Source organism: Melanotaenia boesemani, chromosome 11, assembly GCF_017639745.1.
Source record: "Melanotaenia boesemani isolate fMelBoe1 chromosome 11, fMelBoe1.pri, whole genome shotgun sequence".
Lineage (NCBI taxonomy): Eukaryota > Metazoa > Chordata > Actinopteri > Atheriniformes > Melanotaeniidae > Melanotaenia > Melanotaenia boesemani.
Window position 1 is genome coordinate 4,424,311 of NC_055692.1, and position 288,358 is coordinate 4,712,668.

Genomic DNA, 288,358 nt, shown 5'->3' on the forward strand with positions numbered 1-288,358 from the left:
ACAAGCCCTAACACAGATAAACATGTAGCATGTACTAGAATGTAGAACATCAAGGAAGAAATTCCTGAGACGCTGCAGACGATGACACAACCTGTCATGATACTATGTAGGCTGATTGCTGCTCCTCATCCATCATGCAGAGGCTGAATGTCATGCAGCAGAGCTGATGCCACCGACGGTGCTCATATTACTTTGTTACACATTCTGCTGCTGAGCCCCGCTCTTCTCTTTTAGAAGTGCATCTCTGTAGCAGTTGTCTCTTCCCCATGACTTCTTCACCCGACCCTCATGTCATGAAAGTTAAGCCAGCGTTATCAGTCGCAGTAATGACCACAGTGCCAGGCGACTCTGCCTCGTGGCTGAAGCTGAGAGCTGGCTGTGGTGTGTCCGTCCTTCCACCAACAGCTACAGCTGAACAGGATATCTTGCAGCTGGCAGCCATCCACTTTAAACTCAACACAACCAGTGACATGCACACTGGCACAGATAAACATCTCTTTAAAAACTTCAGGAGAAGGAATTTTTCATGCTGCTGAGAGAAAATATTTGAAATCTGATGCAACCACATGTGCATTCACAAGGTGAAACCAAACACTGGTGGGACAAGTCCTCCCATAATTTCCCTTCTTGACATAATGAAGAGTTCATCATAATAAAGGGAATTTTAAAGACATGATGAGGACATACCTTAGTCTTGGACTCAGTTTTTTGTGATTATGTGTGATCGCACCCAGTGAAAGGTCCAAATGAAGACATATGGTGGCCCGGGTGGGCCAGATGATGGTGGGTAATGGATTAGCAAAGATCACTGTTGCCTCGTCTGGCTGTTTCCTGTGAGGAAAAGCAGACCAGATTTATCTTCTGTCCTACTTTCCCTGGCCACCCAGGGACCACTTAAAGAAAAAAAAGACTGATACCTGATGTTTAAGTATCCTCAGAAAGGACTTTCTCTGCAGGGATAAAAAAAAGATGTAACTTTATGTGTCAATGAGAACAAAGAGAAGATGAGTTTTCTCTTTATTTATGTGACAGATGAAACGAGTTCAAATTTACACTTTACACAGCTGCTGCTGCACTTGGCTCCAGTTTGCAAAAGTTATTCCTCCCAAAATAAACTTTTAGAGCTTTTTCTAGAGGAGCCAGTCAGTTACACATGTGGCCACAATTCAGGATGAGTACACATAGTCCCAGATTTATCTGTTTATATACACTCACTGTCCACTTTATCAGGTCCACCTTACTAGTACCAGACTGGACCCACTTTTGCATTCAAAACTGATTTAATTCCTGGTGCCATAAGTTCAACAAGATGTTGGAAACATTCCTGAGACTTTGCTCTGTATTAACATGACAGCATCACACAGTTGCTGCATCCATGATGAGAATCTCCCGTTCCACCAAATCCCAAAGCTGCTCTACTGGACTGAGATCTGGTGGCTGTGGAGGCCGTTGGAGTCCAGTGAACTCATCGTCATGTTCTAGAAAGCAGGTGGAGATGATCTGAGCTTTGTGACATGGTGCATTATCCTGCTGGAAGTAGCATCAGAAGATGCTCCACTGTGGTCATAAAGGGATGGACATGGTCAGCAACAATACTCAGGTAGGCTGTGCTGGTTAAACCAGGTCATGTTGGTACTAAGGGGCCCAAAGTGGACCAAGAAAATATCCCCCCACCATCACACCAGCAGCAGCCTGAAGCGTTGATCCAAGGCAGGATGGATCCATGTTTTCATGATGTTTCCAGCAGATTCTGAGCCTAGCATCTGAATGTGGAGCTGAAATGGAGACTCATCAGACCAGCAACGTTTCTCCATCTTCTATTGTCCAGTGTTGGTGAGTGTGTGTGAATTGTAGCCTCAGTTTCCTGTTCTTAGCTGACAGGAGGCACCTGGTGTGGTCTTCTGCTGCTGTAGCCCATATGATAGGTGGTGAAGAGGTGGTGTTCTGCGTAGCTTAGTTAGAGCGTACGGCACCTGCTACAGGAAAAAAGGATGATTCTTGATAGTTTGTTTGTTTTTTTTGTTTTTTTTTGTGATTAAAGTTGTAATTTGTAATGTAACATCCCAGTTCCTCCAACTAGAAATCTGTTTTAGGATTAGGATCCTCCTCTAGAACCTAATGTAAGGGAGGTTTTAATGTCGCTTTGGATGGAAGCAGGTGGTCAGAGAGTAAACTGTGGTTCCTAAAGTGGAAATGGCTCACTAGTTAGATTCATCCAAATTTAACTGCAGATTTAATGTAAAAGTAGGTGAGTCTGTCAGAAAGAATAAAGGCTGAACAAAAGGTATGACACCTGTTCAGTTCATGTGTTAAGAGTCATTTTCTTTTCCAACCATGGTCCACAAACAGCTTGTTGGTGCATAACTGAAATCTTCTAGATTGCAGTGTTACACGCTGTAAGAGTTCTTCTCCTTTTTTTTTTTTTTTTTACTACATATTACATGTTTAATTGCCAGTTTACTTTGTACTTACCTTTTTCATTGGGAAACTTGCATGTGAAGACTTTTATTGCTTTCTAATTGTGGCTTTATGCTAGTACTATGACACATTTTGTTGCTATAAATAGCAGCCAGTTTGTAAGATGATTCACAATTGATGGCTGCAATGGGATCAAGATCAGGAATCCCAATGAGGGAGTGATTAACAAAACAGCCATGTGCAGAAACCTGCCTCATAGCTCGAGGCTAACATCCAAAAGAAGTGGTGAGGCCTCTTCTCATGTTTTGTCCCAGTGTACGCCAACATACATGTTACACATGTATGCAGCAGACAAACATGGATTTTAAATTGCTGTATGAATAGAAATGCATACTTGTGCATATTTGCTGTGCACTGTCCACCATCATGATTTGCATACATGAAAGAGTAACTTTTTACACCAGAAATGCTCTCATTAAGATGCAATAATCGATAAAATAAACATCACAGATGTCACTTCATAACTCGCCTACTCTCTCTACAAAACATAACTCCAAGATTAGAGTGTGTCTCATGGTATTACATTCTGTGTTCAGTTGCAAAAGCCCATGATGGTATGTTGGTTGTACTCCATCAATACATACCACATTCCACTTTTAATCCTTAGAGCCCAAGCAGCACGGCTCCATTCCACCACAGACGATGCATGAAATCTGCTGCCACACAAGGAAAATTATTCCTTATATTCTACCTGTTGGTATCGGACCAGCTTCTGGGATACCATCTTCAACTTTGTTTTGGCAACTTATACCACACAGAGCAAGGGAAAGGACTAATTTGAGATATGCATTGATGCATTTGTTGGGTTTAAAAAGACAAAAAATATCATGGAAAGGCCAGAAATAAGTAGATGTATCCTCTTTTTATTTGTTGCAGAAATAAATGGGAAAAAGTTGCTAAATGATTCCATGCATCACGCTGCAGATGGTGAAGAGTGTTTTATAATATTAGACACAATAAAATGATCCACAAATGGCCACAACCCTGTCAGTCCTATAGGTTAAATTAAGATCAAAATGGCACGTAAATCAATTCAAATTTGAAATGAAAGGACTATTTGTGCTCGTGTTGCTGTTACATATCCATATGTACTCTCTCTGTCCAGCTCATCAGGTCCAAATGTTCAGTTAACACAAATACCTGATCAGCCAATCACATGGCAGCAACTCAGTGCATTTGGTCATGTAGACATGGTCAAGACGAAAAGTTCAGCTCATCTCCAGCTGCTTTCACTGGACCCCAGTGTCCTCCACAGTCACCTCAATGCAGCAGAGCAGGGCTTCTCAATTCTGTCCTACGAGGGCCGCAGTCCTGAAGGTTTTCATTGTATCATTGCTCCAACACACCTGACTCAGATTAATCATAAGCTGTTGGATCCAGTTAATCTCAGTCAGGTGTGTTGGAGTAGGGATATGTTGAAAACCTGCAGGACTGCATATTATTAGAAATAATGAATTAAATCAATTAAATATATGAATATAGAGAAAACTGAGGTAATAATATCTGGTAATTATTAAAAGGATGCTAATAAATATATAAAAATTGAGAATGTAATTATTGAAAATGCAAAGGAAATGAAAGTCCTGGATGTGATACTAGATGATAAACTCAGCTGGAAGCCCCACATCAGACACATACCAAACAAAGTCGCAAGAAACATCTCAGTCATGAGTAAATAAAGCAGCTTTTAGATTACAATTCACTCCATGTTCTGCATTGCTCGTTAGTTCTTCCATATTTCACCAACTGTATGGAGACAATTATAAAAACGCTCTTTACTCATCGTCAGGGTTGTAAAAAAGGGCCGTTAGTATCATGGGTAAGGTTGGGTTGGGTCACATAAATTCTCTGATTTTACAATCAGAGTTACTTAAACTTCAAGACCTGAATCATTATCATCCAGCACAGATCATGTATGAAGTTAGTATTTACTACCACTCAGCATCCAAAATCTGTTCAGCCAGAGAGATGGAGTCATTGTTTACAGAGAAATATTCTGAATGAACTTGGTGAGAAGCAGAAGGATAAGTTGTCATTTGTCTGTATGTGGGTTAAATGGGCTGGGGCACAAACACCGGTCATGTCCAATATACACTAATTTACATCATCAGAAAACAACATGGTCATCCAAATCACTATGGTTATCATAAGTATTGTGCCTGTTATTGATGGTGACATTATTATTGTAATTACTATTATTAATATTGATCCAAAGATCTTTTAATATTATATAAGTACATTATAAAATACATATGAGGTAGTTAATGGTGTGTAGATAAGGGGGTGGGATTGAACAAGTGCTGGCCTCTTTCCACAAAGACTTTTACTTTTCCTTATTTTCTATATTCCTTTAGTTTTCCTGTTTTATTAGTTTGTCTTTTGTTTAAATAAAAACTTTCAATCAATATAATACACAAATTAATAGTGTTAATGAAACCATCAACAAACATTGACAGCTGTGTTTGGATGTAACTTTCTCTGTTTTTTCCATGTAGAAGGTTTCAGATGTTCATACATGATGAGTTAAATCTCTGCTTTCTGGACCAAGGACTAACTTCCTGAGAGGGAAAATCTGTATTTGGATGTTTAGGGTGTCGTAGTTGATGTCTTATTGATGCAATATTGTGTGTGTATATACATATATATATATATATATATATATATATATATATATATATATATATATATATAAGATATATATAAGATATATAAGAGTTTTGGTTAGGAAGACTTCATGGCTCATGGAGTTGCCTTGAAACTGGATCTGCTGATTGGAGAGGATGTGTTCTGGAAAGAACTATGTCCTCAGATTCTTGGAATTGGATGGATACTCCGACTCTTGTAGCATTTGATTGCTCATTCCAACACACACAAAAGAATCCCAGAAGCAAACAGTCTGGTCTGAGACTGCCTTGAGCGTACTAGTGTGAGGTGTATTCATTCCTAAGATTCAGACATCTGCACGCCAAACACTGCCTTTAAGCCAAGTCATGAATATAAAACTGACTTGTACAAATGTATAATAAGGAGCTAAGTGTTGACTATAAAACAGTAAACAGACAAAGCGAGGTACAGCAGCATCCATCCTGGAGCAGGTTCAGATTTCTGCAGCACTCGAGTCCAGTTGTTGAGAAGCAGGTGAAGAAGTTTGCTGCTTGTGTTTCAGGTGATGAAATGCTCCTTGTGGGGACTTAACTGGTGGTTGAAGAGGCTGAAAGGGCTGAAAGCAGCTGATTTAGAGCTGGAGCTCATCCAGCAGAGAGGAATGCAGCTCAAACTTGCACCTGTGTTACTTTTGTGGTTCCGATTAAATCTGATGCCAACTCAGAAGAGTAGATGAATGTGTATTCATTCGTTTTTTAATCAAAATTTCTTTTTTTCTTATTTGTTAACTAAAATGTCAAATGATGTACTATTACTACAAGTCTTGCTATAAAAGCTACAACTCAAACCTCTAATGAAGAGTAATTATTAAAGTTAATTTGACCTTGTTTTGATGCAGTTAGCATGAAACTTTGTGATTTTTTCCCCACCTCATCTCACCTGCTTTAGAATAATTTAAAATATTGTATTGCGTCGTATCTGATACAGGTTTTTTAACTTATGTGTACTCATCTTCAACTGTAGACACATGTGTGACTGACTACAGGGTGACTCTTCCAGACCAAATTCAAGTTTATTTTGAGAGAAATAACTTTTCCAAACGGGAATCAAGTGAAGCAGCCGCTGTGTGATGTTTCCGTTTGGACTCGTTTCATCTCTTACATAACATGTTGGATAAATGATAATTAAATATTGCAGTTTTTCTGCAGGGAGGTGGGAATTCTGCATTACTTTCCAAGAGAAGGTTTTTTGTTTTTTTTGTTTTTTACTGTGTTTTTTGCTTTTCTTTTGCAGATTAATTATTCTCAGGTTCATTTTGCATGTTGTTGCCTGTTCTATCAACATTCTCTCCTTTTGACTAAAAAGACAAAAGCAACCTTTATACCAGGGTTTCATACTGGAGCTTAATACATTTCATCACTCGAAATACTTTAGGATAAAACATGTGCAAACTCCTCAGCTTAAAGAGCTGTGTGGAAAACGACTGTTAAACTGGTTTTATTCAGCCAACCAGTTTCACACATCTGAACGAAAGTCGAAACTTTCTCCATAAAGTGGAAACACCTGACTTTATTCAAGTATTTCCTACTGTTTTAAAGAAATGGGAAATTCACCTGCTTGAAATCTCACCCCAGGTGCTACAAATTCAGTGAAAATCAATAGTTCTGCTCATGTGTTGTTGATGCTGCTTTGTTTTAGTTTTTTTTTTTTCCTCTTCTTCTTCTTCTTCTTCTTCTTCTTTAAGTGAATCGGAATCTCTTTTTATGGTTATTTTGCCCAAACCACATATTCATCCACCATCAGTGGCTAGCACCTACTAGGAGTCAAATTAACTTGACTTATGATAATAAACAAATGCACTCCAGTGTCAGGACATCTGAAGAACTTAACATAAAATAACAGCATGGAGGTAAAAACAAATGACTGACAGACACTGAGAAGAATAATCTGCCAGGGAACAAAGCCAGAGAACTTATGCTGGAGAGGATAATCACAAATGATGATCAGGTGTAACAACCAGCAACAGAGGAGCAGGTGTGACGGAGGAATGGGAAAATAATAAACTAAAAGGGACAAAGTAACACAGGGAGCATAAATCACTACAACATTAAATGAACCAGAACATAAAACACTCAAATACGATGAACACAGAAAAACAGAAAAACCGTAGACAGTCCAACGTGACTTTAACCTGTTGGTGCTGACATGTTATACACCACTGGGAAGCTAAGATTCTTGAGATGTGACTGATGTATACTTTTCCAGGCTATAATCATGACTAGATACAGTGAACACTTATTTCAGACCATATCGCAAATGCAACGTATCCTTGAAGCCGTACTGTACTCCAGCTGTGATACCGCAACAAAAATGGAGCTGATATAGTAGCAAAAACAGTCCGGTATAATGCCGGTAGTTGGTCCACCACAAGTTTTTTATCTGTAAAAACATGTTTAAGGCGAAGATTGGAAGAGTTTAAGAGGATACAGAAGCACAAATGAAACCAAAGACTAGAAGACCAGAAACAGAAAGTACAGAACTAAACTAAGCTAACAACAGATCTGAAACTTAGAAAGAACATAGAAAGCAAATGTCCAAGTCAAACACTGGAACAAGACATCATTCCAAGAATCAAAATGAAACACATCAAAGCCCAAAGACCATAGAGGACCCTCTAGCCCTGTTAGCGCCATGCTAGCTTGTGCTTGCTGAACAGTCAAGGTTGGATCCTCTAGTATTTGATGTGGACAAGGCTGTCTGATACTCTGCACATCAAAGCAGAAATCTGATAGCTGATTTTCCTTATTATTGCCTGTCTTCTAACACATAAAACAAACATCTCATGTACATGTTGATGAGGTTAAAAACCATAAAGATTCTTTGTCTCTGAGATCCAGGTGCCTTCTCTTTACTCTGTAGCCAGCATACGGATGGACATGGCTCAGACTTATTAGCACTGTTAATAGAAAGACTCTGCCTGCCTGTGCAGGTGTTTGTCTGTAACAATTGAACAGATGTTGCTTTATGAAACATCAACAAACATTTGTCATTCTTTGCTATTCAAATTCTTGTCTTGTTCCTGCTGCAGCTTTCCGGTCTCCCAACCGTCTCTTTTCTCAGCGCTGTCTCTCAGAACCAGCCTTGAACTCTGGACAAGGTTCAGGGGTCTGCTGCAGCTCAAAGAGGATTTCAGAGGGAAAACCTGGCCAGTGGCAATTCTAAGACTCAGGAGACGACAAGTCGGCAAGGGTCCAGAGGGGCTACTGATGGTGGGAAGCGCTGACGGGGGTGAACCACAGCATGTTTGTGGAGTTAGTAAATTTTTCGACGTAACGCTTAAATCTTTACAATCAGCTGGTAGTAATTTGTGTGTGGCCTCTTCACACAGCGGGCCACGCCGTCATTCCTGTGCAAAGCATTCTTATAAACACTGTAAATCATAGATGAATGTAAAAGAAACTTGGCTGACCTCCTTAGCCACAAGAGCGGCTGCAGCCAAGCCACACCTGAAACATGAAACATTTAAAAACATTAAATGGATAAAGAGTATGTTCACACAATCTGAGCATGCTCCAATAAGTAGCTTCCCAGAAAGAGCTCAATGCTACCGCGTCACAGCTCATTATTCTCCAATTTTATTAGTCCACATCAGTGCTGAACACTTCTTATAACTACAGAACCTGCTCAAAGGTCCTAATATGTTTTTATAACTGGATTTTTTTTTATTCTAACTGTAGCTTTAATCATAACCAGATAATGAAATCGGTAGAATGTCTTGTTGATGTCAGAAGTCAGAGGAGAATGGACAGACTGGTTGGAGATGATAGAAAGGCAACAGGAAGTCAAATCAGCACTGGTTCCAACCAAGATCTGCAGAACAGCATCTCTGAACACACAACACGTCCAACCTTGAAGCAGATGGACACACCAGGTGTCTCCTGTCAGCTAAGAACAGGAAACTGAGGCTACAATTCACACACACTCACCAACACTGGACAATAGAAGATGGAGAAACGTTGCTGGTCTGATGAGTCTCCATTTCAGCTTCATATTCAGATGCTAGGCTCAGAATTTGGTGGAAACATCATGAAAACATGGATCCATCCCTTTATGACCACATTGGTTAGATTCCCATCATGGAAGTGCATCAACTGTGTGATGCTGTCAGGTCAATATGGAGCAAAACCTCTGAGGAATGTTTCCAACATCTTGTTGAATCAATGCCACCAAAAATTAAGGCAGTTCTGAAGGACAAAGGAGTTCCAATCCAGTTCTAGCAGGTACTCAAGCATGTAATAATGTGGCCAGTGAGTGTTGGTAAAGAAAAGAAAACATAAATGCAAACAGTTTTATAAATCTGGTGAATAGAAGGTGTGTACACTTTACTTCTTTTCTATGATACATGCAACTTTAGCCATTAACCTAAAAGTTTTACGCACCTGGCTCCTGGAATTAATGACGTTCCTGTTTATTAAATGTCCCAGTAAGCCATGCACAAAAGCACATCCTTCCTTGATATTCCCATAGTTCAATGTAATTTAGATTCGATCCAGGATTGTTTCTCCAAATCTGAAATAGGATCTTCTCTAATATACTTAATCTTTTATTCTACCTCCATCAACAATAAACTTTTCAACCTATGTTTAAGATGTTTTATATTGTTTTATTTTTTAATTCATTTGCTTGTTTATTATTATTATTTATTCCTTGTACTTATTTTTACTTTCACTGTTAAGTTAAGAAAGACTTTTTCTCTACAAACTGCAAATTCTTTGAGCAGCACTGAATATAAGAGGATACTTGTCATTATGTTGATGACCAAGAGTAAAGCCAGTCATATCCTGAGTCGCCCGTCCGCCCTCCCATTGATCCCAGTCTGTGGCCTAAGACGGCTCAGAGCTGCAGCAGAAACTGCTGTCTAGTGTTTGCTTAGACTGAAAAGCTGCTAAAAGCTGGGATCAATCGGGCAGGAAAATCAATCAGGATCATCCGTGTTTATACGACTCAGGGGGATTACTTCACTGTTACTGGAATGGCCTGAGAGGAATGACTGGCCATTAGAACAGTGGGACTAAACACTGCCCTGCTGTTTACATAAAAGGTAATGTGGGCCCGGCCTGGACTCTGTGTGCCAGAGACAATTAGGCCCCCATGCAGGCTGTAATCCACTGGCTCGCGCGAGGTAATCAAATTCTGACATGGCTGGGTCCCTGAAAACAGTGAGGGATGACATTACAATGAAAGCATGAGAAGATAGAAAATTAATAAGCTTAATACTGAACATGTGCAACAGTGAATGTACAGAAGGATGTTTCAGAGTATCCTACATGTGAAATGAAAGGTTGTAGGTAAAGACATGAACTCTTCTTTTTCTTTTTTTGAGCAGTTATAACAGATTAAGCACCTAAGAAAGGCAAAATGATTTATTTCCAATCTCACACACACACATTGTGCTCAGTCAGGGACAGAGAGAAATCCAAACTCATTTTCAATTCACTTCATTTTAATTCAGCTTTATTTGTAGCACCAATTAAGAGAAAAATCATGTCAATCCGATTCAGTCCAGTTAGCTGTAGTCCAACTATAATCCATTTAAAACAAATAAAAAAATGATCCACATTTTATAATAACTGTTCATATAAACCAGAGATGACCAAATCCAGACCCATTAGGCCTTAGTCCTGCAGGTTATCAACGTGTCCGTGCTCCAATACACCTGACTCAAATTAAATGGATCCAACAGCATATGAAGTTTGAATCAGGTGTGTTGGAGCAGAGATACATTGAAAACCTGCAGGGCACCGGCCAAAGAGGTCCCGATCTGGTCGTCCCTTTTAAACCAGTTCACAAAAAATCATTACATATTGTAGCTAAGCAAACCTACAGATTGCATCAAATCTTTTCTTTGATTCAATCCTCAATCCGGATCGATCCTGATCGTGCACAGGGCGACAGTGAGAAAAAAGAAAACCTCCAGCAGAGCCGGAACCACGACCAGTTGTGGACAGAGAGGACAAGAAGGGGGTCACCAAGCAGCATAACTCTAAGCCAGGGATACCTGCTGGAAAGAAAAAGAGAAACACAAGTTAATATCACATAGCTATACATGGAGAGTAAAGAGGTGTGCAGGGAGGTGCTCAGTGCGTCATGGAACGTCACCCAGGAGTCTGTCGCCATGTTAGGGATGGCTAAAGGTCACCAAGCCATCCCAACTACAGTCTAAGATCTATCTAAAAAGGAAAGTTTTAAGCTTTATCTGAAAGGTAGACTGGGAGCTGGTTCCATAGAGATGGGTCTAATAACTGAAGGTTCTGCCTCCCATTCTACTTTTAGAACCTCTAGGAACCACAAGTGAACCTGCAGTCTGAGAGTGAAAAGCTCTGCTGGGAAAATCTGGATCTCTGAGAGCCAACAGAGCTTGGTCACGAAGAGCTTTATATGTGAGGAGAAGAAATTAAAATTCTGTTCTGGATTTAACAAGGAGGGGATAAAGTGGCTCAGTGGATAGATCCTGGTCCAAAATAAGTGCAGGTTTCCTCACAGTAGTTCTGAAAGTCAAGTTTCATTTTACTTTTGTAAGATGCCATTTATTGATTACTAAAGATCCATACTTGTTTGATGTAACTACAAAGATAATCCTTTTACATATACGATCTTATCATTAATTCCCACGTATGTGTCATAAATAAAGACTGAGTAATAACAAAGACATGTCAAAAATAGAAACTCATCAGTAAGTTTAATATTGGGGGCTGGGGCAGTGGTGGCCTTGTGGTTTCAGAGGTGGGCTTGGGTCTGGAGAACCTGGGTTCAAGTCCCTGGGCTGGCAACTGAGGCAAACCACCGTGGGCCCCTGAGCAAGGCCCTCAATCCCAACCGCTCCCCAGGCGCTGAAACCTGGCAGCCCACCGCTCCCAGCAACTAGAATGGGTTAAATACAGAGAAGAATTTTCAAGCTGGGATAAATAAAGTAGAATAAATTTATTAACTAAATTAAAATATTGCCACACACTATCAGGGCTGACTGGTTCTGATCGAGTGCAAGAAGCCTGGTATGGACTCCTTACACAAGGTTGTCCCGTATATGACAGACAATGATGAGATTGGGAGTCTTTGTCTTGACGGTAGTCTGAAATTCATGGTGGCATCTCTGAATGGATTCAGCCCCCTTCATTGACATGACAACATCACACAGTTGCTGCAGATCCATGATGAGAATCTCCTGTTCTATCACATCCCAAAGCTGCTCTCTGGAGGTCACTGGAGTCCAGTGAACTCATCGTCTTGTTCTAGAAAGCAGGTGGAGATGATCTGAGCTTTGTGACATGGTGCATTATCCTGCTGGAAGTAGCATCAGAAGATGCTCCACTGTGGTCATAAAGGGATGGACATGGTCAGCAACAATAGTACGCTGTGGTGGTTAAACCAAGTCATGTTGGTATTAAGGGGCCCAAAGAGGGCCAAGAAAATATCCTCCACACCATTACACCAGCAGCAGCCTGAAGTGTTGATCAAAGGCAGGATGGATCCATGTTTTCATGATGTTTCCAGCAGATTCTGAGTCTAGCATCTGAATGTGGAGCTGAAATGGAGACTCATCAGACCAGCAACGTTTCTCCATCTTCTATTGTCCAGTGTTGGTGAGTGTGTGTGAATTGTAGCCTCAGTTTCCTGTTCTTAGCTGACAGGAGGCACCCGGTGTGGTCTTCTGCCGCTGTAGTCCATCTGCTTCAAGGCTGGACGTGTTGTGTGTTCAGAGATGCTGTTCTGCAGATCTTGGTTGGAACTAGTGCTGATTTTCTACCATTTCCTGTAAACCCAAGAGATGGTTGTGTGTGAAAATCTCAGTGGATCAGCATACTCTGACCAAAAACCATGCCATGGTCAAAGTTTTTTTTTTTTTGCACAATGAAGTGGCCAGTGAGTGTAGATACAGTAATAGGAAGCATTGAGTGAGTGTCTTTATGAATGAGAAACATGCTAAGTGCTCTGCAAGTAAAAAAAGAAAAAAAAAAAAAAAAAAGTTGTTATGTAGTGTCCGTTATAATGTTTGAACTGTCAATGAAACTCAAGTAACCCGGCTGACAGATGTTTTGCTATCAGCTGTCTGATTTTCCAGTAGTGCTCAATAAGCCCAGTACAGCTCTGATAATAGCCACCACCCACCGGACGGAGGCTTAACCTGTTCATTAACATCATTAACTTTCTACAACGTTACAATTTCCCTCAGGGAAAAATAAAATATTTTTCATTCATTTTTATCACATTTTCACATCATTCATCATTAGTGGAACTATGGACTGATCCTTAACATTTTGAACCCTGATTTGTGGTTGTCATTAATATTCAGTTGGTTTTTCAGTTTGAAGAGGATTTTTTTTCTCAGACTGACTCAGTTGCCAAGTTGGTATTAATTGATTGACAAACCATGTTTGTCAACCAATCAATAAAGCTTTATTTATAAAGCACTTTTTGTTCCATCTTAACCCACAAAGTTCTCCAGACCACAAACCAACAACTCACACATTTACACACATGACAAATACAATACAAATACAAATGACACGCATCTATACACATTAACTAATGCTCTCAACCAGCATAACTAACCCTCACCAGTTGCTTTGGATAAACAAAAACAGCATTTAAATAAAAAAATTCTAAGAGTTTTAACTGGGGTATTTTTAATAACTCTAAAGACATTTGTGCTGTATTATTATATTTATTTGAATCTTTATATATATTCTCAGTAAAACCTGTAAAGTTGCATAAAGAATTGGAACAAATGTTCAAAAATCAATGTTTACTTTTTTAATTAAATCAGTAACCTTATGATTATATTGTCTTCGTCGGCACTATAGACTACTCAGAAAAAGGCAAGTCAGCTTATTAACCGCTTGCCTTGCAGCCGTGTGAACGTATCAGATGAGAATTTGGAGTGATACGACCGTCTGAGCGTCATGGTCAGTGTTTACACCCTGCTGCACCACCTGAGGATTTCCGCCTGTCTGAGCCCAAAGGCGCCGCTTTGTGCAGGATTTAAAAAATGAGCTGAGTCTCATTATTAAAATGCGTTTTCTTAGTGCGTAAAATGCCGCGCTCAGTGCGTCCTGGCGCGGACGCTGTCTGGGAAAATGTTGTTCTTCCGTCGCGCTCCCTTTCCGCCCCGCTGCTGTGGGTCGGTGCTGAGCAGGAGTGGCACCTCAGCGACAAAATCCGGATGAAAGAGCGTCCTTTAGAGCTCAGGCATGCATCAAGTAGTGAGATCACTGGCGTTATAAATATCCCCGTGCCAGCAGAAACGCTCCAGCTACTGCAGCCGGGGTAATGCCCACCAGCGCTGCACGCGTGTGTGCGCACGCTTTTCTGGTCTTCATGAGCGACACACACCGCACACATACAAAAATGCTGAAATTCGCCTAGCGGGTGTCTCGTTTTTGGAAGAATGAATGTTCCTGTTTACCTTTTAACCTTCGCTCAGCTGATTTGCGCCGCCGGAGCAGAGCACGTCTCTTTGGAGCGCCAACTTCTCAAGGAGGGGATCAGTTCGGGACGCAGTACTTGCAGGCTCTACTGTAGGGTTGGCATCGGCTTCCATCTCCAGATTCATCCCGACGGCAAAGTCAACGGCAGCCATGAGCCCAACCAACTGAGTAAGTCATTTACTTGGCGCACAAATCGGCGTAAATATTAAATTATAAAAACGTCTGACGCACAAAATGAATCCATTGCGTCCCGCTGAGAATGCGCACTTGCTTCTAGATTTACTCTTAATTGATCCCCATCAAGTTCCTCAGCTGTATCTGGCATCCATGCAAGTTGAAACAAAAAGATTTACACAGGAAGAGAGTAAGGACTGAGCCACCAAACTTAGGCAGCCTGACCCTGTGATATATCTGAGTCATCTGGTGGACTCGCCTTGCTTGTGGGTCTGCGGGATGTTGGCAGGTAGACTATTTGTAGAAGAAACAGGTGCAGCATTGAGACACCAGGTTGTGTTGGATTGCAAATCAGCATGACTGACATCACAACAGCAGAATACGCAGCGAAAAATATCCTCCTTAAAAATTTCTTTCTATTAATGACTTCAATTTGTTTTGAGAACTTTTATGCTTTGACATAAAGAAATGTTTAAGTTAAATTAAATCAAGCTGACAAGAACTATGAAGCGTGGATAAGGTCTAAATAAAAAGAAACTTAATGTGCTGCTTAAAAGGATCTGATTATTTAAATATTTTGATTTAATATATTGGAATAAACAAATATGTCTCTTTTTTAAAAAGTACCAGCTGATATCTTTTTCACATTTGAATATTAGCCTTAAAAATAGGTATCTATAGGGGGAGTGCTCCACCAGCCACTTTACTAGGCTCACATGTTCAGTCACTCGTTAAAACAATTAACTGATCAGACAATTCACCTATAGGTCTGGAAAAAAGAAAATATCAGTAGCAGTTGTCTGTCAGAGGAGCAGACTGGCAGGAGATGATGGAAAGGTAGGAAGTCATGTTCAACCTGGAAGCAGAGAACCAGTGCCGGTCGAAGGTAATGTGGAGCCCTGGGCCAACCTCAACTGTGGTGCCCCCTAAAACAAAATATCTAGAAAATGCACACATTGGCACACAAAATCTATACTAAGTTTGAGCTCTTAACAGCAAATAAAAAAAATAAAAATAAATGCAGAAACTTCAAAAAGATGGAAATTTGATCAATAAAATCATGCAAAATGATTAAAAATAAAAGGTTTAAATGAAACATTTAAATACAAAACATTTAATAAACTTTTATTAGAATAATTTGAAAAGTTCCCAGACATAACAGACATTTTCTACATCTGTAGTAGTTCAAATTTCCACCTGCTTTCCCCTGAGTGTTTGATGTTTGGCAGCTACATGCTTCTTTGGCTTCAGTGTTAGCTAGCGTTAGCTAACACTCTATACCAGTGGTTCTCAGCTCTGCTTTGTTACATCTGTTTACAAAACCACACTTAATGAATTGGATTAATAACAATAAAACTTTATTCCAGACACAAAAGGGAGGTCCATATAAAAACAATACAAAAACATAGAGGAGGCTAGCCTAATGTCTGAATACAGTGTTACACTGCATAGAAGGCTCATGCGCCAGTGTCTCCACATACTTGATTTGTGTCTTGTGTGACTTTTCTTGGGGTTTGTTAAAGCCACAATGATGTTATTTAAAGACATGTCTAATCAACACATAAATCTGTACATAAAAGTGCTCTAAAAGTAGGTAACCTTAGACTGACAAACAGCTGGCTGGCACTGTGCCATCTAAGTACATGTATAAGCAGCCACAAAGCATCATTGCATGCTACACTGAGTCCATACATAGACTTTGCAGGGTAACTGACCCACAGTTGAGCAGTATACATCAGGGTGCAATATGCTTTGAACAGCAAGGCTTTGACATCTGGGGAACATATGAAATTTTCTCTTGAGCTTGTTTGCCTGTGCATATAGTTCACAACATTGTCAATAGATATCGTCATCCGATAGATCATCAGGAATACAGTGGCCAAGGTATTTTACCACATTACATTTGTCAAGGATTTTGTTTCTCAAGGATTTCCAATCATCTTTAGAGAGTACAATCATGATATTACTTATTGACTGGGTACCGTGAGAACAGATCCTCAGTATCTCTTGTAGCTTAGCGCTGTACAGGGAAAACACCACCAGGTCATCCGCGTACATGAGATGATTAACAACAGTGTCCCCCATAACACAACCAGTTCTACAGTCATTTAGTAAGTTAGACAAGTCTTCCATATAAACATAAAAAAGAAAAGGGACGAATTCTGCTCTGCCTGACACCGCTGCTTACATTAAAATGAGCTGAAACAGAGCTACCCCATTTGATTTGTATAAGTTGGTGAGCATACCACCATGCCAAAATCCTGACTATATACCTGGGGACCCCTCTTTGGGTCAGCTTGAGGAACAGTTATGTTGATTCTATCAGATGCCTTGGAGGCATCTATAAGCACAAAAACATATCTGAGTTTTGGCTTCTATACTTGAATAGAAATTCTTTCAAAGCAAATATACACATGTCTGTTCCATTTTATTCTTTAAAACCAAATTGATTATCATTAGCAAAAATGTATGATTCTATTCTGTTCAATAAAATTCTCTCCAGCACTTTAGAGAGTGTACTGGCCCAGGCAATTGGCCTATATTTATCTTTCCTAGTGATTTTAGCAGTCTAGTCTTTATTAACAGGCACAAGCTGGACTTGTGCTGGACTTACATTCAGGTAAGATGCCATGTTTGAAACAAAGAAACACAGGGTGAGGAGAGCGGCCACCTTACAAATGGCATACTTCAGATGTTAAGCAGTAATGTGATCAGCACCACAAGCCTTGTTGTATTCTAGCTTTAAAAAGACATGGTAAACTTAATCTGGACTGACATAAGTCCTCAGTGGAAGCAGCATCTTCAGCCACAAAGGTGTCACTTCTAATACAGTTAAACCGCTCATAACGTCTCCATAATTTAACAATATTGTCTGAGCCACAGACCCCATTTATTTTGGACGACATAGGAGCTTTAGAGTTGATCCTTACTTTCACTTCTTTCCAAAAGTCACAAAAGTTGTAATTACTAAGTTTCTTAGCAAGGGAGCCAGCCATCATTGTAACCTCCCTCCTGCTAATAAACCGGACAGCCTATCTAAATCTTGCATTATTACGCCGTTTGTTTTTAAAACAGACTGTATATAAAAGATGGACGGAGCCTCCGTGATGTCACTTGTAGGTTTCTGAAGAGCAAAAGTGAAGCTTGTTGGGTGTTCCCACCATCGCCATCTTGGTAGCGTCACGCATGCCATTAGTCCTGGAAAATCCAAAAATGGGTAAAGAGGTCGAGCTGAGAGGGGGACTGTGAAGGTGGGGGTGGATGATTGACAACCATCAAACTCTAACCTGCCTGTAACTAAGAGCTAACAGAGCTAACCCCAAGCAATGGCTGCTAACCAGCTAACGGAGGTAGACGGGCTAAAGCTAAGGCACGGCGTTAGCGGCTAAAACCCACGTTTTTGCTGCACTCTCTCTTCTTTCCTTGGATATTGGATACCTGTCAATCAAAAGGACATGGCCATAATTATGCTGAATCTCAAGATTAAATAACATCCAAACCGGATGAGTTAGAAAAAAAATCACCCTCCTCACAGTTGTCATGAAGGTAAACTTGACCTATTAAACCTTAAATGGATTTTTGTACCAGGCTTTAAACATGTTTATTTCTGCTGTGAAGTTGGCCTTTTTAACACGAGTCTATGGGGATTTGCTCTGCTTTGGAGACAGCCCCTAGTGGATGAGGGGTGAACTGCAATTTTTTTGCACTTCCGCATAGGCTTCACATTTTATAGGCGAAGGTTGCCGCTTGTTTCAAACAGGGTCCCCTGCCTCACTCCACCAGACTCCACCCATTCTTAGAAAGCTTCTCTGACATTTGTATGTAATTCTGCCACATATGCTGTCCATCCAGGTTTTACATGATAAGTAGGCCTATTTCTGTCCTTTAAGAAAGGTTTACTGGATTGGAACATCCATGTTTCAATGTCGATTGGAACGTCTAAAGGTACAACACCGTTATTTTTTACGTAAAAAGCTAGCTGTAGACCTGAGCCCTGTAGCAGTACACCTGCTTTGTTTATCTTTTGTTACCCACGAACGTTGGTGAAGTGCAAGTCACGTGATCAGTGTTAAAATGTGAGAATGGTCCATAGACCGGTGTAACACCTAAATCCGTGAACCACCAAAATCTGTGATCACAGGTAGGCGATAGTGCACATTTCTCAGCATATACATCTTAGAAGATGAGCAAAGTTTTAAAAACACTTGTATTATTATTATTGTATTATTGGTTTCCATAGCTAGACAATTATATTTTATGAACTGCTTTGTGTAATTCATTATTTAATACATTAGGCTCATGTGGATCAAAGTGAACTGGCTTGAATTTGTTTATTGAATTTGTCTTCAATGAGCCTTGGGATGACTTTGTTGTGAACTGGTGCTAAATAAATAAAGCTGAATTAATTTTAAAACATCCAGAATACAACAGGGTTTTTTTTTCTGCTTCCTGACTGGAATCAAATTTTGAAATGTCAAAATTTCCACCTTCTATCATCTAAAGTCTTGTGCCATGTAGGCCCGAGGAGCAAAGCCATCAATCAGATTTTGAGTTTCTATAGCACTATCAGATCTTTTATTACTCATCCGGTGATGAAATGGCCGAAACTCCCCGTGGAAGTACACTTGTGCCTTCATTTCATGGTTGGCTTTAGAAGAGTTGTCAGGTTACATGGATTTTAACGCGACAGCCATGCGGTTCTGAATCCTGCATGACAGCACAGCAGACGAGCAGGAGACTGGCCGTCTTAGATTTGTAATATGAAGATCTTTTTACTATCAAACCACGTCAGATGCAAGTTGTTCACTGACTGCAGAAACAGCTGTAACCTTTGAGGACACTTCAATATTAATGTGTTTTGCTATTTCCTGGACAATTCGACAGAATTAGGAACCACTTAGCAGTGCACAAATATTCCTGTCATACGTTTATCACAAAAGTTCCCTGTTTATGTTTACTTAGTCATTATGTTTTTTATTTATTTGTTTATTAACTTACAATCCCAATTTAACAAAAGTTGGGATGCTGTAAATTAAAATGTAAATTAAAACAGAATGCAATGATTTGTAAATCTGATAAACTCATATTTTATTCACAATTAAACATAAACAACATATCAGATGTTGAAACTGAGACATTTTACCATTTCAAGGAAAATATGAGCTTATTTTGAATCTGTTGGCAGTAACAAGTCTAAGAAGTTGTAACAGGGGCAAAAAATATATATATAGAGAGAGAATATGACAACTAATTAGGTTAATTAGCAACCCTTATGGTAATCATGCTGTTTTTAAAGCTGTGCTGCCTGAGGGCCTGTTTTGACTATTGGCCTTGTCCCATGCGCACAGAGATTCCCCCTGATTATGTGAATCTTTTAATGATATTATGCACTGTAGATGGTAGGATCTCCAAACTCTGCAATTTTATTAATTAATTGAGGAACATTCTTCTAAAATTGATCCACAATGTTTACATACAATTTGTCGCACTGCCTCTCAGAAATGCCCCTTTAACACCCAGTCGTGTGATTGGCCTGTTGCCAATTAACTCAAACATTCTGAGAAAAAGCATCAAGAGACCCTGATATGGCCTTAACTAAGAAAAAAACCAGAAGAAGAAAGGTGACAACAAAAACAGGAAACAGCAGAGTATTTATACAGAGGGAGAAAATACGTACAAGGAGCAGGTGTGTCCAGCAGCAACTGAAAACCAGGTGTGTCATGAATGGAAAGTAAACTGAAGAGAATCCTCAAAGGGAGAATCTCTACACATGAAACACAAACCCAACACGAACAAACAGAACATGTTTATGGAGTTTATGTTTCTGTTCACATCACAACACCTGTGTGTTTCACTACATGCACACTCAAAAATTAAATTATTACATTTTAAAGACTCCGTGCCTTCTTCTGTTTTGCATTCCATGAAACTGTCTCAAACGTGTTTTTTTCATGAAGATTGCATGTTCAAAACCATTAGTAACTTTACTAAAACTGCATTCCTTGCGCCAAATACTGAACTTACGTTATATAAAGCAGCGTGCAGAGTTTCCTGGTCTTTAAAGCTTCACACTATAGCAGAGGAATAGATTATTCCTTCTGCCACTGATATCATTCAAACTATCATTATTGAAGTAGCAGCCAATAAACTAAAAACTGTTTTACAGCGCATTTCTTGCAAGTATTGGGGTGCACGTGGTAGTGGGATGGGGGGATTGATGTTGTCGATGAAAAGATGGCCCTGAAGTAAAAGTTTGTGCACCGCTGCTTTAATCATCAGAAGGTGATGTTTGTGCTCCTAGGTGTCCTGGAGCTCTTTGCTGTTTCTCAGGGGGTCATCGGAATCAAAGGAGTTTACAGTAATCGATTCCTGGCCATGAATAAAAGAGGACGACTGCATGCCACTGTAAGTATTTCCCACAAGTTTCAAACATCTTGAAATTTACCCTCATTACTACAGCTCTGCTGATTAAGTTCCTCTAGCCGGGTTTCCTTTGCCATCTTTGAATTACGTCTAGTGATTGTGGATGTCCAACACAGATAATTTCTTTTACTTCCTCTGTGGTTTTGGTTCTACTGAAATAAAACCGCTAGCAACGTAGCCTATATTACCACCGACTGGTGATGCTATGCAGCCTAGTTAAATGTTTGTTTTGGCTGTTAATGAAAAGATGCATTATGCAAAAGTCTAATTTGGATAATTCCATTATCTAATCATGTCTATTTGGCTTTGGATTTCTAAAACTGATGCCGCCTACACCTATACAACTGTTTAGCGACAGTATTTAAGTCTAAATGACAGCATCCAACACTGATGGCATACCAAAAAAACTTTGGTGCTGATAGCATTGGCTTGCTGTAGAGGTCCCAAATCACACCACAAATCTCACATGAACTTGTAATGAATGACGGCGGAGGTGAGGACCCAAATGCAGGCAGTCAAGGCAGGAGGCAGAACAGTGCAGGTGACAAGGTTTTATTTCCTTAAACTCAGGACAGGGAACCACACACGACAGGGATAAACCAAAAGGATCTGACAAGGAGTAGCTGAAAACCCAGGACTTAAATACACAGACTGACAAATTAAACACAGATGACGTGCATGAGCAATCAGACAAGGTGCACTAACGAACAGAAACCAAAGAAACACAAAACAAAGCCCTGAACACCAAAAACTAAGAACAAAAACTAGAAACATGACCAAAACTAAACACATAAAGTCAGAACCAAAACCATAAACCATGACGTAAACATAAACCTCTTTTGGGAAGCCAATCTGTAAGCACACCAAGCAGACCAGAGCACTCTGAAGAAACACTCCGCAAGGCACTTTGCAAAGTCTTTGAATTAGAACTGGTCGATATATCAATCCAAACCAGTTTGTTTGTTTGTTTGTTTTTGTCATATAAAGCAAACACTTGCTTAAACAGTTTAAACAATGTTAGGAATGTGGTGCAGCAGGAACCTTTTTGTCTGAGGACCATTTTCACTGCTGCACTGCTAATGCAGCAGAACAGCTTGTAAAACTGAAAAGATGGAAACTTGAGTCAGATGTCACTTGTAGGCACATTTTCTACAAGTACTTACTCACTTGAGGAACTACTTGTTTACAACAAACGAAGCAAGAGGTGAGGAGGATCGAGATAATAGATGTGATTATAAACCATATAGACCATGCAGGCATAATTCCACTAAGTACTGGGTTATGATCTAGTCACTTTGAACAATTTTTTTTTATTATTATTCAGTTCAATTCAATTCTATTCTATTCTATTCTATTCTATTCTATTCTATTCTATTCTGTTTATCCATGACAGGCAATTTTGTTTGCAGCCTCTCCATAAAAAGACAAAAGAATCAAAACAATATCAAGCCCACAAGCTATTCAGGACATGTCAGCGACAGATCAGAAAAATAAAACCAATTAGCAACTCATTTATCAACTGAAGATCATGGCATCAATAGCAATAAAAACATATATAAATAGATAATGACCCATAAAAGTGGCTAAGATCTAGATTGATGTCAAAAATTATTAAAATGGAGCAAAATAATAGTCAATTCCCATGACACTGGTATGATTTTGAAAAGTATTTATAATTTTGGTCATACCTCTCAGCACTACTTTGAATAACACCAGATCAGCAATGATTTACACCTGAGCATGCACCTGCCTGTCACTGGTGTCTTTTGCAGGTTTTGACATTAACTAGGCTCCATATTTATTTTAAACTAAACATAATTACAGAGTGATTATAATTTTGAGGAGATAAAGAACATATGTGGACACTGAGATTGCCTGCACTTTCTTGCTCTGCCATTATCCTGTACAAATGCATGGTCTGTGCTGTGCTTCTATTTACAATTATTCCTAATTATAAGTACAAGTTTGTAAATTAGGGCCCAGAGTTGTCTCCACAAACTCCTCAGACAATTATCCATCTCTTTAGCTGCTACATGCTTCATGATGTTTACCAGCTAGATGCTAAGTGTGTCTGCCACTTGGTTCTGGCCAGCTAATGTTTGGTTTGTTGACAACAGCTACCTTCTGCTGGAAATGACTCGATCAGAGCTGTAAGACTGAATTACAAGGAGTCAAAAAATGCTGCCATGTCATGATTTTTTTTATAGTTTAGCTTGACCAACCATGTGTTTGGAGCACACTTCAGGTAAATGTAATATTGGCTTCTTCTGCACTTTGATTCCCGTCTTTGTACCTGCTGTCAGACATAGATATGTTGGTTGCAAAGCATGGTTGGAGAAAATGCTGTTTCCTTCTTTTTAAACCGTGTTAGTCACTTTTTGTTTTATTAGTGTGTTCAGCTCATCTGCGTTGTGTTACTGAATACTAAAATCTGACATCAGCATGTCATGGCAGTGCTGTAATCTTTAGCCACAGTTGTAAAGGCTTTCAAATGTGCCCCCCCCACGCTCAAATCTACCCACAGCAGCCTGGCCTCGCTGCGGTAAACAGGCTGGCCGGCCCGCAGCTGACAAACACACCAACAAGTCATCTGTGGGAGCCTTGGCAGGCGTTTAGAAAGAAGCAGTTCCCCTATTAGCATGTGCTAATGGGAGGAGCAGATTAAGTCCTGTCTGGGACGTCTGATAATATACAGAGGAGTGAGCAACATGGTGAAAATCGACATGTAGAGTAAACAATCAGCAGGCGAGCAGCAGTCGGAGAGCTGAACAGTCTGTGATGCTGAGCGGCAGAGATTTATGCCGCCTCAGCTCCTAGTATTGTTTCATGAAACCATGTCTAGGGAGTGATGTGGCATTCTCCCTCTATGTGAATTCTCAGCCACAGCTTATGAGAAATGTTTGTACTAATGTTGGTGTGTGCCGTTCATCGGCAGATATGTGCTCGTTTATCATCTCAGCTTATGTGAAAACAAAGAACATTTCAAACTTTGTTGAGGTCAAAGCAGTTCCCAAACAAGATTTAAAAGCAGACCAAATCTGTAACGCCATAGCAAGAAAGAAAACAGTGTGACGAAGCAGAACAAGACACGACGGGTCATTACTCCTGACCAAAAATATGGTAACTTTTGTCTGGATGGAGGTTCGCCATGCCTAGCCATCATCTCGTTCTGAGGGGTTTTCTGACTTCTGTCCTCAGTTGGGTTTTATGTTTCTATCTCAAATAAAAATGTACTAAATTAAAGTCCAGTTTTCCACATCCAGTCTCCAGCCATAAGGAACACCACAGATCCAAGTAGCATCCTTACATGTATAAGGACAAGTTCCTAAGTTAGACCTTCTGTTAACAAAACGCATCATTTATCCTTGTTATCGCAGAGCAGGTTCAGTTACACATCAACACTGCTGGAGCTCCCAAGTTCAAGGGCAAGTCATCGAGGGAATTCCACAGCTGAGGGGCACTTTGTCTTCTTTAAGTTACTCTGTCATTGGTTCAGGATTCTCATGATTCCACAAGTTACTTTAGTCAAAGTCCATTTACACTGATGTTCAGTGTTTCTGTGTCTTTATGGCTGTAAATCAATTACAAATCATCATCTGTCCAACAAAAAAGTCAATTTCCAGAAATTCTTAAATGAATTTTGGATTATTTTTCTTTTCCTATTTAAAAAATGTTATATTCAGTTTATATACTGTAGCAGCTGTGATATTTATATTGTGATCAGAGGTTTTGCTTTGCTTTTTTTCCCCACCTCAGAAATATTTCCATAACTAAACCTCCAGTCTGTGGCTACAGCTGCACCGTGCTTTTAAACTGCTTTGATGACTTGGTTGTGGATGTAGACAGTGGTGAGGGGGCCCTTAGATGAACTCAGGCCTCACCATGGGGTGTCAGGTGACGTCCTGAAACTTATCCCGTTAAATCATCTGCCATTTTTACTATTTAGATGTTTTTACGGAGGCAGGTTATCTGCTGAATAATGAGCGAGGAGACAGATGTACATCACTTTGCTTGACCCACACAGCAAACGGTAGTAAAGTATGAAGAAAGTTCATCCACCCTCCCTTTTTTTCCATCCTAAATTTTATTAGTCATGTTTTCTTAAAATTTTTCTTGGTTACAGATTATTTTTGTGTACATAACTGAGGACACCTGTATGGGTGATAAAATCTTTAAAGCATCTTTAAAATGTTTTCTCACATATGAGGAGCACAAGTTTTGATTGTAAGTTGTAGCTGACACAATTTCATCCCCCTATATTTACCATCTAAATGTTATAAAACTAAATATTAAATCTAAATTTAAATAATTAAATCTAAAGGTTTTATCTTTGCCAATCAGATGCAAAGTAGCTGCTAAGCTAACAGTAACATATTAGCATTTGTACTTTTGTTTTCTCTTTCACCATAGCATTCATTATTTCACATCTAATAAATAATAAAAAATAAAATTTGAATTTATTGTCAATCTGTCTTAAACAGCTGTGAAAGATTTCAAATGAGACCTTTCTGTAAAGAAGTTGCACTAACAATAAAAAACTATGCCCGAGGATCATGGGAAAGGTGCTTTTAAAAGAGTGTGACCAATCCAGCAGGGTAAGAGCCAGGTTAAGCAGCTGTACAAGTATTATGATTTTAACAATGAGATCTCTGGAATCTGGCTGCAGCTATTAAATCCTACGAAGCACAGCAGGAGCCAAGGCTTCTTCCTGGCATGCATACGTGTCTGTTAGAGCACATTCGAACATGCTCCAGCGTATTTGTTTCTAAATGTTGAATTCCCCGACTGGTACAGCTGGTATGCTGCTCAGTTGTAGGTTTCTGTTAAATCATTTCAATCCAACCGCAGCGATGACTCCGGAGTGCCGAGCAATTTTCTAATCATCTTTAAAAACAACAGCCGAAAGGAACAGTCGGTCACTTTGAATAACTTAGAGGTTTCATGGTGGGCTGCAGCGGACTCTCCTGTGACTGGCATGTTTACCAAACGCTGTAATGGCATCATTTTCTGCTATGCTGCACTCTTCAGCAAAGCAGAACAGTTTGTTTTATTTCAGAATGGCAGGAGGTCATACTACCCATGAAAGCCGGCATCCCTGGGTACATGTCAAAGTTTCCCATCTGAGATATTTTTAGGCCCAAATCAGAGGGATTTCTGCTCCTTCTTTAATGTGATGCAGTAACATTTGACTTCATATTGTTCCAACTATTTTGCTGGTTTGTATCTAGTTCAGGGTTTATTTAACTTCTTTTCATTGGGTTGCGTTTAACCACTGCCACATTTAATTTTCTAGCTTATCTATTGGCTGCAGGGCAACTTCAGTTTGTGCCACAGAAGTTGTAGTCCACCTCTTGATTTGCCTCATTTAAAGCAAATCCGGTTGCCAGTTTACTTTTTCAATTTAGAGTTAGTTTGTACATTAATTCCTCCTCAAATGAACCAGAATCTCGATTCGAAGTTCAATTAAGTTATGATAACATCTTCCACTAGTATTCCAGATCAATTTACATAATGGAGAACATTTTCCTTAAAATGCTAATTTAATTTGTTTTATTTATTTATTTGTTTATTATTATTTTTGATAGCTTGACAAACATGAAATAGTACCTACTTGCTGTTTTGTTTCAGTTCATTTATTGTAGAGGTTTGTACATGACAGAACTCCAGATTTGATTAATTGGAGCCCAGAGATTTGAGCATTGGCTAATTTTTTTTCACCTTGGTGCGTTGATGACCAGCTGTGCAAGTAGCTGCTGCAGTATGTTCACATGGTTGTTCAGCAGTTCACCCACAAGAGGGCAGTGCAGAGTTTAGAGTTTCAGACAATAGCAACCGTAGTGATGAATAATAAGATTACAATAATGTACATTCTCAGAAGGAGACATACAGGAAGCAACACACTGGAAGGCAGTGGTCTGTACAGCCTCTCAATATGTCACAACTTTTTCTTTTTTCTTTGTTCCTTAAATTAGTCGCACATGAGCTCTCTGAAAATGGACCAAAATATGGACATAAAGAACACAAAAGATGGACAGAAGACTCCCTGTGTATGCATGTGCATATTTAAAGTAGAGCATAAATGAAGCTTAAAGACCCACTCTATAACTTTTGCCATTTTCTCAGTGACGCAGCCCCTATCAACAGCTATGCGGCATCCATCTTGCATCCCACCTGTACTGTGAGCTCCCTCCAGACACTAAAAAACAGTTTTATGTTGACTATTGTCTCATTTCTTGCTCTGTCTCCAGCTCTCTTTTGTTTCGTCTCTTCCTTCTAATAATGTCTGCTAATATTTTCTTTTCTGAATCAGCCATGGTGCACGTTCAGAACGGCCAGTTTATTTACATCTAATGCTAGTGTGTGACGCATGCACAAAGCCAAACTCAGCCGCAACGTCACGCATCGTCCCAGAAAAAGAAGTTGCTTAGTGCGGTTTTTCAGCCGCGAGACGTTGCTGGGAGGGGATGACTTCAGAAATGATAGATATCACTGTGCTATCAAATGAGTCCGGAAAGCGGAGATTTAAGGTCAAAAAGTTACGGAGTAGGTCTTCAAGACTCTGGCTCGGATGGATAAATATCCAGTTTTGTAGAAGAATAAAACAACATCTTACAGCAGAGATCTGAAAATTACACAAAGATAAATTCACTGATTGTTCTAATGCTGTCCATGCCCTCTTTTGTAGGAATGGTTCTCGGACGACTGCAAGTTCAGGGAACGTTTCCAGGAGAACAGCTACAACACGTATGCCTCAGTAATCCACAGGAACCATAGAACAGGCCGGGAGTGGTTTGTGGCCCTTAATAAGAGGGGAAAAGCTAAAATGGGCTCCAGTCCACGGGTGAAATCCCAGCATGTCTCCACACATTTCTTACCCAGGGTTAGCTCGCATGACAACAGCATGAGAGAATTCACCATCACAGAAAGGAGCAAAGAGAGGAGGAAAACCCAGCAGCCGCCACCGAAATCTCAACAGCCAAAGTCAAAGGTCCAAGCAGGAGCAGTACCGAGGCGCACACAGGTCAAATACTGGCCCAAGTACAGGTTTGGATAGACTCATATGAGCTGGCTTTGTAAATAAAGCACCAAGAAAAAAGACAATCATCATTTATGACATTCAAATCATTCCAGGAATCTATGGTGTGTGTAGAGGACCTCAATGCGCTGCCAGGTACACCTGCCCAGTATTTCGTTGTTGAAACCATGGTCATACGTGTTATACTCTGTCCTGTTCTATGCTGTCATTCATCAACATGGTGTGTACGTAATGCTGTAAAAGCTGAAATCCATAACATTCTGCATTTTCCAGGGGAAAGACACATTAAGGATGGAAACAGCATGTTTTTCTATCTTAAAACCCGGGTGAAAGATCCTTCTAGTATCACAATACTGTCATGAACCTCCATTATTCAGTAGCTGGTAAAGAAATGAAGAGAAATTATTTTGGGAAAAGTCAGTTGGTTTAGAAAAAAGTCAAAAAGGGGTTTCCCTTTTTGCCACAACACGTTCAGAGTTTATTCATTAGAATGATATAAGATTTATTTATTTAGCTTTTTACCTTTCAAATGCAACCTAAAGTATAAAGATCTGACACAAAATTGCAGGTTTGTTAAAAATATATTCAAACTTCATTTAAATACTTAATTAAGCAATGCCTCTTCATCATTGGTTTAAAGTCGATGCCTGTAGACGATGTGGATTTAGTAGATTTTAAGCCATAAAAAGAGTTTGGAGTCATACCAAATGAAACACCTCAAGCATCTAGTCATGTAGACGTGGTGAAGAAGACTTGCTGAAGTTTAAGCTGAGCATCAGAATGAGGAATAAAGAGGATTTAAGTGACTTTGAATGTGGCATGGTTGGTAGTCTAAATATTTACTGGGATTTTCACACACAACCATCTCTAGGGTTTCCAGAGAATGGACTGAAGAAGAGAAAATATCCAGTGAGCAGCAGTTGTCTGGACCAGAATGTCTTGTTGATGTCAGAGGTCAGAGGAGAATGGTCAGACTGGTTGGACATGATAGAAAATCAGCACTGGTTCCAACCAAGGTCTGCAGAACAGCATCTCTGAACACACAACACGTCCAACCTTGAAGCAGATGGGCTACAGCAGCAGAAAACACACCGGGTGCCTCCTGCCAGCTAAGAACAGGAAACTGAGGCTACAATTCACACACACTCACCAACACTGGACAATAGAAGATGGAGAAACATTGCTGGTCTGATGAGTCTCCATTTCAGCTCCACATACAGATGCTAGGCTCAGAATTAGGTGGAAGCATCATGAAAACATGGATCCATCCTGCCTTTTTATTTATTTAGCCTTTATCTGACCAGGTTAGTTCCGCTGAGATCAAAGATCTCTTTTTCAAGGGAGACCTGGCCAAGAGGGCAGCAGTGTAGTTACAATAAAACAATAAACAAACAAAATTAACAACATTAAAACTTGCTCACGTAAAACATGTGCACACAGACAAGGCAGACTGCAGTGATTTTGCCAGAGCTGACTGCGTGGATGGTGATACGGAATGTAGCCAATCAGGGAGCGAGCTGGCAAGGAACAAGAAAGGAAATAAAGTCCGTGTTCAAGCCGTCTCCAGTCTGTTACTTTTTCAGTTCTGGCTTTTTCTGTTAACAATAGTCCCAAGACTATATATATTCTATATATCCTCTTCCATGCTGGGTTTTGTGTTTTCCGGTTGTTACAATGTTTCTTCTTCTTTGGTTTTTGCCAGTTGTTGCTATGTTTCTTCTTCTTTGTTTTTGTTCTATCACGTTTGGTCACGTGAGATGTCCGGCTCGGAGGACTAGATTGTGGATCAGTTGCGGGACAGCATCGTTATGTCTGTGTTGTTCTGTAATTAGCTTATAGGCACACACCACACACATTATGATCAAAACTGTTCAGTGCCTGATTTTTTATCTTCACGTGTGAGGTCTTGAACCGATAAAAAATCTCATAAGATTAAAAAAATTGTTATGTGTGTACCAGGCTTTAGAAAATGTCGACTGGTTCTCTAGAAACTTCTCTCCTCCTTCCAGGCAGCTGTGAAGGATCAAGGATAGACCTGTCCATCAAAACTATCACTTTAGTAACCGGCTGTCCCCCAGAAAAATCCAGAGTCACGACCTCGGTGCATTCCCCCGAACAGCACACTCTGCCATGACCATAGGATAAAATGCCAAGAAAGTGCGGCCACTTAGGTGTATCATATGGCAAACAGCCGTGGCATGGCCAGGAGGAACATGTAGAGATGTCTGAGAGTCTGAGCCATAAATCCATTTCTTTTGTTCATTTAACTGTTTGGCCTACTGAACTTTTAACAAGAAATAACATCTATGTCTGAGTCTGCATATAAATAAAAAAAAAATTCATAGTACAACTACAAAACAACACAAGAATCTAAACCTTTTTTTTTCATTTACATGTCACGGTCAAGAACCAACCTGTCCTCCTACCAAAAGACCCAAAATGGCCGTCACATACTGACGTACGTACCTATTGTCCCCCCCATAGGTAACAGGAGGTATTGCACGTCTCAGGCATGGAAAGTGTTTTTTAATGAAATGCTTATAAAGACATCAAATCAGGTGTAATTTTCAAGCATATCTTTTAAAAAGTCACAAAAACTTCTTAAGGAACTTCCAGGAGCAGAAACGATGCAGGATTTTTCATAAAGGGTCTAAATTCAGACTCCGTTCACCCATCCACAAACAAAGAAGTCACAAGCTTCCAAGTTTTTCCATGTTTTCGTCTTCAGAAGCTCATCTGAGGCATCAGATAGTTGAAGGAACAGAACAGATGTAGGAACAGAATTCAAATCTTAAATCTTTCTTTCTTGATGTATAAAGATCTATGACATCACATTGTTCAGCCTCAGTCTCTAGTGTTGAACTCACATCTAAACTAAAAATACTTCAACAACTTCTCGCATCTTTGGACGACATTAACTCTTTTGGTTTGTTAGACCGCCACTTTGTTGACTAGAACAGTGGTTCTCAAAGTTTTTGAGGAAGGAGGCCCAGACAACATACGCTGGCGTTCTCAACCTCCACCCCGACACAACGACTTGCATCAGATGGGTCATCTTGCAGCATCCTCTAAATGCAAGGCTGGAAAACTGTCAGAAGCTTCATAAATAAGGAGGATAAATGTTTTTTAGGAAGTGGTTTTCGTGGTTCACCACTGTGACATGGCACAAAACCAGCTCTCTCGGGGAGATAATGGGAAATTCTGATTTTTAATATGTCATGTGTACTAACGTTGTTGTTTATGTATTAATGTGTTAAAATTAAGGTGCTAATTTCAAATGTTTGTCTCTTCATTACTGGTTTAATTTTGACAGCCCTGGGAAAAATCCCAAATTTATTTGACAAATGTTGGCTAGATATTTTTTAGTTATCTGGTGACCCCCTGAAATTATCTTGTGAGCCCCATGGGGTTTCTGACCCCCAGCTTGAGAACCACTGGACTAGAAGACCATAGGTCTGCAAAAGTCACTCAATTGAATACGAGCAAGGGATAGGGATAAAATAATCAGTCTGGAAGGGGTTTCGAATCTGGCACCACTGGTAATTGTTGGTTTGGTCTTAAAAGCAGTTTTACAGGATGCCTCAGTTTTGAGTCTGACTAGAAGACATCATTACATAATAATATAAATATACTCATTAACATAGGAAATATCACAGCCACTGCTACAGTTTAACAGGTTTAAAATAGCCATTTGAATAACTGGTACAAACAACCCAAACAGAAACAAATAAAAAATAATAACAGGTTTAAAAGCAAACCTGCTGGTTATAATTACAGGAAATTCAAACAATTAAAACGAATAAGAAGAAGAAAAAAGACTTAGTAAAATACTTGTGTTATATCCAAAGTTAATACTGAGGCTTTCACTGCAGGTGATGTTCGCTGTTGTTGTCTAAAGAGCAGAAATTTTCACATTGTGTGATCTTGCAGTTGAAACTGTAGGTTTCTGTTAGCTGTTTGTTTTTTTTAGGATCTTCTGTGTTATGTGTTCCTCACACACACATCCCAAACAAATATATTTTGTACCAAACATATGATGAAAAAAAACATTAATAAAACTTTTAGAAAATAAATGTCAGTTGACATTCTTGTGTATTGTGTTGCATATGATACCTGGGAAATTATTCTGATGATTGTTTACCTGATTTGGTTTTCAGACATGGCTTGGCTGTGTGTGTGTGTGTGTGTGTGTGTGTGTGTGTGTGTGTGTGTGTGTGTGTGTGTGTGTGTGTGTGTGTGTGTGTGTGTGTGTATGGAGTACCAGTCAAAAGTCTGGACACATTTCCACATTAGATTTAATTAGAGGGGTGTCCAAAATTTAGACATACATTTATAGGCAGGGTACACTGGTGACCTGCTCTCGGTGTGGCCTGCCTCTGGTCTTGTAGCTGCTGGATAACCCATTATTCCTGCAGTGGAAAATAGATAATGGATGGATTTATAAACTTAGTGCAGAAAGTAAAGATTGTGTTTGTGTTTGGGTGATTATTTCTCCCCTTTAGTAGTACCAGTTGTTTTATACATAGTTAGAAAGCCTTTACGAGGAAGAACTTCTAAGGATCATGATTCTGTGGGATGAGTAACACAGCTAATAATTTAGGTTGTGCCCCCCAAAAATGTGCCAAAATCCCCTGCAGTATTTTCCTGTTTGGTATTCACTCTTGTTCTGAGTTTCTTGGAGGATTGGATGATTGCACTGTGCCACAGTGATAATGGAAAAAATAAACACACATTTGCTTTTTTCACACTTTATTTATTTTATACTGTCATGGACCTCTGTGGCGTGTGGAAGATCCTATGCAAGCACAACAGCTTGGTACCTCCTCATGCTGGTCACCACCCTGGTCTCATTTTACTGTCACAGATCAGTTTAGTTTTTGTGCCTATTTCATGTAACGTCATAACAAATTACACATTTACTGAAATACCATGGTTCTAAATAATCAACAATCATCTCCTGAAAGTATGTCAGTGAACATCCAGAATGTTTAACTGGAATAAATCAGCTATTGTTTCTTTTAAAATAGTCCTGTTGTGTAGTTTTTCTACTCTGACAAGCCAGAATATTTGCAAAACATGCTTTAGTCCTATAGCTCATAATTAAAGTGTTGTGCTTGTGTTTTTCTTACTCACAAATGTAAGTTGCTTTGGATAAAAGCATCTGCTAAATGACTGTAGAATAGAATAGAATAGAATAGAATAGAATAGAATAAAGTGCCAGTTTAGCTATAGCAGGTTAAAAGTCCAACTGGACTCCAAAGCGGTCTGACTGTCACTTAATGATGACGTCCCATCTTGTTTGAATTCATGCTTGTGTTGTTCTTACTCTCAAATGTAAGTCGCTTTGGATAAAAGCATCTGCTAAATGACTATAGAATAGAATAGAAAAGCAACCATTTGCTTCCACAAGTTTGTGTAAAGCATGAAAAACTAAATAACCCAGTGAGCACTGGTTTTGCAGACGTATATGCCTTGCTGATATGCACCATCACATACAAGACTGGTTGAAGCCAGCAGAAGGCTGCTGTGCCTGAAACAGCCACTATCTTTTACTATACTGAGCACCACAGCATCTCAGGGCACTCCCAGCACAGGTGGGCCACTGCAGCAGAGGACCACATCAGCCAAGAAAATCTAATGCTTAAGTGGGTCAGAATGTTCCTCTCAGGCTCTGCTGAGGCTACAGATGCAACAGCAAGAATCCATCAAGCCAACCTGCCTTGTGTCCACAGTCCAGACTGCTGCTGGTGGGGGGAAGGCTTCCCTTAATATAAACCAATCATGGTTTTTAATGCTGTAGCCTCTGAGTTGTTGCTTAGTCCTTGCATCTCTCTGTAGCTGCATTTATTGTCTTCTTATGGATGCTTTCGGTAGGATTATGGTCCACGTCAGAAAGTTTAAGCCATCTTAAACAGAAGTTATAAGCTTCTACATTCACCATTTTTAATGCAAAATAGTGTCTTGAGATGTGGTAAAATCAGAGACTGCAGAATCATTTATGATGTGCAGTTATGCCAGAATTTCAAGGCATTGTTTTAATCCTTTTCAGCTATCAGTCTGTTGGAATAACTGCAAAAACGGAGGCTGTTTGAGAGGTAAAAGAAGTCTCACCCAGTGGGAGTGTGGTATTCCTTTTACATTTCTTGTTAGATTTCCAGAATCTTTAACAAATTAAGCAAAGAGGAAAGAGTAACCACCAGGAAAAGTACTGTTCAGCACAGAGTAAGAACAACAGAGGTTACACATTTATTATTCAAAGTGGTTTTCAATAATTAAATGGGGATTTATTTCTGGGTAAGAAAACACTTGATGACCTCAGAAATGAGATGAAGCTTGCGTGACAGTTTTTATTTAAAGCAGATCTGAAATTAGCTGCAGGTTCCCTCGCTGACCAACACACATCCCTCTTCCTCTGTTCATCCACTCACCCACCCAGCCCTCTACCACCTGCCCCTGCTTCCTTTTGTCTTATTTGCCTTTGTGAGGCTGTTCATATCGGCCATAAGTTACAAGCATTAGAGCACTCCGTGGCAACAATTTGAATCATTACCTCATTTTCCACAGACGTCAGCGTGGAGCTCTTAAAAGTCATGCTCGATGACAGAATTAAACAACATGACAATAAAAATGATAAAATGACAGCCAAGAGTCACACGATTTCTGCAAATAGGGCTGAGAATATTCCTACTGATCATTAAATTCTGTATTTTACAGTCTGTAAAGATCCTAAATTATTTAGATTTGCCACAGTGAGGGACTGACATCATGGAACTGGATAACTTTATCATCCTGTTAAACATGAAGGAAAACCTAAAACTGTGGAAAAAAAGACAAAAAAACAAACAAAAAAAAAAAACAAACAAACAAAATAGCACATTCAAACATGGCATTCTCTTATAAAATACATGAAAATATCTACTATGAAATCAACCCAAAGGCTCTTTGAGCTCTTTTGAAACTGATAGACTGAAAAGCAAATCGGCTACTTTTATTATATTTTTAAAATATCAGTTTACATAAAATATATATATATATATATTTTCCTGCAAAATAAGTAATATTTCCAACCCAATACATGAGAAAAGTAAGACCAGAAGGTCTTTGGATGATCAGGTAGAATGGAAGCTATGAGGGGAAAATTTTCTTACAGCATCAAGTTTACAACCTTAAAACTCTGCTTCTGACTTGTTTTGATATATATATTCTGGACAAACTGAGGGAGATGCAGGTGGACCCCTGCTTGGTGTCCTGGATTGTTAACTACCTCACAGAGAGACCGCAGTACGTCAGGCTATTATTAGCAGCACAGGAGCACCCCAGGGGACGGTGCTGGCCCCCCTCCTCTTCACACTCTACACCTCAGACTTCTGTTACAACTCGGAGCTGTGTCACATCCAGAAGTTTGCAGATGACACAGCCATCGTGGGGTGTATCAGGGATGATGGAGAGGACGAGTACAGGAATCTGGTCGGTGACTTTGTCACCTGGAGTCAGATGAACCATCTCCAGCTTAACACCTCAAAGACTAAGGAGCTGGTTATTGACTTCAGGAAGTCCAGCCCACAACCATGTCCAGTGACCATTAGGGACGACAAGGTGGAGATTGTAGACAACTACAGGTACCTCGGGTTGTGGCTGGATAACAAGCTGGACTGGACATGCTGTACAAATCACCTGTACAAGAAGGGCCAAAGCCGTCTGTACTTCCTGCGAAGACTGAGATCTTTTAACACCTGCAGGAAACTCCTATGGATGTTCTATCAGCCTGTGGTGGCTAGTACACTTTTTTATGCTGTTGTCTGTTGGGGGGGTAACATGACAAAACGGTGTGCTAACAGGCTGGAAAAACTCATCAGGCGGGCGGGCTCTGTGGTTGGCATGAAGCTGGACTCCCTGGTGACAGTGGCAGAGAGGAGAACACTAAAAAAAACTACTGGCTATTGTGAATGATGCCAGTCACCCTCTGCACACTGTCATCAGTGCACAGAGAAGCCTGACCAGTAACAGGCTGCTCCTCCCAAAGAGTAAGACCAACCAGCTCAGAGACTCCTTTGTCCCCCGAGCCATCAAACTGTACAACTCTGCATTAGGCAGGAGGGGGAGAAGGAGGGGGGAGAGGGAGGGGGAGAAGGAGGGGGGAGAGGGAGGTGTGCAGTTCGCCTGATACAACACATGCACAATAACCCATACAAACAGTTGCAATAACTTATACGTGCAATAGTGAACTGGGATTCTGTACCACCTCTACTGTGTGCAATGCTTGTTCATATTGTTTTATTTAATATCATGTATATCAAACTTTATTACAGACTCGTAGTCCAAAACAACACACAACACAAGACAAAAAAAAACAAAAAAAAAAAACAAAACTTACTTAGGGCAGGCCTTGACAAATGCACACCACACACCCTACAGAAGACATCTATACCAGTGTCTCCATAACTGAGACTGGTAGCGTGTAACACTGAGTCTTATATTAGTCAGGCACATTATGATAGAATTACAACAGTCATTGACACGACAAATAAATGTATACATCAAATTCCTTAAAACTGCCTAAAAGGTTTTAAGCCCTGATGACACAAACAACTGACTTGCACTCTCCCATCTCGGTTTCTTCAGTAAAAGTCTGAGACAATCATTATACGCCACATTCAATTTGCGCATGCTTGCTCTTTTATAATTTGACCACAGATGTGAAGTGTATAAAGGTGTACAGTAAGCTTTAAACAATGTCTTTTTCACCTCATCTGTACATGGACCAAACCTCCGGATGAGCATGTTAGCCTGTGCATACATCAGGCGACACTGTCTATAGATGTCCGCATCATCTGTCAGATCATCATTAATAACATGACCTAGATATTTACATTTGTTACAAACAGACAGAGTATTCCCACATAATGTAAACTGGGGAAATGTCAACCCTTTATCATCTTTTGTTCTACTGATCATAATGACACTCTTACTGGCATTATAAATGATATCATGTTCCATGCCATACTCAGAGCAGATGTTGAGAAGGTCTTGGAGACCAGCACTACCAGGACTGAATACAACAAGATCATCTGCATACATTAAATGATTTACAATAGTCAGGCCAATACTACAGCCAGTTTTACATGCATTTAGTCTCTGTGACAGTTCATCCATAAACAGGTTAAAGAGACCAGCAGATAAAATCCCTCCCTGCTTCACTCCATTACTAACCCCGAATGGAGCTGACCGGTTACTCCCCCACCTCACCTGCATAACCTGGTGAGTGTACCAATAAGCCAGTATTCTCAGTATGTACTGAGGGACACCTCGCTGACTCATTTTAATAAACAGCTTCTTATGATTGACACGATCAAACGCTTTGGACGCATCAATAAAACACATAAGCACAGTAGAGTTCTGACTCCTATATTTTCTCACAATTTCCTTGAAAGCAAAGATACATAAGTCAGTACCATGTTTAGTTTTAAATCCAAATTGGTTATCTGAGGTATTAATTAGCCCTTGGATCCTACTTAACAGAATCTTTTCCAACACTTTGGACAAAATACTAGCCAGGGCAATAGGCCTGTAGTTGTCTGAACTACCCACTCGACCAGCTTTGTCCTTGATAACAGGGACCAGAGTGATAGACAGCAGTGAGTCAGGCAACACACCATGTACCATGCAGCTGGTAAAGCAGAGGGCCAGGAGAGGAGAGAGTCTAACACTGGCATGTTTCAGGTGCTCAGCAAACACACCATCCTCACCACATGCTTTGATGTCCGGCAGCTGTTTTATGGCCTGATACACATCATGTGCTTTAATAATTAAATGTTCATTTTGATCAATATTACTGCTTATAATCTGCTCACTTTGAATACAGTTAAACAGAGCACTGTAGTGCTGACGCCAGCGATCCAGTATCTGATCAGGTCCAGTAATGCCATCTATAGTACAGGGCAGGGACGCCTTGTTACTATTGAGAACTCTTATTTCCTTCCAGAAGTCTATGACATTTTTAGTTAACAGTTTTCCAGCCAATGACTCAGACCTCATACTCTGTTCATTTCGCCTGATAAACCGGACTGCATATTTGTACCTAGCATTAGTTAACTTTTTATTTTCATAGACAGGGCCTTGCCTCGGTCTACTAGCCAAAGCCCACTCTGTAGTAGCTTCCCGGGCCTGCTCATAAAACACTGCAACATACGTGTTCCACCCAGGCATCACACTATTTTTCTTAGTTCTACTTTTGTAAAGGGGTTTTCCACATTCAACCAAAGCTTTTACAATATCATTATACAGTGAGCAGACATCCCCTTTATGGGTCATACTGGTACAATTAACATCAGTACATCTAATTGCCTCATATGGCAAAATGATGTTGTTTAATAGTTTGTCTGTGTTAATATAGTACGATGTAAGGTCTTCCTCAGACAGAGCTGACCATTCAAGCTTCCCTTTGTTCACGGAGCCTTCATTTTTAGACAATACAGTTAATTGTTCAACATTTATAATAAATTCAACTGGTATATGGTCACCTGTAACCACACTATACAAAACATCCATAAACTTAATAGAGGCATGAGCATCTGATGTACAAATACAGTGGTCCAGCCACGATGTAGTGTGCCATGCCTCACTGATATAAGTAAAACTGTCAGTTGGCAACAGCAATTTACTTGACAAGATATAATTGTGATCCTCACAAAACTGGACCATATGTTTAGCAAACAAGGAATTCATATCTGTAATGTCAGCATTCATGTCACCCACTATATAAACACAAGGGGAAGCACTACTTTCAACATATGAATTTAAACAGGCAAGCTTATTCAAGTACTCATCTTCATTCTGCTGGCATTCATATGGAGTGTATACATTTAGCAAAATAAATTCATTATTGGCACATGTAAAGTGTACTCCAATACACCAATCAACACCCATTCTAACAACTGTAATGCATTTATCAAGCGTCTTTCTCCAAAGTATTGCCACACCTCCAGATATTCTCCCCCTGACAATACCCCGGTTAAAGTCAGTTGTGGATTCTCCTTCCCCATGGAAAGAGTCATTAACTTTTCTTATTGTTATTATTGTTATATTTATTGCATTCTATTTGCCTCTATTTTGCTTTGTACCTGTACATATTGTGTCTTGTGCTTGTCCTGTTGGTGTTGTATTGCTGCTGGTACCCAAATTTCCCCCAGGACTCTCCGAAGGGATTAATAAAGTAATTCTATTCTATTCTTTAAGCGCTGACACTTCCGCTTCCTGTGACGTAGCATCAAACGCGGATGTTATACGGTTGCTATAGCAGCACTTAACAACTCATGGAAGCAAAAGATGGAGTACAGCACAGTTGCTCGTTTCCATGTTTCTCTCACCAAGTTTAAAACCTACGAGGATTATTTGGACTCAAAAGTCACGCCCATGGAATTATTTTACCTAAAAGTGAGTAAAAATATATTTGAGTCTCGCTTTTTGTTTCCCACGTTCTCTTTTCCACTGCGGCGAATCTCCAACAGCGCGCTTCAAAAAGCAACTTTCTTTTTTAACATTTTTTAACTTGAACTTCTACATTTCTTCTCATCACATGCACAGCCATTTAGATGTATAATAATAATAATAACAATAATAATAATAATAATAACAATTCATTTATTTATTTAAGGGAATTTATTATTCATACTTTTTTTTTTTTTTTTTTAAGAGACTAATATGACTAGAACCGGAGTTGTTTCGAAGACATCAGGTAGCTAACGCCTCGCTGAAGTTGTATTGTAGGACAATTTACAAGTTTTTATACTCTTTTTAAGTGTACTTGTTGGTTTCTATGGCGATTTGCCGTTTTAAACAACACATTCATACAACTGTAGATTAGTTTTCATCGGTCATTTATGAGACATGCCTCTCATGCTAGTTAAGAAATATAATTGAATAACTTTTAAATAGTGTCTGGCGTATGGTCCGAAAATGATGCTGTGGAAATCTTTATATTTCGAACAAATACATTTTAAACAAATAAATACAAATAAGAGGAAGACAGCCTATAGCCTGCTTTGCCGTTTAATGCTCTTTTAACATACACAAATGGGTGTTTAATTGTCGATCAATGTTGTTAAGTTTTATTTAAAATATTCATCTTTTGTTGAAGTCTGAACAAATTATTGTTATAAGGAGACGTTTGTAAGTGTAGTACCTATTTTTCCCGCAAGGTGGGAGTCAAACACAGATGTAGAATTAGGGGTTCAAACTGTGGACTTTGCTGGGAATGTAGGATCTTACACTCCCTTCACGTTCTTCCCTCTAATTAAGCTTTCTTAATTTTTATCTGTTTTCCCGTCTTTGTGCAAATTTAGCAAATCCAAAACAAAAGTTGTATTTTTTGTGATAATTAAACCATAAAACACAAGATTTATTATTTATTACACATGAACATAGACTTTACCAGTTATCTGAACACACAAACAGGTTTGCCTTGTCATGAGTCATATTTATGTTGATTCCTGCTCTGGTAGTTTAACTTGTATATATTTAATGGGCTTTATTGTTATTTTGGGACTGGCTGCCTTTATTAAGGTACGTAAAAGTGTACATTAGTGATAAATGTTTTTAAGCATGATTTGACTTATGACAAAAACCTTTGAGAACAAGTCCCCTACAGTTGCAATAACAGACTCACCTGTCTCTCTACTTCAACAAATGTGCTTTGAATTACATTTAAGCTTCATTTAACGTAGACCTACTGTGTGAAAAGCTCCAAATAAACTGAGATTGAGCCTGTGACTAATTCTTCTTTTGTCCAGTAGATGGCACAGTTGCTCATGAGATACGAAACTGCTGCAGCGTCCACTTTGTTTGAACACCTGTGTCCACAGAGAAGAGAACAACTCATATCTGACCTGATAATCAGCTGCAGTCAGTCTCAATCAAACCCAGTGACCCTTGTGTTGTGACACAGCAAAGTTAGCCCAGGTCATCTAACCTCTGCAATCATGCTGATAAGACCAGACTTCTCATAATTAATCAGCTAATTACAAACATATTTTTCTTCATATTGTGCTATTTAGGTTTTGTAATGGGTATATTATCAAAGTATATTACGGTCACTGGTCCTTGATTTGACTCCAGTATTAGTCCACATGCTGGTGGGTTGAAAAGCAGTACATTCACATAGATTTGTTCGATGAGAATTAAAAATAAAGACAATGATTTTTCAGGCCAATTTTAGGACCGGCACATGTCTGAGACTCATTTCTGGTGAACCACATCAAAGTCGAAGGAAAATATAACTTTTCCTCTCGGGTGCGGACACAGGCCCAGCTGCTGGGATTTTGGGTAAGTGGACATGTGGCAGAGGCTTTGATCTAACAAGCCATGGGATTTGACAGCAAGATTTGGTTTTTAGATGAAGACTTTATGGCTTGGGTTTAATGACGGCAGTTCTGCAAACAGTGATTGGACTAATGTAGCTAACAATCCCAGTAGACCCTGAACACACACGCACATGAATGGATCTGAGAATAGCCATGAAATCACAAACCTATAAAACTAAAGCTTGTGGGGTTACATATCAGGGCTTCACCTCCACTGTTTGGGTGTGGTGATGAAATAACTTTAATTTATGTCAAATCTCACTTCTTGATGAAATTTAGATTTTGTCTGCCAATGCTTGCAGAGATTGCTAAGCTGAACAGCCAAGTGGTCCAGCCTTTGCTGCAAGCTGTGGTCTCTCTCCGTGACTGACTCCTCTTCTTTATTTGTCTCTTGCAGAGCAGGGAGTTGGCCCGCAAGCTGGTGGAACACGGCCACAAGGGCACGGTCCTGAGCAGGGAGGAATTTGATGAGAGGAAAGCAGCTGCACAGGCTGCAGAGACTGCAACGAGCAACGCTTTCTACAACAGGAGCCGGCCAATGTGAGTTTAACTTCTCACCAAGCCACTATGCCAAGTCCAAGGTGCTGTCTGCATGACTAGGGGACAAACTAACACAAAAACAGCCAGATGTCTGATAATCACCAGAGTTTTATTACACTGTAGACACAAAATCGGGCTGTTTAAAGACTGAAAGTGGTAAAAATCAGTCACCCTATTCATGTTAATTGAGGAGCATTTTAGATAAGTGAACTTTATTCTTTGCCTGTTTTGCTTGAAGCTCCTTCTGAATCAACTTCTATGGTGCCCTGCACAAGTTCTGCTCAATGACCCATTAATTAGATTCAGGTGTGTTGAAGCAGGAAAACATCCAAAACCTGTGGGACAGTGGTTCTTAAAGACCTAAGTTTGACATCCTGACCTATAGGAAAGATAAAATCCTCAGTTAGATTGTTGTTGAGTAAAACGTTTGATGTGTTTCCATTGAAAACCCTCTCACCTTTTCAATCAGAAGAGAAATCGCTGAAAATATGTTACTAAATTTACTGTTACATTGGGAGTTTTCATAGTCGGTACCGCTTGCAAACACGTCTACTAGAAACACCTGACCCGAATGTCCTCCAGCTTTTTCATTTTACCCAAGGATGTGGAAGGTGCTGATTTTAGTTTCAGACGTTCTTGGTTCTCCAACGCATGTTTGCAGCAAACCGCTCGTGTTGCCGCTTCCAGCTACAACTTTGTCTTGACATCATTTGTATTAACAGGTAGTTCGGTCCACGTCTTGTAAAACCAAAGTGTCTCCAAACATTGAGTTCAACGTCATCGTCTGCTACAGCTTCGCTTCCTGAACTTTCTCTGTCCATTTTCACCATTCAGCAGTTACTCGGCTGCTGTGCTTCATGTTTAGTGGTGATGTCGAGCATGGCAGTGGAAAACAAGCTAGTACTGGCCATGTTTGTTCTCTCGAAGCGGATGAAGCAGGTTGTTTGTGTGATCTGTCATTTAAGTGAAACAGTTTCTCGGTAATATGCTGGTTTATACTAAAACCGTGTTTTCATTTTTAATTGTTATGGATTTGTCTCATACCACAAACAAAGGTTTAAATGAGCTAAACAACGTCTGGAACGTGGTGCAGCAGGGAACAGTTGGAGGGGGATCTTTGTCACTGCTGCACCACTAAAACATTCTGCAGAGCAGCTGGATTATTGGAGGTGCTGAGAAATTTCCTCTAGCCAATTTTTTTCAGGGAAAATAAGCCAGATTGTGCAACTGAATCAGTTGACAGTATTCAAGAAATTCATGATTCTTAAATACTGTTTTTTGTGAAAATGCCAAACAACATTTTATTTATTCCATCATGGAAAACTTTTTTTCTTAACACATTTAAAATGATCAACTTCAAACTTCAGTCGATCTTTTACAGCACTGCTTAAATGTTTAAGTTGGCTCACCTTGTCTGACGTTGTTTTTTCTCCCTACATCCATTCTTTTCGCATAAATAACAGCACACATGCTAATGTAAGCATGCAGCCAATGACTGCATGCAGTGTCATGGAATAGTGTTCATGGGAAATGTAGTGATGACACTGACAGGACAAATAACCAAAGTGATTTGCTTCATTCATCACCTGCCAAACTGGCCTGTAAGTTTTCATTTATACCCCAAAAACATGAATTCTAACCCATGTTTGGTGGGCAAGGGGGTGTTAATTCAGATCCCAGCATGAAAGTGAATCTAATTAGAGATGGTGGTTGATTTAAAGTAAACAATAAACTCATGTAAGTGACTGACATCTTCCTAGATATGGTATAATATCCAAAATATTCCCAGAACTTCCTCCATTTTCCTCTTATGCATGTCCACTGTAGTTATTGTTCATTCCTCCTTGAGGTTTCTGGTTAACACGACCACTTCTTTGGTGAAACTCATCCTGTTTAAGCCAGAATTTCTGCTTCCCTTAATGAACGGTGGTAGCAGTTCACCAGCTCCTCTTTGTGTGTGAACAAGACTTGTGTTTGAACAAGTGTGAAATTCATAAACAGGCCAAAGGACATGCTGTAGCTGCAGACTGGATTTTCCACAAACTGCTCCTCCCGAGGAAACTGATCACACAGATATTGTTCTCACTCTTGATAAAGCCATGTGGTTGTGGGATCTTCTTTGATGACAAGCCAGAACAGACAGTTCCCCCCTTCCATCTCTCTCTCTCTCTCTCTCTCTCTCTCTCTCTCTCTCTCTCTCACACACACACACACACACACACACCCACACACACATATGGTTTTGGAGTATCCAAACATTTACCTGGTAGGTGCTGAATTTGATTGAACTCTTAGATGCTTATCCAAATGTGCAGATGTCTCACCGCTGTCCCCCCTTCCTCCTCCAAGCGTTTGTGAACATCAGTGACACTGGTGAAATGGGAGCCTCCACACCTGCAGTTACAGTGATATTAGTTCACAAAGCCTTTCATCTTGTCCCAACAGGATCTGGGGAAACGTTAGGGATGTTATATACACAGAAGTGTGTTCTGTTTCCAAGATCTACATCCATGCAGCTTTTTATGAAAGGCTGTGGCCATGTTTGTGAGGTCCTCAGTGTTTCTTAAAAAATGACTTATTTTGCATCAACATAATTTATTTAGGCTGATTCTAAAGGAACATTTTGCTCCTCTTAAAAGCCCAATCCTAAGATTTTCATTAAACAGGTGTTGTGGTTTATCAGGTGAAGCTCGGCTGATTGCAAAGTCACACTTTTATTTATCGAAGCCAATTAAACTTGAGATGTTTTTGTCTGTTTATGTTGAGTCCATGTACAAAAACAGCTGCTGGTGCCAGGTTCAAAATACCAGTTTCATGCCTGAAGGTTATTTATTATATTCTTCACTGAAAAATTAGATTTTATATGTGTCATCATCCATTATTATTTTCATTACTGCTCTCCAGTGGACAGAAGCAAACCTCTGCTAATACTTGCCATAAGTTTGACACTGTTATTCAGAGCTGGACGGACTAAAGAAAGTGAGTTTTATTAATCCTGCACATAATGATTAATGGTTCAGTTTTGGTATTTTATAAAGAAAACACACGATATTGGAAGTAATCGCTTACAGCAAATAATGTTGCGTTTTCATATTTCTTTTACTCGTCCTGTCCAGCATCTTAGCGAGCAGAATTATGGTCTAGCTCAGGGGTTCTCAAATTTATTTTTTAAAGGTCCAAATCTCATTGAAGGCCTGAAGTCCGGAACTGCTTTATGGGTGAGACAACAAAACCTGGTGAACATAAAGAAACCTTATCAACAAATCGCAGTAAATAATGTCCAGGGACACGTTATTTGATATTATAAACAATTTATGTATTTATTTATTCGTGGAAGATTAATTTTAAAAAAAGACTTAGGATAATAGTGTTTTGTAATTCAAAACATAAGTTGGGTCTGGACTGATTTGCTTCGTAGTCCTCGGACTTTGAGGATCCCTGGTCTAGCTGCTGTGTTGTCCCGAACTAATTTGCTTTACCAAGGGGAAGCTTCATTGATGTAAAGGGAATATATTTTTGTGGCTATAAAACTTTCCTTGACTCTTAAAATTGGTCCTTTATGTTCTAATGTGGTTACAGCTGACTGTTAATTGTTATGCTGGACCTGACAGGGAGACATGATTGTTTTGATTATGCCATAAAACTCCAGAACTGAAGAGGATATGCTTCTTTTTCACAACTGTATGTTTTGAACTATTTATTATGGATTTTTGACACTTTGCTCAGGACTTCTACACACCAGACATTTCTTATCAAAGGTGGCAGGTTTGACCTGTCTAAATGCAGGCTGCTCTTTCCTCCATGGTTTTCTAATTTTACTTCCACCAGAATAACCCAATGACCTGCTGTTATGGTTTCGTTGTGAAAATACAAGCCCCCAGGATGCAAAGTACCACCTGCAACATAGCCGAGCACAATCAGGACAATGTTCTGACAGATGCAAAACCTGGCAGCAGAATGGTTAAAAAACAAAAACAAAAAGAAAGAAACAACTAAATGAAACTGTTCTTCATCCAGCAAATTCAACTGTCCATCCATTTGAATAAAGAAAAGCTAATGTTTGGAATAAGAATGCTTTCATATTTTTATGTATCTATCCCTCTGCAGTAAATTCTGATCTTTGTTTCTAAGCCACATTTTTTTCCCTGAAGACATTTGCACCTGCATACTTATCCTCTCGCTGCACTGGGTAGCCATGCTGTTTTGGGAATGCCTTGGCCTTCTCTGTGGGCCATAATCTATGTCTCCCAAGGCACATCTTTTTTCACAGCTCTGTCACTGCTCAGTGTGCCCCCTCCTTTTTCCTTTCTCTTCTTTTCAGCCTCACTGTGCTCTTTTAGAGACCTTTAGTGCCTGCAGGTGTATAAATAGAGCTGTTTTCAATTAAGGGCTAACCTTGCCTATAGCGTGCATCTGATCAATGAATACCCCTGCACCTGTGGTAATAAAATACCAAGGGAGTGGAGATAGTGCAGTGAATGCTAATCAGATGTTGCCCTGTTGTTGCCCTGTCTCATTTTTAAAGACAACTTGCTTCTTGTGACAGCTTGGCTGTGAAAGGGGGCAAAGAGGAGGCTATGGAAGGGGGGAGCTTGCCAGCACATTACAAAAAAAACCAAACAAAAGACCCGGTGCTCTCATCAGACATAAGTGTAATTTAATACATGATTGAAAACGGAAACTTGGATGAATGGGATGCTTAGTCAGTTGTGTAGTTGTTTGTTTAGGGGGTTGTCAGAATCAAGGACTTGTTCCAGAAGAGCTAGTTTCAGTACTGCTGGTCTCAATTTTGGCTTGTTCATGTCTAACTTGATCATAGCAGAACACATAACTTGTTATTTTATTTAATATCCTGTAACATTTAAACTGCTTTACTTGCTACATGTTGGTGACTATGTGCTTTTTTCAATACAAACAAACCAACCTGGTCCTGGTCCTGATCAGGCGAATCCAAGCTCAGATGACACAGGGCCCTTTTTACACAATGTCATTATTTAACAAAAACTAAGCCAAAAGGCCCATTCCTGCTGCCTCCAGTTCAGAGGGTTAATGCATTAGCAGGTGCTGGCAGTCAAATGCTTCAAATTAATTGATCATCAGTAAGTGTGAGCCATGATAAAATCAGATTAAAGTAGATGATTTGATAGTTTGCTGGTCTGTGATCTGAGAGAAGGGGTTAGATGTTGTTGTCCATTAGTCTGGAAAGGAATATGCATTTGTTTTTTTTTTAAGTAGCACTTTATAACTTTTCAACTTAAAACTTGTTTCGATGGTACAGCTACACTGATGTAAATTCCTGGAGCTGTTGTTGCCCTGCAGCACCCTGAGGCTGAGAAACTGAACCTCACAACTTTTTTTTTCTGTCCAAGAGTGTCACTTTACAGCAGCATTGCACTTTACGGCACACTGTCATACACTAGCAACTGGATATCAACACACTGGCTGTTTTTTGAACATACACCATGGCTGATTTAGCAGAGACCCAAGACGACATTATGTGAGAAAGGGGAAAGAGGAAAAGAAAGAGATTATTTGACAAGAGATAAGACAAAAGATAAGATATTAGACTGATTTACTCGCTAGAAAGAGCTCAGAGAAGAGACAGGATGCAAGACGGATGCTGAATTACCCCTGATTTCCACTCGGTGCGTGCCTTCGCTGCTATTCGCAGCCATTTTAATTAATGGTTTGTTTCCCACCAGGTCACTGCAGCGCGTATCAGAAGCATCCCAGAAGCACCTTGACGGAGCACGCACCAAGAATGCATCAAATTTTGCAGTTCGGAAAGGGGCAGACAGGAAATCAGACACTTTCAGTATTTTTCAAAATAAAAGCTGATTTCCATTGCTGAACCATGAAAACATTACATGTTTAAATGGTCAGTGGGTCTGTAGGTGGATAAACTTGCTCAAGCGTATAACCGAGATGGATAAAAAGTTAAACATAGTCTAATTTTAAGATTTTTTTTATTAATCATTCAGCCCTATTCACAAGGCAGTAGCCAAACTTCCCAGAAGTTGACATCTCAGGAAGTTCACCCCTAAACATCCAGTGTTCAAAAAACCAACATGAAAAATAATTTAAGAGCTACATCTCTGACTTCATAACGGCCTCATTCAACTTACTAAATGTACAGAAAAGGTGGTTGTGGTTGAAAGTGAACAAGTTTGTATGGAAAACTTGCTGGAGAAAACCTCTTTCTAAAACAAACTTGGCAAAGTTGCATTTAAACAAAGTACAAGATTTCAACAATGTCCGTTGGACAGACCAGAGCAAAGTGATGATGTTTGGTCATAATTCACAGCAGCACGTTTGGAGAAAACCAACCATGACCTAGCACAAACGCATCATACCGGCCATCATGCACAATGGTGGAGGGCTGATGATTTGGGCTTGTTTTTAACTCACAGAACTTGAACACCTTGCAGTCACTGAATCAGTCATGAAACGCTCTGTAGTTAGAAATACTCTAGAGTAAAATGTGAGGCCATCCGCTCTGACAGCCAAAGCTTGGCTGAAACTGGGTCATGAAACAGGACATTGATCCCAAACAGCAGCAAATCTATAATAAACTGGATACTGGATGCTGCAATGACCCAGTCAAGTTCCAGACCACAAGCCAAATGCTTGAACTGTAAAAGGGAAATTATGCTTTGTACTTCTGCACAAACCAAAGGCCCCCCAATTACATGAATCTGGATCTTTACTGTGTTCCTCAGCAGCTGATCACATACGGCCCAAATTTGCAAAGTTTATGCATGCATCTGGATTGAGCTCCTTTCAGAAAAACAACATATCTGAATTACAAACAAGGTGCAGAAGAACCATCAGCACCTCTTTAGTGTCATGATGACTGCTCACATTGCCGTGCATTGGAAGCATCGGCAGAACGTCCCATGCAGGCATGGTAACTCCTTTCCTTTAAAAGACTTGTACAGAGAGTCATACAGAAATGATTTCTTAGGTTAATGCTGCTAATGATGTTTATACAACCCACTGAATAATAAGATGCACTTTGTTTTCACACTTACTGTTCATCTGATGTTGTATTCATCTAATTTTAAGACCTGGTAAAGAACACATGACTTTTTATTGTTCTGTAAAACCGTAGATTTGAAAGGCATGCTTCCTTTCTCACATGACTGAATTCATATTTATTGAAAACAAGAGCAACATTTGATATAAAGTCAGAGAAAATAACAGGAGCAGGTCAGCACTGCTGAGCAGAAGTGAGGCCTCTGTTTCCTCTCCGCTCTGACTCTGGCTCAGGCCCAGAAGTCCATGTCAGCACATGTCTTGACCTCGCGTGCTCACTATGTTGCCGCGAGGTTTCCATCAGGCTCCCCGCGATCTCCCCACAGTCCAAGCCACAGCCATGCTCATTGTCCATTGTGCTGCTACGTTTTTACAGTCTGCCTCAAGAATTCTCCACTCTCTAACTCTCCACTCTATATTAAAAGTGAGCTATCACTAGCAGTGCCAAGTAAAACCAGTGCCACGAACACGCAGAGTGAATACATTTCTCTGGGGGTCCAAGCTCCAGATGCTCAGCAAAAATAAGATTGTGGATGTGACTGACATGAGAAGGCTCACAAAGCTGATCCCAGACTCATTTTTAGCGGGCCAAATCCCCGCCACTCTCCACGACTGCTACTCTGGCGAGGGCCCTTGGGCAGCGAGGTTTTGCAGTCTCTATTACATGTGCTGTCAAGCCAATTGCCTTCCTTGCACTTTGTGATTTTGGACGGGCTGGTAAATTTGGAGCTCTCCCCTGCAAACGCCGTCCAGGGACACACATCCTGTCAGGCTTCAGCTCGCCACCACATCCGTCCATGCAGCGCACATTCCAGCTTTATAAGCTGGCACACCAGATAGCAAATAGCAAACTAGATGTTTCCATATTTTAGAAGACATTCCATATTTCATGTTAATGACTTGATTAAGAAACATCTGTCCTTACTTACAGGCTACATACAAGACTCCAACAAAAAGGACTGTGACCGTTTTTGACAAAATGATAATAAATCATTACTCATTCACTGTTTCTGGGGCTTTCAAACAAAGTTCACTCACAGTGAAAGTTTTCTCAAGTGTGGTCCAGTGGATTAAATTCTGATTGCATGTTCAGTTCATCTGCAGCTTGCATTTTACTTCCAGATAAATCAGCATTGTTTGTTAGTACCAAGTTTTCATTTTAACCTGACCATAATTTGACCTTTTGAATACTTTTTGAATACTTCATTTTAATAATAAAAAAAACGAATTTGTTTTGTTTGTAAATAAAAAAGGTTAAAGCATCAAAATAACATTTTACTGAGGTATCATTAACTAGATTATACAATATTTTATTGTATCTATATTTTATTTTATCTTATCTCTTAGGAAAAGTGTCTAAGTATGGCTAAAATGGCAAAAAAACAAAGTATCTGTAAAAAAGTGGTTTAATATTATGCAATCACGTTTCTTTTGAGCTTTGTCTGTATAATTTGAGCAATTTTGTCATTCATTAATAATAATTAGCAACCCTGTTTTGCCTCTTTTCATTTTCACGTGAGCTAAATTTGTTTAGTGAGGAATCTGAATGGAAAAGCTAGCGATACGTTTGCTATGTTTGTCATATAAAAAAGGAAAATTATTAAAAACACAACATAATATTTCTGAAGACACTGCCTGATTCTGCACCACCACCTGCTCAGCTGTGATAATACTCAACTACATGTGCTGCAATCACTGCGCCAGACTTCTTTTTTCTTGTCTTTGTTTTGTTTTTGTTTTTTTTGTTTGTTTTTTTTGTAATTAGAGCTGTCATCAGATAGTGATGTTCAGGAAATGCATGAGACAGAAAAGGAGGAAACGGATTGGAGATAACATGCTGCAAAGGACTCTGCTTTAAACCAGAAAACCAAACTATTTCATGTTGATAAACTGCAGCTGAAATAAACTGCTGACATTTGAAGCATTGATCCGGTAGCCGTACCTAAAAATGAAAGACTGCAATGAGAACTTTGCTCTGTGATGACAAAAAGAGGTTAGCTGGGTTGCATGAGATATTGCTGGTAAGGCAGAGCAGATCTGCTAATTAAATCTGGTTTATGCTGACACATACACACTAAACACTTCAGTCCAGCTCAGATCCAGTTGTTAAAAGGAAACCAATGTTTTGTGCATTGCTGCAGTGTTTGTTGTCAAGCTTCTGTAGAGTAAGTTCAAACTCTTCCTGCACACTGTTGAATATGTTTAATTCTGGTCACCTCTCCATATTTCACTTTATATTGGAGTCTAAGTGTGAAGTTTGGAAAAGAAAGTTGATTTCACTCTCCTGAATAGCTGCAAGTGTATAACCTTAAATAAGAAATAAACAAAAATAAAAGAAATTCTTCACTAATCAGCAACTGAAATGGGTTGAAAAATAGTTTTAAATGATTTCATGTGTGTTGCTTTGGATTACAATGTAAGCTAATGAACTGATGAGGAAGAAACCACATTGCTGACATGTGCACGGCAGAAATTCTTTCAGGGATGAGAGCTTGCTCTCTTATTTTAGGGCTTTTTTTAGGGCTTTTTATGAATTGATTTTTTTATTTTCTCTAAACTTTTTAAATTTTGCAGTTTTGTTCAAATCTGCACTTCAGATTTAATTTCTAAACATGAATCTTTGCAATCTTATACATTTTCTTTGTGTTTGGGCAACCATATACGCATCTAGATGGAGAAGAATTGTACTGCGTGCTCCTCGAGTGGAACACATCAAATTTAGCTTTCTTTCATAAGAAACCTGCATGAAAGAGATGACAATGATTTCTTTGATCCTCATGCACTTCTCATGCTGGCAATGTACAACATCCCACTTCCACAACCTCAAACAGCCAAGGTGGCCCCGGTACACCAAGAACACTCAGGTAGAGTATCGTGTATAGCACATGTGTAACTGATACTTTCAGCTCATTGTAATCAAAGGTGACAGAGGATTTTATAAAAAGCCCAAAATAAAGTAAATTGTCATGCTGAGTGGAATTTCCCTCGACGTCCACCAGCCCAAAATAATATTTTTCATAAGATTCTTTTTCCCAAGCACTCTGAGGAAAAATATTCTGGTACAGTGTGTGTTGTTTCTTTAGAAATCACTGTATTACTGAGAGTTACCATCTGCTATACTGTCGAAGCAGCAGGATTATAAAAGCTTTAATCTGTTAATCTGCAGAGCAAAATTAGAAATGATTCTAAAGTCCAACATCTGGTCCCCGTCATGCAATACAAACCTAACAAAAAGAAAAAAAATTTTTATTAGATATTTATTTGCAAAACGAAGACTACAAATTAAGTAGGAATTTGAACCACTCATTCCTCAAAGAACCTTTTAATGGCATTTCATTCATTATTCCAGGCGCCAAATCTTGCAAATCTTTACACGTGTGATACAGGATGAATCTGGTTGACAAGTGTGGTGAAACAGCACAAAAAAGGGGCTTCGGAGCAATTTCTTATCGGATAGCTGTAATTAGTGTGGTCTTCTTTTTAGCTGATGCATTTGACGTCAGCTGAGGAAAAGAATATGGCTGCTACAGTTTCAGCTCAGGTCATTAAACTCTGTGCCTCTGACTTGTTTAGTTGGTACATAGACATTCAATATGTATGATGTCTGAGCATCAGTAACCTGCAGCATCCCGATGCTGAGAAACCACACTTCAAAGTGAGCCTTTTTTTAAAGAAGAGGGTTTTTCCACTGTTGCCTGCTGCCTCATGTGTGCTCAGGATGGGGGATTGAATCTAAGACAAGCTTCAATGCAATCCGTTGGTCTTACTTAGATATGCCATCATTGTTTATGATTTGGTTTGTATGAATACAGTTAATGAAAATTGGACTAATGTGGATTTTTTTATAATTGGATCACAATGAATTGGCTTTAATTGACTGTAAAGTGCCTTGAAATAACTTTGATGTGAATTATAGACAAATTAATTAAGATCACATCTTACCATTCTGTTTTATGGGAGGCATCTTTGTAAAGGCGACATCTAGCTGAGCATTGCATTTCAGTTTGGTCCATTGGAAATGCACACAATTTCTGAATAAAGGAAAAAGAAAAAAAACATGTTTTTTGAGAAGGTTATGAAGGATTGTGCAGTTAGCTTTTTTATATTATTTACAAGGTGCCCAAAACATTTGTTTCATACAACTGTATATGTACTATAACAATATTCAAGAAAAAATTATGTTAGAAACATAAAAAGATGAACTCCAGAACATATTTGCTCTGCATAGATGGCGTAGCTATTACTGAAACTGAATAGTTTAAAAACATAATTTTCGGCATATAAGCCAGGAAAAAGGCCTCAGGGTTTAGGTATGCTCTGCACTGGTGTGTTTATACTTATGTAAACACACTTGGATGTCTTCATGCAACAACAGCTGTTCACCCCCAACATAGCTGGACCAAGCATTACATAAACTCAGTGACCAAGAAGACAACCGAGCCGACTGCATGATTTTCATTTCTGTGCCTTAGTTTTAATTGTTCCAAGATATTGCTTATTTCTTACTACTGCTGCTCTGTTCCCCACCCCCGGTGTAGCAGTTTCACAATTAAGATGCTCAAAAAATAGTAATCTCGTTACTTGATGGCGTTGCCAGAAACATCTCCATACGTTTGGATATTTGGTGATTTGCTTGAGGAGGTGCAGGGATTGGTTGAACAGCAGGCCACCTGGCCAGTTGCAGACAGAAAAAAAAAAAGAACAGTGATAATGATGCTTACTATGGGTCATTGTTAAAACATGATACTGTTGAATTAGTCAAAAATACTAAAAAGGTAGAAGGGAACGGCAGAAGCTATTAATATGTGGACTTTCAAGTGAGACAGCAGTAATTCAGGACTTATCCTGGACAACGTTCCACTGTACTTTCACTTTTCTACTGCTCACCTTTGCCATTCCTTATTCTACTTCATTCTCACCTGTGAACGGCTTTAGTTAGGAGCTAAGAGTATGTGGTTAAGGTTAGAAAAGGTTTGTATTGTTAGGTCTAGATGTTACAAAACACATTTGTATTGTCAGAAAAGTATACGTTGTTACAGAGGCCACATGGTGCTGTGGTGGGGAGCACTGTTACCTCACAGCAAGAAGGTTTCTGGTTTGAATCTCAGAGGGGGCCTTTCTGTTTGGAATTTGCAAGTTCTTCCTATGCATGTGTGATTCACTTTAGGTACTCCGAATTCTTCCCACAGTCCAAAAGCTGACATATTTGCTTAACTGGTCGTTCTAAAGTGATGGTGGATTGACGATGTGTCCAGGTTGTGTACTCTGCCTGATAGCAGCTAGGACAGTCTATAGGCGCTCTAGAATTGCATTAAATGGGTACAAAAAATTAATAAATGGATGGAGAATTGCTGAACATTTTTCAATTTCAATTGATTTAGCTTTAGTGCAAATTCACAACAAAGTCATCGGAAGGCACTTCAATTCAATTTAGTACAATTAATTTTAGTCCAATTATATTACAATTAAATCCACATTAGTCCTATTTACAATAACTGTGTTCATATAAACCAGTAATAAGAAGTTTAGGAAACCAGTGTATTGCATGAAATCTTCTCTTCCATTCAATCCCCCATCCTTAGCAAGCATGGGGTGGCAGGTGACTGTGGAAAAGAAAAACAGGAAGAAAAGCCTTCAGTAGAACCAGGTGGTGGCCATGTGCTTGGACCGGTTGGGGTGGAGAGGACAGGAAAGCGGGTTCAACAGGCACGTTAATGACAACAACAATGTCATACATTTATGACATTATTATTATTATCATTATTATCATTATTATTATTATTATTATTATTATTATTATTATTATTATTATCCATTTATTTATTTTATTTATTTATTTAATAGGGACAGATACAATAAACATAGATTATTGTGTTAAAATAATCTGATGCATGTATCACAGTGTTTATAGCCATGGCTAATTCGCAACACCTGTCCCTAGAAGGGCTTTTAACAGTAAGATTAAATGAACAGTGGAAATTAACACAGCTGTTGCTCCATGAGCCAGGATTTTGTTTGTTTTTTGAAGGTGGACAGTTTAGTTATTGTCTTTATATTAGCAGAGAGAGAGTTCCACAGATTGGCCCCTTTCACAGAAAAAACATTATGGGCAAAAGATGTTTTACAAAATGGAACTTTACAGATCCATAGATCTCGTGATATTATATAAGTCCATCTATCCATCCCTTCATTTTCTTTCATATATCCAGGGTCAGGTTGCGGGGGCAACTGCCTAAGCAGGAAAGCGAATACTTCCCTCTCCACAGCCACATTCACCAGCTCATCCAGGGAGATCCCGAGGTGTTCCCAGGCCAGCCAAGAGGTGTAGTCCCTCCAGCGTGCCCTGGGTCTTCCCTGGGGCCTCCTACCAGTGGGACGTGCCCAGACCGGGGAGGTGTCCAGGAGGCATCCTGACCAGATGCCCGAGAATGCTGCATTGGCGTGTCAACCAAGACAGCCCTACAGCATCCAGAGCCTTGAGAAACTCCTGGCGGATCTCATCCATCCTTGGGGCCCTGCCACTGGGGAGCTTTTGAACTACCACAGCTACCTCAGCTCCAGAGATAGGAGAGCCCACACCAGGGTCCTCCGACTCTGGTTCCATGTCGGAAGACATGTTGATGGGATTGAGGAGGTCTTTGAAGTATTGTCTCCATCAACCCACAACGTCCCAAATCCAGCTCACCAGCTCCCCCTTCCCCACTGTACACAGTGCTGATGGAGCACTGCTTCCCCCTCCTGAGCCGCCAGATGGTGGACCAGAATCTTGTCGAAGCCATCCAGAAGTCATTCTCCATGACCTCTCCAAACTCCTACCATGCCCGAGTTTTTGCCTAAGCGACCGCCGAAGCCACATTCCACTTAGCCTGCCGATACCCACCAGACGGCCTCCAGAGTCCCACAGGCCAAAAAGGCCCAATTGGACTCCTTCTTCAGCTTCACGGCATTCCTGGTGTCCAGCAACAAGTTCAGGGATTTCTGCCACAACAGGCACCAACAACCTTACAGCCACAGCTCCAGTTGGCCACCTCAACCATAGAGGCACGGAACACAGCCCATTCGGACTCAATGTCCCCCCGACTCACCCAGGACATGGTTGAAGCCCTGCCAGAGATGGGAGTTGAAACTGTCTGACAGGAAACTCTGCCAGATTATATTTCATTAAATAAATATAAGATAGCTAAAGGTGTGCAGTAATTGGGGGGGAGTTGAATATGTTCTAGCTTCTTCCCATTCCCTTTGGACAAGGACTTTTGTTTATTTAGTCATTTATTTTCTTTATATTTAAATAAAAACTTTAAGCCCATTAATGCTCTACGCAAAACACTGATTCGCAGACAGAGGGACAATTTCATCCATCTCCTGCATCGGTTACGCCCATAATTTGGTTCGTTTTCACTGAGCTTTCATGGAGCTCCATAGCTTGACGCAGAAAACGGAGCAATACAACCGGTTATAGCTGGGGCAGTGCTGAGCAGATGCAAATAGTGAAAGAAACAAACCAGAGAAGAAGAAGAACAGGAAGAAAAAAAAGCAGAAGATAACTGAAGACGAGGACAACAAATGTATAAATTGCGCAGGCTTTTGAAGAAAGACTGTGAGTGTTTCGGGCTTGTTGGGCGGTTGAAAACAATATTATATCGGTGCATTACTGCCGCCAACCTGAAACTGACGTCAGAACACAGGGGTGAACTCAGCACTGCCCACTTGTGAAGTAATTGACATAACAACCACGGCAGCGTAAAAGATGCATGGAAGTATGAGGACGGCAACCAATGACAACCCTATTTCTGCACATATGGGAGCATAAATGGGCCTCAAGCCTTGTAGACTGCTGGGAGATGCACACAGCAGCATAACTAAAGAGATCGATAAGGGTCACCCAAAATTAAGGGAGACAAGCCAAAAGACTTGGACATCTCATCACTAAAATGTTGGTTGCGAATCTTTAGGGCCATCTCACAATTTTTAACCAAATCAATCCAATTCTAACCATGGATTGTTTTGGTGATAGAGCAGGTCTATACAACTCGTTATATATTATTGGAGCTATAAGTTGCACCATCCATCCATTATCTTGACCGCTTATTCCATTTCGGGTCGCGGGTGAGCTGGAGCCTATCCCAGCATTTTAACAGGTGAGAGGCAGGGTACACCCTGGACAGGTCACCAGTCTGTCGCAGGGCCAACACAGATAGAGACAAACAACCATTCACACACACACTCACTCCTACGGAGAATTTAGAGTGTCCAATTAACCTAACATGCATGTCTTTGGACGGTGGGAGGAAGCCGGAGAACCCGGAGAGAACCCACGCATACACGGGGAGAACATGCAAACTCCACACAGAAAGGCCACCACCCTCAAGGTTCGAACCTCCCCCCAGCCGAGATTCGAACCGGCGACCTTCTTGCTGTGAGGCTGCGGTGCTAACCACCACACCACCGTGCATGGAAGTATGAGGACGGCAACCAATGACAACCCTATTTCTGCACATATGGGAGCATAAATGGGCCTCAAGCCTTGTAGACTGCTGGGGGATGCACACAGCAGCATAACTAAAGAGATCGATAAGGGTCACCCAAAATTAAGGGAGACAAGCCAAAAGACTTGGACATCTCATCACTAAAATGTTGGTTGCGGATCTTTAGGGCCATCTCACAATTTTTAACCAAATCAATCCAATTCTAACCATGGATTGTTTTGGTGATAGAGCAGGTCTATACAACTCGTTATATATTATTGGAGCTATAAGTTGCACCATTAAGGTTAATTACAGTACTTACAATAGGACTTGTCCACTTATGGATACTACCATGAGCTTTTCAGAATAATTCAATATTAAAACTTAATTATTTAAAAATGAGTATTACTTTTACCTTATGGTTGTCCTGATGAGTAGTAAAATAGTCGCACAGCCTTTTAGCATTGCAGACTGCTGTGCGTTGTTTGACATCTGATCTTCTAGCACATAAGCCTGTGTTATTTCAACTGGGCTTCCTGGATAATCTTTCATTGTCTCATTCACGCTAAACCACACCACCACCAACTCAGCCCCCTGTATTGTTTTAGTGCAGACCTGTTTTCAGCCTGAATCTCACACTGTAAAAAAAGAAAGAAAACAAAAAGTTGAGTGAAGTTAAAAACAAGACTGCTAAGCTTTTTTGAGTAAACTCAGCTGGGTTCTGGTGTGTGAATTTAGGTAAAGAAAGCAGCTCAAAGTAAATCTTAAATTGAAGAAAGTTTGCTTAGGAAACTTTTATTTCCTGGCAAATTAGGTTTCGAAAAATCCTAAAATCCTCAACGGGTACAGCTTTTCAAATGTCCAGGATACATATAGTGTGACACAAGGAGAGTATAAGTTAAATTTATGATGTTTATGTACTAATTCTTTTTATTTTTCACAATTTTTTCAGAAGTGTTTTTATATTAACTTATATTTTATAAGACAGATTACTCTTCACCTCCTACCTCATTCTTTCTTCTGCTCATTCCACTGCCCACCTGCCTGACCACAATCCAAAAACAAGACTCTTTAAACACAGCGCTTGATCACTGTTAGCTTAATACCAAGTCATTAGCCACTAATAACCATCATTTTTTTCCCGAGACTTTTGTTATCCCTCTTAAATGAGGCTTGATAAGAAATTTGTCAGTTGACGGGAAACTCCAACTTGCAGCAATAATCCATACCGGAGAATTATTCGCTGTCCGTGACTGTGTGTTGCTTTAGCTACTGGATGGGGTTACCCCAGTCACTTGGCTCCTCAACACCTGTGTTTACTTTGGGGCCTCGGCCCCCATGACCCAGCAGCAATCTCTCACTCACTCAGAAGATGAAGTGAGGTTTTAGCCTCCAAATATGTGCTGTCCCTGCACTTTTACCACCTTTTTATTCTTTTAAGACTTTCATTATACAGCACGGGCCAAAAGACTTGTATAAATTACAATCCTCGTTCAAATTCTAGTAAATTTAAACATTCAAACCATGATCTCCTTTATTGTGAGGCTAAAATAGGATTTTTTTCTGTGCTTGTTGTGGCACTTGAGGCTTTTTAAAGTGCTTTTTAGATGGAATGGATTTGAGGTGCTGTTAATGTAGAATATAACTGAACTTGTCTGCTCTTTGAACAATGCACAAGACGCTACTGGATTCAAAATGAAAGAGACAGATTTATACCAAACCCACAGGTGTTTTCAGGGACGTTGGGATTATTTCTTCCTCTTACGTAGCATCTACAGATCTAAAGTAGGTACTGAACCTCTGTGCAGGTTTCTGGTACAAGATAAACATTTTATAGTATAAAGTTTTAACCCTTAAACTAGGGCTGAGTATTAAAATGATGTGAAAGTTTGATTGCAATAATGAGACATTTTCTTAAAGGAGAATTATTCATTGGTGTGGTGGTTTGCACCACAGCCTCACGACAAGAAGGTCGCTGGTTTGAATCTCGGCTGAGGGGGAGGGTTCGAACCTTGAGGGCGGTGGCCTTTCTGTGTGGAGTCTGCATGTTCTCCCCGTGTGTGCGTGGGTTCTCTCCGTGTACTCCGGCTTCCTCCCACCGTCCAAAGACATGCATGTTAGGTTAATTAATTTCTGTAAATTGTTCCTAGGAGTGAGTGCGAGTGTGAATGGTTGTTTGTCACCTATGTGTTGGCCCTACGATGGACTGGTGACCTGTCCAGGGTGTACCCTGCCTCTCACATGTTAATGCTGGGATAGGCTCCAGCCTACCCGCGACCCATAATGGACCAAGTGGTAAAGGGAATGAATGACAATTATTCAGTCTCTCCATCTTTATCTACACTCAAATTCAGTTTAAAATCATGATGTTTGCTGGACCTAGAGCTTTAAATTATGCCTGCAACCTTTCAAATGTGGGTTTCATTCATTTTGTCAGGTATAACTAAAAACTTGCCGTCAGGTTCAGAAGGTGATGAATAAACAGATCATGATGCTATCACTGCATTTCCCATGAACTGTTCCATATCATACATCTATTGCCTGCGTGCTTACTTTAGCATGCATCGTGTTTATGCACTAGTGTGTGTACAAAATGTAAAATGAATGAAGAGCATAATTGAAAGAAAAAGTGATGTGTTGACTGGCATGAAACGGAAAGAGGTAGAGGAGAAGGTTGGTGATGAAAGAGGAGTAGAAAGCCATTAAGATCTGGTATTTAGGTAGGTTTTGCTCATGCAGGCCAGAGTTTGTGTGCAAACATAAACAACAAGCTAGGGGAACTAAATAAATCCAGTGGCACAGATTCAGATGAAGACCTGCAGATCATAGTTGTTTGGACATTTAATTGTGTCATTTAAATGAGGAGTTTTGATGGACTGTTTAGTTAAAACAATTAGTTAAAACAACAAATTTCTTCATTTTTTGTGTTTCATCCATTTTTGACTTTTGTTTAAATATTCCAAAATAATGAACAGAAAATAATCTTTTTACTAAAGTAATGTAAAAAAATCTACGGAGCTAATGTTTGAAGTCGATCATTTAAAATTAGAGTAAAAATTAATTTGAGAACATTGAGAGTGCAAGATAGAGAGAGAAACAGAGATAGAGAGAGAGACACAGAGAGAGAGAGACTGAGGGAGCGAGAGAGAGAGTATTATGCAGGTGGTGTGACTCTGGGCTAAGTGGCTGTTAGTTAGGCTGGTTTTGATACAGCTTAATGCAATACTGTATAGCTTTATGGTGCAGAAGAATATCTAAAACCTATACATATTTATTTATTAAAACAAAGCATTCAAAATATCAATTTGGTTTTGGTACCAAGACTTATGTGGTTTCATCTGCAAAGATAACCTTTGGTAGAAGTATTTTCAGCAAGACACATACCTGCCATCATCCCATAAATGATGAACCTAAACAGGCAGGTCATCGTCCACATGACCCATGACAAAAAAGAAAACAAAACCACAACAGAGCAGTTTACCGATGACCTGTTTACTGCCTGGAAGATGTTAACATGGTGTGGATCTGACTGAGGTTTTGCACAGTAGATTCTGGAGGTATGCCAGAGCTCTGTTGCTTGTACTCTGGTGTTAACTGTTTAAATATTAGTGGCAGTGTTTTTTCAGGTGTGGACACATTAGTATGCGCCAAAATTCATGTTTCCATGGAAACAGGGTGGCCAAATTGTAAAAAGCTGCCACAGTGTCATGTGAACTCTTTCTTTTTGTAGTTTTGATTTATTTTACCTATCAACAATATTTATGAGGATGATGATGAAGGTGGCAATTTCTGCAAGAAAATGGTGTGTGTGTGTAACTGAGAGCCTTACAGCTGCTGTGAAGTGCTGCTTACTGCATGCTGGTTTGAGTCTCCTTCAGGCATGCAGTAATATACTTTGAAAAGTCAAAGACAGGAAAAGGAAATGTCTCACCTCTACAGTCACAGTTTTTAAGAAAATGCTAAAATATTGCTCCATTTTTTCAAGAATCAATCCAATTCAGTGATGTTTAGTTAATTAAAGTAAGAAGAAGGATTAGTCAGAGGGTTCTGAAGCTACAGTATGTGTGAGGGTGAAAAGCTCCCAAATATAAAGAACCTTTAAGGCCTCATGTGACTATTTTTTTTCAGGTTTAGAGAAACATTTCAAACCGTTTGAGTGTTGTCTTTTCCAGGACACTGGCAAGTGCAGGAAAAGAACTCAAAGATAACTTCCTGAAAGCCCTGGCAGAGCGAGAGGAGGCCAACCGCAGTGGGAAAATGACTGTGAGTACATTATTACAGCACCCCAAATGCTACGTAATGGGATTCCCCTCAAATATTTCTGCAATTCCATTAGGATGGGAACAAAATCCATACTGTGTCAAGTTGAGTGGAAATGCCCCTCCACCCCTGTCCCTCCCCAAATACCACAAGAGCCAGCTGCCTGCCCCCTTTCCCAACCAGAAAACCTTTTTACTAAAACTACCTTGTTCTAAATGTGCTTTTTTAGATTAAACCACTAAGATAAGTTTTGAAGGGGCCCTCATCACAGGAACTGGAGCACAAGCCCCAAGTTGGTAACACAAGTTTAAGGAACACAAGCTTCAGTCTTTCCCCTGTCTAGTTTATTTAACCTTGCTAAACAACAGTTATCACAACTTAAACTTTATGATTAGACTTGTTGTTAGAATCAGCAATGTGAACTGTACCAATGGGTACTAACCTATGGGCAAAAAGACCAGTGAATTTCCATCTTATTTTGTTTACATGGCCGGAATAAATACTTTTAAAAAATGTGAACTTATATTTATGTGTCTGGAGATATTAAATTACAGATGTTGCCTCTTTAAGACAGTGTCATATACTGACATTATGGGTTGATGCAGTTAGTAATGACCTTCAATATAAGTCCAATCCCAATTTTATTGCCTAAGCCCAGCCAGGAAGTGGGAAAATGTGTTTACATGTTGCTGTGTTGCTGGTACACGGAGACAACCAGCAAAATAGGTTCTTAAGTAGAAAATGGTTATATAAAAACATGTATCCACCCCTAACGGCAGTCGTTATCAAACCCTAGCCAGCTAGTGTTTCGGTAAAGTGGTATTATACTGATGTGCAAATGCTCATACAGTATGAAAAGTATTTCCCACCCACTCCATCTTCATGTATCATAGTTTATGGGTTTTAGGTTTAGTTCTTGTTGGATTTCTGTAGCAGTCTGTTCTCAAGTTTTTGATCTCTGTTGTCTTGTTTCCTGTTTTACTCTATATAGTTCTTCCCCCTGCACATCCTACTCTATTTAATTCCTGTTCTCTACGCACCTGGTTTCATTTGCTAATTGCTTCATTCATTCATGCCTCCTGCCTAGCCCTGCATTTGGGCCCTAGCCCCATACTGCTCCTTGACATGGTGGTAGTTTAGAGGATGCCTGGATGGTTGTATTTAGACTTGTTTCAGATCTTTAAATAATAGCCAGATTGGAAGTGTTTCAACATGCAATACTCCTGAAGGTCTCTAGCTGTTCCTTCCTAAACACTTTCTTGTTTAAAGATTTGTTTACTTCTTTAGGAGTCACATATTACCTAATTTCATTTTATTCCATTCTTATCAGTAAGCTGGCGGTTCTTCTGGAAAAAAAAAAGACAAAACAAAACAAAAAAAACACAGACCTACTGTAGCTTCCTGCATTCTGTTTAAAGATCAAAACTAAGCAACATCAGTGAGGTCAGATTGTTCAGTCTACACTCACAGTCCACTTTATTAGGTCCATCTGTTCAATGACTTGTTAACACAAATCTCTAATCAGCCAATCACATGACAGCCACTCAATGCAACGTGGCATTTGTTGTTGGTCTGAGTATTTACTAGGATTTCCACACACAACCATCTCTAGGGTTTCCAGAGATGGTCTGAAGAAGAGAAAATATCCAGCGAGCAGCAGTTGTCTGGACCAGGATGTCTGGTTGATGTCAGAGGTCAGAGAAGAATGGGCAGACTGGTTGGAGATGATAGAAAGACAACAGGAAGTCCAATAAGAACTGGTTCCAACCAAGATCTGCAGAACAGCATCTCTGAACACACAACACGTCCAACCTTGAAGCAGATGGGCTACAGCAGCAGAAGACACACCGGGTGCTACTGTCATGTCAATACGGAGCTAAGTCTTTGAGGAATGTTTCCGACACCTTGTTGAATCTATGCCACGAAAAAAAAGCAGTTCTGAAGGGAAAAAGCCGTCCAACCCGGTACTAGTAAGGTGGAACTAATAAGGTGGACCTAATAAAATAGCTGGTGTGTGTACAAGCTTTATATTTCCAGAGTTTATTTTCTGTAAAAAAGTGAGGTTTAAAGTAATTTACTACAATCTGTGTCTTCGTAAAGATAAAAAAGATTTCTCAGAAGAAGAAAGAGTCCTGAGTTATTGTGTGCTATAGTGCAGCAGCTTCGGTACATAAACATGCTGCATTTCCCACAGGCGTGTGCAGTTGTAAAATAAATGCCTGGTTTAGTGCTTAAAGATAAAATGAGATCATGTAGAAGATTTGCAGTTTCAGAAGTTGTTTTTGTGTCGTGTTGCCACACCACTCGACTCAGTACTATTAGTCTCTATTCATTGTTCATCAGCTATGAGAGGGATTGTATCCCACTTAACTCAGCAGGTGCAGCAGAGCTCTGCACTGCTCTTCTCACTGACTCTCTGATTTCTGTGGAGGGAAGCTCCAGGTGCAGCTGATGACTAGAACGTATCTGTTTGGCTTCATTGGAACGTGACCCCCAGTAGACCCCGGGGCACCTCTCAACAGAGTGCGAAGCAGTTTGGATGAATGTTCACACTTCCAAGTCTGAGGCACTCCGCCAGAAAATTTGTCAGAAACGTTCTCCTTCTGAAGCTTCCTGATCTTGTTTTATTTTCTGGAGAAGAACTGTTGCTTCTCTGTGCAAACCAGGCTGAGAATCTCACTGGGATTTTCTGTCCTGTCTAAAGTTAAGCTACCAGGGATATTTTTTTTCTTTTAATGGTTAAAACTCTTCTTCTTTAATTGAACTTAGCTGTGCAATAAAAGTCATCTCTCCTTGTACAGGAAAATCTTCTGTCTTTTCATTTTGCACATGATGAATCAACTGTGTACCATTTGAGGTCCTGCGCTCAGCTTTGTCCTGCAGGGAGCGTTAGTGCTGATAGACTTCAAATCATTCACTTCCAAGATGCTGGAGAACAAAAGGGAGTTTGTTTGACCTCCATTTATCTGCCCCTGTGGGCTTTGCAATTATCAGATCACGTGAAGTGCGTGGAAGGGAGTAGAAGTAGTAACACCAAAAAGTTTTCCCTCTGGATGTTCACTGTGTAAACACTACCATGAAAAAAGGGTCTCGGTCATCTGTCTTTTAGCCTGTCAGGAAGGAAACATTTTAAATTAAATCAATCATATGTTGTTCTGTATGACTGCCATAACAAAATCAAGCTAAATATCACAACGTGCTTTGCTGGCTCTCTTTTGCTGACGTGATAGTTTCCCAGCTCGTGGGCACTTTGTGGCTTTGTTGAAAAATTGGACCTGCAAGATGTTTATTTTCCTTTGAGCCCCTTTCTGTTTAAAAATTAACCCACATTTGTCCGCTTAATACTTGTGCTCTTTGAAACTGTTTACATAACAGGTAATCTTAATGCAGGTTGACGAGGCTTGACCTCTTTGGTGTATTTACATTACACAGATGTATTCCAGGCAGCATTTGCACAAGTGTGGACGTGTATGTTGTATCTTGTTTCACACACTCTTATTGGGCTGTATTTACAGTTTTTTATTTTTCGGTGTGGAACTTGTATACGGGTTAAAAATGCCTTGTTTGCGTACATCTGCAACAACTGCAAACAACTTTGCAGTTTGAAGAAGTTTGTGTTTCTTCTCTCTGCACCCTAAATCCTCATCATGAAAGTGCTAAATTACCATGATTTTTCTTTGGTAGGTCTTGATAGTAAGACCACCCGGCATTGTAAAGTATCTCTTACACTTTTCAGCTAGTTTTTTTAATTAATTTCTTCCTGAAGGTCTAGCAAACACATGACTTAAACTGCTATCTGCCTTAGTCCTCAAACCTAAGGATAAGTCTCACTAACACATTCCAGGTCTTCATATCTGCAGGTTTTTTTCTTACAGCGCTCTAATGCAAAGCAGTCTTGGTCCTACACATGTTTTCACTTCTTCCATAATTTTTCCATGTTTGCACATTTTTGTTATTTTAGGCATCTCGTTCATAATAACATGCAAGCTGGAACAGACTCACCAGCTTTGTGCAAAATGCCTCAACTTGTTGCCCTTATTTGTGTCTACATAAGTAACTGTTTAAGTAATAAAAAAGGTCTTTAATCCCACAACTAGATTTATTTGTTTCTTCTATGAAATACAGTAGTTTGTTCTGTTTTCTTTTGGGTGCGCAACACCAGCCCTTCTGATTCAAACCCCCAAAAGTTTGGTTGCTCAGTTAGTCCAGTTCATTTGAGAAGGTGAAAATGTTTTGCTCTCATATGTTGGAAACAGAAGCTGCATTAACCTGCATTAACCAATAGATGAACAAGTTTTCTTGTGCATTGTTTATCATCTCCTTCAGTAAATCTTGATGCAGCAAGGACGGGAAAACATTATTCAAAAGGCCCGGTTTGTTTGTGTGAAAGCAGAGTTGCAACTGAACAGAGCGTAGTGGACTAGTAGGCATGAATGCACTTTTAAACTCAACTTGCAAACAGTGTTTTAAGTATACTTTTTCTAAAAATCAAATCAAATTTTAGTTGTTAAGTACATTTGAAGCAACTGTAGTTAACCCCGTAATGCCTGGTGTTGCAAATTTACATCAAACCACTTCTGGCCTTTTAATTATCTTTTTTCTTTAAGTCTAGTTATTATATTTTATGCATTTATTAGTTTTTATTCACTCTAGTTTATACATTTATTTCAGTATTATTTATTTAATGTAAATTTGTATTTATTTATTGTTATTAATTTGTTTAATATTAAATTGTATCTAATTTTTTACAGTGTTTTTCTTTTTGTTATCTTTTTCTCATGCATTATTTATTTTTCCTTTTTTTAATTGTAAATTAATTTAGATGTTAAGGAGCTAAATGCAACATGAAAGCAAAAGGGGGGAAAAAAACCCAGTTCTACTAAAATTGAGTTTAATAAAGAATAAGGATAAAAACAATAAAATGATAAAAGTATTAAAACAATTAAAACCCAAAAAGAAGAAACATGTCTTCAGCTGTGTTTTAGAGCTGCTAAAAAAAAAGGAAGTTTTTAAATTGCCATCGGAAGGTTATTCTAAAGTTTTGGAGCTGTGACTGCAAAAGCATGATCTCGCTTGTTAACTAACTTCAACCAGGAAACTGCTAATAGAAGAAGACCTCAGAAATATGCATGGTAACAATCCAAGTAAAAGCTTTAAAAAACAAACAAAAGAAAGTTTAAATCTATTGTCAATGTCAGCTTTATATAGCACATTTAAAAGCCTATGGCCAACCAAAGTGCATTATAGTAAAAACAATCATCAACAATAAGAAACAATAAAAGCAACACAATAAAATAATCAAAAGAAAAACGACTCTTAAGACTTTATAAAAATGAAGAGGCTATTTGCAGACCGCACAGAGAGGGGCAATGCAGTCCACAGCAACTGCAAAGGTTCGATCGTGAGGGACTGAGGAATGCCCAGGACAATTTGGTCAGCTGACCTAAGGGCTCTGGAGGGTCGATGCACCTTAACAAGGTCAGATAAATTATCTGGGGCCAGTCCATTCAGAAACTAAAAAACAGATAAAAGAATCTTAAAATCAATCCTGTACCTAACTGGAGTGAGCCAGTGAAGTGAGTAAAGCACTGGCGTTTTATGCTCGCGTTTCTTTGTCCCGGTTAGGAGACGAGCTGCTGCATTCTGGACAAGCTGCACATGGTTGAGAGCTGAATGGCTAATGCCGATATACAGGGAGTTACAGTAGTCCAAGCGCGATGAAACAAAAGCATTGATAACTTTTTCTAAATTAGCCCTTCTTAGATAGGGTTTAACTTTGCTAGAAGCAGAAGCTGAAAGAAGCTGGCCTTGACCACTGAGCTGATCTGCTTGTCTAATTTAAGCACCCCATCAATAATAAGACCAAGATTCCTAGCCTGTGATTGTACATAAGGTGCTAGTGGGCCAAGGGAGCTGTCAAGGACCTGGACCAAATCAGGGCGACAAAACAGGACAATCTCAGTTTTGTTTTCATTTACCCTTTAGGAAATTTAAGTAATTTCATGTCTTATCCCTCATGCAATTAAACACAGCATGAGATTCCTTAAAAGGGACCTTTAATGGCAAGTAAACCTGCACATCATCAGTGAAGCAGAGAAAAGGAATATCATGCTTCCTAAATATCGACCCCAGGGGCAGCATATAATGGGAAAACAGTAGAAGGCCCAGAATTGATCCCTGGAGGACCCCACAGGTCAGAGGGGAGGAGGAAAACTGCCCCAGCTGCACACAGAAGGATCTACCTGCGAGAGGCCTGGACAGGAGAATAGTGTGATCCACTGTGTCAAACGCTGCTGTTGTCTTTTTAATTCTTCTAGATCTAATTACCAGATCGAGGTTTAAAACAAGATCAGTAAAAACTTTTAAAAGAGCAGTTTCGGTGCTGTGAAGAGGGTTAAAATCAGACTGAAACAATTCACCCACATTGGCCCGTTTTAAAAATTCTTGGAGTTGGTTGAAAACAACTTTCTCTAAAACCTTGGAAATAAAAGGGAGTTTTGAAATTGGCCTAAATTTAGACAGATCCAAGGGATCCAAATTTTTCTTTTTTAAAAGGAGGCTGCACCGTGGCATGTTTGAGGGAGGATGGAACACATCCAGAGCTGAGACACAGATTTATAAGAAACAAGATAAAAGACTCAACTGAGCTGAAAACATTTTTAAGCAAATGAGATGGAATGCTGTCAGATGGACAGTTTGCAGGACGTAAGTTTTTAACAATTTCAGTTAGTACAGGAAGTAAAGCAGGTCAAACTGGTGAAAGGCAGCTGAGCTTGCTGTAGGAACTGAGGGGTCCTGAGCAGGCTGAGGCAGCAGGGATCTAAGAGCAGAAATCTTATTCACAAAAAATCCTCACACGGAGAAGAAGAAGATTTAAAGGAAATGGCATCAGAAGGATTCACTAGAGAATCGAATACATGATAAAGGACCTGGTGTTTGAGAGCATTTTTGGAGAAAAGTGAGGAGAAAATTTCAGCTTTAGCAGCTTTTAGAGCCTGCTGAGAAATTAGAAGATAATCATGCAGGTGATCCTAAGGAATTTGGAGTTTGTCCTTTTTCCACTTTCTCTCCACCTAATGACATGTGGATCATAGTGTATGAGTGGACTGATTCAGCCAAGGCTCAGTCTGTGGCTTTACACTCTTTACAGTCATTGGTTCAATGGAGTCTAAAATCTCAGTACAGAGTGAGTCAAACATCGTCACACAAACATCCACAGAGGTCATCAAAGTCATTCAGAGAATAGGAGCCTTTCCAAGCAGCACAAAACTGTAGAGAAGTCAAAGAATTAAAAACACGGAGACAGTGAACCACGAGTCCGTGGTGGTGGAAGTAGCGAGGGAAAGGGAAGTCTGGGCTTCCCTGCTTAAGCTGCTGCCCCCACGACCCAACCTCAGATAACCGGTAGAAAATTTAAGGATGTATAGATCTAAAGAGAATTAAAACGGCATAAATACCACTGTCTAAAGACAAGCACAGGTCTTTGGAGACTTTGAGCAGCTATGACGAGCCATCTATAAAAGCCAAAGCTGTACATAAATTTTCTTTTCCTTTTTTCTTCTAAAAGTTCAGACAAAAACGTAAAAATGTTTACATCATTTTGTGAGTAGCTGTCAGGATGCAGAAATTAATCCATATTATGCAAATAATACTGTGAAAAAAGAAGATATTCACGGAGTTGTTAGTTTTTCTTCTACGGGAAGACATAATCTTTATCTTCCTTCTTATTCATTAGCAGCGTTGTCCTCCTTTCATGTCCTGTCAGTTAATGCAGCTGTAGAGTTATTCTTTGTCCTCTGGATCGGCACCAGATTTCTAGCATTAATGGTTCTTTATAAACAGAAGTGATCTTTTTTTGTTCTTGTGTGCACCCTGCTTTTCCCTTTTTTACACTCTGTCAAGGACAATCACAAATGATCACTGGGACTAAGGCAGTGGTTCCCAACCCGGGGTCCAGGACCCCCAAGGGGGTAACCCAAATAGCATAGAGCATCCCCGAGGCTTTGAACACACAGAGCCATTGTGTTAATGTCCACACATTAAGAAAAAAAGTAAGGTTGTTAGTTTAACTTTGGCTTTATGGAAGGACATGACTCAGCCAGAATACATTATTTATGGTGAGAATCTCACTTTTGAAAACATAAAACAAAGCATGGTTTCAGCACGGGGTGGAGCAGGGGGTCCATGGCTTTTTATTATTTGCATGAAGGGGGTCCTCAAGAAAAATAGGCCAGGAGCCACTGCACTAAGGCATGAAATCTACAGAAGTTTTTATTCCAAGTATTGACTTTGATGCCTTTTTTCCAACCAGCTTTCCTACTATCCCTCTGGTTTTGGTCTGCAGAAGGAGCCCTCTGCTATCTCTCAGATCAGATGAACTTGTTAAGCTTTCAGTGCCTTGCCTTTATTGTGCTTTTACTTCCCAGGACCTGTTGCGAAAGCTGCTTGACTGCCAAAAGTCACACACAAACAAAAGCTGCACCTGGGCAGCTTTGGCTTTATTTGCACTGGGTAAGAAGTTAAGTTTTTTATCAAATCCAGGTCACACCTGCACAGGATGCCTGAGGGTGTCCATTGTTGGGAGGTTCACATCTGAAGCTGAAGGTCTGCTGCCACCACCCACCCTGCTCCCTATTTGTTTCCAGTTGCTTGTTTAGAGGTGCTGATGGTGTCAGAGTGAAACTGCAGACTTGTATCAGACTAATGTTGACTAATAAAAGGACACAAGTATAATCATACATGAAGCAGTCAGCCCAGTTAGTTCAAGGGTTTTCATCATATACAGTTAATACAGAGAGTTTGTTTAATTGACTGATGGAAGACTAAAATCGATTACTTTTATCATAAAAATTAAATCTCTGTGAAACTTTCAACCAACACATGATTACAGTCCTTGTCAGACGTTAACCGCTGTCCATTAGCATCTAAAATGTGTCTGAATGAGCATTCTGCAGGGAAAACTTAGTGTGGTGGTGTTGTAATTCATAAATTTCTCAGCGTTTTTGAGCATTTGTTAAATCAGGTCAGAAAGTCATTAAACCAGACGTGCCTGACGAGTGACAGCCTCTGTGCATGTGTTGTGCTCTCTCCCAGGTAGGCTGCAGAGGTGAATGACAGCAAACTGCTAGGTCAGAGTTCAGAGCTATTGACATTTATGTTTCACTTTTGCACAGAAGTCTAAACTGCACAACGGGATGTGCATGCACAAGAGGGTGAATTGGGGAAATGATGCTCTTCCGTTTAACTTTATGTCGGTACTTAATGATTGTACAATCATTCAGTAAAAGTGAGCAGAATTACGCTTCGCAAAAACATCTAAATACATTTTATTTTGATACAAGAACATAAAAAGGTGCCTACTCAGTCAACATAAACAGCAACTACCTGAACAGCATATTTTTCTGTAAAGGTTTGTTTTTCACAACAGGAATACAAATATTGAAATACTACTTAGTCCTATCCTATAGAGCAATACTTGACAGAGCATGTATGATAGAATAGACTTACTACAGGACTGTCTGACAAACTGATAAACATACATGTCTTTCAGTATAGATGAAAAGTTCTCTAAAATGAGTAGAACATTTTTTATTACTTAGCATTTTTATTACACTGATGTATGTTTAGCTGTACTGCTTTAGACTAATTTGACTATTTATACATGATTTTCAGTCTCCTACCCTTTCAGTTGTGGAATTTAGCCGGTTGTCCTGTGCAGTGTATCTCATGCCCTGAGGGGACATCCCACATAAAGGAAGTGTTTGTCTTTGGTCTGTGGACCCAGCGAGTTCTGTATTGATAAGCTCCTGTCGCTATAGATAATAAGGTGGTCAGTCATGCAGCCCAGAGATCAAGTATAGCATTGAAATTAAAGAGGAATTCCCAGCCCTATTGCATTTCAAGCTGTGTGTGTGTCCCTGCTGCCCAGTCCTTTTGTCCTTGTCATGGGCAGTAAAAATAACAATGGCAAGTTTGATTTCAAAGCAGCAGGACCAAGGTGGACAGCCTTTAGAAAGGAAAGAGTCCTGCTGGGCTATCATATGACCTTGACTTGAATGGTGTCACAGAATTGTGGAGAGGTGGAAATAAGGCCCCGACAGTTTAAAACAATATCAAGTAGTAAAAAAAAGGAACTTTTTGTCCATAGAAGCAACCGTTGTCATATTTAAGATTCATTTTATCAGCATTTTTTCCCTCTAGTTCCATTACAGGAGCGCACCAGATACACAGACATCCCTACGAAATAAACCAGATTAAATAAATCCAAACACCCTTGCTCGTTTTATTTATGTCACTTTCTTTTCTGAGCTTTGAACAATAATGCCTGGGCTGCAGTTTCTCGCAGTTGCAGATCATGAGGAAAAGCATAACATTTGACTGTGAAATATTACTCTCAGCCGATTATAAGACATGGATTTCATGGCTAGTGTTGTAGTCTATAAAAGAGAACGGATAGCGAAAGCATTATGTGTTGTGTTGATATGAGCAGCCAACATGGCAGCTGTGCCCTCTCGCTCAGTGCATGATATTTGCCACTGAGGGACATGAAGCAGGGGGTAAAGAAAGGTTAAACCAGCCTCATGTTTTATACAGTCAACTTTTAGAGCTTTTGATAAATGGTTGTCAAAACATAATAAGAGACTGGAAACTTTTCTATTACTTAAGGTTTTATCTGAGAGATGCATCTGCTATCAATAGAAGAGCTTTGACGTGCACTGTTTTCATGAATGAAACCATAATTGGTCGGTTAAGTGACAAAAGCCAAATCCAGTGAGAACATGCCATGAGCAATCTGGAGGCCGTTTCAGGGTGGATGAAAGGTTTGTTTACCCAATAAATCAGATCTATCCAAGAAAGAAAGTGGCACTCTCTGTTTTGCCACTGGAAGCCTGGATTATCCTCCCTGTAATGATTTCTTCTGGGCCCCTCCCTCATGTGAACAGCTGCTATTGTCCAGAGACATCGCCCCCAAAAATGTGGCCCCTGGACCATTTTCAGAGCAAATGAAAACGGATACATTTAATCTAATCTCTTGGGCTTTCTCCTCCACCCCGCCCCCCATCTCGAGTAGATTTTTCAGTACAGTGGGACATTTGAGATATGGACCAACATCATTAAACATCCATCAGTTTAATTTGCCACTGAGAAAATGGGGCATCCTCGAAATTTTTTTACTGGGTCTCCAAGGAAGTCTTGCATTAAGCAGAAGCCATATGGGAGTGTAAAGTAAATACAACTGCTCTTCATTACCAGTGTTTAAGAGCTCACATTTTGGACACAGCTAAAAATGTATTTAACTGCTGATTATTAAAGAGTTTACTTTCATTTCTTATAGTTGTTTTCTGTGTTGGCTTTCTTTTTTGGGGGGTTCATGTGACAAATGTTGCACCATTTGTCTCTTTTAAACCAGAATCTGACTCAACAATGTATACAAATACTAATAAAGTTTGCTGTATGTTGGAAAGCAAAAAACAAGACATGAGGAGTTTCAATTCAATGCAAAATTTTGAATTTTATCAAATTGTGTGGGGAAATGGTTTAGAAATGGTTGTTCAGGAGGTAGCAGTTTGTTTTGCAGTTTATTCTTTCAGATAGTACTAAATCCTACACATTGGGACTTTAAAATATAGACACACCAAGTCTTCAGCATATACTGTACTTGTATTTTCCTGGTTCAGTGAGTTTGGTTTAGTGACATCTTGTGACTCAAATAGCAAATTACAACCAATATATTAACCCTATTTTCCACAAAGGGCCCACTCTGGAGCCTGCGCTTTGACTTGTCCCTTATGGTGGACTTGACACAGTTTAATACAAAATAAAAACAACTGTGAATATGAAATTGTATGTGAATAAAAAGAGCTGGCTAAATGTTACACACTTGAATTGACTGTGATTTATGACAATTTTATCTTTTTTCATTCCTTTCCTTCACTCCTTTATTGGCTCCTGAACTTTGGTATGTTTCCACTCCAACTCCCATCCATTATTAGAAAGACACACCGTGAGTATACCACAGAACATTTCTGTTAAATACTACCCAAAGGTTCCTGACTCTTTCTAGTAGGAATGTCTGCAGACAGCAAATTTTAGACTCCTCACCCTTAAAATCAACACTTTGTGTCCAGGGTCCTATGATAAAGCTTCTCCACTTTGATTTATTCAAATCCAAGGCAGTGGACACACTGCACCAAAACATCTTGAAAAATGAATAAAATTGATTTATTGCTTCTAATTCTGACACTTTTAAAGTCATACTTTCGCAGAGGTAGTCAATGCAGCCAAGTATCGTTTGCTATTGTTTACATTTTTGTCTGTGTCCCATATTTCTTACATAATCCCTTTAGATTTTCAAGAACCCCCCCCCAAAAAAAACTATGATTAAACCAGTCCAGTTTGTGTCTGGATACATCTTCCTGCTGGCCGCCTGTCGGAGGGGAAGCCAAGAGTTACTTAGACAGTGAACTCGGCATGTAATAAACATCCAGCCTGTACAGCCACAGGTGCAGCGTGTTTCAACCATTTGCTAGTACTGTATTTATTTTAAAGAGGAAAATGCATACAATCAAGTGATCTAATCCCCTGATCTGAAGTCCTGAATGGGGTCTAAATGTTTTCAAATAATTTGAGATGAATGGGCTGCTGTTGGCGTGCCAATGCAAGACCAGTTTTTAACTTCACATCCACTTATTAGACTCAGTAGAACAAAGGCTGTGACTTCCATTTCGTTTTTCAGTTTCATTTAACACCATAATGTTTACACAGCAGATTGAGACCTGCTGAACGTCACAGTTGATTTCGGAGAAGTCTTTATTTGCGGAATAAATAGCGGAGACACAGGCGTTTTTGGGATGATGATTCCTCAAGGTGACATGCGGTCGAGCCAAGTGTCTGAGCCTGTAAACCTCTGTTCAGAATTAGATATTTGAAAGTAACGTGACCCTCCAGCCCATAGGAGCATATGAATCTGGACTCTCAACGTCCTGAAGTATGCCTTGAATCGTTCTCTGCTCGCTCACGAACAAATCAGCCTTTCCCCTCTAGCTTCCTTTGTTCTCTAGTTTAGCAAACCTTTTCTTTTTCATTCTGCTGTGAATGTGCTTTATTTTTTAGGCGCCACCAAGGCTCTCTTGGTAATCTTTTTTGTGAAAGCGAGGAGGGGAACCCATTTATGGTCAAAACGTGGATACCCAATCTGGGAATTAAGCTACTGCTTATCCGCTCTTACCAGCATATGGAGCACATTCTTCAGAATCTTCTTTGTTTTATCACTACACACTGGTCTGCCTTGCTGTGTATTATTCCACCTGAGTAAATACAGGACATCTTTACTTCTTAGAGCAGTGCAGATGTCTTCCAGAGGCGTCCAGTGAAGGCTTCAGCCGCTGGTCTTTGGCATAGTAACTGCTTCACCCCTTCCTTCTCAGAGAGAGCGAGAGCAGGAGTTTGTGTTTTCAGTTCGTATCCTGAGAGACCAGCTGCTGTTGATGGACAGTTTCTCATCAGGTTAATGTCAGTGTACCTCTCGGTTCCCCACTCGCAGTCCCACTGAAATGCCAAAGATTTGAGCTCATAGTTTAAACTTTCAAGCTTCTGAAATCGAGACAGGCCAGATTCTCAGCATATTTTCATCTCATTGTAATACATATTAACACATGTATGAGCTTCTTGCCAAACGGAATTGCAGATGGTCAGTGTCCATTATGAAATGCTGTGAATTTGAAATGACTTACATGTGAGCTACCTGCTGCTAGATGATGGATAGTTTATTTAAGGCTTTCTTTTGATTTAATTAATTTTTTTTTTTTTTATTTTCAATAGTTTATTTGTCCGGGACCATTCACAGTAAAAACAGTAGACTAGATGAGTAGAGATGCACTGCTCCAGATTATAGCTTTCCAGCTAGTTTATCTGCAGGCAAGAGAAAAGATTTAAAAGGATTTGGTAGAAAAAGTAGTTAGAAATAAAAAAGATAACATAATAAAGATGGTAGGTTTAGTTTATAAAATGCATTACAAATATTTCATTTGGTTTTATTACAAACAAAAAGCACAAAATATAACAACTAACAAAAAAATTATGCTGATAAATGTAGTTTTTTTTTGTAAATTGGATCAATCTTTTAATCTCACTTCCTTGGAGCCAGTATTAAGTCAGTATTCAGCTTCAAACCGGTAAGTTGAAAACTAACAACCAAGTCAAAAATCTGGGAGTTGTCCTGGACTCAGACCTGAATTTTAGGAGTTATATTAAGACAGTTTTGAAGTTGGCTTATTATCACTTAAAGAACATATCGAGTTTAAAGGACTGATGACTCAGCAGGATTTAAAAAAACTTGTGCATGCATTTATCTTTAGTAGACTGGACTACTGTCCTCACAGGTCTCCCTAAAAGAACCAAAGTACATTCAGCATCTTCTGATTTGTTATGAACCAACCAGATCATCAGAGTCAAGTCTACCTTCTTTTCCCAGAGTCAGAACTAAACATGGAGAGGCAGCGTTCAGCTTTTATGCTGACATGTGGAATCAGTGCAGTGTCAGGATTTTTGTAGGAAACAAGATGATTCCCAAAGTTCTAATAGCTGAAAACTTGGTATATCTCAGCATGGTGTGCAGTGTGTCCGTAAAACATTTCAGGAAACTGGACAAATAAGAAGAATTTGTTTTTTTAATCTATCTACAGCAGATGAGCAGGACCTGAAAGAAATGTTGTCATGAAACAAAAAACTCCTAAAAAAAATGCACCCGAGATATGTATCTGGACCTTCAGTTTATCCATCTTCTGTTGGCTGAAAGCTCATCAGAAATGGTCTGAAGATCACTCTGAAGGAAGGGAAACAGGGAGAAAACTGGACTGGACTGAAAATGAATTTTAACAGATGACTCCTCCTAAGAGCCGTAACCTCCTCATTACTGAAGCAGTGTGGGATCACCTAGACAGAGAACAGAACAAGAAGAAGAGCTTTGGAAAGTCCTTCAAGAAGCTTGGAGAACTATTCCTGAAGACTACTTTCAGAAAGCTTGTTGAAGAGGGTTTGAATAAAGCTGCTCAGACTAAATATTGACTTATTTACTATATTTCTATTTTATGATTGGACATTGATTCATTAAATAGCTGCACCCTTTTCCAGCTTACCTGCCAACTTACAAGACAAACGAGATGTGGCTCAACACTTTTTGATAGTCCTAGAAATAAAACTGTAAAGAATTGAAGTAAAATTTGAATTAAACATCAGAAAAGTAGAAAAGCCTCTCACAATAAACACAGAATGTCCCAGCCATTCATGAGGACGCAGTCACTAATTAGAGCCACAAATAAAATGTGGATGCCACGTGTTCTCTTGTTGAGATTACACCTCACACTTGAGGCTGCTATATTTCACATATATAGGTGTTGAAGCTGATAAGAGTATTTGCTTTAAAGAGCTTTGCTGGATGGTAAACAAGAGTGAAATGTATACACCCATATTTGTCCAAAGCACAATATGTAACCTATTTATCTTCTGCCAGATAGTGAGCCTTAAGACCTGTTTGTGATGTACTTTGAATGCTTCATGATAACAACTTGATTTTTCATTAGGGTTAAGTTTCCACTTCTATTTTTTTATTTATTTTTTCGGATCAGTATTAGTTGGTTTAATCTTACTAGATTTTCAGAAACGGGGCAGTCGGCTTTAGTTGCTTTCATTTACGTTTTTTTTTACTCTCTTCTTATCTATAATATCTTACTTTTCTTTCCAGTTATTCCAGCAGAGGCTGAGATGGGACACGATGAATGGGAGTAAGATGATGATGCAGTTTTATATGCATCTACCGAATAACCCGGCTTGGTTATTTTTAAAAGCCATAAACGAGAATTTTTCTGTCTGACCATCAGTGGCTGTTTACGTCTTTCACCATGCTGAAAGCAGTAATGGGTTGAAGAAAAAGAGATAAAGTGCTGACGGCGCAGCGCTGTAGTCTTTGGTACGTTTGTGCTCGGTGACGGATGAAAGAAAGAAAAATAAATCCTTGAGGACGGGCTTGGGTTTGGGTCTCAAATTTGGGAGTGTGCTGACTCACACTTTGTTATGTTGTGGCTCTCGGGGAAGGCAGTGCTGCAGTAACTGATAGCAATAACAATGTTTTCTGTTGAATAAGTTGGAGAAATTGTACAAGACCAAACAAATAAGACAAAGAACTATTTCTTCACCTGTTTTCTTTAGTGACATACCAGTGTGACTGGTACAGCAGATAAACCTACAGATTTCCCCAGCATGTAGCTGAGTGCTGACATTTACTTCCTAACCAACCTGCCCTCTAACTCTGCACCCTTACAATGCTTCCAGCTCTTCTTTATTTATCAGCAGTGTATTTCCAGCCTCCATCTGGCAAAGCTGATATCACAGTTATGGGCCAGCTTGGGATATGCATTTATTTATCTCATCCCTTACAACCAAACACACATACATTAAGCTAAATCTGCTCTTTTTGTTTTAGCAGGAAAAAAGTTTGAAATCAGTCAGCAGAAAGCAGGAAATGGTGAGAAATGTTTGCTTAACCAGACATGCAGCCGTGTGTTTGGTTGTACTCGTACAAAATCCTTGTACTAGGATCTTGTACTGGATGCAAACTCCTCCACCCCCCCTCCTTGTTTTTTTTTTTTGTTTTTTTTTTTTTTCTTTTTAGCTTTTTCACAGCAGAAATTGGAGATCAAACAAAATCACACTCTCTATTATTCTTTTCCTCTTGCAGAGCTGAACTGAAGAGCATTTCATGCTTTGAAAAACACAGTAAAAACACTGTGAATTCCTTGTGCTGCTGTGTGACAGCCGGCGATTGCAGGAGTCTCATGGCAAACCCAAAGGGGGAGCTTCTCAGCAGAGCTGTAGGCCAACTAAAACAGAATCATGTTTGAACACCTATTTCCACTGGGATGGGGGGAAGGGGGGAACTCTCCAAGCTTTAATCAGGATCTTAAAACAGGCAGGCCTTTGATAAAGACTTTGCTCCGTACATTTATCTTCTTCCTCTGAAGACTGCGCTGGCTTAAGTCATCTACTTTGATCCTACTTTTTTGGAGAGCAGTGTCGGACATATCTGCTGCTGATAACACAATGTTCGAAGAGGAACGCAAAGACACCACCCTCGACACTTGTGTATTAGTGTGTGTGTGTGTGTGCGTGCGGTATGTAGTTCCACCCTGTTTTTTTTTCTTCCTCTGTATGGAAACAGTCCCATTCATTTTCCGAACACTGTCATAAACATCACCTCCTGGTTAAAGAGGAGCTGTGACAGGGTGCTGCCCCACAATGTGAGAGGGCAACAATATTTGCCTTGGACGTGTTCCTGGGGATGAGGCCAAACCCTGCAACAGGCCTCTTGGCAGATGTCATGCCTGAGTGCTTTGGAATAATGCTGATAGGAGCTGAGCTGGACTGGACTATACCCATGACGGACTGGGCTGTAATCTGTGCATCAGCATTCAGAGCATGCCAAGCTGTGACACAACACTGTCTGCACAGACTTAGGTTATTACATGGTTAAGTTCAATCAGAAATCTGACTGCTTAGTATTTAAAACTGGTAACTTGCAGGTAAGCAACCACAGTGGTAAAGCTAATTAGGCCCTTAAAAAATGTGTCTGTATATGCTCTAAAATAATATCTGTCTGTGTCAGAGTTTTGTACCCTTTAAAAAACAAATCCATCTTGCTAGAACAAGGTGGCCCCCCTTTCACCTTCAGAACTGCTTTTATTATTAGTGTCATAGATTCAGTCAGAATCAGAAAACTTTGTTAATCCCTGGAGGGACATTGAATTGTTTTAGCAGCAACAGCACAACAAGAACTGAAAAGACAAGCAATAAGGTGGTGGAATCATTCCTCAGAGATTTTGCTCCATATTGATGAGCCATTCATTTGATTCAGGAGTGTTGTAGATGGGATACATCTAAAAGTTGCAGAATAATAGATCTTGAGAACTGGACTTGGGCCCCCCTGCCCTATATGATTACACCACCAGCAGCCTGAGTCATTGATCCAGGCAGGATGGATCCATGTTTTCATGATGTTTCCACTGAATTCTGAGCCTAGCATCTGAATGTGGAGCTGAAATGGAGACTCATCAGACCAGCAACGTTTCTCCATCTTCTATTGTCCAGTGTTGGTGAGTGTGTGTGAATTGTAGCCTCAGTTTCCTGTTCTTAGCTGACAGGAGGCACCCGGTGTGTCTTCTGCTGCTGGAGCCCATCTGCCTCATGGTTGGACGCATTGAGTGTTCAGAGATGCTGTTCTGGTTGGAACCAGTGTTTATTTATTTCTATCATATTTAAAAGGCATATATCTATATTTCTATCTATCATATTCAAAATCACCTAAATTTCTTTTCTTCTGCATTCTGATGCTCAGGTTGAACTTCAGCACAGCCAGTCATTTAGACCATGTGTACATGACTAAATGTGTTGATGTCAGTATGTGATTGGCTGATTAGATATGTGTGTTAGCAAGCAGTTAAATAGGTGGACTAACAGGCTGCCATGTTTATAGTTTAACAATGAGATATACAGATCCCCAAAGGAGATGATGCTGAAAAAACTGAAAATGTAAAAGCACAAACACATAACAGACCACACCCTACAGCTATCAGCCTGATAGACAGTAAGAAGATCAAAAAAGAACAAGGATTATAAAGATAAATATCCAAATTGATTGATCTTATTAGTCTTAATTCTTATTGCTAAGTTTCATATATTTTTTTCGTCATGATTGAGTCGCCTAAATCACATAAGTTTTAGCTGCGTTTTAGTCAGGTACGTAGAGCAAAATCTGTGGTAGATTGATTCATTCTGGTGTCACCTGATGTCCTCTGTATGTGACTGAGACACAAAAGAAATTCATATTCTCAAAGTTTTTGTCCTCATGCATTTATTTTTACTTGCTTATGGTCTTGTTTTGTCAGAAAAACAAATCAATGTAATTCAGAATGTTGCTCTCTGCAGTTTTACTGCTGTCCTGGCAGCCTGATGTTGATGGAGACGGACGGTAGAAGCAACTGCACGGACTGCCATAAATTTCACATGATTCTGCTAGTTCTAACATCACATATGTCGCTCCATAAAATGCCCCAGTTCATAGTCTTCCTGACTAAGTGAGCACCATTTATGGTCATGTTGTTGTTACAGCAGCGTAGGTGAAGGCCTCTCTTCACCTGCACAAAGTGAATCCAGGCAGGAATGCAAACTGTATTTAGATCCTATAGTTCAGAAAGAAAATGTGGAATCTGTATATGAAAGGCTATACATTTTGCTTTTTGCAGTATAGAACACTTCACCTTGAAGAAAATCACAAAAAAGACTAACTTTATCAATCGTGTGCTCGGTGTTTGAACAGAAACATCACCCCATGCTACATAAAATCATGATTTCACAAAAAGAGCTTCTCAGAAAAACTATGTTTTATTCATGATTTCTGCATTTGACTTTGTATAAAATAATTAAGTTAATTGCAGCTTTTGCAAAAAGAAACTACTTTCAAGTTGCATCCAATTCAGTGGACATCCAGGCTACCTGTCTCTTTTAAACTTGCAGCTCTTTAAACATCAGGTGTAAGGCAAGTATACCTACCCACTTACATGAAATAGTGTTTTAAGTTCAGCAGAAACTGGAATAGTCAAAAGAACTAATGACTTGGTATTAAGCAGCAGAAGAACAACTTGCTGTCTTCAGTTTAAGATCACAAAACGATGTTTGCCGAAGTCCAGTAACAACAGTTCAGCTCATTTTTCTAATAATTTCACTATGGATGAATGTAGATGGGATTTTGGTTGCTCCAGTTCAGAGTTCTTAGAGAGATTTAAAGCCAAACATTGTAGCTGAAGACTTGGAGGAAGTGCAGCCAGGAAGACAATGGGAATATTGAGAATTCCTCTACGTCATTAGGATAGACCAGGATTAGCAGAGACTTCCTGTTTGCGACTGGCTTGGGGCCAGTCCAGCCTGTAATGTAGGCATTAAAGTAAGAAAGTAACCCTTGAAAGGATACCTTAAACAGGCCAGTCACAGGGGACATGTTTTCTTTCCCATGACACGTTGAGCTGCCACCTAGTCCTTATAGTGGAAGGTCAGCTCTCCTCCTTTTCCCTCCCCCTGAGGGCCAACTGACTGATGCTAAAGAAAGGGCCCACAAAGACAAATTTACGATAATGCTTTGTAAAATAACTTTCAAATTACAAGGAGTGGGTGTGCTCTGTTTCATGTCAGTGTTGTGGAAGGTGCAGTTCAGGGACTGGTGTGAGCTGTTTGGTTACAAGCTGTGTGGCAGCTGACCTTATTTTCATTAGCTATGCTAGCTTAACATGCTTTATTGTTTTTCTGTTTATAAAAAAAGCTGTTTGTTGCAATTTGCTTCTAAAATTTGGGAGAATTTCATCCATACTTTTATTTTAAAGTCTTGATGGTGTTCTTAGGAACACAGTAGTTAAAAGGCTTATATTTGCTAAGCAATCAGAGATAGCTCTGTGTCTTTCAGATGTTTTATTCTGATTTTAACTCCAACTAGTTTTTGCTGTATTACGGTGTTTGTTTTGACATTTGATAACAATAAATTAACATTGATATTTGAGAGTTTAATTTTAGCTAATACATTGTGGATTTTATTTACTATGAACACAAACCTACATGATTAATAATATTAATTTTTTTAACTGTCCTGTCCAGCATTATAGCAAGCAAAATGATTGATAATAACTTAATAATAATAATTCTCTATAATCTTCAACAACACTGAGCATATAGACTCCTATATAGATTTTTTTCTTATATAGTTTTTGTTCTGTACAGTTTTTCGTTCTTATCTCTATAATGCTGTTTTTGCACCACTTATCTTATCTTATCTTATCTTATCTTATCTTATTATACCAACATGCTAATGAGAAGGATTGTTTCTAACTTCCAAATAACCCACTGAGATGCTTAAATACCACAACTAGACTAATTATTTTCCTAAGAACTCACTACAGACTAAATGGAAGTAAAATTGGAGGGAATTTTATGAATTGAATTAGGCAGATGTGCTGAAAATTACCTTATCATTACCAAAAGATTTTCGTTTGGGCCAAGAAGGACAAAGGCTGTTTAGCATAGCTGCTTTATTAGGTTCTAGTTCTCCATCCATCCATCCATCCATCCATCCATCCATACATCCATCCATCCATCCATCAAGGAAGCCCAGACTTCCCTCTCCTCAGCTACATAAGCTAGCTTTTTCGGGGGGATCCTGAGGAGTTCTCAGGCCCGCCGAGAGGTGTAATCCCTCCAGCGTGTCCTGGGTCTGTCCTGAGGTCTCCTGATGGTGGGATGTGCCCAGAACACCTCACCAGGGAGGCATCCAGGAGGCATCCTGACCAGATGCCCGAGCCACCTCATCTTGCTCCTCTCGATGCAGGAGCAGCGACTCTACTCTGAACCCTTCCCAGATGACCAAGCTTCTCACGGTATCTCTAAGGGAGAGCCCGGCCAAAATGAGGAAACTCAATTCAGCTGCTTGTCTTTGCAATCTCGTTCTTCTGGTCAAGACCATCTCATGACCATAGGTGAGGGCAGGAATGTTTGGCCTATTGGTCATTTTATTGTTTGTTTGTTTGGGTTTGGATTTTCTCTAAATGTTAAGGAAGACTGAATTGTTAAAGACAAACTCTTAGACTGTGGAAAGAAAATAAATAAAAGTTGAGTGAACCTAGAAAAGTAAGGCAACCAGTTGCAAAGCTTGGTTGTGTGAACTTAAATTAAACCAGCAAATCAAAGTTTAATAAAGTTAGAACAGCTCTTCAGGTCTACTCGTGACTTTGAGGTGAAACAACTTATGTGAAGTTGAAAATGTCAAAAGTTGAGTCTTATTTATTTTAACTTATTATAACTTTGATTTACCCACTTAATGTAGGTTCACACAACACAAGTCTTTTTGTTGTTTACTCAAAAATGCTTTGCCGCTAGTTGACTTACCTTTTAAAGTTTTTTACTACAAATTCTTTAGTTAGGAAGTCTGTGTTCAATCCATCCAATTTCTTTCCACTTATTCCAGTGCAGGGTAACGGGGGCTGGAGCCTATCAGCTGCTAGGTGAGGGGCAGGTACAACCTGGACAGGTCACTACTCACTCAACTAACTACTCACACTCACGCCTAGGGAAATTTAGTCATCTTTAAAAAAAAAAAACAGTTTGCTTACCAAACTTTAAAAAGGGATTGTTAAAATTATAAATTTGTAATTTGGGGTTTTTAACAGTGTAAAAGAAACATCGTCATGAAATGAGAAACAGGTGTTATAGCATTTATAACAGGATATTTGGTTAACTATTATGACGGATAAACTCTATAAAAGATGTTAGAGTAGTTATTGCCTCCGGTTGTTCACCGCAACTCTGTAAATAGTTTAGCCATCTCGACCACCAAACAGGACGTTGCGCCCTCGTTGAGATGGTTGGCATTCTTGGTACTTTCTCTGACATGTTTGGTCTGTAACGAACAGGCTTTGAAAGCTTCTGTCAACGGCAGAAATGCCTAATAACGTGGAAAGAGTTTGTCTCAGGTCAAAAGAATTAACCTCTAGTTGTGTGCGTGGCTAAACTTGGATAAGGAGCATGATAGTCAGGTCTTTCAAGATTTATTTTGGGTTCCTCCCACTCTTAAAAACACACTTCAGTTAATTTTGCACGGCCTGCTTGGTATGCGTAAGATTTCCTCCTCTTCCCACCACACACCCTCATTGTTTCCCACATGAGGACACTCAGCATACTTTCAGATTAGCTGAAACCGAGGCTTTGGGATATTGTGTTTCTACCACCAGGACACATGTTTATCTTGTTAGCCTGTTGATGTTACTCGGGGGCTTGCTGTTTAAAAGAGGCAGACTACTGAAATGTCTTTAGAAAATTTTAAGAAGCTTGTGGGAAACAATCTATATATGCTTTGTAACTGATAGTTCAGGCAATTTCTGGGAAAGGATGAAAATACAAAAAGAAATTCATTCTGAGAAATTCCTCCTTAATGTCAGAAAGTAGAAATAAGTTACATTTTACAAATAAAACAGATTATCAGTTTCTTCTAAAATGATCTGACCAGAAATAACCTCTATTCTAGAGAAAAGATTTTTGCAACTGAAACCACTTTTATAGAAAAGATTGTGACTATGGATTAAAAACACAAATTCATTCAAGTTCATAAAAAATAGCATTTTTAATTCTTATTTACATACAGCAGGAATTTGCCTTATGCCAGAAACAGTAACACGATGCAGGGCTGAACTGTTTGAGAGGGACCTTTTCACTGCTGCACTGCTAAACATGCAGCAGAGCAGCTGAGTTATTGGAGATGTTGAGCAGTGAAAACAGATGGAGAAAGCGAAGCTGTAGCAAACGGTGAGGTTGAACACGATGACAAAAAAAAAAAAAAAAAAAAAAAAAGAACCGTATCTGTTGTCGAGCTATTTTGGTTTTAAAAGATCGGATGTGGACTAAAATTTTACTGAAAATTCTTTCAGGCCAAAGGTGTTGCCAGACGGTGCAACACAAGCAATTTACTGCACCACCTTAGAATGTCTAAAACTAAGATCAACACCATCCACATCCTCAGGTACAACTGAAAAAATGAAGTACACTTTTGTCTGATGTCACTTGTTTGCTGGAGGTAAGGGCTACCACATCAAAAGCACAATCCACACAGTCAATGACCTGCTTCTGATAAGTTCTGTGGAGAAAGATGGATTCAGGACTACATTCAAGACACTGTGGACATTTAAGAATGTTTTTTTTACAATTCTCATTATAATGGAATTTTTTTTCTTAGCCAATCTACTGCTGTAATTCTTGTCTTAATCAGTGGGAATGCAGTGGTCATACCACCCTGCATTACTACAGGCACTCATTAGACCCCTAAAAAACTAGTGTTTAACTGGTGTTAAATGGAATCGTTCCTACTATCCATCGCGATGTGGACGATTCTGCATCAATGCAGTGACAAATTATAATGGATTGTAATGTAATTTATAGTAATAAAGTTTCTTTTACAGCTGTGGAAAAAGAAAGTTCTCAAGTTAAAATTAACAACGTTGTTGACATGTTTACAATGTCGATTTCTAAAATCACAGTAAATAAACAGGGAGTTTAAAATTATCTGACCTCTTAGTGATCCATTAATAATTTTACTCAAGTGTATTAAAGCAGGTAAACAGGTAAAATCTGCACGACAGTGGCTTAACAGGTCCACAGTTGGTGATCCCTGCACTAGTGCATTAGATAAATCTTCATAATTTTTTAAAGGGCTTGAAATAACTCTGTGTAATGAGTACAAAAAATTTTGAACTTTTTAAAATTGAAGAAAAAACTTTTTAATCCAGTACTTGCAGACCCAATAAGTATTTCTTACATTCCTAAATCCGCAACAGCTGTACTTTCCTAATGAAGAGACTCAGTAAAACCTCGTTGTTTACAGTGGGTCTGATCCCAGTTTAACGTCATTATGACAAAGTTACGGTTAATGGAAACTGTGTTCAGTAAATGTCTCGTTCTTCTTATAAACACGTTCAGTGGAGCCAATCTGATGGAGTTATCATTTTCCTACAAAGGTAGTAACAAGCTAACTTTATGCTGTTGTTGCTCTAAGCTCATTGCTAACCTAGATGCTAACATTAGCTTCATATTACAGTGACTAACCTCTCCAGGTGTGTTTTAAGGTGGATGAAGGTGGATGTGGTGGATCCAGTGTCCTGGATTTTTACGGCTCCTGTCTACCTTCAGTCCTTAATCCAGAGCTACACTCCCTCTCGACAGTTACGCTCTGCCAGCAAAAGAGGCCTAGTGCTCCCACCATAACGTGGCGCAAAATCAGTAGCTAGACTCTTCCTCTGTTGTTCCCTGGTGGTGTAACAATCTACCGATCCACCTTATCCACTTTTTCCACTAAAGACTCACTTGTTTAAGGAGCATTTCGCACTTAGCTTAACTCTTCTACTTGTCGAAATGAGTTAGAAAGACTTGTCCTGCTCTTTGGCACAACTCAGCACTGAATAAGCTGCGTGCACTCATTCCCAAGAGGACATTGTGTGATAAAATCATGATCTTGTAATTAAACAAAGGACTAGTATAGGAAAAAAAGCACTGCTTCTAGCACTACATGACAGCACTTAGGTCCAACTGAACTCACAGCAGTCTGACTACCACTCAGTGATGATGTCCATCTTGTTTGAATTCTTGCTTGTGTTCTTACTTTCAGATGTAAGTCGCTTTGGAGAAAAGCATCTGCTAAATTACTGTCAAATAGACTGTAGAATACAACATACGTTCCAGTTTGCTGCTCTTATAGTGATCCCTTTTTATAACATGTTTGATACCCAATAGTTACAATGACGCTGTAGCAACAGATGCGTTCTTCAATGCTGTCAGTGTGTTGATTGGTTGCGCATGCACTGCGGGTGCGTCTGTGGCATTATGTCAGTTTTAGGTCTGGGGAAATTAAAGCAGAAAGGAGATAGAACAGAGAGAAGATCATGAAAAAATTAGAGTGTCAAATCGCAGGTCTTAGTCAAGCCTCAAGTCTTTTAAGTGCAAGTCCAAGTCGAGTTGATTTAATGAGCCATCCACAGTTTCACTGTACCCATCGTGTGTACTTAGACTTGCATGGCTTAATCTTTGAGACAAGCGTATGCTACTGGCAGAGTGATGCAACATATCACAATTCAGAAAATCTACAGTTATATAGGCTAGAAAGTACCTTGTGTCACTTAATGTTAAATCAGTAATTGTCATTTTTCTTGCATTTTTAGAAACAAACAGTTGACTCATAAGTTTGTACATAAAGTTCATTAATACAGCATGAAAAGCAGGAATTTTATTGATAACATGTGGCTTGCACTTGTCCACCTTAAACGCACGAGTGAGATTCAGAATGCCTCATAAATGCCACCTGTAACCTGTATTTTCATTTTAGCTGAAATTATAATTGTGCCACAAATGGGCAGTATGAAAGGGAAAACAGTACACTGTAAAAAGACCAATCCTAACATCATCTGTACACTTATGAGATTACAGTCTAAGCAGATTAGCTTTTGTAGACAGTTTACATCTTAAATCATTCCTGATTATTAGGTATGTAACAATAAATATATCTATCTTACTACATCAGTTCAGTAGCATCGATCCAAACTGTAAATATTTATCAGACATGTCGGATTGTGCTTAGAAATAATACTGTATTTACAGCCTGTGGCTTTATTGTATTATTGTTGCTTTTTGTGATTTGAACTGAAGTGATTGTTTTAAATCAACGTGATATCTCATATCAATCAAATGAAACTAAGACTGTATTTTTGGAGAATCTGTGATATTGGCAAACACTGAATCATTTTCCACTGAAATGATGTAATATTACATCATGATCAAACTTTTACACTCTTACTGATTAAATGATCCAAATAGCTTACTTTATTTCTGCCAAATAAAATTATGTACATTTTAGTGTCTGGTCTTACTTATCCTAACAGTAAGTATAAGACTCTTTATAGAGTTAAACATAATATCCTGCTGTATTTAACTCACCATAACTTTACCGTCTTTGAGTAATTGTTGTACACCAGCACAATGAATGATTATATTACATTCCTGTAAAAGATATAGATATAGGCTTTTAAAATATTACTTTTGTTGGCAGGAGAAATGGGACAGATAGACTCAAGCTCCTGAAATCATATTATCCTAAATTTAGAAATAGCAGCTCAAAGAGAGGTTGGATAACTGCTCCGCTATCATCATAAAAATTAATGTGGCTCATTTTGAACAGCTGTCAGAAACCACATCAAATACTACCATAATTGAGAATTTCTTGGCTGTGGTTGAGTTTGACTGATGTAAAATATAAACATCCATAAACATCGACAGCACTACAGAAAGCGATGCCATCCAGACGCTCATATAAAGGTCTTAGCTTTTAATAAAATATAAGAATACTCTATAGGCATATTGGTTTATTTCCAGATTGAGATTACTAAATATAGTCGCTTCTAAACCTATCTCCATTTTCAAAGGTCTAATCATAACCTTCCTTCGCAGTATTTATTTTCATCTGCTGAACCTTTAAATTAATCTCTTGCAGGTCTTTCATTTGTTGCTGCTTGACCACTGAAATTATTATCTGCATTTAACCACCAATAAAATCTTACCACATATTTTGAGAGGGGAAGATGGATGAAGAATTGATTTAGAGACGGTGTCCCTCTGACTTTAAGTGGTAATAAAACGTCATATTAATGTCAGTTTGATCATCTTAAAGGGACACTGTGTAACATTTTCTGTTTACTGGACAAAATCGATGTCTGCACGTATATGGACCATTCTCACTAACGTCACACTGTTCGTTTACACTGCCGTTGGGTGGCAAAAAGCTAGCTGGGACGCGCTCACACTATAGTGACTATTAACTCTTTCTGATCAGGGATGGCGCCAGCAGACTTAACGCTTTCCAAACCAGTTCAGCACTCATGTGGTCAGACAGCATATTTTGAAAAAGACTTACTGGTGCTCAAAATCCAAGTGATTTTCCAAAATGATTTCCTGGTTAAAAAAAAACTCCAAAACGTCCAACTGACAGAGGTATTGCTACCCAATTTACCTTACCATGACCGAGGCAATCGACAGTCGCACTTCACAGGGGCAGAATTAAAGGCATACAAGTCAGATTAAAGAAGTAGAAATATGTCGTGGCAGGATGGGTATCAGACCTTGAGCTGTGGAAAGTGCCTCAAACAAAGTATTTTCTCTTCATGTCAGAGCAGAGTAAGAAAACAGCAGATACATATAACGTTAACGCGATGCAAAATTTACAGATGTCCCGGTAATATATTTAGGAGTTAACGTTACTAACCGTGAGAAAATATTGCTTTTTAAAGACTGTTTCATTAATTGAGACCAGCGTGACCAGACAATACAAAGAAAGAGGATCAATATGGTCCTAGCCTAGAAGAATAAAGATTTTAAAAGGTCATTTAAAATTTCAAGTAGTTGAAGTCACCAGCTTTCTCCTCCACAAGTAAGTCAACGATACTGCCAACATAGCCTAAAGCTAACTTTTTTCATTTGGTTTTGTTAGACAGTATTTACATGACGTTTATGTGGTTTCAGTTGCTCTCATAGTCATGGTAAATGCCGGCTTTCCGTCGCAGTAAAGCTGGACTAAAAGCAGGTGGGACGGCTTTATAAGCTGGTTTTACTGGGAAATAAAGCCGCTGCTGTGTCGAGACCACTTTCCTTGTCGAGATCTGTTCCCCTGCTGAGAACTGTTCTTTCTTTCTGTGATGAAAGCATGACGGTCAAGCTTGTCGGTCGAGGCTTTTTGAGACATGACAGCTGTCGTTGCTGCAATACGTGTTTGAGAAAGTGAGGTGCTAAATAGCACTATACGTTAGAATACGACAAACAATTTCAACGTTAGATGGAAGTAATTGCTACACAATGTACCTTTAAAATCTGAAAACAATTACATTTAATCACAGAGAAAGTCTGCTAGTGATGTTTGCTGCATGTGAGGTTAAAAAAATAGACCCAGCCTCTCATGTAATGCAATTCTGAATCACCTTAAATGTTGTCCTATGATAATCTGCCTTCAACAAACACTTTTAATACTGAGTTAAGGTACAAAACTAATTGAATTTAGTGCAAACACTTCCCTTAAGCTCTGCCCAACCTGTGCCCTGGCAGTCATTTGTCTGTCTTAAGTGCTGATTGTGCTATGTACACTTTCCCTTTTCAAAGCCTTACACCTGCAGCTTTGTCTGCTTGAGAATGTGTCCACAAATATAAGACACTATGTTATACGCTGCACCTGTTTTGTAAGTTATTCTAAGCAGGGTAAACAATAATCACATTATAACTCATCAGTATTTCATGAGTAGGGCTGTTAGAGTGGTTATGTTAGTTTCAGTTCACAGGGACATAATTCTTTATACAGCTGCAAAAGGGCAACATTTTGAGTGTAATAAGTCGTATTATGGCTTTCAAAACACAAAAACTGAAGTTCAGAAATTGTATAAAGGGGGCCAAAGAGCAAATTTTGACAGTTTGGTCTCCATTAACTTTCCCTCAGTACATTTTTACTGTATGTTAAAATCCACCTGTGTAATCATCTCAAATCATTGCTCAGCTACAACAGTCCTGTTCACTCTAAATGAACCATTGAACATTTAGCCTTTTGACTCAGTTTACATCTGCTGCATGGTCTATTCTGCTCCCACAAAAGCAAAAGATTGGAACTTATGATTTAGATAAACATTTCTTTAAAAATGGAGTCCTTCATCCAGCGAAAGCAAGATTGAACAATACAAACTCTTGTGTTTATTGTGTTTTTCTTCCCATTGACATGATTATTACAGATTTCTCTGGTTGCTGAATAAGTTTTTTTTACCCCCCACATGTGTTAGATTTCCACACATTCTACATAGGTAGAAAAATAAAAGCAAACAAAACAAAGATTAGGGTGTATTAATTTGATACTGTGTTCTATATTAGTTAGTTACACTATCTACATCAGGGGTGTCCAAAGCCGGTCCTCGAGGGCTGCTGTCCTGCAGGTTTTCAGTGTTTCCTGTTTCAACACACCTGATCCAACAGCCAATTAAGTTTTGCACAATTACACATTAATTTGAGTCAGGTGGTTTTGGAGCAGGGACACATGGAAAACCTGCAGGACTGTGGCCCTCGAGGACCGAAGCTGGACACCCCTGATCTACATGTAAAGGCTTACGGCCACTTTTTTGGCTCCACCTGTTCAACTGCTTGTTATCCTGAATTGTCATTATTCATGATTTTTTGTTGCTTGGTTTACTTATGTTGTTTCATGTTCTTGTCATGTTTTTGTTGTTAAGGGTCATGTTTAGTTTTGTGTTTTTTTGGTTCCTGCTCATTAGTTCACTTGGTCTGATTAGCTCATTCACCTCACCTGTGCCTTGTTAATCCCTCAGTGTGTTTAAGTCATTGTTTTCAGGTCCTTCTTGGCCGGTCCATTGTTTGTTACTTCTGTTGCTGTTAGTGCCATTGTTAGTCCATGCCATGTCAGAGTCTTTTTGTTATGTAAGTCGAGTTTTAATTTATTAAAACTTTTCCCTGGTCCTCCTCCTGCCTCTTCAGCCTGCATTTGGATCCTCACGTCCACAGCTTCTTGACATAAATATCTAAATCAATATCTCATGCAATTCAATACATTTAGTCATGTAGACCTGGGCAGTATTTTAGAAAGCAGGTTCAACAAACTGAGTTTAATGCGCAACTCTGGGTTGACCAACTCTGAGCTGTCAAACTCAGAGTTTTCGGTTTCAGAGCAGGTGATAACTGTTAGTTCAATCAACTCTGAGTTAACTTACCCCTGAGAAGAGGGCGGGAGGGGAAGATAAAAAGCCCAGTCCTTGTGAGCTACAGTCCTGCAGGTTTTAGATGTCTCCTACTACAACACACCTCTGCACAAGCCTGTTAATGACCCAGTGGTTTGTTGCATCAGGGTATAATCCAAAACCTGCAGGACAGTAGCTCACGAGGACCTGAGTTGGAGATCCTTGTTCTACAGGCTACTTTATTTACCTGAACATTAATGCTGTGGAAAGACTTCCTGTTCACATAATCTCTTTTATCTATTGAAGGAGCTGTGATAGGAATTTGAGTCCCATCTATGCAGCCAATCACACCCTGAAACCCTAAAATATATCAAGTTAACTGATGTGTTCCACACTTAAAAATAACTTCATTATTGCTTAGAGAATTACCTGCAATTCTGTGGAATTCTTCTTTGATGAATCTTGTGGGTCTGTGACTTGGGAACACCACAAAAGTGTAGAGCAAACGTTTCAGTGCAAGAATGACAGTTTTCACTGCCCGACAGACTGTTGCCTTTGAAATATGCAAAGCATCACCGATGTTATAAAGAACAACACACACAAGACGATGCTGTCCTGCAACTCATCTGCCATATAGTCCTCTGAGACAAACGTCGAAATGTAGAAGAAGAACCACAGCAACAACCGGCAAAAAGAAGAAACGTTGTAACAACAAGCAAGATGAGATTTTCACACACAACCATCTCTAGAGTTTCCAGAGAATGGTCTGAAGAAAAGAAAATATCCAGTGAGCAGCAGTTGTCTGGACCACAATGTCTTGTTGATGTCACAGAAGAATGGGCAGACTGGTTGGAGATGATAGAAAGACAACAGGAAGTCTAATCAGCACTGGTTCCAACCAAGATCTGCAGAAAGCATCTCTGAACACACAACACGTCCAACCTTGAAGCAGATGGGCTACAGCAGCAGAAGACACACCCGGTGCCTCCTGCCAGCTAAGAACAGGAAACTGAGGCTACAATTCACACACACTCACCAACACTGGACAATAGAAGATGGAGTTGCCTGGCCTGATGGGTCTCCATGTCAGCTCCACATTCATCTCGTAGGGTCAGAATTTGGTGGAAACATGAAAACACGGATCCATCCTGCCTTGGATCAACACTTCAGGCTGCTGGTGGTGTAATGGTGGGGGGGATATTTTTTTGTCTCACTTCATTCAGTTGAAGTTGCTGGGACATGATCAGAGGTTACAGCTTACACATGCACTTTAAAGTTCATTATGTTAAGACTTAAGAACAAATCATGAAGAGTGTGGCCATCCAGAGACTAGAAGCCTAACAGGGTGAGTTATCTGTGAGGGGTACATAATTTAACAGGCAACCACCTCCAGTCTCAGGGGATGGTTAAACCAGGCAACAGTGGTGATGAACACCCCATACTGAAGCCTCTGGGAGAGTGATGTGGGGTTGGTAGCCAGAGCCAGGTCTCAAAAGCTGTGCCTCCAAGGTTGTGCTGCTTAATGTCAAATTTTAAGGTTTAATGCAATTGTTACAGACCCACTGCATCATTAAAAAAGACTAAAAAAGCTAATAAGTTAAAAAAAAAATGATTACATTGCAGCTGTTGTGTTGAAATTGATGAAAATAAAGTTGTTTCAGGATTAATTACCAAAACAATGAACTGTTGAGCTCGATGTTAGCTTCTAAGAACTTGTTCCATAGCATTGAATGTGACACATTTCTTTTCTAACCACCCAGAAAAACATGCAGATCATAGTCACAAAGTAAATTTAGCTTTAATCTCAATCACCTTTTTATGTAGTGAAGAGCCAAAGTCAATTACCAATAAATGCTTCCATTTTATAACAAAGGCTGGAGCCAAATCCTGAAACGTATCATTTGCACATTTGGCATTCAGCTGACATTTAGAGCCTGTTACTGTGAATGACAGGTTTTGGCCTCAATTAAATTTGATAGACGTATGGGCCATTGCAGGCATCACGACCTTTTAGTTGCAAGGTGGTTGCTGTAACCACAAGGCCACCCTGCCGCCTTTAGCTTACTGGTGGTTCCTGACTTGACTCAGTTATACTCTTAAATGTTAGCAGACTTCATACAGTGGGACTCCATGATGTCACATGCAGTCAGTGGTTTAAAAAAAAAGCTGGTTCTCATTAGCTGGTGGACTGGAACCAATATTTTGCATGTGTGTGTGTGTGTGTGTATTTTGTCCTATTGTATGCCTAAACTATATGCATAGAGCACATGCACAGGACACATTTAGATGTGTGTGGTTCATGTGTAATCAACAGGCAGGGACTTCCCCTCTGTTTGGAGCTAATGCCTGGCTGCACTGCCCAGATTAATGTGCTGTTGGAGCGAGAGCTGACAATTAGAAAAGTACTTGGTCACTTCAAATCCTTCAAAGAGAAATCTGCTGTGACACACGCACACACCACAAATGTTAACGTTTTAAAACGAGGGTCTTGAAGATGTAAAATGTTGGAAAAAGAAAAAAAAAAGATGGTTTTGTAATAGCACATGGCATGCTTGCTTTGAACAGGAAGGTGCTTGTTTCATGTCAGTAAATCATGTTTTGGTAGACTTGCTCAGATCAGACTAATCTCCAAACATTTTAGGAGGAAATTATGCCCCACCCAATTACTTTGAAGTCTGTTTTTTTTGTGTAAAAGATTGACAGTTTAGGCTCAAATACAGAAAGCAGGAACAAAGAGTATGAGAAGATTGTGTGTGGTGGAGTAAAGTTGCATGCTTTAATCACTGCAGTCTTCTACAACGTTATGTTACAGTTTATTGTTAGATCCGCAGTATCTGAACCTGTTGCATGCACTGCTACTTATTGCTTATACTTTTTTGATCTCAGGGTTAAACTACATTCACACTGCCGGTCTTAATGCTCAAATCCGATTTTTAATGAAATCCTATTTTTTTTTTTTCATAGTTGTTGACATTATCATTTCGATGCGACCTTCATCCCACTAAGTGTGAACAGTATGCGGCCCTGAAGTGACACGCATGCGCAGAGGATAACACAGCATTGCGTAGTATTTACGGATATAATGAATGCTTCACGTAAAAGAAGAGCACAAATGTTAACAACAGCCTTTCTGTACAGAGGCATGTCCAGACAATGCAGTCAACTTTGTTTGTGCAGATTTCTGCACAGGTCTAATTTTACCAATCGGCACCCCCCCAAACCCGTTAGGACGATTACCAAACCCGACCTGTGGACCCGACCCGATGTAGGATATAAAATCCAATCCAACCCACATGTTAACACATAGTAATTGTAAATACACCCCTGTCCCTCCCTTCATTGTATTACTTTGCTTAATTCGTTCAAATATTTAAAGTGATGGTGTTGTTATGTCATCGTTTTCATTTACAATAAAAAAAGGAAAAGACAACGACACTAAATATTGTGAAACAGCAGAATTATGTTCGTCTGACTTCTGTAACGTCAAATTTAGATGAAATGCGACATGACCGTTCAGACTGAGGTTGCTTCCTCACAGACTGGATACGTATCCGACCCAGGACAACATATGAAAGAGGCCTGGGTCGGATAAAGAAAAAATATCTGTGCCGTTCAGACTGTCATTACAAAATTGAGTCGCATATGTGCAGGAAATTCAGAATTGAGCTGCAGTGTGAACGAAGTCTATATTTTCAAAAACCTGAGAAAAGAATTGTTGTAGAATATATAACAGCTTACGGTCATGTGAACTGTACACACTTTGGCTGGATGCTTTTGGTTATCACGGTCCACCTCTTTTACATTTACAAGAGATTTCTGACTCAAGTGATCTCTAGCTGTGAGGGTGACAATCTTAGTTCGCCTCAGAAAACCAGTTTTTAGGACTTTTGCAGTTTATTTTGTCTAATTGATCTAAAATAAATAAATAAATAAATTCCTTATCTCTTGTGGCACAGCTCTTGTTGATGCTGATTCCACTTCTTCGGCAGGAGAATGCAAAGTTCAGTCGTCGGTTAGAGACAAAGTCATGGTCTCACGTGTGAACCTGAATTGACGTTTCGTGTTTGTACTGTGGTAAACATTATCAAGATGAGCCTCTGTAAGCGTTTACTATGCGGCTTTCTGTATTAAGATGTTGAGGAAATGACTTGGAGATTCAGTCATTTTCACAGCTCTGTGTGGCTGGTCATGGTTTTAAACTATGTGGCGCTTTTGGACATTTTACACCAGCAGCATTTGGATAAAAAGGCACAAACTGTCAGAAATTATGACCTACGGGTGTCTTTATTGCTTACCCTATCTAGTGTGCATCCCCACAGGCTGGGGTACAATACCAACATATATTTACTCTTGGTCATTTGTGCTTTTATAAGGCTGGTTTAACTATGTTTAGGCTAAATATCTCTTACATTTTTATCAAAGTATTAAAGAATAACAAGCTTAGTGTTGCATAGATATGTTTAAGGGGATTCTTCAACTCAGCATATACTTTTCATGCATCTTTACTGAGTTACAGCAAACAGGCAGCTTTTTAATGAATAAACGTCTTTGCTAGGGTTGAACCTCATCAGAAACCTGTAGTCAGTAAAAAATGTGGGAAATAAAGACACTAAAGCCCTTAGTCTCACTTCATCTGACAAAAACACAACCAAACTGTCCAAGACAAAGACGGAAGAAAAATAATCATGTCCCATGGGTTTTCTTAGCATGTTTCCACAAAAATAATTCACAGGACAACTCCCTCTAAATGTCTTTAGACTTTTTCTTGCTCTACACCTGTGTTGGTTTCAAAGCACATTAAAATCATCTGGATTTTATGCCTAAGTACAGATGTTTAATATTTCTCAAATAAACAATCTTCGATAAGCCTTTTTTGTGTGCTTTCCTTCCCCCTGACATAACAAACTGTAAGTGGCCATTGCCTCCTGTGCTACAGGGATAACTGGCAAAGCTGACAGGGCAGCTGCGTGGTTTCAGTGCAATGTAAAGGCAGCGTGAATGATGTTGGATTTGAGTTACTGAGTAAAAGAATCAGGAAATTGATGTTTGAAAGGTGTAACACTGGCACGATTCATGGAAATATAAGCTGGCGTTTTTAGCAGAGAATGATGATGCAATGAAACCCTCAACCTCGATTTTACATCTGAGCTTTACGCCCAAAACATTGCAGATTAATGCATGTTATCTTCACCACTTCCTAACTTAAATGTTAAATAAAAGCTATGACCCAAGGTTTTATTGACAAAAAAACATTATATTTCTGGTGTAATCAGAAATTAGAGTGTTTCAACATACAGTCTTACAAACAAGATCCCAGACTATTTTCTGGTCATTGTCAGGTCTTATTTTATCAAATAACACCTCTCATTAACAAAAACACGAACATATTATACTGTTATTATTAACTTACAAAAACAACGCTAAAATGTAGAAATATTGTCTTAAACACCACCCTCACTGCTTCCATAAGAATAGAGGTGATAAGCAGCAGCCAGGTGTTGTTAATCAAATGTACTTGATTAATTGATTTTCACCATCAAGTTTTGGATATTAATTAGTCTGCAGGATTCAGAGGTGTGTTATTGCAATGCCAAGGAGGCATCAGTAGTGATCTTAGAGAAGCAATTAGGCCCTTGCTTCTCTAAGAGGTCATTTCCAAACTGTTTGGAGTGCTAGAATGAGAAAGATTATTGACAAATGGAAATATTAAATAACAGCTAATGCTCTTTCCAGGGTGGACATCCCAGCAAATTCAATCTAAGATCAGACCGTGCAATATTTAGAGAAAAATGCAAAAAAAAAAAAAACAGGAGTTGCACCTCTGACACTACAAGCCTCAGTAAGCAGGGTAAATGTTTAACTTCATGACAGGGGAGCACACTTTGGGAAAAACATGTTGCAGGAGAAAGTCTCTTCTCTCTAAAAAGAACATGGCAGCAAGACTTTTACAAACTTACCTCTGAACAAACCACAAGACTTGTGCCTCAACCAGAGTGTATGTTTGGCCATTTAGCACAAAATCACATTTGGAGAAAATCAAACATATCAGCACATATACCTGATACCAGCTCTCAAACCATCCATTCATCCATTTTCTATAACTGCTTAATCCAAGCAAGACAAGGACCTGGACAGGTTGCCAGTCCATCACAGGACCAGTACAGAGAGGCAAAAAACACCAGTTAATCTAACGTGTATGTATTTTTCATGTGGGAGGACGCTGGAGTATCTAGAGAGAACTCACATATGCATAGGGGAATAAAAATAAGGTTGCAAGCAAGGTTTGAACTAGGAAGCTTCTTACTTTGAGTTGGCCATGCAGCCACCATGAACCCCTCTGTACACAGTATACTCTGTATCTAGTCAAATTTGAGGCCATCTGTCTGGCAACTGAAACTAGCTCATGCAACAAAACAGTGAGGCAAACCACTACCTAATCTACAAGAAAAAGGATGAAAAAGAAAAGAACCAATGTGTTACAACGCCTGAACGTCTTCAGAATGAGAAGAGGCTGTATTGTGTTGTTCTTACTCTCAAATGTAAGTCGCTTTGGATAAAAGCGTCTGCTAAATGACTGTAGAATAGAATAGAATAGTATTGCCAGTACAGTAACGGGCATTTAAAGAAGGAGGAATTTGTTGTGGTGCAAAAACATAGCAGTTTTGAGCCATTGTCTATTGCTTCCAGCTGATTCAAATGCTATGGTTGCATCTTAAGAGCTTTAGATTCATGATTGGCCAAAAACCAAAACAAATTTGTAAGGAAAATGCGGTCAAAATTCCCCTAAAATGAAGCATTAAAACATCTGCAAAAAAATGGTAACTTGAAGTTACTCAAGGATACTCAAGGATTTTAAATCGTGGTGTTTTAAAACTCTGCTTCCACATTTTAGCTTAGTTTTTGTCAAATAATTGACAGTGTAATTAGTCGCATGTTGTTGTTGAAGTTTTAATTAGCAACTATTTAGCAAAGATCAGTTCATGTTTAATTGTGTGCTGATGTGTGAACGTTGGTGTGTACTTTCATTTCCACATGACTGTACCAAAAGCTTAATTTTGCCAGAAGCAAAGCAACAGATACCAGTCTAGATGGTGCTGGTCTCCCTTTAAAATCTAGCAAGTGTTGCTGTAAAAGATTGGCATGTGTTTACTACTGTAAAGTCATCGTCATGTGGTTACAGTTGCCAGCATCTCTGCCTAAAGTAGGAACTTTGTGAGCCAGGCCACTGCTGCAGATGCAGCTGACCAATGTAACATGCATTTGCCTCCATTCAAGTCTGTAAAACATCCGTCTTAAAAAACAGGAAGGGAGTACACCCAAAAAAAGCTGTTTGTGGTGGTGTTGTTCATGTCCACGTTAGACCCAAGGGCACTTTGTACTTTTTAGTTTTACAGTGGGTATCTCTGTACAGAAGTTCAAATCACATTATTCCTATGACTGCTATCACTTAACCGGTCTGAAATACTCTCACCGGCCACTGTATCAGGTATTGCTTGTACCAGGATGGACCCTTTTTTCCTTCAGAATAGCCTTAATTCTTGGTGTCATAGATTCAACAAGGTGTTGGAAACATTCCCCTGATTTTGCTCCATATTGCATAGTACTGCCATTTAACTTAGAACCTGTAGAGTTTATTTATTTATTTTTATCAATAGTCTAGTCTTCCTGGTGTTTACATATAAAGCAACAAAACAAGAAATGGCCTTCAAACAAATCGGTAATACAACAATTTAACACCCACAACTCTAAAACTCCAGCCCGCCCCGTACTCCCGATCACCCAATAAAATGTGAATTTACCATTGCTGAAATATAAAATCAAGCACTAACAGGAGACAGAACAATTGATTCTGTCCCAATGATTCTATATTTCCACACAAGAAATCACATTAAAACAAGTATTTTCCAAATCAACACATTTCATGTTCCCTTGTAATCTGATTTATAACAACAGCAAAAAAGGAACTCCATAAAAAAGATTCTCAAATTAGAAATTAGTTGAAATTATTTACTTTTTAAAGTTTTTAATCTAAAAGAAAAAACAAAAAACAAATCTAAACATTTTGTCAGGAAGCATGGCAGCTTATTCACGAAGAGGTGGCCCCAAATAAAACAGCATAGCCTGGCTTGTGATGTGACTGTCTGAAACTTACCGTCTTTGTTTCCACCTTTTAAATGTTCCTCTGATATTACATTGGCCAAAAAATTACTATCTACATACCTACCTACCTACATACATAAATACATACCTACATCAATACATACCTACCTACATACATACATACCTACCTACATACATACATACATACATACATACCTACCTACCTACCTACCTGCCTACCTACCTACCTACATACCTGCCTACCTACCTACCTACCTACATACATACCTGCCTACCTACATACATACATACCTGCCTGCCTGCCTGCCTGCCTACATACCTACCTACCTACCTACCTACATACATACATACATACATACATACATACATACATACATACCTACCTACATACATACATACATACATACATACATACATACATACATACATACATACCTACATACATACATACATACATACCTACATACCTACCTACCTACATACATACATACATACATGCATGCATACCTACCTACCTACCTACATACATACATACATACATACATACATACATACATACCTACATACCTACCTACATACCTACCTACCTACATACATACATACATACATACATACATACATACATACATACATACATACATACATACCTACATACCTGCCTACCTACCTACCTACCTACCTACATACATACCTGCCTACCTACATACATACATACCTGCCTGCCTGCCTACATACCTACCTACCTACCTACCTACATACATACATACATACATACATACATACATACCTACCTACATACATACATACATACATACATACATACATACATACATACATACATACATACATACCTACATACATACATACATACATACATACCTACATACCTACCTACCTACATACATACATACATACATACATACATACATGCATGCATACCTACCTACCTACCTACATACATACATACATACATACATACATACATACATACATACATACATACATACATACATATATTGTGCTCTCACACTCGAGCGTAGGGTTTTGGTGTAGTGTTACAGGTTTTCTTTCATGAATACTTCCGTGTAACTGCGCTGCAAGCAGGGGTGCACGTCAGGGTGCACTTTTGGTCTGGAAGAGGTGAGCGTAAAGCCTTCGCGGAGCATTCAATGATGCATATGCGATTACCTTACGCAGACGCCACACAAGTATAAATCCAGCTTTACATTATTCATTGTGTTCATTTTGCAGCGAATTTCAGTACAGCGTAAAAGTCTTGGGCCCCTCTCAGTTCTGTATATATTGTCAGGAAAACACAAATTAGGTGCAGCAGTTTATTGAAAAATACTAAGCTATTCTTTGAATGTTGTTCTGTTCTTTGTCAAAATGTTTCAGTAAAGTCTAGGTGCAGGCTCTAGGGCGGCCAGTCATTGATAGTGTTTCACTGTGTTTTTCTATACAGATATGCTGCTGCTACAGAGGCAGTGTTTGGGATCATTGTCATGCGGTTGTGGATTTTTATGGCTGATTGTGGATGGTGGAAGAGTATTTTTCTGTCCACCAGTGTTGACAAGAATCCCATTACTAATCCATCACAGAGCCCCCAACAGACATTTTACAGATGGCTGTGGACACTCAGTGTTGCACATTTTTCCAGACATCCTTACATTCTGACAATGATTTGAACCAGAAATTTAAAAGTTGGATTAATCACTCCATAAGACCTGCAGCTACTGATTTTCAGTCCAGCTTTTGTGTCCTTTGGCATACCCCAGTCTTTTCTCCCTCTTTCCCTCCCTAAGAATGGCTCCTTGACAGCCACATTTCCATGGAGACCATTTGTGATTAGGCTCTGGCCAACAGTAGGTGGATCACCTGAAGGTCTGGTCGGCTGTCAGGTTTTTGTTGGATTTGCTTTTATTTCGTAAGTATATTAGTTTCAGATTGTGTTCAACTGCTGTAGATAGTTTTTGTTTTACCTAACACTTCTTATTTGGTCCTCCATTTGTTCAGTTTCCTCAGATGTTTTAAGGACACACTGCACATCATGTGGAGATATATAGCCCACCATGTTTTCGGCTAGTTGCTCTTTGGGAACTTCCTTGTTGATCAAACTGTGTTATCGTCGGCATTTTCCATAGATGCAGCTTAAAAGTTTGAAGTTTGTGTTCTGAAATGTGTCTCTGCAGCAGCCTGATATTAACAAAGTGCCGAAAGATCTCATTTAAAATCGGTTCTTTGCTAAGTTATCTGTTATTTGTCAATAAAACATTCATTCAGGAGGATCATCCCTTGATTTAGGAGCCTTTTTTATGCTTGAATGATTCATAGGTCAGTATGACTTCAGAAATTAATTTCTCTAAAAATGGTCAGGACTGGACTGAAAACAAGTGAAAAGCAGCCATTGACCATTTTAAAGACCACAAAACCTAAATATCTATTGCCCAAGGAATGACTCATTACCTTGGAAGTAAAATATAAAGAGGTAGGGGTGGCTCAAGGTTCTTGTACAGGGCTACAGTTTGAATCTTGTGAAATCAATTGTCACAGATTATTCCCTCTTTTTCTCACAGATATGAGGAGTCTTGTGCTTACACAGCTTACACAGATGGTAAAAATTACTTTTTCATGATTAGCAGTTAGCTTCTCTCGCTGGATCATTAGACGATAGGGGTCATTTCAAACTGTCCACTCTTGGATTTAGACTCACTTTTGACTCTACAAGTAAGGGAAGTTCTTGGTGATCATTAAAACACAGGTTTAGATTCTCAGTAGCGCTTCATGTAGTCAAAACGCCAATTTTTCTTATTCTTATTGTTTTAAGGAAAATATGCCAGAACCTTTCTTAAAGAGTTTCCTGTTATTGTTAGTGTAATCACATCCAAACTATTTGAAAAACATTTAATCAGAACCTTAAAGGTGTTCTTTTCTTTTGGTGGTGGTTTACCACAGTTTTTACCCTGGAGTAGGGGATAAAACTCGTGTTTTAATAAGGGAGGTGATTAAAGTGCTTTTATTTTCCCTTTGCGGCCCAGAGTACAGAAAACACCTAAGTTTGCAAAAATGTCTTTTTCTTTGTAAGATTCAGAGAAATCTTACAAAAGCGGACATGTGGTGTTGGACCTACAGTGTGAACTACATTTCAGTAAGATTTCTGGAGAGGCAGACAGTCAGATTTATGCTTCACAGTGGCCAAGTTAGACCTGAATCACAACATTAAACAATAATGAAAACAACAAAACCTTAAGTTTACACCCAAGACGGAAATCAGCTCTCTAATAAAGATTAGCTTAGCTTGAAGAGTACTAAGGAATAATCTAGTGTTAGAGTTTAGTGTTCTGTGCATCTTTGCAATAACAGAAAAGTATTAATGTTATATATAAATATATGTTCTATATAATAATATATAATAATGTTATATAGTCACTCACCAATCACTTCATTAGGTTTATCTTGCCAGTGCAATGTGAAGTAAAATCTCTAAGGAATGTTCCCAACACCTTTTTGAATGTATGTCACCAAGAACTGATGTAGATCTGAAGGAAGGCAGAAGGGGGTCCGACCCAGTGGTAGCAGGGCGAACCTGATAAAGTGGGTGGTGAGTGATAATTGGCCTCTGTATTGGTTAGGGAGGTTTAAACACCTTTCAACATGGAAAGATGGTGGTTTCTGGAAACATGGTGCAACAGGCTGACAATTCTTTCCTTAGATCAGGAAAGTTAAAGTGTAAACAGAAGTAAAGATTTTACTATACAGGTTCTCTTAAAGACACTATTCAGTACTTGGTATCGTAAATTTAAATGGGTACTTATATTCACCATAGGTCACTCGGCTTTATGCTGCAGTTAGAGCCTTTTTCAGTCTTTTATCATGAATTACAACAACACTTTTTAACATGACTGCAGATTTGGTGCTACTTTTAAAAACACTGTACAGCCACCTCATGTTGTGTGCTACAGGAATTAATGTATTCACAAAGTTAATGATACCATAATCCTGCTTTCTCATTTTTTTAGACAAACTTTTTTGCAAACTTACAAGTGGACAAGCAGCTTTGCACAGCTTTCACATGTATTTTAGGCTAAACTTGTATTCCTCTTCCCACTGGTAATTTAAAAGCCAGTGGAATGTGGAAAATGATTGTAGGAGTGGAGGGGAGGGAAAAGATATGCCTTGCTTGGTCACTTTGGTGTCTGAGATCCGTGGCTGAGATGGCGTTTGACTGATTTGTGTTGTGACCACATGGGCCAGACCCGCCTGCTATTCTCAACCCATAATTCCTCCTTGAATTCAGGCATGCGACTAATTTACTATAGGGATGGGATTTTTTTTTTTTTTTTTCCTTTTTTTCTTTACCTCAGAAACTTTATCCCTTTTCTGTTACAGGGCTCTGCACCGAGCGCTGTAAGTGATGCCACCTGTCAAGCTGACAGCTTTTTCTCCAAATGGCCAATATCAGCTGCAGTTGTGAGGACCAGGAAAATGTCGGCCACCTGCCAAAGATTTCAGACCTTTAATGTTCTTTAGCAGGCTGAAGAGTAATTTTAAGAGATTGCTGCTGTCCAGATTTGTCCGTCAATGTATCTGTGAGTTTTGGACATAGTCTAGAAAATTACCTCAATTTTTATTGATTCAGCTCTTTGTTGGAGCTTTTAACTACACAGCAGATGTTGGGCCAATGCAAATCTTGCAAAAGAGCCCGCTGGTTCTGTCATCATGTTTCCATTTATTGCACATATACTATTCCCTTTGCTATTCTGTCCCATAGGTTGGAGCTATAAATTATCCTTCATCTGGATTAAAAAGTTATTTTAAGGACTATTTGACTTTTGTTCAGGCCATTTGCAGAACAAAAAAATCTAAATTTAAATTGGTTGTCCAAAGAATTTGTTGTAGCTGAGCTACTCAAAGCTTCTGTTTTAGCCAGTTTCCAGGGCAGGTCCATTTTCCCATTGATGCTTTGTGTCATGGCAGGAAGTTTTGTTAGCACTACTGCATTTGAAACACGGTGTGACAGTTTAAAAGCCACATTCACAAATTCTAAAGATGACCAAAGGTTCCACATTAGATGGATTCTGGTTGTTTTTCTTTTTTCTTGTTGAGATGCAATGCTTTCATGCATCCTTGTGAAATATACTCTGTAGTGTGTTGGCATTGTTTTGCTTGTGAGGACAATGAAAATTCTCCAGACAAAAGTACGATTCCTCCAGGCAGTGTGGAGGAAAAACAGCAAAGCTGCACTGTGGGCCACACTAAGGAGGTTTTAATAGAATTTCTTAAACATCAATTGCGAAAAACAGGATAGCATTTTCTGATTTTGAGTGCCCTGTAATTTGAAGTGTGTGGGTTCAAGCCACTTATTTTGTGGCAAAGGCTTTACTACCGGCCTCTCCAAAAAGACAGAAGCCAACGCAGCCAAGGGTTGAGCTAGCTGCCTTCCCTTCCTGACTTATTGACTGAGCTGCTTCCCCTTTGGTATTTGGCCACAGTTGTTCTGCCTTCATGGCTAACCTCACTGGGCGTAGCTGTCCAGCATTGGGTGTTTAGAAAGCTCAATAGGAGGACACCTGCTTCTAGATTTATTTATTTCGTCTCTTACACAAACACCCATCATGTATGTTTATGGTTGTTTTTAGAGAACACATGACGTAAACACATGCACATTTCTACATTTGTCTTACCAACAACCAAAAACTCAGTTTTATATTGTCCTTCTAACTCTCTTTGTACCGTATTATTTCCAAATCTTGGCCTTAGAGCGTATCTTTAACTAATGTTTAACAGTCTTTGCCATCAAAATCCTTTCAGAGTGTGTTAGTACATGCTCTATGTTTAATGGGTCCACAGCCACACATGTACACATTGTCACACACACTATATCCCTAGAAAGAAACAGCATCTCTGAATGATTAAGAAGGGAAAATCCACCATGCTTGTGCATTTCATGGAGTATAAAGAGGAAAAAAAGAGGTTTGTTTGCACTTTTTGTGTGGCCCAACCAACCTTTGTGTAGGGCTTTAAGAGAATACAGATATAACATTAAACGACAGTGTTGAGCAAAAACTCCTTTTGAACAGTTCACTTGTGCATTTTTTTAAACTAGTGCCAAGACATCTGTGTAGTGGCACACCCTGTAATTATAAACTAAAGGAAAAGAAATGTCTTTTGATTATTTCCATCCTTTTTTTGCTTGCGCACACAATCAGACCTGTCACAACAATTACAACAAGAAGCTGTAGAAATGAGAAAGATTTTCTTTTTCTTTTTGCCTGGATGGTAGTAAGGCATCTCAGTGACATAATGGTACGCTGGAATCGTAGACGGCGACTGAAATGAAAAGTTTTAAACTGCTCTGTTTTGATTGTAAACACATATTCACATCTGTGAAATCACAGCACCCACTGTGAGCCACTGTGGTCTTTATTTATTTTTGCAGATATAGACCTGTTATAAAATTACACTTGATTTTGGTGAAAGAGGGCAGGGAAGTCTGGGAAGGGTTGCTGCAGTCTATCAGAGGCCCATGTGGAGGGTTGTGATGAGAGGTTAAGTTAAAGGCTGCTGTACAAACAGCTAACAAACACATTTCACACAGAGTCAGTGCATTGACTTTGTGCGTGTAATATATATATATATATATATATATATATATATATATATATATACATATATATATATGTATGTATATATATATATCCCAAATTTCCCTGAGGGCTCTCTGAAGGGCTCAGCAAGGTAGAGCGGTCGTTTCGTAACCCGAGGGTTGCCGGTTCGATCCTCGGCCAAGTTGGGTTCATGTCGAGGTGTTCTTGGGCAAGACACCGAATCCCTAATTGCTCCTGATGGGTCGTGGTCGAGCGCTTTGCATGGCAGCTTCCGCCATCAGTGTGTGAATGTGTGTGTGAATGGGTGAATGTGATGTATGATGTAAAGCGCTTTGGGTATCATTCCAGGTACAGTAAAGCGCTATATAAATACGGACCATTTACCATTTACCAATAAAGTATTTCTATTTCTATTCTATATATATATATATATATATACATATATATATATATATATATATATATATATATATATATATATATATATATATATATATATATATATATTATTATTATTATTTTTATTTTTATTATTATTATTTTTTTTATTATTATTATTATTATTATTATAACTGCTAAATGATTAAAATCTTTAATCAGACTGATCACAGCTTACAAATTAATTAATCATGATTAATCACCATGCCTGAAATTAGCCAGTTTTTACTGTATTGCATTAACAGAAAGAGCCGATTTGCAAATATTTACTGTTAACTGACCTTCACTTGGGTAAACATCAGATGTCCAAGGGTCAGTAAATGCACCGTGTAATGTACTTCTATATGTTGTTTTAAATCATCTCTACCATGTTCGAAAACCAGCAGATGTGACGACTGGAGTTAAACAGCCAACATTGATGAAGAAACTCTGATAAAACTGATGATCTGGATAAAAAGAAGTTTTTCCTTTTATCATTGAAGTGTTAGTGTTTGTGTAGCAGTGGTAAAGGTCCTACAGCAGCATCACCCAAATTAAGTTCACTTCAAAGTGTTTGTTGTCATTTGCACAGTGAGGAAACAAGTTTTCCTGAACAATGAAATTCTTACTTTGCCTTCCACACTGAATGCCATAAAAGATTATTAAAAAAAAAGAAAAGTGCTCATGCCTGGCCCCCCATCAACACTTTTCTAGATCCGCCCCTGCATAACTGAAGCATAAACCCTGTCTACCACCAGCCAACTACTGTGTTAGAGAAGGTCCTGCTAAAAACAATACTTTGGGGTAAATATGTGACGGTGTGAACCATGAACTGCTGGTTTCCCCTTAGCTGAACTATAAACAAATACAACAAGAGAGAAAAGCTGATCAGCTGATCACCGACAGCCGTCATGATTCACGGAACAACCTGAGAGGAAAGGGAGGAAGCTGCACAAACACTGAGACGACCAGAGATCCTCTAGAGCAAACATGTTGGTGCAGAACGCAGGATAAGTTTATATATATATATATGTGTGTGTGTGTGTGTGTGTGTGTGTATGTAGCCTATATATATATTAGTGCTGGGCAACAACAATTAAAATTTTTAATTGCGATTAATCACAGTCATGCTCAATATATCGTTTCCCTTTAAAAGAAGGCCTACTGCTATATATAGAAAATGCAGTAAATTTTGGTTTACAAACACAGTTACAGTTTACATATCAGAGGTCTCTTAATACATGGCTAAGAATGCTAAAAAACTAGCTGTTTTTTCATGGAATAATTACACTGAATTTCCACAACATAATGACACTAAAAGTACCAGTACTGTCTACTGTAAAAGTTTTATGTTTTTCTTTATTTTACAACCTAAAAATAGAAATGAAACTGTGGTTCTTCAAAAGGATAGATGTTTAGATATTTATCAAAAATTTTAAGTTGTCTCTTTTCCAAAGGTCTCGTAACCTCTGCATCTCTAAAGGGTTTTTTTTAGCTGGCTGAGGGAAAAATGGCTCTTTGGATTGAAAAGGCTGCAGACCCCTGCACTAAACACATAAACAGGTTTAGCAGCAGTTTTTAATTTAAACAGCAACAGTTAAAATATTTCTTAATAAATATAAAATCAAATATTTTTAACAAAGAAGGATGAAACTTTAAGGATTTAGGATGAATTTAAAGCTGCTTCCTTCTAAACACACAAGGAACAATATCTGATGAATGTCAGGTGAACAGACAGAAAGCAGGATGAGAATCTCACAGCTTCTAGATGGTGAGGAGAGTGAAATATTCACAATATGCACAATAACTTCCATCCATGCACCTTTAGTGCTTCATTATCCAGATTTCTAGCCTATAAATTCTCGAACTTTGCATTCTTAGCTTGACTGCGCCTGCACCCTCCGCTACCGGGAGTTAAAGGGTTAACATCCGGTTTTCCAGGTCTAACATCAGGTCTGTAAATGTAACTATAAACATGTTTGGTATCCACAGAAAGTCCACAATCTCAGCTAACAGCTCAGTAAAACAATTTCTATCACCACCAAACACAGTTAAGACAACAATAATTAAAAGACCAGGTACACAAAGTCCGAAAAATAAATAAACACGAATTATAGCTCCCCGTGTCCACCCGACGGCATGAACATGGACAAATGACTCCTTTACTGAAAGCTCACATCTCACAGATTCCAAAACTGTAAGTTTCATCTCACTATGACCAAGATTTCCTAAACCAGAGGCAACAGAAGGCCCAATTTATGCTTCATGTTTGTAAAACATAGTATTAAAATGTCTTAATTTTGCTGTCTTGCCTCAAAACTTATATCAACCAGGATAAATCTAGATTTAGTTAAAAAAAAAAAAAGGCATGCTCCTCCTGAGCATGTGGTGTTAAACATGCCGCTGGTGAGCAAGATCTTCATATTGAACAGACTGATATTAAATGTTAATTAGCAAGGGACTGGGCAGATCCCTAAAAGGTGTAACTGCTTCTGCAGGTGGGTGTAGTCTCCCCCCGTCAGGCACACATGGTGCAGTCCAAACACAGAAGATCTGGTTTTTTTGTTGTTGTTTGTTTTGTTTTGTTTTATTCTAAAGCATCAACCCAAACATGAAGTTGTATTGTAGTTGTATTGATATTGATCTAGTTTGGCTTTAAATGAAGTCAAAGACACAAATGAATGTTATTTAGGATGTTGCTTTCAGATTGACCCAATAAAGCAACGAAACAAAGTAAAAGCAATTAGTTCTGGGTAACGTATGTTGGTGGCTGCAGTGACCTGGTTCATTGCCCACAAACTCCTCAGTCAGATAGCTTTGGCTCTGGATAGCATATCCTGCAGGATGTGTAATTCGGGTAGATCCCCACGGATGTAAGACACCTCAGCACATATGGTTTCCACCGTTGCATCTATTACACAAGCTAGCTGTGTGAAGTCACTTCCAAGTCAAATAAGCAAAGACCCCTCCTTATCCTACTCCCGAACCCCTTCCCAACACACACATGCAGCACAGGCTTCTCAAGGAATATCAAGAAAGAGGACAGGGCTAAAATCCTTCCAGAAAAAGGGGGCTTCAGCCTAAACATTCCTGCAGTACAGGCCATGTTTTCCAACCCCCCAACAAATTTACACAGTTGTTAGTGATGGCCCGGGATTCCTCCTAAAGTGCGGCCCACCAATAATAAACAGTATGGCAGCTGACACCGCAAGACACCTGCACAGCTCCCTGACACTGCAAGATTGTTCCCAGGGACTGGGGAGGGGGTTGGTGTGGGCAGAGGTGCACCGGAGGATGGGGGAAGAGGAGGCCATGGGGGCTGGCAGACAGACTGGTCTATCAGGATGCATATATGGGGGATGGTTAAAACACAGTGAGTGTTGACCCTCCCTTGATTTCAACAGTTCATACAATTCAACATTTAAAAAAGAACAAAGTTAACAAGCGAAGAGGTAAAACATTGTCTTTTTATGTTTCTAGAATCAATAGATTTGTATTATTTTACAATTTGTCAGCCATAAGATCCAATCCTAGCTATCCCCATGTTCGAGGTGGGGGGACACCCTGGATCATGGACCACCAATCCATCACAGAGCTAACACAGCTAACACAACCACGCATTCACATCTACTGTCAATTCAGAATTGAGAAGAAAAGTAAATAGTGCAGACTGGTCCATAAATCCAGGTTTATTTTGGTGTGATCTGTTTCTGTCTGTGTAGCTTCGACCCCCACACAAACTGAAGGATTTGATTACACAGCATAGGGGTTTCAGACACAGACTTAGTTTAGCTCGCCCGATGGAGTTTACATCCCACTTACAGAGGCTGATGGGTGATTGCACTTCCCAAATTAATGAATGGTGGAATGTGCCACAGTACCTGTCATGTCAGGTGCTTTGGTCTTGTCTTGCCAGGTCAAATCATTTTTCCCTATTTTTGTTACACCTTATGCCCTAAAGAGTTTCTGAGGAGAGTGTGCAAGCATCTTCATCTCTACATAAATCAGTGCAACCCACCAAAAACCAACAGCCATTACTCAATGGCTTTTATCAAAACCACCTACTACTACTATTCAGATAAGGTACTACGAAGTATGTACTGCATATTGCATATAAGTTCATAGCGTGTAGTGTGTGACATTATTTTTGCAGTTTAGAAAAGTGTTAGTGAACAGTTGTAAATCTGCGTTTAGCTTGTTTAAGTGTCCATCTTCATGACACAACTGCCTGAACTTTTAAAGGAAGAGAAATGAGTGATAAAGAAAGAAATAGAAAGAAAGAAAGACCACCTAGGATGATATTATTAGTACACCATCTCCATACCTTTCACATCCTGCAGATTTTGCAGCTATTTGCATTCTACATACTGTGTACTACAATTTGGCTAAATTAGTACCACTATTAGTAAAGTATATGGTTTCAAAACCAGCCTAAAAATGTTATGAAATTTTAATTTTATCTTATATCAGGGGTGTCAAACGTACGGCCCGCGGGCCGGAAGTGGCCCATCAGAGGATCCAGTCTGGCGGTTTTGTGGTGGTGTTGTTTATCTCCATCCATCTCTGGCTTTTTTTGTCATAGTCGGTCCCGCTAGCAAACATGTCTACAAGTGAAATCTGACTCCAGTGTCCAGTGAGGATGTGGAGGGAGCTGATCTTGGTTTAAGGCATTCTTGGTTCACCAAAGCATGTTTGGGGCTAAGGTGGTCCAGCAGATTGCTCATGTTGCCGCCTCTGGTGACAACAGCTCAACATGATTTTCACTAACTAGTAGTTTGGTCCACATCTGACCTTTTTGAAACCAAAGTATCTCCAGACAACAGATGCGTCATCATGTCTACCTTCAATGTCTGCTACAGCTTCACTTTCTGAACTCCAACATCTGCAATAACACAGCTGCTCATCTGCATGGTTAGTGGTGCAGCAGTGAAAAATTTCCCCCTTCAAACAGTTACTGCTACACTACATTCCCAATGTTGTTTAAGCACAAGACAAATTTGTAACATGAATAAAAACTGGTTTTCGGTATGAACTGGGATACCAGCCAGCACACTGGCGGTTAGCAAAATCTAATATTCTGTGCAGCAGGTTTTACTGGATATCTCTCCCATTCTATTTTTCTGCCTTTTCCCGTCTATTCAAATGAACACACACATAGAAAGAAAAAGAAAATCATACACAAGATTTCTGGAATGACAATTTTTTTTTTTTTTTTTTTTTTTTGAAAGACGTTACCATTAAAACACTGACCAAATAAAGTTGCCAGACATTTCCGCCGGCCGACCTTCAGCTCTACGGGTCACAGCATTAAACTACAGAGTTTTCAGTACAGAAGTTCACTGCTTTGTCCAGGCGGTTCATTGACTGTTTTACTAATTCACAAGTTTTTTTTTTTGTTTGTTTTTGTGTTGTTTACAGTACACAGGCAAACACACAAAATCAAACTCACATTTAGACATACACTCTTCATGCCACAGGATGTCAGGTGGTCCAGCCATTGTGTCCCCACCTGTAGGACATTGTCAAAGCACAAAGGAGGGGCGCAGCATGTGTCAGCTTCTGTTTGACTAGAATTTATAAATCCCTCTCTTTCAACTGTGGAGCTTTGAAAGATTAGCCAAAGTTTATTGAGTAATTCACATCTGCGTGTCAAGAGGTAGGGGGATCCCTCCACAGTTTTTACAGATCTCAGTAATTATCATCGTCAACAGTGTTCAGGTTTCACTGCTTTTTCTGAGCACATAAACATCTTTGTGTGTGGATTTTTATGAAAAACAGGGTAACCACAAGGATCTGAGACCCTTTGTTGTGTTTCATGAATCATGGATTTAAAGGATCCCGGTCTACTATTCTTCATCAGTTTACGTAACCTTCTGCTTAAGGTCACCAGTGGAGTTTTAACAGGATACACATAAAAAGATTTTCAAAGAGGAGCAAAATGAATGTGAGGATCACAATGAGCCTGTATCTCTACCTGGGACCCGTGCAGCACTAAGCTTCTCGAGCATTAACCCGACTGACGTTTGCCTCAAAGAGGGGCCTCTCCCTCGCTGCCCTGTGAGGTCACAGCACCTGTTCTTGGTGATTGCTGACAGGTGACGTAAGGCCTCCGCTTGTTTTCCATGGTGTAAGGTAGAAGTCTCCAGCCTCCCTCCAACAAAAATCAGCACAGTGTTTTTTTCTCCATGTTTTGTTTGTGACATGTATAAGAGAGAAGAGAAATACAAGCCAATGATACCAATACGTCATAAATTTATACACAGAAAATAAAGAGGAGAGAGATGAAAAAAGAAGAAAAAGCTTAGTGCATCATGGTACATCCCTCAGCAATCTAAGCCTATATAGATGATTAGACCACCCCAACTATAAGATTTATCAGAAAGGAAGGTTTTAAGCCTGATCGTAAAGGTAGAGATGATGTCTGCCACCAGAACCCAATTTGGAAGCTGGTTCCATAAGAGAAGGGCCTGATAGCCGAAGGCTCTGCCTCCCATTTGACTCTTAGAGACTCTGGGAACCACAAATAAACCTGCAGTCTGAGAGCAAAGTTCTCTGTTGGGAATATATGGAACTATGAGATCTTTGATGCACAACAAAGTTTGGTCATGGAGAGCTTTAACTGTGAGGAGAAGAATTTTAAATTCTATTCTAGATTTAACAGGGAGCCGATGAAGAGAAGCTAAAACTGGAGAAATCTGACCTCTGCTGCTAGTTCTCATCAGAACCCTCGCTGTAGCATTTTGAGTTAGCTGGAGGCTTTTCAGGGCATATTTAGGATGGAACAGTAATAAGGAACCTCCAATATGGAGGTAACGCAAGCATGGATTAGTTTATCTTCATCACTCTGCTCAGCTTCACTTGATCAGAAATGGACTTTGCAGAGATAAAGTTCACATATAACATTATGATCTGATAAAGGTTTAGAACTACAGCTGCATCTTTCCACAGAGATATTCATCCTGAATGTGTTTTTTTATTTCTCAGTTTCTTTTTTCAGTGTGTGTGTGTGTGTGTGTGTGTGTGTGTGTGTTTGTCTTTGAATGAGCCTGTATTTTTCATTTGTACTATGTGCCATCATAATCTTTTCTTCACCAGTAACACATGTACGGGTAACACATGATTTTCGTAGTCAGTAAGGAATTATTATTGGCTCTTTGGGAGTGGTTAGTCTTAATTTTAACTTGAATCAAAACAGCTTTGACTGAATAATCAAATCCATTGGAAAGTTGGGGTTATGTTTGCTGGTCCACTGAACATTTTAATAATATTGCTGCATTCTGGCATCTTTAGGAATGTGCAGTTATACCATAGTTTGTAGGGGTTGCTTTTAAATGATTTAACATGCTTGCAGTTGTGTGTATTTCACAGCCCTAACACTAATGCATCAGTTAATAATACACTGAATATGATGCGAGTCACAGATTTCCGAGTCCTCCATGTTGTACAGAAGAGGGGAAAGCTGCTTTTAGCTACTTGCACACCGCTGGATACAGATTAACATAAAATTTTGTAAGTTGTACAGAGTTAAGATGTTATAATGTGAACTGCATCCTGACTGAATCGGGGGCTCATTGATTCAAACACCAAAAAGACAGAACATTAAACGCCTCCTTTTGGCTTTGATGCTTCCACCTAATGATGTCTTTTAAGGCTGGCTGTGTGATGATGGGAGCCAGCAGATAGGGTAAATGCTTCAGGCCTCCAGCCAGCTGCAAACCTAATAGCATCTGTTTTAAACATTGAAGAGACTGAGAGAGAGGAACCCTCTTTTTTCTAAGCGCTGGAGCACTAGTTATCTCCTTCCTTTTAACAAAAAGGATCTACAGATGGCTCATGTCCTGAGAGTTATTCATATATAATATCACCAGCTGAGGGATCCTCTTACTGTGTTACTGTAAGCTGACAAGTGGGACTCATTTATGCTCGGAGTAAACAAGACAGGCCGAACACAAAGGGAGTCCTCCTTACTTAAGATGCGTCAGAAAAGAAAGAAAAGCAGCGTTTTATTATCCAAGAGAAGGCAGACAAAACAACCTTTTCACACCTGAGTGTTTCCTCTGTTTGGAGTTCTTCCCATCCATTGTCATCACGTGTTATCTAAACCATCAAGTCCACATAAAAAGATCATTTCATGCTCGGCTGTCCCCCCTGGGGGTTTGGACAACTCAGCTTTCAATCTCTTTGTCTGATTCTGGTGGCAAAAACATTTGTCATCCTTTTTCTTTTTTTTTGTTATGTGTGGTTTGAACTCGCCTTCAAAGACTTGTCAGTGATGAGCAGCCGGGAAACTTACGTTTGGTTTGCAGTGAAGATTTTTTTTTTTCTTTAATCTGATATCTATGTTTGAACTGACATGATCTTTCGGCCAGGATGAGTTTTTTTTTTTCCATTTAGTAAATTAGCAATAGTTTTCTTATTTTTTTAATGGCATGCAGTAAAAAATACTTTGAGTCTCATAGAGAAATTATAATTTGAAATTTAAAATATTGGTAGCAAATGAACAGCTGATGTGTTTATGCACCATTCAGCCTGGGATAGTAGTGGGAAAGTATGAAGTACTAATGAGTAGCCAGTGTTTTCCTAGTTTGGAGCATCAGAAGCTTTCCTGACATGGGATTTAACCAGGGCTCTAACAACCCTCAATATCTTAAATACAGGTTGAAGGTCATTGTGACAGGTTTAAATGCAATTTCACTGGCCAGTTTGTCATGTGATAAATGAAGCAGCTGTCCAGGCAGTGCTATAACTACATTTTCCATCAGCGTATCATACGTCCATGCCTACATGCTTACTTTAGTATCCATAGTGTTGTTTATGCAGTACTGTCTGCCTGAACAAAGTGCAGCTGAATGAGGAGCTAAATTTAAAGGAAGTGAAAAAGATAAGTGGCATGGTTGGACGGTGGAAAGAATGAAGCTGGTTAGAAGATGAAACGATTTAGGGAAATTTATAATGATTAAAGAGAAGATGAAAGCCATAGAGAACAAATAAACTTTGCATCCATGCCAGCAAGACAAAGAAAATGGTGATTGATTTCCAAAAGAAAACATAACATCCTGCTCCGGTGATGATTCAGGGACTTGACATTGAGCTGGTGGAGGACTACATGTACCTGGGTGTTCACCTCAACAACAAACTGCACTGATTAAGCAACATGGACACGAGGGGCTAGAGTAGTTTCCGCTTACTAAGGAGGCTCAGGTCCTTTGGCATGTACAGGACATCCATTCTGTGTTTTCAGTGCTTCTTTAAAAAAAAACATTAAGTCACAAATTTGTCATTTTAAAGTAAAAATACCTGTAATCACAACTGTGCTGCAAAGGGTTTATAATTTGCAGAACATGTAGCATTTTCTACGTGGGGCTGATAAAAAGTACAACAGACAGAAAAATAAGGGAGAAACCTTTCAGGGAGCAACAATGGAGAGTTTCCTCCTCGGGATGGAGTCACATGCTGTTTTGTAAAAACCTTTCCTCTTTTATGTTTGTGTTTTTCCCCAAAAAAGGCCTTTAACGTTTCACACTACCCACAGTATTATGTTTTATGTCACAATTCCACGTTTCATGTCATTTCAGGGTACGTTCTTGTCCTGACTGTAGGAGTGTTGGAACGGAACTGAGACTTTAGTTACTGTAAGTTAAAGGGATTTAGCTTGAGCCCCACGCATGTTTCTGAGCAGGATATTCTGTAGACAGCCAACCTCTGTAAGTTCAGGCCACAACATGACATAAGTTGGGGCCGATTTTGTTTTCAACTTGAGTCAAAGTATAACATGAGCCTTTGTATTTTAAAGTTGGATGATCTGTTAGATCCCCTCTATATGTCTACTTTCCACAAGTGGCTTTGGCCTTACTGGTTTTTACTCAGAAGAACCCTAATGATCATAATTATTTACGCAGAGGGTTTCCTCCTTTTTTTCTTCTTTCTCTTTTACAGTCGGTCATTTTCATAAGGGATCATAATACTCTTGGACAGGAAGTATCTGGTTATATAGACTACGCCCACAGACTCAAGACCCAAGATTTTGAACTATATTTCAATGGAAAGAAAAGGCTCATGCCAGGACGCTCGGATTTATGGTAAGTTTTCCATTGTTACATGTCCACATTGGTTGGGGAGGCCCAGACTCAGGTGGGATTTGACTAGATTTAAAATTTAAGGAAATCTTATTATCTAAGATTAAGGATTTAAGTTTTTGTAAGACACCAATACAGGCCTTGAAGATGTGGAAAAGGTCAGTGTTGTTAGTGTGTATAGCAACAGTATGTTATTCCTCAGCAGGTAGACAGGAATTATTGAAAATTTTTATCTGCTTTTGATGTGCAGTACATGCACTCAGGGCCATTTTATTAGGTACACATCACCTTATTGGTACCAGGGTGGACCCCTTTTGCCTTCAGAACTGCTTTCATTTTTGGTGACATAGATTCAACAAGGTGTTATTTAAGCCAAGGTCAGCTGGTAATAATGGGTCTAAAGTACAACAAAAAAATTCCCCACACCATTACACCACCAGCAGCCCAAACCTTTGGTACCAGGCAGCATGGATCCATGCTTTCTTGTTGTTTTCATCAAGTGCTGACCCTACCATCTGAACGTGGGGCTGAAATAGAGACTCATCAGACCAGGCAATATATTTTTGTTTTGGTGAGTCTGTGTGGAATATACCCTCAGTTTTCTGTTCTTGCCCGTGGTTATTTGACTTCTTGTTGCCTTTCTATCATCTCTAACCAGTCTGCCCATTCTCCTCTGACCTCTGATATTCCCAAGGCATTTGCACTTCATTCACTCACTGTATATTATTTTAACCCCAAAAATGGTTATGGGTGAAAATCTCAGTAGATCAGCAGTGTGTTTTAAATACTCAGAACAACAACCATGCCACATTCAAATTCATCTAATTCCTCTTTATACCTGATTTTAATGCTCAGTTTGAACTTCAAGTCGTCTTGCCATGTGATTGGCTGATGAGATATTTGTGTTAACAAGACATTGAACAGGTGGACCTGATTATGTGTTTGTTATTAAAGGTAAAGGTAATAGATTCTGTCTTTGGGTGATATTTTCACAATTACAACTACTGATGAATACATTTAAATAGGGTGGGAATTTATTCAGTTTTTATTTTAGGGTTCTGTGCAAACACTAGGGCTGTAACAAAACAAGACCAGTTACATGCTTTCAGTCAGAGTTATGTCAGAAGATTAGCTAAAGGTTTGGAGCATTTTCTTTACCCACGGTGATGTCTGAGTTCCAACACAGACCCGACATGAACTCCTGACCTTACAGGTCTAAGCTAAAATCCACCTTGTATTCCTCGCTAAGGCATCTTTACATCTTTATAATTCTGGGTCTATCAGGAGGCTTGTGTACATAGAGAGCTGTCAGCAAATTACCAGAGCCAAAACCATTCCCACATTCCACATACACATGCATACTAACATGTTACCAACATTTCAGATACGTGCGAGAAGTCCCAAACGGACAAATAAAACTGGGCAGGCGTGAGAATGACTATTACATGATTTTGTTCAGAGTTCAGCCAAATGGCAGAAAACCTGTATGACCCCAGTGATGCTGCACAGATCAGGGTATGAAAGACTCAAATGTAGACAGATTTTATGGGGAAAATTAGACTTAATTTCCTTTTTTTCTTTAATGATTTTGGTTTACTACTTCCATTGTTACTGTTATACTTATTTTTTTTTTGTGTGTGTGTGTGTGGGGGGGGGGGGCTGTAGGGCCTTCAATCAACAAATAAAGAGATATAGAAAAATGAGCAGAGAGGAAGATGACAGCAGGCCAGCTGCAACAAGGACATTCAGCTTCCATTTATTGTTGAAAGACTTTAAACTTAAGAGTAGCTTTAATGATTTTCAAAATAAAAAAAGGTGGGTATAATGGTGGTTCATATTTTCCATACCATACCATACCCCTTTATTTATAGAGCACTTTTAAAAGCAACTACAACTGCAGTGGTATGATAACAAACAACAAGAACAAAAACCAAATAAAAACTCCAAGCATCTATAGAAAAACTGACAATGTAACGTAAGGAGCAGGTGTCTCAATCAGGAACTGAAGACCAGGTGCGACATGAACAGGAGGTAAACTTAGCTGAATACAAAGGGGAAAGCTCTACAAAACAAGACAGGAAAGAAGAGACAAAAACTCAACCTGAACTGAAAATTAAAGACCACCTGAAATAGAAACCTAAAAACCAAAACGCACAACTTGAGTCTGTTCTTGTGCTGTTGATGACGGTGGCTACGGCACATTCTGTAGTGTAACTGGGCCAAAAGATGGAAAATATAGTAGTGATTGTGGTTTTAGCTTCCTCTGAAACTAGAGTATCAACATGGGGTGTTGTTTTATTTATCCATCTCTTCCCGTACGCTCTGACAGACAACCCTGTTTACAGCCTTAAACGTGGCCTCACCTCTGGTGTGTAGTAACCCTAACAAGCTGTAGGTGTGAGTCACTGGGTGAGCATGCCTGGAGGTACAACCTACTCCCTAATGATGCTTTCACGAGGCTTCCCCCCTTCATCAGGTCTCCCTTCCCTCTCTCCTTGTGACATATGACTTCACGCTGCCCCCCCAGTCTCATTTTTCAACAGCTAAAACTGCACATCATCAGATTAACACATCCCTCTGTCTTCATTTTAAACTTCTCTGAGCTTGTGTTTCATGCTTTGCTCGTTGTTTCTCCCATCCTCCACCCCTCTCAACCTCCCCCACTCCCTTTTTTCATCTCTGTCGGGAACAATAACACCCAGTGTGGTTGCTGCTAAGAGGGAGCAGATGCTGGAGCTGCTGCCCACTCAGTGCACCAAACCTCCCACCGCAGGACTCTGAATCCAACCCCCCCAACAGTGCTCCTCTTCCTCCTCCTTTTCCACAGCCACAAAGAACGTAGAGCAGTGATACCAGCGCCAGCTTTTACCTACACCCCCAGCTCTAACAAGGAAGGGTGCATAGGTTCACGTACGCAGTCTTCCAGGAGACAGTATGGGGAATTTTTAAGACAGCCAGAGAATTAGTTGGTTGGAGGTGGAAAACATGTCCGCTCACAGCTTAACTTTCCCCTTTATGCAACAAGTGTCTTCCTCTTTAAAAGTAAAATATTAATATTAAACACTGAAAATCATCATATTTTTCTCTAGAAACTAACTTTTCAGGTGCATTTTTTTCTAAATTGCAGATTGTATGTGGATGATTTAAGGTCTTTCTACTGTTATTTCTTGGTCTAACCTTGAAAGAATTCAGCATCCATTTTGCATCTTAAGGCTTATTTTTGCTCCCTTACGTCAGTAAATAGCGACGTCCATTTCAAATGTAGTCACTGGTCACTGTCCTCGTACTTCCATGCATGTTTTACGTTGACGTCTATTTCAGACACTGTTTGGCAGCAGTAATGCACCTCTATAAAGTTCTTTCCAACCACCCAAAATGCCCTAAACATTCGCATATAGTCTTTCTTCAAAAGCACGGGGAATTTCTATATTTGTTTTGCTTGTCTTCATTCTTCTTCTGCTTTTTTGTTTCCTTCTGCTGTTTTGTTTCTTCTCTGGTTTGTTCTTTCCCTGTCGCATGTCAGCTATTCTGCTCAGCACTGTCCCCGCAATTTCCGGTGGTATTGCTCCATCTTGTGCATCAACCAACAGATAGCTAAGCTCCCTGAAAACAAACCAAATTACACACATAACCGACGCAGAAGACGGACTAAACTGTCCGTCTGTCTAAAGGTCTGTCTTTTTTTTTTTTCTTTTTACAGATCTGTCTGTGTTGAACATAAATGCACAGTTTACATATACTGTGAGTTCTCGCCAGCTAGTCTGATGTTTACTCTTGTCTTATCTCTTAGTCTGTGCCTTTCTCTTTTTCTTCTCTTCTCTTTCTCCGATAATGTCTTCTTGAGTTTCTTTGCTTAATCAGCCACATTGTATGTCCAAAACGGCCGGTGTGTTGATAGCCACTTGCTTGCATGTGTTGCGGTGCATATAGCTGAAATGTCCTTGAAGCTAAAGTCATGAATTGCGATATAGCAACAGCTCCAGAGCGAACATAATAAATGTCACTGTGCCATAAAACAATTCAAGTTGGAAAGTTACCTAGTGTATCTTTAACTCATGCAAAATTTTAAAGCAGCACTTTGGCGCCCCCTAACAACGACTAATTCAGCATGAGTTTTGCATCCTGTCTCTTCTCTGAGCTCCCCCCACCCAGTAAAAGTCAGTTTGATATTGACTCTCGCTCTGTGTCTTTCCTCTCTTCCTCCAAAATGTCCTCTTGAGTTTCTTTGCTGAATCAGCCATGGTGCACATTCAGAATGGCCAGTGTGTTGATAACCAGTTGCTGGCATGTGACGCAATGCAGTAAAGCAAAATACAGCTGTCATATGATGTTCCAGGCTGGAAAAAAAGTTTTTCAGCTTTGGGCCTCTGCAGTGCAACTACAGATCCAGGAATGTGCTTAATAAATGTCAAACCATCAAAACCAGTCAATAACATGGAGTTTGAAGGTTAGAAAGCTATGAAGGGTTGATTTAAGAAGAAAATAAATCATTTTAAAAACTTTTATTGTCCTTTATTGCACATCACAAAATATTTAAAGTGAAATGTGCATATCACAAATGAATGGTGATCATTGGGAGCAGCAAACTCTGATACACTGAAGTAGGTGTGTTTAAAGGCTAAATATGTCGACACACATACACTTGCTGAAGTTCTGACCCCTTGCTAATTAATCCACGGATCTACAGCTCTGCACACACGGTTTCCTGCCACTCCAGATGTGCCTACAGCATCTCTGATGTCTATTTACTGTTCACCAGCAAAGTGAGCATCTGTTTATACACTCTGGCTGTTTCTTTCCTTCCTCTTTACCTGTCCCTCTCTTTAGTGCCAGTGTTTACTCAGAACTTTGAGGGAGCTGGACTACATCTTGGTGTCTTTTCCAGTTTTAATTGACTTAGTACTCTTTTGTACTTTTTAAATGTTTATGTTTTATATTGCTTTTCAACAAATCTTTTACAATCCAAGTAGACAATAAGAACATCTCCTGCACTTTCAGCCAGCACTGTGTGCGTTTGGCGACAGACGGGAACAGTGAATGTGGAAGATCAGCTCACGCATGCCTCGTCTTGAGCCAGAACCATGTTGCCTGCACGCTCAGCCTCTGCAGTGCACCTGTGTGTCTGGCTTCATTTTCTGCTATGAAAATATTTGCACTGCTGTCTCGTTTTATTAACTTTTTATACAAAAGAGAAACTGTTCCAGCTCCGAAGGTGATTTGGCAAAGCTGGTCTGAAGCATTGTGCTTAAGCTTTAATGGGGGTCGGTGGGACATTCTGTCACAGCAGAGTTTGCCAGCTCGATAAATATAAGCCAGAACATTCCATGTCATCTCTGTTAGTCTTCACACATTGCACGCACATACTCCATTGGCTGGATCCTCCGATTGGACTGTTTGTTCTCAAAGCTGATGTTTTTGATACGCCCAGCGTTCCACCGCCATCAGAGATCTTTATCTTCCACGTCTTGTCCATATAATGAAGACCTAAAATATGTCATCATTACCTGACAGCAGAGTGGGATTCTAAAATGTCAAGAACTGTTGTTAAGAGCTGAAAGATTTTTTCATTAATGTGTTATCATACCAGGATGAGAAGCTCAAATTAACTAGCAGTCTTTTGAGTAAAGGTGTTGAATCTGACGTTTTCTAGGCCCCTTTAACAAACAGTGTTTGACCTCTAACCTCCATCAGTTGAGATGATATTAGCCTCTGGTGTTTCCAGTCACGCAAGATCAAGGAAAACACCCAGTACTGTCATTGCATTGTGTAATGCATCTGGATCTGTGGTGTGTGTGTGTGTGTGTGTGTGTGTGTGTGTGTGTGTGTGTGTGTGTGTGTGTGTGTGTGTGTGTGTGTGTGTGTGTGTGTGTTTTAGAGAGAGAGAGAGGGAATGTTATTTGTTCTTAGATGACTTGAAGGTAAATTTAAATTCCTTCCATTACAAACTATTTATACAGCATTAATCACAGCTGAGGTTATCTGTGGGAGATTTTTTAAAAACCAAATAAGTGAAAATAAATATTATGTCCGTGTTGTTTGGATTAAATCAGAAGGATGTATGTATTTAAATTTTTTTAGCAATAAAATTTAAAACAAAATGTATAGTTTATAGTTTATATAGTAAATTTTAAAACCAGAAATATAATAATAACAGAATGCTTTGTAAATGACTAAAGTTACTTTTAAAACATCACTGTATTTTTATAGCTATTGTACCTTAATGAACAGAACAGAAGGAAACAGCACACACACACTTTGTTCAGACAGTTTTGTATTGTACCAGAACCCAAATGTTTGTTAGAGTACTCCTGTTGTGGGATTTGTTCTACAAATAAAAGAACAATTTTAGTAGGTAAGTAAGTTGGATTTAAGAACAAATTTGTTTGTAAAAACGGTTAGTAAATGATGCCCATTTTTGGTTTTAATATGTGTTTGTTCTGCTGTTTCATAAAAACATTAAAAGATAATAAAGACATTCCACTACGAAAGCAGAAGATGATCTAAAAAGAAGAGCTTCTAGGTGAATGTTAGATATTGATTTAACATTTTCATTATAGCTCTTATTCTGAGCCTCTCAGCACTGAAGAGGCCTTTGTGATTTACTCTAGAAATATTAACTTCAGAAAGAGTTGCTGGACTATATTCTACCTAAACACACACAAAAAGAAAAAAAAACCTGAATGAACACACATGGTATTTTCTCTTCTATGATATACATCATCCAGCGCTCAGAGTCCAGCTCCTCTGAGCCCTATAATAAGACGGTTGACATTACCCTGGAAAATGACCGCCTGGAGATAACAATAGAGCCGAGCAGCGTTACTATGGAAAGTGAGAGGATACAGTGCACGTGTCAAACAGTCATGGTAAATGCATCGGGAACCAGGACCTGGAGCTGAGAGCACCATCATTGTTTCCACCAAATTCAGGTTCTCACACTTTTTTACTGGTCCATGTGTCTGGGTGTGGTGCCATCCAGCTGCTGGAGCTTTCTTTGTGACCAAATGTGCATCATCCACGAAGTCTGTTGCCCTGGTGACCATTCATATAGGACAGTGAGGGAAGTGTCCCATAAACACCAAGTACCGTATGAACAAAATTCTCGGCATAGCTTCAAAAACTTTTTTTTACTCTTTCCGTCAGTCTTTTTCATGTTCAGTGTTAAAATATCTCACATCTGTCCCATTTCTCTTGCAAATGTAAGCGGTTGACCATGGAATAAAAGTGGTTTACCCAAAAATGTTAATTGTTGTTTGGCATTTTGGTATAAATAGTCACTGAAACACTGTGAGATTTTATTTACAAAGAGAAGAAGGATAATATGAAAGCAAGTTTCAGATAATTTAATTTTCTTCAGAGATTTAGAAGAAAAACCTCAATTTGTTTTTCATAATTGGGGCATTGCAGTGATCTATTCTGAACTTGTTTTACATGAGCTCTACAATTGAGAAAAAATGTCAGACCTCAGGTCTTGTCTTACCTTATAATTTCATGCATCAGTGTATTTCCCCACACAGTTTGGACTGTTCGGAGGCATATAGGCTTTGTGTTTCCTGGAGAGGAAGATTAATCTCACAGCTGGACATAGTTGAACCATCAGACAGTATCCAGCATCACATTTTCTGAAGTTTACAGAAGGACAAAAAACACAATTTCCCAAGAAAACAGGTGCTCTGTAAAATGTAAATTAAAAAAAGAAAGTTATGATTTGGAAACACATGACCAATATTTTATTAACAAAAGATAATAGAAAACATAACAAATGTTAAAAGTGGGACATTTTACTATGTCATGAAAAATATTAGTTCATCTTTAATTTGGTGGCGGCAACATGTCTCATGATAGGTGGGAAAAATGCAGGAAATGTACTGGTAGTAAAAAGAAACAGCTGGAGGTTGGATGTTGCAACTAATTAGGTTAATTGGCAACAGGTCGGTAACATTATTAAATTTTAAAAAAGGAGCACCTCAAAATTAAGAAGGCAGTTCATCAACTGGCAAAAACTGTCTACAAATTTGTGGAACCTTTTCAGAATACTGATCCTTGATGGAAAACTCCTCTGCTATGCATAAAATGGTCAAAAGACTCTGAGTAGGTGGAGACATGTCTGTGCTCAGGAGAACCAGTCAGATATCAGTACTGTTTGCCTTTGTGTAGTTTCATACATACAGGGTTAGATTTTCAGGAAAGTTTTTCTTATTTTTCTGAAGTGCTTTTACCAACTTAACAGGTGTTAGTCAATGTGAAATGGCTTGCTGTTATTCTTTTAATTAAATAAAAATACAATACAAGAAACAATTACAGCCACAAATTGACTTCAAATGTTAGTTGTGAAAATTGAAAATGTAATGAAATATTACCTTCTCACAGTCATTCACACTCAGCCTCAACAACACCGCGTCTGGTCAAGTCCAAACTCCATCCCACCAATCTGTCTGAACAAAAATAAACTCAGTTTTCTTATAAAAAAAGATCCTTTAAGGACAGGAAGTTTAATTAAAATATTTATTTATTTAATGCCCTCAACAAATTTGTGTTATTTGCAGATGAAATGCCACTTGTCACCTAATAAACCTGAAGGTTTCAAGCAGTAAATGTAGTAAGAGCATCTATTTCAGGGCAAACTATTAGCTAGTTTCCACCAACGGGTGCAGGTTTTTATATCTGGTCACTGGAGAAGTGACTTCAACCAATCAACAGATTGCAGTGTGTCAAGCTCCACCCTTTCAGAGCGGATAGATTGGCACCCCAATGGAAGGGTCCCAAAAAAGTAAGACAGGTCGGGTCAGATATTAGGATACCCTTCCCAGTTTTCGCATGCAGAAACGCATAAAAATGCATCCTGACTCGCACCCGTCGGTGGAAACAGAGCTTATGTTTTCCTAAAATGAACCAGTTCCTATAGTTAAACAAGTGCTACACCCACAAAGCGACTAAATGAGTTTTGTTTTCCATAAAGACCAAAGTGTTTCAAGAAATGTGTGCATTCACACAAAACCACTGAAAACACTGGAGTATAAACAATATATTGCCAAAAGTATTCATTTGCCCATCCAAAAAATTGAATTCAGGTGTTCTAATCACTTCCATGGTCACAGGAGGATAAAATGAAGCACCGCGGCATGCAGACTGTTCTACAAACATTTGTGAAGGAATGGGTCGCTCTCTGGAGCTCAGTGAATTCCAGCATGGTACTGTGATAGGATGCCACCTGTGCAACAAGTCCAGTTGTGAAATGTCCTCATTCCTAAATATTCCACAGTCATCTGTCAGTGGTATCGTAAGTGGTAGCAATTGGGAACAACAGCAAACCAGCCACGAAGTGGTAGGCCATGAAAAATGGCTGAGCAGGGTCAGAGGATGCTGAGGAGCATAGTACGCAAAAGGTCATGAAATTTCTGCAGTCAATTGCTCCAAACTTCATGTGGCCTTCAGATCAGCTCCAGAACAGTGTGGATTGGGTTTCCATGGCCGAGCTGCTGCATCCAAGTCATACACCACCAAAAGCAATGCACAGCGTTGGATGCAGTGGTTTAGAGAATGCTGCCACTAGACTGGGTCAGTGGAGATGCGTTCTCTGGAGTGATGAATAGCGCTTCACCATCTGGTGATCTGACGGACAAGTCTGGGTTTGGCGGTTGCCATGAGAACAGTACTTGTCTGACCACATTGTTCCAAGTGTAAAGTTTGGTGGAGGGGGGATTATGGTGTGGGGTTTTTAGGAGTTGGACTCGGCGCTCTTAGTTCCAGTGAAAGGAACTCTAAATGCTTCAGCATACCAAGAGATTTTGGACAATTCCATGCTCCTAACTTTGTAGGAACAGTTTGGGGATGTCCCCTTCCTGTTCCAACTGTGCACAAAGCGATGTCCTTAAAGACATAGATGAGCGAGTTTGGTGTGGAAGAACTTGACTAGTCTGCACGGAGTAGTGACCGCAACCCGACAAAACACCATTGGGATGAATTAGAGCAAAGACTGCGAGCCAGGCCTTCTCGTCCAACATCAGTGTCTGACCTCACAGATGCGCTTCTGGAGCAATGGTCAAAAATTCCTATAAACACACTCCTAAACCTTGTGGAAAGCCTTCCCAGAAGAGTTGAAGCTGTTGTAGCTGAAAAGGGTGGGCCAACGTCACATTAAACCCGAGATTTCTAATAGTGTAATACTGCCACAGTAATACACTAAAAACAGAAAATAAGACATGAAACATGCAGGAGCTTGTGTGTTTGTTAAGGGAGAGATGGTGCAATTGTGTGATCATTTTAGAAAAGATGCATATAAACAGAAAAAAATGTTTCCTTTATTTTAATTAAAAAAAGGTTATTAAAATTGGTTCAATAGACTAAGTTACATCATTATAATTAATCCCAAGATTAAAATAATCTCCTTTTATTATCTTTTATACCTATAAAAAAATCTTTTTCATTAAATTGGTTTGGGAATCTGAGTTTAATCAAATTCATCTTTACATTTAACCCGCTGTGGCCGCAGGATCTGGGTCTCTCTCGTAACGTTGAATGCTAGAACAAACCTAACGAGACAAGCATAAAGATCAACCCTTTTCTAAATAAATACCATTCTTTTTTTTGCTTGTCAGTCCAGAAAAATCTACTGCCCAGATACCAGCATAAAAATCCCTCCTGCCCCTGGCTGGAATACCTGGACCATTTCATAGCTTTTCAGCAACTGACCACACTGCAAAACCATGTATTTGCATTTCCTGTAATTTGCACAGGGTAGGTTTTGAAAAGGCCACAGGGGTATGTTATATATTGCCTGTACTCTGCTGTATGTTTCCTTGTCATTTGTAGCAAGCTAGCATAATATGTTGAAGGAAGAAAATATTATGGCCCATGCACAAATGAATATTTGTGGACAGGTTTTATGTGCCGCGAGAGATTAGCTCTTAAACAGATACTCCAGGAAACATCCTGACTGCAGCCAAACAGACAAGATATTTCAGAGATAGTGTGTGTGGGAGGCAGGGTTTACAATCTAAATGTAAACATTTTGAGTTGGATTTCACATAGTGTGGGTCATTTAATTAGCTATTAATGACCAGTTAGCTCCAGTAAAGCATCACAGCAAGTCAAATGTAGCCTAAAGAAATCTGGCAGCACTCCTTAAAGTTATAGTGTCATATGTACAGTTCACTGCTTCAGCTTCAGCCCATTCAACTCCCAAAACAATGTACCTCTTCTCAGATTTACAAGCCTCCCTGAGGTCCAGGTCTGTTGTTGGAGCACAATCTGCTACCGAGAGATTGCCAGGGCTCTCGACCTGCAGTTATTCAGTGTGTAGAGTTGCATTACTGAACATTACTGTGAACAGAAAATAAGAACCTCTTAAAATAATCACCACTGCCTGGACATTACAGCTTTTTTTTTTTAGATAGATAGTTTAGATGGTCACAAAATGCAGAATGTAAACTCTCTGGCAACTCGCTAGTACCAGATTGGATCACCTTTTGCCTTCAGAACCATTTCCACCTAATTCTGACCCTACCATCTGAATGTATGGAGACTCTTCAGACCAGGCAACATTTGTCCATCTTCTCATGTCTAGTCTGTGTGAATTGTAGCCTCAGTTTTTTGTTCTTACAGTCACACTGGCACTGTTTGGTCTGGTTTAAACAAACCCTGGTCTGCTTCCAACGATAGGAGGATAGTTATTTTGGATCAGTGTGAACACGCATTCGTACTCCGGTGTGCACCAAAGAAGCAAACTCTGGTGCACTAGAACACTGGGGTTGTCAGCAAACAGACCATCCAGCGAACCAAAGAGAGGAAGTGTTGTTGTGCACGTTGTAGCGCAACATGTCGGATATTTCAGATTTTTTTGGACCATTCTCTGGTGGTTGTGTAAAAATCCCAGTAGATCAGCAGTTTCTAAAATACTCAGACCAACAACCACGCCACATTCAAAGTCACTTAAATCATCTTTCTTCCTCATTCTGATGCTCAGTTTGAACTTCAGCAAGTCGTCTTGACCATGACTACATTATTAAATGAGCTGCTAGTTACTCATTACTTCTGTAAACTGTAATGAAATTACTTTACTCGTTACTGCATTTGAAAAGTAAAGCCACTACTTATTACTTTACTATTTCTTAATTCACCGTTTAGACATGGACAAACATCATAGCCGAATCATCGCTGCCTGTCTGCATAGTGTTTGCTGTATACTGTAAACAAAATGGCTTTAAAACCACAAGAACAACATCCCTGTCTGTGGGAAGAAATGGGCACACTTGTCTCATAATCATTTTATCTAGTATATTTCTAAACCTGGGCGATTCAGTAGTTGACAGGGGGAGCATGTCTCCTACAATGACCCCTGCAACTAGCTTGTCTGTCTTACAGGTTGCTGCGCTCCAGGAAATGTTTAAAAAAGCTTAGTTTGTTCAGGCGGGTCGGCTGCTTGTTCAGGCGGGTCGGCTGCTTGTTCAGGCGGGTCGGCTGCTGAAGAAGCCCTTCCACTGATCGGTGAGCAGGATCTTTCGCCACAAGTTTGAACTGAAACTGGACTGAACTGAAAATAATGTGAATATCGCCACTGACCAAAAGCCTGTATCTCACACTCTCCAGCTCCATTTTTCTCTTTAGTTGGCGCACAATCAGCTACATCATGCAAATCGATCTCTATGGCAACGTGCCTAGGCAAGCACACACAGGCAGCAGCATGCGTGTACCACCTAGAACAAATCAGAACTTTACACATAGGCAAACACGGCTCAAGTAACGCAGAAAAAGACGCTACTGTAGTCTAGTAAAGTGTAATGCGTTACTTCATTACCCCAAAAAGTGATATTATTAAAGTAACGCGTTACTCCCAACACTGGTCAGAATGTAGTATTTTATCGTTTTTGAGCTTGTGAGACAGTTTCCCATCGTACACACTGTAATGTGGACTTTCAGTTTCTGGTCTGAGGATGTTTTGGTTTGTTTATTTGTTTGTTTGTTTTTACAGTGGGCTATCCGTATAATTTTTTATTTCTAAAATAGTGAGAATATGTGTTCCCCTGTCCATTTTTTATGTTAGATAAGATATGCTATTTCTACACAGACATGGGGTTTGGTTTCAAAGACTCACTGACAAAAATAAACTGTTGTATAACATTTTCAAAAAAGTTGTCATAATAAAATATTACATTTCAAGTAAACAGAATAACATTAATACGTAGAAAAAATGTTTATACATAAAAATATTCCAAACCAACGCTGTGAATTAGAAACTAACTGGTCATCACTCAGACCTCATTTAATGCGTCTTTTACTTTTTTTTAACAAAGATAAACAAACTCTTGAGTTTTGTCTGTTCAGCTAAAAAGTTAAAAACTGAATCCAAGCCTAACAAAGAAAGAAAGCAGCATTCAAACCTACAATAATCAGGTGTTTTTAGCTCTTAACTCGCCTCATATTTCACACCAACAGAGAAGATCTGCCAACTTTAACTCCAAAGAATCTCAAGCTGTTGCTTTTTTTCTTTTCTTTTCTTTCTTTTTTTTTCTTTTTTTTTTTTCCTTGATCAGTAGGAATAAACACAACATGATTGTGTAATTTATCAAACACTAATAAATTATTTCCTGTAATTAATGCACATGGAACAGATTTAAACATTTTGTCTCTTAAAATCTGCTGCAAAGTTGCACATTGTTGCTTGGCTTTATCAGAAATACCAGGGAGGCTGAGAGCAGAGCGGGATCCAATCGGATCCTGAAAGTTAATCAGTCATTTATTTTGGAATTCAAACCATTCTTTGGTTTCACTCGCTTATTAGTTACAGCTTCAGTCTAACTCCTGGCTTCAACCAACTCCAAAACAGCGCCCTGAAGATCAAATTGGAAACAGGCTTTTTTAACCTCTCCCAGAAAAGATATATTACTCTGCAGGTTGCTTTCCATGTTCTGCAAAGCTAAATTCTTTTATAACCTGCAGCTGCACAGTGATACAGAAATTATCCTTGTGCAGTTTTCTATCGTCTCTGAAATAAGTCATGACCTCAATGTTGTGCTTGTGCTGTTTTTTAAGCTTCCTGCTGTGTAAGACTATTAAGGAAAATGATCCAAGAGAAAGTAAAAATTGTCAGGTAGCACATGCCGGTTACAGTCAGTAGTTTTTCCTTTTAGAATCAAAGAAAATCAAATGCAGCTTGTATGGTATGCATAATAACCAAAATTTCCTCTTTTTTTATTTTACTTTACTGTTAATAAATCCAACTGAATTGATACTAGTAGCCATGTTTAATAAAAATAGTAAGGATGGGTGAACTTTTTTAATTTTCCATTTACTTGTAAAAAAATCAAATAGTTTATACAACTGTCATCTCAGTACAGTGAGTTACTACCACCACCAGGTGGCGTCAATTTTCTAAACTGTTTGTCCCTCACCTGAACACGTTGCTGTAGCTCGGCTCTGGTACGAACTGTGTGTGGCTGTCATATACAGCGCTGAGCACAAATACAAGAAACATGCTGAACCAAAGGCAACAACTAGCGAGAAAATAAACAAAAAGGAGGCCAGGTCAGCTTCTGCTAGGTAAAGCTAGCTTATCATAATTCAACCACGACTAAACACGGTCCCTGGTCAGCTTTGTCACTAAACAAAATAAGTTTGTGTTTGTGCATTCAATATTTAACTTTATCTTTTGGTTTCTTACATTTTACATGATTTACTTGGTCCTCCACGTTTCTGAAGTTTAGTATTATTTTTTGCTTTGTTCTTGTTCAGCATTCTTTTAGGTTTTACCCTGTTTTCTTCTTCTGTGTTCTCAGATTATGTAACTTCTCTTTTATTTTATTTGCCCTGTTCCTATAGTATTTTCGTTAGTTTCTGTCCTTACACCTGGTTTCTGTTTCTGATTTCCACACCTGCTCCTCATTTAGCCATTAGCTCCCCCAGAATAAATACTCCTTGATTTCTTTGTTCAGTGCAAAATCATTGCCATTGTTGCCTTTCATGTCCAGGTTTGCTGCTTGTCACTGTTTGCCAGCACTGTTTATCATTCCTGCTGTAATTTAGTTAGTCCAGGGATGGGCGGACTCGGTCCTCAGACCCACAGTGCTGCAGGTTTTGGATGTTTCCTGTTGCAACGCCTGAATCGGATTAAAGAGTCAACATGCTTGGGCAGAACTTAACAATTTTGAGTTTAGTCTTTTTCCAAGAATCCTGCCTTTGCATTTTCTTTTTTGTTTTTTACTCATTTATGCACAATAAAGTCTTGACTTCTTTATCCGCCTGCATCCTGCCTCATCCTCCTGTTTGGGTCCTCCCTCTCCTCTGAATCCATGAATTGTGACAGTTTGATGTTAGATGTGAAGAGCTTATCTCAAACCAGACCTTATCTCAAAGATGATAACTAAAGACATGTTTTCCATCAGTTTTGTTGAAGGTTAAGCCTGAATTTACAGTCCCATTAAAAAACGAGAGATTAGCATAAGAAACTGTGTGATGATCCTGTAGTTGAGCTGAACACCCAGCGAGTGTTGAAAAGCCGTCTCTAGCCACAGATTCATGGACAGATCACACCATAACGTACTCAGCTGGAAAATGTTCTGCAGACCAAATCTATGCCAGAGTGACATACTGCTGGGAACTAAAGGAAAAATAGCGGCATGTGCACATGACAATGCTATCAACATGTTAGCCATCACCAAACACCTGCTGTGGGTTGAGAGGGCTGTTATTCAAAAGGTCAGAGGTTTCGCTTGAAAAAATCCATCTCTAGATGCCAGTTATTGTTCTGTTAATGCAACAGTAGCAAACATTGTTTATGAAAATCTTCAAGCTTCATGAATGGCTTAATCCCAGTCATCTAACAGTAAGGTTACCTTTTTTCCCTTAGCTACTACAACTGGAAGACACAGGTGTCCACATCCAACTCCAGCCCCAACTTTGAGGTGATTTACGACAACGTTAACGGCCTTCTCTTTAAGAGCAGGAGGGACAAAAAGATTCTGAATGTGGACCCTTTGGTATGTTTTGTCTTTTGTTGCTGATCTTGTTCTGTTTTGCTTTTAAGCCCCAGGGAAACAAATGAAACAGCGAATTAGATCTTCTCACCTGTTCCATGGCCGTAAAACCTTTTCCTGCAGGTTGTTTCTGTGTTTCATATCAGCAATATTACCCTCAAGTTGTCTTCAAAGTTGATTTTAACAAGCCACAGCTATCAGAAACAGGTTCTGGTGGTAGCCTTGACTGAAAAAGATGGTTGGTGAGACTGAGAGAGATAAATCGGAGAAAGAGGAAGATATTTGCTTTCCACCTGCACAAAGAATAGAGGATCAAGGGGTTGAGACAGGTGCTTCCTCCACACTCAGTCTGACAGAGTCCTGGAAGAATAACGACCAACAGAGATGTTTTTTTCTCTCTTTCTCTCCAGTTTCCCTCCTTGCTGGGGGGTAGGGAAGTAGTTGGCTAGGCTGAACTAATTTGAAATTGCAGACAGAGCTGTGGGGACTGCGTTTTTGAGGCCAAGAGCCAAAATGGCAGCACAGTGTTCGAGTTGTGGTCGAGCACCGCCCCAACCAGGCCGTCTATTAAAAACACAAGCAAAGGCACAGGAAGCCAGACACAGCAAACCACCCGTGTGCCCAGAAACCCAGCTCAGCTCAGCCCAGACTGGCACGGCTTGGGGCAGCACCAGCTCTGTTTTTTTGTTGGTTTTTTTTCTTTTTAACTAGCTCTGCGGTAGCTGCAGATCTCCATGCTCACCTGTAAAACTGAAGATCGAATAAACTTCATTTTGGGCATGGCTGCTTGTTTTAGCCAAGAGTTGGAGGGGGTTCCCATTTTTCAGTTATGACAGTGGCTTGATTGGTTACTGAGATGAGATTTTTTGCTTTCCAGATATATGATGCCTTTCATTTACCAGAATTTCCGACTGCTAAATGAAGTCATTTTCATCCATCTATTTTTATTGACACTCCTTTGAACTTCCAAATGAAGACCAGCTCACTTATTAGGACGCCCACAAGTGTGGTTGAGGTAAAAGTGTAAATTGAGTGTAATGGTTGGCCAGTGGATCGACTCCCACTAGAAGCTTTTGACATACTTGGACTTAGGAAAATGCTCCCAGCTGGTAGTAACTTCACATCTTAGTTGGGGGGCCCTGCGCCAACTTTGACAATCAATTTCGGAAAATGATCAGTTAGAGTTGCTGTCAAATTATGCTGCACGTGGCCTCCCCTTTTATATTCCAGCTATTATGCAGAAACGGGATGGGTGTGGTTTGGTTTAACTGCTAGCATGCCGTCTCTTTGGTGTTATTCTGTTGATATTTTTCAAACGTTATCAAATGAAGTCTTTAAATCTAATGATTTAGTTAAATGGGAATGTTGTTATTTGTACTTTCAAACCCAAACGTGTAACTTTTAGCTTCTTAACTTTTGGTTCTCCATGTGGTAAGGCAGCTTTAGGACTGAGGAGGAAAGGAAAAAAAGCCTTAAAATATTTAAATTTTGAGATCAGTCCAGGTCAAAAGTGTTTATTTTAGTCTCATTTAGTTTACTAACTTTCTTCTAACTGCTCTGCCTCTGTGCTGGGTTGCAGTCTGGTCCAGGCGAGGACATGAGCAGGACCTTCCTACTGTCGGACCGCTACGTCCACGTTGTTCTCTACGACCACAGCATCAGAACGGTCTGAGCTCAGGAGGCTGCTGCCGACACTCGCGTACATATGGCACATATTGAGGAGCGCTGGAAGCCTCTAATTTGACTGAGTTGCTGTAGTTCCACCATCATTTACAAACTCTTCCCCTCATATCATGCATGCCATCTGGGTGGAGGTGCTGCAATAAAAAAAGAAAGAAAAGGAAAGAAATGGGTGTGAACTGAGGATTCCCAGAGGAAGAAGTGGACAGACAGCTGGGAAGTTTACTTAAGCTTTCAAAAGTGACTTTAAAATGAGATTGTTCAGAGCAGCCTAAATTTTTTCCAGCATTCCACATGCCAGCAGTTCCAGTTCGGGGCAAGAACCTGCTCTGGGACCCCAGGCTTGTCCCAGTGTTCAGCCTGGCATGTTTTGGGCTGTTTGTCTAAACAAATTAAAGGCGTAAGAGCTTTGAAAGATGAGGGGGGTTGCTTTTATGTTCTCCCCCAGGCTGCGGTAGCTCCAATTGGACTGGAAGAGGGGGTAATGGGCTTAAAGCATTCCGCATGTTCCCAGATGCAAGGCGCACCATGCAGGACTTCAAAGTGCTCTTATCATTTACATATTAGCCACTGACTGACAGTCTTTAATGTAAAGCAACTCAACAAATAATCTTTTGTAGAAATTCTTTTGAAATTGAAGAAGTTTACTTTGTGCCTTTGTTACCAAAACACATGGTAGGAATCAAGTCTCCCAAGTAACATTATCTCTGTCTCCAAGTTAACAAATTGCAGGGTTTTACCATTTGTTCATACATATGTGCTGCGTAGCGTCTGAAGATGCACAGTGGGGAGGGGCCTTACATCTTCTACACCTTATAGCTTTAAAGGATTTTTTTTTGAGCTTGACTCTATGTTTTCCTCCATATTTGGGTGTAAATCAAGAAATCTTTACAGTCAGACCCAAAGTGAGCAAGAAATGTCTTACAAAGCCACTGAACATTTATAAAAGTGGAAACAAAAGACAAACTTGTGTCTTTCAGTTGTACCTTGTTTGCAGAAGGACAGAAAAGTAAAACAGTTTTAAGTGAAATTATGAGTAAAAACAGACTGTTTTTGTTTTTTGTTTTTTTTTTTTGTTTTTTTTTTGTTGTTATTTTTTAGGATTAGCCTTTAATCAATCATGTCAAACAGCAGAGAACTGACATGCATTTTATTATTACAAATATCTTTTTAATAACGAATTTGTAAATTGTTATTTAAAAAAGATATGATGTTTATTATGGTAAGAATATGGTTTTAATATTGCTGAGTACTATTTTACACTATTTGTGCATGGCCATGAAATGTATGTAATGTATTGCATAATTATTTTGATCATGTCATTTTAAAAATGTGTAACTCTCTTTCTGGACCCCAGGAAGAATAGCTACAGCTTTGCTGTGCTAATGGGGATCCAAATAAATAAATAAACAACAAAATAAATAAATAAACAACTGACACAGTGATGCTGTGTCATACTAAAGATGCAGGATCCTGTTTATCGTGGAAAACTAACAGGATGAAAACCCCTCACTCACATTCCACTTCGTACAATCCACTCAATATAACTTTATTTGGCAATCCATCCTTGCTTTGCTAGTAATATATTTATCTTCTACAGAGCAGTCATAAACTACACTTCCACTCCTTCATTAATTCAGACCCTACGTACTGACTTCAGCAGAATAAACATTTTCCAGCTCTGTGCCTTTGAGTCGGAGTTCACCACAACAGAGACTGAAGTTGTCCAGATTTATCCTACTCGGGGATTTTAAACTTGAAAAGCCAAATTTGGAAGTTTGTTCCTTTTTGTTTGATTTGAAGTGATAATTTTTTCCGTCTCTAACTAATCTATTTATTTGTATGTTTTGTCTCTTGAAAAACTTAGACACGCTTCCTGTATATATATAAAGGTTAAATAGCAGAGAAAACTAGACATGAATTTGATGAATACCTGCAGTTTCAGAAGATCCCAGTTACCCCCGGCCCCCATGTCGCCCATCAAAGTGTTTGTGTTTTTAACTGTGCAAATATTAACCTTTGTTATTCTAGCAAGATACACTTTCTAGATTCAGTAGACATCCTTTTTTGTTCAGATTATTATCAGATTACTATCATGTATTGTTGTGGTTCAAGGGTTTTTTTTTTTTAGCATGTTTGTATTGCACCATGAAAATGTTAAAAAGTCATTAAACTTTTTACAAAAAGGTAAAACTGTGAAATCTGTTTTTAAATCATTCCTCTTCAGCCATTTATATGATTCTTTTTCTTTTTTTTTTTATATATTTGTTCCAGAAAGTCACAAGGTTCAAACAAAAACAGATCAATCTAAACTGCCTGAGCCATCTTGATACCAGGGAACTTCACCGGCTGCATCTGTGTGTCTGTTTGAGTGAATTTGGACTCTTTTGGCCTCATTGAAACAATATGTGGTTGCATGAGGTTTCTGGGTTCTGGTTCTGGAAAAGCAGGGGTTTGGGAAATGAGTCTGGCCGTCCTAGTGTGATTCTTTCTTCTTGTGTGTGTGAACATGGACATGTGCATGTGAGATCTGGGTCCTGGATGATGCATGCTGATGAAAAGGAGGTTATAAGAAGCATTTAAAAAATCAACAGGGTTGGTTGCAGAGGAAGTACTTTTTAAAACTATTTTTCCCTTTTCTGTGCGTTTGTAGTTGCAGTCTTTGAGTACTTGTATATTTTAAAAGTCTGCAGCTCATCAATGTGGTCTGCCCCCCCCCCCCCCCTCCAATCCCCAAGTAATTCCAAACACCTCCCAAAAACAGCACAAATGCACATAAAACAGAGCAGTAAAGAAGCCAGTATTTGGTTAAATGAAAAAAGAAATTAATTATTCATTAATTGTGATGTTTTTACATATATTAACTCTAGAAACCCATATCTACAAAAAGAAAAATAATCACCCAGATTTACTCAGAAAGATCATGTGTCACTAAATAGAAATTATTTTTACAAGAAATTCGGAGTTTAATAGTAAAATTCACCATCATTTCTTTTATTGGCCTTTTAAGCTGTTGGGGTTTTAACTGAAGCATGGTTTTATTAGTATGAGGCCCGGCTTGCACCTAATATACACACCATGAGGTAAAGAGGTGGATTCACACTTAAATGGTCTTTGAAAAGCAAAGACACTACAGGCTCAGTTTAACCAGAAGTTTTTCTTGTTGTTTGGTTTAATCTTTTCTTCTCATGAAGATCATCATCTAAGCTACAGAGACTGAAGCCCAAGATGAAGATGACATTAAATGTTTTTCTCATGGTGTTGTTGCTTACTAGTACTGAAATGGTTCCTCTTTGTCCTCCAGAACTGCATTAACTGTTTGTATTATAGATTAATCAAGGTGTTGGAAACGTTCCTCAGAGGTTTTGCTCCATATTGACATGACAGCATCACACAGCTGCTGCATCCATGATGAGAATCTCCCGTTCCACCACATCCCAAAGCTGCTCTACTGGACTGAGATCTGGAGACTGCGGAGGCCGTTGGAGTCCAGTGAACTCATCGTCATGTTCTAGAAAGCAGGTGGAGATGATCTGAGCTTTGTGACATGGTGCATTAAGTTCATTTGACTATGAATTACATTCTCGTCTGCATTAATTTAAAATATTAACAGACATGTAAAATGAGATGTTTCATATAGAAATGGCATTAAAAATCACTTTAATTCAATTGAAAATGCACCTTTAGTCATACAGCAGCAGAGCAGAAGAAAATAGGCAATCACTGTGTAAATGCATTATTTCTATAATTAAACTCCAAGTATTCTACGTTGTAAGGCCTTTAACAGTAAAATAACCATACTGACATTATACATGCTGTAATTGTAGAGTGTGTGCCGTAATATACAGTACACTCATGTGTTAATCTAGCTTATCATAACCGTGAGCTTGATGTCATTTTACAATATCTACCAAAAAGTTATTTATTTTTAAACTTTAATCATTTTATTTTTCTTTAATATTTTTAAAATTTTAAACACCCACTTTTTTGGGAGTAACACTGAAAAATGAAAAGTAAGTAAAAGACAACTTTCTGTTGTAAAGAGTCTAAAGAAAAGAATCTGCTTTTATATCATTAATTTCCCTGAACTTAATGTAATAACTTTACTTCATTAATTCATGGCTTCAGGCCACCATGTGGTCGACGACTCTCCCAGTCATCAAACTTTCCTGCTTCTAACTTCAGTCAAACTTCTACCAGCTTTAAAATGCAGCAGGTAACATCAGGCATTGTCATTATGTCTGCAGCCCACTCCTCTCATGGTGTCCTGGAGGGGGTCAGATCTCAGGGAAATGCCATCTGTGCGGATAAATGATGTGTTTTCTGCTCATTTACATCCACAAAGGATGTAAACTTATTTTTAACTTTTGACTATTTTTAAATGCAGTGACAGTTGAATACAAGTAGAAATGAACCGCTTGCATCACATTCATTTCACACACACTTTAACCAAGCTGACTTACATGTGAGAAACACCTGTAACAGCAGTGTGGGGTTAAGAATCCTCCCAGAGGGACACTTTGATATGTAGAGCCTGGATTAAACCAGCAACCTCTGATGAAGGGATAACCTATTTACCTCCTGAGCCTCAACCACCCCTGTAGCTGCGATGTTAGACCCCTGTTATGAAACAACTGAGCCCCAGTGTGTCATGTGGATCATAGCGTATAATTCTTTTATAACTTTAACTGAGTCATTGAAAATTATTAAGAAGGCACACACCTGTCTGTTTGAGTTCTAACAGTGTAAAATGTAAACAAAAACAGAATGCAATGATTTGGAAATCATATAAACTCAAATGTTGCTCTAAAACCTTCATGTACTTTTTAGCATTGATGGAGCTTCACAGATGTGGAAGCTGCTCACGCCATAGGCACTAATGCAGCCCCATCCCATCAGAGATGCAGCTGTTCACCTGTCCACTGATAACAAGCTGGATGCTCCCTCTTTAGTCTGCAGGACACTGTCCATGCTTTCCAGAAACTAGTTCACATTTTCATCCAGGTTTCCACTTTGCCTCAGACCATTTTAAATGAGCTTCGGTCCAGAGAAGACGGCGCTCGTTCTGGATCCTGTTCACATCTGGCTTCTGCTTGGCATGAAGGAGCTTTAACCTGCATTGGTGGATTTGTTGTTTACAAAAGGTTAAATAAAATTTAAAAATATGAAGCTATGGCAAAAGTTTACCTGTAAACATGACAGTAACCCCTGGCATACCCAAAAATTCATTAATAAATGTTGACTTTTTTCAGAAAATCTCTGAACCCAATAATGCATCCATGAAGACATGTGAATTTGGTGGTTCACTGACCCCTGTAGCAGGTTTTCAAGTTTACAAGAATGAGAGACACTAGCAAAAGAAAGCTATGCCAGTGTTTTAGTATCATAAGGTGACATGAAGCTGATATCGAAGATTACTTTTTAATCTGGGAATTGAAGAAGGGAAGAAAATGCTAAATTGAATGTTCTAAGGTGAGTCTGAAACAACAAAATGTGGTAAAAGTCAGAACTGATCCAGTAAATCCAGTTCTAGAGCAACTAACTATAGTTGTGATCTGTCAGTTGAAATATCCTGCAAGACTAAAGTGTCTTTTATCTCTTGTTTCTGCCTTCTGGACTACAGGTGTGGTGAAAAATGTCCTGACAGTGATAAGCTCGGAGTTCCCTCTGGCTTCACCCTGCAGACGTTTTGGTTACTTTGTCCTGATGCTCTCCTGCTCATCTCCTCCCGGTTAAAAGGGGTTAAATCCATTCAGTATGTCGACTGCTATGAAGGACATGGCATGCTAATATTATTGCCATCAGATGTCCAAGGGCGGGGAAATGCCCTAATCATTTCCTCCCGAGTGCCTCTGAAAGAGGACCAGTGGCGAGGGGGTGGAGGGCGACTGGGTGGGGTGTTTGAACCCCGCCTGATGGGCTGTTTGGGGGGAGGCGGGGAACAGTACAGCATCCGGATCGGACCGTGATGGTACAGGATGTGTGTGCTTAACTCCATTGAACTAAACTAAAGAGGGAAGAAAGCCTTTAATGCCGACAATAAGCCGCTTCATTCAGCAGCGCGGCCCAGACGCACAGCTCTGCGGAGTAGAAATTACGCACGGAGGGGCTGTTCTGTGGCAGCAGTTTACGTATTCAAATCGGTTCAATAAATCGATGGAATGCCCTTTGATGAGAAAATATTTGTATTTTGGGGTTATCTGACTCAAATCAAGCGACAAACAGCCCCCCTTCTGTTGTCGATAACGTGATGATTTGTCCCAAGGCTGAATGTGCGTAAAAGCATTTTGAACAGGAAACTCCTCTCTCGCGCCCCCCTCCCCCGTCTCCCCTCTCCCTCACTGAGCGTGTGTGTGAGAGAGGAATACCCAACTGGTCTCTCAAGCCCTATAATACCAAGCACAACATACTTTACCTTCAATGAAAGCTGAGACGGTGGGACGGTTGACTGCTGGTCCTGAAATCAACTCAGAGCTCCAAACCATGAGCGTCGGTGTTTGAGCAGCGGCATCTGATTTCTCACACCTTCTTCTGTACGCCGGGAACTTTCTTTTTCTTTTCTTTTCTTTCGTTTTTTTTTTTATTCTTTCTTTCTTTCTTTTTTTTCAATTTAACTATTCTTGCATAGCTGTTTTGAATTAATCAAGGCCAAAAGACAATTAGGATACCGCGCAGTCCTGTCTGGTTTTGACTCCTGTCAGGGGTGATGGTAGCCTATAATTTCCAAACACAGGACTCCTTAGACGATGGTATATCTTTTAGGAAATAGGGGGACACTTTTGGAGACGTGCTAGGTTGTCCGCAACTATTTTTCCCCTCTTGTTCTTACCTTTACTTTGTCTCAAATCATGGCACTCTACTCTCGCTTTGTGGTCGTGCTGCTTTACGGATGGAGCTATCTGTGCGTTGGATACTGCGCGATGCTGAAAACGGACAATGTCCCCGAGAGGCGAAAGTTGGATTTTACGCATTCGGTGGATAAAAAGTACACGACAAAGGAAGATCATGACATGCTTTTGCAGGATACAATGACGGAGCACATGCAGATGCTTTACGCGAAGTACAACCGCGTTGGATTTCCGTTCAGGGACGGCAACACTGTCCGCAGTTTCAAAGCGCACTGGGGTATGTATCTATCAAGAGTTTTATGCATAGAAATGCTTTTCCTTCTCCTAATATTAACAGGCCCCTTATACGTGTTGTTGAGTAAATGTCAGAGATGATCTGGAAACATCTCCTTTGGGTCTGCTTAACTGTATTTTTATTTGTGACCACAGCTTGTGTGCGTAATTTTGGCATGAATTAAAAAAAAGACAATCTTTTAAGTTAGGAGACAAGCTTCCGTCATTCTGTTTTTGTTTTCCTCTTAAAAGGTGCCCATACTCAGAATGCGTGTTCTGTCTGCGCTGGTTTATTGAGCTGAAGCTGAAATCCACCTGTTGATCCAGTCACAGAAGTGCGATCAACCTGTTACCCTTTTCATGTGCCAGAAGGAGAGATTCGTATCACATCAATGCACGCAATTCAGCGCACGTTTGGCGACACAGTTGTTTTCACATTGTAAGATTTTACTCTCAGATAGTCTAAATAGATTTTTTTCCTCCGAGCCAGGATCTGGCAGCTGCCCAGCCTGTCTGTCAGCGCTGCAGCAGAACTGGAGGTTCCACTGGTGAGAGCTCCTGAATGCAAGGAGCTTTTTATAGTTTTTTTTTTTTTTTTTCTTCTTCTTTTACGGATTTTCTAATTACTTCATTAAATTTTCTACATGTAGGTTGAGTGATTATGACTTAGATGTAGCAACAATCAGCTTCAACTTTAGGTCAGCTTTGTTAGATTGTACCCTACTGCCTCCTGTCGCCTGTTAGCTGTATGTTACAATATAACAGTTAAAGGACAATTTCACTCAAAATACATGTGCAAAAGTCCCGTATCAGCCATAACCATCCACATGTTCTCAAGAAAATGAGAAATAGTTGCAGTGAGTTATCAAAACGTGGAAATGTGAAATGGAAACATATTATAAGGCAAAAACTGAGTTTGTTTATAGTTCCATGGATCTTGAAAGTCCTTTTTTTTCTGAGCAGCTTTGCTCTTCAACACAGTCTGAACCCTCTAGACAAACATTTGTCATTTTTAATCAGTCTTAGTTCATTAGTTTATTTTCAACAAAGCAAAACAAAACAAAAAACAATAAAAGAAAACACACTTGCGGTCTGCAGGTCTGGTTCTCCGGGCCTCTTGAAGGACTTTCCAAATCTCTCTGGATGTTTCTGCCTTGTATTCTGTTCTTGGTCCAGATGATTCCACACTGCTGATGATGAGATCCGGACTCTGGGGAGGATCCATCCCATCAGACCTGTTGCTTCTGATTTTCAGTCCAGTTCTTGTGTCTTTTGGCATATCGGCTATCAGAAATGGTGAAGGGTGACTGCTTTTAGACAGTCACCCTTCCATAGAGACCATCTGATGAGGCTTTGGCCAGGTCCTGATGTATCTCATCCTGAAAGAGACTCAGACTGCTGGTAACAAAATGTGTAAAGATCCAAATTAAAACTCGTTCTTTGCTGAGTTTTCTGTTAACTGTCGATACAAACTGGTTCATCCCTTGAGTTTGGAGGCGTTTTATGCTTGTATGATTCATAACTCAATGTTAAACAGCTCAATAAAAAAATAAAATAAAATAAAACATTTTCTACTGAAAATAGTCAGAGACAAGGACAGGATGGAAAGTGAGTGAAAAAACAGAAAATCTCTAAATAAAAAAAGACCTTGGACCTTGGAAGACCTTCAGAAAGCTGGAGATGAGTGGACGGTTCAAGAATGTGGAACTTAAAGTTTTCTAACAACCATGTTTCTGCAGAGAGGAGATTTTTGTTATTGAGACTTTCATCCTTTAATGAAAGACCACCTTCTAAGTTTTGTGGATTATCCTGAAAGAAGAACATTTAAATGTTTTCAGAACCACCAACCAAATTCCACTGTATCAGGATGAAGAGGCATTATTCGAAACGGAGTGAACAAAACCAATTAAATCTGCGTGGCTGACAGACAGTTAGGTCCAGAAAGTATAAATACATACCATAATTGTTCATATTTCTTAATCTTGATTCGTCTTATTATTTTTCTTATTACTTATGACCAGTGATGATTGAAATGACGTGCAACTGTTTTTCATGGTCTGAATAATATTACTCATTATATTCACAGGTACTATAAACAAGAAGCAGCTGCAGATTTTCAACCTCACCTCCCTCACCAAGTCAGAAGACGTGCTGTCAGCCACTCTTCATTATTACATTGGAGACCTTCAGAACAGCACCCGCGGCTGCTACAGGTCCAAAGGCTGCTCCCGCCACGGCCCCCGGAGACACAGCCACATCCACATGGTCATCTGGAGTTTTGCCTCTGTGGACAACAAGATGAGGAGTCTTGGACACTTTCAGATCAATGTGTCCACCCTTTACAGGGACTTCATATCGTGGCAATGGAAGGACATTACGCGTGTGGTCAATCAGGCCAAACACCACGACGAGCTGCTCATCGGGATCGATGTTGCTTCGCAAGGGCCCCAGCCTTGGAAGAAGCTCCTGTCGGACCGCTCGCCCTACATCCTGGTTTACGCCAACGACTCTGCCATTTCGGAGCCTGAAAGCGTGGTCGCCACTCTCCAGAGACGCCACTTGGTGGGCGGCGAGGGCTCCGTTTCACACAGCTTTCATAAACTAGGGCTGCAAGAGCGAAACAACACTGAGCAGGACCAGCCGCAGCCCAGGCACAAGCGCTCAGTCAGCGTCCTTCTCCCGTTACAGAACAATGAACTTCCCGGTCCAGAGTATCCGTACGAGACGACCGGGTGGGACGAGACGAGTCCGTACGAGCCCTTTGAAAACAAGCAGGCCCGTCGGCCGCGGAAAAAGACGCGCAAGAACCAGAGACACAAGATGCCCCTGCTGCAGTTCGACGAGCAGACGATTAAAAAGGCACGAAAGAAGCAGTGGAACGAGCCCAGGAACTGCGCTCGCAGATACCTGAAAGTGGACTTTGCCGACATTGGATGGAGTGAATGGATTATATCACCCAAGTCATTTGATGCTTACTATTGCTCAGGGTCCTGTCAGTTCCCGATGCCAAAGGTAAGAATCAGTCACCTTTGTTCCCAACAGGGTGGGTTAGATCTTCTTCTTTTACTCACAAGAGTTGCACAGCTGAGACGTGGCCATGCAAGTCTCAGTCAGACAGGTCAAGACTTATCAGAGTATTTAACCTTTAGATGCAAATGCTTTTCAACAAGTAATTCACTAGCACAGTTGTTCCCAACCTGGGGTCTCCAAACAGCAGAGTCTGCAAGGTTTCGACCACAGAGACTGTGTGATTGTTAAAATAAGGACCACTTCCACACAGAGATGAGTTGAGGTGGATCCGCATCACATGAATGCGTCTTTCACAGTTTTGGGAGCCTGAACGATCTTTTTTTTCATGCCCTAGAGTGAATGAGGGTCATCAAATTCAGCTATATGACAGTATTTTAAATCTTAAATCCCTCATCACCTTGTGCACCCAATCAATTTGCATCCATGTAAAGAACTAGCAGAGTAGGTCATGTCTATCCTGGTAACCTTGATTTTTTCTGGGGTTCACAGCTTTTTTTGGTATTTGCATATAGGGGGTCCTCAAGGAAAATAGGTTGGAAACCATTGCACTAGCACACCTTGCAGGAACTTAAACCATGACAGCCGGGACACCAGAGAAAACTTTATACATCAGTCTGCATGTTTAAAATTCAGCCACTTCGTGTTTTTGTTAGCATATGTAAATAGAGCAGTTACATTTGGCTCTCAGTGCTTGTTAATGGTCGCTCTGTTTTTACCTTTTACCTTGGGATCATGAACATCAAAAGTGCTTGAAATATAAATGTGTTTGATTATAGAAGATAATGCAGAACTGTCTAACTTTTAATCTTCACTTGTACTGCCTGAAGATCTTCATTTTATCCACCACAGTATCTCAGCAACCAAGATCAGGAAGTCTGCCAAGATTTACATCAATAGATTTATTTAACTGAATACGAATAAGTCGATTTCCACAGCAAAATACACCAAAACCTCTTTAACTATGCTCAGGACAAGCTGATCATGACGCTGATGGAAGCATCATGGAAGGTGGACACAGTGCAACGTGGTTTTACAGCTTTAACAGAACATAAAGAAGATAAAGAGACACAAAGACACTTGTCCATCTCAGCAGGTTAAAGATCAGCTGTGATGTCACAAGATAACATCACCGGTATGTTAAACATGGCTGGAATGTTCAAACTTCGTCCATTAAAGTGGAGTCGCTGGTCTTTGTAGATGGCTGTAATTAGTCCCAGAAGTAGGTAACCACCTCCCTCCCCTGCAGGTTTTCTGCTCACTCAGACGAGCCTGTGAAGCTGCTTTTCAGGTTAAAGTTTTAGAAGCTGCTAAATAGCGTCAATTAAAAGGTTCTCTGTCTAATTTGTGTTGTTGTGGTGCAAGGGGAGAGGCCTGTCAGTTTTTGGACCCAGCTGAGACATGAAGCAGCTGAACAGGTGTGAGCCGTGAAGAAACCAGCATTAAGTTGTGGTGATGATGTTTCATACACTAACTGAAAATCAGATCAAACAAGCTTTATTTGTACAGTACTAAATCACAACAAAGTAATTTCAGGGTTCTTTTAAGGATACATCGAGATCCATTTAAAATCGAAGTAAAGCAAATTCTTCATCTAATCCACATCTGTCCAATTATGATAACTGTGTTCATATAAAACTGTTCTTAAAACAATTGCCCGGCCAAGGAATCTATTAGATTGCATTAAAGTTTCTGTTTGACTGAGCGTGAATGGGGCAGCAGTGGAGAGGAAAAACTCCTGCAGAGCCAGGCTCAGGGAGGACGACCATCTGCCTCGACAGGAAAGAGAGGTCACCAAGAAGCATAACTGCAAGGAAGGGATACCTGCTGAGAAAGAAAAGAGAAACACAAGTTCATGAAAGCAATAATGTCGCAAATGGAAAAGAAAGAGAGGAGAGTACACGGAGATGCTCTAACTTTATAACTTTATTATAACTAAAGGGATGGTTAACAATCACCAAGCCAGTCCTAACTATAAACTTTAACAAAAAAAAGAAGATAGAGACAGTTTCTGCTTCCTGAACCCAAAATGGTTAGGATTAAATATTTAAAAAATGCGTGGTTAAGTTTAGCCATCGATGTTGCCTGTCATGCTTTAGTGCTGGATTCTGAACTACTATATTTAAAGCTTCAGTGTGAAACATTAACGCTGATCTTGTGGCAGAAATACAGTATAATAATCCATTTTTGTGTAATATGTAAAATAAAAATAGTTATACTTTTTAACTTAACAAAAAACACAGCGGGTGCCCCTGCTTGGACATTATGTTGACTTTTAATTTTTTTTTTTCAAAGAAGACATTAAATCAGATTTAATAATAATTTAAAATAATCTGCTGCTGCCCTACAGAAAGTTTCCTCAGTAAAGTTGGGCCCACATGGATTTTGCTGCTTCTCTGCCAATCAAATTCATTAGCTGTTTTCATGTGGTGACTTTAAAGCTGGGGGATGGAAAAAAGATCTAAATCACTTTAAAAAGCACAGAGTTTTAGTCTAAATAAAAAGATAAACTGCATTTTAGGCACATGTACACATTTTAAAGTTTACATCAGTTTTTGAAATCTGCATGACTGCATTGTGCATCAAAGTACATCTCATAAACGAAACTTAGAACTCTATAGTATACTTAAATGGTTATCAGTACTGTTTTAAACTTTCATTATTATTTTTCTAGATTGAAATAAATTTCTTTTCTCGTTCTTCACTCAGAGATGTAAATTATGAAAGCAGTGTTTGAAACGAATAGATTCAAACTCATTTTTTTTACAGCTGAAATATATTTTTGTTACTACAGAGACTGTAAAGTTCAACCACAAATTACTAATACAGGAGCATGATAATAATGCATGAGTTCTACTTTGTAATTCATAGCCACACAAAATTTATCTCTTCCATTGTCTTTGAATCGGCTCGTATCAAAAGTAACTTGTAAAAATGAAGAAGATATATATTGTATATTTATTTAATTGCAATTTGCTATTTGAGCCACTAGATGTCACTACACTCTAGACATTTAAACTTTACTAGTAAAACCAAACATGAATAAGTCTGAAACCCTCATTACACAAGAAAGTTTCACAGCTCAACTATGACACTCATGTAGATTTTTGTTGAACACAAGAAGTGTGTCTGTAAGCCATGGAGCCTTTTTGGTAACAACTTAAATCTTCAGTGCACAATTTCCTGGAACAAAACTAATAAAATGCAGCTAGCTAAGTGCCCCCTGCTTGCATCCAAACTACTGTGACTTGCTGCTGAATCAGTGCTACTGAAGTAAAATTCCCAACAAGTTGTCCAATCAAAACTACAAATACGTGATTTATTCTTACTTTTAAAAATGACCTATAAGGGTGTCCTCAAAACCAGTGCTTCCCAAACCCCCAAAATAACATACATTTGGTGGTACAGTATTTACAAGCTTTCTAAATTTAGATCCTCTAAATCAGGGGTGTCAAACTCTGGTGCTCGAGGGCCGGAATCCTGCAGGTTTTCATTGTTTCCCTGATTTAACACACCTGAATATAATCAAAAGGATCTTCTTATCAACTTCTTCACAATAACCCGTTAGTTTCAGTTAGGTGTGTTAGATCAGGGAAACAATGAAAACCTGCAGGATACCGGCCCTCGAGGACCAGGGTTTGACACCTGTGCTCTGAATGTAAGGTTTGAAAGCACCCAAATGCCAAAAATCTGCTTCTCTAGCCAAAATAATTCCAAATTCAGATTTTTTAAAATAGCACTCGTAATCAGACACTATAAATAAGAAGATTAAAGTGTTTTGTTTTGTTTTGTTTTCTTTCTTTTTTTTCAATGATTTGGCAACCCCCTGTAATTACCTTGGGACCACTATCTTGGGCTGTTGTAAACTATTGCACTTACAGACAGCAGGTGGGATATGCAATTCATATGAGCACTTCTACATAAGGGCAAACCAAGTTTCCTTTAACATGATGAAGTGTCCCATTTTGAAGGAAGGAGTGGATGGAATAGTTATGGGTTTTGCCAGTAAATCCCTTGGTTAGGGTTAGAAAACAATCATGGTTAGGGCTAAAATACATTCTTTTTACAAGGCATGATGTATGCCATTTAACTTGTTGCCCAACCTTGACTTGTTATGTTCTGTTTAGTTTTAGGCAATAACATGATTGTTTAGGGTTAGAAATCTCAACAGTGTGGATTAGGATTACAAAAAGACTAGATTACAATATATTTCTTTACCACTCCACAATCAATCACACAAATGAATGCCAATTTTAGATTTCAAATGAAGTTGCTCTGACAACAACTAATTAGAAGGCACATTTTATTTAGATGTAATTATACGTTATTTTTAACTGCATGACTAAACAAGCCTTGGAGATTCTTTCTGGGATAATTATGGGCTTAAAATGGTAATGTGGGAGGGGGGGTATTGTTTATTGTAAGGTAGCAAAAACACAATAATAAATTGTTATTTTCAAGTCTCTTCTCTGATTAAAAAGCATCCTGCCAACAGATCACCCGTAATTTTACACTCTGGAACTAAACATGGGTTTGATTGCTTATTTATTTAAGCTTTGTGCTGCCTTTCTATGTGATTTTCATGAAAATGTTGCTTTTTAAATAAAAAAAAAATTACACAGAATTAATTTAAATGATTATTTATAAGCAAACCAGACACAAATTTAAGAAATATTTCTAGAAGATCATCCAATAAACATGTTACACAGACACTGCAAAGACACTGCAAAGCAAGTGCCTTTTTTTACTCAGTGATAATGATTTTAAATTTATTAATGGACACAGTGATGGTGGATGCAGAGTGACAGTTATTGGATGTTTTTTTTGTCTCTTTTCTTCAGGCTCTGAAGCCGTCTAACCACGCAACCATCCAGAGTATAGTGCGGGCTGTGGGTGTCGTACCAGGCATCCCCGAGCCCTGCTGTGTCCCAGAGAAGATGTCTTCCCTCAGCATCCTTTTCTTCGATGAGGACAAGAATGTGGTGCTGAAAGTCTACCCCAACATGGCTGTAGATGCTTGTGCCTGCCGGTAGTTCTTTTTTTTGTGTGTGTGTTTTGTTTTTGTTTTCAAATACTCCTGCTCCACACGCACCTCATATCAGACAGAAAAATAACAAAAAGAAAAAAACAACAAAACATTCAGTCAAAAAGATGGTTTCTCCTCCTGCTTCTTCAGTCATACTCATGAAAACGCATCAACTGAACTTTCCTTTTTGCACTGGAGGAGAGCGCTGCCCGTTGTTCCAGGTGAAGAGGAAGATCGGTGTGTTCATGGGAAGAACTGGATCGTCTGTGTGTGCGGTCCTCGTGGAAGATTATTGGAACTGACAATCAAATCTCCATGCTTTTTACCAGCACCACTCTTTATCTTCGTATTTATCATCGCTGCTCAGTTACCTGTTGGGTGGTAGGAGGGTGGATGCAATTGTAAACTCAATATTAATCAATAAAAGAGGCTAAAACTGAGGGAAAATATTCAGTTTTGCAGAAAACTGATCTCAGCTTGAACTGATGCCTCGTGGGCGAGTAGCATTAGTGGGGGGGCTCACTCATCTTTCTCTCCTTTATAGTTCAGAGTCGTCTTCACTCCTTACCACAGTCACCTCTGCTCGCACTTGCATGTTTTTTTTTTTTTTGTTTTGTTTTTTTGTTACTGTGTGTAAGTATTTATGTCTGTACTATCACTGTGTTATTCACTATATGAGAAGATATTGTATAATTATTGGCTTGGCTGCTATAGAGGGTTATATTAGATTCCAAAGCCAAAATTGTGACGTAGACCATAGATTACCCTACATGTTTGTGGTTAGTTCATTGCTTCACTGTTGTACAGTCTCCACATTTTAAGAGTTTATTATATGCAGGAGAGTAAGCTACTTTTTTCTGGTATTTTGTCAACATCTAAGATTACATTTTATTTTACCGACATAATGAGTGAACTTCAAACATACGGAATAGCTCATATCAATGTAAGAAACTACTACTTTGAATAAAAGCTGGTAACTTGTTTTCATTAAGAAAAAAATTAAGATGCTTCTTTTATCAAGAGAAATTAGTATGAATATTAGTATAGCCCTGGTAAAATATAACCTGAGAACAGGTTTGCTTTACATATCCTTAAGGCTCATCAGTTTTGGTTTTATCGGTTTTTCTTACAAAGAATTTGCAGGGTAAGCTGTTTCTCAGCCCTGTTCCTTAGACGTTTCTCTTCTCAAACACATCTAATCCAAATGACAATAAAGACCTATTTTCATCGGGTGTGTGTGCCGCGTTACGGCTGCGCTGCGGCCTCCTCAGCTATTTGCAGCCATTTTAGTTGATGGTTTGGCCCACACCGGGCGCGCGGCAGTTAGTCAGAATTATCCCAGAAGCACCTTGTTGTGGCTCTCTGCTAAACATACTTAATCTTTTTTGACTGAGCATGTGTCCTAAACACTTTAAACTAGCAGTTCAGACAGGAAATCAGACACGGGACACAAAAGCTTCTGATAATTTTCAAAATAAAAGCCCCCATGCAGATTTGCGCTGAACCATGTAAACATGACATCATTAATCAGTCAGCGGGTCTTTTTTCATCATAGACAATGAAATTTTTTTGCAAGCCATGAAAGTCAGCCAGGGGTGTTTGAAGCAGAGAAAGACCTAAATATCGACCAGTACCAGGACTGTGAAACCCTGCTGTAGTCTATACAAGAGACGGACACAGTCATCATGTCTCGAAATGTTTTCTAGTCTTGAGTGATCATTTTTTAACAAGATTGTGAAGCCATAAAGTGGTACTTTCTTCTTAATTGTGGGCAGACCACCAGCTTACAGACCAGGATAAGCAGATCTAGTCTACAACACCATACTGACATGTGAGGATAATTTTTTTCAACGTATTTAATAAGAGAAGTTGATGCTTTTTAAAACTGGAGTCAATTTCCTGGAGACAGCACCTAGTGGACATTAGTGGTACTGCACCTAAAGGCCCTTCTGAATTGGCTTTACTTTTCTGCTTGTCTTTCACGTGCAGTCTTTACTTTCCTCTTGCATCAGTGTTACAGTAAACTTCATTTTACAGTAAAATATTTGGGGTGTTCAATCAATTCAATGACCAAAAAGTCAGTAGCATCGATCCAAATTAAAAATATGCCAATATCCAGGTTTGGTGTGTAACTATGATGAGGTCAGTAAAACATTGAAAATGAATCAACTTTTTACTTAATTTATTTTAACTAAGTAAATAGGAGGAAGGTTTACACTATCTTCTGCTTCAGTGTCTACAGACAGAAATGTATTCTTTCAGTTTTATTTACATGATGTGAACACTTTAAAGCTCCAAATCCAGAATGTGCTTCAGTCTATTTTCTGGACAAAGAACAGATTGTTTTTCAGTTAAATATCTGAGGGTGTTTAGGAAGAAAATTCTATTTTAATATTTAAGATGCTTTCTTGAATGGAGGTGATTGCTGGCTCCTGAATCGATTTATCAACTGAATCGATAAAATATCGTATTGGGATCAAAATCAGTCGTGTGACCATTGAGGAAGCTGCACTGTTTGCCATCTGAACTTCATCATTTGGTTTAAAATGGAAGAAATAAATTAAAAAATAAATCCTTTTTCAAAGAAAAAAACACAAAACCAAAACTGATGAGCTGATGTGTCTTTGTAGGACTTTGTAGCAAATCCTAAAACACGGTAGTAGAGTCGAATCGGTCGGAGTGTGCTGTTTGTTCACATATACGTTTAGAACAGGCGCACCTGGAAGCACAGGTAACATGTTGTAACATTGAGTTGTGTGTTGTTGTCACATTTCATTAAAGCCAATATTTATTCAGAGCAATTAGACTTTAATATCACTGCAAACTTGTTTTTTTTCTCTATAGATTTGAACATTGTTCTGTATATAGCTCACTGTTGAAAACTCTCTGGAGTAGAAGTGCCTCACAGACGGACGGATTTCTGCTTTTTGGTTTGGTCTCTTGTTAGCTCTAAAGCAAGAAGCTAAGATTTTTTTATAGTACAAATCTAATAGCCGACAAAAAGTGACATATTCTTGTGATAAGTATGATGGAATTATCCAGAAATATATTTCAAATAATTCACTATTTTGATATTGCAGAGTCATTTATTTTGTGTCTGTCTAAAAGCAGATTGTTTAACTTTATATATTTTGTACTGACATGTTTTTGAGTTGTTCCTCTTCATCTTGTGCCAATACACTCGTTAGAGATGCATGCAACAGAACGGAGTCGCCTCCTTTGGTTGTGCAGACCTGATGACTGCTGACAATGCAGGTCCGGATTAAGAAACACAACATTTTTAACAGGTTTTAAAAAAGTTGACTCATTCTCATTGCTCCATCTTATCTTGTAAATGTTAACTGGAGGTAAAAAAATGCTTGTACAATAAGCTTCATGAAATATATTTGTATATGGAAAAGACCTTTAACATGCATCTATTTATTGTCTGTATGTCGCTTATCTTGTTGAGGCGTGATCTGGGAAAGGGAGACGGAAGCTCCGGCATGCCGATGGTCTTTATATCTGTGATGGACAGTTGTCACTACTGATGTGAAAGAAAGTGTGATGGATTGTTTAAGGTCTCCCTTCTCTGAGTTCTGACCCTCCTTCCAAAGCATTCAAAGAAATGAATAAAAGTATGCAAGACTCACACCTGTCAACGGTTTTTTATATATACGTATGAGTTTAGTGAAATATGAACCAAACTACTCAAAATCTATTTGCTCTACTTGTACCATTCTGAGGAAAAGAAAGTCTGTACCAAAACATAGAATTGTTTTTCTTTTATACACAGTGACAGTATTTACAGGACTAAACTAAAAAGTAACTGTTGTAAAAAATAAATTCTAAAATTTTAATAGTATTCTGCTGGTCCACCTTGCTAGGATCGGGTCGGACCCTCTTTTATCTTCAAAAACCCTTCATTCTTGGTGTCATAGATTCAACAAGGTGTTGGAAACTTTCCTCAGAGGTTTGTCTCCATATTGACATGACAGCATCACACAGTTGCTGCATCCATGATGAGAATCTCCCGTTCCACCACATCCCAAAGCTGCTCTACTGGACTGAGATCTGGTGACTGTGGAGGCAGTTGGAGTCCAGTGAACTCATCGTCATGTTCTAGAAAGCAGGTGGAGATGATCTGAGCTTTGTGACATGGAGCATTATCCTGCTGGAAGTAGCATCAGAAGATGCTCCACTGTGGTCATAAAGGGATGGACATGGTCAGCAACAATACTCAGGTAGGCTGTGCTGGTTAAACCAGGTCAAGAAAATATCCTCCACACCATTAAACCACCAGTAGCCTGAACCGTTGATCCAAGGCAGGATGGATTCATGTTTTCATGATGTTTCCAGCAGATTCTGAGTCTAGCATCTGAATGTGGAGCTGAAATGGAGACTCATCAGACCAGCAACGTTTCTCCATCTTCTATTGTTCAGTCTGTCTGGCACAAAAACAATGACATATTCAGTCACTTAAATCCTCTTTCTTCCTCACTCTAATGCTCAGTTTGAACTTCAGCAAGTTGTCTTCACCACGTCTACGTGACTAAATGTGTTGAGATGCTGCCGTGTGATTGGCTGATTGGCTGGTTAACAAGCAGTTGAACAGGTGGATCTGATCAAGTGATAAGTCAGGGTATGTTGCTAGCTTAGTGGAATGCATGATGGTTCAAATTCCACTTTACAGTTATTAATTTCTTTTTTTTTTTCCTTTTGTAAATGATTCAACTTTGCTTATGCAAATATTTTCTCAAGCATTCAGTAATTTAACGGCCTGTCAGTAATCATTGCATTTTAAGAAAACTACAAACTGACCATCTTCATTTTTCCTTCGAGGGTGCAGATGATACAAACACCTCAGGTTTCAAGAGTAAAGGTAATGTATTCATTTCCACCGTGCAACAGCACGCTCCCAAAGCATCAACAGCACTGTACCGTAATTTAATTTAACAGGCTATTACTGTATCATATGTACAGTCTGGTAGTCGGGTAACAGCAGTTTTACAGCATGATGCCATTTATTTTTAAAAGTTGTTAAATCCATTTAATTTATTTGTCTCTTTTATATTTTTTAAAGAAGCTTAAAAAATATTATAATATGTGTATGTATTGTATAGGTTCTCCAATGAATAATAATAATGGATTAAATTTATTTAGCTCTTTACAGTGAACATAACTGCACTCTATGCACAAACGTTATTATCACTCCCTGCTGTTACTAAAACCAGCATCTCCTCAGCTGCAGAGCACCATTTTACATACAAACGTCTGTGTTAAAACAGGGATTTTTATTAGTTCTTTAACCACTAAAACCATAGTGTCAGAAAGTAAGTGTGTGGGAAAAAAAACTTTCCCAACTAAAGCTTCAGTTATTCTATAAAACATGATGTTTGAGTGTAGAATGTAAAGAATGTAAAGTATTTAATTTCAGTGCAGCAGCCTGACGGTGCTCTAAATGCAACACGAGTACGCTTCGTCTATGCTGCACCCAAGTGTTCGGCCATACCTCGTTTCTTTTTATTATTGCCAGGAAAAGAGAGAATAGGTGCAGCGATTTACTGAAAAGGGTGCAAAAATGAGTAAAAATACAGTAAATAAGGCAGAAACATTTTGTATAGTTGTAAGAAGAGGTACTACTTGGTTCACTGGAACTGAACTTCAAAACGAAGGAGCTCTGCTGCTACACGAGAACATTTGGAGATGCTGCTCACACGCTGCTCCAACCATTGGAGATTAATGAGGAGGTAGTGGAGCAGGTGGAACATTTTAAATACCTGGGCATTAAGGTCAACAGCAGCAGCCTCTTCAAAAAGGCTCAACAGCACCGCTTCCTGCTGAGAAAGCTGCGGCTTTTAATAGAAGAGGGAAGGTTTTAACAGTTGTTTACAAATCACTCATAGTCAGTCTTGATCTACAACACTTCATCCTGGTACACTTTTCTCTCTGTTAAAGACAAATCTAAGCTGTGGAAAGTCATCGAACATGCTGCTAAAATAACAGGAACCACTTAAACTTCACTGACAGACCTCCATCCACAGGCAGTTAAACATGAAGCCAACACCATCAGAAAAGACTCCTCACACCCACTCCACAGTTCATTTCAGCTCCTTCCATCTGGCCATTGTTACAAAGGACCATTAGCAAGAACAAACATAGTAAAGAAATCCTTCATTCCAGCTGCAATCAACATTTTAAATAAGTCTAAAACTGGGATTTTGTAGCTTTATTGGTATGTCTTTTTGTTTCTTTAAAGATCTTTTAACTTGTGTGTTTTTATTCTGTGAGCCGGTCCATCGAAGACAAATTCCCATTGCTCTGCAATGGACAATAAAGTTTTTCTAAGTCCATGTCAGAGTCTGAACCCTCTAGACAAGTTTTCAGGAAAAGTTCTCCAGGCTTCTTGAAGGACTTTCCTGATCTCTCTGGATGTTTCTGGCCTTTGTTCTGTTCTCTGTCCAGACATTGCCTTAATAATGTTGAGGTCTGGGCTCTGGGGAGGATCCATTCTTCATCAGATCTGTTGCCACAGATTTTCAGTCCAGTTCTTGTGTCATGTGACATACCTCAGCCCTTTCTCCCTGTTTCCCCTGCTTATGAATGGCTTCTTGACAGTCATCCTTCCATTTCTGAGGAGGCTTCTGCCAACGTAGATAAATTAACTGGAGGTCCAGATCATTACTGAAGAATACTTTAACATGTGAATAGGGCAGCTGACGAACCCCTCCACCTTCTTAACTGCAGTTTATTCATATTTCCACCCATTTCCTTCCACCCCCCGTCCTTGCCGTTTCTTAGGAACATCAGAGGTAGTTTTCTTGTCCAGTTCCCTCAGATTTAAGGTCTGGACAGCCAGGTTGTAAACTCTAAATTACTGCATAATTTAAAGCTCCCCTATCATTGCAACACATAGAAATGTTTACTTGCTGGTGGCTATCCTGGTTGGAACAAATAGGAGGTTCTGTACAGACTTAAAAATGTAAAAAATGGTGACAAATAATGCAGATTTAGAAGCAGCTGTGTGACTCATTTCAAGACAACGAAACAGTGTTTGATTCAGCTGCAGGCAAAACAAAACATCTGTCTGCTGAACGGATGTGGGTTTAGATGTGAGGATGAAGTTGGAAAAGGTAAAACTTTAGTTTGATTGACAGGTAAAATCAACAGGCTGCTGCATCTTTGCCACGGTGGTAAGAAATGGAAATAAAAATGCCCAGATTAGAGAACATGGTTTTAATTGTCTGCACAAAAACTTTAATACATTTTCAGTAAAAGGTTATACTCAGAAATCAGTAACTTTTCAGGAGTTTCAGGTACTTCCACACACACCGAACATACAGGACACACACATTCAACAGTCAACGCACAAATTTACTGTATGTGTGATATTTACAAAGTCACTCAGTTTTTAAGGTTTACATAAAGAAAAACAGGCTTGGACTCAACAAACTGTGTATTTACGACAGTTGTGCTTTGTTCAGTATACACACCCAAACACACACACACACACACACACACACACACACACACACGCACACACACACACACACACACACACACACACTCATACACGATACAGCCAAATTACTGTAAAGCTCACATATTTAAAAACGGAAGATAAATATCTAAGCTCTTAAAGCTTCCCTCACAGTAAACCCTGTAGGTTTCTCTCAGTTTGACCTCACTGCTCCTCCTCACATCATCAACACCTCAGACTGAGCACAACTCTCTTTAAGAGGCTGGAAGCCACAGAGTTGACTCAGCTTCAAAAAGGTAAATATTTCCTCAGCTCAGGCACCTTGCCACGAGATGCTCGCACTTTATAATTTCAGAGGAGGTGTTTGTGTTGTCATATGTGTCAGTGGAGGGGCTGTGGGGATAATACTGCTGGAACAACAGACTCTTAATGCTTCTCAGCAACGAAGCACAGGAGTGTTGGTGCTGGATGCCATCAAAGCAGCTGCAGGTTACTTCTCTGCAGCGTCATCTCAGCACATATCTCCACCACGCCTTCGTGCTGCAGCCAAAAACAAGCTGCACATTTAATCATTAATTCCTTCAGCGGTAAGAAATAAAGACTTTGCAGCTGCACTGCTGATTTCTTCACAAACCACATCTGGAGCCAACATGAGCCTGAAAGTGTCTGAAATCAGCATGATGAAGAATTTGTAAAAGACTAATATACAATTTGATTAAAGAATGCAAAACAGTATGAAGACAAACAATACTCATCCAATTTAAGATTTACTCCTCCCCCCTTCCAACGCAGAGATGAAGCTTTTTGTTCATGGCCTACGTTTAATTTCTGTTCCCGATTAACTAGCCCGCAGGCTTATTTAGCAAAACAAAAGCTGTAATCAATAAAAGCTTTGAAACTGCAGCAAAGAAAAAGCTTCTAATGTTACATCCTGAAACGGTCTGACTTTGGAAGATTGTGCTGTTTTCTTTGGTTTCTTATATGAGAATGAGGGAAAGAACTCAAAGCACATTTAGAACTGAAGATGATCATTTCTAAACCAAAGAGGAATAAGCAGTCAAATCTTTGTGATCTAACACTGTGACTCAGATTTTGTCAGACAACACTATGAAAGGGATCTCTTCAGAAATCTTGTTCTAAAACCTCACAGTGTTTGAGTAGTTGTAAGGTGAGAGTAGAGGGAGCTGTCTAGGAAAGAGTGGCGTTTAGAGAGAGCCTTTCTGATATCAAACATGGGTATTTGTGTGAAGCTTATGACTACCCGCTGAAGAGTAAGACATATTAAAGTTGTTTCTAACTGAATGAAAAATGGATATAAACACTCTTTTTTGAACACTGTGCTTTACAGACCTTTTGTTTGCAGGGAACATATTAAAATGATTGATTGTCGGTGGGATAGACTGAGAAACTGTAGATTAAAAGTAATGCAACAACAGAAACCTGCTGCAGATGGACTGGAGATCCTTTTATTAGTTGAAGTTCCATCTTCCCCTGATGCTGATTCTCCTCTTGCTGACTTAGATAAGAATTTATACTTTAATACAAGTAAAGCTAGGGGAAAAAGAAAAACAACAACTCCGCCCATTTGGATCCCTGCTGGCCTTTCAAAGTCTGGTGGTGATGAACGAGCATCATTGTCATAATTAGCTTAATTGGCTCCACCTGATAAAATGAGGATATAATGCATAACTTGTAAGATCTGCAGGTTGATTATCAACATTTTCTCCAACCTTAAATCCAAACGTTGAAACATTTTTGGAAGTAACACCCTGATTTCTTGAAATTTGTGTTCAACCTCTTTGAACTGGGTTGCGATGCCAGTGGGGGCTTGTCTGGGATCACACAAGGTGTCGGATGAGGTGAGGGGGGTTGGGGATATGGGTTTGGAGGTATGGAACGGGCTGGTGATCTGCTGCTCCGGGTCCCCTGGGGCCCGCGCTCCCTGGCAGGGGGGGAGCTCTGGCTGCAGCCTTTCTCTGCCTCCTGTCTGGATGCATGGCCGTTCCTACGGGGGGCTGTCTCGGTTCTGGTCTCTGTGGTGGCTGCTGGTTGTCCAGGGCTTAGGTCCCTCTCGGTCTGCCTCTGATCCTTGGAGGGGGCGCAGTTGCATTTGCATGATCGCTCAGCACAACTCACTCCTAATGCTTAGTCACACACTTACATACACACCCACACTCCTACACACAGACACACACATGCAGACACACACCTACACATATATACTAGTTGCTGCTGTGTTTGTTGCTGTTCGTGGTTTTTATAGTTTTTCTTGTACATGGGGCCCTATAGATGGTCTGCTGTGTTCTCTTAGAAGCCTTTAGGATGTTTACTGGTTCTTTCCAGGTGTAGCAGCTGTTTGGTTTCCCGGTTTAACTTTGACTGCAGTTGTTGTGGTTTGTTTTTTTACTTTTTGTTTTGTTCTCCCGTTTTTTATCTTTTCTGTTACTATTTCTCCTCTGCCCACCTTTTTCCTTCTGTTTCTCTGGTCCGGTCCAGCATTTATAAGCAAAAACATATTTTAAAATAATAATAAAAAATAACATTTGAGATTCAAGGGGAGCCCCATATCTAAAAGGCTCCTCTTGGCAGAGTAAATTAGTTAAACACAATACGGTAGGCAGACCATCATTCTGCTGACATGATGCAGGACAGGACAGGTTATAGGTCCAAGCTGGTTTAACTTTGTATAACTATAATGCAGCGAGAAGTATTGGACTAAGTTATTTCCCATCCACTGTTCACATTGAGTATATGAGTGAAAACCTCAATAGCTTTATCCTCTTGAGGTTAGCTTCAATGCTAACAAACCATTTTACTGTACTACTCTCTGCAAGCCATTGTATTTTTTTAGTGAGAGTATCAGTCAGATTTATCAACCGTAAGGGCACTGGTGGTTACTTAACCTGTAGTTTAACTTCACAGTCAAACTCAAAGGAGGATTATCCCACATATGTTTAATTGTTGGCTTGTTAACTGTACAGTAAGTCCCCCCATTGGCCTCACCTTTAGCCAACTGTCATATACAGTCACCTGAAAACCCACTTTGCCCAATGAGGTTTTGTCATCAACATAGAAATGTTGGGAGAGTTACATTCAGAAGTCCATGTCCCAACCAGACAGCTCTTCAGGAGGACTGTCCTCATCTGGAGGGTAGTTGTCAAAGTAACTGTGATCTGTAGGTCCTGTGAGCTGTTGAGGGGGAAAAGAAGAAAAAGTTAGCACTTAATTTTTTAACATACTACCTAAACTCCTGAGACTGAGTCTTAAATTTGTTTAAAACAGGTGCCATAGGATCGGCCACTTTATCAGGTCCACCTTGCTAGTACCAGGTTGGCCCCTTTTTTGCCTTCAGAGCTGCCTTAAATCTTGATGTCAGAGCTTTGACAAGGTGTAGGAAACATTCCTTAGGAATTTTGCCTCATATTGACATGATGGCTTCACACAGTTGTTGCAGATTTGTTGGCTGTATCCATGATGAGAATCTCCCGTTCCCGTTCCACCACATCCTAAAGGGATGATCTGAGCTTTGTGACTTGGTGCATTATCCTGCTGGAAGTAGCCACTGGAAGATGCTCCACTGTGGTCATAAAGGAATGGACATGGTCAGTAACAAGGCTCAGGTAGGCTGTGCTGGTTAAACCAGGCCACGTTGGTACTAAGAGGCCCAAAGTTAGCCAAGAAATTTTCCGTATATCGGGGTGCCCAAGTCCAATCCTTGAGATCTACTATCCTGCATCTTTTAGATGAATCACTTCTCCAAAACACCTGAATAAAATGGCTGAATTCCCTCATCCACATGTCGTTCAGCTCTGCAGAGGCCTGGTAATGAGCCATTCATTTGATTCAGGTGTGTTGGAGATGGGATACATCTAAAATTTCAGAATAATAGATCTTGAGAACTGGACTTGGGCACCCCTGGCCTATATGATTACACCACCAGCAGCCTGGAGCATTGATCCAGGCAGAATGGATCCATATTTTCACGATGTTTCCACCCAGTTCTGAGCCTAGCATCTGAATGTGGAGCTGAAATGGAGACTCATCAGACCAGCAACGTTTCTCCATCTTCTATTGTCCAGTGTTGGTGAGTGTGTGTGAATTGTAGCCTCAGTTTCCTGTTCTTAGCTGACAGGAGGCTCCTGGTGTGGTCTTCTGCTGCTGTAGCCCATCTGCTTCAAAGTTGGATGTGGTGTGTGTTCAGAGATGCTGTTCTGGTTGGAACCAGTGATTATTTGACTTCCTGTTGCCTTTCTATTATCTCCAACCAGTCTGCCCATTCTCCTCTGTCCAGACAACTGCTGCTCACTGGATATTTTCTCTTCTTCAGACCATTCTCTGGAAACCCTAGTGATGGTTGTGTGTGAAAATCCCAGTAGATCAGCTGTTTCTGAGATAGACCACTTAAATCCTCTTTCTTCCAAGACCAACAACCATGTCACGTTCAAAGTCCCGTAAATCTCCTTTCTTCCTCATTCTGATGCTCAGTTTGAACTTCAGCAAGTCGTCTTCACCATGTTTATATGATTAGATGTGTTGAGTTACAGCCGTGTGATTGGCTGTTTAGCTAGTTGTGTTAACAAGTGGTTGAACAGGTGGACCTAATCAAGTGTACACACACATTACATACACAATATCATTTCTGCTATGTATTTAATGTGTGTCTGTGCCTTTCTATGCTTATGGATTTCAGATTTTATAAGATTGAACAGACATCTGTGCTTACCTCTCTTTTCAGTGGAGATGTTAACGTCCTTGCCTTCAGCCCCTCCCAGTTGAAGCCATTAAACCACCTTCAGACACAGCACAGGCCCCATAAGATAAACATGTCCATAAGCAAATCTATTCATTTGCAAGCTGTAATTCAGTAGCTTCCTTTATCTCTGTTGGCCTTCAGGTTGTCAATAATCCTAAAGTAAAACGAGTTTACTGCAAATCAAATGTAATAAGTCTTGGATGTTTTTGCAGCATCCCGCTGTTCTTGTGCTCAGTGATTATCTAATTTCCTGGTCATAAAGTGTAGAGCACATCCATAATGTTCAATCAGCGCTCATTTCCACATCTAATCTTCTTACCTGTGCTTCTTGATGTCGGTTATTCCATTTTTGAGATTGCCCAGTCGCTCTGACGGATTCTTCCTGTAATATAATTCAGTATTTAGATACTTTATGTCGGGTACATATCTGCCATTCAGTTGCACTTTTGAAGTGCTGGGTGAAAACATGAAGCTTCAAAGCATCATCAGATCCTTTTCTGGGTACTTAAAATGAGAGATTTGCCTCCTAGTTCTTGAAAGTCGCCCTGTTCATGATTGTCTACCTGCACAGCTTGCGTATGAGGTCCTCAGGCCTCCTGGTGACCTTCTTTGGGAAGTCCATCTTCTCTATGCCTTTTAAGATGAACGTGTATGTCATCATTTGGTCACTTCCTGAGAATGGAGGACTGTGGGTTAACAAGACACAAGCATTTAATGTTTTTCTGTCTCTGAGGAAGTGTTCAGCAAGCAGTAATTATAGCAAATCAGTTGCTAGATTGAAGTGATAAGACCTAGCATAATTATGAATCAGTGAAGTCCTTCAAAGACTCTCTGCAGATTAGAAGCAGAAGACCACATGCACTGACCTGCCAGTAAGAAGCTCGAACACCAGGATGCCCAGGGACCAAAAGTCCACGCTAAAGTTGTGGCCTTTGTTGAGGATGATCTCTGGAGCTACGTACTCCGGTGTGCCACAGAACGTCCAAGTCTTCTGGCCACATCTTATCTTCTTAGCAAAACCAAAGTCAACCTGGGAAAGCAGGGTTCATGGTCACCTCTAAATCAGCCTTTTTAAAAGTTTTCCCAGAAATACATCTAAACTTATTTCAGAATTGCTTCAGACTTATAGGTGCTTTTGAGGCACAAATAAAATGTACATAAATCTGAAAGAGAAATTTTAGCCTTGAGATGTCAAAGGTAAAAACATCTTTAAAAAAACAAACAAAAAAAAAAAAGCAGCATAGCTTCACCTCGGCTTAGGACGTCCCATCACTATACCTGACCCTCTTTAGGGGAATGAATTGATTGTTGAGTGAGCCAGTTAACTGGTCTATGAATCATTCTAGCAGAAAAAAAATCTCCAGTCATGTCAGTACATAGCACATAACTTTAAACAATTTTAAATTGGATCTTTCCAAAATTTGGATCTTTCTTATCACAAAGGCACATTATTTCTTCCCATTTCTTTAGCTGCATCTCTGAAAAATGCCAAAGACAACACAATTTATTCTGCAGCAACAAGGTGGTTCTCAGAGAGATCTTAGCTCAGCTGCATGCAATGTCTTTAAAAAGGGGAAAAAAAGAAACTGGAGGACAAAAGAAGTGTTGGGCTTAAAAACAAGCTATATACAGCAGATGAACAGGGTCTGAAAGTGCTGTCCTGAAAAATCGGAACAATTCCAGCAAAGACCTGAATCAGGACCTGAAAGATGCGGCTGGACCTTCAGCTGATTCATCTACTTTTGGCCAAAGCTTAGATGCTTTTCTTAAGGAATAAAAACAGGTAGAAAACAGCACTGGAGGTAAACAACCAGTGGCAACAAGGTGTGATGGAGGGATGGACCTGATTTCAACATTACTGAAGCAGTGTGAGATCATCTGGACAGCTTTGGAAAGTCCTTCAAGAATCCTGGAGAACTTTTTATTGAAATATTCCAATAAACTACTGCACCTCCCGTTCCTGGAAATATATAAAGCAAGGACGGATGGCTCAAGACTTTTTTTCCCTTCTTCTTTCCGTAACCTTTGCCCCTCCTTCTGCTGGCAGCACACTCACCAGTTTGATGAATCCCTCTGCATCCAGCATGAGATTCTCAGGCTTCAAATCTCTGTAGAGCACACCTTTACGATGAAGGTACTCGAAGGCTTCTGTCACACAGCCAACACAGAATTTGGCAGTGGGCTCATCGAAGCTCCCCCTAAAGGAGCAAAACAAACTGTTGACTGGCAAACAGCAACAGATCCTTCGTTGAGCTGCATGCACAGAGGATAAAGCATCTGTTGCATCTGAAACTTTAGTCCAAGTCTGATTCCGCTCATAGTAATGACGTGATAAAACACAACTACCCATTAACATTGGTGTAATGATGTTTAAAAAAAATCTAAAAGTGGTGTCTCTTCGCCTCTCCATACCTGTCTCTGAGCAAACTCCAGATTTCTCCACCCAAACAGGCCTCCAGCAGCATGTACACATATTTGTTATCCTTGAAGGTGCGATACAGTCTGCAGAGGAGATGCACAGGTTAAGGTTCAAAATACAAGTCAGACTGTCGTCTAAATACAACAATGGCTGGTCTGGAGCTTGCACTATGAAGCAGGATTAGTGGCTCATCAAGGTAATTTCAGGTTCGACTCGGGATTGCGGCCGTCACGAATGGTTGGTTCACATTTTACAAGGTTGCATCACCATGGCAACTTAGGCTGGAGATCTAACCTGCTTCACTCCAGAGTAATAAAACCTGGCCTGACTGACTGAGACCATAACGAGTGTTGTAGAAACCCTGGACATGTTTAACCTGCTTAGTAGTACTCAGACCTCTGGTGTACGCAAAGCGTGAAATAAACACAACGTTGCTGTTCAGTTCATCGTTCAGTTGGACGTTGGAAAGATAACAGGAAAAGGATGCCTGCAAACAGCAGTAACGTCTGGTCATAGCATGACAGCATGTATCCTTCGTACAAAGAACCAAAAGCCAAGCAGAACAAAAATGAGCTGCTGACTGGCCTCCATTGTTGTTTGCAGAGTTGGATTTGTTGTTGTCGCACTTGTATGATGCCACGCTAGACATTTGATCTGAACCCCACATGCCCAGTGGCAGTCCAACTTGCAGTGGGAACGCTCGCCTGAACTGGCTGGACCATTTTAAAACCATTTAAAACAGCCGGTACGGTTCGGTTGAAACCGTACCAGCCTGGATCGAACTGCTCAGTACCTGAGTATTGTTGCTGACCATGTCCATCCCTTTATGACCACAGTGGAGCATCTTCTGATGCTACTTCCAGCAGGATAATGCACCATGTCACAAAGCTCAAAAATCTTTGGGATGTGATGAAACGGGAGATTCTCGTCATGGGTGTGCAGCTGAAAAATCTGCAGCTACTGTGTGATGATGTTGTGTCAATATGGAGCAAAATCTCTAAGGAATGTTTCCAACACCTTGTTGAATCTATGGCACCAAGAATTAAGGCAGTTCTGAAGGAAAAAAGGGGGCAAAACTAGCAGGATGGACCTGTTAAGTGGCTGGTGAGGATATATTAAGGCATTACTTTAGAGATAGTTTGTGTGCTTTTGCAGCAATAGTCATTTATAAATGGGTCAGAACAGATTTATAGTCTCGCTGAAAAGCATTTAAAACTGCAGTGGATGTCACTCTCCACCACACTGTAGCTGTACATTAAATCTCTGATTTCTTTACATCAGAGCTGAAAAGAGATTATAAATAAAACAAGAACATATGGTGTGTAAAGATGACCTAAGCAGGAAGCAGCGTTTCAGAAGGTGAAGAATGGCTTTAATATCTGAATCTGTTCCAGTGGACACTGGAATTGAATAATCATAATCACACAAAAGGCAAAGAAAATCTGCTGTTGCAATATTTCATGAAAAGTAACTGCATTTTTTTATGGGACACTTTAATATCTGCTGCCATTATACCTCCACGGAGGAGATGGAACCTGCTTAGGGCCTCGCTGTGCTCTCATCAAAAACTAATAAGTGCTGCACTGTTTTCACAAACAAATAGAGCAAAGATTCAGCAAGTAGGATAAAGAATGGAAATCTGTTTGAAGGTAAACCAGGGGGACTGACTTGACAACGAAAGGTGAGCGTGCCTCGGCGAGGATCCTCCTCTCTGAGTGGATGTGCTCTTCCTGCCTGTTCTCCACAACGTGCTGCTTCTTGATGATCTTCAGTGCGAACGTGATGTCTTCGCCCCTCACTTGCACCTACAGATGGATTTTACAGGTTGACACATGACAGGAAAGCACCCCTCTCCTCACTGGAAGGATTCAGCAGGTTTAGTTTGCTCATATGATTCTAGATGATCATATAAATTTATTATCAGTGCAAATTATTTTCTGCACTATGCAAAATTGCAAAGTTTGCCAAAGATCTAACAGCTTGAGACAGACAAATCAGAGAGAAACCAACTGTTATTATTGCTAAATTCCTAAAAACTCTGAGGCTGAGAATATACTTGGTTTGTATCATCTGGTTCATGTTGTCAACCTGCTCCATTGTGATCTTAATTGTTTGCTTGTGTATTACGTTTGGTACTGGAGGATTCAGCTAGGGGGTGCACTAGAGATCTCAGACCGGGTAGAGCTGTAGAATTTGTAGGGAGTAAACAACACAATAACGACAGCAGTAGTATCATAGATGGTAAAAACCAAGCATGCCATGTCTCGTCTTTAAAACCTTCCACCATTTTTACTGCTGTCCACTCCGTGGCCTTACATCTGGTCGAATTGGTCTCGACACTGCAGCTAGTGGTTACTTGCATATTGCAGCTTTAAATAGCTCATTTCTGATTATCTGCACAAACCAGGTTTCAAACCAGTACAAAATATGTGAGGAAGCCATGATAAACACGCGTATGTGTAATTAAAACAAGTATAATGTCGGCTTAAGCTGACAACACTGATGTTCTTGCTTTCATCAAACCACAGAACACTTTTCTGGATTATTCAACAGAACAGTCACAACAAGATGTTGACAAATAAAAATATAAAACACTGCATCAGGATAATGAGAAAGCTGGAAATCTAAATTAGAATAATAGAATTAAGAAGTTTTGCATGACATGCTGCTTTAATTCATGTTGTCAGAATGAACATAACTAGCAATGCTTCAGGGCTTACCAGCTCCACGCGTCCAAAACCACCAACCCCAAGAGTAGCAATGACTTCCAGGTGATTGAAGGGTCTGGACGACGAGAACGCAGACACCATGTCCTTCAGCTGCATATAGTCAGGAGACAGTGGTTGACTCTGGTGACGAGACAATGACTTCCTGAATGGACACAGACAGAAAGCAGTGAGAGACATGTAATTCCAAATATGACAACACTGCTATCTAAATTTTACCCCTTTAAGAATATACACCTCAAATTTTTAACTATTTACTGTTTGCTAAAAAAAAAATGTAGTTCATGTTCATATATGGTCATTGTCCCGAGAGTCGGACATTTACTTGGCATGTCTCTTCTTATCATCACGATCGAGTGTCGCCACGTAGCCTTGGAGGTGCTTCTGCAGCTCATTGAAGTTACCCACCGTCTGATCAAATGTTCTGCAAGAACAACGGCACATTAACGTGGAACAGCTGGAATGTAGGCTGCGGATGCATCCCACTACCCCCACCAACAGACCAACCAGATCATTTCATTACCAAATGACACTCCTGCACATTTCTTCAGTGTGATAATGAAAGGGGCAAAACTTTGTGGACTCACTCTCTGTCGATGATGAGGCACTCCACCCCGTTCTCATCTGCAACAATATTGGCTGACCGGACATCGTCACTTAAAAACACATGTACAGCACAAATATGAGCATGAACACAGAAGACTTTTTTATTTTCAATGCATCCATTTAAAAGCCCCCAAAACACTTCAAGATGAAAGAAAAGTGATTTACTGAATGTTCAGGGGCAGCACTTAGAGGGGGGACCAGGGGGGCCACCTCTGAAATCTGATTGGATCCCCCATGTGCCACTTCTGGTGATAGACCGGTCACTGGAGGAGGACAGAAATGTCTTTCCAGACATGCATGGATCACCTGCAGTGTTGGGCATGTTACTTTATAAGGGTAATGAATTATAATTACTTGTCATTTCTCCCAAAAATATATTGACAGAGTTTTTTGGGAAAGTAATATTCTGTTCAGGAAATCTCTGAAATGGAATAAGGAAAAAGTGATCAGATTTTGGGGGGTATGTGGATTACCACCTAAATCCAGGAATTTTTTAAAGGATTTTTACAGGTGCAGGGCAGGTACAAACATCTGGGAACATCTGTAAACCCTTTGCCTGTTAAAACAAAAGGTTGCTAAACCGTAACATTATTGGATTTTATAATGTCAATCCTCATAGATTTTTCTTTGGTTTTCTTAGTTTCCTTTAAATATGCCAAAAAGTTCTATTCTATTCTATTCTATTCTACTGTCATTTAGCAGACGCTTTTATCCAAAGCGACTAACATTTGAGAGTAAGACCAACACAAGCATGAATTCAAAGAAGATGGGACGTTATAATTAAGTGACAGTCAGACTGCTTTGAGTTGTGCAAAAAGTTGTGCTGTGCTTGGCGGCCATAGATATAATTGTTCCACAGACAACAAGAGGTCGTTCTTTGAGCTACCAAAAAGACACAAAAGCCCAGAAAGATGGGAAAACTGACATAGGTTTGCATTTGAGTGAGGAGCACTCGCTTAATCATTCATTTCCTTCTTACTGTATGGCCCCACTGATTAAGTCTTGCCCACCCTCTGGCCACCCCATGTATAAAGTCTAGCTCTGCCACTGTGCATATATATACTGTTCCAGTATAGATGTCAACAGATTCAAGTCTAGCAGCGTTTCTTTAAAGACCCACTCCAATGTTTTTTATTTAAAATGTTCTCAGCTGTCTTTAAATTGTGATTATGAAGTTTTTGGCAAAAATCACAAAACCTGTGCCTTTTTCCAGGACTCTGCTTCGGCACAGAACAAGCGGCAACCTCCCGTGGTGAAATGTGAAGCCTATGTGGAAGTGCAAAAAATTGCAGTTCACCCCTCATCCGCTAGGGGCTGGCTCCAAAACAGAGTCAATCCCCACAGACTTCCATTATAAAAAGATCAACTTCACAGCAGAAATGTTTAAAGCATGGTACAAAAAAAAAGGTTTCATAGGTCAAGTTTACCTTCATGACAACTGCGGGGTGAATTTTCCCAGATGAATATGTGAACAACAACATGTGAAAAACGTGATTTTCACTGGAGTGGGTCTTTAAAGCTGGTAGCACGTCTCTTTCTTCATGTGCTTATCTTTTGTAGCAACTTTAACGAATTGGTCAATGACAGTTTCTTATTTTAGTTTTTTTTTTTTTACCTTATGAGTGCTTTTTCTCCGAAGTAGTCCCCCTTCTGCAGCGTATTGATGATCTGCGGCAGCTTGTTGGCCTCAGTGGTTTGGGTCACCTTCACCTGCACAACATGGTTTTCTTAACCTTCAAACCACTTTTCATGTCTCTCTTTCAGTTTTTACAGCTGTTTTTCATTTTCTCTATATATTTTACATTCATTATAAAAACTTAGTCTCTTAAGCCTTAAAAAAATGGCATTCTTAATTACAATAATTTGAACATGATGGAATGTGTGCAACTTAAGTGGCACTGATGCCCTTTGTGTTGTCTTGACATGTTGTCCAAATACACACGTTAATTGGAAGCGGGTTTTATCAGGACTCTGTTCTGCTCCTCATTCTTCTAACAGCTACCTACCAGAGAAGCAGCTTTCAACATAACTCTCCAGCAGCCTGGATGTTGTGAAACTTCTCTGTAATTTGCGAGGCTTTAAAAACCAGTGGCCCACCCCGGTCGAGGTCAAACAGCCCACTTGTGGCAGCGTCCCCGTTTAAGAAAGCCACAATGACATCACAGCCATAATGGCCTGAGTGTGTTTTAGCTAAGTGTCCCTTTTGACCTCAGTGACCCTCACTTCCCCTGTTTTTCCTGGTGGCAGGCCTTCTGAGTTTATTCCCTCCCTGGTCAGGGGGTAGAATTGGGGGATGGGGGAGCCATTTCCTGTATTAGCCCCCTTCCTCCTAAACAACATGTCTCTCTCTCTGGTTTGGTTTGCTTTGGGTTTAGGAGTTGCTGTCTCACATCAGTTCATAATGGCATTTTGAAAGTCCCCTGTGGACAACGGTGGCCCCTCTACATCTGCCTTGGCTCCCTGGTGTCAGGTTACTGACTTATTTGACTAACAGACAGGCCTCCCACACTCTGATAATGCTTAGACAACATAGTGTGCTGGAGGTGTTAGAAAATAACTGGTTGTGTTAGTCTTTTAACCATCTTTTGGCCATCAGCACTGATAACCTAAGTTTACAAAATGGGGTCAGATACACAACATTCACATTTAGGTTTTGTTTGCAGCAAGACAAACTGTTGAAGTAATTCTTGTGCTTTAAGTTTGTATTTAATCCAGTGATCAACAGTGTGTTTCTTTCAAAGCCTTAAGAGCTTAAGAGCAACTTTCCTGCAGGTTTCTAGATGTAGTGTTAATTTTATCAGCCATTTTTAAATTTAGTCTCAGTTTTAGTCCAGTTTCAATCGCGCTTATTAGTTTTTATCACATTTAGTCAACCTCATCCCGTTTTTATTTAGTCAAGTTTTAAGTCAACTATAAGTCGAGCATTTTAGTCTTTATTTTACCCCAAGAAAACAATTTTATTTGTATAGTTTTAGTCAACAAAAACTGTCAACATTTTAGTCTAGTTTTAGTCAGGACAATCATTTTTACCCCCCTTTTACTTTATTTGTCAGCAGATAATATTGAACATTGTTAGTAGTATATTACATTGTTACTTAGTAGTTAGTAAAACATTGTTAAATGTAGTTTAATATTGTTAAATTACATTTAACAATCCATTTATAACTCATACTTAAAACATAACGATCCTATTTTATGCAGAAATTATTGCATGCATTTTTATGTTTACAGGCATTTATTTATATTAATATTGATGCCAATTCAGATCAGGTCCTTGTGATGGTAACCTGAAGACAAACAGAACAGCATTTTATGTCACCAAATCTAAGTTGGCATAAATTCAACTTCACGCACAATTCTATCAACAAGTGGCTATGGTTGCTACATGCTAAGAAGCTATTGTAAGTTAGCCACCCACACACAAAATCACCAAGCGGCTGCAGTGGAGAGCTGTGTGCTGCGTGAGGACCAAGCCTCTTCTGAGTGCTTCTGGATGGGGGAGGGGTCTGCGCTGCACTGACTCCACATTGAAAAGAGTAAACTACTTTCATTCATGTCAGTCTTCAAGAGTCTCCAGTACTACCAGAAAAAGTCGCTAGATTTGTTGCTAGTTGCTTTTGTGAAAAAAAAGTCACTAGATGGGTCTGAAAACTCGCTAAGTTGGCAACACTGAGGGGGTGTGTCACTGAGTGTGTGGCGGAAGAGCAGAGGAGGAGGAGGCGGAGGAGAGAGAATTTGACAAAATCATATCATACAATAATATAATATAATTTTCTTCTCGTCTTTGTTCATAAACTGAAATGTCCATAGATTTTAGTGCAGTTTTTATTTAGTGAACTACATTTTCGTCTCATCTTTATTAGTCCATGAAAATGCATTCTGATTTAGTTCCAGTTCTTGTTTATTAATGGGGATTTTATTCTCGTTTAGTCTAGTTTTTGTCCAGTGAAAAATGTGCGTTGACGAAAATATTTTCGTTTAGTTTTCGTTAACGAAATTAACACTATCTAGATGTTTCCCTGCTCCAACACACCTGATTCAAATTAAATGGATCTTGATACCTTGTGAAGTTCTACACAAGCCTTTTAAAGGAACACTGTGTATGAATTATTGCCAACTAATTTTGGAATCATGTATCACATTCTATAGTGCACTCAAGCGCCTCACTTTCTCAAACATGTTTTGCATCAAAAGTAGCCGCCGTGTCTCAAAAAGCCTCAACAACTGCAATGAAAGCATGTCATCTGGTAGGTCATGGAGGTTCATTCAGGTGTAGAGGTTCATGATTTCATAGATATTGCAAACTGCATCCCAACTGTCAGATATGGTTCCTCTGTGTTTAGAAGTAAGAACAGTTCTCACAGGGTAACAGAGCTGTACAAGGAAACTGGCCTCGACACAACAGTGGCTTTTTGTTCCAGTAAAACCAGCTTACCAGTACCCCCCACAGGAGTCCCCGGGGGACACGGTCGAATGCCTTCTCCAAGTCCACAAAGCACATGTAGATTGGTTGGACAAACTCCCATGCCCCCTCAAAGACCCTGAAGAGAGTGTAGAGCTGGTCCACTGTTCCACGACCAGGACGAAAACCCCACTGCTCCTCTTCAATCCAAGGTTCGACTATCCAATGGACCCTCCTCTCAAGCACCCCTGAATAGACCTTACCGAGGAGGCTGAGGAGTATGATTCCCCTGTAGTTGGAGCACACCCTCCGGTCCCCCTTTTTGAAGAGGGGGACCACCACCCCAGTCTGCCAGTCCAGGGGAACTGTCCCTGATGTCCACACGATGCTGCAGAGGCGTGTCAGCCAAGACAGCCCTACAGCATCCAGAGCCTTAAAGGTCCCATATTATACACTTTATTCCCAATCTGAGACCATTCATTAATATCTAAATGAAATATTTCCGCCATGGTATGGACAAATCGACCCTCAGTTTGAGTGCAGCGGCTTCTCTTCACCTCCCTCTTTTTAGCAGCTTCAGAAATGTGCCATTTATGGTGGGCGGAACCCTGGTGGAGCAGCTCAGCTGTTGGCTCCGCCCATCGCATCGCCCGTCATGAGGTGATTGACAGGTTAATATATTTTCAAGCTATCAGACTAATAAGGCCGAAACGATAAAATAACTGCCAGCTCTTACCTCTCCAGCTGTGTCACGGACAGTTGGTATTGAACCTGGCTTCAGCTTCAAACGGTTGGCGAAGCCTGCTTTCCATGCCCCCATGTTGTGGAAACAGTCCTCTTTGAAATGCTGGCCACAGACATGCAAAACCTTTGGAAGTTTTCCGGGTACATTTCCTCCAAAAATAAAATTAATCCACTCAGTCCTCGTGGGTTCAGTGGATGGAAGTAAAAAAACGTTTTCGTGTTCATTTATGCAGCCACAAACAGAACAGTGCTTCTGTCGCTTAGCCATGTCCGCTAACGAGGGTTGCCGAAGAGGGAAAAACACTGGGCGCTAGGTGATTTTTAGAGGGCGGGCTTTGAGAGCCGGTAGACGGGTCCATCGCTCTGTGGGGAGTGGTTATTGTCCCTTATGACGTCATAACGTACACGCTTTCAAAAAAGCTCATTTCAGCGCTTACTTCCCTAGAGGTGGAGCAGGGGGGAGAGAGAGCGCCTGAAAGAGTTTCACACTTACGGGTCTCCTACACATGCGGGGGGACCAGTATGACTGTTCCAAAACCATTAAAAAGTGAATTTTGCATAATATGGGACCTTTAAGGAACTCTGGGCAGACCTCATCCACCCCCCGGGGCCTTGCCACCGAGGAGCTTTTTAACCACCTCAGCGACCTCAGCCCCAGAGATAGGAGAGCCAGCACCAGTTACCCCAGACTCTGATTCCTCATCGGAAGACGTGTTGGTGGGATTGAGAAGGTCTTCGAAGTATTCCTTCCACCGGCTTACAACGTCCCGAGTCAAGGTCAGCAGCCTACCATCCTCACTGTACACAGTGTTGACGGAGCACTGCTTCCCCTCCTGAGCCGCCGGATGGTGGACCAGAATCTCCTCAAAGCCATCCGGAAGTCATTATCCATGGCCTCTCCAAACTCCTCCCATGCCTGAGTTTTTGCCTTAGGTCAGGGGTTACCGCCACAACAGGCACCGACGACCTTACGGCCACAGCTGCAGCTGGCCGCCTCGATAATGGCCCATTCGGACTTAATGTCCCCCGCCTCACTTGGGACATGGTTAAAGCTCTGCCGGAGATGGGAGTTGAAACTCTTTCTGACAGGGAACTCTGCCAGACGTTCCCAGCAGACCCTCACAACACGCTTGGGTCTGCCAGGCCTGACCGGCATCCTTCCCCACCATCTGAGCCAACTCACCACCAGGTGGTGATCAGTTGACAGCTCCGCCCCTCTCTCTTCACCTGAGTGTCCAGAACATGCGGCCACAAGTCCGATGACACGACTACAAAGTCTATCATCAAACTGCGGCTTAGAGTGTCCTGGTGCCAAGTGCACATGTGGACACTCTTCTGTCTGAACAAGGTGTTCGTTATGGATAGTCCATGACGAGCACAGCTCACACTGCACCCGACCCCCTATGGCCCCTCCTGCAGGTGGTGAGCCCACGGGAGGACCTGTGGAATCAATGTTTAGAAAACATATTTCTTTTTGCTAGTTTGCAGATGACCTCCAGATCTATTTACTCATTAAATCATACTGTAAAAATCCAATGCAGCCCTTACTGAACTGTCTAAATGACCTTAAAACCTTGCTGAAATTAATTTTTTTTATATATCAATGAAGGTAGAACTAAATCAATTTGGTTTGGAAGGCCAGAGCCGCTTTGCAGTGGCATCCTTAGCCCTTTGGCTCCGTAAAATCGCTCTGTTTAGAGGAATCTGGGTATGACTTTACCGCTCGTTTAATTTGGATAAGCAGATCAGTGCAGCTGTTAAAGCCAACTCTTTCCAGCTTGGAGTGATTACCAAGGTGAAGCTTAAGCTCCCGTTCATAGACCTGGAGTTAGTCATGCTTTTATCATTAACTTTTATGACTGGATTGCTGCAATGCACTGTATGTTGCTCTGAGTATAGTTTATAGTTCACAATTCTGCTGTTTGTCTTTTATATTCAGATGCAGAAATCTTTATGAATCCAAAACGGTTTTAAACCTTCTAATGTTCAAATGAGTGCATGATCTGCTTGTTACACATAAAGCACCATAAGGTTAAGGTTAAGGTTAACAAGTGTTATGCGTGCCTCTGTCAGCACGGGTGTTCACCTTGTGTGTGTGATTATTAACTTTTTTCTGTTCAGTGATTGGCTGGAATGGACTCCTGTAGGGGTATAAAGCCAAGAGGAGGCAGTGTCCTAGCTGCCACCACCAACACTGCTGCAACTCTGTTAGACTTCTTTGCTTTTGAGTTGGGAGTACCGGTCCTGTTTTTAGTTTTGGTTTCTTATAGGTTAGTTTGGTACTTTAGGTTCTGGGAGAAGCACAGATCCTGCGGCACATTGTGTGGCTGGTTTGCAGTCTTCTCCCATCTTTTGGCTCTCTTCTCCCTTGTTGGTTTTGGTTGCATTAAAAATATCTTTTAAATGTTGCTGCTTGGTGTTGGTCTCTTATATGTTACGCTTCATTTCTTTTGAGTCTTGTTTCATTTAGGGACCATGACACAAAACACGGTCTTGGTGTTTATTACCTTGTCAGGTGGACATTTTTAGTGACTGTTTAGGATTTTGGTCAACTTCTGTTGTTTGTTTTTCTTTGTTAATGGTCTGTATACATATATGTGTGTGTGTGTGTGTGTGTGTGTGTGTGTGTGTGTGTGTGTGTGTGTGTGTGTGTGTGTGTGTGTGTGTGTGTGTGTGTGTGTGTGTGTAGACTTGAGGTGAACACCAGAAGAATAAAGCCGTGTCCTGCAGAACTCCTGCGTAAGAAGAGAAGCTTTTACCTCATAGACTGAAACATCCTGATCAGTAAAACAGAGACATCACACAGTATTATCTAACCAAATCACCCGAGGATTTATTCTGTTGGAGAGCAGGATTATGCTCCATCTTTGGCCATAATGGATTTTTATTGCAGCAGGCTTAACATATCTGAGCAGCTTGTGTGAAACATATTTTCATTATTGATAAAGTTAAGCTAACTCTTCACATAGAAACCTTTTTTTTTCCTTATAGCATATAATTTGGAGATAGATTTTATTTAAAATCAGTAACATACATGTAGGGGTCCCATTAAAAAGCTCATAACCTAAAAAATATTTACACTTAAACGACCGACAGAGAGACAACAGGAGAATATTTACACTCCATCTTTGCACAGAAATACATGCAGATGTCAGGAAATAGTTTCCTATATCATAATTAGTCTGTTTTGATTCATCAGTCATACTTGTAACTTACATATAGGCTTAATGAACTTTCTGCAAACCTCCTTAAACCTTAAAATAAGACTAATTTTCCATATATGGCTGAAATGTTGAGCTGAAAAACAAAAACACAAAAAAACAAAACAGGACAGAAAAAAGTTCTGATAAAGAGAGAAAGAATTGTGTTACTTAGTGGAGTCATGCACGATATTGAAGTTCAGATCTCAGACAACACGCTGACATTAATAAAACCAAAAAAGAATATTGATTTGTGTACTCATATTGAACCTGAAGCCATAATATGCCTCAGAAATGATAAGGAGTACATTCTGCTTGTTCAGCTGTGATGGGCATAAAGTTCTTGGTTGTGCACATTTACTGTAAGACTTACTGTTGGTTTCAGATATAAGGCAGTTAAAGTCAGAGTGATGTTATTCATATTTAACGTGAGCTGAATCCTGTTTGGAACCTTACCTTTCCCTGTGCGATAATGTAGAAGGTGCTGCCCTCTTCTCCCTCCCGGATGACATACTCTCCTTTGTCATAATATTCCTGAGAACAAGAATAGAATTGTTAAGGACAACAGTCAGAACCAAAACATTACTTGGGTTTAGCCATCAGCCCATTCGACCTGATTCCTCTTAGCCACTACAGGATGACAGCTGCTGCTCAGTCAAAGCTCCTCAGATAGCTGATCTGGAGAGCAATTAAGAGACCCATGGGATAAATGAAATGTGAAACATCAAACAAGACTAAAAGTTAAAGAACATGGTTTTAATGTCTGCTTTGGGAATATTTTATTAGAATTTGATAGTGGTCAGTTTGGTCTCCATTAGAATTAATCTCTGTTGAAGTGAGCGGCACAAAAAACCCACAAAAATCCATAAAAACAACATTTTAAAACTGTATGAAGCAGAGCCTGAGAAGAAGCGACATCATCCGGCGTGGTCTTCTGCTGCTGTTGCCCATCTGCTTCAGGGCTGGACGTGTTGTGTGTTCAGAGATGCTGTTCTGCAGACCTTGGTTGGAACCAGTGCTTAATTGACTTCCTGTTGTCTTTCTATCATCTCCAACCAGTCTGCCCATTCTCCTCTGACCTCTGACATCAACAAGACTTTCTGGTCCAGACAACTGCTGCTCGCTGGATATTTTCTCTTCTTCAGACCATCTCTGTAAACCCTGGAGATGGTTATGTTTGAAAATCCCAGTAGAGCAGCAGTTTCTGAGATACTCAGACCACCTAAATCCTCTTTCTTCCTCATTCTGATGGCCAGTTTGAACGTCAACAAGTTGTCTTGACCAGTTTTACATGACTAAATGCACTGGACTGCTGCCATGTGATTGGCTGATTAGATACAATCTCTTGTGATTCACCAGAAGTGCGTAATGGTGTATTTCTCTACAGATGAACCATTATACTGTTTGTCCAGGAGGAGTTATGAGAAGTTTCAGATTAATGTTGGGTGTAGGTGTGAGGACTGTCTAAATGTGGCTATGAGCATAAACCGTTGTCTCCTGGTGCTGTGTTCCCTGATTACACAGGGTTCAGGTTCATGAAACATATTGAACTGGAGTTGTTAGACTAACCATTACCTGATATGAATGTCAGAAAAAAACAATGAAGAATTCTCAGAAAGCGTACTATAGAAAGAAAAATCCTTATCTAAATCCAGATGAAAGAAACAGAACTGTGATGCAGTTATTTTATTGTTACTTCAGTTCTTTGCATAATATATTCCTTTAGCATTAATTCAGAATATTTATGATTATAAAACACCTGCCACAATCAGATGGCACTAACATAAAATAGCTTTACTCAGCTTGGAAGCAGGCCAGTCATCGGTACTCTGACACACTCCAGCTGATACATATGAAACATAACTTGGCTCAATGTTTAGTTCTGTTGTAGGAACATCATAAAACTAAATGACACCTTTTAAATAATCGACACTTAAACAAAGTTCTGAGTGGTTCCAAGCTGTGTTTCAGTGGCTCGTTCCTCTATTTCGTCCTGTTGGTCACAGGACGTTTACCTAATCACCGGTTTGTGTATCTAATCCATCAAACGGGCCCAAGCGAGCTGCCAGATCATCGTCTATTTGAAAAAGGTGAAGAAGTGAAAAGTGCCAGGAGTAAGGGTGACGCATAAAGATTCCCTGGTGTTTACTCTTAAAAACTCTTGACACAAGTGGCTTTTTCCTTGGGAATTCAAAATTGTTTATGTCCCTTTTATTCAGGAGAGCCTAGTTTAACGCCAGTTTGTTACAAAGGAGACAACAAGCTGAGGTTTAGTTTACAAAAAGTGGATGATTTGTACCTGCTCGGGGTAGGGGAAGCATTTAACCTGTGTCAGAGGTTTGCTGCAACAGGTCATCATGTTTTACTCCTGAAATGAGTTAAATGTTTACCAGAAAGAGGTCATTCTTACTAAAAAATGTTCGTGAAAGCATGTCTCTTCCTAGTAAACTTCAGGTATCCCTAAAAATCCGGATGCCTTTATTTAATCTGCTCCTGTCAGTGGTGGACATATTCTGCTTTTATTACATTTGTCAGCAGTCGGCATGTTTTTGTTTACTGTTCATTGATTAGCTGCAGAACTTATTTCAACTGCATTCACCACTTTTACTGGTGCCAAATGGGACTGGGATCACGCCTTTCCTCAGCCCAAATGGACTCAAAAGGACTGGATTCCCACAGCTGGAGTAAGACACTAACTGTGAAGGTATTTCTCTCCCAGAAAGCTGAGTGGAAAGTCCATATTCAGGAATCCTAAATGAGTTTTCTGACAAGTTGATCCTTTAAGTTCAGAGCCCCAAACCAGACTGCAGTTATCTGGGAAGACGTGCTAGTTTGGATCAAGATCACTAAAAGATACTTTATTTTTACATTTCTTTATTTCAATTAAATCATTAAGTTTGCAAATAAAAACTCTCATTTCTGATCAGATATAAAACCAACACAGACTCCTAAAAGCAAAGTGCTCTGATCCACATCACTCACCAAATCCCATTCCCAAACTGTTTAACAAGCATTTCTGATTTTATCTGTGAGATTCTCAGCGAACATCTGCACCTGTATTAGGTTACAGCCGCTCCCCCACCGCACCGCCACGAGGCAGGAGAATCTCCTGCATCAGAAATGACTGGATAAGGAAATTCGCCCACGGCTGAAAGTTAGCAGGACAAGCGACGACTGCAGCAAACGTCCTTGAAATTTTCATTGTGAAAAGATGCTGAGAGAGGCTGTTTTTTTTTTTTTTTTTTTGTTTTTTTTTTGAGCCGACACTGACAGGCTCTGCTCCGTTTTCTCCTTCGCAGCTGAAACACAATGCTTCTGCAGGAAAACTGGAATTAGCCCCCGTCTGCTGCTTGTTTCAACATACACAACTGGACACACATTCTCTCACACACTCACGTCGCCTCACACCAAAAGCCTGTCACTCACACATCTTTAAGAAATCACTCGTCCCCCATTTGAATAAACACTTTCTGGGGCCTTAGTCAAATAATTACGGTAACAATATACAGCACCCGGTGATGACAGGAATAATATTGGCTCTGTTCGTCAACAAGGTAATTTGTGAGTTCTTGCCAACTGGAGCTCGAATGAATATGCTGACATGAGGTAATGGTATATGGCCAAATGGTAATGATATTTTGACAGCAGCTATCTGCAGTGCCGAGGCTCCCAGGAGCTGCCACAGATTTGTGCAATACTGAAGCAATACAATGTAAAAGTCCATTTGTCCCACCAGTAGAACTATAGATAGTTTGACAGAATAACTTACCACCTCGAGGCAGTCCACTATTTTGCTGAGCTTGTCCTCTGGTAGATTAGCCAAAAGGGAAACACTGACAGAGAAAAAAATATATAATATTTTAATTATATTATAATTAAAATCACAGTGTAAATAAGTGTCAAATTTCTTCATTTTTCTAAAATGGTGCATAAACATTCTTCGCTCTTTTCCTTTTATAAAATTCAAATCCCATTTCCAAAGAGAAGTTAGGTTAGGTACAAAATGGTCCAAAGAAATGTTTTTCTATGTTTTCACTGACCAAGTTCACTGTATTTGAGTAATGTGAAGAAATGTTGAAGTTGATGCCAGCAGCACACTCAAAGACAGCTGGGATGGAGGCCTTACAGAATACAAGATTCCAGCTGCTCAGTAGTTAGTGGTTGTTATCTGATTCTCCTCCACATGATGCTCCAGACCTTTTCACTAAAAGACAGATGTGGACTTCTTGCAGGCCGGTCAAGCACACGCTGTTAAATTTAATGTAATGAGGTTTGGCTTTGCCCTCCTGAAATAACCACAAACCTCCAAGGAAAAGATGTCACATGTCTGTACCACGTCCACCTTGCTAGCACCGGCTTGGACCTCCTTTTTTCTTTAGAACTGCCTTAATTATTGGTGTTATAGATTCTACAAGGTTTTAGAAAACATTCCTCAGAGGTTTGTCTCCATATTGACATGACAGCATCACACAGTTGCTGCATCCATGATGAGAATCTCCCGTTCCACCACATCCCAAAGCTGCTCTACTGGACTGAGATCTGCTGGCTGTGGAGGCCGTTGGAGTCCAGTGAACTCATCGTCATGTTCTAGAAAGCAGGTGGAGATGCTCTGAGCTTTGTGGCATGGTGCATTATCTTGCTGGAAGTAGCATCAGGAGATGCTCCACTGTGGTCATAAAGGGATGGACATGGTCAGCAACAATACTCAGGTAGGCTGCGTTGGTCCCAAGTGGCTCAAAGTGTTCCATGAAAATATTGCCCACACCATTACACCACCAACAGCAGCCTAAACCTTAGATATAAGGCAGGACTGATCCATGCTTTCATGATGGAAAATCCTACTATCTGAACGTTGTAGCTACAGTGAAGACCTAGACCAGCCCATCTAGCAGCAACAACCATGTCAGGTTCAAAGTCACTTAAATCCTCTTTCTTCCTCATTCTGATGCTCACTTTGAACTCTAGGAAGTCGTCTTCGCCATGTCTACGTGACTAGATGTGTTGAGTTACTGCCATGTGATCGGCTGATTAGATATTTGTGTTAACAGGTGATTAAACAGGTGAACCTAATAAAGTGGCCAGTGAGTGCAAGTCATCCATGCCATGGACCCTGCTGCACCCTCATACCATCACAATCCTTGGTTAAGGACATTTCACTGATAACAACTTGGATAGTTTCCCCAACTTTTCAGGAGGTTACTGGTGCTTGATAAAATAACACATTCCCTCAAACTAAAAACTTCAATCTTACTTTTTTTTTGTTGCATATTAATATTACGAAGCAACAGATGAGACGGAGACTTGGTTCTGACCTCCGGAGGAAGTTGCGGTACTGTTCGTGTCGCGTCTCAGCTGTCCTCCTCATGATGTTCTGGAACGCTTCCCTGTCCAAAGCCCACGTCCTGACTTTGTTCCCGGCTGTGGAAGCAACATTACATGCATCAATACTGCTGCAGGTTACCTGGTTATTCTGCCACACCTGCAGTTTTTAATAGTGTTAGATGTCAGGTTAAAATAAACAAAACGATAAACATTTCCTGATTTAATTACTCCCCTAACATTACTATGCAAGTGTACTGTTTTGTTTTGTTAATCACATAAATCATCTTGGTGGAGATCATCAGCTTACATAAACCGAGTCCTGTGATGGTGCTCGAAGGAAGCAGTTCACCCTGAATATTAAGGTCAACTTGGTGCACCTCTCCAAAGGGGAGCAGGCAGCAGTATTACTTGGTTAAATATACAAATCCAGACAAGGAGCACTCAAACATTCAGGGTACATGCTTTCCAAACAGCAAGTAAAAACCAGCCTGGATTCAAACCATCATCTTCTAGAACAGCTCGGGTCCTCGAGGGCCACAATCTTGCAGGTCTTTGATGTGTCCCTGCTCAAAAACCACCTGACTCAAATTGACGAGTCATTGTGCAAAACTTAATAGGCTGTTGGATCCATTTCATATGAGTCAGGTGTGTTGAAGCAGGAAACATTGGAAAATCTGCAGGACAGCGGTCCTTGAGGACCGACTTTGGACACCCCTGTTCTCCTGAAGTCTTAGATTCAGATGAAGATGAAGATGAATACAGCTGGATTACATTCAGGAGTACAGACGGTGTTCAGGATTTATGGGAGTAAATGATTTATAAAGAGTACCACAAAGATTAGAAACTTTAAACTACAAACAAATTACATTAACCAATCAAAATTCTTTTTAGATATATACAAAAACAGCTAGTTTTTTATTATGTCTTTTATTCTGGCAACAGGACTAAGAAGCCTCTCCTTGGCTTCACATTTTATTATTATAATTTATCAACACATAGCAGGTTTATATTTGCTTAATGTTGCTGCTGTTCATGTGTCCTCAGTTTAAAAGGGCTGATTGGATACAGTCATGGACATTTTGCTGCAGCATTGCTTTGCCAAACAAAATACAAATCAAAAAGACAAAATCACTCTCCATCCTTTGACTCATTGCTATAACCACAGTACACCAGGCTGACGGTATCACATGCCAGCCAATAACAAAACTAGCAACTTCATTCCCACCAAACACCAGACGTCCACAGACGTCTTCATGGCTGAATCAGGTCAGTCCGTCAGTGGAATTTGGGCCGTGTTTAGACGGCCGATACGGAGCAGAAAAGCTGGATTATCCTTTAAAACAATGGAAAAGGTGAATGGGTGTCAAATAATGTCATGGGGAAAAGAGAAATAAATAATTGTGTCAGGATAATCCCATTACAAAACTATTATGGATGGATGGATGGATGGATAGATGGATGGATAGATAGATAGATAGATAGATAGATAGATAGATAGATAGATAGATAGATAGATAGATAGATAGATAGATAGATAGATAGATAGATAGATGGCTTGTGTTGGGTGTGTTGTAAGTCTTGGTGCTCTGTGACAGACACAGCAGCTTAAGATGGTGAGAATATATGGAAAAGGAATCTTTGCAGAAGTAATGCCCAGCAGAAGCTCTTCAATTAGTTGGATAAACTGCTGACGTCAGCCACAATACAGGTGCTCGTCATAAAATTCATATCATCATATTATGAAAGAGTTGATTTATTTCAGTAATTTCAGTCAAAAAGTGAAACTTGTATAGACTTTCATTCCTTACAGACTGACATATTGCAAGTGTTTATTTATTTTAATATAGATGATTATAACTGACAACTAATGAAAACCCCAAATTTAGTATCTCAGAAAATTAGAATATTGTGGAAAGGTTCAATATTGAAGACACCTGGTGCCACACACTAATCAGCTAATTAACTCAAAACACCTGCAAAGGCCTTGAAATGGTCTCTCAGTCTGTTGGCCACACAATCATGGGAAAGACTGCTGACCTGACAGTTGTCCAAAAGGCGACCACTGACACTTTGCACAAGGAGGGCTCTGTGTCCAATCACATTAACAAAGAGGCGAAGGGAAGGAAAAGATGTGGTAGAAAAAAGTGTACAAGCAATAGGGATAACCGCATCCTGGAGAGGATTGTGAAACAAAACCCTTTCAAAAATGTGGGAGAGATTCACAAAAAGTGGACGGCAGCTGGAGTCAGTGCTTCAGGAACCACCAGCACAGATGTATGCAAGACATGGTTTCAGCTGTCGCATTCTTTGTGTCAAGCCACTCTTGAACAAGAGACGGAGTCAGAAGCGTCTCGTCTGGGCTAAAGACAAAAAGGACTGGACTGCTGAATGGTCCAAATTTATGTTCTCTGATGAAAGGAATGCTGCATGTCCTTTGGAAATCAAGTCCCAGAGTCTGGAGGAGAGAGGAGAGGCACAGAATCCATGATGCTTGAGGCGGAGTGTAAAGTTTCCAGTCAGTGATGGTTTGGGATGTCATGTCATCTGCTGGTGTTGGTCCTCTGTGTTTTCTTAGGTCCACGGTCAACGCAGCCGTCTACCAGGTCTTAAGTAATATTCTAATTTTCTGGGATACTGAATTTGGCGTTTTCATTAGTTGCCAGTTATAATAATCAATATTAAAATAAATACACTTGCAATATGTCAGTCTGTGAGGAATGAATGTCTACATTATACAAGCTTCACTTTTTGAATGAAATTACTGAAATAAATCAACTTTTTCATGATATTCTTGTAGGTGCAGCGGAGTACCCTGCTTCTCCAAACTCAGTGCTCTGACTGCTGTCTGATGTGGGTAAGACATTAACGTCTCATATCCATCATACAACACAACCTGAAAATAATCACTTTTTATTTAAAGAGCCATTTCAATAAATGGAAGTTGTCTGGGTGTTTGAAAGCTTGATCCTGTACAACTAAACTTGCAGTGAAAAGAATGGGAAACTGGCTTTGGACACACTTTTTTAAATACATTTACATAAGTTAATAGCAGCATGTATATATTCACATTTTCCTGCACTTTCCTGCAAATGTTCATCACATGTAGATAATGTAAAATAGACTTTTGCTACACTTTGCCTCTGGGGTCTTTATCCCTCCCTGCTTGAACCATTCATCATGTCTGCCTCCTGGTAAACTTCTGAACTGGGACACAGACTATTATTCATTAGAACTCACAGTCTAGGTTCACTGGGATGCAGGCAATGACAAAAGGAAGAAATAGGACGCTGACTAATACTTATGTTAAATGATGTTTGATCATGTCTGTCACATAGTCACACATTCAGTCCCTGGAGGGCTCGTTGTGTTCGATGATAGCCTCAGCCTCCAGAAATCAATCTGATCTTTTGGTTGTTTATTGTAAAGATGTAAAAATCTTTACCTCGCACTGATGCCGTCCGAGTGCAGTTGTAGAGAATGGCTAATTCCCCAAACGTGGTCCACAGTGGTATCGATGTGAGCAGTTTGTTCTTTTGAAACACATCCAGCTTTCCGTCTGCAAATATTAAACGAGGGCAATCAATAATTTTTTAACATACATTAGGGACACACAAAAAAAACCAGGCAGCAAACAATTTAAATTAAATTTAATTCAGAAGACGTACAGATTGTTAGGATCCTCTGGATCAGCGGTTCCCAACCTTTTTTCCTTGGGGACCCCCTTCATGCATGTACTAAAATGCCATGGACCCTCTGCTCCACCCTGTGTTGGAACCATGCTGGTTTTAGGCTTTTAAAAGTGAGATTCTTACCATATGAAATGTATTCTGGTTGAATCCTGTCCTTTGATGAAGCCAAAGTTAAATGAATAACATACAGCCTCACCTTTTTATTAAAATAAGGACAATTTGTGGACATTAGTCACAATGGCTCTAATGTTCAAAGCCTCTAATGCTCAAACCCTGTGCTCTTTGGGGGACCCCCTTGGGGGGTCCCGGACCCCAGGTTTGGAACCACTGCTCAGGATGGATCATCTTGTGTTTTTCCTCTGCAAACCAGAAGGTGATAGATGTGGGTCAATAGTTATCTCAGATTAGAATTTTCAGGTTTTCTTGTAGTTTTATGCTTTCTGTTCCTCCATGGCTGTTGTGACCAGGGACTAGGGGAGGATGCAGATGTGGATTTTATTCTGAAAAATCAAAGTGTAAGTTTAAGCTTTAACTCAGAATTTCTGTAGCATTGATTCTGGGATGTTTCCATTAAAAATTAAGGCAGCTAAATTTCTAAAACCAAAACATAAACCTGTATTTCTGAGTCGTTCATCCATCAGCAGTCCTAAAAGCAAATTAAAATAAATTTGTAGCAAAAAATTACTAAAGACCTCATTGTTGAGATTATAACCGTTGTCTCCTGGGAGTCTGTGTATGTCTGGGCTTCATTACCGAATAGTCATTAGTCATTAGCAGTTTTGGTAGCTATGCAAAAACAATAGCACAAGTTGAAGGTTCAGTACAAAAATCCATCATAAATGTACATCAGCATTAGATTTAACCACCTGTTTGGCACTTAGACTTTATTTCAAAGTCTTTTAAAAAAAAATTAAAAATATCTGCTCATATATGCATACATAAAGTTCACATACTGTATAAACATGATGCATTTTTGTTTTTATGGTGAAAAATCAAGTTGCACCCAAACAGTACAACAAACACATGATGGTAACGTTTATAACCAACCACATGCTGTCATTTAAAAAGCTGTTACTTTAAAACTTCCACGGAAGTCTGGGAACAACCCAGAATATAAACCAAAAGCCAACCAGCTTACAATTTACAAGTAAATAAATGAATCTTACTTGATAACGGTGTGTCTGCATGAAAACATAAATGCATTATTGTTCATGTTGAACTTTTTTCTTCTGCCAAGAGCTGGTTAATCAGAGGAATCTATTCAGTTTGTAACTGCCAAGAAAACCTTTCATGCACCAAAAACAACTGTCTACATTCTTCCATCATAGGCCAGTCAAGATTTCAAAACGGCATGAATCTGAGTAGAGCAGTGGAACCAATCATAAGCTTTATTTTTGCAGCACTGCTGTTTTGACTGGATTTGATTGGCTCCTGGTCAGAGAAGCTGTACGGTGGCCAGCGAGTGCAAAGAGCAAACAAAAACCATAAGCTCTCATTTCAAAATGCTGCACACAGCCAACGACTGTGGTTTGTCAGGCAATTTCAGATTTTTGCTATTAATCTTAAATGCAGAGCAATTTTATTGTCACCCATGTCAAAGCTGCATAGAAATAAAAAGTGTTTGATGGAGAGTTAGGAGTTAGGCTTCGTGTGAGATTAATTCATAATGACAAGTTTCTATGTACGAGCAAGTCTTAATCAAAGTCACATCCTGATGCCATATGTAAAAGAAGCTCACGCTTTTCTATTTAACCTTTTATTTATATAGCTACTCTCATTGAGACACAAGCTCACATTCTTAAGCGGGATCTGCTTAAGTTTATGTATATAATTATATTTGAAAATGGCTAAAATTATATTATATTTACAGTACAACTGGAGCTAGGTTTAAAGAAATCTATTAATCTATTTGAATGTATTCAGTTTAATCAAATACCAATTAATAAAACCGGATTTTTTTATACATTTCTTTTTCTGACAACAGTGACCCTACTCTTGTGACATTTGAAGCTTGGCAAAATCTTAGCAACTTACAAATGAAAAGTTGCCTGTGTCATGTCCGTCCTAAATAATAATAAATTCAGATTTTTTACCCTTGATTACATGCACTTGCAGCTTATTCATTCTTACACTAGCAGCTAACACCAAGACCATGGGCTCTCACATTAGCAGCTAACGCCGAGACCGTGGGCTCCCACATAGCAGCTAACACCAAGACCGTGGGCTCTCACATTAGCAGCTAACGCCGAGACCGTGGGCTCTCACATTAGCAGCTAACGCCGAGACCGTGGGCTCTCACATTAGCAGCTAACGCCGAGACCGTGGGCTCTCACATTAGCAGCTAACGCCGAGACCGTGGGCTCTCACATTAGCAGCTAACGCCGAGACCGTGGGCTCTCACATTAGCAGCTAACGCCGAGACCGTGGGCTCTCACATTAGCAGCTAACGCCTAGACCGTGGGCTCTCACATTAGCAGCTAACGCCGAGACCGTGGGCTCTCACATTAGCAGCTAACGCCGAGACCGTGGGCTCTCACATTAGCAGCTAACGCCGAGACCGTGGGCTCTCACATTAGCAGCTAACGCCGAGACCGTGGGCTCTCACATTAGCAGCTACGCCGAGACCGTGGGCTATCACATTAGCAGCTAACGCCGAGACCGTGGGCTCTCACATTAGCAGCTAAAGCCGAGACCGTGGGCTCTCACATTAGCAGCTAATGCCGAGACCGTGGGCTCTCACATTAGCAGCTACTGCCGAGACCGTGGCTATCACATTAGCAGCTAACGCCGAGACCGTGGGCTCTCACATTAGCAGCTAACGCCGAGACCGTGGGCTCTCACATTAGCAGCTAACGCCGAGACCGTGGGCTCTCACATTAGCAGCTAACGCCGAGACCGTGGGCTCTCACATTAGCAGCTAACGCCGAGACCGTGGGCTCTCACATTAGCAGCTAACACCGAGACCGTGGAAGTTATCTGAAAAAGGCTTCAATATTCACGAGAAATCTATGTTGTTACATAAATATGTGTAAATGAATCAATATAGAATTGAATCAGGTTGTTGTGAATCGAAAAAAATCTGAAAAATGGTGATGATTCCCAGCGATGATACAACGTTCAAATAAAAGCACCAAATGAAATCACAGTGATGTGGTAAAGACGGGAACAATCTGATGTGGAAGTCTTGCCAGACAACGTTTAAATCCAGAATTGAGCCATTAACCAGATTTACAGTGCATTTTGTTTAATCCAGGAGATGCACAAGAGTCGCCCCCCTGCTGGCCATTTGAAAGCGAGCGCATCTGAAGCGGCTTCACTGCTCACACCGACCGGCAACATCTACTTTTTATAAATAGTCTCTGGGCTTTGCTTGTTGAAGGGGTATAATATCAAACATTATATGTCACATAATGCTAAAATACAGCATTTGCCCCTCAAGAATAATCTTTAGTAATCAAATCGACTGCTGCTGGAAAAGAGAAAATTAGCTCCAGATGCGTCTTTTTTTATTATTTTTTTTTCTGCAAATTGAATTTCAGAGCAAGAAGATTAGGAACAGGAATGAACCTACCTGCCAGGACAAACAGATGGTTTCCAGGCTCTCCCTGCTTGATGACGTACTCTCCCTGCTGGTAGGTGCGCTCGTACATGCACTCCACCATGTCTTTGATCTGCTGCAGCTCCAGTCGCTTCAGGTACTGGTTATTGTTCAGGGCATCTGTCAGCAGCTTCTTTACACTGTCACAGAATAACAGTACAGGAAGGCTTACAAAGTGGACGTTTACTGCATTGCTGTTTGAGGAAAAATCTGAAAGATAAACTCAGTCTGGGGAATTACAGGGGCCACTTTATTTATGACGAAGTGTCAAAACGTGAAAGATGCAGCACTTTATTTTTTTTTTATAGTTATCATTCAAAGCAGCCAGACCTTCTTGTAATCTTTGAACATGGTCTTGAGCAATAGTTCTTTAGACTCTCTGAATGTTTTGGTTTTTTTTTAAGTTTTTCTTTGGACATTGGCTGCATTTTTGCTAAGTTCATGTACTTGACCATTTTTAAAGGGGTGTGTTTTTCAGCTACTTAAAATTGACCAATGACTCCTTTTAAAAGGAAAATGCTTCTAACTCAAGGGATGAACCAGCACAATGTGTCGTCTGTGTTGATTAAGTGCGTAATTTGGTCTGTTTTCAGGGAGCTTAGCTATCCGTCGTTTGATGCAGAACAAGGAGCATAACCACCGGAAATCGTCGGGGCAGTATTGAGCTAACACACAACCAGCGAAAGGAACAAGCCAGAGAAGAAGAAGAGGAGCAGGAAAAAGATAATGCAGAACCGCTAAATAAAAAGCACCCAAAGAAGAAGACACAGACGAAGAATAAGAAGTTGAGAACAAAAAAATTCACATTTAGAGACACAACTGTAGACATGGAATTTTATAGTGGTACCGCTACCAACTTATTACCCATGGAAACGTAAAAGACGCATGGACGTATTAGGACGACAACATATGATGAAACTGTCTGTCAGTCTGCATATTCGTTTTCTGCATCAAGCATAAATGGGCCATAACTGAACTTTGGCAGACTTTCTCATGGAAGCATCCCCTAACAATGCTAATTCAGCATCCATTTCCATCCTGTCTCTTCTCTGAGCTCTCTCCGTCCAGTCAAACTCAGTCTGATGTTGACTATTGTCTTATCTCTTGCTCTGTCACTTTCTCTCTCTCTTTTTTCCCTTCCTTCAATAATGTCCTCTTGTGTGTCTGTGATAAATCAGCCATAGTGTACCTTCAGAGCAGCCAGCGTGTTCATTTCTAGTTGCTGGAGTGTAGCGTGGTGCAGTAAAGTGAGATGCAGATGCAGGGCAACAACAGCTCCAGGAATGTACATAATGAATGTCACTTCACCATCAAAATGAGTCAGAAACACAGAGTTTTAGAACCAGAAACATATGTAGTGATTTAAGAAATAGGAACAAATGCAGCAAAGACCAGGCTCAGGACCTGAGAGATGCACCTCAGTTGATCCGTCTACTGTTGGCTGAAACCTCATCGGAAATGATCTTCATGATGGATGGCTGTCAAGAGGCCATTCTTGAGGAGTGGATAAAGGGAGAAAAGGCTTAGGTAAGCCACATGACACAAAAATCAGCGCCAACTGGTCTGATGGATCCTCCCCAAAACCTGGACCTCAACTTTATTAAAGCAGTGTGGAGAATGGAATAAAAGGCAGAAATGTCCAAAGAAGAGCTTTGGAAAGTCCTTGAAGAAGCCTGGAGAACTATTCCTGCAGACCACTTAAATAAATGACAGAAAGCTTCTCTCTAACAGAATGCTGAAGAATAAATCTGCTCAGACTAAATATTCACTTTCTAACTAGTTGGTAAACAGTAACTCAGCTATGTTTTAATTTAATATCCAAATCACTTTCCTCTCTCACCCACTGAGCCACAAGCACTCCCACATCTTCATTACTCACCACATTTGGCCTGCATGATAAATATTTTGTCTCCTGTGAAACGTTTGCAGCCTCCGGGCTGCCTTCTGACCGTGAATCAAGTAAACCCGTGAAAACATAGAGCCATCATGAGCTGTCAAAGTTCACGGATGCGCATTTGAACAGCTGCAGTGAGGGGCTGTAAGAAGAAGACATCACTTCCTTTGGGGAGCTGTAAACCAAAAAAGGTTAAGAGCCATGTTTTAGCTACAGAAGATGACACTGAGTTAGCGCTCAGGGAGCTGTGATGCATGTGGTGGGTGGGCTGTTTATCCACATCATTGCTTGTAATAAATGATCACCTCAGGGCCTCAGAAAAGCAGGGCAGATGAGATCAAATTCTTTATTTTCAAATGCTCTGTTATTACTCCGCAACATGTTACTGTCATTCAGAGTAGAAGTGTTGTGTTTCAAAGGGTCAGTCTGTATGAGGGTTCCAGACTGCCTCATTTACATTGGTTCTGGTTACATAATCCACATTTGGATTATTGTCGACATGTTTTAAAGATGAGGATTACATCACAAGGGTTGCATCTGCATATCGTTTATTCACACTTTATTCAGGTTGCACACCCCGAAGAACACTTGACAGAAGCTAGCTTTCATGTTGGAAAAACCAAACACGACTTGTTGCACTCATGAAACAGCCTCTTGATGTGTTTGCTTTCTGGAGTTTGTTAAAGAGCACCACTAATTAGGGGCGGCGTGGCTCAGCAAGGTCTTGTAACCCGAGGGTTGCCGGTTCGATCCTCGGCCAAGTCGGGTTCATGTCGAGGTGTCCTTGGGCAAGACACCGAACCCCTAATTGCTCCTGATGGGTCGTGGTCGAGCGCCTTGCATGGCAGCTTCCGCCATCAGTGTGTGAATGTGTGTGTGAATGGGTGAATGTGATGTATAATGTAAAGCGCTTTGGGTATCATCCCAGGTACAGTAAAGCGCTATATAAATATGGACCATTTACCATTTAGTTAGAGCAGACATGAGGATTACACATTTTAGATGAGCTGTAGTTGATCACAAAGGATCTCTGCACACTTTGTCCAACCACCAAGTCCAACGTAAAACAAGTTTCTTTGTTTGTTTGAGCTTTTTTCACTTGTTTGTTCGAATATCAGCGAGTAGCTGAAGATATGTGAACAGCACAGGCTGACTGCTGCACACTGTGTTAGGTATGTTTTACAAAAAAAAAAAGCTAAGTAAGAAAATGTGCTGGTTGATTATTCCTCCCCTTTAATGATACTAGTTGCTGTTGGATTATATATTGTTGGAAAGCCTGATTAGTCTCTTTTCAGTGAGGTATAACTTGTAAGGATCTTGCCTCTGTGCAGGGACGGACTGACTATTAGCCATACCAGGTTAGCGGTGAACCATACAGTTAGCAAAGCTGTGATGAAGCGATGAAAACACATCAATAAAACAGCTGTTTTATTACCACCTTAGTTTGTCTCCTTACATTTATGAAATTATTTGATGATGTCAGAGTTTCCAGCAGGAGAACAGCTGGTTAACTGGTTGTGCTCACTGGTTAAAATAAATAAATTCAGTTTGTTTTTTAACTAAACCCTCTTATTGAAAGTGAGAATATGATTTTCAATCATGATTCATCAACATTAACAGTGAGTCAGCAGATTTCTGATTTTCTGTATTGTGTGTTATTGGTTGTGGGCTGATAGTTGCTGAGTCAAAATGTGTTGAAGGCAGCTTCTGTGTCTGTGTTTATGGACAATATACAAATATAAAACACTTCTTAAGATTGCTTATTTATTTACATTTTGTCTATATGTTATACTGATGCAGCTGTTTGTCTCTTTACCAGAGAATCCAAAAATTCTGGACCTGACTGCATCATTATTTTGAAAAAATAAAAATCTCCATTCAGTCTTAAGTTGAACCTGGTTGAGATAACATCTCCAGAAGGGAAGCAGTAGGAGCAGCTTTCATCTGATCCATCATTTCTCATCTCTGTTCTAATGAATATGGCCATCCATATACATAACGTAATATAATCCATCTAAACTGGTCTGGACCACAATGGCAGGGCCTATTTTTGTCCTGGTCCACCTCTGCCTCTGTGGAAAGAGCAACACAGCTAAACTTGGACCAAACTTCAAGCCTGAGTTTTTAGTGTGATGAAGCAGGTCTGACCGAAGTGCATCAGCATTGCAACTCTGGCTATTTTTTATGGTCTTTATAAATAGAAACATTTTGTTTTAGGTCAGAACTTTGGACAACCCGGTCTCAAAGACCATGAGAACTCTGACCGTCTTGATCTCAGAGAGGGAATCTGAAACAAATCTTGAAGTTTGTTCCCAAATCACGTCCAAAAGATCTTGAAGTTTTCTCTGTTATAGGAAACATTAAAGGTTATTTGACTTCCTGCTGTCTTTCTATCATGTCCAACCAGTCTGTCCATTCTCCTCTGACCTCTGACATCAACAAGACTTTGTGGTCCAGACAGCTGCCGCTTGCTGGATATTTTCTCTTTTTCAGACCGTTCTCTGGAAACCCTAGAGATGGTTGTGTGTGAAAATCCCAGTAAATACTCAGACCAACAACCGTGCAACGTTCAGAGTTCACTTAAATCCTATTTTTTTCCTCATTCTGATGCTCAGCTTGAACTTCAGGAAGTTGCCTTCACCACGTCTACATGACTATATGTGTTGAGTTGCTGCCATGTGATTGGCTGATTAGATATTTGTGCAAACAAGCAGCTGAGCTGATAAAGTAACCAGTCAGTGTATATGTTCCCCCTCTTTACTGCTGCCGTTGCAATACTACACTAAACATTATTCACGTCATGTCATTGATAGTTCATGAATTATGTGAATTGTGAATTATGTGCATGAATAAATGCAATGATTAAAAGCAATATCTAAATATTTAAATAGCTTATAGGAAATTGTTACTTAGATTAGTGAAGAAAAACCCATATAATCAGCTAACAAGAACACATAACCAGATGTGGTCTGCTAAGCGAGGTTTATGCAGCATGTATGATTTTTATTCATGTTTTTTTCAATCACCTACATGCTAGATTAGAATAGGATTCACTCAGAATGTGTGAACAGTTAATCAGGGTTATTCTGCAAGAAGTTTGCACAGATTTCCACTCCTGCTTACAGCCACAAGGGGGCACCAGATCTACTGTAAGTCAGTGTGTAAATGAAGAGATTAAATGATTTTGTTTGTCTTATAGGTGCTTTCTATACTGCCACGGACTTGGTGACATATTACATGCAGTTGTTGTGTTTAGAGTATTAATGTCGTACTGTAATTTACAGAGTGTATTTGAAACACGTAGAGGCTCAGAGGTCCCCAAACCTGTCAATCAGGGACAGCGTCTGGTTTAAAGTCTGATTGGCAGAAAGTTGAGGGGGCTGTTCTGTTTATGTTTTTCCTTTGTGTGTGTTGAGGATTTGAATTAAGAAAATTCAAATCCTTTCATAATAAGTAAATTGTCTTAAATTATTTTAAATGACTTGTTTACGTTTAGTCAAACTCTGTGTCTTCATCATCTTGGCCATTTTCTATCCTTTTCTTGAGGCTTGCTGCTTTATCGTGTCCACAAGGAAACACTTTGAGCTCCACTAACTCCCCTAATCTGATAAACCTCTGGTTGCTGTAACACAGACGGGAGGCATAAATCAATGAAGCAACAGAAGAAATTAAATTCTACACAAAGGGAAGGGTGGAGCTCCTGTGATGCTGAGGAGAGATTTAGATTTATGCCCATTTCTAACCTCTGAAGAGATAATTACTCTCGTCTAGGCAGGGATAAACTGAGCTTGAGGGCATCATGAACCTTTAACTGCCTCCTGTCTTGTTCTTTGTGCTTTGAGGAGAAAAATTCTCACCTTGCATCCTTTGGTACCCGAGCCTTTTCAAAGGAGAACTTTGGCAGGCTGCTTGAGTCATACGTCCTGGACGTGGGTTCGGCAGACACTCCAGCTTTGGCGCCTTTTCTCCTGTTTAGGTTTCCTTGATGCGTACGCTGAGGTTGGGGCTGCTCTTGCCGCCCGCTTTGACCGAAGGGGGCCGTGAAGCCAGACCTGCCCCGCTCTTCATGGCGTCCTGTAGCTTGTTGAGCTGTAGGCACTTGTTCTGCAGTTCGTCGCTCAGCTCGGACAGAACCAGCATCTGTTTGGTCAGCTGCTCCTGAAGTTCTTGGATCTGCTGCTCTTTGGCTGAGAGCTCCTCATCCTTCCTCTTGCCTTCTTGCTCCAACTCTTCCACACGAGCTCTCAGGGAGTCCAGAGATGCGTTTTTGAACTCGGCACAGTGATCTTTACTGGCTGGGCCGTTGGAAGCTGAAGCAGAGCCGTCGGTGTGTTTGTATCGCTTTGATTTCACCGAACCATTCCCCATTTTATTGTCTGAGTTAGCAAGAGATTAAAAGTGAAGTGATTGAAAAGAAACCTCCATGGTGTTTATCACAAAGGTCATCTATAACCGTTGGGAGGAGGCTGGAAGTGTGACCCAAACAAAAGAGCTGATGCTGGTGAGGAAAGAGCGGAGAAGGATAGAAAATCCAGTATTATAACAGTCAATAAGCATGTCTTCTCCATTTATTATTCAGCAGGCAGGAAGTATTAAATTACATGAGTAGTCAGCTGTGGCTTGCTGACCAGCAGGCTTATAAAACGAGAGCAGAAATCAAAGCTTAAAGCTGGAGTTACAGTAGAAAGCATGTCTTTCCACATTAGAGTGCACATGGGAAAAATGGGTGAGAACAATCCAGGTTTTGTTGTGGATCTGTCGCCCACTCTCACATACAGCAGGCTTCATTCATCACATTCCTGATATGACACTCAGCGTCAGATCTGTCTGTTCTCCACTTTATTCTGACCAAAATACAGACGTCATTCAGACACCAAAATTTCACCATTTTTTTTTTTTTTTTTACTTTTTTTTTTTTTTTTTTAAAGTAGCCTACTATCGCTCTAAATAAGACTCATCAGATAAAACCAGCAAGAGGAGGCTTCATATTGTAAGAACTGCATATTTTACAATGACTCCAATTCCAGTTTAAAGGTGAAAGAGGAGCGTGCACCTGCAACTTGCTCTGCCGTGTCATTCCTCTGCTGGAGAGCAGCCGCTGGTTCTTACCTGATCACCGCGTGGGAGCCTTCAGATGACCACGGGGAGCGACTCCACCGCAGAAATGATGCGTTCCCACGTCCGGGCATCAGCACAGAGACGCTCCGCGATCCGCGCGGGTAGCATCCTCCCCTCCGTCTGCGTCCAGCGCGCGGGCGCTGGGTACACGCAGCAGGTCAGGCGTAACTGACGTCAGCAGTGGTTTGTTTATTTATTTACCTCTAAGTTTTCACTAAACAGCGGGTGTAAAATTACTATTGGATGTCCGTCAAACCGAGTTATTTTTGGCAGTTTTCGTAGATCTAAGTAAAGAAATGCAGGGGCGGGTCTAGAAATTTCTGAAGGGAGTTTTCACAGACTGGGAAAAGGGTGGCACTGTGCATTAAACCTTTAATATATATATATATATATATATATATATATATAAATTACCACTTTATTACCATCTCAACTGATGCTATGGAAGCCATGAATGGCCATTTCTAGAATCATTTATTTTCAATTATGTTATTTAAGGAATTTTTTCATTATCTCAAGAAATGCACACTCTCCCAAAGACCCACTGTAACTTGATAGGAACTTTGGTTTATCAAGATCTAAAGATGCAATGTGAGTTTGAAATTTTTTTTTTTTTATCTAATTAAATTGAAAATTAAAACAAGTGGTCAGAATCTGTGGGAGAAGATTGAGTCATGCGTCTTTTTCTGTTTGCTTCCTAAATTAGTTTTCTGTTGTTTAACCAAGTAAGACCTCTTTGAGTTTTTGTAAGTAATTAAACCATTTCAGAGGATGAGAGAGTTAACTTGTTTAACTAATGTAACATCGTAAAAAAGAAAAAAAAAGTTCATGTGTGGCTGCTTTTACGTCTACAGGTTTGTTTAACCAGGCAGTTGTTTTTAATGAATTGGTTTTTGTAAACATATCTATTAGAAATTCAACTAATGTGGATCAAATACATTTGTTTTAATTGCATTATAAATGAACAACAAGGAATTGGATTGAATTGGATGGTATCCGTAACTTCTTAAAACCTGAAATTATTCACCATTTTTAAAAAAAAAACAAGGTCCAGGTCAAGTTTATTTATATAACCAGGGCTCATGTGCACACACATATATATTAGTGCATGTAGCCCAGTCAAAAATATTGTTACTGCCAAGAAAAACAAAACCCTTCTGCTACTACTTTATGGAGCTAGTTTAATCAGAAACAGGGATAGAAAGTTATTTTAAGAACCACAAAAAGAAGCATATCAAGTGTTTGGTGGAAGCTCACAGCCCATAGCAAGCGAACAATGCTGCTTTCCACACTGCTTAACACTGACGAATTAATACGTTTCAAGAGACAACAGGAACTTTAAGGAAAAATTAAATATAACATGAAGGTGGACTATTTTTAAGGCTTCTCCTTAAAGTATCAGCTGAATGTTTTTAGGGGAGCTTCTTCTAGGAGAACTCCCCTCAGCTCCCCAAACTCAAGCTGCCCAAAGTGCTTTACAAACTAAAATAAGTGCATACATAAAATGAAAGTAATATAGAAAATAAAAAATAAAATAAGGCTGGAACTAAATTAAATAGAAATATTCTTTTTAATAATAAATAGATTAATAAGTATTAACAAATAAAGATAAATAATAAACAAATCACATAGAATCAAATAAAGCAAATAAATAAATAAAATACAATAATTAGATTTAAAGAAATAAAATAAATGAAGACCAAAAGTGATTTGATGCAAGTTTGTGACACCAGGCTGTAAATGTGTCTTGTGGTGAACTGACGCCATACAAATAAAGCTGAATTTTATTAAATTATTTATCAGCCATTGTTGTAACTGTGTTTATAAGTCAATTTATTAAAAAAGTCTTGCTAAGGGAACCAACAGATGCTGTGGTTGTTTGCTTAAACACAATTTATTGCTTACATTTGACTACTATTTTAATGAAATGAAATTAATATACTTAATTTATCTCAGAGTGAAATTACAATGTCGTAGTAGGCTTTTAATAATATTAATTAAATAATACAGAGTTAATTTTATGTTCTAATGCAGGTCAGATTTACTTACTTAAAGCTGAACTTTATGTAAATAAATCTTTCCAGCTCAGTTATACTTTACGTTGAAAGAATACATAAGAGTAAGTGAGCCCCCGATTATGAAAAAAAGAGAAAAGACATGAAATGAAATGTTTTTGACTTCAGCTGAAGCAAATTGCAGACTGTTATGTGTTATTATAGCTTACACCTCCCCCATCAACATCATAATTAGCATGCATTTTCACATTAATAAAAATACGTCAAGTATACGATAAAGAAAACGTGAGTGAGCTTCTTTCAGCTCAAAGAGCAGCAGGAAGAGAGGGAGCCCCTCTTGGTCTGTTAAGGTCATATTATAGACTTTTGTTCTTAGACCTTCACAGAATCCAACGATTAATTGGTTTTCCTGCCTGTTTGCCTGTGATGAGTGGCCCAGCCTGCAGCAGATTTTATTGACAGCAGAGAACAATAATGGAAGGTTGCCAAAGCTGATTAATCTGGACCATTTAGATCCCAGAAAAATAATAATCTAGGTCACTGACTCCCAACCTGAATCTGAAAGGAGTCTGAAAAGCTGCTGGATCATCTGAGGACTCATTTTGGCCACTGACTGAACTACGTGTTTCCTTCTACTGATTAAAAAAAAAAATTCTGTAGTTTTTGGTCCATACTGACATGATAGCGTCATACAGTCACTAAAGATTTATTGGCTGTACATCCATGATTAGCAAAAACAAAAAAACAACATTGTTGGCGAAGAAGTTGTCGGATAAAGAAAGAGACAGAAACCAGAGTAACTCTGGGCTTGTTTTTCCAAAGTGGAGAGAACTGCTAGAGCTAAAGCAGTTCGAAGCTAGCTCTTCTCCTGGACACGAAGTAACAGCATAACCTTATAAGTTGCTGCAACATGTTCCATAAAATGGTGATACGAGGCGAGTGGGGGGGTTCTGCAGGTAGCGCACAACAGCAAACCTTCCAGTGAAACTAGTTCGCTTCTTGCCCCTTTAAATGCACACTGTCATTGAACCAGGACATTTAGTATTTGATTCATGGTTCAGACTCTACTTTTCTCTCTTCTTTTTTTTATTGTGGTTAATCACCTTATTAAAGAACAGCATGTTGTGCAACAAGTACTTAAATATTAAACAGTTGTACATGTGCATGGAGTGCATTTTAGGTTATTCTGACATCATACAAAAAGCTGAATATAAGTGTCTACCTGTACAAATGTGATAAGGACTGTGACGCAAAAAACCATGACTGAGCGTTTTTTTTTTTTATTGTGTTGATAGGTATGGGAATCGAGAACTGGTTCGACTCGGAACTGGTTCAGAATTTTTTAGCGCATCAGAAAAGCACGCTGGTTGACATCTGTGTTATATATGTGCTATATATACTGTGTGTATGTATGTATGTATGTGTGTGTATATATATATATATGTATATATATATATATATATATATATATATGTATATATATATATATATATATATACACGTCTTAAGAGCTTCTGGAGACAATCATGTCCACAAAGAGGGCGGGGGAAGTAAAGCTGAATATGATGCTGTTTTGAATGATGTTGCAAAGTCGTAGTCAGGAAATTATTTTATAGGAATGTATATATGAAAATGGAATTCTTCATGTTCTATTCTGCAGGTTATTGGTAAATATTTTTTAAGTCTTTATGGCCTCGTCGCACCTCGCTGGGCTGTTGAACTACCTGCAGCAGGTCAGTATAACAGGAACCATCTCTGAGCGTTTTTTTTTTCATTGTGTTGATAGGTATGGGAATCGAGAACTGGTTCCACTCGGAACCGGTGTCCACCCCACGGCATGAACATGAACAAACGACTCCTGTACTGAAAGCTCACATCTCACAGATTCCACAGCTGGAAGTTTCATCTCGCTATGACCAAGATTCACTGAACCAGAGGCAGAAGAAGGCCCGATTTATGCTTCACGTTTGTAAAAATCAGAAAGCATGTCTTACCTTTGCTGTCTTGCATAAATTAAACCCGCATTTATTGAAAAAAATAATAAAAAAGTTTCCCCTTCCAAAAATTACGATGTTCTGTCCATCTGTATGTATTTGACAAAGAGAAAAGTCGGTTCTTTTTTTCTTCTTCCTGTTCCAGACAGAAAACATCTTTTTATTTTAATAAACCCGCTCTCTCCCGATCACGTCAGACGCAGCGCTGCAGCAGGGAAGGGAGACATGGGCTGTGTCCGAATGTGCACCCTACTCCCTACATAGTGCCCTATATAGGGAACACGCCATTTTGTAGGGGTGTCCGAATGTCCAGAACGAAAAAAGTAGGGCACTCAAAATTACCCACAATGCATCTTGAAAAGTAGTGAGCATCGATGGTCACTAGACGGGCTAATATAGTCCACAATGCATTGCGGGCAGAAGCTCAACATGGCGCAAGGAGGCGAAAAAAACGAGCGGCGCGAAATGACCTATAAATGTAAGTATTTTATTAATCATATTCAATAACTGAGTGTTGTTAATGCATTGAAATAAAAAACAACTTGTGATGTGAAGGTTTTTGGTCATTGTGACCACGTATATATATATAAATAAACTGAGGATAGTCAACGATCGCTTTCATCTTCTGTTAGCTTTCCGTGCATCTGCTCAGCGATGTTCATGACATCTTCTAACACTAATTATTAATTAACTGCTTATCAGAAAATAAGCTGGGTACATGCTAAGGTTGTGTTGTAGCATATGATATATGCCGTTTTTTGTCTTTTTAGGGACGGATGAGGACGTGGAGAGGCTGGTCCGCCTCCGTGTGGCGGAGGACCACCTCTTTAATGGGAGGAGGTTTGCTTCGGCCGCCGGCTGGGAGTAAGCTTATTATTTTAATTTAATGTAAGTACTACTGTTGCTGCAATTATTTAATACTGTGTGTGGTGTGTGGTTTAAGGGCTGTGCTGCAGAAAATGGGGCTGAGCCGGGAGGTCAGCCCTGCCCGGGCAGCCAAAAAGTGGGAAAACCTTAAAAAAACCTACAAGGTTTGTGACTTTTGTAGTTTCAAATGTGATCGGTATATACAGTACAATGTAAATACAATGTTACAGTTACCTAAAATCCCATGTTTGAAGGAGCTCAGGAAACCACCCAGGGGAACTGGCACTGAGACGGAGGAGCCCACTGCTGCATCATGGAAGTGGTTCTCCCTGATGGATGAGGCGATAGGCAGCAAACCGTCTGTACGACCTCCCTGCCTTATTGCTTCATCCTGGGAGGAGAGCCCTTCCACGTCTGTGGCACCCTCCTCTGTCTCAGTGCCACATGATGAGGAAGATGAGGGCGAGAGCAGCACCCCTGCCAAGCGGCCGAGGCGAGAGAGTCTTCTCCATTTTCTGGAGAAGGCAGAGAAGAGAGAGGAAGAGAGAGAAAAGAGAGAAGAGGAAAGGGAGAAAAAGGAGGAGGAAAGGGAGGAGAGATTGTTGTCTCTATTAGAAAAAATAGTTGAGAAAATTAAATAAAATGTTGGAACATTTAATGATTTCTTTTTATTTAAAATAAAAATAGAAACTCAAACAATAAACTTATACATAACTTATAACAAGGGATATTTCAATTAGTTACATTTTTAAAGGCATATTTATAGGGACACACTTATTCTACTAAAACTATTTACACTTGTGTCTTTTGAAATGTTTTTTACATATTTAATTTGCTGTTTGACTTCAGAACAAAACAAGAAAAAGGAATAAAACAAAGAAAAAAGTTTAATAATCATGATCCAAAAGAGCCTGATCTCTAAACATCGGGGCAGACAACACAGCTGCCATTGCTGCCTGCAGTGGCTCGCCGCCCTGTTGACCCTGGTCCTCCTGGTGGTGGACAGCATCTTCTTCTGGCTCTTGGATTTCAGCCGGTTCGAGGATGTCTCCATGGTTCAGGCAGATGTTGTGCAGTATGGTGCAGCTGGCTATCACTTTAGCGGCAAAGGTTGGTTTGACCTCTGAAGCCTTAAAAAATATGGCCCTCCACCTGCTTTTCAAAACACCAAATGCTCTCTCTATTACAGCTCATGCCCTGGAGTGGTGTCGATTATACCGGGCTTCAACGGGACTCCTTACAGGCTCCCTGTAAGGAGTAAGGAGGGTGATGGGTTGTGACAGGCATGGATATCCACCATCGCCGATGATGATGAAGCCGTTCGGTGGGTAAAGATGTTGGGTGTACAAGGGGCTGTTTTTTAGTACACGGGAATCATGTACTGATCCAGGATATCCAACAAAAATGTCCAGAAATCTGCCTCTATGGTCGCACACTGCCTGGAACTGAATGGAATGAAAAAGCTTCCTGTTAAAATAACATTCCGCATTCTCACCAGGGGGCTTGATCCTGACGTGGCAGCCATCAATGCTTCCCACCACCTTCCTAAATGCTGCAGATCCACCAAGCTTCTGGAAACCAGCTGAAACCTCTGCCAGTCCATCCAAAGAGGGAAAGTTGATGACCCTTCTGCGCAGAGCCAGTATGGTCTCCGCAACCCTGTGGACAATGTCGCAGACCGTGGCCTTGGGCATGTCAAAGGCCCGGGCCACAACACGGTATGATGTGCCGCTTGCCAGCCAGAAGAGAAACACCAGCATGTCCAGGTGTTTCCCCCAGCCATGGTGATCTGTGGCCCAAAGCTGCCCAATCAGACCCGAGATGGTGCCTCTGTTCAGGCGGAAGTCAGGGCGGAGGTCAGAGTGACCATCAAAATACATGCTCAGGAGGGGGACGTTTTTATTCACCTGGCAGTAAAGTGGTGGTCCCTAAAAGAAATAAAACTTTGTGAGTTTGTGTGAAACACTTAAGAAAAAAAAATAAAACAAAAGACTAAAATGAAAAGGAAAAAAAACAAAACAAATTTCCAAGTAATGTAGCTACTTAAAATTCAATGTTTGAAGGAGCTCAGTGTTGTTTGTTGTTTAACATGTTATTCTGTTGGTTAATTTCCAATGTGGTGTTCTTTTAACCAATAAAGTTCATTCTATGTAAATAGTCATTTCATTTAGTGTCTCAATTTATGCTTAGTTTAAATCCAGTGTACATACAATTTATAACATGTATAACTAAGATGTGATATAAGCTGGAGTTGAGGCCTGTTCTTGGTCTACATAAAGGCCTTCAGTGTTCTCTATAGAGAAAGGAGACTGATCTCCCATAAAACTAGCTGTAACAGCAGCTTTTAATTTGAGATGAGGACCAACAGTACATTTAACTTTGCCCAGAAGATGGCGTTGTCTGATTGTGATAAACAGGATAAAAAATATAAAAAAAAACTTCTTACATACGTGGTGTCTTGCTAACGCAACAAGTGCCATTTTCCTCATCCGTTTTCTCCTCATCACGTCTCCGTCTTCCCTGCCGTTGTTTACTTATTTTGACGATTAAAAGCTGAATTAGCGTCAATAAGAAGATATTTAAAACTTGTGCCATTTCTCCGATGAAGAATACTGCATCGAGTCAGGCGGGTTGTGGTTGCCGTGGTGACGGCGGTAGTCAAGAAAAAATAGGGAGCTTCGTGTCCGAATCGCTAAGAGAATGAGTGCACTATGTAGTGTGCTATGTAGTGAACGAGGGTAGGGAGTAGGGTGCACATTCGGACACAGCCATGGACGCCATGTTTCTGTCATGAAAGCGGCCAGCAAAAACATAAAAACACATTATCGCGCGATTAAAAAAATTAACGGCGTTAATTTTTTAAATAATAATGTGTTTTTTTTTTTTGTTTGTTTTTTTGGCCGCTGGCTTTGATGACAGAAACATGGCGTCCATGTCTCTCTTCCCTGCTGCAGCGGTGTGTCTGATGTAATCAGGAGAGAGCGGGTTTATTAAAATGAAGAGACGTTTTCTGTCTGGAACTTAAGAAAGAAGAAGAACCGACTTTTCTCTTTGTCAAAATACATGCAGATGGACAGAACATCGTGATTTTTGGACGGGAAACTTTTCATGTATTATTATTTTTTTTTAATAAATACGGTTTTAATTTATGCAAGACAGCAAAGGTAAGACATGCTTTCTCACATTTACAAACGTGAAGCATAAATCGGGCCTTCTTCTGCCTCTGGTTCGGTGAATCTTGGTCGTAGTGAGATGAAACTTCCAGCTGTGGAATCTGTGAGATGTGAGCTTTCAGTAGAGGAGCCGTTTGTTCGTGTTCATGCCGTGGGGTGGACACGGGGAGACATCATTTGTGTTTACATATTTTTCGGACTTTGTGCAGCTGCTCTTTAAATTGTTTGTTGTCTTAACTGTGTTTGTTGGTGATAGAAATGGTTTTACTGAGCTGGTAGCTGAGATTCTGGACTTTCTGTGGATACCACATGTTTATAGTTACATCTACAGACGCTACACCCGGAAACGAGATGTTAACCCCTTAACTCCCGGTAGCGGAGGCTGCAGGTGCAGTCAAACAAAAAATGAAAGTTTAGAGAATTTATATGCCAGAAATCTGGATAATGAAACACTGAAGGTGCATGGATGGAAGTTATTGTGCATATTGTGAATATTTTTCTCTCCTCACCATCTTGAAGCTGTGAGATTCTCATCCTGCTTTCTGTCTGTTCACCTGATGCTGATATTCATCACATATTGTTCCTTCTGTGTTTAGAAGGAAGCAGCTTCACAGCTTTAAATTCATCCTGCTGACTTTTTACCTTTTAGTTAGTAAATCCTGAGGTTTTTATCCTTCCTTCTCATAAATATTCGGTTTTATAAATATATATGAAGAAATATTTTAAATGTTGCTGTTTAAAGAGAAAATTGCTGCTAAACCTGTTTATGTGTTTAGTGCAGGGGTCTGCAGCCTTTCCAATCCAAAGAGCCATTTTTCCCTCAGCCAACTAAATAAAACTCCTTTAGAGACGCAAATGTTACCAGACTTTTCAAAAAGTCAGCTTAATATATACTTTTAATGAAGAGCCACCATAGGATATTTGTAATTTTTGAAGAACCACATTTTTTATTTCAAATTTTAAGGTTTTAAAATAAAGAAAAACATAAAACCTTTATAAAAAGAGGATAGACAGACTTTCTTCTAAGGGATGTAGATATTTGTGGAAAATGCTGTAAAAGAAAAAAAAAAAAGTCCCTGGTTTCCAACCTAATGACAAGAAAGATAGATTTAAAAAAAATATTTTAACCAAGTATTTAGAGGCATCGTGGAAGGTCCAGAGTCGCAGGTTAAACACCCCTGATGTGTGTTAGTAAAGCAAAATTTACTGCATTTTCTTTATATAGCTGTAGGCCTTTTTTTTTTAAAGGAAAGAGACAGTCATGCGATTAATCGCGATTAAAAATTTTAATCGTTGCCCAGAACTAATATATATATATATATATATATATATATATATACTGTATGTGGTATAGTATCAATGACATGGCATAGGTAGTAGTCTGGCCTTATAATGGTATGTGTTAAAACATAAAGAGCCTGGGAGAGAACGCTTGTTGGTATTTAACGTGTGTGTGTGTGTGCATGCAAGGTGTTTGTAATAATTACTGCAGCTGTGTTTTGCAGAAATTGAAGGCGGCTCATTCAGCCTCCTCTTCCTCCTCCTCCTCTTCCTCTGCTGCCATGTGGAGTCAGCAGGTCAAAGACAGAAAGTTATTTAACCCCATTTCATATTGTTATGTTCTGTGTATGTTTTAATTGTTGGATTTTGTGTAGTACAATTCACCGTTTGTACTACATTGTACCGATCTTTTGAAAATTGTCTCTGAATCTATATTGTCCGTCCTTCCATATAATCAATATTATTTCTTTTTGTCAAAGATTTAGTAATGTAGCCACTTGTAAACTTGTTCTGAGTGGATCAGTGGAAAAATCTAATAAATTGTCTGTGAGGATTCATTCATTCATTCATTCATCCATCCATCCATTCATTCATTCATTCATTCATTCTTTCTTTCTCTGTACCACTTGGTCCAGTTACGCGTCGCGGGTAAGCTGGATCCTATCCCAGCATTGAGAGGCAGGGTACACCCTGTACAGGTCACCAGTCCATCGCAGGGCCAACACATACGGGACAAAGAACCATTCACACTCGCACACACTCCTAGGGAGAGTTTAGAGTAATCAATTAACCTAACATGCATGTCTTTGGACGATGGGAGGAAGCCGGAGTACCCGGAGAGAACCCACGCATACACGGGGAGAACATGCAAACTCCACACAGAAAGGCCACCGCCCTCAAGGTTCGAACCACCTCACCACCGTGCAGCCCTGTCTGTGGGGATTCATTTCTGATAAATGATCATATTCTAGGCATTATAAAAGGAAACATGTCTAAAGATACAGATTCATTCATTCAATACATCTTGCTTAAGCAGAAGAAGCAGCAAGCATATGAAAGCAGTCAGAAATATGAGGAGATATATTTATTACAAGAACAATAAACTCAGGATACCAAAGTATTGTAAAGTCAAAGTGGGGAAAGGTTCAACTTGTGGGTTAATGGTGGCTCCCTGCAAAATATTAAACAATAACATGTACAGGCTTTATCTACGGCTGCACATGGGTTCAGTAGCCTTGTTTCTGTTTTCCTAAATTTACTCCTAAAACAGGTCTAAAATAATTGTTCTGGGTTCTAAAGTTCTCTGAAAGAGAATCCCAGACAGAAGTCTGGGTGGGTCCAGTCAGGTTCTGGTCGGGCTCAGCTGTCCCCTTCCAGGTTAGAAGAACTTCTATTCAGCACCTCGTGTTTATCCTATCTGCAGCAGATCTGTTTGACTTTTAATTAATAAAATAAATAATAAAATAAAATTTCAAAATGAAAGTTTAACAGTTACACGGTGAGGATACACATTCTTGTTTAAACGTATAAGGGCTGCAGGGTTAAGTTGCCATATTTTGTGGCATAGTTGTAATATCTTTTATTTTTATTTGTTGACACCACAATAAATGTATATTTTTGAATCGTAGTTTGATGTTATTGGATTTTTCTAGGAGACATCTCCTTTATAGTTTTGGAACTTGAGCTTCAATTTCTTGAAAAGCTACTTTGATGTACTATGGTGGAAATTGGAGCAGATGCAAAGAAATTCTGCTAATGTTTTCATAAAGGTGTAATATTATATTATTAATATTAACCTTTATTAATACAGGCAGTCCCATTGAGACACACACTCTCATTTACAAGAGAGACCTGTTTACCTCACATCATGTCTCTGGACGCCTCCTTCCATCTAATACATTGTTGATATTATTGGTTGAACATAGAAAAACCTGCAAACAGAATTTAGAAGATGGACCAATACAAAACAAAGCTGGAACTACTATCATTAGTTTAATAACTTTATTTAACATGCTGAGGGCTCATCCCTTCAAAAGAAGTTGCAAAGGAGTAAGAGCAATGTTTACATGTCCTCCCCTAAGGAATTACTCTTTGAACTTTTACTGTTGTGGTAGATCTGGGGTCCTGCCTGGTGTGGTAGATCTGGGCCTCCATTGCTCTAGAACTCAAGGCTTGCTCCTTTGCTACCATGGTTACCGCTTCTGTGGTGTCCTTCAGTCCAGCCCTCTCTTGTTATTGGTAGAACTGGTTCATAACCACCATGCGTATTCTGCGACTGAACGGTCCAGACCGCCGTAGCCCAGTCTCGTGCACGTCCTCCGAGGAGAGAGATGACCGTGGCGATCTTCTCTCCATCCTGCAGCTCTGGATGGTAGGAGAAGAAGAGGTTGCACTGCAGAAGAAAATCAGCACGACCTGTAGAATTTCTGTAGAATATCTCCGGGAACCTTATCGGAGAGGAGATGGACCAGCTGGCAGGCGCTGCAGCAACCCTCGCTGCAGATGAAGTAGCACTGCCAGGTGCTGGTGGTGAAGATGGCTGTGGGTAAAGAGGCGTACGTAACTGCTGCAGAAGTTCAGCCATCATTTCCTCCTGTCTTTCCACCCGCTGTTCCAGGGCAATCACTGCCCGCTGCTTCCATGGTGGTGTAGTAATATGTCAGGCGAGCCTGAGGGACAAGCCGGACACAAGCGCAGGTATGAAGCCAAAGTGTTTAACGAAGCCTCTAGCACAGATGTTCAGTGAACATAGACAAAAAATACTACACAAAGCATCAGTCTGGACAGAGAGTCTATTCAGGGAGACAACTAGGTGTAGACTGAAGATGATAAAGATGGGATGCAGGTGAGATCCAAGATGGCTGGAACAGAGGAATTCTGGGTAATGTAGTGCTGGGACCGGTGGTTAGAACTCAGGAGAATTGGAGCGCACCTGAGGGGGAGGATAGGAAAGACAGTCTGGTCCAGCTGTTCCTCAAAGGACTGAGTTAGTGCCTGCAGTAAAGCATTTTCTAAACTCACCTTGCTGAAGTTTCCTGCCATGATTCTTGTTCAGTGGCACACATCTGATGCCCTTACGCCTGTGGCCTGGGGTCCTGCCTGGTGTGGTAGACCATGATTCTTGTTCAGTGGCACACATCTGATGCCCTTACGCCTGTGGCCTGGGGTCCTGCCTGGTGTGGTAGACCTGGAGTCCTGCCTGTAGAATGACAGAGGGTAGGCTTTTCTCTCCTCAGCACAGCTTTATTCTCAGCTCTTTCTTATGCAGCCACAGATGTGACAAGCAGCAACAATTTACTTTTCTGTACGTTCCCAAAACGTCCGCTCACAGCTGTAAAACGTAACTGTCGTGAGCTGCTGTAACTACTAACATTATCTCAGTATATCTGAAACATAAATGACATCTCCTCTCCTCTTTTCTTTTTTTTTTTTTTTTTGTTGTTGTTTACACCAATAATGCAAAACGAAACCAAACAGTATGCAATTATTCAAAGAATAGGAAGGAGTACAGACCAGAAGAATATTTCTAGTGGACCCGTTAACAAAACGCAATATAAGTAAACGCTATACCAGCCATCAGCTTCAGTTAGTTCATTTTTCACTTTCATGTATGGTCTGATGTTCAGTGGAACATTACTGCTGTGGTCAGGCCATCGCTTTCTTGTGAGTTGAATCACTGTCTGAAGCTCACCATCAGCTGCGGTTGCCATTTTGATACTCTCCATTCTGCTTGGGGATGCGGGGATGCCCTGTATCACTGCAGCTACATAGCATTCCACCTCACTGTGTGTGTCTGTCTCTTCCGTTATGTAAGATCGTGGACTCCTGGATAGTGTGTCAGCAATAAGGAGAGTTTTTCCAGGCACATATTCGGCCACTGGCTTATATCTCATTAGCCGCATCAGGAGACGCTGGCACTTCAAAGGGACATTATCAAGGCTTTGATTGTTAATAAGCAGCACTAGCGGTTTGTGGTCAGTCTTCAGCTTAAACTCATCCAGTCCACACAAATACTTGTCAAATTTTTCACATGCCCATACACCAGCTAGACACTCTTTCTCTATTTGTGCGTAGCGAGATTCCGCCTCTGAAAGACGCCTGGAACAATAGGCTATTGGCTTCCACTCTTCTCCGTGGAGCTGAAGCAGTGCGGCTCCTAATCCATAGCTGCTGGCGTCAGCTGACACAGCTGTGGGTCTTGTGATGTCATAAAAGGTGAGGACTGGCGCCTTTGTCAGCATTCTTTTGATGTCCTCAAAAGCTGATTGCTGTGAATGACCCCAGTTCCAGATGTTCTTGCTCGTTAAGAGCTCATACAATGGCTGTCCCACTGTTGCAAGAGCTGGAAAAAATCTGCCCAGGTAGTTTACCATACCTAAGACCCTTTTCAACTCTTGCACGTTTCTTGGAGGCGGTAACTGGCGAATTGCCTCCACTTTCTCCGGGTCTGGCCTGACCCCAGACTGATCGATGATGTGACCCAGGAATTGTAGCTGGCTCTGTCTGAGTGAACACTTATCTTTGTTGAGTTTCAGACCTGCTGACTCAATCCGCTGCAGTACTTTGTCAAGGCGGGCGTTGTGTTGCTCCATTGAAGTTCCATAGACTAAAATATCATCCATGAACACCTCCACTCCTTCTAAACCTTCGAGGGTCTCAAGCATCTTTCGCTGAAAAATCGCTGGTGCACTAGGGTACCAAAGGGTAGTCTTTTGAAACAGTATATGCCAAATGGTGTGATAAATGTTGTCAGTTTACAGCTGTCTGGGTGTAGTGGAATTTGCCAGAATCCACTGGCAGCATCCAAGTGTATCATGCTCACCATAGGCTTGTAGGTGGCTGGTGTAGGATTTGACCTCATCCACTCGTCTTACTAGGTTCAGCTCGACTGATAGGGCCCGGCTGACTAAGTTGTTGACTCTGTGTCCACGAATCACGTAAGCTGTGAATGAGTAATCCTTTCCTTTGTGGCTGATTGTCGCTTTAAGACGGCCCAGACATGGCAACTCGCCTCCGGGGCTGATGAGAGGGATCTCAGCTGGTTCCAGGGGTCCTTTAGGAGTGAGTTTATGAAATGTGTCCTCACACATCACAGATACATCGGCTCCTGTATCTATTTTGAATTCTACTGGGTTGGAATTTGCAAATAGCTGTACAGTCCGCTGCTTACTTTTCTCATTTATGTCACACACTGAGCCCAGGAAATAAGAACTCTGCTCAATTTTCTCTGTCTCTGTCACTTCATTCACTGTCCTGCTGCTGTGGCACACTCTGGCCCAGTGTCCCATTTTATGACAGTTGTGGCATGTAGCTTTTCCTGCAGGGCATTTTTCATCCCTGCCATGTTGTGCTTTTCCACATTTACTACATTTCTTTTCCTTTATTCTCCATTTTCTATCATTGGGCTTGTCTTGTCGCTGTTGGGGCTTCCAGTGCGGGTTTTTTTCGTTTAAACTGCACTTCCTGAACAGATCCTGCGCTGTCTCCTTGCAGATTCACTTGTGCTGCCACCTCTTCTGACTGTCTGACGGTCTGTATTGTCTGCGCCAGTGTTAGGTCCGCCGTCATCTGTAGCTTGCGGGAGAGCTCTTTATCTACTATTCCCACTACGATTCGGTCACGAATATTTTCGTCTCGAGTTGTGCCGAACTCGCAATGCTCTGAAAGTTCATACAGAGCTCGGATAAAGCTTTCTGCTTTCTCTCCTGTTCGTTGAATCCACTGGTGGAAACACGCCCGTTCGTGGATAATATTCCTCCGTGGGAAAAAGTAGTCATCAAACTTCTGCACGATGATGGCAAAGTCGTTGCGATCATCTTCTCGAGCAAATGTGAATGACTTAAAGATATTCTCAGCCTCGTTGCCCATTGCATAGATCAGGCAGCTCACATGCACTTGTCCATCATCTTTATCAAGTTTCGTTGCGATTCTGTACCTCTGGAATTGTTGCTTCCGATCAGGCCACTCCTAGGTTTATTGAATGTGAAGTTCGTTGGAGCGTTAAATTTTGCCATATTCTCTTATCTCTTATATCACTTCTGACTAGGGCTGCAACGATTAGTCGACGTAGTCGACAATAGTAGACAATAAAAATAGTCGACAACGAATTTAGCTGTCGACTATTGTCGGCAAAAAAAGAAAAAAAACAAAAAAAAAAACTACAGAGTGAGACATCGTCTTCTAATCCTATCTCTGCTGAGAGTTGCACACTGCACATGCACAAAGAGGGGGAAAAAATATAGAGTGAGACATCGTCTTCTTTTTTTTTTTATCTCTGCTGAGAGTTGCACATGCACAATAAAGTCCGCCAAGGGAAAAATATGTTGGCGGTCCAGGGAGGAAAACCGCGGCGGAGAACGTTCAAAGTCTGTTCAGTGGCACACATCTGATGCCCTTACGCCTGTGGCATGGGGTCCTGCCTGGTGTGGTAGACCTGGGGTCCTGCCTGGTGTGGTAGATCTGGGCCTCCATTGCTCTAGAACTCAAGGCTTGCTCCTTTGCTACCATGGTTACCGCTTCTGTGGTGTCCTTCAGTCCAGCCCTCTCTTGTTATTGGTAGAACTGGTTCATAACCACCATGCGTATTCTGCGACTGAACGGTCCAGACCGCCGTAGCCCAGTCTCATGCACGTCCTCCGAGGAGAGAGATGACCGTGGCGATCTTCTCTCCATCCTGCAGCTCTGGATGGTAGGAGAAGAAGAGGTTGCACTGCAGAAGAAAACCAGCACAACCTGTAGAATTTCTGTAGAATATCTCCGGGAACCTTATCGGAGAGGAGATGGACCAGCTGGCAGGCGCTGTAGCAACCCTCGCTGCAGATGAAGAAGCACTGCCAGGTGCTGGTGGTGAAGATGGCTGTGGGTGAAGAGGCATACGTAACTGCTGCAGAAGTTCAGCCATCATTTCCTCCTGTCTTTCCACCCACTGTTCCAGGGCAATTACTGCCCGCTGCTTCCATGGTGGTGTAGTAATATGTCAGGCGAGCCAGAGGGAGAAGCCGGACACAAGCGCAGGTATGAAGCCAAAGTGTTTAACAAAGCCTCTAGCACAGATGTTTAGTGACCATGGACAAAAAATACTAAACAAAGCATCAGTCTGGACATGGAGTCTATTCAGGGAGACAACTAGGTGTAGACTGAAGATGATAAAGATGGGATGCAGGTGAGATCCAAGATGGCTGGAACAGAGGAATTCTGGGTAATGTAGTGCTGGGACCGGTGGTTAGAACTTAGGAGAATTGGAGCGCACCTGAGTGGCAGGATAGGCAAGACAGTCTGGTCCAGCTGTTCCTCAAAGGACTGAGCTAGTGCCTGCAGTAAAGCATTTTCTAAACTCACCTTGCTGAAGTTTCCTGCCATGATTCTTGTTCAGTGGCACACATCTGATGCCCTTACGCCTGTGGCCTGGGGTCCTGCCTGGTGTGGTAGACCATGATTCTTGTTCAGTGGCACACATCTGATGCCCTTACGCCTGTGGTCATGAAGTGTTTTGAAAGACTAGTTTCCCAACCCACAAGCGTCTGTCTGCCACCCACTCTGGACCCCATCAGTTTGCCTACAGGGCAAGCCGATTTACAGATGACACTATCCTCATTGCCCTCCACTCTGCCCTGAGTCACCTGGAGCTTCAGGGAAGTTATGCAAGGCTGCTCTTCTTAGATTTCAGCTCATCCTTCAACTACATCATTCCTGAGATCGTGGTGTAGAAACTCCTGCATCTTGGCCTCTCCTCCCCCACCTGCCAGTGGACTTCTAAGCTGACCGCCCACAATATATATGTATGTATATGGTTTATATATATATATATATATATATATATATATATATATATATATATATATATATAGACGGTACACATGTATAGACTACGTTGTGTACATGATTTCGGATATACATAAACATAACATATATATATATATATACGTACGTATATATATATACGTTGTATACGTGTCGCCAGATATCTGGATCGTCTCGCTAAATTTGTGTGGTAAGCACAGATTTTAAAAACAATAACCAGTCGATCAAGTTGATTGCAACATGATTCTAGGACAACGCTCACCCCCAAGCTGGAGCTTGACGGATTGTGGGCGGTCAGCTAAAGGTGGATTTATGATCGCGTGTATATATATATACATATATATATACGTATGTATATATATATATGTATATATACACATATATATACATACGTATATATATGTGTATATATATACATATGCATATATATGTATATATATATGCATATGTATATATATGTATATATATGTTTATATACGTATGTATATATACATATATATACATGGTTGAAGAACCAACACAACGAACACGACAGTAACTACCGTTTTTAAAAACCTTAACCAGCGGATCGATTTGAGGCTGAACGAATTATTTCTTAATTTTCAACCCCAAGCAAACGCCGCGTGAGTATAAATCGACCTTAAGAAGTCCACTGGCAGGTGGGGGAGGAGAGGCCAGGATGCAGGGGTTTCTGCACCAGGATCTTGGGAATGATGTGGTTGAAAGCTGAGCTAAAATCCAAGAAGCGCAGCCTTGCGTAGCTTACCTGAAGCTCCAGGTGTCTCAGCGCAGAGTGGTGGACTATGGGGACGGCGTTATCTGTAGATCGGTTCGCCCTGTAGGCAAACTGATGGGGTCCAGAGCGGGTGGCAGACAGACCCTTGTGTGCTGTGAAACTAGTCTTTCAAAACGCTTCATGACCACAGACCTGTAGTTGTTGAGACTGTCCACCGCTGTCTTTCTGGGAACAGGCATGATGGTCAAGGTTTTCAGGCAGGCTGGGATCAGTATACATAAATATATGTGTGTTTTCACTCCTCAACTCTGTTATTTTCTCCATAGTCTTTCAGTTCTTACTGAGTTTCTGTGAATCTTGATTTAAAGATGGTCCAAAATTTACTGGAGACTTCTGGTTTCTTGTCAACCGTGTCCATTAGTTTTTGCAGGTTCTGATTTTGTGTGCAGTTTTCTCTCTCCATCTCAGCACATTTGCTCTGCAGGGTTGCTCTTCCCGAGCATACTGGAGTAGTTGAGTTGTCTCTTAGTTTCTCATCCTTCTGCCCAGTTTCTTGGCACCCAGTTAGCCACCTGCTGGCCTGGTCCTGCTGTTTCTCCAGGGGTTGAACTTGTGTCCCCGGTGGCGTGTTTTCTACGCTTATCTTGTATGTGTCTTTAAGATTATGTTTATGCAGCAAATCATTTTCCTGGATAATCATATCCTGCTTGGATAGCTCGGTTGCTGCCTCTTCCAGAACATACTGATCAAGAAAAGTTTTCTCTTCAATCTTGTCATCTTTTTGTCTACAGATTTCTTGGCAGTCAGTCAGCCTCTTCTTGGTCTGGTCCAGCTGTTCCTCCTGTTCTTCATGTTTTTCTTGGAGGCTTGTCAGTTTTTCCAGAGCCTTTTGGAAAAGCTGAGTTTTGATCTGAAGTTCTTCATCCTTCAGGTCACAGAGTTCCTTGCAGTCGCTCAGATTTTTCTCTGTCTGGTCCAGCCGTTCCTCCAAGGACTGAGCTCGGTCCTGCAGTGAAGAATTTTCTAAGCTCACCTTGCTGAAGTTTCCTACCAAGATACTGAGGTCTTCATTAACCTTTTGGAGTTCTTGTTCAGTGGCACACATCTTCTGCTCAATCCCTTTGTTGTTGTCCTCCATTTGTTGCCGCAATGACTTGTTCTCTTCATCCTTTCTGTCATATTTGCTTTGCAGGCTTGTTATGGTTTCCAGAGAATTTTGGAAAAGGTGAGTTTTGATCTGAAGCTCTTCATCCTTCAGGTCACAGAGTTCCTGGCAGTCGCTCAGCTTTTTCTCTGTCTGGTTCAGGATTTCTTTCAAGCATCGATGTTTTATTTCCAGCCACTTATTGTCTACTTTCACCCTGAATTTGGCATCTTCTAAATCCTTCTCAGTTTGCGTCAGCGTCGTCTGGAGACTTTCCAAATCTGTTTTCAGGGCCTCATTTTTACCAACCAGGCTGTCAGCATAATTTTGGAGACACTTGTTCTTCATGGCCAAAAGTTCGTTCTCCATCAGGATGTCCCTCTTACTTTTGTTCCGGGAACGCTCGAGATTTTTGCGAAGGACTTCGACAGTTTTGTGGAGACCTTGGTTCTTTTTCTCAAGATCCTTCATTTCCTTCAAAAGGTTTTTGTTTTTGTTTTGAAGGTCCATGTTGTCTTTCCTAAGATCCACATTCTCTGTTTCAGAATCTTTCTTGGCCTTACCGATGACATCCATCTTACAGTGAAAAGATTTGATCTCCTTGTCAAGGTTCTTGATTTCCTTTCGAAATTCCTTGTTTTTGCCATGAAGATCCTTGTTTTCTTTAGAGAGATGAACTTTCTCTTTTTCAAGATTGCACGCCATTTTATTTTTGGCTGCCATCTCTTGGCGAAGAGATTTGTTCTCTCTCACGAGAACTTCGATTTCCTTCAGAAGGCCCTTGTTTTTTGTCTCGAGATCCATGTTTTCTCTCTGGTGAGTCATTTTCTGTTTTTCCAAGTTCTTGGTAAACGGATATGTACAAAGTTTATCTAAACTTCGGTAGACGTCTGTGAGAGTCGAAAGGCTGCTCAAAACTGACTGCTTAGGAAATTCTATTCTAAATTCCACCTTTTTATGACACTAAGTGATGTCATCGGCTGTTGCCGTGTGCTTGGTAACGTCACTGCCTTTATTACATCATTCCGTGGATAAACTAGGATCGTACCATTTGTGCAAAGAATGGGGGGGGGGGCACATGCCTTAAAGAAGGTGTAGTGGTACAGTCCGGGTTGCCCGAGCAACAGTGAATGGAATGTGGGTGAAAATCTAAACAAGGCTTTATTCTTTGTATTTATTTGCTTTGGTTCTGTGTCCAGTTGTTCATTTTAATGTTAAAATGTAAAACAATAACAGGAGGCTTGTATTAAAACACAAATAAAAAATGGTTACCAGCACAAACCAAACAGGAAGGAAATACATATGAAGATATATTAGGGCTGTCAAACATAACGCCTTAATGACAGTAACTAATTTATGTAATTAATTGCATTAAAAATTTTAATGCATTTAACACATGTGCCGCATCTGTCATTTATGAAGGTAAGACATGGAGATTAGTAGAGCTGGTCACTCTGTGGATGGATTTGAGGGGGTCACACTGGTGGGGGATGATGATGATGTTTTAACTTTCCTGTTTATACATATATATATATATATATATATATATATATATATCAGCTGAAACACTTTAAATCAAGTCAGTTTATTTAAATCAAGGTTGAAGAACCACCTGATTTCAGCTGCATTTCAATAGTTCTTACTAGGAGTCCAGATCTGCAGCTGGTTCTTTTACACTGAAATCTTAACTTTTTTTTTTTTATTTGAGATTTTTCTTTGTGTTTTTATGTAATCAATTTTATCTTTTTTAATCTTTGTTTTTCTAATACACTTGTTAGATTTATTAAAACTGACATGGCAGGAGACATGCGAAACCTGAATCAATCACAACATCATAAAAAACAAAAAAACAAGACTACCAACAGACTATATACAACACTGAAATCACAAATTACTATAAAAGCCAACTGTAAAATAATGAGCACGAGGAATAAAATACAGTTCATGTTTCCTAGTTTTGCTCTTATTTGCTAAAAATTGTCTTTGGTGTCTCAACTCATATCCAGTGGAGGGGGCCTGGATGGTGCAGGTGTGTAGAGGACGGGAACCGTTCTTTAAGGATGTTGATGAGCGTGCGCAGTGTGGCCTCATCCCGTCTCTTACTTAGTGTTGGAAGGGAGGAGGCTGGGATGCCAATTATCTTGCAGCATCTTTTTTGCACATGTTCCAGTTCATCAGACAGACCTTTGGTCAGTCCTCCCCACACTGTTCCGGCATACTCCAGTACAGGTCTGATGAAGCTCAGGTAGATCTGTTTGAGGACTTCAGGTTGGAGTCCAGCTCGCCTGGCCACACTCAGGTAGTAGATTCTGGGGCGAGTTTTGGAGAGCATGTATCTACATGTGCATCTCAGGTAAGATCAGAGGATATTTGAACTCCCAGAAGTTTGAATGTAGAGACTCTACTGATCGTTACACCATTTACTGCTGGTAAGGGAGGGCAGGGAATGTTGGGCTCTCGTCGAGCACTGATGACCATGTCTTTGGTTTTTGCACCATTAACTGCTAGTGAGAACTCCTGTCCCCACTCATCCACCGAGTCCAGGGCCTTCTGTAGCACACCAGGCAAGGACCCCATCAGCAGTTCAGTCAGTGTGAGGTCATCTGCATACTTGACATTCAAAACAGAAGGAGCAAGACATGAATCCAAACTATTAATGCGTATTCCAAAGAGTAACGATGATAATAGCCCCCCTTGGGGGACACCTGCTGGAATGACACACGGAGATGAAATACAGGAGCCCCGCTGCACCGGTTGTTCTCTGTCACTCAGGTCACTTTTCACACTGAGCCACAGGGAGCGACTTACCTGCATCTCAGCTAGTGCTTTGAGTAGGTGACAATGGTTTATTGTGTCAAAGGCGTGGGAAAAATCTACAAAAGCAGCATGCAAATCCAATTTGGGACTGTTGTTGAGGGCTTCATGCCACTGTTTGAGGGCGTGGATTAGTGCTGTAACAGCTGATCTGCTGTTTATAAAGCCATGTTGAATGGAGGCAATTTTAGAGGCAGTGTCCTGTAATAAAGCATCCCTCAGGATCCCTTCATGTACTTTCCCAACACAGCTGACCAAAGAGATTTGCCGGTAATCAGTTGGAAAACTTGGCTTTGACTTTTTGGGAAGGGCCTCAACCAGAGCTTTTTTCCAGAGTGCAGGAAAGATGTTGTGCTTGATGAATGAATTAAAAACATCACACAGCATCGGAGCCAGCTCTTCACAAAAAGTTTTTAGAATCCAAAATGGGATACAGTCAGGACCAGCTGCCTTTAATGTATTAACTTTGTGGAGCCTAGCTTTAACTTGTCCAATGTTCAAAAGTTGGATAACACCATGTGACCGCTTATGGGTGAGATCCTCCTCAGAAGGTAGAGCCTGCTCCACTTGGGCCCCACACTGAGGAGAAGTGTTTGGCCAGAGTGTCACACTGCAGCTGCAGAATAGTGGGGTCTTGTGTTGCCATGGCTTGCCCAACATCCTCCATTCCCATTAGTGCTTTAACAGATTTTAACCATTGTTTTAAGTTAGAGTGGCGCAATTCCTCCACCTCTTCCCTTGTATTTTTTCTGCACCTTGCTGTAATGCTTTTATGTTTTGTGTAAAGCCCGTTCAGTTGTCTTGTAAATGAAATGTGATGTACAAATAAATTTGCCTTGCCTATACGTTTTGCCCCAAAAGTGGTCAAGGGCCCCATTTGACGTTCGATCAGAAAAAAAGGCTGAGATGCTTTATCAGAGCAGACTGTTTTTGTAGCGACGTATAGGTTACCCATTTAACCACAAAAGAAAACATAATCTCTTGACAACACATTGTGGTAGGCTTTGCCATATTTTGTTTTAAATTTATATAGGGACTTTTTTTTTTAATAGATTTTATTTATTTTTATTTGGCACAAATTTAAGTTCAATATAATAAGCAAATATTTCTGCAAATGCAGGCGTTCAGTTCTAGTTTAAAAAACACAAAGGAACCTATACTGCCATGGTTATATAACCGGAGGTAAGCAAGTTTACAGGGGAAACAATCACTTTTAGCCTGTTATACTGTTGGTCCGTTGTTGTGGTAATTTTTCCTCTTTTTTTACCCTGTCCTGTCCAGCATCCTAACATACAGAACAGTGGTCTGTGTGCCATATTTTGCTTGACAGATTTGCTCTACTAAGGGAGACATGTTATATACATGGCTGCCCATGATATTTTTATTATTTTTATTGTAATCTTATTTTCTTTAGTCTTTATATGTCAGTGCTGAACCTGACAGGAAGATAGAGGAAGAGTGAAGAAAAAAAAGGGGGGGGAGAAAAGGACAGGATTGGATAATCTTTCTTCCATTTTGAAGTAGGTAGGGAATTTGGATCATTTCCTTTTAGCATTAATCTGTATATTTTTTAAAGTAATTTTGTGGTACAGAGGTCCATAAAATCAGCTACCATTGGAGGAAGTTCTAGGTCTGTTCGGTAAAGGGGGAATTTTGTGTGTATTGAATGTCGGGATTGTTCCAGATGGGTGTGAGTTTACATGGTATTATTGAGGAGTTAGTTTTGTTGAGAAATTCCCACCAGGCTGTCAGAGAAGTGCTGATGTTGACACTTTTGAAGGACTTTAGCTTTTTTATACTTGAGCTGAAAAAAAAGAAGATTAGAAATTTCCAAATTGTCACAAAATGTTTGTTCTATGTCTATCCACAGGTCATCTAGTGGACTAGGTTTGAGCCATTTTAGGACATATTGCAAACTAGTAGCTAGGAAGTAACGTTGAAAGTTAGGCAGGTCTAATCCTCCCCTGTTTTTTGGCTTCTGTAAAGTTTTTAAACTGATCCGGGGAGGTTTATTTTTCCAGAGAAATTGGGAGATGTGTGATTCTAGTGATTTAAACCAGTTAGGGGTTTCATAGGAATTGTAGAAAACAAATAGTTGATTTTGGGTAGAACCATCATTTTTATGGTGGCAACTCTCCCCATGAGTGAAATGGGTAGAGATTTCCAGCGAGCAAGATCATCTTCTATAGTCTTAAGAAGGTGAATGTAATTAAGTTTTGTTAGTTCTGAGAGCCTGGAGGGAATTTTTACACCCAGGTATCTAATGTTACCTGATTGTAAGGTGATGTTGGGTAGATTATGAAAGCTACAGTTGATGGGTAGAACTGTACTCTTAGACCAGTTAAATGAGTAATCTTTGTTTTCTAAGTATATAGCCCATTCTTTGGTGAAGTAGCTGATAAAGTCGGGATCTTTAAGCAACGCTGTATTAAATCTCCAGCTTTTAGCCGATGGTGTGATTCTTGTGTTCCTCAAAGTGAAGAAAACTGGTGCATCGTCGCTGATAGTGGTGGTGTGAATCTGGGTCTCTGAAATCTCACTTACCACAGAACTGCTAACCAGAAAATAATCTAGCCCAGAGTATGAATGGTGAACTGAGGAAAAGAAGGTGTACTATTATATTAGGGTGATAAGACCGCCATATATCGCAACGTCCAAAATCTTCCATATATTGTTTAACAGTGTTCGTGGATTGCCAGTTTCGATGATGTGGTTTTGTGAGGTGGTAGCTAGAAAAAATAAAGAGTGCAAAGAGAGAGAAAAAGAAGAAAAAAATGAGCAGAAAATGACAAGAAAAAGGGGAGGAGTGGGTGAAAAAAGAAAATAAACCCATAAAAAATAAGTACATTTTTGTGAACATTAGAGACTGGCAGTGTTATTGTCTAATGTGAACAAACATTAAACTGTGACTTAAGCCCAGTGAGTCTGATTAGCATTTGTATCACCTGTAAAAGTGCAGAGTGTGGATACATATCTGAGGTCAGTAGAGCCAGGGAGCGGTGTTATGGTCACGATGTAGCTGTCCATTAACGTAAAGTTTGTCCACCGAGATGACAGCGCGGGCTCCTCTGTCCAGGACTTTTCTCCTGATTGGGAACAAGATCTTGTGACACTCCAGGATTTCTCTGGGAAACTGATCGCTCATGCTGAGGTCAGTCCCACGAATCTGTCTGCCACAACGCTTCACCTCTTCTTTTTCTTTGTGGAGAACGAAAATAGCTACTATCCATGCGGTGAACATGCGGTGAACTCGATGAAAGAAGATGGCTTTTACTTTTTCCTCCGGAAGTTTCAACTTGGTTCTGATGAATTTTTTAACAGCTGCCTCTGTATCTTCCTCCTTCTGCTCAGGGATCCCTGAAATAACTAAGTTATCTCTCATGCTACGAGCCTGAAGGTCTAGGACTAATTTTCATTTTTTTATTTTCTTCTGATAGTTGGCTTACTGCTTCGGTAAGGCTTGCCACCGAATCTTTGAGGGCCTTGTTCTCCGTAGCAAGAGCTTCCACCTGTTTTTGGATATATTCCAAACTTTCTTGAAACTCACGGTAAAGAACTTCCAGCAGGGGGAGCTGGGCATCGAGACTGGATAGCTTCCCGTCGATGGAGATTAAGATATCCGTCGTATCGCTGCTGGTTGGAGAAACTGGGCTGGTCGCTTCAGGGAAATCCGCCGGGCGAACCCTTTTGGAGCCAGATTTGGAGCTTGGCGTCACACATTGGACTTCCCCATCACGATCCGCTGGAAGCTTTCTTCAATGAAATCTGTCGGGCTGGTGACATCTTCTTCGCTGTGATCCAGAGTGACCGGGTTGGTGTGGTTTGGAATATCGACCCCTTGTTTTTATATATAAATATATATTATTATTATTATTTTAATTTTTCTCTGTTAGCTTGGGGCGTTTGTTTTCAGTAGCGCACCATGTTGATCCTGTCAAGTCTCGCCGAGTCTCGCATTACAGCACGCTGTCCTCGCCTGTCCGCCTCCTCGTTTGTCCGTGTGGTCATTTTTCCAAATAAAAATGTTTCTCAAAATTATACCCCCCTCTGTTTTTTTCACAAATCCCACCATATATATATATATATATATATATATATATATATATATATATATATATTTATATATATATATATATATATACATATATATGTTTGTGTGATTATATATATATATATATATATATATATATATATATATATATAATCACACAAACATTTTAGTTACAGTGCATTGGTATCACTAAGATTGCTCCCATATTAGCTCATATTTCTGAAGAAAACTCTGGATTTTATTCATTTCACTGTTGTTTTAATCAAATAATCAAGGCAGACAAACGATCAGCAAGCTGCCCGGCTAAAAAAAAATGACATATGTTCCGAACAGACACGAGAGCAACCGAAGTAGATGCTGCCAGACCCTCCCTCCCCTCCCCACCCCACCTGAAGACGTCCAGGTAGCCCCTGAGGAAGGAGCTGAGCAGCAGAGCGTTGAATTAATTTATTATTGAAAAAAACAAATTGAATAGAAAAAAATCGTTCTGAATAATTAATAGTAAATAAAAAATGGTTTGTCTTTATTTTAGACTGATTGAATGGTTCTCAGCTATCACTGTAATGTTAGGTTAGGCCAGTAGTTCGGGACTCATCCTCCTGCTTTGCAGTAGGAACATTTCCAGTGCAGCAGACTGGGTGACTGCTTTCAATCCAATCAGAGAAATATTTACATTTTCTAGTTATCAGAAGGTTAACTAGCAACAACCATATAGCGTCATATATGTTTTTCCCCACTAATCTAATGCTTCACCTGTGAGTCTACAGATCTGGAGATAAGTTAGACTTCATGTGTTGCTACATGAGGGAGACGATGACGTGGAGGATTTGTAGTCAGATCAGTTTCCCTTCACATTGTTGGTGAAATCACTGAAAGCACCTTTAAGTCAAACAAAATAGTGGGAGGCCACCAGAAATAAGGATTGTGACGCTATTACACATGACATTACATGATTGGAGATACTATTTATAATATAATATATATATAATAGAAAGGTGGATAAGTGATTCTGCAGGGAGAAGCTCCACGTTAGGCTCTTGGTAAAAAAAGGCTGAGCAAGGACAGTGATGGTGAATGAGATTGCAAGAGCTTGACTCAGCAATAGTTTACCTTTACCTCTCCTTGATATCTTATTACACAAAGTTCTACCTTTTAAAATGTGACTATTTAACGTTAAAGATGCTCCCAGCCATTGTTTGACTGTAAATCTCTACAGTGGTTCGCTTGTGACCGTATTACATTCAGTTCATATAATACAATAAACCATGTGTGTCCTGCTATGTTTTGTTTCTGATATATTCTGAGCCTACCTCTTTATTTTACCATTTGCTTCTGGTTTAATGATGATAACGCTCGCAATACAATAAATAAACAATGAGTGGCCATTTTGTTTTTGATGGTGTTTTAATTGAGATTTGATTTGTTTCTCCACAGATTATAAATAAATTTCCTTTTCATGGAAAAGGTTATTTTGTATTTAAGTTTTGTATTTGTAATTTGTTTTGTAATTATCATGAGATAATTAATTGTTTAAGTATTTAAAAAAAAGATAGATGGGTTTTTAAATACGAAGTCTTGCAGCCCAAAATGGAGCCCAAAATCTCTCGCAGCACCCCTGAATGTAGCCACAGATGTGAAGCCACATTTGACGGTGCAGTGACATTTATTATGTACATTTCTGGAGATGTTGCTATCCAGCAGCATCCCAAGGCTGAGATACCTTACTTCACAAATTTTCCCTCCAGGACGCCGCATGACGTTGCAGCTTAGTTTTGCATCACACCACATCAGACAGCGAGGACGACTGCACCTAACCCTAAACCTAACCTTAACCTGCATGTGCATTAACATAACGTATGCTTCTCTGACAGAACACCAGCGCTAGGGGCCCCAGTGGGCAAGGCCCGCCCATTCACAAGTCAGGCCCTCCCATGCAGCGTTTTCATTTAAATTTTTCTACTTTTCAAAATAAATTTAGTTTATAACTATTAACCAGCTGTTTTATAATCAAAAGTAGAATCAGCTCCCATATGTGCTTTTTTTACATTGAGAAACTTATCCCTCAAAATATTTGCAAGTTGTGTGTGTGTGTGTGTGTGTGTGTGTGTGTGTGTGTGTGTGTTAGAGATGTGACGTTCATGAACGAATTGATTCTCTTGAACAACTCTGTTAAATGAACAATGGGAACCGACTCACAGCTGTGAGCCGTTCATTTGTGAGCCATTCTTTTTATATACCAATTTTTGACACTGCCTTCATCAAATCAAATCAAATCAAATCAAACTTTATTTATAAAGCGCTTTTCATGCCATAGGCAACACAAAGTTCTTTACATGATTAAAAACATAAGAATAAAAAACACTCAATGAAATCTTTCACACAGTCACACGCACCCACGTATACACACACATGCCAGTCTTTTGAATGGCTCTTTGAAAGGAACTGCTCCTCAAGATCCGGCTCCCTTCAAAGAGCCATAAATCCCATCTCTAGTGTGCGTTTGTGTGCCTTTAATCACCAAATCCCGCGATAACCTAAAGAACATAATGCATTATTTTTTAGTTATCGCGATATTTGGCTCGAAGTCATTAACTAGCTTCAGTGAAGTGGTAGCAGGCTGATACCTTTGGACAATAGACGTGAGAAAAGGTCCACTGGTAACGTGAAAAAAGGAACATGTGTCAGGTGACACACAGCAAGAATCAGCCACTTCCAGCAGTTTGGATGATTCCAGCAACGTGACGAGACCTAGCAAGATATTAACCACAGCAAACATAAGTTCATGTCCCTCTTCTCCTCTTCCTCCGGATCATCGTCTGCAGCTGGATTAAACTCAGATCGACTCGTCCTTACAAGTGTAGTAAGTCATAGTTACATGTCCGGTTTCTGTCTGCTGCAGATGTTTCCTGATGTTTTACAGAGTTGAAGTTGCACAAAATGAAACAGGACCAGTTTGGCTGAGCTCTGGTTCTATTATTATTATTATTATTATTATTATTATTATTATTATTATTAACAGTGGAGTGGTGATTATCGGTTGAAATGACACAACTTTTTTTTATTTATAAATTAAATGTTATATTTTCTGTCAAATCTGTCCTGTTACATCTAAAGCAGGATTTAGATGTAAAAGTTTTATTTTATACAATAGAAGGTTTTTTTTAGTTTGTTTTTATTCTGTACCTAATCTGCTTCGACATGGGTTAAGTATTGAATCATGGAGTTGGTCCAGGACTGTCTTGATTCTAGCTTCGTTCCTCAGTTTACTTTAATGTTTCGGGTTTGGGTCTTGTTTGGTTTATGTGTTTGAGTTCTTGCTCAGTTTCAGTGTTCTTGGTTTCTTGGATTTAGGGTTAGGTTTTTTGGTTTCTCCTCATTAGTTCACCTGGTCTGATTTGTTCATTCACCTCACCTGTTAGTGTGTTTAAGCCCTTGGCTTCACTTCCTCTCTTGCAAGTTTATTGTTTTTCCTTTCTGCCCTCTGTTGGTACTGTTAGTTTAACCGTGCCATGTCCACGTTTTTGTGTTATATAGTTTAACTTTTATTAAACCTGTTTATCTGCGCCTGTCTGCCTCCTTAACCTTGCATTTGTCCTCATGTTCACGGCTCCCCTGTGCCTTGATGTAACAGGAAATAAAGCCTGATGTAATGCTGACGGTGCTTTTAGGTTTCCTCTTATCCTTAAAAAGCTGCTCCTCACACTTTATTTGGTTGTTGTGCATCATTGGGCTGCAGATGCTTTAAAACTGAGCCGCTTTTGCTGTGAGTTGCACTTACTTGGTGTGTACACCAGGTGGAGCCAAACGTCCACATGCAAAGACTTCAGTGTCAGTGGAGTTCTCTCAAAAATTGTCCATAAGCATTTAGTCTCATACAGGATTTTCTCTGCATGATAATTTACTTTCTAGTGTGTATTTTAACTGCTAAATTTGACCTAAATCTTACTGTTCGATTTGATTTGTTGATGAAATTTGAGTGTCTGAACCATAAGTCTGAAACACTTTGAATTTTCTGTTGTCTTACGTGAACAAGCTGCTCTAAGAACAATGTGAACTCTATACATTCTCTGCTGATCTGACGGCCTCTCCTTCACCTCTCCAGCCGTTGAGCTCCTCCTCTCCAGTCCCGAACCAGAAGAGGCCGTCCTCTGCTGCTTTGGTAAGTTCATGTTACTATTTTCAGCTTTTGATGCATTACTTGATTTAAATCACCTCAGCTAATAAAAACTATTAATTATTAATGTCAGTGATTCCAGTAATCTAATAATTATAATTTATGTAATATATAACTATACATTATATATACACTTACTGGCCAGTTTATCAGGTCCACCTTGCCAGTACCAGATTAAACCCCATTTTCATGATGTTTCCAGCAGATTCTGAGCCGAGCATCTGAATGTGGAGCTGAAATGGAGACGCATCAGACCAGCAACGTTTCTCCATCTTCTATTGTCCAGTGTTGGTGAGTGTGTGTGAATTGTAGCCTCAGTTTCCTGTTCTTAGCTGACAGGAGGCACCCGATGTGTCTTCTGCTGCTTTATCTGCTTCAAGCTTGGACGTGTTGTGTGTTCAGAGATGTTTGTTTCTGAACACTCCAACCATGCTACGTTTAAATCTCCTTTCCTACTCATTCTGATGCTCCGGTTGAACTTCAGTAAGTCGTCTTCATCATGTCTGCGTGACCAGATGTGTTGAAGTCACCATGCGATTGGCTGATTAGATGTTTGTGTTGACAAGCAGCTGAACAGGTGGAATACTGGAGTGGCCTGTAGTTATTATAAATTAAAAGCCAATGTTTAATCATTTAATGTTCCACATTTTAGTATTTGATTTGCAGCATTTGAAAGATAAGCTTTTAAAAATAAGTGTGAACGAGTGTGAAATAAACCCGTTTCTAAGGTTGTACTTGCTGTGATTTATGGATCCTTTCAGCTTGAATCCTCGGATTAAGAAATAGTCAGCTGATCATTTAAAACATTTTTATTAACTTTCTCTTTAAACACAACCAAATCATTTATAAACTGTTTAATTTCAACAATCCAAATACAAATGGATCAACACGGGGAGAAACAAAAACAAACTATGTTCACAATAAACCACAACAGCAATCTGAGGGAGAACCAGTCAAGGCAAAGCTGACATCCGTCAAAAAACTTCAACTTCATACTCTGAGCTCGTACCTGAAGCAACTCATACAAACTTATACAAAAAATATTTAAATATGAGGACTACACAGCATTAAACATGTTACGTATCTAGTACAAAATTAAATAAGAGTGAATATTGTCATAAGATAACGTAACTACACGTTTATAAATTAAATAAAAAGGAAGGAGAGACATTTAACAATATGAAAAATAATTTTAACACAAAATGCATACACTTCCCTGCCCAGGCCACCAGGGGGCAGCACAACCACACTACACCGACAGGAAGGAGTGGATATGCTAACACCTGGCTCAGAGGGCTGCTTTAGCTCCAGCAGCAACAGGAAACCATCATTAAACCTCCTGCTGATGAAGCGCAAGTCAGCCTGTAACACAGTCCACCCCCCCACCGACACACACACCCAGGCGAAACTTAACCAAAGCTTACTGATGCTGATTTTAGAGTAAATGGGACCTCGTGTGTTTTAGGATTTAAATAAGAGTTGCATCTTGAATCAGAAATATAACAAACAAAAACATTTGATCCTTTTTTAGATGCAGCCAGTGCTCTATCGTACACGCTACAACAAAACAGGAGACGTGTGAAGGAAACTCGGACAGTGACCATAAGCTTAACGATGGACAGTGTTTCAGGTGAAGGTTTGGCTTCTACAGAGGATGCTGGCATGTGGAACCAGAGCGTAGCGTTTCCATTGCGTTAGCCAACCAGCAGCTAACTTTGTAGTTAGTTCAGTTAAAGAAAAACAGTGTTTATCAGGGAGAGACGCTTTGAACCGTAAACAGAAATCTTTTAACATTGAAGGCTTGCGGCGCATCTTTTAACAAAACGACTATAAAGTCATACAAAGAGATGAAAATCAGCTGTCCTAAAATATACAGCACGAAGAGCAGGAGGATAAGGACAAGCAGAGCTCCGTAGGAATCTGAGGCGGGGAGGGGAGCACAAAAGGTCCTCGCCAGCCAAAGTAGAGATTGTCATTTCCCTTCCAACATGTGGATACGTCGTTTGGACAACAGCTGCATCGCCTGTTGGGTTTTTCCGGTTTTCCCAGAGTTTAGACCCTGCTTAGCAGGGTGGACCTGTGAAGAGAAAACAGATGGCTGTAAACACCTGAGGATGAAGCAGAGACTTCCACATTTTAATGAGAATTAGATTCTGGTACTGTGAAAATAGAGGGTCCGGTCATTTCAAGACAAGCTGAGCTTTAAACGCGAGTTAGGCTACAACAGCTGGATTAGAGACCCTGAAGGTCCATTTATGCTGTTCAAGGCCCACAGTCCTGCAAACTTTCAGTGTTTCCCTGCTCCAACACACTGTAGTGTTTATTTCCAAGGATGCTTCAAACACATGCAAAATACGCAAGACAGCCATGATAAACATGTGTATTTACGTGTAACATGTAAAAAGTTTACATGTAGCCGTCCCTTTAGTTTCACTGTTATAGGCTCATGCTGCTGAGAGATATCCCATGATGCACCCTCCACTTTTCTCTGCATGTTAAATGTTTGATTTTGTAGTAATTAACTCCTGTTTCTCAGCAGGTATCCCTCGGCTTATGGATGGGGGACTGAATCAAAGAGGTTTGATACAATAAGTTTCATTAACTAGGTTTTTATTTTCTTTTATAAACTGGATTCGATGAATACAGTTTTTACAAGCTGGACTTGTTTTAATTCTAAGCAGAAAAACCTGAACAAACAGCAACAGCTTGTTGTGTGGGGGTGTGTGTGTGGGGGGGGGGGGGGGGGGGGGGGGGGGCGCTTTGTCCCAGCCATGTTGAACAGCCCCTCCCAGCAGGGCAGCGTGTTCTGCTGGAGTAAAGCGACAGATCGCGTCGCAGCGGAGGCGAAGCTCTGGAAAACGCTGAGATCGTTGGCAAGCCATCAGAAAACGTGACACGCCCACGCTGGGCTGAGTGGATTCACCCTGACGGGGGTTAACCCAACGCTCCCAGACCTGATCCAGAAACCTGCTCTCACCCGCGACCCTGCCAGCACATCGATGGCATGGAGGTGGGTGGACATGTTTTTCATGAATACAGGTTGTAGTTTTAGTTTTACATGTTTTTTTTTCATCCTACAATCGGTTCTGGAAATGAAAACAGGGATGTTTATGACTGCGTTTTTGCTTTTACACATCCACTTAAAAAACTCAAATTGGTTTGCTTATTGATGTGATCTCATTTGTTTTATTTATAAGCAATGACAGTTAAGAAATTTAAATTCAGTCCTGAAGAATTTCTGCTTTATTTTTTTTTAATGTTTCAAAGCTCTGTTAATTATTTGATGCAATTTAAAGTGAAAATCATTTTCTGGCCACTAGGGGGCAGAAAAACTCTGCAGCTGTGACATGAGAGCATTCTGATGATTATTTTTTAAGCTAATTAATTTATTCCAGTCTCATTTTTCCTCATGTTCCAATGTGTGTGTGTGTGTGTGTATACATATAATTGTGAATAAGTGTTAAGTGGTGAAGCAAATGCCATACTAAATTAAGATAAATAAGAGTTAAATTTTACAAGTTGAATATTTTATGTTTTGAAGAAAAACTTGTCTTTTCTTTGCAATATCAGCTAATACAAGTAATCTAATTTATTTATTTTTTTGGTTAAAAAATGCAGCCTGCAGGTTTGGAAAGATTGCACATTTGATTTATAGGAATAATTAGGGAAAGAAACGTGGCATGTCTACAAATATATGGACTATCCGATAAATGCATATCTGATCTAGAGCTCGGGGAAAGCATGGGAGATGCTCTTCTCTCAAACAAATAGGATTTTTTTTCTCACCCGAAGCGAGCATGGTGTTATTAAACTGTGTGAAAATGACTGATGTCCTTTTTCACATGTGCTCGCTGACGTGACGGCTCGGCCGAGAAGAGTGATGAGAGGTGGTGTGTGTTTGATGCATTTATTGAATAGCGCGAGAGGTCAGTTCTGCAGTGTGACCTACATCCCTCTGGGTGTGTCCGGTCAGCAGGGAAACAGGACGGGATGTTCAGTGACAGCAATGATTGGAAAACCTGAAGACTGAGGGGGGAGCGTGTGTGTGTGTGTGTTTGAGTACAAAGAGTGAAATAAAGAAGAGGGTTGGGGGGGGGGTCATACACACCTCAGAGACTTCCATCTGTCCTTCTCCATGTTATTCTCAGGACCTTCGCTCTCGTACGACGCCAGATATAATGCTGTGATGGGAAAAGCAAAATATCGTTAGCTTGTCTTTCATCCTAAAAAACTGAATAAATGATTTCGACAGGGTGAGAAAGACTTGAAGCCTCTTTGGTCATCTGTGACAACCATGTTTCTAAAACAGCTGGGTTCAGTCAGCTGGTGGGAGCGCTTCAGTGTCAGGAGGAATTCACAGACCTCTGGGTCTCTCCCGGATAAAACCACGATGAGAGCCGGAGCCGGTGACACACGACTTTGATGTGGATTAAAGGAGGCAGAATCTATCAGCTCTGCTCGAGTATAAGAGGTGATAAGAAAGTGTGTGTGTGTGGATTTCAGGCTTAGCAGGAAAAAGTCCTTCTGTTGTCTCTGGCCTACAGTTTTCTTTATCAAGAACAACAAACCAGAGAACACAACGTGATCTTTACTCCTTTACTACAACATCTAAATGGCTCATTTTTATTCAAGAACAGGAAATTTGTGAACCTAAATTTTACTTTAAATCTGTTGTTTTCGACCTAAATTGTGTTGATGTTCATGTATTTATACTTTGCATTTTTGTGTTCCGTTGTTAGCTTTTGGTTTACTTAGCTATGAAGCTAACAGCAGCAGATCATTAGCCTAGCTTAGCATAAAGATTGAAAACATGCAGATGGCTCCTGGGCCTGCATTTAGCTTTACTGTCCATTTTACTCACAAGTGGACCTTAATTCATGATGTGACCAATTAAAAGTTTATGTATAGCCAATGAAAGAACAATTTACGGCTAAGTTTTGATAATTGCAAGTCCATGATGTCGTTCCTCCTGCTTGGAATTTAATTAGGTGACTGAAAATGGAAATGATCTTAAAATTCCCCTTTTCCTAGCTTCTCTGCGACCAGGAATTGGATTAAGTAGATATAGAAAACGAATGGACGGACATAAACCAGTGAGGAAGAAGTTCCTCTAATACTGGTTACCAGTCAGAATGTAGATTTTAAGACGATGTGGTACTGGTTTCATTTGGGAAACTCACCATCTTCTGTGAAAACTGGAGCAGTCAGCAGGTACTGCAGGATCTTGCGGTCCTTCTCAAACGGACACTCCACCTGCTTCCAGGTCATGAACTCACTCACTTGTTTGGCGAGTTCCCAGAATTTCTGAAATGCAACAACATGGTGGGTTAAAGATTTAAAGCTTCAGATAGTTGAATTTAATTATCATCACACCATCTATAAGCAAGGCGTGTAAACATGAGCAGCTGTTTTGATGTCTTCATATAGAAATGTCTTAACAGGACACAGTGAATCTTTAAATAGCTCGGCTGTGTGACCAAACACGAGTGGAAAATATTTGGTCACAGTTGTGGCTGTTTCATGGAAACACAGCTGAACTTTACAAACTCGAGTCTTACTTCCCTAAAATCTAACAAACTTTAAGGAAGTGGTGACAGATAACGGTGCAGTTGTTGCCGTGCGTAGTAAACAGCACAGTGTTTCATGACATGATAGATCAGCTGGGGAAATTCGTTGCTAGGGAAACTCCCTTAAATTTTACCTCGAAGTTGACGTGCCCGTTCTGCAGCCTGTTGGCACATCCTTCGTTCAGGAAGTAGATGTCTTTGATGAGCAGGCTGAAGAAAGGGATGACAATCTGAAAGACAAGAGAAAGATTAAATTTCACTGATGGGAAGGTGTGTGTGGGGGGGTTTCCATATGACTCAGATGTGTCTTTTATAAACTTCCATTCACAGGATTTACAGTTGATAAAGAAGCTCCAGGAAAAACCCGGACCAGCCGCCTCCGTTCTGATCAGAAACATTTTCCCCAAGACAAAGACGAAATCCTCCATCCAAAGATGGAGAAGTGCAAATAAAGAAGAATTCCCCTTTAATTATTCATTACTACATGCTCCAACAATATAGGTCACCGAAGCCATTCCTGGGAAGGAGAAACCACCAGAATCCATTAAAATAACAGAAGGTTTCTCCAGCAGCCATCAGATGACTGGTTTAATTTGTCAGCTGCTGTTACCATGGCTGAAAAACAGCCTTTGTACTGAGGGCTGCTGCAGCGAAATGGCACAGTGACCTAAAAAAGATTCAGTCTGTCACCTTTTTTCCCGACTGTCCCAACACGTCCCCGGCCATCAAACATTCATGAGGCCGATGCTTTTTAGAGAGACGGCGAAGGGAGAAGCAGCGGACCGAGCGCTCAGTCAAAAAGTCATTTATCTTCATGCATCACTTCTCCAAAGTTCAGAACGTGCCTCTTTGTTTTTCTGCAAAGTGAATTCATCTCCTTCTTTCAACAGTTTGGGTGCAGCTGATTTAGCTAGGCCTCGATGGAGTCTGAACATAATGTACGGTAAGGAGGGTCTGCAGGGGTAGGATGCTGTTTACAAGGGTCCGCTTGGTTGCACGCTCTGAGGACCGCTGTCACGCATGCACACGCGTCCGTACATGGATGTTCTGCTGAAAGGGAATGAAATGCACAGCAGGAGAAGAAAGGAAGTTGTTTTCACAGCTGGATGCGAGGTGTGTCGAGGGTCTGGAGCCAGAGGAGGGGCTTGGTTGTGGGGGTTGAAGCCCATTAAATCCACACACTTAATTCTTTTCTTTTGTACTTTTAACTCTGAGTATTTTTCTGTACCCACTTTAATTAAATTATTAACCCATAAAAACAAAGAGACCAAAGATAAATAATGGTACAAACAATCATCTGCAGCCAGAGCTTTTAGAAATCAATTTTTATTCCTGATCTTAAAGTGCAAACTGCCTTTTGTAAGTTCTTTTAAAAAAGCCATTAGACTAATATTTAGCTTCAATAATCTATCTTTTACAAGGCCTGAGAGTTAGAAGCAGAAGCAGTGATTTAACAAGACAATAACTGGAATAAACTCCACATTCCTTTGAGACAACTGTTGCTACACAACCAAACATCAGATCCACCAAGTCTGTTTCAGATCAGATGTTTGGCGTTTGATTTAAAATGTTTCAAGCAGGAGAATCATCACAGAAACTTCTGGATGGGTTTAACTTTCTGTCCTCGCAGTGAAGCTCCAACCTGCAGCTCAACTGGGTTAAAATGAAGCCTAAATGTTGGCTTTGTTGATTCTGTGGGTGCCTGGAGGAGGTCATAAACAAACCCCCACCCTTCCCTAAAAGAAGAGGTCACAAACAGAACATACCAGACTTCTTGGGAACTTTCCATTTCGTGACCTCGACCTCTTGTACTGGAGTGTTTGCATATCTTGGCTCCCAAAAAAAAAAAAAAAGCATCCTTGACGAAGCTCAGGGAGCCAAACAGATATTGACAGAACACTCGATCTCTATAAAAAAAAAACCCTATTTAGTCAACATGTGGTGACGTGAGTGGAGGCTGACGTGAGTGGAGGCTGACTATGAGCTCCGGGGCGCATCGCATTCAGCTCTAGACGTAGCACAGAACACTATGTGATCTGGCAGGCCGCCATGTTTTCTTTTTTCCTCCAAGCATGTTTGATGAGGAGGAAACTGAGACCCTCCCTGCTTCTTGACACACATATCTTAGCCCCTATGTCCACTCTGAGCTGCTCTGTTATGCAACCTCGGCCTCATGTCCGAGTCCTCTGCACAGGCTGCGGATGGCGTAAACACGATGGGAACGCAGTGTGCAGACGATAACAAGGCACAACGAGCTTGGCTTTGTTTTTCCTCCTCTTTGCCTCCACATCAAGCATTTCTTTTAAGTATGATGTATCAGGACATGGAGATAAAGGCAGCAAGATAACAATCTCAACTTTTTACATAAGTTTAATCAGCTTAAAGGGTTTCTGCTGCAACACACGTCACCACAGCGCTTTGTTCAGGGGTCTGGTGCTCAGGCAGGCTGTTTTAACTAGACACAAACTCCAGATTATTCAGCATATGTTGCTCAGTCTGAGTCTTGTGTGTGAAATGTAAACTGAGATAAACAGGACTTTGTTTACCAGCTGCTGGGTGAGCCTCAATACAATTCTACAAAATGTTTTAGCTAAAGCATCAGGGGACATTATTGCCTCACCTTCTCCCTGCTGCTGTTGGCTGTGATCGATCTCTGCGTGGCTCCTCTCAGCGCGGTTCTGTAGTTGTAGAAGTTGCTGGAAGGATCCATCTGGTGCTATGAAGACAGAGGGAAACGGTTTCAGTTTGGGCACCGTCTAATCTCTGGTCAACCCTTGGAAAGGGTGAATGGATGTGGTGGATCAGTAAAACTCCTAAAGTTCCTGTTGTTGGTGTTCAGGTTATGTTGATCTGCCTCATTAGTTGTGTGTTGCAGGATTAAACTCTTTTTTTGAGGGGGGGCAAGAAGCTGGACAAGAAAGGCAGGTCAGAGACAGCAGGGAAGGACCTGCAGCAGGCCAGGAATCGAGCCTGGGTCAACTGCAGCCTCTGTACATGAGGCGGCTGCTCAACCAGGTGAACTACACACAGTCTCCGTGGAAATCAACTTGTTGTCTCTGCAGCACAATCTGACTCAAGGTTCAGGATTTACCTCAGCGAGGCTTGTGGGATCTGAACTGTCGGCTATAAGGAAACTTTTAGCAGAAAGACGGTGATGATCTCCAGAGAGACATGAGAGAAGCATAAAGAACTCTTTGAAAACCTTTCAGGTCCCACCAATTCCCACTGTGACGCATCTGATCTCAGATTTCAAAGGGCCACTGACGGCCTCCTGGGCTCAGTTCTCGCTGCAGATTTCTCCGACACCATGTGGAGGACGGGAGGGTCGTGTAATGTGCGTTGCCATAGACTCATCAGTTCAATACGTCTAAGTTGTTTTTCTCTGAGATTTAGACCCAAACCTTTGGCAAAAATTGCAAAACAATCTTCAATTTAACTTTGCCCTTAAAGCTTCTTATTCTTTCTTTTCTTTTTGAAGTAAAACCATATTTTAAAGTGAAAACAGACACACTTATAATAAAGTAAGGTAAATAATTCAAAGTTTCCATTCAAATGTGAAAATTCTGCTCTGTGTAGTACAAAATGTTTTGAGTGTAGATGTTTATTTTGTTCTCCCACTCAGTTTTCACCGTAGCCACGTTCATTTGTCTTAATCACACACTTAACCCTCTGACCAGAGAAGCTCCTCCACACACCTCCTACAACCTCAGAGAATGGAAACGTGGCTGTGGGATAAATCGGTGCAAGACTGGAGTTCTTTGGAGCATTAGACAATAACTTCACATGCTGTACGAGACAGTAAATCTCACCTCTAAGATGTCAAACTTGGCTGTTTTGACTTTACTCCAGGTCTTTTTCAGCCGGGACACCGGGCTCAGGTTCATCCCAGCTGCAAGGCGAGAAAAGACAATGAGAAAGGTATCACACATCTAAGCAAACACCCAAACATGATCGCATTAACACATGGCCCAGACGGACACACACATCCCCCTCACAGCCATCTATGAACACCACCCCTCCATTTCCCCTTTTCTTCCTTTATGCTGTTTCCTCTGCTGCAGCGAGGCACAAGAACTGAGGAACAATGGTGTTAACGCATGCCTCGTTTCCCCTCCCAGCGCTTCCCATATGTTAATCCCTCTGTGTGTGTGTGTGTGTGTGCAGGTTTAGGCATCGAGGGGTCACCATCCGAGCAGAACAACAACACATAAACAACCCGGGGGATTAAAAAAAACCCAGATTCAGAGCTGAACAGTCTCTTCCTGAACTCTCTTCAGCTCCCAGGAGACGCTTCAGGTTTTATGTGACATTTAAGTGCTGAGGAGCCAAACTGAATGAAAGCGTGACCACGGTGGCATGTGGCGGTGAGTGCACGTACGTGCCTTGCATAGGAAACTCCATCTAAAAACAAAGCGTATCAGTGTGCGTAAGAACAGGTGTTAACTGTGGTAGTAGTAGCCAAGCCTCCCTCCCCCCATTTACACTGATAATATCGCCTCAAGAAGAGCTGCAGTTAGGCTTTATTAGGTTTATATCACATTTTTTAAAAAATCTTCACAGCTTCATACTGTAAAGTAAATAAGAAGATTTGCTTTTAGGGGGAGGAAACCTTTTAAGTGCATCACTAACACACTGTGTGACCCAGCAGTTCCCTGGAGAAGAGGCTGGTGTAGACAGATTTGCCCGTGGCACTCTCCCGCTCTCTGGGGAAACAAGGCAGAGGACAGCTGGCACTCCAATACTCTCCTCTCTCTCCTCCACCCCATCCTTCCCTCTCCCCCCTCCTCCATTGTGCACTCACTCTCTCTGGTCAGTGCTGACCATCTGCTTGGATTGGTTTGTTCCGAGATCCCCCCCCCCCCCCCCCCCCCCTGCTCTGGACACAAAGATCTCGGACTCAACCAGCCCCCAGGCCTGTGAGAGTGACCAGATACAGCCACCAATACAGACAAGACAGCCTCTGGGATCCCTGTGGGGGCTGTTAGATGCCCATCTGACCATCGTCTAACTGGATTCATGCTCTGTTGTTGTGAAATACACTGCCTCCAAAAAAATTTTGGGCTATGTTTCAACAATTTACCATAAAATGATAACAGCAAATTCCTGGACGGGATCTTTCCAGACAACCAAAAAAAAGGCATAAATCAAGCAGTCCCAGAAGGGAGGAACAGGAACTCACATATGATGGCCATGAGGGAGTTAAAGTTGCCGATGTTGAAGCATTCACGCGCCACGTCGATGAAGAATTCGACGACTCGAGCTCGGTGCTTCTTCTTCACAGGCTGTCGACAAAAGAGTGCATTAGGCCCGAGGACTGACTTATATTTAACTGATTTCACTGATCCGCAAACACTTGGCTTTTGATTATTATGTTTTATATATTATGTATGATTTCTGGAACATTTCACAGAATAAAGTTTCATTTGAAATAAAGAACCGACACATTTATTTTAATTATTTTATTTCCCCTTAAGAAAAATAACTTCCTGTTCGTGACTCACCAAGCAGATCTCTGTAGCCACCAGATAGCTGAGTCTGTTGAACCAGTCAACATAAGCTTCCAGGTTGCTGGCCTTCTTGTGATCACTGAAGCAGCTCTGCAACAACAGACCTTCAATTAGCACTGAAGTTGACTGCAAAGCAAAACATTTTGCTTTAATGGAAAAATTAAGCTGATATTTGCTTTTTTTCCACCCCTGTCAGTCAATGCATCAGCAAGCATATAAAACAAGCTTGTGGTTAAGTGGACAAACAATCCACCTCAGCTTTCCTCTGCAGCACAATAGTGGCTGATGTTGTTCACATTATGTATGCTGGTTCTTTGTGGGGATTCCTCTTGATCTAATTCCACACATTCCTTTGGCCTTACGCCACTCGGCCCCATGTCGTGTTTCCCCGCCACTGGACACACACACTAAGTCATTCCAGTGTTTTCAAGTGCCTCATGTGGGGGGTATGAGGCAAACTTGCCTGAGACACAAAAGAAGCCTTAAACCTCATCACCTCGCTTCCAAAAAAGGGTTGGTTGCCTAGCAGCCAAATGCTAGGCATGAAAACCCGCTGCCCAAAACACACACACCCCCTTCCCCATACAAGCCTTCAGCAGCAGCAGCAGTGGTTGCTAGGAGATGAGGCGAGCACATGCCCATCTAATCCAGACACTGGGATGATTTGGGGAAATTGTCAGTGAGGTGTGTCTGATTGGTTGCATGTGTGAGACGAGTGGATATTTGCGGTGCTGCAGTCTGGAAATCACCTGCCCTCTCTCTGACCTGCACAGCGGCCAGTTAAGTGTGTTGTGTAAACCCAACACGCGTCTGGAGGGGAAGTTAGGCCGTCTGTCCCTCCAAACCCGCACCAGACAGGACAAATTGAGTCTGCACACCGGGGTACAGCCAGAAAAAAGATTGCACAACCCCTGTATACACTTTCTTATCTACAAATGCATTCTTAGAAAAGCATGCAGACGCTACCTTATCATTGTCCAGAGGGTCTTTCTGGACGAAGGCCTGAACAAATTCTTCAGGTCCGATGTAACTCAGTCTCTCCTGAAAGGCAAAAAAAGAAAAAAAATCCAAAATGAATTCATTTTTGTCTTCTGTTTTGTTTTTTAATTAAAATTTCACATATTATCTTTGCACTTGCAGTTCCAGCCATTTGTTAAATATTTTCTTCCTTTCTTGTTTAAGCCTGTTTTCACAGCTTGATTTGTGAGCTGACATGTAATGTACATGCAGATGCGCTCACACCACTGTGTTTAAAATCGATGCAGCGGTAGGTCAGACGTAAAGAGGAGCTGTGGTGTTTAGTTCTCCTCCACCAACACACTGATTTCTAATCCATCATACTTGTCAGGTCTCCCTCTCTTCCACGTGGGCCTCCCTCTGGCATCGATCTACTCCTACTCTCTTTGGATTATGTGTCAATGCGAGTGAGTCATTGGCAGGGTTTCTGATGGTTCCCTAAAGGGGGAACTTATTCGTCTTAATGTGAACTGACAAGTAAAAACACATGTTTTATGTGATGCAATGAGTTCAAACGATTTTTACAGCATGAGAGATGAAAACTAGTCTGGAGGGCCATGTCTGGCTCAGTTTGGTGGCAAGTGTCCTCAACAAAGAAGGAAGGTGTATTAACAAGAAAAGGGTCCTCTTACCAGCTCTATGTGCGTGAGCTGCTGGGCGACAGTGAATGGGTCGTTGCAAATGGACAGCATCTCTCTCTGAATCGCCGCTTGGGGTTTCGCCTTCAGAGCCGTGAGCCGCTCTGCTGCTGTGGTGTTGATCTTCACCAGCGCCTCCTCGTACTGACTGAGAACCGTCAACCTCCTGATCAGCCCCTGGTTCATCTGACCGACTGCTTTCCTGTACACCTGATACACAGAGGGGTGGAGAGAAGAAAGAACTCAACCTTAACAATTCTGCAAACTGATGCCAGCTCCCAACCCAAACCACAGAATGACCCCGGCCACGTAACGCCTTCAGTATTCCGTTTTAAGAAAATCTTCCTTTTGGTTGAACACGCACAACGTTACACAAGCCTCCTCTCGCCATGCACATTCACAGCATCTCTCAGGCTCAAGAGGTGCAAAGCAGGGGGACGCTTGGCTATGTGGCCCCGGGGGAGGGTCGGAGGGTCGCCTTGTTCTGAACACAGTTAGATAATTGTTCCCTGACTGACACACTTTGGCCCAGAAGTTGCATAAGATGGTCTATAAAGGAAAAAGTACATGTGGGTTTGATTTTGTACATGTGGAGAAGGCTGACATGCACAGTCCCTGGGCAATGAGGCTTATTTTTAGCTTTCTATCTGCAGCTCAGCCTCCAGAATCTGGGTTCTACAAACAGGACTCAGTGAAACTGGGTGGGAAGGAGCAAACTGGTGTTATAATGGAGGTGAAGGCTGGACGCCAGAATAAGCCACAGAATCTGTGCAGCACTCAGGCAGACTTTTGCAGGGTGGGAGCTTTCTGAAAGTCCCTTAATGGGGCGGGACTAATGTCTGTTTGGAGATGAGGCTGTTAAAAGGTGCGATGACACATTTTAACATCAATCAGTTGTGGGTTTGAGGAAGTTGAAGTTTTTGCCAGAAGGAAAATAAGGAACAAATGAGATTCTACCCAACAATGATCCCTGTTCCTCAGTTCAGTCATCCCATCACTCTACTAAAAGCTCCTTTAAAAAGAGAAGCAGGGACTGAAACAACAGATTCTTTTTTAAATTATTTTTGCTGTGGGAACTGGCTCCAATGGATTATCAAAAAGTAACTGCTTGCAATTTCACAACATCAGGATGTGTGACTTTTTTGAACCACTGGATTAAATCAAACATCATGACAAAACATTCACTGGGTGCACGCTCCAAATGTTACCCTCAGTCAATGCAAAATCAATGCAAACACTGTAAAAATAAAACTACCAGCCAATACTTGACCGTGCTTCCTGCACAGTTGGATGAAAGTGAGGCACGCCACCAGTGCAAATCACTCCAGTTGCCACTTCAAAGTCAGCCATCTGCTGCAGCTTCTGTCTCTACTACAAACAGTGGACATGCCGGGGTCGGATAAATATAGCTGCAGATCTTGGAGACAACAGCATGCGTGCCGTCACATTTGCCCATCACAACTACCGGTGTTGCAAATGAGGGATCCAGGGAGGGGCATGCTGTTCCCACCACTATCAACTCTGGCTGCGATCCTAAGGTGGCAGACGACTGCTCAGCACAAGTCATCACTACTGAGTGCACGGCTGCGTTTCACCATCATATCAGTGGAGCTCCTGTTATTCTTGGCTGAGAAGTGCCACTTCCTGTGGAGCGCCACCTGACCCAAGCAAACGGCAGCCTGTTTTTAGCTGTTTAGCCGCGCAGCACTAATGAACAGATAGCAAAAGGTGCACTGGGTAAGATAGTTTCTACAAACATGCTCATGGTGCCAAATCACGACACAGAGATCTCCCAACAGTCTTCCATGAGCCTTTTGTATTAATCTGTGACCTGAAATCCAACTGTATAGTCATTTTAACTTGGAGTATTCCTAAATAAGCAGAAGTATCCACATGGCAGGCATGATAGAAGCAGGTTGAGCTACATGAACTATTACAGAAAGAATTAAAAGACAAAGTATTTAAGCTACTTTTTGTAGTTTATTTTCATAGGACTGAATCACATCATGGCCAAATTTGTTATTCATTAAACAGATATAATATCATGAAATAACTTAGGATGTTCAGCCCTAATTTCATGTTGGACACTAGTGATGCGCGGGCCGCCTCCTAACCCGCGGGTCCCGCGGGTTACCCGCGGGTCGGGTTGGGGCGGGTCAAAGAATTTTCGCTTCACTGCGGGGCGGGTTGGTGTGGTTTACTATTCTGAAATATCTAGTTCTATCTATTAATTTTATTTTTTGTCAAACTGAAAATAAAGACCTTAATCAGTGTCTACATTTTGTTACTATAATATGTAAGACAAAATATTTATCAGTTATTTAAACACAGGTCACGTTTTATAACGTAATGTCCACGTAGGCGCGTAGTAGGCTACGCAGACTACGTGCAGAAAGCGCCAAGCAGACAAGCAGCAAAAGATGGAAGAAGTGTTGAATAACATTCGTTCGGTAGTTTACGTCCTTAAAAAGAAGAAAGAGGGTCAAATGGCTAAATCACAGGTTTGGGACAGGTTCAACGAGGTAATCAGTGCAGACAACAACAGCAGCATTGTCTATGTGCTTTATAACACTTAAACGCTTTAAAACACTTTATTTGCCTATTTATGTTTATAGGCTTAACGTTCAAATGAAAATACATTTTGTGTTGCCAGTTTCCAGTGCCAATTTAGGAGACCATATGCACCTTTCTCAGACTAAATAAAAGCATTCGTCAATATCATAAGATGTGTTTTAATGGGGCGGGGCGGGTCGGGTCGGGTTAAAAAAATAGAAGCGGAGGTGCGGGGCGGGTTGGTGTGGTCCAATTTTTTTAAAAGAGCGGGACCCGCGGGTCGGAAAAAAACCCGACCCGCGCATCACTATTGGACACCTTCCAATGAGAATTACTGGGGTAAAACTGCTTTATAACTCAGCAAAATATAATTATTGGATCATCCAAACTGCACCTTTAAGCCAACATTTCAGCCTCCACTAAAAGAGGTCGGTTTGAGAGGACAGTGCTAGTTTACTTCACAGCTGCTGCTTCCCTATATATCCAACCACATCCATAATGATAGTCTCACTACGGAGATCAAGGTCCTGGAATGTTTTGAGTGGTTTGGATGCAACTTTGAACAGATGTTCAGAACATCTATTCTGGACTCTGCTCTTTTTTACAGAGAGCTGTGGCCGAGGTCATGAAGAATCAGCATCTAAGGGTGCATTCACACCAGGATAGTCCACGGGACTCTGTCCGACAGAGGACTCGGTTCAGTTCTGTGTTCTTGCTGCACTACTTAAACAAATCGAACCTTTTAAATAATGTGTTCCACTCCCCACCAGAATTACTGAAAGAGAAGATGAGACACAACGAATAAAAACCAGTTCATCTGTTGGTTAATGCAGAACTTTGGTTCCTAGAACATAAACGCTAAACATGGAGCTGCATCAGATCCTAGCGGTCTTGGCTTGATCAGGTTTCTATCAGAACTTTTACAGAGTTCTTCCACGTCTGACCATGAGTCATTTCTCCCGTCCAGATTGATACCATGTGTGTTCACCAATGATGCCATGCGCTGAACCCACAATGCACTTTGTTTTGTAGTTCACGTCCTGTATTTGCCCACTTGAAATGGGCCGAGAGCTGCCTTTGTAGGTGGATCGAGTCCGCTTCTTTGATTTGAATCAGAATTCGTTTGCACTTTCACAATACCCCAAACGAAGTGGACTTTCCGAGCAAATGGACTAGGATTCGAATCCAAAAGGCTGGTATGAATGCACCCTAACTCAGATCACCAGACCTGCTTGTGGCGCGACATTTTCAGCTTTATTTACACAAAGGGATTTGGAGAATCTGTGAGAAACTAGTGAAAAGGTCACTTTATTTCTTAGATTTCTAAGAAATGTCCCGTGGCATTTGTGGTACCCTGGTTGAGGAACTATGTTTCCATTGTTATCACAGGTCTTCAGCAACAAATACGTTAACAAACAAGAGTCACAACTTAAAACTTTTACTTGAAGCTGTTTTTTTTTAAAACTCGTGGCACCAAAGCTTCTCTGAAAACAATTCACTTGAAAAGATGGGTCACGCTGAGCAAATAGTAAGCCTTGTGCTTGTATAAATGCTGCAGTTGAGCTGCAGGGTATTCAAATGATGCTGCACTTTTAGCACACTGCATAGATTCAGTGCCTATGACCTGCATCCATTCAAAACAAGGGTTGTTTTTGGTGCTTCAGATGTTAAGAAACATCCAGTAATGCAATGATTTACAACAAATTACAAAACGTGGAGTTATATGTAACCAAATTTATATAAAAATAAGGGCCATTGCATTTGTTCTTCATCTTGTTCAGGCTAGTCAGGCAAGGCTGCACTATTACCTGAAAACACCTCTTCGATGTCTTAAGTTTCCGAGCATTAAATCACCTTGTGGGAAACTACCTTGCAATCTCATGTTAAATGGCTTTCACTTTTATCGAGGCAAGAATCATCTTTACAAGGAAGCTGTTGATGCCAGCCGCAGTCAGTCTACTGTGAAATCAGAGAACGGTTGCACGGCCATCATAACAGAGAACGAGTGTGTACATGCCTTTCAGTTAGACGGCCTTTACTGCCAGAGGCTGTGCCAGGTGAGAATGTATTGATTTCTAGATTAAATCAGGATCAATGCTTATGCTTGTACCATGTTGACAAGTCAAGAGAAACGTGTTGGGGGGAAAAAAAGAAAAGAAGCAGCGGCTTTGTTTTTCTTGTCATAAGTGGTGAAAGCTTCTATCAGGAGACGGGTGTTTGTCTCTTCTGTCAGTGCCTGAACCTAACAAGTCTCCACTGCGTTATCAACTCACAGCAACCCCCCCAACACAAACACACACCTAAAAATACACACAATTAACATGGACAAGCAAAGCAATGAAATAATGAACTTAATGAACCTTTACCATTGATTTCTAAATTTACTCAAATCAGAGGGAACAGAGGGAGAAATGCAACCTCTGGTTTAAAAAGCTAATTCAAATTAGCATTAGAATTAGCTTTTAGTGCTACAGGTTGAAAAAATGTAGTCTGACACCTTTTTTCTCTTCCTAAGAGCCAGTACAGGGGATAGGTACCACTTTCATTTCACTCCCAAAATGCCCCTAAAGTGCGGACAACATTCATTTCATTTCAAAGTTGATTTTTTTTTATTTTTTGCTAACTTTAACAAAGGGAACAAAAAGTCCTTTGGGCCAAAAAGTCAAATTAGCATTAGCACTGCAGTTTGAAAGAATGTACTCATACAGTTTTGTCCCTTTCCCCAGAGCCTGTACAGAGGATCAGTACTCTTCATCTTAATCCAAAATGCCCCTTAAGTGCACACGAATAATTAATTTCACTTCGCAGAAGGTGTTTTGTTGCTAACTTCTGCTAAAGCTAGCATTTCCTTTCAAACGATAAACAGCATGAGTCACTGCCAGTTGAAACATTTTTACTGCATGCAAATAACTAAAAGTAGAGGGTCAGCATGTTCAAAGATAACAGAGGGAACAGGACAAAAACAGCTTGACTCCATCAGACGAACATCTATCCAAACAGTGCAGCAGACTAGCCGTGCACTAAGCCACTGACAGTCAGCTCTTCTGCAGTGGAACAGTCAAAATGCTGCCCTATGAAGGAGTGCTCCAGGGATGACAAAAACCCACCTAGCCTGCAAACAATAGAGCTTTTCTCTCAACCCAGCCAGCCTCAAAAACTGCTTTGTTGCCACAGATACCCCCCCACCACCTCCCACTGCTGCCATCTGCAAAAATCTGCCTGTAGCTTTTCTGTACATGCAGTCTGCACAAAGACACAGCACTGTTGGTGTTAGCACCTAAACACATTATCACCCAATCAGCAGGCCTTTCGCTGCTGTTTAGCTAAACCTCTTTGTTTTACACTATGGTGAATCACATGAAGAAAAAGCAAAAAGAGAAAGTGCACAGACTGACCTCATCACCACTGGCAAGCCGGTGGGTCAGCTCCTTCAGGTTGCGCATCATCCTCTCATCCCTGAAGTCATATGGGAAGGTTTCTGTCCACTCTGTTAGCAGCTGGAGGATCTTGGGAGTAATCTTTCTGACTCTCAGCTGAAAATGCAGAAATAATACAATAACAATGGCATGAAGAGAAAAATGGTATGAGGATAACTTATGATTACTAAATGTAAGGCAAGCATTTAAGTCCAAAATCCGGCATACCTTGTCCGCTTGTGGATCACCAAGTCGCTGTTGTTCCATGCACAGGTGACATACTTTGGACATAAGTTCGTACGGGTGGATGAAGAGGCGAGAATTAAGCAGGAAGGTGAAGATGTATGTTCTCTGTGGAGAGAAAAAAAAGGCTAGTCATGATTTTAAATTAATAAATCCATTTTTAATTAAACAGAATTAGAAATGCCTAAAAAATGACAGTAAAGAGCAAGTAGAGAGATTTTAAATGTTAGTCGCAGATTCATGGAAAGGAAACAAGGTGCATGAGGAAAAAAAGAAAACAAAGGCAGAAAATGAAAGCAAACTGTCTCACTGCAACAGACCAAAGAGAGACAGAAAGGTCCTAACGTTGAAGAAAAACGGATTTACAAAATGAAGTGAAATGTAAAAAAAAACGTGACACTCACATCTGGATAGTAGTCTACAGTTGGTACCAGGTGGTGAATGAGGGCCTCTAGGGACCCGGACACCAGGTTGTTGTCATGATAATAAAGTCCGGGGAATCCTTCCTCCTTGTTCTGGTACAAGTTATTGTTGTAGCCACCGGTGTTCAGCTGCCCCGTGAATGGTGGTGTCTGTGGCATGTTGTCCTGTAAAAAGGAAGAGGGCGAGCAGTTAGAAATCCAACCACAGACGATGATGCAGGATGGCCAAGCAAATCCAAAATAACTCCCACACATAAACACAGCCTGGAAAAAAGTTTGGGAAAGGTTTGCACAAAGTCAACACCCTTTCCTTCCTTTGGACATTTAGGGTTTCTGGTTTTTGTTTATTTGGATCAACATACTGACCAATGAACTAAGGAACAGAAATAAAAATCATATCTGTGAGGTCCTACACCAAGTGGATCACAAGAAAACAAATGTAGTCGAAACAATTTCACAGTAAATTGAATGTTAACCCCAGCGGTCCAGCTGCTTTCCCTTCGACTCCAAAACCACAACTGTGTAGGCTGATAATGTGCATTACTTCCAGCCCAGTAAACATCACAATACATCCTTCAGCTATTAAAGAAAACTTGTCTTAAGGCCAAACAGAGTTTAAACTTTCACACTTAACACTTGTTATAAATCAATAAGCCAAGTGATTCACTCAGGTCTTGTGACTCACAGATAGCTGGTATTAAATGGCGCTCTGTATAAACAACGAATCTGTTGGCATGCCTACGCGCATGAAACTGAAAGTACACTAAAAAAACGTGTAAGAGCGTGTGACAGATTCTGGCCCAAACTGCAGCCCTGAAGGATGTCATGACTGCTGGTTCACCCTGAAATCATACAGTATGATCACGCTCTGTGCGCTTCCTCCACAGTCATGTGCGTGTGTGACTCAGAGCGAGGAGGAGTGTGTGTGATGTGCCAAGGACGCAGAACAAATCATGAGGTGGGGTACAACACAACCAGTGGGAGAGCATGTGTGATCCACACGTTCCAGGCAGCCACGGCGTTGGCAGGAAATAACAAAATACGTCGAAGATTCGTGGAAGCAGTGGCACTGAACGTGGGTGGAGAAAACAGGCGCTTGTTAACGATGGACATTAGAGCCACATTTGGTAAATATCTAAAAGAAAAAAAGTGCAATAAATATAAATGACAAGTCCACCAGAAATGCTTGAATTACCTGTTACAGAGAAACCGAAGCAGTGTTGAGATTTTACAAGACAGAGGGTCTTGCCCATAAATATCACCATGTATGAAGCAACATGTTTAAAAATTGCAAACAAAACAAAAAAAGAAAAAGTTCCGACATCAGAGAAATGATAACTCCAAATGCACCATTAACATCAAAACATTTAAAATCCTGCTGTTTACAATGGCCCGTCTTCTGCCCCCTAGTGGACTGTTGCTGTTCTGCAGCTAAAAGTCAATTTTAAAAAAGTTGCCCGTGATGGTTGCGTAAATTATTCTCCATAAAAAATGGTAAGATTTTGTTTAAATATCACGTACACCGAGACCAGCAAACACCAACCAGGATTGTTTTCTCCAGATTAACTGTTTAAATGGTTTTAAAAACATTATTATGGCCTTAGCTGCTCTTGGTTTCCAAAGTCAGGTTTTACAGAGTTAAATCTAAACAAAAAAAACGTGTATTTCTTAAACTAACGAAGTCTGTGCTGGAAGTCTGACTCTACAGTGGAGCCTTGAAGCAATCACTTGCTGCTCAGTCTGCTCAGTCTTATCCATGATTGAAGAAGAATGGCAGCACAGATCAATGACCCAAAGGTGCATTTTCCTGCCTGTGAACTCAACCTCTCATCTCAAAAGGAGTTTGTTATTATCAGATTCCCAACCCTGCAATGACAAACTTTTACCCTGTTAGGAAAAAGAACTTAAACTGGTCACCTGACTCCATCAGTCCACCAGCCCCCTACCCTTTAAACCTGCAGCTCTATCCCATGCCAGGCTGACTTAAGGCTGGGGAAACACAAAGGGCCTTTGACTTCAGTGGGGGATCGGCACAAGGTCCAACAATCCCCTCCCCATACACTCACACACACACACCTTCTTGAGAATATGCTGCCCTGTGGCTGCCTGCCAAGTGTGAAAGCCTTTACGGCTGACGCACTGCAGGGCTGCCAGGGATAGATTCAGAGATGCCGGGAGGAATAAACTACACCTGCCCACACAGCAGCACCAACAGCTCCAATATATTCAGACTTCCATTGTCCTGTGATGCAGCAAAAGCTCATGAAAAAAGAAAAAGGAAAGTCGTGGGTGGTAAACATCTGATGATGGTGGAGCAGAACTGAGGACATAACTTGGATCTGTTTGTTTTTTTCCTGGGTTGAACAGCTTGACTGATGCCAAACCATTGCTCATTTATTCATGAACACGCAGAAGTTCACATAAGGCCTCCATGAAGCCTTCCTCATTCACACACAAGTCGCTCCATAAATGCACGTGTGCACACACACAAACACCATCGCTATTATTCAGCCAGTCGTGGCCATTTCCATGAGAATGGTGAGTGTGTGGAGTCAGAGCACAGTGGCCCCAGCATCTGCTGCACCATGTGGCTTCCCCTCAGAAAGGCTGATGGAGGGAAGAGACGACGGACACTCTGACAAAGTATCAACAGTTTTGGGATCTTTGTTTACACTGTTACCCTGTTTTGGATCAACTTGTCTGTTTTTAACGTAGCCAGGGGCACATTTAATGAGCAGCATCTGCAGCACAATCACAGACACGACACTGGGGTTAATATAAAGAACGCAGCAGCAGCAGCAGGTGATCAAGTGACGAGAACAAGACTCTTTCACTTTTCCCAGCTGGGATCCAAACAAACAACTCCCTGATCTCATGTGTGCTTTTCTATTTATTCAGGGTTGTGGGTAGGACAGACAGACAAAAATAAAGGAGGATATCTGGAGCTGTTTCAATCTGAAGTGACCATTTGTACTTTTTTCTTAACTACCCAAGAGTAAAAACTGCAACATCATCCTGACATGACTACTTTATTCTCATCAACATGCTGTGGCCAAAACAGGAAAAATCCCCACTGAAGCCAGGGATGTCTGTTCCTCTCAGCTAGCGAGCGCACCAGCTGCAGCCGTCGCCGTAATCCCCCTCAAAACAAAGCTCAGGATGCTTACTAGCAGCGACAACTGAGCCACAGTGATTTACCATTTGGCTTCCAGGTGTCGTGTGCAGTAGCAGCAGTGGAGGGGGGAGGGGGGGGGGGGGGGGGGGGGTGGCACCACATGTTGGGTCTACGGGCCTGACAAAAACAAACTTAGTGTGTAGCTGTTGGTTTAGTGTGCGGCTGCTGGCTAGATGGCAGCAGAAAGTAAACAAACAAGATGCCACAGATTGCATTACCAAAAACAAGAAGATTGCATTACCAAAAACATTCGTCCCACAGGGGACAAATATTAACACCTTCCAGTTGGGTCCTTAGGCCCTTAACACCACTGCCTAACCACCTTCAGATGTAAGGCGCTTTGGAGAAAAGCAACTGCTAAACTATTGTAGAATAGAATAAAATAGAAGGGGGCAACCATCGGCCACAAGTGTAAACGAAATCTGGTCTGGACTTCTCCAATCAACTGTTAGGAGCAAAAACTGCATATTTCGAGCTTACAGGTAGTTTTGGTCTCTAAATGTATGGGTGGGGCATTGATGGGAGTCTGATCTTTCACTTGGTCAAAACACGAGCCATCAAAGAGCCAACAGCACCCCCCCACCCGGCCTGTTAACGAGCGCTCATGATGAGCACCCATCAGCAGTTCAGGGGTCGTAAAGAAAACCACAGAGGAAATCATTCTCCTGTTCCACAAGGCAAAGCTCGCCGTTCAGACACTTCCATGATTTTCCTGGGATTTTTCCTTGTGAAGAACTGGATGTTTCTTACAACCACTGACAAATACAGAGGAACAAGAAATGTGTTCTCCTACTAAAACACATCTAGATCCAGCAGCATGACAGCAGGGGAATCTGTTACAGGCAGGCGGACACTTAGAGGGATCACCCATAAATCAACTGCCCCCTCCACTGCGTAAACACTGAAAGGCATGTGGAATCTCACCCATCCGTGGACTGAGGAAATGAGGGTGAGAGATAGCAAAGAAGCAGCATGGGAGGGTGAAGAGGCCACAGTGGACAAGGGCTAAATAAAAATTCCACTTTGGGAGTGATGTATGAAGCTGAGCTGTGCTCAGAAGTACTTTAAGGCTAAGCAACACTGCAGAGGCGACACCACCCACCCATCCCACAGCAACACACGGGTTTATTAAGTGCAGTCACTGATTGTTCTTTCACCTCTCCCCTAGCACATTTACACCAGCCATGACTGCCACAAAAAACAATTGTGTTTTGACTGGGGAGGGGAAAACACTTGCAGCTGTTGCAGGTTCTATATAACATTCTGTCACCTGACAGCAGCATAAATCTCTCCTCCTGCACAGAGATGCTGCATGCACAGCCAAACACACCATTTTTTATCAGATTTTAATACCACAAATCTTAAAGTAAACAGAGTCAACAAGCAAAATGTTGGGCAGGTTTGAGGTTGAAGAGGATGACGCTGAACTTTTTACTGCTCCAGTTTCAATTAAAAAAAAATAAAAATAAAAAAGATTGTGTTTTTTTCTTGGAACACAAATTTCCAAAAGAAAAGTCAACATTGGGATACAAAGCAGTCGACTGTCAGTCACATTTAGTCCAAAAAGTGCTCAATATCCCAATGTGTAAAAGTCATATTGATCTGTTTTAAAAATGGCTGTTAGATGGAACGTTTGGCAATATCTCATCAAACTTAGCGATGCCAGAGTTCATCAGTGAAGCAATGACCCAGCAGTAATGCAGGCCAGGAATATCCTCACTGATACCAGGCTCCTGTTGCATCAAAAATTAGAGCCAACAAAAAGCAACAATGGTTCATTCGGGTGTCTCCAGACGAGACTATCCCCTTCAGATTTTCATCCGTTAGAGTCCTGCCAAATTAACCATTAACTGGATTTAACCTGTCGGCACATTAAGGAAAACCGAATGCAAGCTTGTAATGCAGAACTGGGGACAGAAAGCCAAGAACAAGCCAGAGGTATTGAAGAGAAATACGGGATTAACTTCCCTGATCCCTCTTGTCTTGCAGAGGAGGAGAGAAAGGAGGGGGGAATCCTCTTAGCCAGAAGGGAGAGGGGTTAAAAATAGTGCGCCCCGACACCGATTAAAAGAAATTCTGCTAAATATTTAGAGGCAAATAATAAAAAATAAACAGCTACTTAGTGATCTGAGTATGAAAGGCTCGTGCGTGTTTTGACTCGAGTCAATAAAAACGCACAACCCGCGTTCATACAACAGTAAGCTACATCAAAAGCGCTTTAAAAAGTCTTAAAATTGACAATAACCTTAGAAAACAACCAGAAACCAGAAGGTAAGTTAAAGTAAAGCCATCTCCTGAGTATTTGGGTTGAACATGGAGTGCGCTCTTTCCAGCACCTGCGCGCATTTTGGACGCGCTCCAAAATTAGGAAAAAACCAGCATAAAATCATTCCCATTGCTTACCTTAACAAGTAGGAACCCAGGCGTGAATTCTCCTGTATCCTTTCTCCTAAAACGAGCCTTATAACTGCCAAACTTTCTCCTTTTTACATGTGAATAAACCGAGGCGGTGAAGCCAGCTGTCCCTCCCTGCTCCGGCCACTCACCGCAGCATCATTCACTCACAAAGCGTAAACAAGAAAAAGAAGGCTTGAAACAGAAAAGTGGGGGGAAAAAAACCGGAATAAAATGTGCATTCCAGGTTTTACTTCAGCAACAGGAGTGCGCTTGTATGGAGAAGTGTAGCCGCGTGGATGAGCGAGAGCTCCGATAGTGTTGTTACTCCGCCGCCGTCTTCTTTTGTATCTGAGCTCCGAGAGCTGCGATCAGCCTCCAGACTTTACAGTGAGGGGGAAGCAGCAGCCAATCAGAGCAGAGATCTCTTCCACCGACACACACTCACACACCTCCCTCCACTGCTCTTTCAATTTCATCTTCCCCTTTCTCCCTCTGCAGTGCTCTCACCCACCCACATGCATCTTTCTTTTCCACCTCCTTAAGTTTCAATTCTGTTTATTTACAGGAATTTTACAAGGAAAGTCCAACAACATCCCATTTGTTAACTTCAGAGAATTAACAATAAGGGTTGTTATCTTAATGAAATCGTGCCTGAAGTTTTTTAAAATACAGTCTAATGATTCATGTCTTGACGATATGAAGTGCTCCTCATCTCTATTCAGGAGGGTCTGTTTTCTTATTTCAGTTCTATGTCTTTATGTCCGTTCACTCACCAAACACTTCATCAGGCCCACCTTGCCAGTACCGGGTTCGACCCCCTTTTCCCTCAGAACTGCCTTAATTCTTGGTGGCATAGACCCAACAAGGTGCTGGAAACGTTCCTCAGAGGTTTTGTTCCATATTGACATGACAGCATCACACAGTTGCTGCATCCATGATGAGAATCTCCCGTTCCACCACATCCCAAAGCTGCTCTACTGGACTGAGATCTGGTGACTGTGGAGGCCGTTGGGAGTCCAGTGAACTCATCGTCATGTTCTAGAAAGCAGGTGGAGATGATCTGAGCTTTGTGACATGGTGCATTATCCTGCTGGAAGTAGCATCAGAAGATGCTCCACTGTGGTCATAAAGGGATGGACATGGTCAGCAACAACACTCAGGTAGGCTGTGCTGGTTAAACCAGGTTATGTTGGTACTAAAAGGACCAAATTGGGTCAAGAAAATATCCCTCATACCAAGACAGGATGGATCCATGTTTTCATGATGTTTCCACCAAAGCACCTAGCATCTGAGTTCATCTGCTTCAAGGTTGGACGTGTTGTGTGTTCAGAGATGCTGGTCTGCAGATCTTGGTTGGAACCAGTGCTGATTTTACTTCCTGTTATCTTTCTATCATCTCCAACCAGTCTGTCCATTCTCCTCTGACCTCTGACGTCAACAAGACATTCTGGTCCAGACAACTGCTGCTCACTGGATATTTTCTCTTCTTCAGAACATTCTCTGTAAACTCTAGAGATGGTTTTGAGTGAAAATCCCAGTAAACACTCAGACCAACAACCATGCCACGTTCAAAGTCACTTAAATCCTCTTTTCTTCCTCATTCTGATGCTCAGTCTGAACCTCAGCAAGTCGTCTTCACCATGTAGAAATGACTAGATGTGTTGAGTTGCTGACATGTGATTGGCTGATTAGATATTTGTGTAAACAAGTAATTGAACAGGTGGACCTGATAAAGTGGCCGGTGAGCATATATAGAGTTTATAAAACAAACTATATGAGTTGTCGTACTTCCTTTGAAAACTGAGCTACAGACAGCCATGTTTTGCATATATAATGTTCATAGAGGATCAAAAGGAAGGATTGGAGTTATTATAATTCAGTCAGGGGTTTCTGGGATGAAGCCAGCAGGTCAACAAAGTCAGCAGAGTTCATCACGAGGGAACCAGATTGTCTGGGCCAAATCTCCTGGTAATATCTGCTGTCAGGCTGTGCTGCTTTCAGACAGCTTATAAGACAACAACAGTCGTACCCACGCTTGTTTTCTGCCAGTATTTCACACCACACAGCAATAAATCATCATTTGACCCAAGACTCACAACACCACCACCCTCCTCCCCTTCCTCCTCCTCCTCCCCTAATTCCTTCATTTTAGACCGTTTCCTTGTTTCAGTCATTGGTTTGGTTCTCGTTAGTAAACCATTTCTATCTGAGACTCACAAAACCAGTCTCGATGTGGTAACTGGTTATTTAGAACGTGTCATCATGACTCCCGTTCTGATCAGACTGGCTTCTGGTTCTTACTGGGAACAAAGATCTCAGGCTCCGAAGGAACTCATTTTGGCTGAAATGGCTGCCAGTCATTTCCAAGCAGCATTTATGCTGATCTTTTTTTTTTCTTTTCAGGTGTCTTACGATAATATAACACAAAGCCAGAATCCAGATTCAGAAAGTAGGAAGAACCCAAATGCCGACGGTTGTATTTATATCTGGTTTATTAGCATTTCTGGTAGTTTGTGTGTCATTAAATTGGTTCATGTACTTCTGTTCAAGCTCTATCAGTAAATAAAGCGCTATGTTCGTATGCACTAAACTTACTGTGATGTATTATCAACTTGTATTGTTAATAAACGTTTGGTCAGCGAGCAAATTCTTTGCGTTTTGACTTTGGAGTGGAACACTGTCTCAGCTCGGGTGGAACGTCATTCCCAACTCTGTATTCCGAGGCAAATGGAACTCAGCATATATAAAAAATAATGAATAATCTGAACTATAAATGAAACTTTCCAGCCTCTTTCTCTGTCCTGAGAGCTTTCTGGTGGTTTCACAGAACACAAAAGCAAGATGCGATGCTAAAAATGAAGCTGCCTTTTGAAGAAAAAAAAAACAAAACATTGGCTGACAGTGAATGAAATTCAGGGCTGATGCTCTGGATTTCTAAAAGGAAAGAAAGTGTACAGATAAATGCAAAACAACTGATAGATGACAACTGTATTAAACCTTCTGATGTGGCGTTTTCTGGCAAACTCATCTTGGCAATGTCACCGTGCTCGATGTGCCTGGTGACAGGGAGCCAATGTAGAATTTCTAGCTTTTTGTAAGGAAACGTGTTCATTTAATTAGTTCAGACATTAATTTGCAGCTTTTAATGGGTTTGAATATTTGTAAATAAATTAAATACGCTGCAGCTAAACTAGAATAAAAGAAAAACCGTAACCAAAAAAAACTGGATGCTGCTTAGTTGGAGAAATATTTGTGCTTGGCTGAGTCTCTCCAGAACTCCTTGCAGAGTAATAAGCCATCATAAATTAACAGCAAATAATCCTAAACCTCATCACCATCCATAGGTATTATGTAATCTGGGATTGGACCAGATTACTGTATATGCACTAATCTGGCTTAACCCTTGATGCCACTGCACAAAGACGAGCTTTGCAGTCACCATGTTGGACAACAGACTTCTGCAGATTCCACAAACAAGTGTCTCATATGAAGCAGTTTTAATAGGAAATAACATGTAAAGCATTTTGGGTGCATTTGCTTCTCACAGGGGCGTTTTTCTTAAAACCTAACATTTCAGCAACCTTATCTTTCTCCTTTGTTTTTTTATTTAAAGATATCATCCCAACAGCTTTGTTTCTGCATGTGAAAACCTGAAAGAAGCAGGGCTTCTACATTTCACGTTGGTCGCACCCCTTCAGGCCGCCCAGTGCTGAATGGGTGAGTAAAAGTTTGTCTATTCATTAACAATCATGTGGGGGCAACAAGAGCCTGAAGGCTCAACCAACAGGATTCCTGTAAACGGAAAACAGTGCAGGATCCCCATCACATGCAAAGGATGCACATGGTTATGGTACGAAGTTTTCAATACAATCCTGTATGACTCAAGAAATTAAAAGAACTCTCAATGGAGAAATTCTCCCATCGGCCACTTTATTAGGTACTGTTCAACTGCTTAACACAAATGTCTGATCAGCCAATCACAAGGCAGCAAACCTTTACTTTATTTACTCATGGTGAAGACTATTTGCTGAAGTTCAAACTGAGCATCAGAATGAGGCAGAAAGGGGATTTAAGTGACTTTGAATGTGGCATGATTGTTTGAGGAGTCAGAGGAGAATGGCCAGACTGATTGGAGATTATAAAGGCAACGGGAATCAGCACTGGTTCCAACCAAGGTCTGCAGAATATCATCCCTAAACACACAACACATCCAGCCTTGAAGCAGATGGGCTACAGCAGCAGAAGACCACACCGGTTGTCTCCGGTCAGCTAAAAACAGGAATCACTGGACAATAGAAGATGGAGAAACATTGCTGGTCTAGTGAGTCTCCATTTCAGCTCCACATTCAGATGCTAGGCTCAGAATTTGGTAGAAACATCATGAAAACATGGATCCATCCTGCCTTGGATCAACGCTTCAGGCTGCTGCTGGTGTAATGGTGGGGGGTATTTTACTTTTGTCCCCTTCATACCAACGTGTCCTGGTTTAACCACCACAGCCTACCTGTGTGATTATCCTCCAAATTTGATCTACTAGTACTGTAAACATCAGTCGTCCATTAAGTGGGCCTTACAGGCCCTGGTAGCAGGTGAACATGTCGAGCTGCAGAGCATACAGAGCCATTTGTTCACACATTTGTTTTGACAGCGATCTGATTTGCTTGTTCCAAGCTGACATAAACAGTGACCTTTCCTCATCCTCCTCAGTGACCTCTGTCAGTACAATGTCTTGCATAACCACAGTCCCCATCAGTAATGATCTTCTGTCATCCTCCCATCTTGTAATGAACACTATCCGAAGATGTGAGGAACGGGGTCAGGAGTAGCCCCCGGCTGTCTGTCATCTATGCTTTGGGTTGTGGTGGAACGGGAAATTCGCATCATGGATGTGTGGCAGACAAATCTGCAGCAACTAATTAAATTAAAGTTTATTATTAGTTTAATTCATGCCACAAATAATTAAGGCAGTTCTGAAGGCAAACGGTACCTTCCAAGCTGAACCGTGTAAGTGGTCACTGGGTGTAATGTGAGCATCTGAACTATGCTACAGGTCTCATGCTACTGTGACACCCAGGCCGAGGTGCTGAGGGTGAAATGTTCTACTAGATTTAATGACTCCACAGTTTGTGCTACAAACTGAACATAAGTTCAGCACTATCACTGTAGCAGCCAGATCCCAGTCATGCCAGGCTATTTCAGCGAGTTTTATGTTTACAGAAGCACAGCTAGCATGAAGATCCAACGCATGTACAGCCTTCATACGCATTGAAAACTGCAGTTAAGGGAAAGGTGCAAGTACTCATCCATTTACCACATCTTAGTCTGACAAATGAGTCGTTGTATAATAAGATATTTTAATGGCTTTTTAAAACAAAAACTATTAAATGATTCTCAAATAAGTAAAGTAATGCATGTTTCTGTTTATTAGATGTGAGGTTAACAGCGTGATGGTGCTGGTTGTTCCCACAGTGGCTGAAAAGTCTCACAAATTTCTTTTCTTTTTAACCATTTAAAAATATTGGCATTTTTTTTACAAATTTCAGTATGAAAGTGGTTTTAAAATATCTTTAATTCATATAAAAGGAGCCTAACTTTTTCTTTTCATTTAGTACTACCACAGGAAGTCCCCAACAGATGTGGCAACAAAGAAAAGGCCAGATTCCTCTTTTAGACTTAACCTTTGAGCCTTTTCACACCTGCGCTTTCACACTCAAACATTCTGAACCTGAATGTCACACCACTGGATTACTTCTGTTTCAATAAAGTTAAAAAAGAAAAAAAAGGCTGAAGCCAGACCATTGCTGCCTACCGATGTTCACACAGGTGCTGTACTGCAAGTTATGCCGTAGAAAAGTAAAAACAAACAAACAAAAAAAAGACAAAAAACAAAGAAACAAATAAAAATAAAGCAACAAAACACCAGACCAAATAATCTGCTTTAAAAAGTGAAGGAGGAATACTGCGACAGTAAAAACAAAAAAAGCTGGACATTTCATCGCATGTCCATCTTTCCTGCTGCTGGACAGTCAGGACAACCGAAGCAGCCGACCGAGTCCCGCCGCCCCCGCCCGGTCTCCCACGGCTAACGATGCAGGTCTACAGACCACCAGGTGAAAATAAAGCTCAGATCGGCTAACTGAGGTAACGTGTAACTTGAGTGTCAATGCGTTATGTCGCCTGGCAACTGATTTAAATTTGGGTTGATGATTTATATAAGCCAGTGTTCTAAATCCAGGTCCTCTGGACCACTGCCCTGCACGTCTTAGATGTGTTCCAACTCCAACACACCTGGTTCAGATGAATTAACTTCATCAACTTCTTTGCAAACCTGTTTACAAAGAAAAAAAAACAAGCCTTTCATTTCATTCAGGTGTGTTAAAGTAGGGTTACCTCTAAACATGCAGGGCAGGGGGCCCTGAGGCCAGGATTGAGAAACACTGATATAAACTCACGTGACATCCTAAAATCTCATGAAATTCGCTCTAGTGTCTGAATATATTCTTTATTTTGGGAAACTGTAGAACAGAACGAAGATGAAACCAGAACCTGAACCGTGTCTGGCTGAAAGCACTATTTGATTTCTTACATTTCCTATGCACCACAATCATCCTCCCAAGTCCTGCTCAGACATAAAATAAGTCCAGACTTAGAGACTTTTTAACCTGAGCTAGAATACGATTCCAATGTTAAAAAAAAGTCTCCTGTGTGGTTGCATCCTAATGTGCATCTCTGTTCCTGGTGTGATTTGGACCAGTCAGATCCTCTGATTGGGTCTTGCTGCCTCCTCGAGTGCATCCGTGTTGTGTTGTTAGGCTGTGGAGCAGCTCCAGGACTCTGATTTCATGCTCCATGCGAGCCTTCTCCCTCCTTTCCTCCCTTTCAGCCACCTCCCTCTGCCGGCGCTCCTCCCTCTGCAGCCACTGGGCCAGGAGCTCCTGGTGCCAGCGGGCATGCTCCTGCCTCTGACCCTCCAGCTGCACCAGTAAACTCCGCGTCTCTGACACCAGCTGCTGGAAGCACTCTGACAGGTGCTTAAGGATAGGTTCAAGGCAGGAGGACACAACGTGATTCTGGCCAGAGGTGGGAAGGGTGTTGGAACTGTCATCAGGTGGTCCTGAGAGATGAGATGTGGTGGGCTGAGGAGGAGGAGGAGGAAGAACAGGAGGAGCAGCAAGAGGTGGTAAAACATGTGGGGAAGGAGTGCTCAGGCTGGTTTCCACTGTTGTACCTATGAGGAGAAATATAAAACAGTTCAACATGAGATGATCTTCTAAGCAAAAATAATACATAAATAATCGATAAGGGGTCTGGTTCTATTTTTACTGTAACTAAAACAACTAAAAATGATGCCCTTCATCAGAGGCGAGCTTTAACTGCTTCATCACGGATCATGTGATGGCTGTCAACCACTCAGAAACTGGGCACATTTGCAAAAATGTTCTGACAAAGATGACAAAGCCACATCACATGTGCAGTAGTTGTGTTTCCTGTGAGACTCCACAGCACATCAAGCGAGATAACGCCATCATTCTGAAGTACAGCTTCTCAACCATTCATACTGGCAACTGTGCTGTACAAGCAACAAATGGACGCAGCTGAAAATACCACCGTTACTGAGCTGTTACTTCTTACTCTAAAGGATTTTTTTTATTTACAGTAACAAGCACAAATCATTATCTGTCCCTTCACCTGGTGACACCGTCCTGGACTGTTTTCCTCTCTCACTGTAGTGCTGGGTGGTAAACGGGTTCGTATCGAAACTGTTTTTCCTCTTTCTTTTGATATGTACTTGTCTTTTTCCACAAACACCAGTTTAAACAGACTAAACAATGTGGGAAACCTAGTGCAGCTGGAAACTGTTTCAGGGGGGACTTATTTCACTGCTGCACCACTAAACATGCAGCAGAGCAGCTGTGTTACTGGAGATGCTGAGTGGTGAAAATGGATGGAGAAAGTCCAGAGAGTGAAGCTGTGGCAGATGTTGAAGTTGAACATGAGGACACAGAAGGAAAGGAGCTGTTGGGTGGAGACACTTTGGTTTTAAGAGCGCGTTCACAGAAGCCCTTTTGATTCAAATCCTGGTCTGTTTGCTTGGAAGTCCACTTGGTTTGGGGAGGTGTAAATGTGCAAAGAAACACTGATTCAGATCAAAAAAGTGATCTCTGGTCCGCCTACAAACGCGGCTTGGTCTTTTTATGTAAACCAAATATTGGAAGTGGGACACAAAACAAAGGGCATTCTGGGTTCAGCGCAGGGCATTGTGGGTAAACAACCAAAACATACGCTTGCGGGACGATAGGCGGCTCTGGCAGGGGGAAAGACGTAAAAGTTCAGAGAGAAATATGGTCAACTCAAGACCACTAGCATCTTCTGTAGCTTCATGTTTTGCTGTTATGTGGTGGAAACTGAAGCTGTCCTGCATTAACCAGTAGATGAACGAGTTTTCTTCTTCATTGTGTGTCTCAACTTCTCCTTCAGTAATTCTTGATGCAGCGTTGCCTCTGGTGAGGAGGGAAATACATTATTTAAAAGATCAGATTTGCTTGAGTTGAGCAGCATGAACGCACTCTCGGTCCGGGAGAATGTTGCACTCCCCCGTCTGAACAGAGTCCCCAATCGTACTGGGTCTACTGGCCTATCGTGGTGTGACTGAACCCTAAAAGGTTAGACGTGGACCAAACCAGTCAATGAAACGATGTCCAGATAAAGTCTGCTGCACCATCTTAGCCTCAAGCATGCTTTGGAGTACCAAGAATGTCTGAAACACAATAACACAGCTGCTCTGCTGCATCCTCTACATCCTCAGGTAAAACTGAAAACACTCGAGTCTGAAGTCACTTGTAGATGTAGTTGCTAGACGTACTGACTACGACAAAAAAGCAAGAGGCAGATGGAGACAACCAACGGCATCACAATCCATACAGTGAAAACACTAAGTAACTAAGTCAGCGATGTCCAGTTCCTGCAGATGTTTCCTGCTACAACACACCTGACTCTCATAACGGATCACTGACAGGCTTCAGCAGAACTTGACAAGCTGATGAGGAAACCATTTATTCAGAATCAAGTGTGTTAAAGCAGGAAAACATCTAAAACCAGAACTGGACATCCTTGCACCAAGTACTGTGGAAAAAGACAGATTCAGAGCCATGATCAACACCCAGTTATGAATGGAAAAATAAGTAAAAAATATACACACTGAAATTGTTTTGAACTGTTAATATATAAATAAACTGGATCAAATTTAATTAAAAAACATGTTCAGGTGCCGCCATTAGTGGAAAACAGTGCACTTCTAAAAAGTTATGATTACACACAAAGCTAGTTCTGAACACTAAATTCTAATGATGAAACAAATACAATGAATGAAACTATAAATAAATCCCATAAAGCAAATAAGAAATGCTTATCAGAAGTCCTTTTCATTATGTAGTGATGTAAAGGTAATTATCAGAGTACTTACCATTACTTTCAGGGCGAATGGTTGTTTCCGTATAAGCTTCATGTTGAGAGATTCCTGGATCACTGAATTCAAACTCATTGGATGACTCTTCTCTGTCCTCCAACTTGATCTCGGAGTTGAGCTGACCAGATACCCGCTGCTCCAAACAATTAAAACTTTGTCTTTCTGTACTCCCCAAAGCACTAAGGTAATCTGCACCAACTTTAGTCTTAGAATTAAAATCTGCTGGGATACATCTTCTACCATAAGACTCTGCCATCCCATCCAGAGAAATTAACCTAAGTCCTTTTTCCATTCCCGCTGATCTTCTTCCCAACACTGCATCCATCTCTGCAAAATACTTAAAAGTGCACGGCTGCGAGCCGTTAACGCTCTTCTGTAGTTTAGCTCTCACATAGTTAGCCTTCAGAGTTTTGACGCGCAGTCGGCACTGGTGGGGACTCCGAGAGAAGCCCATTTCGCTCATGCGGGCTGAGAGGTGCTTGAAGACGTGAGTGTTGCGGAGGTTTTCTGCTAAACTCCTCTGGACACGCTCGTCACTCCACGCACATAGGAGCACCTGAGTTTCCTCCGCCGTCCAGTTAACCGAACGCTCTGCATCTCGTTTCCCTGTGCATGCAGAACACAGCCAGATTATGTGATCTATACAGCTAAAATGAAACTGTTCTCTTCTGAGCTTGTAATATGTTGTCATTGATAAAATATGTGGGTAAAACCTAAAATCCCCACTCCCAATAAGTGTAAATACAAGAAAGAGTGATCATGCACAGGCTAATATGCCTACATCTTAGTTATTCTATATATTCTACAATGATAATAATGATCTATAATAGCTCTTAATTATTACAATAAATGAAGGTAGGGTTCTTTCCATGCAGGTACAATAATAAAACAGCTTAGGTACAACTTGCTGAATAAAAAAACACATGACTATGTATGTGCCACCTTATCAAACATCCAGCCTCTTAGAATAATAATCATGTGCACTTTGAATGATTATGAGCCAAATATGTTCAGGTAAAAGCTGTAAAGCTGTCAATTTTGAATCCCAGTCATATATGATCGACTGCAATAAATTACTTTATTAACAATGTTTTAAACATGAGTATGGCGGTGAACTGAACAGAAATCATACGTTAACATACTTTCTCACTAGCTAAACTGGAGGATATGAGCATATTAAGCGCTAGCAAACAATATAACTCACAGACACAGCTCGACATTTAAAAACAAGGTTTGGTGGCACATTGGGGGGATCATTTTTGAGAAACGACTGACTTCAAAGCTTCAAAACTGCGTGAGAATCAACAGAAATCCAACTTCGGTCTGAGGAAGAACAGCTAACGTTTGCAGCTAACAGCTAACTGACCCACATTTCAAAATATGCGTCTCTGATTGAGTTTGACAACAAATAAACGAGCCAGCTGATTCAACTCGGTCTTACTTCTTGTTGTTGACACGGAGCTGGTCGAGTTGATCGTTGTAGGATTCATTTTTATGGGTTAAAACAAACGTAAACATGAAACACACATCCAATCCTCACTTCCGGTTTACGGCGATCAACGTTTGAGTCACGTGACGTGTCGTCACATTTAAAAAATGACTGAAAAGTATATTCATTTTTTTAAATCAGATTTTTTTTCTTGAGAGATATAATTTGTTGCCATGACAATAACAAAAGCAGATCTTTCTACTGTGCTTCTTCATTTCGTTGGACTATTTTTATTTTCAAAAAAAACTTTTAGGTTCAGTGCCCACCATTATTCTTTGATTTCTGTTTGTTAGTTTTTTTTAAAACCAATTTAAATAATTTTTTAAAAATAATTTAAGCTTCACATTTATTGAAGAAGCTATTATAGAAGAAATGATTTCTTAAATTCCCAGAAATAAAATCACTGGTTCTTTGCTAATGTTTGTCTACATCTGTAATCATTTGTACACATTTAAAAAGTCTGTGTATTATTTGTATTATTTAAGTCTTGTAGATATATTTAATTCCTTTTTAGTAGAGCATTTGTGTTTTTTAATGTCTTTCTCTGTTTTTCTCTTCCAGATATTATTTTACTTGTTCTGTATTGTATAAAGAGATTGAAAGTAAGAAAGTAAGGGGGGAAATGACAAGAGGGGTGTGTCCTGTGAATGTCCTAAAATAAATGTCCCGTGGTTAGGTTTGTGTTGTATTTGGTATTTATATTATGTCACAACAAATTTTACAAGAAGGTTAGAAACAGATGGGAAAGCACACTTTAGTTGTTGGTAGTGTGTTATGTGAGTGTGAAGTTGCAGGTATGTAAAACACCATGGTAAAATTGAGACTGAAAATAGCGCTGCAGCCCCCTCATTCATTGGAATGAAAAAGCAGTTTCACAGCAGGGTGGGACTTAAAAGGCCAGGACAAAAGAATGGAGCAGAAAGTTTTCTGCAGTGAGAAAAGTTATCAGATTTGAACTGATTCCACTGCTGCTGGTGAAATGGCAAATCATAGAAGACATGATAGGATGATCACAGTTTACCTTGTTGACCATCCAGCAACACGACCCAGACAGCACTCATACCTGTACAGATACTAGTCTGCATGTTACTGCTAAGTGTGATGCTTCCCCAGAGACCACAACCTGCCTCCACTTAAAATGACAAGAGGGGGTAATCCTGAGGAAAAAGCTCGTAAAGAGGCTATGAGGTGTTAATGGTTTGTCTTGTGCATTCCCTGGATGTCTGAAGAGAGCATTAAGATCTCTGGTGTTTCTACCTCTGTTTTGAAACGTCACTCCTCATTCATTCATCCTCAAACACAGAGGGGGCGGCAGCTTCTAAGGTGCTGCTAATGCATGTTTAAGCTTCTCTCCTGCAGAAACATTTGCATTCTGGGCTTTGTTATGCAGTGGAATGAGCAGCAATGGGAACAACAGTGATCTTAACAGAGAGTGTTGTCTGCTGTTTAGTTGAAGCCATTCCATATTGAACAACACACATCACAATTTCAGAGAGAACCAATACTGGCATCTAAAAAGAATTACATAAAAACGTCAAATTCATTTTAATATCTGTGGCATACACCTTATTTAGCTCAACAGCTCAAATTTCTGCTTAGCTTTCACAAAGTGGCCTTTAAATTCATGTTTTTCAGATCTGTCTGAGTCGCTTGCAAGTTGTTGGAGGCAGATTATTTATTTTACAAAGAATCGCCCTGATAATAAACCCTTCCAGTTTCCTCTATTGTTGTAACAGTCTGAGTTTGCAAGCAGTGTGAGATCATGTTTCAGCGGCATCTCAAAATACAGAGAAAAACACGAGAATCAGTTTTGTAATGATGAAATATTCTGAGAGGTTTTTCTTTCATTTCTTCTGGGAGTCACATGACAGAACAAAACAATCTGACATCAGAAACTGAGAACAAAAACAAAAATGGCTTTTTCTCCAGCCTACAATTATCTCACAAAGAGGAAATAAGAAAAGACAGTTGTAGCTTTTTCAGAGGGTTTTTTTTAACACTATATGCGGAAAAAGATGCAATGGAATAAAAAAAGAACACAAAAATCCCCTTTTGTTTATCATGAAAGAGGGGGTTTCATAGAACTGAAAAGTCATACCACCAACTTCTTCCCACACTTTTCCAGGAACCTGTTAAGACCCAGGAAAGAAGTTTCAGTACTGGTCTTTGGTGAGGGGGAGTTGGTAACGTTAGATGTTCCACTTATCATTTATATTCATATTAAGAGAAAAGAAATCACTTTCAGTGTGGCCATTTTCCTGAATGTTAATTTGTGGTGGATTTGCTCATCTCAGGTAAAAGCAGGAAAATCTGTGTTCTAGTTATAAACCAGTTATAAACCCAGTCTCACAAGTCAACACAAAATACGCAGACAGCAGGTCCACCTGTCTAAATGTAGTAGTTTCTCTGATTCTCTTTGCTTGTAATTAGTGAAACAGTAATGTTGCAGAATAAAATGGAAATCACTGATAAGACCGTATGAATGTAAAATAACTGCTGTAAGTGGGAGGAAAGTAAAAAAAAAATAAAAATAATAAAGACTGCTGAAAACATTGTGCAGGACAAGCCTTGAACCTGCTGCATCAAAGTGTCAGATCATCACAGAGGCGGTGTTTTGCCTCCACCTCTGCTCCTCTTTAACAGCCTTTGTGACTGACTGAACACTAGCCAAATGTGGGAAGTGGAAGTTCTCGGGATGGAGTAGGTATGGAGATGTTTGCGTGGTAATGAAGACAGGGGCCTAAAAAATAGACACAGGACTCGAAAGTTTAAAGGAAATATTGTTCCATATTTCAGCCACTATTTGCAAGGTTTTTGTCATCATGATATAATGTTAGTTTGCATTGGTTAGTCATACCAGTTTTTAACAACACATATTTTACACAAACACTGCACCACACATACTGGATGTTAGAGATCTAACAATTCAATGATCCCAAAGCGTAACTGTCTCACTACCCTGCATCCTGATCAGACTTTATTTACACCCCTACTGTACATGCAGACAAACAAAGTTTAATAAGAGACAAATGGACCAAATTACAAATGAACGAAACATTTTCTGCAGATTTCAAGACTTTTTTTTAAATGCACAAGCTAGTCATGAGAGATTCTGTTGTAATGGTTATTGGGGGTCTGCTGACTTGGGAGGAGCATCACAGTTGAAATTTCCAGCAAAAACTTCAGAAATTCCTACCTTGCATTTTGTCTGGAAAGCACCAAGAGACGGGCCGAAAGCATGCTGACGAGCCTGCTTCATTTCTGGTAAACCAAGACGGAATAAACAATAAAACTTTTTTTTTTTTTTTTTTGTTTGATCTTTACAAATCTTCAGTTCTCGATCTCTTTGAACACATTAAACTGATCTCCTGTGACTGGTTCAGTTCTTGACTTTATCCCTGTAAGCCCTTGAGCTTCTTGCAAATTTGATTCTCTTTTTAAACTCAAAAAGTACAAGCACCAAATCTACTCTGGCTAATTTGTTGGGGCTATTTTGTTCAACCCCTCTTTAAATTTCTGATTTTGTAGTTCCAGTTTTGGAAATAGCTACAAACTCTGAGATTCCAGAGATAAAAATCCTTCCTCACTGTGCAAATATAAAGCAGCACTGCCTGCTTGAGAGCTGTTTCACACGCGAATATGCCAACACAAATGAGGGGTTCAGCCACTTCGTAGGTAATTACAGAGGAAGAGGGGAGCGGAGACAGTAGACTGGACATTTAGCTTATTAATCATGCATGTCCCCGGGCTGCTTCCCTGCTGGATGCTGAACATCTAACATCCTCCTTCACACACAAAAGGCTGGCAAGCACTTTTATAAATACTCGCAACATTTAGATTAAAAACACAGTTAAAACTTTGATTAAAGGCTAACTTTCACACCGTCAAACATCCTGAGCACTGTGGAAAACCTTTTCACCCTTTAAAATAAATAAATAAATAGATAATTTTCTGCATCCATCTTTCCTGAATGTACACCTGAAGGTCTACTGAATGTCTGAAACAGCCCCCAGTGTGCTGAATTATACTGCAAACAGTTTATTTTAGCTTTAGTTGTTATCTAATTAAACAGAAACAATCAAATACAAGTTTGGCATATTTTTTTTTTCTTCTTCTTCAAGAAAGATTACACTCACCAATCACTTTATCAGGTCCACCTGTTCGCACAAATATCTAACCAGTCGATCACATGGCAGCAACTCAACACATCTAGTCATGTAGACATGGTGAAGACGACTTCCTGAAGTTCAAACTGAGCATCAGAACGAGGAAGAAAGGAGATTTAAGTGACTTTGAATGTGGCATGGTTGTTGGTCTGAGTATTTTTGAGTATTTTCACACAACCATCTCCAGGGTTTACAGAGAACGGTTGAAGAAGAGAAAATATCCAGCGAGCAGCAGTTGTCTGGACCACAATGTCTTGTTGATGTCAGAGGTCAGAGGAGAATGGACAGACTGGTTGGAGATGATAGAAAGACAACAGGAAGTCCAATCAGCACTGGTTCAACCAAGATCTGCAGAACAGCATCTCTGAACACACAACACATCCAGCCTTAAAGCAGATGGTCTACAGCAGCAGAAGACACACCGGGAGCCTCCTGTCAGATAAGAACAGGAAACTGAGGCTATAATTCACACACACTCACCAACACTGGACAATAGAAGATGGAGAAACGTTGCTGGTCTGATGAGTCTCCATTTCAGCTCCACATTCAGATGCTCGGCTCAGAATCTGCTGGAAACATCATGAAAACATGGATCCATCCTGCTTTGGATCAAGAGTTCAGGCTACTGGTGGTGTAATGGTGGGGGGATATTTTCTTGTTCCACTTTGGGCCCCTTAGTACCAACATGACCTGGTTTAACCAGCACAGCCTACCTGAGTATTGTTGCTGACCATGTCCATCCCTTTATGACCACAGTGGAGCATCTTCTGATGCTACTTCCAGCAGGATAATGCTCCATGTCACAAAGCTCAGATCATCTCCACCTGCTTTCTAGAACATGACGATGAGTTCACTGGACTCCAACGGCCTCCACAGCCACCAGATCTCAGTCCAGTAGAGCAGCTTTGGGACGTGGTGGAACGGGAGATTCTCATCATGGATGTGCAGGAACTGAATTAAATGTTTCCAAAACCTTGAGCAAAATAAAACAAAATGCTGACTTACAAACATATAAAAACTTTCCAGAGGCTTATTTTTCTGACTTTTGCAAGTTTTTTAAACAACCAATCTCTTAAAAACCATGATCAAAAGGCAGAGTGAACAGCTAAAACAAAAACCCTGTCTACAAAAATATGTCCACAATAAATAAATAATGGCAGAGCCTGCACTGTCTGCTCTCCTTTCCTGAATTGTCTTCTGCACCCTCAATGGGTAGAGACAGTCTGTATGTCTACCCCTGATGTGATTAGTAGTGCAGAAAAATGGGTCAGTGAGCACACAGCGAGGTAAGGTGAGGCGCGTCGTGGAGATGGTTACGTCAGCATAGGATGAAGCAGAATTAAAGTATCCTGCTGTGGAGACTCCCAACTCCTGACTGCATGCTGTTCTTTGGCGTGGCTCCACTTCCCTCCCTTTCATGACTCCTGACAAGCTGCAGTATAGCTGTGTTGTTTAGATCAGTGGGCTGAAAAATTCCACACCAGGTACAATAGCTCAGGAGCAGTGCTATTTTTAGAATCTGTGTTAGTTTTTTTTTTTCTTTTTAGTTTAGGTTCAAACCCTTGAATGTCATTCAGATAAAGAGCTAATGCAAACTGACTGACAGCACTCCATGATAAGCTTTATTCAGAGCCCATCTGGTGATTTCCACCAGACAGTAAGACAATGGAATTAGATTTTATTGTGTGGCTGTAGGTTAGGTCTAATAAGTCATGCCAGTTTGTTGGTAATGCATGGGAACGAAATGAGTGAGCCAGGGCCACAAGTTTAATGGCTGCATGATGACTCAGCTATTCTTGGGGTCAGTTAGGGGTGCAAGTTTGATCATGATGTGATATTCTTCCAATTAGATTAGGTCAGCTTATTTTGTTCATTTCGGCCGCTTGTATTCATGATCTTATTCCTTTGGTCGCTACCTACAGCTTGTGACCAGAGGTGAGGGTGGGAATGTCGATCGACCGGTAAATCAAGAGCTTCACATTTTGGCTCAGCTTCTTCTTCACCACGACAGACCGCAGAGTCAGCATCAGATGCCTAAAACTTAGAAAGAAAAAACTGTGAAATACATTGAAAAAAGAAAACAAAATGAAGCTATTTTAGCTAGATGAAGATAATGTACCTAAAAAGAAGATGGCGTTGGTCTGCAGCTTTTTCTTCTATGTTCCTTTTTGCTGGTAAACGTGAGCTATACTACACAACACTGCCCCCATCATTTCCAGTGGTACTGCTTCCTTTGGGAATGCATTCGTAAGCTCTGCAAAAATGCATGAAAATGCATGAAAATGGACCAGGGCTTGTTTAAAATGATAATTATAATAATTTTGAATTCCAATAGGGAAATTTGGCTCTGCATTTGACCCATCTGTGAATGTACGAGCGCGCAGTGGACTGCCATGTTTCGGTGCCCGGGTGGGAGTTGGAGGGAGTTAAGGGTGTTGCTCAAGGGCCCGTTCAGGTGCTCTTTTAACCTCTGCAGACCGAACAGCACCTGTGTGATTGCTCTCTTAATTGAAAATCAATCTACAACTGTCCAAACTGCAAAATTATACTGTTTCAAATTAAAGATTTAAAACTTTTTTTAACTCTGCTATTTTCACAGATGCTTAAGTTTCAGTTTGTCAGCATGATGACGTCTGATGCCTCCCTGCATGTTCCTGCACGATTATCCTCCACATTTCACTAGTGGTTACAGGGAGGCACTGATCCATGAACTTTCATGCAAAAGGTCACTAGTTTGAAAGTCTTCCAGCATCTTTTTTGCTTTTCTTCCACGCCCGATTCCTGTTTGTTTCTGCTCCCATGTGTAAGTAGCTTGGATTGTGAGTTTTCACAAGAAGACAGAGTTTACTCGATTTCATTGTTATCCAGACTCATCAGTGCTTGTTAAAATCCCAGCAGCCCATGTAGAAAACGTTCCGTTACAGCAGCAACTTGCAGCTGCAGAGCATATGCTACTGTACCAGAGTGGGATGCTAAACCACAGAATTTCAAAACACACATGGCGGAGCTACAGCAGGTCATTTATCGGCAATAAAAGTGGGCTTCAGAGCCGTTGTGATGTGGAGTTGCCCATCTCTTTTCAAAGCTTTTCCCAAGTCACTCAAATGTTCAGAACTCGCAGGCTGTTGCCTGAACGCTCTCTAATTAGCCTAAATTTTAATAGCAGCCATCAATTTGCAGAGGCCACTTTGACCAACACCAAACTAATGGCAGATCATCTGTGCTTCAAAACATTCCCTATGAGTAACAGATGCCTATATGAAGGGTAAAAACCATCACATCCCCTTTAGCATACTCAGTTCAGATCAGATTCAGATTAAGTGAAATTCACCATATGTGTGCTCAAGGTTAAGCTTTGAGGGAAACTTATTATTAGCAAATATGACTACACTGTAAAGTCCCAGTTTATTTGGGTCCCAGACATCCGTTTACCTATCTGTTGATCAGCACGTGAAGCTAAAATTGTCTTCAGTCACACACCACACATCCTCTTTGCCTAATTTCAGCAACAGTTGTGCAGAGTTCTGTAGCTCTGCAGGCGTTTCCACCTTGAATTCCTTCTTCCTTTGTTTTAAAGAGCTTCAAAAGGGGAGCGAAAAGTAAAGCTAAGAGTTAAAAATATCACACTTTGTTGTTGCTTGTAGACAAGCCGGTTTCCTCCACATTTCCTTTTTTAAATAAAGCCATATGAAGTTGGACATTCTTACGTAAGGTGGCTGTTTATATAATTGGAAAGATGTTGGCCAGAGCTCTAAGACACTGTCCACTGTCAGAGAACATGACAGTAAGAGCTTCGCAGTTACATCACAGGGTCCGCCAGCATGACAGCATCATGCAGACTAGACCAGCTGAACGACTGAACAAGCAAACAGCTGAATGAAAGATTCCTTTGTCGTTGTTGTGCACTGTTGACCTGCCGTGGTGGTCTGCAGCTAAGAAAGCACATCCACCGTGGTTAATGACATTTGAAGTGTCCTGACTCAAGAACATTGCGTCCTGCATTCCACAGAGGACCCTTGGTCAGTGGCCACAAGACTTTGTTTATGAGAAGAATTTATTTGATGATTTTCAGGTCAAGAGCTTTCATCCACTCAAATTGTTTCTTTGCTTTGCTTTGTAACCAATTTACAAAGAGAAAAAAGAAAAGCATGAAGTATTCATTTCAGAGCAGTCAATTTCTTTACAGTCTGTTTTAAGGTCTTAGGGATCAGCATCCTGCTTGTAAGTGCAGACGGAGAACAGGGGATAGAAGTAGATGCACATCTGAGCCAGCAGCAGAGGTAGTCATAGGGAGAAACTGTGACACACAACTTTTACTGGTCACTCAAATGATAACACAATGCTGGTTTGTGGCGTGCAAGCGCACACTGAAAGTTTCCTCCAACTGGTCCGTGTGAATCACCAAAGAGAAGAAGAAGCAGCTTAATGAGGACATCTTTGTTGTTGCAATAAAGCTCAATCAGTATGTAACAAGGCCCATAGGGTCCAGTTAGACCTGCTGTTTACTGTAGAAAGTTTTTCTTAAAGAAGTCTTTTTTAGTGAATGTCTAAAACATAACAGGCACATTTTTATTACTCTGACTTAGATAAGCTGAATATCGGTGCTCCTATTTAAAAAAATGTTAATGGGAGAAATTTATTATATGATCACAATCAAGTGTAAACACTGACCTCAACAGTGCAGCATGTAAGCAAATCACAGGTCAATGAGAGAAAAATGCAAAGTTCATTCATTAAAACTGTTTCTATTAATCACTTCACTAAAATAACTGTTATCTCTTTATTCTCTTAGAATAAGCCATTTCTATCTACTTGCTGTGGGTCCACATACATGGCAGCTGCCACAATTGTGCCACCATTTTTAGTACGGTGTCTCTGAAAGGACAAGTAACTGTGTGTGACGTGAGAAACCTCTGAGCTTTAAAACTGCAGTACTGACTTTGTTTGGTAGGTACTAGAGCCCCATTGAAGAAAAGCAACATCTTTAAAAAACTCAATGGTGGAAGACTTTTCCCCTCCAGAACCTCAGCTACACAAGAACGAGGTGGTCCTGAACTGTATCAGTCTGAGCCGTTAGCGCTGTTAGCTGCCTGTCAGCAGCTCCAGCAGCTCTGGGAAGTTGTGGAGACTCGCGGCAGGCTGTGGCAGCTGCAAGAAGTGCTGTTGGAAGTTGCTGCTGCTACGATTTGAGCTGCTGTCTGTTGTCTGATGAGGATCAGCAGGTAAAGAATAAAGTCCAGTGTTACTTTTACACCCGTCAAAAGCACAAATCCGTCCCATTGCAAGAATATTTTCTCCAAAGCTCTGCAAAAATCCAAAAGTCTGAAACTAGTGAATCTACATCAGACAACAAGTTCACATGTGTACATTATGTACATAGAATTACCAGCCAACCAGAATTTCTACTAGCCTTTTTTTCCCAGGAAAAATAAGCCAGATCACCAGTTCTGAATGTCTTTCTTCTCTTTCGTCATTGACATTTTCTTCTACTGTTTTCTTATCTTGTAATCAGCCTCATGCTTTCCGCTGTCCAATCTTCTACATGTCACTTCATTTAAATATCACTGCACTTTACTCAGGCAGTACTGCGTAAACGACACCATACACGCTAAAGTATGAAACCTCAAGGAATAATGTTCATGGGAAATGTAGTGACAGAGCTGCCAGGACAAAAAAGTGAAATGATTTACTTCATTTAGCACCTGCTGAACTGGACAATAAGTTTTCACTGATACCCATCAAAAAGAGTTTTTACCTACATGTGGTGAGTTGGTGGGCGTTAACACAACGGCACTCAGGAAGGGCAGCCATCCTTAACTGACTGGCTGAGAGAAGAGGATATTTGCAGTAAAGGTATTAAATTTAGTAATTTTATATATTCTGAGCATGCATGACAGAGGTCAGTGCCAGTTCTGAAGCCCAGAAAGAGTGAGGTGAGCATAACTGATGTACATTCGGGTGGTACTTTTTTTTTAGTTGTATAGATTGCAAAAACTCACGTCTATCTTCTTAGAAGCTGTTAACTTGATTCGCTCATTAGCCCTCATCCCTGTTTCTACAGAGTGTTCTGGCTGTGATTGCTGTGTACTCCAGGTAAGACAGCTGTACTGACGACAGCTTTAAAAAGAAGAAGACAAAAAAAAAAAAAAAAAAAGCAAGAAAGAAAAGGAAAAAAGATCTTTGCATGTTCTCTATCTTAATGTATCACAATTCATCAACCTGCTGGATCTTCAGATAAAGAGTTTTTAGGAGGCTTTTCTCAGTGAGACCTCAGTCAACCGCCTCCCCCTACTACCCCCTCATAAACACGTTAGGATCCCAGGGACTCCGAGGAATTTGTCCCACCAGGGTGACCCCCATTTGGTGTCTGAGGAATGCAAAGTATTTCTGTTTTCAGTCTGTTTTCACAGCACAGACAAGTATCCACATTACGTCTGGTAAATTGATACTGACCACACAAGAGGAGCCTTTCCTCCCCCCACCTCACTATACAGCCACGTCCAGCCCCACACATACCGTCAGTCAACACCCATGTCCTGAATACAGCTGATGGAAACGGTGTGGAGGAACTTCAAATTGAACCAGGAATGTGCTTACATAACGGTGAAAAACTGGGCCATTTCTACGGTGGTAGAACTGGTATTTCTTTCTATATATAAACTTTGCAGGAACTTGTACATATCAAAGTTTAAAAAGGAGGGCAAAAGTTATCTAAGAGTAAAACCAGAGCAACTAAACTTTTAAAATGTATAATCCTTCGCAAACCCTGCAAAGGAGAGCAAGCTGAATGACATACAGGCAGTTTAAATCAAGTAACCTACTAAATAACCCTTCTTCTTTTAATAGTAAGAAAAAGGCTTTATTAAAATGTAAAAATACAGATGACAAATCTGTATGTTTAAACGTGAGGGTTTAAATACCTAATTAATATTCTTTGGGCTTCTTGCGGTGTCTAAATAATATATATATTAATTTGTAGACGACACCTTGAATGCATCTGCTTATTAGAGCCATACACTCTCAGCCACTTTAATAGATCCACCTTGCTAGAACCAGGCTGGACCCTTTTTTCCTTCAGAGCCGACTTCATTCTGTGCCACCACAGATTCAACAAGGTGTTGGAAACATTCCTCAGAGATTTTGCTCCATATTGACATGACAGCATCACATATCCTGATGATCAAATCACATCCATGGCAGAGCTGCTCTACTGGATCGAGATCTTTCATAAGACGGTGAAATATTGACAAATACAGCAGGATCCTGGGGGTGTGGGGGCAATCAGCCTAAACTGGTGCTCAGACAAACCCTTATCTCTCAGGATTGTTCTGGTTAAACTGATCACTGGCGGCGGTAGCTCAGGAGGAAGAGCAGTTGTCCTCCAGGCAGAAGGTTGGTAGATCAATTCCAGGCTTTCCCTGACTCCACGTCGAAGCGTCCTCGGGCAAGACACCTAACCCTAGGTTGCCTCCCGATGTGCCTATCCGGGTGTGTGTGTGTGAATGTGACAAGTAGTGTAAAGCTGACTGGAAAAGCATTAAATAAGTACAAGTTAATTTACCATTACTCTCCCCACAGTTCCCTATGTTCTCTAGCAAAGCGTTCAGATTCAACAAGACTTTTATTTGTGATCGGTTAATTAAATATGCCTAAATTTCTAAATATAGACCATGTGTGATTTGTTCAGATTTAACTTGATTTGCGCTGATTAACCCTGGCTGGAATAATCTACATCATATGAAAAGATAAAGACTGGTTCAGCTAATCTTTCTATTTTACTGAAATTGAGAGCATCTTCCTTCTGTTTATACTTAATCTTCTTTATTTCATAGTTAGAAAGACTAACGGGAGCAAACCATTTTATCTCTAGTGCTGCATAGTAGTTGTATTAAATAAATAAAAGGGAGTGAGATGTACATTTTGTGAATGGCATCTGTTTCTGTAGTTATCCTCACCCCCGTCTGGCCTCAGAAAGGACAGTCTGTCTCCAAACAGCCGTAAACCATGTCTGTCCCATCAGACATGCTTATTTGTACATTCAGCTGTCTGGACGAACAAAATGAGAAGAATCAGCTCTCAGTCATTTAAAAGTAAACAACTTAAGTCTGTCGCAAACTTTGTTCGAGTAAATTATCTGTTCTACAGTGACCTTTTTCTTTAAAGAGACGGCATTAATACAGGTTATCCGTTAGATATCTTAATTTTATTCAATTAGGAATTTTATTTTAAAACACACTTGATCTGAGACGCTGCACACACACTGAGGGGTGAATAAACCAAAACAGTATGAAAACAGTGGTGAAACAAATAAAGCAGACTAAAACATTAAAATAACATTTCTATTGAGGTTAAGCTCCAGTTAAGTAGAACTGAGAGGAGCTGGATCTTCCTCCCGCTGACCTCAGTGTTCTTGCTGGTTTATAGTGATGTGATCGTCCCTCTAGGACGGGCGGAATCAGATCATTTACAGCCTCAAAAACCAGCAATAATATCTTAAAATCCTGTGACGAACAGGAAGCCAGTGGAGTAACACATATAATCAGGCTTGTTGTCCTGTTCAGACTGGAATAAAACATTTTGTCATAAATGGAGAAAAAAAGCAGATTTGAGTAGATTTTGCCTGCAGCTCCCACAGCGTCGGATCAGCCTGAATCCAGTATGAATTGTAACTTCGGAAGTGTTAAGCGAAACAAACACACTGCCATGAAGTATTTGTAAGATGAGCCTTTTTTCTGTTTAGAAATCTGAATAAACATAAGATCAAGTAAGAGGATTTTAAGAGATTAATGAGATGAGATGGGGCAAGCTGTCATTTAAAACTATTTTACATGCATTTAATCCATGTATTGATAAAATATTTCTGCATTACATGAGTGTTTTTTCTTTTTTTTTTTTTCTTTTTTTAAGGCAAAAGCGAAAGTTTAGTCCAGCTCATGATAGTAAAATTACCACCCTGTAATAATTTCAGCCGCCATCAGCAGTGTCGGAGGAAGCAGGTGCAGAGGCATTAAGATGAGCCGTGAAGACCCAGCAGCATCACCAAACAATAATATCATTAACTGCATAAAAACCCAGAGGAGGTCTGTCTGGAGAGCCCGGGGTTACCGGTCTGAGGATGTTTGTAATTAGCCTGAGCAGCTGGAGTCTGAGATGTGTAGGTTTTCTCCATCTCTGTCATCTTAACTAATACAAGCCCAGTTTAATTCACCAAGGGATTTATTAACTTGACACAATGATAGAATAAATCATCTGAACAAAGAATGATGGATGAATTATTTAAGCATCAAGAATAATTGATCTGATTTATCACACCATTTTCCATAAATCCCAGTCCCAAAAAACTAAATCAGGGAAGTTTCAATGATTTATTGAAGTAAAAATGCATAACACTGACTTGTTTGTGGAAGAAGGAATTTCCTTTCTTGCATTATTAAAACCAGCTTTAGAGACGTGACAGTCGAACTGTTTACAGAATATTCAGCTCCATCTTTCTGTCTCTGTTCTACTCTGTGTTTCTGTTTGTAATGTTTTGCGTCACTGGGGAAGTGACTTGAGGAAACCATGGAAACAATGAGCCACGGCCAAAGTTAAGCAACTCAACCCCACCTCCTCCTTTCCTTCAGTACCCTTCTGGCCTCCTCCCATTCCAAGGACAGCAGGGTGGGAGGAAGCCCCACCCTGGATCAATAAGAAAAACTCACAACGTGACCACACGAGCACTGGAACCGAGATGTGAGGAGATCAGATTTTCTTCTTTGTTACTTGTGGATACAGCATTGGACAAAGTATCTGTCATGTTTCATCTAAAATGTGGTTTTTCTTCTTTTTAAATCTTTTTCTAATTAGTTAGTTTTACTTGTTTTTTTCAAAATTGAGATGTTTTTTTTTTCAATTATAATAATTTTCAAAACAAAACCAGAGATAATTTTATAAAAAACATATTATTAAAAAAATATTATATTTCTAAATTTACATAAATTTACATAAAAATATTATTTATTCTGAATTAAGCAAATGTTTTTTTTTCAGTAAAAACTATTTTCTTCTGTAATTTCTGAATTAATAAGAAGATTTTATGAAAATAATTATGTTTTTTCTGATATTTTCCCCCCTCTCTGTTTTAATGAGCCAGGACCTCCACCATGATGAGTAGGAGGGATGTGCTGCTTCGGGACCCTCATTTTTCACAACAGCTCGTTTACGAATTATTAAGCATCTGAGTGATAAAGAGTTCAATCCATAGCGCTCACTCTACATACTGTGAGTGAATGCCTTGTACTTTTACATAACCATTTTGTCCTATTAACAACTTAAAATGAAACAAAAAGAGCTAAAAATGCGAATGATTGACACCCGAAAGGGGCCGGAAGTGAAGTTGAAAATGAGGGTCTTGAGACTGTAGCTGCGGTCATCAAACTGCAGGCTCTGGTACTAAAACCTTGTCTAGACCTCATTTCTTGCTACATAAGAAAAATGTAAGTTTACATTAAAGAGTCCAGGTTCACCCCGTATGGAAGCACATTCCTGCCACTTTTAAATGAAAAATATGAACAAATCATAATCTCATAATTATGAGATTAAAGTCATGCTGATTAAACAAGACCGTTAGTTCTTTGATGGAGCAGTGCTCCATCAGCACTGTGTACAGTGGGGATGGGGGGCTGCTGACCTCGACTCGGGACGTTGTGAGGTGGTGGAGAGAGTACTTTGAAGACCTTCTCAATCCCACCAACATGTCTTCCGATGAGGAAGCAGAGTCTGGTGTTGGCTCTCCATCACTGGGGTGGATGAGGGTCACCCAGCGTTCCTTAAAGCTCTGGATGCTGTAGGGCTGTCTTGGCTGACACGCCTCTGCAGCATCACGTTGACATCAGGGAGAGTTCCCCTGGACTGGCAGATTGGGATGGTGGTCCCCCTCTTCAAAAGGAGGGTTGGCTCCAATGGAGGGTGTGCTCCACCTACAGGGGGATCACACTCCTCAGCCTAAGTGGTAAGGGGTGCTGGAGAGGAGGGTCCTTCGAACCTTGGATTGAGGAGCAGTGTGGTTTTCGTCCCAGTCGTGGAACAGTGGACCAGTTCTACACTCTTTTCTAGATCTTGGAGGGGGTACGGGAGTTCACTCAACCAGTTTACATGTGCTTTGTGGACTTGGAGAAGGCGTTCGACCGTGTCCCCCAGGGACTCCTGTGGGGGGGGGGGTACTCCGGGAGTATAGAGTGCCGGACCCCCTTGTACGAGATGTCCGGTCCCTGTAGTATCGGTGTCAGAGCTTGGTCCGCATTGCCGGCAGTAAATCAGAATCGTTTCCGGTGAGGGTGGGACTCCGCCAAGGCTGCCCTTTGTCACCGATTCGGTTCATAACTTTTATGCAGCTGAAGTGTTGGGGGAATGCAGTTTGGTGGCCTCAGGATTGGGTCTTTGCTCTTTACGGATGATGTGGTTCTGTTGGCTTCATATATATATATATATATATATATATATACACAGATATAATCCAGAAAAATTATTGAAAATTATCATTTAATAATAAAAAATTATTAATTCAGATAAAACTTAAGAGAAATATTTTTTAAGCAAAATTATCACGACAGATCAGAAAACACAGCTTCTGATTCTTTTTCTTTTTCTGAATTATTAAAATAAGCCTCTGTAACCTTCGTCCATCACGTCAACTCTGGCATCTGGAGGTGAACCGGTGGAAATCTTCTCATGCTCATCATTAATGAAAAGTCTGGCATGAATCCAGGTGAGCCTCAGAAACTGTTTGACCAACTATTTCCAAATGTCAGTCTTGGATGTGTAAGCTGAATTTAGGGTCGTGGGATGTCAGTAATTAGGAGAGTGGCTGCATTAAAGCCACATTCAGTGTGAGAAACCCAATATTAGATCAGCATACTCAGAAACAAAATCAGTTTGGTAGTTGAGACAGTTTTTCCGTCAGCTTGGTCCTAAAGGTTGGAGCCGGTTCATCATTTCAGAGCCATGTCAGCTTGACTCTAAAGTAGTTACAGAAGATTTGATTGTTTGTCAAAGTGTTAGGTGTTAGAGACAATGATCCAGCTGAGGGTAAGAGGGTGGGTCGTTATTTGAAAAATGTCTTCTTGGTAAATGACAGACGATGGGAGGGCTTCAGATCCATTACATGGACTTTCAGGTAGTCTTGACAAAAGGTCACTGTGGGTGTCAGAAAAATGGTTTCTAGTTTTCTCGTTAAATGAAAGTGAAGTCAGAGTTGCTGAGAAACCTGTTTCTGAAGTCGACATTTCTCTGAGATGAAACAAACTAAAAAGGCTGCACCATGTAACTGAACCTGCAGGCTGACTCAAAGAGAATTTTTCTCCAGCAGGTCACTAAAGACAAACTGTATTTGATTCTGATAAACACTTATGTATTATTGATTTGACAAAGCAATGCAAATTATGAAACTGAAGAACGTGCAGCATGCCTGAGTCCATTTTTGTCTAACTGAGAATGCACCTGTGCAACAGCCAGGTCTTTTTCTAATATCATGAAAATGTGTGGACTAACTGCACAGCTTTGGTAAATGCTCAGGCTTAAACATCTAACAATGAACAAAATCAACACTTTAGCAACTGAAATCAACTTCGTTTGCTCTTCAACATAAAAAAAAATGACTAATGCAACGTCTATATCGCTGCAGATGCTGCAACCACTCCCCATTTTAATATATGGTGTAGCCCTTTATTATCATTTTTCCACACTCAGGAAACTTTATCGTACATTGCTGGACAAATAAACCGTAACTGGACTGAATCTGAAATACAACTCAACTCAACTTTATAAAGCTCTTTAAAACAACCACCGTTGAAACAAAGTGCTGTACATAAACAAACTAAAATATATTTTATTGAAAAAAGTTTATTTGACATCTTTCCCATTGCCATGGTAACAAATCCTGACTGGTACTTAACCTTCTTGGGAAACATGTTGCAGGTTGAAACGTGACACTCTAAAGGCATCTTCTGCATTAAAAGCTGATGCAGCCTTGTCCTGACCTCAGTCTGCATCTAAACTGTGCAAAAGTTTTAAAAAGTTGTGATTAAAGATTAAATTAAATTAAATTAAATTAAAGATCTGCAATAGAGACATTGAACTGCTAGCTGTGAGTCTCCGCCCGTATTATTTACCCAGAGAGTTCACATGCGTTATTCTGGTAGCGGTATATATATTACCTGGTACCGCTCCAGACGCAGCCTGTGATGTCATTAACTCTGTAGTGGCCAGGCTTCAAACACAACATCCAAACGCATTTGTGGCGATCTCTGGAGATTTTAACAACATCTCCCTCTCTGCAACTCTACCAACTTTCCAACAGTTTGTCAGCTGCTCCACCAGAGAAAACAAAACGTTGGACTTATTTTATGCAAATATTAAAAATGCATACAGCTCCTTTGCCCTGCCACCTTTAGGAAGATCAGACCATAACCTAGTTCTTCTCTCCTCCTCCTACAAGCCCATCGTTCAGCAACAACCAGTCATTAGAAAGGCTATTAGAACCTGGTCTAATGAAGCTGAAGATGCTCTGAGAGGATGCTTCGAGGCTACAGACTGGAACGTCCTATGTGAACCTCATGGAGATGACATCAATGCCTTGACTGAGTGTGTGACAGATTATATTAACTTCTGTGTGGACAGCACCGTTCCAACAAGAACAGTGAGGTGCTTCCCCAATAACAAACCCTGGATCACCAGTGACCTGAAAAAGCTGCTGAACATCAAAAAGAAAGCTTTTAGGGATGGAGACAGGGAGTTATTGAAGTCCACACAAAAACAACTTAAAACACAAACGAAGAAGTGCAAGGAGGACTACAGGAAGAAGTTGGAAAGTCAGCTTCAGAAAAACAATGTGAGGGATGTGTGGTCAGGAATGAAGAAGATCACTGGCTTCGGGATAAAGGAGGATCAGACCGATGGAGGTCTGGACAGAGCGAATGAACTGAACATGTTCTTCAATAGGTTTAGCTCACCTCCTGCTTCAACCCCAACTAGCCACACACCCTCCATGAGCCCACAGCTTTCCTGTCACACCTCCACTCTGTCACCCTGCAGCTCAGTCAAGGACCTGGACACAACCTCATCTCCCTCCACATCAGGACTTCCTGAAACCTCCTCTGCCTCCACCTCCACTCTGTCTGTCTCCTGTAACCAAGTCATGCAACAACTGGTGAAACTGAACCAGAACAAGGCTGCAGGTCCAGATGGTGTCAGTCCCAGAGTTCTCAAGACCTGCTCAAAACAGCTATGTCCGATTCTCCAGCACCTATTCAACACCAGCCTGAGCCAGAGAAGAATCCCGGTGCTGTGGAAAACATCCTGCCTTGTTCCAGTGCCTAAAAAACCACAACCAGCTGAACCAAAAGACTACAGACCAGTCGCCCTGACATCTCACGTCATGAAAGTCCTGGAGAGACTCTTACTGGCTCACCTCAGCAAGCAGGTGAACACCTTTCAGGACCCATTACAGTTTGCATACCGTAATGGGCTTGGGGTTGAAGATGCCATCATATACCTGCTTCAGAGAGCCCACTCTCATCTGGACCAGTCAGGCAGCACTTTGAGGGTCATGTTCTTTGATTTCTCAAGTGCTTTTAATACGATTCAGCCTGCTCTGCTGTGTGAGAAGCTGCAGAAATTCCAGGTGGATCCCTCCACAACCACCTGGATTTACGACTACCTCACAAACAGACCACAGTTTGTGAGACTGAAAGGTTGTGTGTCTGAGATGGTGGTCAGCAGCACTGGAACACCACAAGGGACTGTACTTTCACCATTTCTATTCACGCTGTACACCTCAGACTTCCAGTACAACTCTGAGTTATGTCATCTGCAGAAATACTCTGATGACTCAGCAGTTGTTGGGTGTATCAGTGATGGACAAGAAGCAGAGTACAGAGAACTGGTCGGTCAGTTTGTGAAATGGTGCGGTGACAATCATCTCATCTTGAATACCAAGAAAACAAAGGAGATGATTGTTGACTTCCGGAGGAACAAGAACACACATAGAAGTGTTTCCATCATGGGAGAGGAGGTGGAGGTGGTGGAGGAATACAAGTACCTTGGAGTTCAGCTGGACAACAGACTTGAGTGGAAAAGCAACACTGAGTACATTTACAAGAAAGGTCAGAGCAGACTCTACTTCTTAAGGAAGCTGAGATCTTTTAACGTCTGCACCAAAATGTTGCAAATGTTCTACAGGTCTGTTGTTGAAAGTGCAATCAGCTTTGCAGCAATCTGCTGGGGCAGCGGCATCAGAACCAGAGACTTGAAAAGAATTAACAAACTGATCAAGAAAGCCGGTTCTGTGCTTGGAGTAACTCTGGAGCCGCTGGAGTTGATCATCAAAAAAAGAATTCTGTACAAGCTGACGAAGATAATGGAAGATCCTTCACACCCTCTACACAACGCCGTGACGAAACAACAGAGTGTGTTCAGTGGGAGGCTTGTTCAAGTCCGATGCAAGACAGAGAGATACAGAAGATCCTTCCTTCCAGCAGCTATCAGGCTGAAGAACAAAGCCCTTAATTAATTAATGTGATTGTTTAAAAAAAAAAAAAAAAAAAAAAAAATTACTAATACTACAATATTGAATTTCCCTTTGGGATTAATAAAGTATTTTTCATTCATTTTCATTCATTCATTCATTCATTATTCACGGCTATCAGATGTTAAATTTCTTATCACTTAATTGAGTGTGTACTGCTGACCAAACGTGGTGGAAGCGCTTTACGTGCACTACGTGAAGTGTGCCTACACAGCAGATAAATCTCATGATGTAAACTGTAAAGCATCTTTGGCCTCTCTGCACTTTGAAGCACTAAGCCAGTGACGTACAGAGGGAAGCAGTGGGTAAACATTCAGAGTCTGGATTTCACAGCATGGTCACGTCTACAGTGTGTCTGTATGCATGGTGTGTGTGTGTGTGTGTGTGTGTGTGTGTGTGTGTGTGTGTGTGTGTGTGTGTGTGTGTGTGTGTGTGTGTGTGTGTGTGTATGAACAGTATGGGTTTGAGTGCAACTTTACAGAAGACTGTCAGCAAAACAACTGAAGGCCCAGTAAGTTGCTATCCCAACACACTCTACTACAGCTAGAAGAACACACACATGAATTCATCTGTACCACTTCATCACCTACTGGCACTGATTTGTAGATCCAGGGGAGAGGACGTGGCCCAGGCTTGAATGCAGCAACATGAGCTACAGCTGCAAAGGAACTGTACCGCCCATGCAAGTGCCCACTCATCTGCCCACACTCTTTTCTTTCCCACTATTCAGCCCTTAGAGATGGAAACACCCACACAAAGAAAATAAAAGACAGGGCAAGATGTTCCAGATTACATAATTTGGAAGATTTATGTAACAACCAGGCCAAGTCAGTCAGCTGGAACAGGCCTATTTAGGACTTTTTCCCCAGTCCAATGGCCTGCTATGCTATTATTTCCTTTTACAAGAAAAAAAGATGAGGAATGAATGGATAAATAAATGGTTTGAACGCTTCTGGCGATGCTCCATGGTGGCCCAGGGCTGACCGCCATTTAGGGTACCAAATGGCATGCCACAACAGGTCCAGATGGACTCAGGCTCTCGTTTTATTTTAGCCTTTGAAAGGATAGAAAGTGAGAAAGAGCAGTAGAGATGAACGCAGTGAGGCAGCAGTACATGGGAACATTATCCTGATTACAATGGGTGACAACTACAGTGTGTGACATCCTCATCCTAGAATTTGGACGAGAGCATGGCTTTTTCAGAATTTTTTTTTATAAAACCTAAAATGTGTCGAAACCATAGGAGATATCAAAATGTCCTTTTGGGCACAAGAAGGATAATCTTATGTGACCCGTTTAAATTTTAAATTAAGTTTCTAAGTGAAAGTATGCCTGAGTTATAGGGTACTAAAGTGGGCTTGATTTTTTTTTTTTTTTGGCAAAACCCCATTCATTTAGATAAGAGAAAATTAGTAGTTTTCATAGAATTTTTGTAAATGTTCTGCAGTGTGTTGATGTTGATGATGTTCATCATTTGTAAATGTGATAAGTACAAGTAACAGAATGTGACAAAAACAAATAAATGGGTCAGACAGAAAAATTCCTCTGGTAAACTGACCTCAGCTTGACAGGTCAGACCTTTAACATCCGTTAATCTTGAAAACAGAGCAGCGTTTGCCAAGCACGGGAGGAAGAGAGGGAAAAGTGGCTGCTTTGAGAAAATAAAAACCAGTCAGTCTCACGCCTGTTGCGAAATTTTAAGTGTCCAAAAACTGAAAGTGATCGAGTGTTATTTCACAGATTACCCGTCAAGGCAGCTTCCCGAGAGTTTGGAGGCTACATTCACAAAAAAGAGCTGAGAAAATCTTTTTTCCCGAAGGAAAATGCTCAAGAGAAATAATCATTTTTGACATAAACTGCCTTTTATGAGACTGGTGTCTCATTTTAAAACCCACAGGAAAAACTAAAGTCTACAGCTGCTGTGGAGTGAAGCTGCAGAGAGCTTTGAGCTTGTATTTGAAGGGCAACATGAATTTTGAGGTTGATATGGTGCAAAATTTCAGATAACATCGCCAAGAAAATATTGCATCTCTTTTAATCTGAATGACTTTGAGAAAACAGACGTTATGCGGGATATGGTGGTGTGAAATCCTAAAGTTTACTTAACAACATTCAGTTAGGAAGATAACCGTTGAAAAAGTACCCCAAATTCCCTTCTAGAGAAATTAAAAAGTTTTTAAACAAGCTTTTTAATTCAGTTCATGTTCACTTATATTGTGCTTCAGGGCATAACAATTTAAACAATTTCCTTTGAGCAAACTCTTCACACTGGTTGGTATGTTTACACCACCTTAAAAGAATGACTGTTAGATTTATTAAAACTAAACTCTTAAAATGCATGTTATTTCAATTTCTGCCATACCAAGCCAAGTTTCTAAGAGTAGGGCTAAAAGAAGTAGGTCTTTGTGTTCTAACACCCCCTACTACAGCCTGCCTCTGCAGAGATTTTCCTCTCATATCACACTGATACAGTGACAGTAGTACTTTAGGTGACCTGGTAAGGTTATAAACTTAGCTCATCTTCACTGCACATGTAAAAATATTAAGTGGGATGAAAAACAGTCCACTGGACAAAAACATTTGGAAAGACCAGAATTACATGAAATGGAATCTATTAATGAAAAACCTTCCTATAATCTCTTTAGTATGATTGAAAACCATTTACCCGTTTTACACAGCAGTTGCACTGAATCAGCATGAATATTCTGACCAGAGGCAGAACATTTTAATAGTTTATACAACCATTGTCTCGATATGCAAGTATTTTCCTTTAACCAGCACCTGGTAGAAATTTGTTGATCACATGGTGGTGTCAATTTACCAAGCTGATGGCCAACCACCAGCAAAAAAACAACAGAATAAGACTTTATTACTAGACTAAAGTGTGTAATGCTGAGAGATTAGCTGATAATGAAGTACAAATATAAGAAATATGCAAAGCCAAAGCCAACAACACTATAAAGTTCTCTGTGGAACCACTTCAAGAAAATAAATAGAAATTATGTCCAGCCCAACCTCTGTCAGGTCAAGCTAGCATATCATCTACCATGACTATGTACAGTCATGTAAGAGTGAAGCATTTGATGCAAAGATTGGTGGAATTTGTTGAGCAGGAGTTTACAGTCTCATCAAGAAAAACCATCAGCACATGACTGAAGAAACTGTATCATACTGAGGACACTCAGCGTTGATGTCTCACACAACAGATCGATAGACATTACTAACAACAAAGTCGTATGTAACCATTATTGCATACTGGACTGGAAAATGCAGTGTGCTTTCTACAGCTACTGATCACTGGAGACTAAATGGAAAAAGTGACAGCATGTATTACTTAGCACCATGCTGCTAGCATACATGACAATGCTAGCAGCATGGTGCTAGCATTGTATTCGAAAAATGGCTGAATACTATTTTTTGCTTGAAATGTCCATCCCTACTTCTAACTTTAATGGAAAACGTTATAACTGGTTATAGTTATCTTATTACATGACTCTGCAGAACTCACAGCTAGCTTTTGGCTTCAGCTCAATATAGCACTGAGAGAAATATAACCCCTACAAGAAAAGAAAAACTTTTAATGGTTTTCTGCTGGTCTTGCAGCTCCAAAGGTGAGTGTATTCCCAAAATAAGTAGAGAAAGAAATATTAATAATAAAGAAATATATTTAAAACCCGATGCATAAACTTATTAAAGTTTCAAATACTGAGAAAACCCACGTTTGACAATGTCTTTTTCCAAAAGACAATGCTGCTTCTGCTACCAACAGTACCTCAAAGTTTAAGCTGCCAAGTCAAAACTGTAATTAAAAACTGAAGCATAGCAGTAAGAGGTGAGAAAATTGTCAGTGCAGTCAGCTAGTTGTGACTTTAAATAGTTGAGCTTGTCATTGTTAGACGTAGGACTGAAGTTGCTGTATGAAGAGGCTACAATTAAAGGTGTATTTTTTCCATGCAGCTGCTCCAGATTTGCACATCTTGTTATAGTTCTAGTTTCTCTTTGGCTGCATGCTGATGAGACCAAACCGTGTTCAGAGAATAGATTGCATGGAATAAGCAATGAATTATTAAGCTACAGTAGTAGTCTTCACAGATGAGGCAGAACTAGGCCACATTCCAGCACTGAGACTGGGTGTAACTGGAGTTTTGTTTTTTTTTTTTGGTGGGAAATGTGGTCTGTTTCAGTAGAACACACTGTACTGCAGTGTAATATATCCAACTGCACATCATGCTCCTCTGCATCCTGTTTCACCCATGTTGAAGGGTGTTCCCAGCTCATGATGATCACTGGTGTTATGCTTTGCCTTTAGGCCTTGTAGAGCGTCAAAATAAGGCCAAGCCTGCAAAACTGACAACAATAAAGTCTCATAGTAATTACATATCACATGCACACTCACGCAACACATTTTTAACAGGATGTTTTGGTTTATTGTTTCTGTTAAATGGAAGCTGATCTCTGATAAAAAAGATGTCCAAATTATTTTATTTAGACACTAATTGCATTTATATCTGACTTATTTTGCTGTGGCACATTAATGAAGCCAGATAATGAGATAAGTGTTAATTTTCAGACATTGTGTTCAGATACTGGGTGGTTTTTTTTAAATTAAGTGGCTACAATTCCTATGTAAGGATAGTTTCTTGTTATAGTATTACAGCTTATTAATTTGAGATAGTTCTGAATAATTTCAACATGTTTCCTCACAGTAATGCAGTAGTTCCTCATCATTATTATAAATGCTGTTCTCATCATTTTGAGGTGGTTTCTCAGTACTGATAAAAAAAGATTTTTAAAAAAACTTTTTGGGACATATTTTTTAAATGTTCTTCTTATTAAAAAGGGAAGGAGACATAACTCTTGCAAAGTGTTCATGTGGTGATGTTGATAGAAAATATGTTAATCCATGGCCACAGATTACTAACACGCGGGAACAAGATAATTAACTCATGGCCATGCATTAGTAATGCATGGGTTATAGCGATTTGGCTATTTTGCGCATGTAACATGAATGATTTTGATTTAATTTCATTTCATTTTAATCTTGGGATTAATTATGATGACCTAACTGAATTTACAGGATTCAACTAACTGCATATTTTGTAGCAAAACAGCAGGTACGACATTCAGTGGCAGCTCCACTGCTTTATTGTTTCCCAAACACAACAAATTCACCAAAAATGGGCAATAGTCTATGGTAAGCCTGCATCCTACTCATGACCCCAAAAATATTTAAGACCAAGATGGTCTATTATAATAACATCTGTCAACCTTTTGGAATGAAGCACAGAGTAATAACAAGTAAGAGATACTAAATTCTGGTGCTTAGGGCTAGTTTATGTACAACATCAAATACACGTACCATTCCATCCACCCATTGTTCATTAAGTGTGTATTTCAGTACATTTTCAGAGAGCTTACGTATGCATAAGCAGTAACCAACAAAAGTCATAGGGGCCGAGTAGCACAGTATAGCTCACGTGTGACCAGTGAAAGGAACGAAAAAAGAAGCTGAAATGTATTTAATAGTCGCACAGACCACCACCGTTTTCTATTCTGTCTCTTTTTATGGTGTTTTCTGAGATGTGGATCATCATGATCCACTCCACTGTCGCCATGTTTGCTATTCTGCCACTGAAACCAACTCAGAAGTGAACTCTGAACTCTGCACTGCCCTCTAGTGGAGGGGTAGGCAAGTTCGGTCCTAGATTGTTTAATGTTTTCCAGTTATTTCACTTTCCTACTCCCCATTCGCTCATGAATGATCAAAGTTTATAAGTTAAACAAATTTGAGGGGTAGAAAATATAATAAAGTCACTGCCAATCACAGGGTTGGTGATGTTAACCCCTTCCCTGAATATACTGAAATGTCTTTGGGTTCCACACTGATCCCAAATCTTGTTCTTGATAGCAGGACAACACATTGCATGGTAGCTTCACCCTGCTGGTGTGTAACCAAGTGTTTGTGTACCTATGAATTGATGAATTATGGAAAATTTTAAAGTCTAATATATAATCAGTGCAAATAATTTACCATAACAATGAAGCAAAATTTAAGTTTTCAGTTTTTTCTTTAGAAAAGATTTGATCAAAGCAAAACTTGCAAGGTCCATTTGGATTTTTCCTCAAAAACTTTCAGATTTGCTCTTTTTTAAGACTTAATATGGCCAAAAAAAGACTAAAAAACAATGTCAGCTGTGACACAAAAAAGCATAAAAGACTGAATCAACATCTGTAACAATGATGAAATTTTATAAGAGCTCACTTTTCTTAGCCACCGAAATAGACATATTTCACTTTCACCCCCTCCACCATGATAGCACATGCCTTACCGTTAGACAACAATTTGTAAAGATGTAGAAAAGGTCCTTTAATTGAGAATGTGCATGTCTTTGTCATATTTTTTATTCTGCTCATCTTATCAGCATTTCTCATTTGCACACCAGGGAATCACATCTCGACAAGCCCCCTGCAGAAAGCCAGGGGACGTTCCTATGCCTCAGCAGGGGAGTGTAATT

The 288,358-nt window shown here is 40.3% G+C and overlaps 5 protein-coding genes across 7 annotated transcripts; 3 read left to right on the forward strand and 2 right to left on the reverse strand.

The window, feature by feature from the left end:
- Nucleotides 1-14,350: 14,350 nt before the first annotated feature.
- fgf5 (fibroblast growth factor 5) lies at nt 14,351-28,218 on the forward strand. Its single transcript, XM_041998726.1, has 3 exons — nt 14,351-14,735; nt 21,043-21,146; nt 27,850-28,218. The coding sequence occupies exons 1-3, from the start codon at nt 14,528-14,530 to the stop codon at nt 28,216-28,218; spliced, it is 681 nt and encodes a 226-aa protein (XP_041854660.1). The 5' UTR covers nt 14,351-14,527.
- Nucleotides 28,219-39,504: 11,286 nt separating this feature from the next.
- Nucleotides 39,505-136,103, forward strand: cfap299 (cilia and flagella associated protein 299). The gene is made up of 6 exons (XM_041998352.1): nt 39,505-39,633; nt 41,956-42,098; nt 61,771-61,861; nt 117,282-117,424; nt 133,266-133,395; nt 134,972-136,103. The coding sequence occupies exons 1-6, from the start codon at nt 39,526-39,528 to the stop codon at nt 135,062-135,064; spliced, it is 708 nt and encodes a 235-aa protein (XP_041854286.1). The 5' UTR covers nt 39,505-39,525; the 3' UTR covers nt 135,065-136,103.
- Nucleotides 136,104-141,573: 5,470 nt separating this feature from the next.
- Nucleotides 141,574-151,237, forward strand: bmp3 (bone morphogenetic protein 3). The gene is made up of 3 exons (XM_041998347.1): nt 141,574-142,197; nt 144,280-145,205; nt 150,062-151,237. The coding sequence occupies exons 1-3, from the start codon at nt 141,921-141,923 to the stop codon at nt 150,251-150,253; spliced, it is 1,395 nt and encodes a 464-aa protein (XP_041854281.1). The 5' UTR covers nt 141,574-141,920; the 3' UTR covers nt 150,254-151,237.
- A 9,009-nt stretch (nt 151,238-160,246) lies between these two features.
- On the reverse strand, nt 160,247-196,242 carry prkg2 (protein kinase cGMP-dependent 2). Its single transcript, XM_041998337.1, is given in 20 exon segments — nt 160,247-160,894; nt 162,429-162,495; nt 162,778-162,840; nt 163,022-163,144; nt 163,325-163,488; nt 164,515-164,656; nt 164,871-164,960; nt 166,546-166,682; nt 167,598-167,748; nt 167,929-168,027; nt 168,191-168,259; nt 169,825-169,919; nt 177,012-177,089; nt 180,325-180,388; nt 181,868-181,973; nt 185,320-185,433; nt 189,138-189,304; nt 194,916-195,033; nt 195,036-195,556; nt 196,168-196,242. Coding segments are annotated over 19 exon segments (2,334 nt in total). The 5' UTR covers nt 195,427-195,556; nt 196,168-196,242; the 3' UTR covers nt 160,247-160,798.
- Nucleotides 196,243-227,019: 30,777 nt separating this feature from the next.
- Nucleotides 227,020-262,181, reverse strand: rasgef1ba (RasGEF domain family, member 1Ba). Of its 3 annotated transcripts, none has more exons than XM_041998342.1 (14): nt 262,068-262,171; nt 245,571-245,753; nt 245,152-245,274; nt 244,903-245,040; nt 238,949-239,164; nt 238,266-238,340; nt 237,294-237,389; nt 236,972-237,074; nt 235,602-235,681; nt 234,413-234,508; nt 231,927-232,022; nt 231,406-231,529; nt 230,334-230,406; nt 227,020-228,302 (listed from the first exon to the last, which is right to left on the reverse strand). In XM_041998342.1, exons 2-14 carry the CDS (start codon nt 245,745-245,747, stop codon nt 228,278-228,280), a joined length of 1,422 nt encoding a protein of 473 aa, XP_041854276.1. In that variant the 5' UTR covers nt 245,748-245,753; nt 262,068-262,171; the 3' UTR covers nt 227,020-228,277. The 3 variants fall into 3 exon arrangements, with proteins under 3 accessions (XP_041854276.1, XP_041854275.1, XP_041854277.1); XM_041998341.1 differs by lacking the exon at nt 262,068-262,171 and adding an exon at nt 251,167-251,511; XM_041998343.1 differs by lacking the exons at nt 227,020-228,302; nt 230,334-230,406; nt 231,406-231,529; ... (8 more) ...; nt 245,152-245,274; nt 245,571-245,753 and adding exons at nt 257,651-258,388; nt 260,624-261,232 and having other exon boundaries at nt 262,068-262,181.
- Between the last annotated feature and the right edge of the window lie 26,177 nt (nt 262,182-288,358).

What these genes read in the sequence shown, in the direction of transcription:
- rasgef1ba (XM_041998342.1), bottom strand. Translation starts at nt 245,747, where the DNA reads ATGCCACAGACACCACCATTCACGGGGCAGCTGAACACCGGTGGCTAC. An exon ending in GTGATCCACAAGCGGACAAG is followed by an intron (nt 245,041 to 245,151) that starts GTATGCCGGATT and finishes CTGCATTTTCAG; the next exon opens with CTGAGAGTCAGAAAGATTAC. An exon ending in TCCAGTTTTCACAGAAGATG is followed by an intron (nt 230,407 to 231,405) that starts GTGAGTTTCCCA and finishes TTCCCATCACAG; the next exon opens with CATTATATCTGGCGTCGTAC.
- bmp3 (XM_041998347.1), top strand. Translation starts at nt 141,921, where the DNA reads ATGGCACTCTACTCTCGCTTTGTGGTCGTGCTGCTTTACGGATGGAGC. An exon ending in CAGTTTCAAAGCGCACTGGG is followed by an intron (nt 142,198 to 144,279) that starts GTATGTATCTAT and finishes TTATATTCACAG; the next exon opens with GTACTATAAACAAGAAGCAG. An exon ending in GTCAGTTCCCGATGCCAAAG is followed by an intron (nt 145,206 to 150,061) that starts GTAAGAATCAGT and finishes TCTTTTCTTCAG; the next exon opens with GCTCTGAAGCCGTCTAACCA.
- cfap299 (XM_041998352.1), top strand. Translation starts at nt 39,526, where the DNA reads ATGGAGTACAGCACAGTTGCTCGTTTCCATGTTTCTCTCACCAAGTTT. An exon ending in ACCGCAGTGGGAAAATGACT is followed by an intron (nt 61,862 to 117,281) that starts GTGAGTACATTA and finishes TCTCTTTTACAG; the next exon opens with TCGGTCATTTTCATAAGGGA. An exon ending in CCAGGACGCTCGGATTTATG is followed by an intron (nt 117,425 to 133,265) that starts GTAAGTTTTCCA and finishes TTTTTCCCTTAG; the next exon opens with CTACTACAACTGGAAGACAC.
- fgf5 (XM_041998726.1), top strand. Translation starts at nt 14,528, where the DNA reads ATGAATGTTCCTGTTTACCTTTTAACCTTCGCTCAGCTGATTTGCGCC. An exon ending in CCATGAGCCCAACCAACTGA is followed by an intron (nt 14,736 to 21,042) that starts GTAAGTCATTTA and finishes TTGTGCTCCTAG; the next exon opens with GTGTCCTGGAGCTCTTTGCT. An exon ending in GAGGACGACTGCATGCCACT is followed by an intron (nt 21,147 to 27,849) that starts GTAAGTATTTCC and finishes CCTCTTTTGTAG; the next exon opens with GAATGGTTCTCGGACGACTG.